The following is a 223,498-nucleotide window of genomic DNA, read 5'->3' on the forward strand; positions in this document are numbered from 1 at the left end:
GATCCTCAGAAAGAGATATTGATTAAAGCTGTCCTAAAAGAAAAGACACAGGAATTCAAAGTTCCAGGTACACCAGATGGGATTATTCTTACTCACAGAGGAGAATGGGGTGACAGGGAAATTGGTTAAGAGACTAAGCAGGAAGAGATTCCTGCTTCTAGCAGTATGGTAGACTTGATTATACAATACAGTTCCCTCCTGCCAAAATGCAATTAGAGCCTGGATAAACTACAACAAAGATCATTTTAACACATTTTGGGATTACTAAAAAGTAAGACAAATCTCCAGCTTCCTTCCCTGTACCTTCCTCTGAGGGAGAAATATAAAGGCTAGCTGAAATATGAGTACAGCACCACAAAAGTAAACTTCAATCAGTTTATTCCTGAGTTGTCTGCCTGGGATCGTGGCAGCAAAAGTGTCAGCACCTGAGTTGGGGTTGGGAGCCTCACCGTGGCCCCGTGTGAAGATGGGAGAGGTGAGCATAAGGTCTGTCGATTGATCCGGGACTGGGAAAGTACACACATGGCCCCAGCTTTGTGTAAATTCTCTCTGAAAGAAAGCATCCTGTAACTCCCAAAGAATACATTCTGTAAAAGGTATGAGTGCACAATCCAAAATGAACCAAACAAAATGGAAAGAAGCCACTTATAAGAGATGACTACAGGACTTCCCTAGCGACCCAGTGATAGACAGTCCGCCTGCCAATGAAGGGGACACAGTTTCAACCCCTAGTTCAAGAAAATTCCACATGCTGAGGGGCAACTAAGCCCATGCACCTCGACTACTGAAGCCCCCATGCCTAGAGCAGTGCTGCACACGAGACGTCCTTGCACCGCAGCTAGAGAGTAGCGCCTACTCACCAAAACTAAGGGAAGACCAAGCCCAGCAGCAAAGATCCAGCACACCCAAAGAAATAAATGAATTTAAAAAAGAGGTGGCTGAAGCAATCTCAGATTTAGACCCTAAGAATCTCAGATTTTGGAATTACCAGTTATAGAGTATGAAATAACCAAATAGACAAAATATGAAAGATTTTGAAATTTTTTTTCTGACTTTTTTGAAAAAAGTCAAGGATAAGAGACTACCAAATATTGCTGACCATGTTTGAAGAGTGAGCGAAAGAACTCTTGGAATTGAAATATAGAAGCATTGATATTTTAAACTAAGTGAATGAGTTTACCAACAAATGAGACTCAACTAAGCAAAGAATTAGAGAATGGAAAGATAAAGCTGAATCTATTACCCATAATGCAGCACAGAGGCAAGGAATTAGAAAATATAAAAGGATAATTAAGAAATATGGAGAGTCAGAAAGACTTATATATATATAATTGTAAACCAAGGTTAAAAAGTAATAGAGAGGGACCATGCAAACAGATAAAGGAGGAGAATGTTCCAGAACTGATGGAAGAGACCAATCCACAAATGTAAGAAAAATATTGTATAAGTAGGATTTGAAAAAAATGTAGTGGGGAAGAATTTTGAGGAAAAAAGAGACAATATTATAAGCACCCATAGGACTTTAGAGATTATCACATTAAGTGAAGTCAGAAAGGGAAAGACAAATAGCATAGGATATCACTTATATGTAGAATCTGAAATATGACACAAGTGAACAGAACTACAAAACAAAAATAGACTCCCAGACATAAGAACAGACTTGTGGTTGCCAAGAAGGTTGGGTGTGGGAGGGATGGATTGGGAGTTTGGGGTTAGCTGATGCAAACTATTATGTATAGAACAGATAAACAACAAGGTCCTACTATATTGCCACACAAGGAACCATATTCAATATCCTATGATAAACCAAATGGAAAAGAATATTAAAAAGGATACATATATATATATATATATATATATATATATATGTATAACAGAATCACTTTGCTCTACAACAGAAACTAACACAACATTGTAAATCAACTACAATTTAAAAAAAAGTTGTGGGGGGAGGGGTTTGGAAAGCACAGAATTAGGACAGCTAGTAACTCTTACCCTTAAAGCCCTGCACAGTGGTATAGATTCAATTATCCTGTTTCTTTGTAGCTCATTGTGTCATGTGAATTCACTTAGGTGAGGCTTAGTAGGAAAGCTGATCATGGTCAAGGTCCAGGTTGTACTCTCTACTATATATTTACTGGAAATACAGCTGACCATTTGATAGTCCCAAAATAATAATAATAATTAGGACAGCTATAAAAGGGAAAATAATATGCCCAAAGTGCTGAGAGAAAATAACTGCTAAATTAAAATTGCATACCAGACTTCCTGGTGGTACAGTGGATAAGAATCCACTTACCAGTGCAGGGGACATGGGTTCGACCCCTGGTTGGGGAAGATCCTACATGCTAAGGAGCAACTAAGCCTATGCACCACAACTGCTGAGCACATGCTCTAGAGCCCATGAGCTGCAGCTGCGGAGCCCATGCACCCCAGCTACTGAAGCTTGTGCACCGTAGAGCCCATGCTCCGCAACAAGAGAAGAAACTGCAGTGAGAAGCCTGCTCCAGTGCAGCAACCAAGACCCAGCACAGCCAAAAATAAACAAAATAATTAAAAAAAAAAACTATGTATCAAGAGAAACAACTATAAAAAAAAGAGAGAAACAACTTGGAGAATGAGAATAATCATTTTTGTTTTTGTTTCAGATAAACAACAACAAAAAAGAGACAGGATTTATCTTCAAAAGACACTGACCAGAGAATCTTTTAAAGAATGAGCTTCAGGAATAAGAAAAAATTGGCTTGGAAGAAGAGTTGAGGAAATAAGAGAGAACTGTGAACAAAGAAATTTGTAAACATGTAGGCAATGTACCTCTAGGTACAATCAGTAAGTCAGCATAAATAATAATATTGTGAGATGAACAAAGTGACAAAACTAAAATAATCTATCAAGGGTATCTCAGTTGGAAAGTGAACAATTAATGTCAAAGTAGACTAAAGTTGTTGAATTATTCAGATACTAAAAAACTTAGATGCTGTTAAGTTAACCATGCATGGTAAATTTCAATGGTAACATTTTATAAAGAGAGTTTATGACTTCCAAACTAATAGAAAAAGCAAGTGAAAAAAACAAAAATCAATGTAAAGAGAAAAATAAAATCATAGAATAAGCAGGGAAAATAGCAAGCATAAGATGGGCATAAACAAATCCAAACACAGCAATAATTTCAATCTTTGTGTGTGTGTATGTGTGTGTATATATATGTATAACGTATATATACATGTATATATGTATAACATATATATACATGTAAACTCACCAGTTAAAAGAGATTATAAGATTGTATTTTAAAAAAGAAAATTCCACTATATATTGTTTAAAAGAGAACCACTGAAACATAAAGTAACAAGATCAATGCAAAAATGCACATTCAAAATATATATGCTAAACAACGAAAGTTGGAGATGCTATACTTTTTTTTTATTCATAAAGCTCTATTTATTCATTTTATATTTACATAAACAATCCATTAAATGGTACTTTGGGGGAGCCTTTCTTGATTGCCTGCCCTTACCTTGTTTTATTTACCATAGGGCCTTATAGGAGATAGAAATTTTATTTATAGCCCTTGTTCCACTTTATGTATTTACCTGCTTTGTAAATGTTACTCTCTATACAAAATTAGAAAATATAGTTAAATGAAAACAGAAAAAATTCTGTTCCCTCTTATAGAATGCTTTATTGTGTGGCACCCTTGAGCTAAAGGGTCACTTGGGGAGATTTCTGGTCCCTAGATTAGGTCTCTCTTTAAAATGTTTCTTTTTTTTTTTTGTATTTCTTAGGTACCCAATCTAATTTTATTTTATTTTAAACTTTACAATATTGTATTAGTTTTGCCAAATATTGAAATGGATCCGCCACAGGTATACATGTGTTCCCCATTCTGAACCCTCCTCCCTCCTCCCTCCCTATACCCTCCCTCTGGGTCATCCCGATGCTATACTTTTTACCAAGCAAAATATATACTCATCAAAACCATTATTTGGGATCAAGAAGATCACTACATACTGATAATATTTAATTCATCTGGCAGAAATAATTATTCCAAACTTGCATTACCCAAAATTATCAAAATATACAAAATTCAAAAAGATTTAAGTACAGAGATATTATCAAATCTGCAATTGCATTGGAGATTTCAAAGTATCTTTGTCCATTATTTTAGGTCAAGCAGACAAAAAATGTGGTGAAAATATAGAATTGAATGATGTAATTAATAACTTTCACACAACATAACTAGCAGTTAGAAAGCACATGGTTTTCTCAGGCACACAGGAAACATTTATAAAAACTGGTCACATTCAAGGCTATAAAACACACCTCAGCAAATTTTAAAGAATAGTTATCATATAGGCTTTGGTTTCTGACCACAACAAAATTAAAATAAATGAGAAATAAATGATTCATAAATCAAAGAGGCAAACATAATAGAAATTTTTAAAATAGAAGTGAATGATAATAAACTTATTACACATAAAAAAATTGTAGGATTCAGGGAAAATACTATTTGGAGGGAAAATTATAATAGAAAAGAAGAAAGGAAATTAGAAAGTTAAGCATCCAATTTAAGAAGTTAGGAAAAAGCACCCATATAAAGCAGAATGAAAGAGATAATACAAAATAAGAGCAGGAATGTCATAAGAGGCAAACATAATAGAAATTTTTAAAATAGAAGTGAATGATAATAAACTTATTACACATAAAAAATTTGTAGGATTCAGGGAAAATACTATTTGGAGGGAAAATTATAATAGAAAAGCAGAAAGGAAATTAGAAAGTTAAGCATCCAATTTAAGAAGTTAGGAAAAAGCACCCATATAAAGCAGAATGAAAGAGATAATACAAAATAAGAGCAGGAATGTCATAAACAGAAAACAAAGATACAACACAGAAGATTGCCAAAACCAAAACTTGGTTGTTTCAAAACATAAAATCTTTCGTATTTTAGTCAAGAAAAAAAGAAGCCACAATTAAAATACAACAGGAGTGAAAAGGAATACATAAATACAGACAAGGCAGACACTAAAAGGATTAGTGAACATTATGAACAACTTGATATCTATAAATTTAAATACATAGTTACAATGAACAGATTCTCAGAAAAATTGAGCTTAATAAAAATGAAATCAGGAAGTAGAAAGTCTGAAGGGTTCTATAACCACTGAAGAAATAAAATAAGTAGTTAAAACAATTCCACAAAGAAAACATTAGGCCCAAATGTTATTACAGGTGAACTCTACCAAACTATCACAGAACAAATCATTCCAATCTATTACAAACTCTTCTGGAAAAATTGAAAAGAATTGGAAATACCCTAACTGTATAAGATCTGTAAACTGTAATGCCCAAAGCAGTTAAGGACAGAATAAACAGGAAAAACTACAGGATACTTTCACACATAAACCCAGAGGTCAAAACCCCAAAATACTGAGGAACCAATTCTGTCAAACTGAGTTTATCTTAGAAGCAAAAGAATGGTTTAATGTTGGAAATCCTATACATGTAAATTGCCAAAAGAGTATATTTAAAACCAAAAATGATACTATAATTTTAATAGATGCAGAAAAAGGATTGAATAAATTTCAGCACCAATTCATGATAAAAACTGGTAGCAAACAGAATAGAAGAGAATATGCTTAACTTGACAATCACCAAAACCTACAACAGTAGCACTCTTAGAGAAGAAAAGTAGCAATCATTTACTTTTAAATCAGGATCAAGATGAAATTTCTCTAACACTATGAAGTTCAGTTATGTACTTGGCATTCTTATCAATACAGTAAAGTAAGAAAAGAAAAAAAAAGTGACGACATGGAAGAGAGACGGGCTAAGACCATGCTCACACCTAAACAATGTCTCCTTTCAGCTTCAGAATACAACAGCACACAAAGAAACGATAAGGAACTGAAAATAACTACCTGCATGTGCAGTTGGGGCAAATTATGAATAACAAGTTACAAAAAGGCCAAAACCCAACCACCACTTCTCAGGGGCCAGGAGCAGGATACTGGGCATGATCCCTGCACGCAGCTCCACCAAGGGAAGGGGGTGGCTGCAGACCACCTAAGCTGCCCCTCCTCTGGCCCAACCCACCAGGTGTCCCCACGCTCACTCCATTTAAGGGAGCAACTTGCTCCCCTCACAGAACGAGCAAGTGAGCTGTTAACTTGTTTCCGATCCCTTGTGCCTTGTCTGAATTTCTCATCTGGCCTCTTATCAATTTCTACTAATTGAAGAGTCCAAGAACCAGGGTCTGTAACAGAAGAAAGGATTGATAAATCTGACTACATTAAAATTGATAATAACTGCTCACCAGAGAAAAATTTTAAAATTCACCATGAAGAAGGTGTAAAGATCAGCAACAAACTGGGAGGAAGATTGCCACACATATAAGAAAGAGATTAATATTTAAAATGCAGAAAAATACAAGTAAAATTTTTTTTTAATAGCCAAGGGAAAAATGATCAAACTTCATGGCCAAGTGTTTCTCCTGGCAGAGGAACCCATGGCCATCACATAAGAAACGAGGCTCTGCATCATCATTAATGAAGAAGCTTCAAATGTAACCTGTGACGATTTACACACACTAAAGAAGGCAGTGGCACCCCACTCTAGTACGCTTGCCTGGAAAATCCCATGGATGGAGGAGCCTGGTGGGCTGCAGTCCATGGGGTCGCTAAGAGTCGGACATGACTGAGCCACTTCACTTTCACTTTTCACTTTCATGTGTTGGAGAAGGAAATGGCAACCCACTCCAGTGTTGTGGCCTGGAGAATCTCAAGGATGGGGGAGCCTGGTGGGCTGCCGTCTATGGGGTCGCACAGAGTAGAACACGACTGAAGTGACATAGCAGCAGCAGATTGGCAAAAAGGAAGAAGTTCAATCACACAAAGCATTGACAAGAGGACAGGGATTTCTATATATTGCTGGTGGAAGTATACATTGGTATAACTATGGAAAATTATTTTGCCATCTTCTTATAAAATTGAAAACGCACATATACTATGACTCAGAAGCTTCATTCCTAGGGATATGCCCTAGAGAAATTCTTGCACATTGTGGTAGACAAAATAATGGTCCCTCCTCGAAGATGTCCATCTCCTAATTTCCAGCACCTGCGAATATACTGTCTTACATGGCAAACAGGACTTGGCAGATGTGATTAGGGTTAAGGATCCTGAGATGGGGAGATTATCTTGGATTATCTGGATGAGCCCAGTGTAATGACACCGGGTCCCTTGGGAGCCGAGAGCCTTTCCCAGAAACTGTGGTCAAAGAAATGGCAGTATAAGAAATACATATAGAGTGGAGAAGTAAAAGTATTTTTTAATTAGCAGTGATTTTTCTTAGAGAAATGAGAAGATATTGCTTTTTTAAAACAACAAGAAAAGGATGCTATATTTTTAAAAAGCAACCAGAGAATAAGAGCTCTTAGAAATGAAATATATGAAAGGTAAAATTTTCAGTAAAGTGGTTGTAAAGAAATGTAAGAAAATTTCCTAGAAAGAAGAACAAAAGTGATGGAAAAGAGAAGAAAAAGAAATCAATCTAAGAAGTGCAACCTTTAACAGAAATTACAAAAAAGAAAGGAAAAATAAAAAATGAACACAGAGACACAACAAAGGACGCAAGCAAAGGAATGAGGAGAAAATCTCTTAGAGTGCAAGACACACCATTCTAGACTGAAAAGACCCCTCAAATTCCCAGAAAGACGAGTGGGGGAAGACTCTCGCTGGGGCATATTATCTTTTTCAAACTCTAGAGGCAAAGCGCATATCCAAAAGATTAGAATCTCCATGGGATATCTCAACAGAAATCTTGGAATACAGAAGTCAACAGAGCAATGTCTCCAAATATAAAGAGAAAGTGACTTTCACCCTGAAAGTCTAGACTCTGCCAAAATACAAATAAAGTGTGAGATCAGAAGAGGGCTATTTTCAAAACATACCGTGACTCAAAAGTTTAATGTTTTCATAGGAATACAGAGGAGATCTGCTCTACTGAAACAAGGACACAAATGAAGGGATTCAAAGGATGCGGCACAAGGAAAGGGTGATGGGCATCCTCAGGATGATGACAAAGTAAGGATCTAGGGCATCAGCAGTGCTGAAGATCGAGGGAGCAAGCAGTCCAAACTGGTACAGGGAATTCTAGAGTCGCATGTGCCTATACTTTGTGTGTGGGTGTTTGTGTGTATGGTGGACTCCAGTATTGATATTTCTAGGAGTAAAATGTACTATGTATTATTTGACATTCTTGGGAGAGACAAACATTATTTTGAAAGTCATTTTACAAAGTAGTTGGAAGACGTAGGAAGGCTTAACTAGAGTCTAAGTGAAAAAAGGACATAAATGAATATGTGAACACACGAGACAATGGTTAACTCCAAGGAAAACCAAGTCATACAGAAAAAGAAATACAATAATAGTATACTACTTGGCTCAACACTAAATAATTCTTTTCATTATTATAATAAAGAAGACCCTAAATGGCTATCACCAAAACTCATGATAAAACTACGTTGGATGGATGAGGAGAGAGAAAAGAGGGAAGTAAGAGAGTTAATATATCAATAAATGATGCCTAGAATTAATTAATTAATGGCAGCGTGGAATATTCCTGGAGGAGGGCATAACAACCCACTCCAGTATTCTCGCCTGGAGAATCCCATGGACAGAGGAGCCTGATGGGCTACGGTCCATGAAGTCGCAAAGAGTTGGATACAACTGAAGAGACTTAGCACACACACACAACATGGGATATTATTTCAAAACAGAGATACAATGTCAGGAGAAACAGCAAGCAGAGTTAAAACTGACTGTCTGTGGAATAGGATCCAACGGGAGGAAGGGTCACGGGCTCTTTTTGCTATGTCTTCGGCACTGTTTCACTTTTTAAATCTGTGCATATATTTCTTTAATTTGAAAAATATTTTAAAAAATACATTATATAGAGGCTAAGTCACAATATAGTACAGACATACCTTGGAGATACTGTGCGTTTGGTTCTAGACTAACACAATAAAATGAATATGACGATAAAGTGAAGCTCAAGAATTTTTGGTTTCCTGGTGCATATAAAACCTGTGTTTATACTATACTGTAGTCTATTAAGTATGCAATAGCATTATGTCCAGAAAAACTAAATACCTTAAATAGGGTATTTAAAAATACCTTATTGCTTAAAAAATGCTAATCAGCATCTGAGCCTTCAGTGAGTTATGGTCTTTCTGCTGGGAGAGGGCTTGAAATACTGTGAGAATTACCAAAATGTGACATAGACACACACAGTGAACACATACTGTAGAAAAATGGCGCTGATAGATTTTCTGTAGATTGCCATAAATACACGATTGCCATAAACCTTCAATTTGTGGGGAAAAAAATGCAGTATCTGCTAAGCATGATAAAGCAAAGCCAGATAAAATGAGGTATGCCTGTAATTAAGGTTCAGGGGTATTAAGCAACTTTCTTAAGATGATGGCCAGAAAACAGGATGGCCAGAACATACTGTGTCTTCTACTGGTCCTGACTGACTCTACTAATGGCTGGAATTTTTCGTGTTATCTTATATCCATTTCTTTTGGTAAGGCCTGCTCACACTGGTTCTAGCTGTGGTCATGTAACTTGCTTTTGCCAAAGGAATAGTAACAAATGACACAAGCAGAAGTTTGAAAAAGCACCTGCACATTTCTGCTTTTTCTCTTAAACCCCTGTCACCACCAGGAGAACATGCCAAGGCCAACCAATTGGAGATGAGAGATGCATGCAGGAGAGCCAAGGTGTCCCAGGAAGGGCCATGTTAGAGCAGCCAATCCTTAGCCAGCCCTCTAGTTGACCATGGATATGTGGCATAAGACTCAGGAAAGATGCTGAGTCTTAAGTTAAACAATGAGGAGGCAAGTGCTAACCAAACGACTCCAACTACTGAAAGTGAAACTTTCAGGGGCTTCCCAGATGGTGCTAGTGGTAAAGAACTCATCTGCTAAGGCAGGAGACATAGAGATGTGTGTTCAAAACCTGGAGGAGGGCATGGCAACCCACTCCAGTATCCTTGCCTGGAGAATCCCACAGACATGGGAACCTGGTGGGCTGCAGTCCATAGGGTTGCAAAGAGTTGGACACGACTAAAGTGACTTAGAAGGCACACGCATGTGTACTCAATAAATATCTGTTTTACTTTTTTTCCTTTCTTCTCTACACTTAAAACAGCTTGTAAAAGAGCTTTTAATACTTTTACCAAACTTTCTGAGAGTCATAGAACAGTTGGAATTTTCCAATTAGTTATTAGGATCAATTTGCATGGTTTCCACTTGTTCGGTGATTTCTGTGGCCTCACGTTATCTCGGAAAGTAAGGACAACCTATCTGATGGAGGGACTGGTGCTGGTGTCCTCACTAGGTTCACAGGATCGATGGTCATGTGTCACACACAGTGTCAGGGGGAAACGGGCGGGGGAGGGTGGGGGTCTTCACCTCTAGAGTTCCTAGAGGCACACTCATGTGCTACTAGAAAATTTGCAGATAATCCATAGGTAAAGAAATGAGCCCTTGGAGTACTGACAAGTGCCTTCAGATAATTTCCACAACTAAAGGGCAGACTGAAGATAATAAAAATGTAATGCCAAACGCACCACCAGTAAATGACAGAGACGCCAATTCTGATTGGAGCTCTGTGTCAGCCACATTTTGAGGTAAAAGCAAAGATGAGATCTATCAAGAAGTCAACAAAAAATGAGAGGTGATGAGGCTCAGTAGACGAAATATCAGTTTACACCCACTGCGGTTATCAGTGCACTTGCTTTAGGTGGATATGGTGTCTTGAGTTAATAGCAGCTGATAGTATGAGACCATCACAGTGAGCTCAACATGAAGTTACCAAATGCTCAGAACAGGAAAGCAAATTTTACAATTTTTTTTCAGTGCTGTTTAGCAGCACATAATACTCAATACACTATCAATCTTCCGTAAATGTAATGATTCGTGTTAGTAAACCATGAAAGGCCACACACCAGTTGTTTTTCCTGCCTTGATGAAAGTACCCAAAGTAATATGAAAAGAAGATGGTAACAAACTAAAATATACTTACAGAAAGAAAAATGTCATTGGAAGATGCAGAGAAAATACGTTGAAAATGTGAAGAAACAAAAGCCATTAGACAAACTACATAGCTTTTGTAGTTTACTTTGTAGTAAAAAAAAAAATAGAATACTTTTACTGCAGTAAAAGTCTCAGTCACGTCTCAGCTTATGGTATTTGCTAGATTTTGTTTCAATAATGGAGAACTACTGTCTTGGGAGTCCAAAAAGGAAAGATGGATACAACTGATTTAATAAACATAATGTTATGGTTTCAGCACTTGGATGCAATTTCAAAAACAACAGAATGATCTCTGTTCATTTCCAAGGCAAACCATTCAATATCACAGTAATCCAAGTCTATGCCCCAACCAGTAACGCTGAAGAAGCTGATGTTGAATGGTTCTATGAAGACCTATAAGACCTTTTAGAACTAACACCCAAAAAAGATGTCCTTTTCATTATAGGGGACTGGAATGCAAAAGTAGGAAGTCAAGAAACACCTAGAGTAACAGGCAAATTTGGCCTTGGAGTATGGAATGAAGCAGGACAAAGGCTAATAGAGTTTGCCAAGAGAACGCAGTGGTCATAGCAAACACCCTCTTCCAACAACACAAGAGAAGACTCTACACATGGACATCACCAAACGGTCAACACCGAAATCAGATTGATTATATTCTTTGCAGCCAAAGATGGAGAAGCTCTATAGAGTCAGCAAAAACAAGACAGGAGATGACTGTGGCTCAGATCAGGAACTCCTTATTGCCAAATTCAGACTTAAATTGAAGAAAGTAGGGAAAACAACTAGACCATTCAGGTATGACCTAAATCAAATCCCTTATGATTATACAGTGGAAATGAGAAATAGATTTAAGGGACTAGACCTGATAGATAGAGTGCCTGATGAACTATGGATGGAGGTTCATGACATTGTACAGGAGACAGGGATCAAGACCATCCCCATGGAAAAGAAATGCAAAAAAGCAAAATGGCTGTCTGAGGAGGCTTTACAAATATCTGTGAAAAGAAGAGAAGTGAAAAGCAAAGGAGAAAAGGAAAGATATTCCCATTTGAATGCAGAGTTCCAAAGAATAGCAAGGAGAAATAAGAAAGCCTTCCTCAGTGATCAGTGCAAAGAAATAGAGGAAAACAACAGAATGGGAAAGACTAGAGATCTCTTCAAAAAAATTAGAGATACCAAGGGAAAATTTCATGCAAAGATGGGCTCGATAAAGGACAGAAATGGTATGGACCTAACAGAAGCAGAAGATATTAAGAAGAGGAGGCAAGAATACACAGAAGAACTGTACAAAAAAGATCTTCATGACCCAGATAATCACGATGGTGTGATCACTCACCTAGAGCCAGACATCCTGGAATGTGAAGTCAAGTGGGCCTTAGAAAGCATTACTACGAACAAAGCTAGTGGAAGTGATGGAATTCCAGTTGAGCTATTTCAAATCCTGACAGATGATGCTGTGAAAGTGCTGCACTCAATATGCCAGCAAATTTGGAAAACTCAGCAGTGGCCACAGGACTGGAAAAGGTCAGATTTCATTCTAATCCCAAAGAAGAAGAAGTCGCTCAGTCGTGTGACCCCATGGACTGTAGCCCACCAGGCTCCTCAGTCCATGGGATTTTCCAGGCCTGAATACTGGAGGGGGTTGCCATTTCCTTCTCCAGGGGATCTTCCCGACCCAGGGATCAAACCCAGGTCTCCCGCATTGTAGGCAGACGTTTCACCGTCCAAGGTACCAGGGAAGCCCACATCCCAAAGAAAGGCACTGCCAAAGAATGCTCAAACTACCGCACAATTGGACTCATCTCACACACTAGTAAAGTAATGCTCAAAATTCTCCAAGCTAGGCTTTAGCAATACATGAGCCGTGAACTTCCAGATGTTCAAGCTGGTTTTAGAAAAGGCAGAGGAACCAGAGATCAAATTGCCAACATCTGCTGGATCATCGAAAAAGCAAGAGAGTTCCAGAAAAACATCTATTTCTGCTTTATTGACTATGCCAAAGCCTTTGACTGTGTGGATCACAATAAACTGTGGACAATTCCGAAAGAGATGGGAATACCAGACCACCTGACCTGCCTCTTGAGAAACCTATATGCAGGTCAGGAAGCTACAGTTAGAACTGGATATGGAACAACAGACTGGTTCCAAATAGGAAAAGGAGTACGTCAAGGCTGTATATTGTTATTTAACTTATATGCAGAGTATACCATGAGAAACACTGGGCTGGAAGAAGCACAAGCTGGAATCAAGATTGCCAGGAGAAATATCAATAACCTCAGATATGCAGATGACACCACCCTTATGGCAGAAAGTGAAGAGGAACTAAAAAGCCTCTTGATGAAAGTGAAAGTGGAGAGTGAAAAAGTTGGCTTAAAGCTCAACATTCAGAAAACGAAGATCATGGCATCCAGTCCCATCACTTCACGGGAAATAGATGGAGAAACAGTGGAAACAGTGTCAGACTTTATTTTTGGGGGCTCCAAAATCACTGCAAATGGTGACTGTAGCCATGAAATTAAAAGACACTTACTCCTTGGCAGGAAAGTTATGACCAACTTAGATAGCATATTCAAAAGCAGAGACATTACTTTGCCAACAAAGGTCATCTAGTCAAGGCTATGGTTTTTCCGGTGGTCATGTATGGATGTGAGAGTTGGACTGTAAAGAAAGCTGAGCACTGAAGAATTGATACTTTTGAACTGTGGTGTTGGAGGAGACTCTTGAGAATCCCTTGGACTGCAAGGAGATCCAACCAGTCCATCCTAAAGGAGATCAGTCCTGGGTGTTCTTTGGAAAGACTGATGCTGAAGCTGAAACTCCAGTACTTTGGCCACCTCATGCGAAGAGTTGACTCATTGGAAAAGACCCTGATGCTGGGAGGGATTGGGGGCAGGAGGAGAAGGGGACGACAGAGGAGGAGAAGGGGATGACAGAGGAGGAGATGGCTGGATGGCATCACCGACATGAGTTTGGGTAAACTCTGGGAGTTGGTGATGGACAGGGAGGCCTGGTGTGCTGCAGTTCATGAGGTCGCAAAGAGTCGGACACAGCTGAGCGACTGAACTGAACTGAATGTTATGGTAGACTCTGTGAGTGTGACCATCACTGCCATACCTGCTTTGAGTAGAGAACGGAGTACTGACGAAAAGAATGGCCTCCACTAGGGACTTCTCTGGGGGTCCAGTGGTGAAGACTATGTGTGCTCCAAATGCTCGTGGGAGGCCGGATTTGATTCCTGGTCAGGGACCTGGAACTCATATGTTGCAACTAAAGATCGTGCCCTCAGCGACAAAGACCTGGTGCAGCCAAACAAATTAAAAAAAAAAAAAGAATGGATTCCACGGGAAGATTCCAGAAAGAGTACTGCATCTGAATGTCTTTCCCTTCACTATTTATGTATCAATAAACCTTCTCACAAGGGATCGAAGCCAGAAGTGCTACAGTATGTCACTGATGTGGTTAATTTTATAAAAATAAATCCTGTAAGTATGGACAATCTTTAAAATGTCTTGCAGTGAGATAGGTAATAGCTCTGAAAATATTTTATACACGCTGGCCATTCCATGGAAGGGCTATCGATCTTAAAGATGAGTTTTGTTTTTTTAAGTTCCAAATTTTCCAACATTTTTTGTCATGACAAGTGCCTGTTAGTCGTATGCTATCCGACAATGATCTTTGAAAAATGTACTCAATCCATTCCTTTCATGTAAAAATGACATCTCAACAATGAATAACTGCTTTTTAAAAGAAATTCAGGTTCTGGAGGGAGCATTATAAAAATGGGTATTTGGAACTATCTCCATTTCTGGGTGATTTTTATTGCCAAAAAGGATGCATGTGTCTTATCTTAAGAATTTTTTACATCTGAATGCTTTTAAAACTTAGGATCGGAATTTTAAAACCTGCTTTCAACCTTGTACAATGGATTTTCACATTTGCTAAATATTTTTAAAAATACATGAATAATTTGCTGCTGCTGCCGCTACTGCTAAGTCGCTTCAGTCGTGTCCGACTCTGTGCGACCCCATAGACGGCAGCCCACCAGGCTCCCCGTCCCTGGGATTCTCCAGGCAAGAACACTGGAGTGGGTTGCCATTTCCTTCTCCAATGCATGAAAGTGAAAAGTGAAAGTGAAAAGTGAAAGTGAAGTCGCTCAGTCACGTCCGACTGCTAGCGACCCCATGGACTGCAGCCCACCAGGCTCCTCCGTCCATGGGATTTTCCAGGCAAGAGTACTGGAGTGGGGTGCCATTGCCTTCTCCAGAATAATTTGCAAGAACACCTTATTGACATCTGGGAATATGCAGATCCACTAACCAAAAGTCCACAGACATCTTTGTACACAAGTGGTTAGGATTTAAAATATAAGTGTCATGACCCATAAGTGAACCCACAATGTAACTTTCTTTTGGGATGTCATGGAATGTAGTTTTCAGTTATATCAATCACTTAAGTAAGTATTAAAATAAATTGAATTTAGATCCAGACCCTCAAACATTGTTTCAAAAACAAAAATAATGATGGATTCAAATCATGCTGCCATTCCCTGGTGGTCTAGTGGTTAAGACTCTGCGCTCCCCATGCAGGGGAGGTTTGATCCCTGATCAGGGAATTAGATCCCACATGATACAGCTAAGAGTTTTCATGCCATGACTAAGTCCCATTGCAGCCAAATAAATACATAATTTTTTTTAAAGTAAATGTATAAACTAGGTGTGAAAGCTCAAGGGTTTTATTTGTAGAACTGCAGGATCAAAAAGTCTCCGTTTAAGAGGATGAATTTTGCAGTCAAATCGGGCTTCCCCAGGTGGCCATAGTGGTAAAGAACCCGCTTGCCAATGCAGGAGATGTAAGAGACTCGGGTTTGATCTCTGGGTCAGGAAGATCCTCTGGAGGAGTGTGTGGCAACCCACTCCAGTATTCTTGCCTGGAAAATCCAGTGGGCAGAGGAGCCTGGTAGCCTACAGTCCATGGGGCGCAAAGAGTTGGACACGACTGAAGTGACTTAGCACACATGCATGGCCTTGTCTTTGCCCTGGTGCCCTGATGCTTCCTAGATGTATAATCATGGTGAAGTTATTCAACCTCCGTTGCCTCAGTTTCCTCATTTGTAAAATAAAGATAAAAATATTACCTACTTCAAGGCGGGAGATAGGCATTGTGCTGTGCTCCGTCGCTCAGTCATGTCTGATTCTTTGCGACCCCAAGACTCTAGCCCACCAGGCTCCTCTGTCCATGGGATTTTCCAGGCAAGAATGTTAGAGTGGGTTGCCACTCCCTTCTTCAGACAGGAAATAGGTAAGTGAAAACAAAATGTCATGTTGCCTGCATAGTCTATATTTTATTTTCCTATTTGGAAGGAGACAGGGGTTCAAAACACATTTGTCTATTATAAGAAACAATAAAACAATATACACAGGACAATGAATGGGAGCTTGCAGGAAGCGGCAAGGTTTGCGGCCAACTGGAAATGTCATGCTGACTTCAAGTACTCAGCTGAGACTCAGCACTATCTGACAACTTCCCAGAATTGCCATTTGTCCCTCTATTCAAAAGCACAGTAAATGCTGGGTTTTTATGTGAGATCTCGTGATTTTAAATATTGGTGAAGATATATTTTTGTGTTTTATAAAGGTGTCGGCAAAGAAAACACACCTTCAGCCTCTCATCTGTGACTTCTCTCTTTCTCAGAAGATCAGATGAGATAGTGAATTTTAACACTAAGTCAACCTCTAATAAATTCTGTGGGGGTGGGGTAGGCCGTTGCTGTTATCTGTCAGATTTAGCTCCTAGAAGGATCATGACAAAAGAGGTTTGGTTGGTGACATGAGTATTGCCCAGAAGACAGACCTAGGTGGAGTGTTAGAAGAAAAGATGGGGAAAGGCAAAGAAATCGAAGAGAAAAATAAAAAAGGAACTTAGCCATCTGTTTCACTTAGAGTGAGTCTAACTATCTTTTGTTCCAGGCATTGAAACTACTAAAATGATTTATCCAAAGCATCTGTCCTCAAGTGGAGCTCCAAATCTGGTGAGGGGACAATTATTCAATATGATGAACTCAAGAATCAAGACACAGACAAATGATAATGGGAATCCATTTGTGCTAATGGAGGAGAGGAAATTGGGAATGGACTTCATAAAAGAGATGCTATGCCTGGATTTGAAGGATGACTCAAGTCTACCACTCAGAAAAGGCAGGAAGGATATTTCAGGCAGAAAAATGAGTGCCACGCAAAAGTGGCAAGAAGTCGACAGTAGCTGTGGGTGGGAGTGAGGGAGGGGAGGCGAGAGAGGAGACGGAAGGGGCAGCTTGTAGCCAGATTGTGAAGGGCTCTTTTAGGTGTTACTACAGAGTGTTTGCACTGCATTCTAGAGTGGATGCAGCCAGATGACCAGATTTACACTTTCCAAAGATCACCGGCTGCATTGTGGCATCTGGAAGGAAGGGAAGGAGCCTGGAGACAGGAAGCCACTTTGACAACTGCTGCAGTGGTCCAGATGAGCTCACGATGGTCTGCCCTCAAGCACGGGGAGTAGAACATAGGTGGAAGCAGATACAAAGACTTCGCAGAGGCTGTTTCCTCTTCACACGCTCTGGGCATGGAAGCAGTATAAATGACAATCGAGATCTCTTTTAAGAACTCCTCCGTTTTAAAAATATATATTATTTTTATTTATTTATGTATGTGGCTATGCTGGGTCTTAGCTACAGCATGTGGGATCTTTAGTGGCAGCATATGAACTCTTCATTATTGTATATTGGATCTAGTTCACTGATTAGGGATGGAACCATGGCCCCTACATTGGGAGCTCAGGGTATTAGCCACTGGACTGTTCTCTTCCTCCTCTTCTTCCTTATGGTTTTCTCTCTCCATATATAAATATATATGTATACATTTGATACATTATATATATATATATACACACACACACACACACACATATACACTTCATGGTTGGATGATTTCACAAACTCAAAGGACATGAGTTTGAGCAAGCTCCAGGAGACGGTGAAGGACAGGGAAGCCTGGCATGTTGCAGTCCATGGGGTCACAAAGAGTCGGACATGACTAAGCGACTGGAAAACAACAACAATACATATACATAACAGATATATCATGTACGTCATATATCACATATCATGTATCATATGTGTTATATACCATATATGAGCATTTGGATATATGAATTTTTACCAATGACAAATGTTTTTAAAAGAACAGGAGAGGTAAATGAAAAAGAATCATATCATGAAATGATCTTGGAAAACCACTACTTCTCAGTGGAAACAGAAGCTTGTATGAAAGAGTCAGAGCTCCTTTAAGTCCCTTACTCATTGTCTCATGTCCTCTTGTTTCTCTGGTTGACCTTGTTTTCTTCTCATCTATGCGAAATGCCACATATTTTTCAAAACTCAGCTTACGTTTCATGTCTAAATGAAGTTTTCCTTGACTGCCACCCACTCTGTTACATCTCTTTCAATGGCACAATTCATTCTTCTCCCAGAGGAGTTCTCACAATGTTTAATTCACACTTTCACCTTATGCAACATTCCAGTATGATGTGTAATTAGCTGCATGTCTGTTTTTCCAACTAACTGTAAGCATCACATCTTACTCAGTTTTAGGTTTCCTGGCACAGGGCTTGGTACCCCAGCAAATGCTCAATCAAAATGTGTTGAGTGGATGAATCCTGTACAAGGGGGAGAAGCAGGAAACAGGAAAATAGCAAGGTTTTTTTGTGATGATGTTACTTGGTAAGAAAGTCTGTGAAAGTACCTAGTGGGGAAAAGATATTTGCAAAATTTTGACATGACCGGCAATACATATTAGGATTCTGGGATTTGATACTAAGAAAAAAATGTCAGTGGGAGACTTGAAGAAATCTTTAAATTTTTTCCTTAAAATCTCCTTGCCTTTTCCCTCAGGGCATAAATTGAAACTTTGGGTATAGAGAACCAGGAACCCAACTGGCCATGTGTGGGGAAAAGGCCCCTCCTATGTAATTGGATGTTAAAAAGAGGAAAATTTCTTTTCGACAGGCACAGGATTTTGGCTGAAGTTCAGCCACATACCTATTCTAAGTTGAATTTGGGTATAGCCCTAATAATTACAGTTACTCTTTAGAAAAAGAGCCCAAGAGGTTTACCTGGAGATTTTTTCCAGATGTAAGCAGGTATGTGAGACGCGCAATAATGAAGATGTAAACCGGATGAGGCCATTTTGTGCCCCACAGTCTTCTCTCCAATCGCGCGAATGCTGAGAGATGTTCCCCAGCAATCACCAGGATGATGCAACGCAGCCATCTAACAAACACCAGATGCCTGACTCGCCTTACAAGCGGTAGTGTTAAAGCAAAGGTAGGGGGCAGGGGGTGTGGCGAAACACCAAGTTTGAATGCCTTTGCAGTTATCAATCTGTCATGAACTGTAATCAAACAGAAACAAACCTCTTGTTTCCGTCAGTTCTTGGGACAGGTCCATCATATGCCCTGCAGACCTGCTCTGGGTGTGGTTAGAGCACTCAGGAATCTGTCCCCCTCCTTCAGTCTCCAACTGCAGAGTCTCACTGCCTCAGCGACATCAGTGAGGAAGTCCCATCTCCACTCCCCCATCCTGGGCTCCACATCTTTCTAGACGAGGAGAGATTAACTGGATCAGTGATGCCAGAAATGAAATATTTTGATCAAATGCATCTTTAAAATCACCTGTATTCTTCCTTTTTTCCCATATGGATCCAAAGAGTGGTTTTTTTTCCTGAAGTAGTAAAAGATATGATTTGGACTATTAAGGGGGGAAAAAAAAGAAATTTTCCATCACTGAAGTGTAAAGAAAATTAAGGTGTTCAATGTTATTTAGTTCTCTCTGAGATAAGGCAGTCACACAGCAGAATATATTTTGGAAGGGCAAATTTTACAATTAATTTAAAATAAATAAAAAATGATATAACCACACTTTTACCCTTGTGTAATACCTGCCTTATTGAACTGAACACTATCCAGGTGGCCAGGGTCTACAGTGGAGGCAGTTCAGTGCAGAGTAGGGAGCACAGCCTTGGAAGCTTTTGAACAAACTTGAACTTCAATTTGAGCTTGGTTGTGTAAGTTAGGGGCTTCCCAGGTGGTGCTAGTGGTAAAGAACCCACTTGCCAATGCAGGAGACTCAAGAGACATCGGTTGGATCCCTGAGTTGAGAAGATCTCCTGGAGGAGAGCATGGCAACCCACTGCAGTATTCTTGCATGGAGAATTCCATGACCCGAGGAGCCTGGTGGTCTACAGTCCATAGGGTCACAAAGAGTGTTGGAGAACACTCTTGAGAGTCCCTTAGACTGCAAGGAGATCCAAACAGTCAATCCTAAAGGAAATCAGCCCTAAACATTCATTGGAAGGACTGATGCTGAAGCTGAAACTCCAATACTCTGGCCACCTGATGCGAAGAACCAACTCATTGGAAAAGACCCTGATGCTGGGAAAGATTGAAGGTGGGAGGAAAAGGGGACAACAGAGGATAAGATGGTTGGATGGTATCACTGACTCGATGGACATGAGTTTGAGTAAACTCAGGGAGTTGGTGATGGACAGGGAGGCCTGGTGTGCTGCAGTCCATGAAGTCACAAAGTCAGATACAACTGAGCAACTGAACTGAACTGAACTTATAGAAATTGCTTAACATCTTTAAGGTAAAAAGAAGCCCCATGGTGAGATCAAAGGCCTTGGGAATAAAGCTTCAGGCAACCTCATCTTAACTCTTAAGACTCCCTTCTACCTCTCTGTAGTGAAAACCCTGACAGTGGCTTTTCTTTTTCTAATGCAAGTGCTGACAGAAGCTTCAATCACTAAGGCATCCAGTGTACTTGAAGGAAGGCTATCTCGAACAAACACACGCAGCCACACGAGGAGTCAGGACACAGGCACCTCCCTAATCCCCATCAGGAAGCACCTTTGTTTTAGACATCTTGGTGGATTTAGATAACTGGCCACTTGGGTCACTTTTTCTTTTTCTCTTTTCCCATGTTTTAAATTCCAGCTGTTATGTTTTAAACTTACCAATAAAGAGAGAGCCCATCAAACACTAAGTTTCCATCCTCAACCCCAAGAAAAACAGAATCCCAGGCCATGCTCTCTATCTCTCTCTCTCCCTTCAACACCAATGTGCATAAGTGTCCTCCATGCCTCAAGACCAAGGAAAGCTAAGGAGGGTGGTTGGATAACAAGGCTATGGTCACTGCCCCAAAAGAAGCTCTGGACTAAAGGCATGAGGAAAGGATTTCAGTAAGTAAGGAGGGCAGAAGACCTCTTCCTGCAACTGCTGAGTCAGTGAGTTGTTCCCAGATTGTCCTAACCTACAAGACTGAAACAGTCTTGGAACTGGAAACCAACGGCACCACCAGAGGGAAAATACCTCAGAGGCCTATGGTCTCTGTGCCCCTGCTTTACTTGCTGCTGTAATTTTTTGTCCCCATGACCCAATGGGATATCATGGTCCCTGATACCATATTGCTAAAAAATTAAATGGACAAATACAAGTGTTGTGAACATCTAGTGCCAGCACCTCCTAAGAACCCTGAGGCTCCAGGGTTGGAGAACACCAGCTCCTTGAAAAATGCAAAAAACCCATGGAAGCCTCGTGAGTGTTGCTCAGTGCTGGGGCACACCAACATGCCAAGACTCTGGTATTACACTCCAGAGGCCGAGAAGACTCTGTATGTTGTACTAGTGGGTATAGATTCAATCCTCGAGCCATGCATTGGGACATCCTGGTGAAGAGCGGCCACCTGCAAAGAGGTGGATTCCTGTGAAAGTGAAAGTCTCTCAGTTGTGTCCAACTCTTTGCAACCCCATGGACTATACAATTCATGGAATTCTCCAGGTCAGAATACTGGAGTGGGTAGCCGTTCCCTTTTCCAGGGGGTCTTCCCAACCCAGGTTTCGAACCCAGGTATCCCGCATTGCAGGCGGATTCTTTACCAGCCAAGCCACCAGGTTTCCTGTACCAACACATAAGATTAAGGTGATGGGAGAAAACCAGGAAGTGGAAGCTGGAATCAGAAATTCTACCTCAACTGAAATGCAAAATTTTCTTCAGACAGCAGGAAGGAGAGAGGGGTACTAATTGGCTACTGTGGGTTTTCTTATTTGTTTGCAATGGGCTCTGAATTGTTTGTTACTCATGGCTGCTGACAAAGGTCCGCATAGTCAAAGCTATGGTTTTTCCAGTAATCGTGTACAGATGTGAGAGTTGGACCATAAAGAAGGCTGAGCGCTGAAGAATTGATGCTTTGGAACTATGGTGCTAGAGAAGACTCTTGAGAGTCCCTTGGACAGCAAGGAGATCAATCCTAAAGGAAATCTCCTGAATGTTCATTGGAAGGACTGATGCTGAAGCTAAAGCTCCAATCCTTTGGCCACCTGATGTGAAGAGCCAACTCATTAGAAAAGACCCTGATGCTGGGAAAGATTGAAGGCAGGAGGAGAAGGGGCTGACAGAGGATGAAATGTTGGATGGCATCACCGACTCAATGGACATGAGTTTGAGAAAACTCTGGGAGATGGTGAAAGACAAGGAAGCCTGGCGTGCTGCAGTCCAGGAGGTTGCAAAGAGTCGGACATGACTGAGCGACTGAACAATGAACAACAACAAGGCCTTGGTGCCCCCACTACCCACCTGCTTCTAGACAGGCACATGCACACTGCCACCCCCACACCCTCACTCACAACAACTGCCTGCCAAGCATCCTGCTCCTGGTTGTGACCACCATCAAATGTCACCCTGAAAAGCAGGCTGGGTGTTCATCTTCATCTTCCAACATGGGCCAGTTCCCACAAGCATGAGCAGACACTCTTCAGTGCCACACTTTTAAGGACTGAGAAGAGGAAAATCTTGATCAGAAAGGCACCCTGCGGCTTCCCTGGCGTCCAGTGGTTAAGTCTTCACCTTCCAATGCAGGGGGTAAGGGTTCCATTCCCGGTTGGGGAGCTAAGATCCCACATGCCTGGTGGCCAAAAAACCAAAACATAAAACAGAAGCAATATTGCAACAAATTCAATAAAAGACTTTAAAAAGATCCACACATATTAAAAAAAAAATCTTAAAAAAAAGGGGGAGAGGGCACCCAAAGTGCAGAAAGCGACTCTTCAGCTCTGAGCTGGAGCAGCCGAGGCCTCAGGGGCTCTGCCCTGTGCTCTGGAACATCCTGGAAAGTTGCTGGGGAGGCAAGGAGGCCACATCTGGCTCATCAGAGGGCGTGGTCACCACACTTCACACGCAGCCTCACCAAGAAACCAAGGATGCACGCTGCTGCCTCATCGCCTGTGACTTTTCTAAGGAGCCCCACTGGTGGCACCTGCTCACTGCACGTTTTCAGATAAAAATACCTGAACAAGCTGTCCAGCTGGTTCCAGAGCTCCCAGTCAAGCTAACACTCACAAAGGAGCTTGCAAAGGTCTCTGCAAGCTTCCCCCCATTCTTCCTTAGTTGTCCACTCCTCCCCTGGGCGCCTCATGAGATGCGGGGAGGAGCTTGAACTAGAAGCCAGGGCTCACGAGGTGTCCCTGTGCCTGTGGAGAAGCTGACAGGACTATCGAAGCCTCTAGTGAGAAGGAAGAGGGAAATGACAAGGCCAAGGCCCTAGAGCCATGATATCTGTGTCAGGGTCTTTCCTCTCCTCATTGGCATATTTACAGCCTGGGGCTGGGCCATCCTTGCATCAGTGATCATTGTTAAAGCTCACAGTTAATGGAAAACATTAAGACTTAGTGCAAAGTTGGCATGAGCCATTGGGTTCGCTGGGCTTCCTTGTGGCTCAGTGGTAAAAAATCGGTGTAATGCAGGAGACACTGGTTTCATCTCTGGGTAGGGAAGCTCTCCTGGAGGAAGGCACTGGCAACCCACTCCAGTATTCTTGCCTGGAGAATCCCATGGACAGAGAAGCCTGGCAGGCTATAGTCTATGGGGTTGCAAAGAGCTGGACAAGACTGAAGCGACGGCACCCACTCACCATGGGTTCATCATTTTCTTGGCCATACTGACCCAAATGATCCCCTTCTTCATTTCTGGTCTTGCAGGGGGGGTCCCCCTTGACCTTGAGTCCAGAGAATTACTATTACAAAGGACTCTCTAATTACAGGGCAGCAGTTGCTACATTTTATTGAGACTGCCATCACCATCCAAAAGGCAGTAAAACTCCTAGGAGAAAATTTATGATCTTTGTCTCCTGAAGACATATAGCTTACTGTGTCTTTGAAATGTAAACACCTCAGGAGGCAATTGCGACTCTGCACACAATCACCTGAGACTTAAGCAAAGTGGACTAGGTTTGGTGCGAGGAGAAATCGGCCTTTTAAAATACAAAATGCTGTAAAAGCTCTCTGTCCCAAACCTAGCCCACAGCCTCAAGATGACTTGTCAAGGACAAATATAAATCTTAAAAATCTTTTCCACAAATATTAGTAAAAACTTCAGCCATTGAAGCAGGTAACCTTAAATTGTTCTGCCAATTTGGATTCAACTATTATTTATGACCTAGTGAGTTTTATGTTGTTGTACATGATTCATGGCTAAAATCTTGGAACAGAAGTTACAGGGTCTCTGTATCTGTCTGCATGTTTATGTATGTCTACAGATGTATGTTATGTTTATATGATTTTTTCTCTTTCTATCTGCAGATGACATTGCCAACATTAATTTATAAAAGCGTGTATATGTGTGTGTGTGTGTGTGTGTGCTCAGTCATGTCCAGCTCTTTGAGACTCTTTGGACTCAGCCCACCAGGCTCCTCTGTCCACGGGATTCTGCGAGCAGGAATACTCGAGTGGGTTGCCATTTCCTCCTCCAGGGGATCTACCCCACCAAGGGATCAAACCCACACGTCTCCTGTGTCTCCTGCACTGACAGGCAGAGTCCTTACCACTGTGCCACCTGGGAAGCCCATAATTTGTAAAAGAGCTCTACTTAATTGGCTTAAAAATAGGCACTTATGAATTGAGTATTCCTAAAACTCAGTAATGGAGAAACTAACCAAAATGTTCTTCAAATTCACATGATCTGGAGTAATCTTTGATAAATAATTCTAGTTTAAATTTGCTCTAATTAAAATAGGTATATCTTTAGAGTTATCAGCATTAAATTTAATTCGGATAAACAACTTTTGTCCTACCAGGGTTTACCATTCAAACAAATTTATGTCAATGCTTACAAAATTTGTCAGCAAGAAATGTAGCTGGGTATAATGGCCATCTGTCTAATGAAAGTTCCTTAATAGTCTAAACATCATTGTTGGGAGAAAATAATTTAGATGTATGTAATTGAAATAAAAACGTACGTCAACTTTTTAGCAATAATCATGTCTTATAGAATTTCTACTTAAAAATAACTTCCCAAATCTCTTTGGTAACTTGAAACTTCAGAGTTTTGCTAAGTTAAATGAAATGATGGGAATTCATTGAATGTCTTGATCACTTCCAAATAAGAAAAAATACTGAAACAATGTTAATTACTAACCAAGTCTAAGGTTTACCTACTTTTGACCTCTTACTACAGTAGAACCAAAGACATTTGAGTCTCTTAGTAAACCTGGCTTTCATCACATTGAAAAATTGTTCTATGAGATAATGTATGCTTTTAAAGGGGCTTCCCTGTTGACTCATGGTAAAGAATCTGTCTGCAATGCAGGAGATCTGGGTTCGATCCCTAGGTTGAGAAGATCCTCCAGAGAAGGGAATGGCTACCCACTCCAGTATTCCTACCTGGAAGATTCTATGGACAGAGGAGCCTGACCTATTCTCAGGACTCAGAGACCTGGTTCAATGAGATATGGAGCAACCTACCAACTCAGGGCTTCTCTCATAGCTCAGTTGGTAAAGAATCCACCTGCAATGCAGGAGACCCCAGTTCAATTCCTGGGCCGGGAAGATCTGCTGGAGAAGGGCTATGCTACCCACTCCAGTATTCTGGCCTGGAGAATTCCAGGGACTATAGTCCAGGGGATTGCAAAGAGTCAGATGTGTCTGAGCGACTTTCACTTTCACCAACTCAGGACAGGCTCAAACTCTTTTACACCAGATGGCCCAAGATGTTAAAATATTCCACAATCTTACCAAATCTTTGAACAGATTTCCAGGGCTCCTGAGATCCCTGATCTATTTTCAGGACTGGACCTTTCAAGTTTAGGGCAACAGGTACCTACAGGATTTCACACTACTGCCTATATAATTATTCTAGTTTTTGCTACTATAATCCAATTTACATGTGCAATTTCTATTTACAACATGCCCTACACCTGACTCTTAGCATATCAGCTACCTAGGCCTTTAATGTCCTCACCGTTGACTAGAATGCCTGGAATCACAGGGTAGGTTGTAATATAAGCGCTGACAGTTGGCTTTTCTTTTGCAACGTAAATGTCTGATTTAAGCTTCCATTGCCAAGGCATCCACTTCAAAGAGGGCTGGGTTGAATAAACATTTTGGCAGTCACATGACTGAAGAGCCAGGACAGGGGAACTCTTCCTCCCCACCCCTTCCGTCATCCCCCTCCCCTTGCCCTGACCCAGGCTCCTTTGCTCTAGAGATCCTGATTGATTTAGATAACTGGCCACTTGGGCCACTTGTTTTTTCTTTTTTTTCCCATCTTTAAATTCTAGCTCTTACATTTTAAATTCACCAGTAAAGAGTGAGCCCATGAAGCCCTAGGGTTCCACCCTCAATCCAATATAAAAGCAGAACCCCAGGTTGTGCTCACTCATTCTTTCTCTACTGTCCCGGGGCATGCCTGGTATTCTCCAGGGCTCATAAATAATACACTTTTTGCTTCAAACTTTCCAGGCAGTTATTGCTGAGGGCGTCTTGTAACCATAATAAGAACCACAAGGGTCTGGCCAGGTTTGGAAAAGGGAGATGTCTGTGGGAAACTTACTAGGGCCCAGGTGAGTGACTCTAGGCATTTCCAGCTGATAGGATTATCACTGATAGCCCTGCCTTCGCAACATTCTCTTACTTTGCTTTCTAGTTATTTTGATACCTTTCTACTCCCTTACCTTTTCAGAATAGTGCTGAGGTAAGTACTTAAAAATTACTGACTTGTCCTGCTGTTCATTCCTGAAAATCTGTCTGGTTCCTGACCAGCCTGGATTGTAAGGGTGAGTGTGTGTTTGCTGGGAATGGTGGTGGAGGTGACCCTGCAGGGAGGGGAATTGCAAACCTTGAAATAAAAATGAGGTTCTCTAGCATCCAGAATTTGACAATGGTGTGATTCCGTAAACCAATCTAAAAATTAGGGTAAGTCTCAGGTAGGCCTGAGGATCTGATTTGGTTCCTAAATCTCTAGTCTCCTTATCCTATCATAGTTCCATAAATGCCCCTTACTTGCATGATGAATTTGTAGAGTAGCTTGGTTTAGAACCTATAATCACCTTTGGCCAATCCCTTTCCAGGTTGGTCCAGGACAAGGCTAGCCTCTGGGAGGTATTGGATAGGAAGAGTTCTTTCCAGACGATTCTTTTATGTGGCATTTCTTCAGGTCTCACATTAAAATGGTTAAATTTCTATCACTTATGTAATACACAATAAACACTGGTAAGAAGTCATTACAGGATGCTTGTAAGCCTGTCCCAAGACTTTTTTTTTTAACCAGCATCTTCTAGAAATCATTTCATTGTTAAGATCTGGATAACAGTGGCAGTTTTCTGATAAAAAGGAGTCACAATTTGGGTATATGGCCCTTTAGTAAAAATCTCCTCTAATGGATTAAAAAAGTGATGATGAAAGAAATGGGAATGGTCATGATGTAAATTTATGCAGTGACATCTGTCCTCTAGTTCTTGGAATTGCTGAGATGAACCCTGCCATGTTCTAAAGAGGCAGCAGTGAGCACCACTGGGCAGTCTAAGGTTAACTCAGATATGTGAACAAGAGCTAAGGTGGTGCTGATTGATGAGAACCAGTTAGTCTTCCAGAACAAGACAAATGAGCAGTGAAGAACAGGAATAGCAGAAAGACATGAAGTTTTGGGAAAAGTGACCCACTTCTACAGGGAGATAACCAGTGATGACAAAATAAGCCATTTTGGAGGGTCAGATAGAAATGCCTTTAGAATTAATGCTAAATGATGTTTTTTCATGGGAAGTTCCAAGGCAGTGGTTCTTAAACTTGAACAAACTCCAGAATAACAAGGACAGCTGCTAACGCATAGATTGATAAGGCCCTACCAGAATTTCTGATGCAGTGAGCACGGGAGAAAGCCTGAAAACTCAGATTTATAGCAAGTTCCCAGGTGATGCTGATGCTGTCATCTGGGGACCACACTTCTCAGGACCACACCTGAGAAGTGTTGTTCTCAGGTACACTACATGAAATTGCTGGCCTGTGAATTTTAGGATCCCAGGAGTATGACTCTTAAAGAACTGGCTGAAAAACAAAAGTCCTCATCACCTCAATTCTCCTCTCAAAATGAACAAATCAACACAACGAACCAAAAAATTAAACTAAAAACTTTTAATAACAAATAATACTATATTAAAACTCTTCTGTTAGAGATATTTAAAAGTGAATCATCTGTGAGCAGTGGGGAAATACCCCTAATATATCTCCCTGGAAACCAGTCCTTGATGACAGGGTAAGTCTCCTGTCAATTTCTTTAACAGAAGCCCAGGCATCGACATGGTGTCATTCCTGCATTTTCAGCTATAGAGTTATCGTGATGCAACTTTCCAGAGTCCATGTCTTAAGCACAAAAATACATACAAGCCGCTGAAGATTCTGCAGAGGTGAGGTAAAGGCAGAATAATTCTGTAAATGTTTCCCTTCTCTCCAACCTTTTGGATCCCAAGAGGCCTCTCTTGGGGCCTGAGGTATGGAGAGCAGACTAGACCCTACTCTCAGAGCCCGCTTATGAAGGTCACACCAGATAAAGGCCCTCTCTACAAAGAGACACATCAGCTGGGTAAGGAGGTAAACAGAGCAGCCTGTGGCAAGCTCCAATGGGTGGTCTATGCATCTATGATAAAAATAAGAGAAGTCTTTAGGAATCAGAGTCGGACACGACTGAGCGAATTCACTTTCACTTCACTTTCACTTAGGAATCAGAGAGGAAAACATTTTTATAAAGAAATTTTATTGAATAATTTCCGTATACAATAAACATAGGAAAATGGTTTTTAATGAAAATTTCATGTCATTTTTCAAAAGTTTTGAATTGCTTAGAGAAATATTATTACAAAGCTGTCTAAGGCAAAAGTAGTATTTGACTCTCAGAAAAAATGCTAATCCCTTTCATCATATTCTGTATTTTAAAGCAAGGCATATTCAATTCAATGAACATGGAGACTTTCAAATTGCTATGTCATTTGCATTTAGTTTAAATTTATCTATAAAGTGAAAAGTTTGAACACATAGAAATGTCCCCTAGTACAATATGAATTTTTGCCTTCTTCAGATCCATTCTACCTAAGTGTATGGACATAACTTTTTTGCACATCAGCAAAGAAACCTGCATCTCCTAATGGTATAGGGAGGGTCTGAGTGCAGAGAGGGAAAGTCCCATGCATTTCCTATGTTAAATGGTATAACTCCTGCAGATCACATACACCTCACCATATTGACTCAGTTCATTGCACTCCATATCCTGCAAAAATAAATCTAGTGCTCGACAGCTGACATTATTGCTCACTTACATTTTAGTAATATATTTCTTTAACATAAGACAGAAATATACTGAAATTCGATACCACTTAAACTCAAAAGCAACCTGAAATTAAACCAGAGGCATACACCCCACTTTCTTTTTGCAATGGAGGTTGCATTTTTCTTAAAGTTGATGCTGGAAAATGTGGTAGAAGAAAACTGGCTTTTCTTGAAACAAAGACCAAGCATTAGAAGATGAGCTTTTTGAGGGGAATGTTAAGCCCTACAATAAAACTGGAGGAACAATGAAAATCCAGAGTCTCTGTGGAGAGGGAGAAGCCCCTCGTTTATCTTCCTTGTCTACCCCAACACTGTGGCTTGTGTCCAGCAGACCCCAGGGCAGGCCACCACGTAAGGCAGGGAGCCAGTCAAGAAGTGCTGTGTGAGCCTCCAAAGGATGGACCACATGAGGGACAGACATCTCCTGGGAGACCTGTTTCTTTAGGGGTCCTTGGGTTGCTGGGAAATGCTGGGACTCTTCCTGTGAGGTCAGAAAAGACTTCTAGAATAGTCTAGACGCTGAGGCTTCAAGGGTTTTAAATTCAGTGTCTCAGGGGAGTGAAACCTGTGAACTCCAGAGTGACCCCAGGACCTGAGGTGCCACATCTGGGAGCCGAGGGAGGAAGAGCACGATGGGCCTGGAATGGCAAAGGTGTGGCCCGAGTGATAGTGAAGATCACAGGAGGTCAGGGCCTCACCAGGTGGCATGTGGAGACACAGAAGGATGTGGGCATGACCGCACTGACACTTGGATTGATCACAACTTTTCATTTTAGTTTCTCTTCATTTCTTTAAGATTGTCACGTGTTTCTGTTTCTTATTTTTGGTCTTGGTGCTGATAAGGAAAGATGTCAGTTTTCATAAGCTTTCAAAAATTTACAAAATATTATTTTTTAAAAGCTATACTTTGGGCTTAGCACTAAGGCTACAAACACAATATATATCAGTCATATACTGTACCTTCACACCTGGCGGCAATACCAGTGCATATCACCATTGCTCAGAGCCATAAAAACCTTACTGTGCTCAATGACATCCATCCCACCAGACTCAATGTTATACAGCAACCGAGCCGAGCCAAGCTTCTTAGAGTAAAACCAGCCATCTTGCTACAAAGAAAAATTTCTGGCTCTTGGCCCAACTGTTTCCATACCAATCAGCTAAGTCAACCCCCTCTCTGCTTCTTTCCATTTCAAATGCCTGGGCTTCGGCCTTTGAGGCAATTAGAACCAGATCAGTTTAATTTTACAACACTGATCTTAATTGTACAGCAATACAGTAATTTTCCCCTGAGAGTGTCAATTATTTTACAAATATTCTAAGTCCGCATTTATACATAAAGAATAGACATGGAGAGGCTGAACAAATAGCTTGTCCCTTGTCACACAGCAGATTAGTGTCAAGGGTGGGACGTGAGCTCCCGGCTGTTTCTGTTTTAAGCCCCAACATCCTCTAGGAGGTCACCTGGCCCTGTGCACAAGGTCCCCACCCCCGCCCCTGCCAGGCTCTGCTGGTGACCTGTGGTCAGCTCTTCTGCAGGGCTCTGGACATCTAGCCCCCAGGCTTCCTCCTCAGCCTTCTCTGCTTTCGCTCTTATTCTGTTGCCTTAATGAAGTGTGTTGTTCCCAATATTTTATTTTACATGGGGAATTCACCAAAATGCCCTTCCAGCTGCAGCTGGTATTAGGTGTGGAGGAACAGACTTACAAAAGGCAATGGCAGGCATTCTTCTTTTGTGAACTTTGGACAAAATGGGGCTCAACATTTTACAGTTATCTTACATTCTGATGTTTTCAAGGAAAAAATAAAAATAAAGGCCTAACCATGAGGTAATGTTTACTTCTCTGCCACAACACTCAGGGCGCCCCCTCAGATCTGGCAACAATTTAACATAAGGAAAGACTTTAGACCTTCACACCCTTTTAGTGAGAATAAACGACCTTAGCTCAAACTTTCCACAAAGCTGAAAAGTCTCCTAAGACATCACTCCATCCTTATCTTAGGTGGATCTGCACAAATGCCTCCAGGCCATGTGTCTCGCAGGTCTCAACATCCCCATCACCCCTCAGCCCTGGTCTCAGCTTTGCAGAGCAGACCTTGATTTTCTTGTCTGAAGACTGAGTACCTTCTGCCTCTTAAGCAAGGGGGAGGCGGAAATAAAAGAAAGCAAAGGAAGCTATGTGGGCGAAGAAAATAATGCCAAATGCTACCCAAGTGGCTTGTAAAGAAGGTTCACGAAGCTATCTCTGAGTTCACTCAAGATCTGCAGTTCCCCATCTAGTCAACAGCAAAATGCATGGATGGCCAGGGCCTCTGTTTAAGCAAGAAGAAAAATACCAATAGCATAAAACTGCCCTTCTAGTTTTGAAAAAATAGATCTGAGAGAAACGCTATGGGATTCGCTTTAATAAGCTGTGCATTAAGTACACTTGTTTCTTCTGTCGCCGCCTCCGGCTGCGTCTCTACAGCTCCGTCTTGTCACCGGGGGCCGGGCTGCCCCCCGCGCTGTCCCCCTGGGCGCCACTGCTCTCTGCAGGGCTGAAAGACAAGGATGCCGAGTTTATGCAGTATCTTTTGCCGGTTGGACGAGGTCCGTCGTCGAAAATGTGCCCAAGGTGAGCACCGCACTGCAACAGAAGAGCAAACTGTAGGTCAGCAGTGTGTACAACGCAGGCTTTGAGGGAACTCGCAGTCAGCGGTTTAAATGGATGACCGGCCTGTAGAGAAATGATGGAAACCATCGTGGATGATTTCTAATCTGCCTGTCAATAGCTACAAAGATGGTTTCTGGCAGGCTTTGCACCACATGCTGAGAATAAAAAACACTAGAATTGTGCATATCAGAAATCATTTAGGAGCCACTGTATTTTTTGATCTGTGAAGCCGCTCAGCCAGCTGAAAAATGACTGCAGTAATTTTATGAATTGAGTTGACCCTTGATCTTCCCTTGTAAGAAACATGGCAGAATAAAATCTCCACCCCCTCCCACCCACCCACTCCACCTGCCCCCCGCCCCCGGCACTGCTTTTGGCTTTGGATGGGTGGGTTTCAGGTATGCAGAAGTCCACTGTAAAAGATACTGTGTAACTGGCCATGACGGAGGTGTTGTTTGCTTTCATGGGCAGTAAAACTTAACATCAGAAAAGCATTGGATGTTCTTGGAACCCAGTAAAGCAATGGCAGGGCGCAACAGATTTATGTTATGGTCGCCAGGACTGCAGAGTGGCGAATGGAAATGTCACTAGTCCTCGCAATCCTTTTTTCTGGCCTCGGATAGGTGGGTACCAGGCGGGTTGCTTTCCTGCACGAACTGGATCATGTGGAGAAGAAACAAGCTGTCGAGCTCAATCCATGCTACTGACTATCCCCAGAGGGGAAGGAGAAGAGGCGGAGAGTCCAGACAGAGGCAAAAGGAGGGATGGTTGGTTATGATGGCGCTTAGGAGAAATCCAGCCCAGAGAAAGTGTCTCCAAATAGGCTGGCTCACCAGTCTGCTGCTGAGTGCAGCTCCAGGAGACAAGTGCACAGGCCACACTAACTACCTCCCATCCTTCTCAGCAGGGACAGGGTAAAGGGTATGGAGATATTGGTGTTGCTGCTGCTAAGCTGCTTCAGTCGTGTCCGACTCTGTGTGACCCCATAGACGGCAGCCCACCAGGACGTTAGCACGCCACATTTAAAGAGGCTACAAAAACATATCGTTTGTCATGTAACAAAGAAATCAAAGCCTGGGGCAAGTGATCCCCATTTATTCATTCCACAAATATTTATGGAGCACCCACTTTATGTCAGGTACTGTCCCAGACTCCAGAGGTACAGGCAGTGGCCTCATGGAACTTACATTCCACTGGTAGAGACAGAAAACACAAAGGTAATAAGGAGCTGTAAGCATAGTAGGTGGAAATAAACACTAAGGAGCAAACAAACAGCAAACCAACCAACCCACAGAAACTAAGACAGAGAGAAAGTAATTCAGACTGTCAGACTGGGAGCTGGCGCTCCAGGTGAGGTGGTCAACGGCAGTTCTCCCAGGGCAACTCTGGGATAAGAACCTGGAGGAAGTGAAGAAGCAGATCTAGGGGAGAACATTTCCAGCAGATGGAGGAGTCAAGATTTAGGGAAGAATATGCGAGAAGAGGCATAGAGACGATTTATTAATTCTTTTCACTGTGCTCATTTGGTGTATAAAACACTTATAAACTGCAGGGAAAGAAAGAAGGGCTTGACAAGGGAATGGGGTTTTCTGTCCCTCCAAACCAAATGGAGACGATGAGAGAGAAGTGAAGGACGGTGCTTATTACAACGGAAAGGACTAGAATCTCAGTTTCCCCACTGAAAGCACTAAGCTCCATTCTCGAGGGCTCGCTATTATTAATAAATAGTACAAATAGCAACTTCGACTCTATGGCACTTCCATGTTAAAAGTGCATTCTTATTTTACTGCCAACATACTGTGTCAGCTTATTAAAGAACTAAAAATGAACCCTGAACTGATTTGATCTATTGCCTGGAAAATATGAAACAGGCCTAAAAAACAAATCTTGCATTATTTTTCCACATTTTATGCAGGTTTAGGTAATATCAAGGCTGACAGCTCAGATTGCTTTTCCTTTCTATAAACAATTGAGGCCAAATTTTCAGGCATCAGCAGCTAAGATGCACCAGTGAAAATACATATGCTTACCCAATGGACACAGGAAAGCACCTATTTCTGCCTGCCAGAACAGTCAGTGTGCAGGCCAACAGGAACCGGTGCTCTCGGCGACCAGTATGTGTGCACAATTAGTGATCTCACGTGCAGCTCCAGCACTTTGATCACTTGGCATCTGAGAGGTGGAGTTTTCACATAAAAGCCTCAGACAGATTTTTTTTTTTTTTAATGAGAGAATACAGTTATCTGGGCAAAAATAAATGATAGCACCTTTATTAATCATCTCAAGCATATTTAGCGAATGGTTCTATTTATCTTACTTCAAAAATAAAGCATAGCAACGGTATACTTAAAGCCATTTTGTAGTATTTAGTGCCCAGGTCATTCATTCCCCAAATTAGAGTAATTTAATCTATTGGATTTGAGTTCGTTATCAGCCTGCAGTTTCAGTTGCTAAATCTGACACTAGTCTTTTGGTTAAACAGTAAGAAAAATACAGATTCTAGATGTCCCTAATCCAGGCAAGAGAAAACGGGAGGGAGATGAGGAGGAGAAATTATAATTGGGAAAAGGCAACAAAAATCATTCGCAAACAACTGTATGGGTTGGCGATGGGATGGGGTAGGGAAATCCTCAGAAAAGATGTGGGTCCCCTAAAAACAAGAGTGATTGCTTCATCATGCTTGCACAAGATGTTCTGGAAGATTCACTCCAGGCTCACATAAGTGAGGGAGGAGCAGTACAGTGTGGTGTTAGTCGCTCAGTCATGTCCAACTATTGGGAACCCATGGACTGTAGCCCACCAGGCTCCTCTAGCCATGGGATTCTCTAGGCAAGAATACTGGAGTGGGTCACCATTTCCTTCTCCAGAGGATCTTTCCAGCCCAGGGGTTGAACCCAGGTCTCCTGTACTCCAGGCAGATTTTTTACGGTTTGAGCCAGCTGGAGGGAAGAGCAAGGTGTTCATTTATATCTGTGCGACCACATACATGAGCCTTCCTGGTGGCTGAGTTTGTAAAGACTCTGCCTGCAATGCAGGAAACCTGGGTTAGATCCCTGGGTAGGGAAGATCCCTTGGAGAAGGAAATGGCAACCCACTCCAGTGTTCTTGCCTGGGAAAATCCCACAGACAGAGGAGCTTGGCGGGCTACAGTCCATGGGGTCATAAGAGTTGGACATGACTTAGAAACTGAACTACCACTGACCACACACGTGCCCATCTGGCTGCCTGTAAAGTTGTAAGACCACTTGTCTGGAAGAAGCCTAACCACACGGTACCATTTCTGCTTCCTCCCAGGAACACCCAGTCTCCCATAAATGTTCAGCTCAATTCAGTTGCTCAGTCGTGTCTGACTCTTTGTGACCCCATGGACTGCAGCATGCCAGGCCTCCCTGTCCATCACCTACTCCCGGAGCTTATTCAAACTCATGTCCATTGAGTCAGTGATGCCATCCAAACATCTTCATCCTCTGTCATCCCCTTTTCATTCTGCCTTCAATCTTTCCCAGCATCAGGGTTTTTTCCAATGAGTTGGATCTTCTCATCAGGTGGCCAAAGTATTGGAGCTTCAGCATCAGTCCTTCCAATGAATATTCAGGACTGATTTCCTTTAGGATTGATTGGTTTGATCTCCTTGCAGTCCAAAAGACTAGTACTCAATTTCTTTTAAAAGTGCACAAACCCTGAAGGCTCCTCCCTGAGGGGAACGCACATGGAGCCCATTCTTTCCACCTTCTACCCCTGGCGGAAGGCTGGGATGATGAATGAAAGTTGTCAGTGACGCACTGTTTCTTTAGCTGCCTGCGAGCTCTGCCTCCCCTGCCCCAGCCAACTGGCAATGTGTTGGGCTCTCTCAGCACACCTGGTTGTAACTGAAACAAACTGGTTGCCCGATGAAGAAATCTCTGAAACCTGCTGTTAATGATTTATTTCAGGGTAGAATCTTCAGCGTGCATTTTGAAAGTTGTTTTAAGGTAGTTATGTATTTCTTTCATTTATAGGTAAAATACAAACTATGACAGAATATTCTAGCTCTCATTCTGAGGAAGCATGAGATAAGCATTGTTCAAAAGAAAAATTTTAAATTCCCACAGGAATCCTTTATCACCTAAGCCTCTCACTCAGAAAAACTGGCAACTAAAGAACCTGCAGAGAACAAAAGGAAAGGACGCCCACCCCACCCCCCACATCCAAAAAAAGTGATTGGGCATCAAATTTAACATAATTCCTTAAAATCTGACTGCAATTCTCAATTGTGTGCATAAGAAACACAAATAGTACATTGAACCCAGTTACATATTTCTGCACTGATGTATTTCCAACTGTCTTAGAGGGTTTTCTCCCAGCTATTCCTAGGATGTTTTAGGCTTTATTGTTGTCATTTTCTCTTAAGTGTTTGATCTACAAGATGAAGTGGTTTCAAAGCCGGGCTTTTACACTTGGGTGCATGGGGCAGGATGGGAAGGAGAAAAGAGTTTTAAGAAGAAAAGCAATTGACTTTGCCAGTAGTATCCTGTTTTCTCCCACCGTTATTGAAGACACTTGTGCGTAAGTAGGGCTCTTTTCTTCTGTGCTTGTGATATTAATCTTTTGCCAAGGAAAGGATTGTGAAGTCACCAGTTTAGCATTATGATTTTACTGAAAGATCAAGAAAAAGAGAGGGGGCTGTGAGTCTGAAACCCTATTGTAACACATGGGTATCTTTAATCATCAGCAATATATGAGTTGTCATCTGCAAAAGATTAATAAGGTTTGGAGTTTTACCCAAAACTGCTCAACTCTTGAAAAATACTTTGTGTTGGTGGATATTTACCTTTCTGTTGATTTGGCTGACTTAGAACAAATTAATAATGATCTAAAACAAACTAAGGGACTCTACTATAGATTCAAACAGTAATAGCTACAGTCATAAACAGAGTCCAGCTTGGGTAAACTCAGGGTTCTGGTGGTTTCCTCAAAGATTATTACAAAATGTTCAGTGATTTATTGGTCTCCCATTTGCTGCAGATGTAGAAATTCGATCTAAAGAAGGAAGAATTCCCCAAGTATTTCCAGGAGGGACTTATCTTGCTGAACTACAGTTTATATCATGCAAATCTTACCTCTTTCCACTGAATTTAAATTCCTGACAATGTTGCTAAACAGGCTGGGGTTGGAGGTTTAGGGAGAAGCTGTCAAGCAATTATTGATAGTCATCAGTGAAACTGGATTAGAAGCAACATATTTTTATCACTAGCTAAAAATGTAAGTTATATAAAATTGAGGAAAATTCTTTATAACTGAGAATTGTTAGGAAATTGTTACAGCCAGGGGGGAGATACCTACCTATGCCCACCCCAAAGTGGGCAGATATAAGATAAAGTTCCACTTTGGAAGAGATAAGTAGAGTATAATTCCTTAACTTAGAAGATAGAACGGTGAAACAGAACAGGTATAGTTGCAATGAACATCAGAATATAAAGGATAACCAGTTTCCTTCAGAAGCAGGAATCCTGATGAAGGAAATAAAGAAGCTCTACTACCCTTGCTTATTTTCTGTGTTGTTAACTTAAAGATCAGGTCCTTCTAAAAAATCACTGAGAAGCACAGAGATTCTTTTAGAAGGACCTGACTGTATTATTTCTCTGGAAAGTGGTTACTGTACTGAATAAATCTTAATTTTCTCAATAAAAATTTTACTAAAATATCACAACCTAAGATGTCACTGGACACATGGAAAAGCCACAATGTAGTATAAAGAGGCGGGAGGCATGGCTCCCAATGTGTTTGTCATTTCTACCCAAATAGGGGGCTTTAGGGGAGCCTGGTGGGCTGCCGTCTATGGGGTGGCACAGAGTCGGACACGACTGAAACGACTTAGCAGCAGCACCAGCAGCTGCTGGCTCAGACGGTAAAGAATCTACCTGTAATTCAGAAGACCCAGGTTCAATCCCTGGGTCAGGAAGACTCCCCTGGAGAAGGGCACAGCAACCCACTCTAGTTTTCTTGGTTGGAGAATCCCAAGGACAGAGGGACCTGGCGGGCTACAGTCTATAGGGTCGCCAAGAGTCAGACACTACTGAAGCAACTTAACATGCATGCATGCACCCAAATATGAGGCTTAACTGCATGGTGTGATTCATATAACAATGAAGAAGGGAGAGGGGAGGAAGAGTAAGGAGGATGGGGGAGGGGAGAAAAAGGAGAAGAGGAAGAAGAATTCTAAGTACTAAAGCAAGAATTAGAGACCCATAGACCAAAAACATCACCATATTGCCTTGCAGGCAAGTTGAATCTACTGGTTTTATCCACAGAAGCTCAGTTTATTGGTGTTAAGTTGGCAGTAAAAGGGTCTTCTTGTTTAGATGCTCCATCTTTACCATAAAGAAAGAAGCATTCCACATAACATGTCCAACTGAAAATGTCTCTAAGCTACTGAAAACAACTAACAGATTTGTCATAACACAAACTCCTTTGATGCAATTCAGTCCAGAGAAATGACAAGCCATGTAAACTCAAAACACAAGAGTTTTATTAAGAGGAGAAGCAAATTAGATAAGTTACCATGTCAACATCCAAAAGTTAAAAAAAAAAAAATGGGATAAGTTGCAAGTAGAAGACTACATAAACTGAAAGAATAAAAGATAAAAGAAGATAAACCGATAGTGAAAAACAGTATTAAGGATGAGAAACCAGGAAGTAAGATACAAGCAGTTTCTCTAGTATGCTGCTGCTGCTAAGTCGCTTCAGTCGTGTCCGACTTTGTGCGACCCCATAGATGGCAGCCTACCAGGCTCCGCCGTCCCTGGGATTCTCCAGGCAAGAACACTGGAGTAGGTTGCCATTTCCTTCTCCAATGCATGAAAGTGAAAAGTGAAAGTGAAGTCGCTCAGTCGTGTCCGACCCTTAGCGATCCCATGGACTGCAGCCTACCAGGCACCTCCGTCCATGGGAGTTTCCAGGCAAGAGCACTGGAGTGGGTTGCCATTGCCTTCTCCATTCTCTAGTATGGAAACCATTAAATCAGTCCCCCCCCACCTCCCCACCATGTCAAGATAAAAAGGATGAATGAGAAAAGAGAAAAGAGAAAACTAAAGAAAAATGTAAAACAAAAGAAAAATAAATTTATGTGTCAAGCACAAATTAAAAGACAAAGAAACTGAAAGGAAAGATACACACTTTTGGCTTAGTGAGCTATTAGCCCAAAGTGGGGCAGACAGGCCCACTCTGTCCACATGGGGAAGATTCCAGCAAACATATTCTTTGGGGCTGGAACCTGATTATTTTCTATGTGGCACTTACTTCCCAAAGCATGCACTTTTGCACATGCATTAATGGAACAAATTTCCCTCCCTTTCTCCCCACATTTAAGAAAGAAATGGAACAAATATCCCTTGCTCTTTTCTGTAAATTTAAGACTTTTATTTAAGAAAGGGTCAAGCACTTTCTGGGCTTTCCAGGTGGCTCAGTGGTAAAGAATCCCCTTGCCAGTGCAGGAAGCAAAAGAAACATGAGTTGATCCCTGGGTCTGGAAGATCCCCAGGAGGAGGAAATAGTAACCCACTCTAGTATTCTTGCCTGGGACAATCCCATGGACAGAGGAGCCTGGCTACCATCTATGGGGTCATAAAGAGTTGGACACGACTGACCACACACACATCACGCATCGTCAGCAAGATGCACTTTCTTACGTGAGAAATAAAGGTGGTGGAAAAAGAGGCTGAAAAGGAGTATCAGTGCTTTACCCAACTGCACCCAAAGAACAGTAACAGTCACTAGGCCTTTAACCAAGGGCTGAGAGCTATGCCTGGGTTAGTGTGGTGTCTGTTATGAGTGTTGCCTAATTTGGGCACAGTTTGTGGTTTCATTCCTCTTTGGTCCCTGCAAGACACCTTCCTAAGGGTCTTATCTTGACTCCTACTGATGTCACCTCAGTGGCTGGCACAGAGAAATGAGGAAGTGTATTCCAACTGTGAATTTTAAGAATTAGTCACAAAGACTTCAGAGAGTAGGCCCTGAAGGAAAGTTACTATCTTATGCCCCACTTTTTCTGTCCCTTTTCATATAATTTTCATAGAACTCAATGTTTGAAAATAGGTTCTGAGTGAAAAGAAAAGGAGCAGTCATACAACAGCCTTTAAGGCAGCTTAAAAATCTAAAGGGAAAAAAAAAAACCACCCACAACCATTAGCCTTAAGGGAGGTTTACTAAATACTATGTACCTAAGTTATAAATGACTATGTGCCATCCCATCTCACTTTTTTGTCAAATGTTTTAGATTCCTGGGTAGATATTTGCAATTTGCTTTTGTGGAAGTTATGAAAATAAACATTCAATTGAATCCAGAACTGAATTGAACTAACTGCTGGGGGATCATCGGATTTGTTTTTTTCTTATTTCAACATGACTTTTTATGGTGCTTGTATCTATCTACTTATCTATCCATTTGAGCGCCATAAAAAGCTCTGGAGCTAAATGCCCACACTCAAATCTCAGTTCAATCTATGAATATTTATACAAGTGTAACTGCACTTCTTGTACCTCAGTTTCCTCCACTGTAAGAGAGACAGAAACATTATCTACTCAGAAGGTTACTGTGAGCATTTACCTGGGGAGCTTTTAAGAAGGTTGATGTTCAGACCTCACCCAGACCAATTAAATTAGAAATCTCTGAGGGTGAGACCCAGAATCAAAAAGTACCACTTTCTCACTTACACTCAGATCTGAGAAATGAGGGTGAATTGAAAATGTGACTTAGATAAGATATAAAGCCTACTTTTTCAAGGGAGAGAGTGGTCCTCATACTTAGAATACAGTTCACTTGCCAGCTTTACTTAAAAAATAAAATAGAAATTCATCAGATGGTTAGGTTCAAACCAATCTTCCTCCCTACTTGGTAGTAAATATGCCACCTCCTCCCTAAAACTCCTGTGGCTGAAGAACAGGGTTAAAGGGCAGGTGGAAGAATGCTGAGGGAGGCTCACGTGGCAATCCCTCTGCCCTCACAGCTGCCTGACGGTGCCCCTCCACCTCTAATTTGTACAAGAGACAGCCCCCAGCAACGCACTCTAGCATCAGTGCGCTTCGGTACCACAGCACTCAGACTTTCCATTTCACTTATGTAAAGCAAAGTAGAGCAGGATGACCTACTCTGGACTAGAATGTGCAGTTGCTCTAGTTCTATGTACAAGAAGGTTCTGGCCATGTCTTTGGGTTTAAGTTCAAGTTTCTTGATGACAGATTAACTATATTTTTCCCTCCTCCTCAACACATGTTCATTTCCCCCTTAGATCCGGCACTGATTCAGTCAGAGGAGAGTGAAAGGAACATCCTTAGAAATGAGGATAGGAGACTTATAGAAGGAATTATTTTCTCGCACGTTCTCTCTCTGCCCTCACACAGCCTGCCACTAAACTTCCTCTTCCTACTGCTGTTCTCCAACTTCCCTCCTCACATCCATCCAAGGAGAGACGTTTTTGGGGTCTTTGTTGACCATGTTCGGATCGTTACCATTAGAGGTATGATGACTGAACAATGAGCACACATAGAGAGAAAATGTCAGGTCACGAGAAGTCACGTAATGAAATCTTCATTCAATTCCCCACTGTATTGAGTCAATGAGAAGAATTTTTCCTACCAATAATTTTGTTTACTAGCGTTGAAGCCAATGACTGACATTTAATAGTTGCTAAACTCCTCAAGACTGAGATATCATTAGGACTTGATAGAGACCTCATTGTGCTTGTCTGTCGCTTTTGTGATGGGTCAATTGGCCTTAGTTACTACATTTAGCACAACCAGGAGTCTTGGCAGTGTTTGCAAAGCAGAATGAGCAACATTTGGGGTTTTTAGGTGGGGTACACTGACCTGAGAGCAGCTGGTCTCCACCCTGTGCATCCCATAGGAAAAGTCGTCTGTGAATGTGATCGCATCAGAATTGATCACGTCGTGGAATGAAGGCCAACCTGGGGCAGAGCACACACAAGAACCGAAACAGAGAGAGATACAACCATGGGTTAGAATGCCATTCTAAAAGGAATACTAAGCACAGAAAGGAAATCTTTAGTATATGAATCATGCTTAATTTTTTCAACCTGAGAAAAGAAAGGCCGAAGACTGAAGGTTAAAGTATTTTGCAAAAATGCAACTATTTTTTAAGAATAACCTTTTCCTCACATCCAGATTACAGTTGCATTGAGATTTATGTTTCGTGAGACTCTCTTAGAACACCCAGTAGTTTTGAGCACATCCCCAAACTTACAAAGCTCTCTTTCACCACTTCCACTTCTTGTTCTTTTCTTCAGAGTCACTGGGCATAGCTCGGAAGCACTATGAGTTTTACAGTGTGATTTTTTAAATTTTTTTTCCAAAACACAATCCAACTGGTCTGGCTGTTAACTTTAACTATTCCATATTTCTTTAGGAACCGTACTTTTTTAGTACTTAGTTTGGATAGTTAAGGGCTTCCGTGGTGACTCAGATGGTAAAGAATCTGCCTGCAATACAGGAGACCTAGATTTGATCCCTAGGTCAGGAAGATCCCCTGGAGAAGTGAATGACTTAACCACTCCAGTATTCTTGCCTGGAGAATTTCATGAACAGGAGTCTGGTGGGCTACAATCCATGGGGTCACAAAGAGTTGGACACAACTGAGCAACTAACACTTGGATAGTTAAAATATATGTTTTTTAAATTCTGTTGTTTCCATCTTAATATAATTTCTCAGGAGAAGACTCTTGAGAGTCCCTTGGACAGCAAGATGAAACCAGTCAATCCAAAAGGAAATCAACCCTGAATAATCACTGGAAGGACTGATGTTGAAGCTGAAGCTTTGAAGCCAATCCTTTGGCTACCTGATTCGAAGAGCTAACTCATTGGAAAAGACCCTAATCCTGGGAAATACTGAGGGCAGTAGGAGAAGGGGGCGACAGAGGATGAGATGGTTGGATGGCATCACCAACTCAACGGACATGAGTTTCAGAAGATTCCAGGATAGTGAAGGACAGGGAAGCCTGGCATCCTGCAGTCCATGGGTTCAAAAAGAGTCAGGCATGACTTAGCGACTGAACAACAGGAAGTAGTCTGGAAAGCACAGGTGCTATCTATTGATGGGCAAGAGGCGTGCTCACTTCATAGGACAGTTACAGAGCAGTATTCCTCAGGAATCTCCAGGTAGCACCTTCTCTCAAACAGCATCTTGTTCCAATTTTCATTTATTCTAGTGATTTTTAAAATATGCACACAGCTTTAAAAAACTCAGTGGTAAGTAGACCTTAAGATTGTACACATGTTTATGGGTGTACCCAGGTTTTACGTTCAGTACTTATGGGCTTGTTTTTACATGTTTCCAGAAAATATGTCTGGAGTTACTGAGCTGAAGTCTGTATTCCTAAAATGATGAAAGAGGTGCAATGTTGCTGAATTGCTTGTGCAATTCTTTTCCAGAAGCGAAATTTTTCCTGTAGAAAGGAGGAAGCCCTTTGAAAGCAGAGTACTTTGTGTTAATACACCTATTTAAAGAAAACAGAATGCAAGTTTCAACAATATGATTTCCAGTCTCAAACAAAACAAATTAGCTCAGACAAGGTTTTTATACTAAATTCCCCCAAGCTCCCCACCCCGCACTCCCCTCATGCAACAGTACAGCTTTCATAGTGCTAGATTTAACACCTGGAGTTTAAACACTTTCCAATTCCTTGATTTTAATTCAAGATTGCTACAAATCACAAAGAAAACCTTAACTTAGTAGATATAAGCTAATAATCCATAAAACCTAATTATGCTAAGAAACATCAGTATCCTTAAGAAAACTCATTTCTCCCCATTTTCTAAATTCCAGAGGGACTCTCAACATATTCTGGGCTACACTATTTGGTTTTTAATGATTACTTGACGCATTTCAGTGCTCTTCTTTGTTTAACGACAGAAGCACCAATCAGTTCAGTTCAGTCGCTCAGTCATGACCGACTCTTTTCGACCCCATGTCTGCAGCACGCCAGGCTACCAATACTAAAGAGAAACTTAGTGGTAATGTTTTAAAGTGAAAGTGAAGTCGTGCCCAACTCTTTGCAACTCTATGGACTGTAGCCTGCCAGGCTCCTCCATCCATGGGATTTTCCAGGCAAGAATACTGGAGTGGGTTGCCATTTCCTTCTCCAGGGGATCTTCCCAACCCAGGGATTGAACTCGGGTCTCCTGCATTGCAGGCAGACTCAACCATCTTAACCACCAGGGAATCCCAAAGTTTTAAGACATTGAAAAATAATTTATCTATGAAAAGAAAGAGAACATTCTGGTTTTTGTTGAAAACCTTCCATGTCTTAACTTGTTTGATTCCAGTTTATAGCAAATAATATTATGAGGAGACATATTTGATTCAGCAGTAAACAGGTAAAGATTCAGGAGGTTTTGTTTTTTTAAAGAATTTACCATAAAGCTACCACCCTCCCCCACTGCACACATTTTCCTATTTCTAGAATTTAAAATAGATCCAGGGAAATATATATGTATTTCCCATGCTTACCCCTGCGTTTTGTGTATCCTTATCTTGTTCTACTCATCACACTAGATTTGTGATTTGTTTTCATGCTTTCTCCCTGCTTAGGTGGTGAGCATCTTGAAGGTAATTAACTTCAGTATATTCAGAGCTTCCCATGATATACAGTACAGAGGTACAGGTGAGATGTATATTAAACTGATTTTCAATTTGGCTTATAGAAGAAAGCGGAATGAATATTAATAGACCATCATAGAGTCCACAAGAGGAGAGAACATAATCATACTCCTTTACAAAAGCAGATTAAGGAATATCAGTTCTAATTTCTCACTGGACTATCCAATTTGGCTCAATTTCTATAATTAAGCCTCTCCATCCAGGTGAAATATCCTTATTATTTATTTAAGGTGGTAAAAACACATAACGATCATCTAGGTTACTTACTTTACTGGGTTGTGCAGGGAGAGGGTTGGGGAGCAGAAGGAATAGTTATTTGCCAACCTTACTCAGGCAGGAAGTGGCAAAGCCAAAACTAGAATCTGTCTTAATCTACAGCTGATTTAGTCTAGGCGCTCTACTTAAGCTCCACTTTCTTCCTCAGTGAAGGGCTGAGAGGTCAATCATTTAAACACTCTAGCAGGAAGGAAGTTGTAAGTTTTAAGAATTATGTTTACTACCAGTCTGGATTAGTTGATAGATACACTGTTGCACTTAAGAGCTGCTAGGTGGAAGGGAATAGTGAATGGGTACCCTGCTGCTGCTGCTGCTAAGTCACTTCAGTGGTGTCCGACTCTGTGTGACCCCATAGACGGCAGCCCACAAGGCTCCCCCATCCCTGGGATTCTCCAGGCAAGAACACTGGAGTGGGTTGCCATTTCCTTCTCCAATGCATGAAAGGGAAAAGTGAAAGTGAAGTCGCTCAGTCCTGTCCAACTCTTATCGACCCCATGGACTGTGGCCCACCAGGCTCCTCCGTCCATGGGATTTTCCAGGCAAGAGTGCTGGAGTGGGGTGCCATTGCCTTCTCCGGGGTACCGTGCTAGACAATACCAATTCCCGCACCTTCTAAAGACCAAACTGTTTAAAGGGAAAGTCCAAGAGTAATGATGTAAATGATCTCATCTAGTTTGGGATATAGGTAAGATTTTTATTCATTTATCTAAAACAGCCAGGAAGACTTAAAAACTCACCTTTAGGCAATAATATGGAGAAAACGATATGCTTTATTTGGGGTTTATTCATTCCAATTTTTCTCTAATAATTGTGAATCACTGCCTACTAAAGATTTTGGGGAGGGGAGAGAACTGCTTTCAAATGAGCTATGAAACCATACAGCTATACATTTTGCTTTCATGAATTAAATATTTATAGAATTTTCCAAAAGACTATTTAAGAGTTGAGCAGGGTGATCTGGAGTGACATGGAGCACAGGTTCTCAAAAGACTTCAATGTTTCTGGGAACACTGTTGACACTTGAATAGTCTTTGTTATTTACCATGGTGCTATCTAAACATTGGAAGAGACACTAGACATCCTCAAACTCACAGTGTCCCTTTGCACTGTAGAAGAAATATAGCTTTCAAGCAGGAATATTGGACATGTCACCCACATCTTTATTGGTGGAGACTGACAGAGGCACGTTGAAGTCTGTAACTGTATATGATGGAACATATTTCAAAAGAGAATCACCGGTCAACTTCATCAGTAAGGTGAACAAAAGAGCACGTTGAGCCCTTTTGCTGCGTCTCTCAGAACAAGCAAGCTCTATAGAAAGAGAATCCATTAGAAAGGTAAGTCCTATTGACAATCAAACTAAGAAGGACCTTCACCCAAGAATAAATCGTCTTATGGCAGAGAAGCCACAGTGATGACAGCACTTTGAAAGCAGAATTCCCTCATCATGTGAAAGTATTTAAAGGAGGAACTCTTCACTGCTGTAAAAATCCTCAAAGGAAACCCTGCCCCCACTCCTAATAATAAGGAGAGTGCTTCAAAGGGTGATAGGCAAAGACTGAAGCAATCTGGGTCTTGTTGAGAAAATTATCTTGAGCAAAAGAGGGGGGGATGTGTTTTTGTCAGTTTTGACATTAAAGACAGATCATCCATCCTCCTTTCTCTAGGATTTCCCTTTTGGTCTTCTCATCTAACAAAACAGTATTTGTTTTGGATGCATTCCATATACTTTTTAAAAGAAAAGTCATGTGAAAACCTGTATAAACAGAGTTGACTCACCCTATCCCCAGTACATCCTTTTGTTTCTATTCAAAGCATTTGGATATGGGCTGATTATCATTTTATTTCCAAGACCATAAACTGTACCTTTTAGATATTAGCCTGTTAATATCAAGAACAACTTATATTCAATAAATAATGCTCCTTTCTAAGAATTCTCCTTTCTTAATAGCAAGTAACTACAAGTACTACACTTTATACTGACAAATTGGAATATGACAGTTCTGCTTCAATTTTATCCAAACATCAGGCCAAATTAATCTGCAGACATAACTTGGTGTCTATGGTATATGCTGGTATAATGTGATGCAAATCCAGGATATGTTCATTTACATCTCGAATGTAAGAGTAAGTGATCTAGTTTATTAACAGTAGGTCATTGGTGCTTGCTACCACCTACACTAGAGTGGATTTATTTTAGATTGCAGTAGGAAGAATGATTCCTGCTGACTCGTAATGTAACTTAACAAAGCTGCTTTAAGTCTACTTGAACCTGGAATTTTATAGTGATACAGCTCTCCAAAAGTAGTGTACTGTTCACAGATTTAAAATGTTTCATTCCAACTGCCCCCTGAGAAAAACTTCCTTAGCTCTCTCTTCCAACCTTTTCCTCCTTCCTCTCAAATATCTTCAAAACAAGTTGTTAAAACTAGCAACAGATTATAAACAAGCTGAAGCCAATTCCATCTGTACCATGTCTAGAAAAAGTGGCCCTCATTCCTTTACTCTTAATTTAACAAGGATAGCTATACAGCTTCCTCTTCCCCTACCCCCTCCCTCAACCCCCAGATAAGATTAGAAACCTCAGTAAATTAGCTACATGACCCATCAGTAGAACACAGCAGAAACTATCCATGACCAAGGATACATTGAATTGAAATGTAATGACAAGTATTTTGTTATCTTCAAATGCAAAAATAAGGCCACTTGGGCTTGAGTGATAGTTTAATAATGATGATATATATTTGAGCATGGTTTTGGTGAGACAAGTTGGAGATCTGGATATATAATTTTCTGTGGATAGCAATTCTCACAGCTCTATAATTGTAGGACCGTATTTCAAAACTTGTAGCTTTTAGTTTCTCTGAAACCAGAAACTATTAACCTCACTGACCAATATTTACCTTACTAGCTATCTCAAGCCAAATAATAAAACTCTCTATGGAGACCTCCTAATAACAAAAATTGTTTGAAGCTTAGAGCTCTGATTCTTGCCCAGTTATTCGCTTCAGTTGATACTTCAGGTATAACCTGAATAACATTTTTAAAAGGATGATTCTCTATTCCCCCTCAAAGACCCGAAAGTTTAATCAACCAAATGCATGCATGTAGCAGAAGATCAAAAGTGCAAGATGACTCAGTGAAATGTTCCCTTTAAATTCTCCCCACCTTGTAGACAATCATGTTTAACAGGCTTTCTATTTATTTCTACAAAATACGCATATGCTATCTGATCCCTTCATTTTAAATCTGTGCTGTCCAATACAGTAGTAGCCAGGAACATGTCACAAGTCAAATTACAATTAATTAAAATTAAATAAAATTTAAATTTCAGTTTCTTTGTCACACTAACCACAGTTCAAGTTCTCAACAGTTACATGTAGTTAATGGTGATGACACTGGACAACACAGATACAGATATAGAATAGTTCCACCATTATTTTCCACAAATAGAAAACATTTCACCATTGAACAGTGCTGTTTATGAACTATAAATGGATTTTCTTGTGAATTATGATTTAGTATTCATATTTACACTATCTCCCCTTCCTTCCCCCTTCTAATTTTTACAGTTACATTCCTTTTATTGATAATTCTTTTAAAACCTTGTTTGGTAACGTCTGCTTCTTGAACTAGAATGTAAATTGAATAAAGGCAGGGAGTTTGTTCACCTCTGTATTGCTAATTTGGAGAAGGCAGTGGCACCCCACTCCAGTACTCTTGCCTGGAAAATCCCATGGATGGAGGAGCCTGGTAGGCTGTAGTCCATGGGGTTGCTAAGAGTTGGACACAACTGAGTGACTTCACTTTCACTTTTCCCTTTCATGCATTGGAGAAGGAAATGGCAACCCACTCCAGTGTTCTTGCCTGGAGAATCCCAGGGACGGGGGAGCCTGGTGGGCCGCCGTCTATGGGGTCGCACAGAGTCGGACACGACTGAAGCGACTTAGCAGCAGCAGCAGTATTGCTAATTGGGCTTCCCAGCTGGCGCTAGTGGTAAAGAACCTGCCTGCCAGTGCAGGAGACACGGGTTTGATCCCTGTGTCGAGAAGATCCCCTGGAGAAGGGCACAGCAGCCTGCTTCTAGTATTCTTGCCTGGACAATCCCATGGATAGAGAAGCCTGGTGGGCTACAGTCCATAGGGTCCCAAAGAGTCGGACACGACTGAAGTGACTTAGCTGCCGCTGCTGCTGCTAAGTCACTTCAGTCGTGTCTGACTCTGTGCGACCCCATAGATAGCAGCCTACCAGGCTCCCCTGTCCCTGGGATTCTCCAGGCAAGAACACTGGAGTGGGTTGCCATTTCCTTCTCCAATGCATGAAAGTGAAAAGTGAAAGTGAAGTCGCTCTGTCGTGTCCGACCCTCAGGGACCCCATGGACTGCAGCCTTCCAGGCTCCTCCATCCATGGTATTTTCCAGGCAAGAGTACTGGAGTGGGGTACCATTGCCTTCTCCAAAGAGACTTAGCACGTATTGCCAATTACTTAAAATAGTGCCTTCAACATAAGAATGTTAAATAAAAGCTATGTAACGATTGAATGAATGCACGACTAGCCTATAACTTAATACTGTTTGGTTCTCCTTAGTGCTCTGATCCTCCCTCCACCTACTCTTTCCTGCCTTTCCAGTGCCTAATCTTAATTAAGTCTTCCATGTTTTTATAGATTAATCCTAAGAGTTGAAAATAAGCAAGCAGTCTGTATATTGTTAAGACTATACATGTATTGCTTACTGCAGAGCTGAAGTGTTGTGGAATTATCTTTCCTTCTGGATGGTCCAATTGTCATAATCTCAGAATACTTAAAATCAAACATTTTCCTGTTTTTACATTGCATTTAACGTTTTACATGTTAAAAGGCATGTCACGTTTTCTTCTTTCTTTTAGACTGTGATTTTCATTATACAATTGTACAAAATTTTTCTGTAATTCAGCATTTCAATTTTTGAATTTTTAATTACAAATATTTAAAACACATGCAAAAGTTTACAGAATATAATAGGCATCCACGATTTAACAGATATTATCCAGATTTGATAGATAATAATAATAAAAAAATTTGCTTCAACTTTTCTCTTTTTCTAACAGAATGAAATGTTACAATTACAGCCAGATCTGCCTCCAACCTTCTTCCCTACTCCTATACATCTTGGTACCTGGAAAATACATGCCTGGAAAATTCCATGGACAGAGGGGCCTGGCAGGTACAGTCCAGGGGTTGCAAAGAGTCAGACACTACTGAGCCACTGAGCAGCCCCCCAACACATGATCTGATTCATTTTCTGCAATGTAATATCCATAAACAATATACAACGTTCTAAATGTTTAATGATTTATATGCTGCTAAGTCGCTTCAGTCGTGTCCGACTCTGTGAGACCCCATAGACGGCAGCCCACCAGGCTCCGCCGTCCCTGGGATTCTCCAGGCAAGAACACTGGAGTGGGTTGCCATTTCCTTCTCCAATGCATGAAAGGGAAAAGTGAAAGTGAAGTCGCTCAGTTGTGTCCAACTCTTAGCGACCCCATGGACTGCAGCCTACCAGGCTCCTCCGCCCATGGGATTTTCCAGGCAAGAGTACTGGAGTGGGGTGCCATTGCTTTCTCCGAATGATTTATATAAATGACATCAAATCATAGGTACCTTCTGGCAGATTATTTTTTCACATTTTCCTGGCCTCCAGTTATTTTGTTTGTTTTTACATTTTGTGTGTGTGTTTTTTTTTTTAACAGCATCATCTTATTTTTATATATGAAGTATTTCAAATATCCCTGATAATATAAATTAGTGGGTTGTTTTATTTTAGCTTTTCTATTATTTTCTAAAATGTCTCTGCTTTCTCTAGGGTAATTGTTCTCTCTATCTTGGCTTTTGTCTTTCATGCTCTTGGTTTTCTTGGTATATTGATGGTGATCTTTGGCCGTTTCTCTGTGAGAATGGAGGTCTGGGTCAGTTATCTTCTGCAGGTATACTCTGCAAGGTCCTCTGCTTTTAGGTACACTACAGGTTTGTTTCCTTACTAGTCTTAACTCTGAATAGAAAAGCTGAGTGGGAGCTCTGTGAACATGGCTATCATTTGCTGATACCCAAGAATGTGTTAGTCCTAGGGTTCCCTTGAATAGCTGACTGAAGAATGATTCATTTTGGAGCACAACACCTCAACAACAGCACCAGTTCTCCCAGACAGGCTGTTTAATATCTGAAGAGAGGACTTTTCCAGGTTTTCTCTTTTTCCATGTGACTAACTGATAATCTGTCAGTCTAAATATGAAAGCGGGGAAGATGTGAAGCTGGTCTAGCTGTTCTTTAGACTTTCAGTTCAACATCTTGTTGTCAGTCCCGTTTGCCTCTTGATAATTCTGCCGGGCATCTCAAAACAACTCTAGCACATATTCTGGGTTGTATCTTTCTTTAATCAACCATACCCATTAATGCATTTCCTCCCATTTTTTTCCCCTTGGGAAAACTGGTTATAATTTCTTGTCTGCTCAAGATCCCGTTACTCCCCCACCCCCAATCTAACTCTCTTTGCAACAGGTTTCTTTTCCTATTTAACTTCTCCTCCCTCCTCTCCTCCTCCTCTTTCTTCTGTTTTTTAAAATTGTCACTTTAAAGAGGTTTCTTGGGAGACAGGAAAACAAACTTGTATGTTCAGTCTATCATCATGAACAAGAGGCTGAGATTCTTTTTAATAAACAAAATCACTGCAGATGGTGACTGGAGCCGTGTAATTAAAAGATGCTTGCTCCTTGGAAGAAAAGCTATGACCAACCTAGACAGCATATTAAAAAGCAGAAACATCATTTTGCCAACAAAGGTCCATATAGTCAGAGCAATGGTTTTTCCAGTAGTCATGTACGGATGTGAGAGTTGGACCATAAAGAAGGCTGAGTGCCAAAGAACTGATGCTTTCAAACTGTGGTGCTGGAGAAGACTCTTGAGAGTCCCTTGGACAGCAAGGAGATCAAACCATTCAATCCTAAAGGAAATCAACCTTGAATATTCACTGGAAGGATTGAAGCTGAAGCTCCAATCCTTTGGCTACCTGATGTGAAGAGCTGACCCATTGGAAAAGGCCCTGATGCTGAGAAAGATTGAGGGAGAAGTGGGTGACAGAGGATGAGATGGTTGGATGGCATTACTGACTCAATGGACATGAGTTTCAGCAAACTCTGAGAGATAGTGAAGGACAGGGAAACCTGGCATGCTACAGTTCAAGGGGTAGGAAAGAGTCAGACCTGACTTAGCGACTGAATAACAAATGCTCAGTCTATCATCAAGAAGCTGAGATTCTTTTTAATAGACTGCAGATTTTAGTGTCTTGATCTAATAGTTTATGGAAAGAAGCAACAGATTCCAGGCATTATAATTTTTTCCACTAATCACAATTATATTATTTTTTACCTTACTGATAAAAAAATACCAAAATTAATGTAAGGTTTAGCAGCTTTAACTGGTTCAGATTTGACTCTGGCTAAAATGTGATTATGGGCTAACTAGATGAGATTAGCACTTCCTTCATGACCTCTGCAGTGCCCTCTGGGTTTAGAATCAAGGCAGGCAGGATAGTCTCCTCCCTGACCAGTTCAGTGGAAAGAAATTTCTTAGACTACTTTTCAACTTTATATTTGCTTAATGTGGTTTGAGAATTTCTTGTGTTTTGGCCCTCCTGCCATAGCAAATTTAAGGACAAGCATCCCCCATATGCTGATGACATGATTTCATTATTGTAAACAAGCAATAGTCTCAAGAGGCAAACTCTCAAGTGGCAAACTCTCAAGTAAATGGTTTTAATAGTAAGTATGACAAAAATAAAACCATCGGTTTTGGCAAACATTTTCCCTATGCTTCATTCAGCTTTAATGAGTGGTACCTCAAGCAAAAATGATACTTAAAGCAAGGAGTTTAGAATATATATAAAATTAGAATCAATCTATAGATTCTAAAAATCAATGAAGATAATGATAAATGAAAGTGAAAATGTTAGTTGCTTAGTCGTGTCTGACTCATTGTGACCCCAGGGACTGTAGCCTGCCAGGCTCCTCTGTCCATGGGGTTCTCCAGGCAAGGACACTAGAGTGGGTAACCATTTCCTTCTCCAGGGGATCTTCCTAACCTAGGGATCAAACCCAGGTCTCTGGCATTGTTGGCAGATTCTTTACCGTGTGAGCCACCAGGGAAGCCCATGAATATAAATAATGCTAATAAAATGTAAACACAATGTACTATAGCTCAGCTGGTAAAGAACCAACCTGCTAATGCAGGAGACACAAGAGACATGAGTTTGATCCCTGGGTCAGGAAGATCCCCTGGAGAAGGAAATGGCAACCTACACCAGTATTCTTGCCTAGAAAATTCCATGGACAGAGGAGGCTGGCAGGCTATAGTCCATGGGGTCACAAAGAGTCAGACATGACTGAGTGTGCATGCACATATGCACACAAAGTACAGTTCAAACATGAATTTTATTTTGGTTACTAGTTACCTTGCTTTTCTGTCTTGTTGTCAAGTAACACAATAGCTCTAAATGGCAGTGGCACTCTTGCTGGGACACTGAATGGCACGATGATGGGGAATCACATAAAGACTACATGATCAGATTTGTGTTTTAGGAAGATGGCTCTGAAAGCAGGCTGGATAAAAAGGAAGATGAAAGCAGGTCTCCCAGAAGAAGACTATGTACAGGAATAGAAGTTCTAAATGAAGACGATTGCAATGGGACTGGGGATCAGGAGAGCGATCATAGAGAGACTGAGATTGGGGATTAGGAGAGCGATCATAGAGAGACTGAGAGAGCACAGTTCTGATTGTGGTGACTGGGGTACCTGTGGGGGAGTGAAGGAGAAGGGCAGGGTCAGATTATGATTAGATTTCCAGCTTGTATGACCAGTTGGACCATGCCCATCATGCATGTTTTCAGGGAAAATAACAAAATCAGTCTAGTGTGAAACTACCTAGGAGGCAGAGAAATATGTGGGCTCAGAAGTGAGACCCTGGCTAAAGATACAGATGTGAAAGTCTGCAGAGCACAGAAGACAGTGAGACTAGAATGAGGTTTGGAAGAAGGAGAATAGGGTGGCCGTGGAGAACCACACAGGTATTTAAACGGTGAGCTGAAGAATGAGTCGGCAAAGGAAAATAGAAGAGGGTGTTCCAGAAAACAGGAGGAGGACAAGGGCACCAAGACAAAGTTAGATAATAAAGCGAAAACTGTTCAAGGCTGGAGGGCAGACAGTAGTGACAGAATCTACAGAAAGGACCAGTCAAGTAAAATCTGAGAGGAGATTGCTGAACTCAATACTTAGGAGGTCTGAGGAACTTGAGGAAGAGACATTTCAATGTGATGATGACAGAAGCTGAACTCCGTTGGGCTGAACAGCATATGTGAAGTGGAGAAAGTGAACAGACTGCTCTTTACAAAGCCTGGCAGGGAAGGAAGGTAAGCCAGGTTGATGGCTAGTGGAGAGCATAATGACATTTGTGCTAAAATATTTGGGTTCTTGGGGTCCCTCCTACTGATTCCACCTTTTTGTTTTTCTAAGGTGTTTAATATCTTACACTATTACTTTTTTATGGAGTTTTTGCAATAAAATAAGTGATATGAAAAATATTTAGACATGCTAAAAAATCTTAAGCATTACTCAACTGCTCCTTAGCTTTCTGAACAGAAGTTGTATTTGAAGAAAGGCTAAAAGACTAAAATAGAATTCCATCCCCAGAATTGTTTTATCTTTATTTTTCAAGTTGTCTGTTGTTGTTTCGCTCCTAATATCTTTTGGTCTACCAAACTGAAAGTTATGAGTTTGAGTTTTAAATGACCATGGCAATCTGTCCTGCTTTTCTGGTACAGTAGTAGGTGCTCACTAAATATGGATGAATAAATGAATCCAGAGCTTTAATTCTAGGTCAAGTTTCACTGTCAAAGATGTTCACAGCACCCAGTACTTCTTCTTCAAAGCATGTATCATGGTTTGTGACTATTTATTTTTGTGTGGGTAATTTTTGATTACTGTTTACTTCTTCTACTAAGCTCCATGTGAATATGACCGCTTTCTTTACTATTATATCCTCAACACATAGCTCATAGAAATATCTGTTGAATGAATTAATAAAGAAAATATCAGCACAAATTCATTATTTAACAACAAAATTGGACTGAATTAAAGGATTATTACTTAGTGTGGACCTGCCTATCACTATGCTGATCAGAAAAAAAAAAAAGATGAAGAGTTTCTACTATTTTGTTTTAGGCAATTTTTTTACAAATATCAAACTTAATATGATAATTTTCCTGCCTATCAATAGTGCATTTCCTCAAACTGATTACTAATAATCTCATATGTAGAAGCCACATAGCCTTGTCACCTGTAAGGATTTCCGGCATTGGCATCTGTGAAAGGACAACATGACTAAAAATTGTCAAGAACACTGAAGTGTCCTTTGGGCAGCATGAACATCTGGTATCTATTCTCTTTGGAGATTAATAATGTAGCTGTACTGCAGCAGCCTTCACTAATTCCTTTGAGCCCCACACAGCATTTTTAAATGGTTCCAAACACACAAGATCTCTAATTGGTGTGGATTTCATCCACAGTTTCCTTACAGTCACAAAACATCTCAGAAACTCCTAAGCAGGAATTGACAGAGGAAGGCTTCCCTGTGCCCCTTTGTGAAGGCAGCTATTAATAATTTTTTTCAGGTTCAATAAAATTACTAAGCTCAAACCGTTTCAACCAAAAAACCGGGGAGAGGGACTTTTATTCTCCCTGGCCTGAACACTGTCTCTTGCTACTTTAAATCACAGTTAATGTTTTAAAAAATATATCTTACACATAAGTCAGTCGTAGACCTTTAGCATCAAAGGCTCTGAGCAACATGGCATGTAGCGGCCTGACCTTTAGCCATAATTTCTAAGTGCCATTAAAAAATGTCTCTCAAACTAGTTTTAAATTTAGTGTTGACCTAGTAACCTTGATCCCCAAACATTCAACTTTAGATGATTATTTTATTTTGTTCCAAAAGCTCTTCAGTCCAGTGAAGGCATCCATTAGGAAGCTTCACAAAGAGTTTCGAGTTTGCTTAGAATTTATTAGCTACATCGAACAGGAAGATGGTGATTTGGGTTGCTTGCTGAGTGAAGATTATTTACTGTGCTTAACTGACCTTAAGAATTCCAGGAGGGATACAGAATGGGGAAATTCAAAGAAATACAGATTCTATTCTCAGCGACAGGCAATCCAGACTAACAGTGAAATAATGTTCCATTCAACTGCGGTAGTGAATTGGGCCTATTCACTATATAGCATCTCTGGGGGCTGTCAGACTATCACTTACATTCTTCAGTTGGGTACCTATCCAAAATTTTAGACTATTTCCTCTAAATATATGTGCCTGATAAAAATGTAAGATTACTTCTAAGAGGAAGTTAGGTCTTGAACTTATTTTTCTTTTCTAACTTTTCTCCTGATGCTTTTCTCTAACTAAACTCTCTCTAAGCTTCTTTAGATCTTTATTCTATTATTACTTTTAGTAACAACAATATGAAATAAAATATTTCCTTGTTTTCATAAATCTATGATCCTTTGCTCCTCTATATCACCTTTTTATGACATGTCAAAACTCAGTTCACCTACTACAATTTAAATTTCTGACAACCCATCTTGAAAGAATATTTTGAAACAGAACAGATTGCTCAGAAAAGCTATTAAAGACAAATAATCCAGAACAAAATGATTACTTAGAGTTGTTTACATGACAAAAGATGTTTTTTCCTTTGTAGCAGACACATAGCAAAATTGAAACAATTTATCAAACACTGTATATTTCCTAACATATTAAAATTTTAAAATAAATAACATCAAAAAGACAGGAAGCAAAATACATCAAATCAAGACATACTCTGATAATTATTCATTCTTTTAAAAATTCTTTAAGGAAATCTTTTGCCAATACCAAATCCCCATTATCTAGCTTTTCCTTTTCTTATATTTAATCATGTTCCAAAAAACTATATAACTTACTCTTTATAATAAGTTTTGTTATGTTTTGTTTTTTTCTTGTCTGTATTCAGCCAGCTAGAATGTAAGCTCCCTATGTGTAAAGATAACTGTTTTGTTCCCAATGCATTCAAAGCTCCTAGAAGGATGCCTGAGATTTAATAAATTTTGGTTTAATGAACTTTCTATATATATTCTTGTTACTCTGAAAATCTTAGATTTAAAAATAATTCTTGCTTTGGTTTTAAAATACACAGCACCTGAAGTCTTTGTTATAGAATTAGTTATAGGGCTTCCCCAATAGCTCAGCAGGTGAAGAATCTGCCTGCAATGCAGGAGATACAGGTTCAATCCCTAGGTTGGGAAAATCCTCTAGAAGAGGAAATGGCTACCCACTCTTGCCTGAAAAATCCCACGGACAGGGGAACCTGGTGGGCTACAGTGCAAAGAGTCACAAAGAGTCAAACACTACTGAGTCCACACACAATACAAATATGTAGAATCTCTAGGTCACTTGATATGAGGCACAGTCAGCTCCTGGTCTTGGTTTGCTGACTGTATAGAGCGTCTCCATCTTCGGCTGCAAAGAATATAATCAATCTGATTTCGGTGTTGACCATCTGGTGATGTCCATGTGTAGAGTTGTCTCTTGTGTTGTTGGAAAAGGGTATTTGCTATGACCAGTGCGTTCTCTTGGCAAAACTCTTTTTAGCCTTTGCCCTGCTTCATTCTGTACTCCACGGCCAAACTTGCCTGTTACTCCAGGTATCTCTTGACTTCCTACTTTTGCATTCCAGTCCCCTATAATGAAAAGGACATTTGTTTTTGGTGTTAGTTCTAGAAGGTCTTGTAAGTCATCATAAAACCATTCAACTCCAGCTTCTTCAGCATTAGTGGTTGGGGCGTAGACTTGGATTATTGTGATACTGAATGGTTTGCCTTGGAAATGAACAGAGATCACTCTGTCATTTCTGAGATTGCACCCAAGTACCTCATTTTGGACTCTTTTGTTGACTATGAGGGCTACTCCATTTTCTTCTAAGGGATTCTTGCCCACAGTAGTAGATACCACGGTCATCTGAATTAAATTTGCCCATTCCAGTCCATTTTAGTTCGCTGATTCCTAAAATGTCGACGTTCATTCTTGCCATCTCCTGTTTGACCACTTTCAATTTACCTTGATTCAGGGACCTAACATTCCAGGTTCCTATGCAATACTATTCTTTACAGCATCGGACTTTACTTTCATCACCAGTCACATCCACAACTGGGCATTGTTTCACTTTGGCTCCTTCTCTTCATTCTTTCTGGAGTTACATCTCCACTCTTCTCCAGTAGCATATTGGGCACCTACTGACCTGAGGAGTTCATCTTTCAGTGTCATATCATTTTGCCTTTTCATACTGTTCATAGGGTTCTCAAGGTAAGAGTACTGAAGTAGTTTGCCATTCCCTTCTCCAGTGGACCACATTTTTTTCCAGAACTCTCCACCATGACCATCAATCTTGGGTGGCCCTATATGCCATGGCTCATAATTTCATTGAGTTCATTCATTCTCCTTATTGCAAAATTCAGACTTACATTGAAGATAGTATGGAAAACCACCAGACCATTCAGGTATGACCTAAATCAATTCCTTTATGATTATACAGTGGAAGTGACTAATAGATTCAAGGCATTAGATCTGATAGACAGAGTGCCTGAATAACTATCAACAGAGGTTCCTGACATTGTACAGGAAACAGAGATCAAGACCATCCCCAAGAAAAACAAAGGCAAAAAGGCAAAATGGTTGTCTGAGGAGGCCTTACAAATAGCTGTGAAAAGAAGAGAAGTGAAAGGCAAAGGAGAAAAGGAAAGATTTACCCATCTGAATGCAGAGTTCTGAAGAATAGCAAGGAGAGATAAGAAAGCCTTCCTCAGCAAAATAGAGGAAAATAAAAAATGGGAAAGACTAGAGATCTCTTCCAGAAAATTAGAGATACCAAGGGAAAAGTTCATGCAAAGAAGGGCACAATAAAGGACAGAAACAGTATTGACCTAACAGAAGTAGAAGATATTAAGAAGAGCCAAGAATACACAGAAGAACTATGCAAAAAATACCTTAATGACCCAGATCACACAATGGTGTGGTCACTCACCTAGAGCCAGACATCCTGGAATGTGAAGTCAAGTGGGCCTTAGGAAGCATCACTATGAACAAAGCTAGTGGAGGTGATGGAATTCCAGCTGAGCTATTCCAAATCCGAAAAGATGATGCTGTGAAAGTGCTGCATTCAATATGCCAGCAAATTTTGGAAAACTCGGCAGTGGCCACAGGACTGGAAAAGGTCCGTTTTCATTCCAGTCCCAAAGAAAGGCAGTGTTAAAGAATGCTCAAACTACTACACAGTTACACTCATCTCATATGCTAGTAATGTAATGCTCAAAATTCTCCAAGCCAGGCTTCAGCAATACATGAACCGTGAACTTCCAGATATTCAATCTGGATTTAGAAAAGGCAGAGGAACCAGAGATCAAATTGCCAACATGCATTGGATCATAGAAAAATCAAGAGTTCCAGAAAAGGCTTTGGACTATGCCAAAGCCTTTGACTGCATGGATCACAGCAAACTGTGGAAAATTCTTGAAGAGATGGGAATATAGACTACTTTACCTGCCTCCTGAGAAATCTGTATGCAGGTCACAAAGCAACAGTTAGAATAAGACATTGAACAATGGACTGGTTCCAAATTAGGAAAGGAGTATGTCAAGGCTGTATATTTTCACCCTGCTTATTTAACTTATATGCAGAGTATATCATGCAAAATGCTGGGCTGGAAGAAGCACAAGCTGGAATCAAGAATGCTAGGAAAAATACAATAGCATCATATATGCAGATGATGCCACCCTTATGGCAGAAAGTGAAGAGGAACTGAAGAGCCGCTTGAATACAGTGAAAGAGGAGAGTGAAAAAGTTGGCTTAAAGCTCAACATTCAAAAAGTGAAGATCATGGCATCAAGTCCCGTCACTTCATACTGAATAGATGGGGAAACAATGGAAACAGTGAGAGACTTCATTTTCTTGGGCTCCAAAATCACTGCAGATGGTGACTACAGCCATGAAATTAAAAGATGCTTGCTTCTTGGAAGGAAGACTATGACCAATATAGACACCCTATTAAAAAGCAGAGACATTACTTTGCTGACAAGGGTCTGTCTAGTCAAAGCTATGGTTTTTCCAGTAGTCATGTATGGATGTGACAGTTGGACTATAAAGAAAGCTGAGGGCCAAAGAATTGATGCTTTTGAACTGTGATGTTGGAGCATACTCTTGAGAGTCCCTTGGACTTCAAGGAGATCCAACCAGTCCATCCTAAAGGAAATCAGTCCTGAATATTCATTGGAAGGACTGATGCTGAAGCTGAAGCTCCAAAACTTTGGCCACCTGATGTGAAGAACCAACTCACTGGAAAAGACCCTGATACTGGGAAAGATTGAAGGCAGGAAGTGAAGGGGACGACAGAGGATGAGATGGTTGAATGGCATCACTGACTTGATGGACATGAATTTGAGCAAGCTCCTGGAGTTGGTGATGGAAGGGAAGCCTGGCATGCTGCAGTCCATAGGGTCACAGGGTTGGACATGACTGAGTGACTAAACTGAACCGCACTAGGTCACTTACCAATGTTTAGTGAAGATTTTGATAACTGGCTGACAGTTTTCTCTCCACTCCCAACTGCTACCTATATTCTAGGGACCTCTATGAAGGCAACCCACCTAATAGTCCTCATGTTAACAGCACGTTAGTATCTCAGAAAGCCGAAACTCATCTAGTCCATGGAGCCAAGATCCTATATTCAGCAAGAGCCATGGGTACAAATGGAAAACCTTCAGTGGCTTTGATTCTGACCATTGACAGGTTAATGCATTAAAAAATTAGAAGTCATCACATGAAGAATATTGAACTTCAGATACATGAATTTGGCTAGAAAGGATTGTGGTACTGCACACATATTTTAATTTGGCACTGGATCATCCTGACAAAAAAATAAATGGGGAAAATTCCATAAAGATACAAGCACATCCATAGTATATTCCAAGGGCTATAGGTTGATACAGCATTCTGTCAGCTGTGTGTGCAGTAACATTTAAGCCCTTCCTCACTAAACCAGTTGTAAATGATGCAAAGTGCAGTTGCAAAAGTTGGCTACTTAGTGTTGAACAAACATTACATAAATATTTGTTGAATAAGTGAACCAAATTGAAGATGAAGAAAGTATTAACAAAATTGTGAAAATGATATTACACTAAATCAATGTCTATATTTATGACATTTTGATAAAGGTCATCTCTCACTTGTTTATTGTTGCTTATGTCCCTAAACCAGAATATAGCATTCCTTGGATTACTATCTCGTGAGGGTATGTCATGGCAACCTATGTAATTTTCTTTCGATTTTTTTCTGTTGCTGCTGCTGCTAAGTCACTTCAGTTGTGTCTGACTCTGTATGACCCCATAGACGGCAGCCACCAGGCTCCCCCGTCCCTGGGATTCTCCAGGCAAGAACACTGGAGTGGGTTGCCATTTCCTTCTCCAGTGAATGAAAGTGAAAAGTGAAAGTAAAGTCGCCTCAGTCGTGTCCGACTCTTTGCGATCCCATGGACTGCAGCCCACCAGGCTCTGCCATCCATGGGATTTTCCAGGCAAAGTACTGGAGTGGGGTGCCATTGCCTTCTCCGCTTGGGTAGCATAATATTTTAGAAGGTGTGGTCGGCATCCAAAGACATAAAGCACTCAACCATGTACTACTAAAGTCTCAACCATGTATTATTAAATAATTACCAAAATTATGGTCTTAAAGGCTATATAAAAATAAATTTTAATTGGATTTCCTGTATTAGAAAACTCCCTTGGGAAATTTCGCCAAGGTCTGGTGCTATATAAAAGGTCTTTTAAAATCACCTCCTTTGATTTGAGGTTCAATCAAGAACCAGTATAATAGCTCCTTGACAATGAATAGTTTTTATTTTTGTGCTTTTTTATTTGTAATAGCTCTTCTACACAAATAATTTTTACCTCTCAATTTCAACTCTTTGCCTAATTCCAGGTATCGCCCTGGGTCTCTAGCCTCCAAGATATCTTAATGTTATTACTTTTTAATGCTTTGTTGCCTGGCTCCTATTACTTTTCTATTTTAATTTTTTTGAAGTATAGTTGATTGACATGTTGTGTTAGTTTCAGGTGCACAGCAAAGTGAATCAGTTACACACACACAGATCCACTCTTTTTTAGATTCTTTTACCACATAGGCCAGTACAGAGTTTTGAGCGGTGTCCCCTGTGCTATACAGTAGGTCCTTACTGCATATCTACTTTATACCTAGTAGCATGTCCTATTGGAGAAGGCAATGGCACCCCACTCCAGTGTTCTTGCCTGGAGAATCCCAGGGACGGGGAGCCTGGTGGGCTGCCGTCTATGGGGTCGCGCAGAGTCGGACACGACTGAAGTGACTCAGCAGCAGGAGCAGCGGCAGCAGTGTGTCCTACTGGGGCTTCTCGGGCGGTGCAGTTGTAAAGAATCACCTGCCAATGCAGGAGACGTAGGAGACACGGGTTTGATCCCTGGCTCGGGAAGATTCCCTGGAGTAGGAGAGTTCCATAGACAGAGGTGCCTAGAGGGCTACCATCTACAGGGTCGCAGAGTCAGACACGACTGAGGGACTGAGCGTGCAGGTAGTGTGTCCTATTACTTTTTAACCATGTCATGCATACATTTATTAACCATATACAAATGCATAAATGTGAATATATCCTACATACTTTTAAGTGCAACCTTTTTCCCTCTATTTTCTTGGTCCCTTTCCTCATCCTGCAGGAAATCTATGTTAACAACCTAATAAGGATTGTGGCACAGTTTTGTCCATGTTCTTACAGCTTCACAAAATCATATCTACACACATAAACAGAAATGATCTAGTAGCTGCATCATATTCCACTTTGCAACCAGCCTGCAAATGACAAGAATGACTTTGCTTCCCACAAAGTCTACACCGAATTGTCTCTGAGGCAGCCTAGAGAGTTGTCGAGTTGAGACAGTCTGTGACAGAAGATAACTAGTGATGAAAAGAAATAAAATAGTAAGAAGCTACAAACATTTCCTGAAAGCCAAATAGTCCACGTTCTACCAGATGATTAATGATTTTTGTAAATGTTTTTTTCAATAAGAAATATTATATGTGTAAAACCCAGAGCTGCATGTCACATGTGCAATGCACTTAAAAAAAAATAAAAACTTTGGAAATGATGAAATGATAATGTAACACCCAAAGCAGGGATTCTTATGCTTTTTTTTTTTTTGGTCCCATGGGCTTTTTGGAAGTCTGGTGAAGCTATGGACCATTCAGGATAATGTTTTTAAATGCATGAGAAGGAATACATGGGATTACAGAAAAGAAACAACTTTTAAACAGAATTATCAAAATACCAGGAAAAAAAACCAAATTTCCGATTTAGTAATAAATGTATCTTTTCATTAATGAGTAGAATTTTTTTCTTTCACTTGAAGTATAGTTGATTTATAATATTGTATTAGTTTCAGGTTGTACAGCAAAATGATAGAATCATTTTGACTAAGTAGGATGTATTAAGTAGAAAAAGCATGGAATTTGGTGTTTAATTTACACACACAAAATTGGGTTCAATCCTAGCTCTGCAATTAACTATCTGTGGAATCTCTGATAAGTAAATACAACCTCACTGAGCCTCATTTTCTTCTTCTGTAATTTGAAATAGGAATCTACTTCCTGAGATTTATTGGGGATTATTGAATAATGAATGAAATATCTGGATCCCCTCTAGAAAACGATTAATCTAAATGTACATACCAAAACTTCAGGATTTCACAGACCTTGAGTTACTAACCATGCTTTATCTTTTACTGCCACCTTGATAAATTGCTTTCTTATCAGAGACCTTTACCCTTTAGAGAAGGAATCTTGCCTGAAAGCCCATCAACACTTTCCTACAAACTTTCACACATGTTACCAAAATCTTTCAAAGCACGTTGCAGGAAGCATAATGACCTGAACCTGGCTCATCATGTACTGTAACACTACACTTCTATGAATGGACTGGTGTAGACATTCGAAGAAACTTGACGTACTATTCCTTATTCAAAATCGATATTGTTCAGGCTGTAACTATAATGAAGTAGTATGACCAAATCTGAATTTACCATCCAGAGAAAGATGTGGATAAATGAAAAAGATTCAGAAGATAGTCACAAATATAAAAAAGAGTTTTTAAAAATGGCCTGTACAAATGGTTAAAGAAGCAAGTACCTGGATTATGTTGTCTGGCAAAGAGAAAGCTAAAGAGTAAACACAAAATAGTCATGAAATATGTAAAAACATTTTAAAATATAGATTTGGTCTTGACAGAAGGATAAAGAAAAAAGCAACAAAAATTTTAAACAGGAAAGTGCAAAGAGTCAGAAAGAGTTCCTTACCTTATTTTATAAAATGAAAGTAACTGTATTGAAACAACAAATCAGAGGCTTGACTTACACATACTTTCCTGCCTCTGATGATGGCATCACCATTGTTGTGCTCCCACATCTGCTAAGTCGCTTCAGTCGTGTCCGACTCTGTGCGACCCCATAGATGGCAGCCCACCAGGCTCCCCGGTCCCTGGGATTCTCCAGGCAAGAACACTGGAGTGGGTTGCCATTTCCTTCTCCAATGCATTAAAGTGAAAAGTGAAAGTGAAGTCGCTCAGGCGTATCCGACTCTTAGTGACCCCATGGACTGCAGCCCACCAGGCTCCTCCGTCCATGAGATTTTCCAGGCAAGAGTACTGGAGTGCGGTGCCATTGCCTTCTCCGGCTCCCACATCTACTTAGTCATTAATGACCATGATTATTACGATTTTTAATTTCCATTCCTTCTTCTCCACCCCTTATTCACCATCAAAATATCTATTTTCTATCTAGATAACATTTAATTGGACTACCAGACAGAAGACTCTCCCTGCCCAAATCACTTCCCAATTCAATTTGTTGTTACTCTATTTACTATCTCATTTATGGAAAAGATGAGGAGTATTTTCATGGTTGCATCAATACACCCAAGCTCATTACCACTTTTTTCTTTCATTCATACGCTTTCACTTAACTGGAATTTTGCTATCTCTAAATCCCAACCATTTGCTAAAACCTTGTTGAAGTCCTGTATGTTCCCTGAAGGGTTCTATAATTATTCCCCACTATTTCTGAATGTCTACAGTATTAGACAACCTGAAACCTACTCAATGACACTTTAAATTACTGTCTGTTGTTTTATTATGTTTAGGCTTATCTTCCCAACCAGATATTAAGCTACTTGCAGGGTAGGCTTCCCTGGTGGCTCAGATGGTAAAGAATCTGCCTGCAATGTGGGAGACCCGGCCTTGATCCCCAGGTTGGGAAGATCCTCTGGAGAAGGGAATGGCAACCCACTCTAGGATTCTTGCCTGGAGAATTTCATGGACAGAGGAGCAGAGTTGGACACGACTGAGAAGCTAACACACACACACACACAGGAGACTACATTTTAAGTTTTCTGAATATTGGACAGAGGTTGTTCTAAAGAATATACTAGAATAGAGTCCAGAGGGCAGATCTAAGCCAAATCTGAGAGAAGATACCCAGAGTCAGGATAGAAAGATCACAGTAGGAATGCCAATTCCAAAGAAGCAGGATGGAAGTCAGAGGATAGAGCCAAGAGCTTGAAGTCAGATGTTGACATGGATGTATAGGTCCAGCTCCCAGGTGTACTAGACGATAAGGATCCATTTGTCCAATTTTCGAAAAAGAAGAGTGGACCCCACACACTGTAAATATGTAGCCTTTAAACCAAAGAAGGTTCCACATGACTGGGCTGCAAGGTTAATTTGACCATACGTAGAAAAGTTAACACCTTAAAGAGCAATGATTCTCCACTACTGAAGATTTTCAGAAGAATATGTCAGACTTTGAAAGGAATGTAGGGAAATGATCAAGTTTCTCCCTGCAGATAAAGTAACCCAGAAAGCCTGAGATGCGGCATCTAGCTAGGCACCAGGGCAACACAAGTCGAGTGGATCTGCTGTTGGGCTGCAGTGTATGGATCCACGAGAATATCTTATGGAGAAACAAAAGCAAAGGCCACAAAGTAGACTCTGGTCAAGGAAGCAGCGTAGAGGCAGAAGAAGATTTCCTTCTGTAGAAATCCCGTGAAATAAGTTTATGAAAGAGCAAAGAGTATTTTTTCAGTCAGGAAAACTATCAGCATCATAGAACAACCTTTGAGAAGCATTATCAGTAAAGCAGCAGTGTGATAACATTCAGACATGCCTTCCAAAACACCCCAGAGACAGTGCCCAGGTCTACAGGCTGTGTGTGAGGGGTGGGAGTGTGCGGCCAGGATCTTGTTCAGCATACAATGGGTAAAGACAGGACCGACACCAGAACTACTGAAGTTCGACCTTAAAGACTTCTGCTGAGGGCAACTGCAACTCGGAGAACCATTCTATTACCAGGCCAGTAATCCAGCACGCTGAGGGAACAGGTGTTACAGGCTGTCCTCACTGGGGACATTTGACTCTGTATACCTTTCCCTGTGTTTGGCAAATGCCAAGGAATATCTTTTCCACATGTAATTTAATCTTTGGCCTGGCCTCCTTTCCAAGTATATGATGGAACAACGTCTGGCGTCCATCTGGTTACTATCTACCACCTGGCCCTGCAAGGACAAATCCAAATCCTGACCTATCTTGTGTGATGATAACTGCCTTTAGACTTCTCCACTCAATTGCTTCTCAATATAAATAGTTTTTCCACAGTGGTGACAGGATTTCCAAAATGGAAAGCTCCCCAACTGTCCCCAGCACTAGCCTGGCCTCTAAGCTCCAGACTCTCCAATGTCTGAAGTATTGGGTTCTGACAGGATCACCCTAACTTACAACTATACCACTTTCTCATGAGGGAGAATGACAAATCTTCCCTTAACAGCGTCCATAGTCACATCCCAATCTTCCTTATCTGGCAGTAATTCTCAGTGTTTAAAAAATTCTTACACATTGCTTTGGTGATCTTAATTAGACTTGAGTAGAGTATAGGAGTACGGATGTCTTTTCTTCTTGCCACTGTACCTTAAAGTCTAACTTTCTCCTCTTTAATCTCTAGTTATGATGGTTTGAAGAAAATTCTTGTACAGGACTTTGTAAAATAACTACTATTAAATAAAAGTTATGGCAAATTACATTAGATAATATGTACTAATACACTGTGATATTGTGATTTATAACAGTATAAATAATCCCATGTCTCCTGTGTCTCCTTCATTGCCACTGAGCCATCATGGAAGCTTGAAGTGTTAGTTGCTCTGTTGTGTCTGACTCTTTGCAACCCTATGGACTGAAGCCCTTCAGGCTACTTTGTCCAAGGAATTCTCCAGGCAAGAATACTGGAGTGGGTAGACATTCCCTTTTGCAGGAGATCTTCCCAACCCAGAGATCAAATGCAGGTGTCCTGCATTGTAGGCAGATTCTTTACCATCTGAGCCACCAGGGAGGCCCTATTAATATTTATAATAATATAAATATATGAACCTATGTGGCCTTTCCCTGCAACACATTCACATATGCTGTAGTGGTAGATTAGATAATTATTAACTGCACAATGGGACTCTAGCAATGTGTCACTACCTTTTGACTTTTATAATTGTTTTGCTGTAAGGGGTCAGTACATGAAGTGGGGGCTAGACTGTGATATTGTGAATTATACTTGGTCTTTGTTCCCTTCCTGGCAAACCTAAAACCCTTGGAATTTCCTAAGTGATCAGAGCAACAAAGGTGTCTTTTGTCATTCCTAACAAGCCCCTTTTGACCAACCACCCCTGAGTTTATGTTAATACCGTGACTTTTTAAGTCTGTGGGTTGGTTGCCAAGGGAAATCAACCACGTGATGAGAGGATTAGCCTCCTTCCCCAACCTCCTGGGGCTTCCCTGGTGGCTCAGATGGTAAAAGAATCTTCCTGCAAGGCAGGAGACACTGGTTCGAAACCTGGGTTGGGCAGATCCCCTGGAGTGGGCATGGCAACCTACTCCAGTATTCTTGCCTGGAGAATCCCATGGACAGAGGAGCCTGGCAGGCTACAGTCCAGAGGGTCGCAGAGTCAGACACAACTAAAGAACTTAGCATGCACCCCAACCTCCTGGGTGAAAAGAGGGGCTGAAGATTGAGCTCCATAAAAAACCCAAAAGGATGGGATCAGAGAACTTACAAGTGATTAACAGGTAGAACTGCTAGGAGAGCGGTGCTTAAGGAGAAGGCATGGAAACCCTGTACCAACTTCCCACATAACTGCCATGTGCATCTCCTCCATCTAGCTGGACCTGAGTTATATCCTTTCACAGCAAACTGATAATCTACTCAGCAAATGGCTTTTCTGAACTGTGTGAGCTGCCCTAGCATATTAATCAAACCTGAACGAGAAGTCTTGGGAACCTTCGATTTATAGTCATAGGTCAGTCATCAGTACAAATAACAACCCAGCCTTGCAACTGAAGTAGAAGGTGGATGCTTGTCTTGTGGGGCTGAGCCCTCAATAGGCCTGTGGGCTCTGACACTGTGTGTGTGTGTGTGTGTGTGTGTGTGTGTGTGTGTGTGTGTTAAGACATTTCAGTCGTGTCTGACTCTTTGCAACCCCATGAACTGTAGCCCACCAGGCTCCTCTGTCCATGGCATTCTTTAGGCAAGACTATTGGAGTGGGTTGCCATGTTCCCCTCCAGGGTATCTTCCCAACCCAGGGATCGAAACCATGCTTCTTATGTTTCCTGCATTGGCAGGCAGTTCTTTACCACTAGCGCCACCTGGAAAGCCCAAGCTCTGACACTACCTCCTGGTAAACACTGTTAGAATTGAGTTAAACTGTAGGACACCCAGCTGGTGTTTCAGAATTGCTTGATGTGTGGAAAACCCACACGCCTGGTATCAGAATTGAAGTAGTGCTATAATAGAATATTAAGAGTAGAGGACACACACACAGGAGTGTGTTTTTCCTCTACATTTATTTTGTTGTTCAGTCACTCAGTCATGTCTGACTCTTTGCAACCCCATGTGTTGCAGCATGCCAGACTTCCCTGTCCTTCACTATCTCCTGGAGTTTGCTCAAATTCATGTCCATTGAGTCAGTGATGCCATCCAACTGTCTCATCCTCTGCCACCCCCTTCTCCTCCTGCCCTCAGTCTTTCCCAACATCAAGGTCTTTTCCAGTGAGTCAGCTCTGTGCATCAGGGGGCCAAAGGATTGGAGTTTCAGCTTCAGCATCAGTCCTTCCAATGAATATTCAGGGTTGATCTCCTTTAGGACTGACTGGTTGGATCTCCTTGCTATCCAAGGGACTCTCAGTCTTCTCCAGCACCACAGTTCCAAAGCATCAGTTCTTTGGTGCTCAGCCTTCTTCATGATCCAGCTCTCACATCCATACATGACTACTGGAAAAACCATAGCTTTGACTATACAGACCTTTGTCGGCAATATGATGTCTCTGCTTTTTAATGTGCTGTCTAGATTTGTCATAGTTTTCCTTCCAAGGAGCAAGGGTCTTTTAATTTCATAGCTGCAGTGACCATGTGCAGAGATTTTGGAACCCAAGAAAATAATATTTTATATACATTTATATACACACAATTACTGAGATAAAATATACATAATATAAAATTTACCACTTTAATCATTTTTAGATGTACAGTTCAGTGCCACTCAGTATATCCACATTGTTGAGCAATCATCACCACTGTCTGTCCCCCAGAACCTTTCCACTTCTCAGACTGAGACTCTGTACCATTTAAACAACTCCCCTCTCTCCCTGCTTGCCCGTCTGTTAATCACCATTCTTTCTCTCTCTGTGACTCTAGGTCTTTGTGAATTTGACTATCTAGGTACCTCGTATATGTGTAACCATATGTTTGTTCTTTTGTGTCCCCATTCTAAAAGAGATCAGTCCTGGGTGTTCATTGGAAGGACTGATGCTGAGGCTGAAACTCCATACTTTGGCCACCTCATGCAAAGAGTTGACTCATTGGAAAAGACTCTGATGCTGGGAGGGATTGGGGGCAGGAGGAGAAGGGGACGACAGAGGATGAGATGGCTGGATGGCATCACCGACTCAATGGACATGATTTTGGGTGAACTCCGGGAGTTGGTGATGGACAGGGAGGCCTGGCGTGCTGCAGTTTATGGGGTCGCAAAGAGTCAGACATGACTGAGCGACTGAACTGAACTGATAATGTATTTAAGATTTATCCATATTGTCGCATGTATCAGATTTCATTCCTCCTTAAGACTAAGATTCCAATTTGGGTATATACCACGTATATCCATTCTCCCTTCAGTGGACTTTTGAGTTGTTTCCTCCTTTTGGCTATTGTGAATAGTGCTGCTATGAACGTGGATGTACAAACATCTGTTCAATTCTCTGTTTTCAGTGCTTTTGAGTATATGCCCAGAAGTGGAATTGCTATGTTTAATCTTTGAGGAACTTCCATACAGTTTTCTACACTGGGTGCACCATTTTACATTCTCATCAACAATGTTCAGGCGTTCTAACTTCTCCACATCTTCTCCAACACTTGCTATTTTCTATTTTTTTTTTTTTTAATAATGGCCATCTTAATGCGCTCCAAATAGATTTTTTACTGAGTCATTCTCATATTCACCAATCTCCTTATCTCAAATTTATTTAAGAAAGGGTGAGGTGAGCAATAAATGTTTGGACAAAGCCCTTTTTCACGGTATGAAAACACCCACACTGGCCATCAAACATGTAGTCCTAGCATCGTTAGCAAAATACAACTGTTAAGCCAGCAAGCTCCAACCGAGGCATCACTGAGTGGCACAGATCTGCCTCTAACTGTTAGAGGAAACAGCTATTAAAGAGGCACAGATCTGCCTCTAACTGTTAGAGGTAACAGCTATTAAAGAAAGGCCACACAAGCGGGTGGGCAAGGGCTACAGTGCCAGACGTCTTTGTTCCTGTCCTTACCTGCTAAGAAAGGTGTGAGTCAGTTCAGTTACCTAAATCAGGGTCAGAAGAGCCAGAGGAAAATACAGATGAAGAAAGGAATTAACTGTTTTAAATGTCAGTTTGTGTTAACATACATCTCTAAAACCCCCATTTCAGTTCTCTTATTTTACTGTGGAAACATCAAGCTTTTAACCATTTTTTTTTTTTTTGGAATCCATTCATCTTTCCTTACCACAAAACTGTCCTGTGCCAGAATCTGGTTCTTTTCTCATGGGTCTAACATTTCAGCTTGTTATAAACAGCATATGGATATAGATTATGCAATGATAATGTGTGCTACATTCCAAGGACTTATATTTTCACATATAGTGAACAGAAAGTAATTACTGCATTGACTTTTTTCTCTGCTCTAAAAATAAGTAGTATACTAATCAACCAAGTAAAACATTTATCTGATTTGTATATTCTTTTATCTTCTTTTATTGATTTAAAAATTTTTAAAGCCCTTTGCTGAAAAATGAGAAAGTAGCCATAAAGCAAATATTATATAAGATCCTAACTTTTTGGATAAAATTCTAAATTTGTTTTAACGACACCAAACATACTGATATCTAATAAAAGACTTCCTAGTAATCAACTACTGAATAATTTATTTGTTAGAGTCAATGTTCTACAAGCCTTCCACTTTGTTTGTCCTAGGCTAGATGAATCTTGCCAAATGGTATATCCAGATGGACTTCAGTCTCCTCGGTGCTTGTTCAGCTGCCATTTATTATCAGAACGCAGTTAGGCATTATCTTTTAAAACACACAAAGACACGCACATGCAGATGAAGCTCTTCACATAAGCAAAGTGTGTATTAGCAATAATCAGTAAGGCTTTCTAAAACTCACATGTCAAAAAGGATCATCTTCACTTCCCTGGACCTTTTAAATGGGAACACACAAGGATTCTGGCTTTCCACTATAACCTCACTTTCACCTTCTTCAAAAAGAGCTTAAAAAAAAAAAAAAAAGAGGAAAAGGGATATCCAAAGGCATTTCTCATCAATTGCTAAATGGTCCTATATATTTGTAACCCTATCTCCTTTTCCTTTACACCAAGTGAGTGATGAAAACCTGATGGGACAGGCCAGCAACGCACTAATATCCAGTCGCTGGAGGAAATTCACGGAAAGAAACAAAAACAGGCCTGCGTGGGCACAAAAGGCTGGGAACCGACTGCATAAGCAGCAAGTGAAAGTATCTCCATCGTGAAAGGAAGAGGTTAAAAAATGTAAGGAAATTTCTGAATAAAATCACCAGAACTAAGGCAGTGAAAGGGATTCATTTTTCAATTTTCTTGAAAAACAGGACTCAATCTGTGACCCGGCGTCCCAGGTATTACATACAGACCTCAAGAACACAGTCATTTAGAAAGTAACTGCTTCAAGGAGTCCCGCTACAACTACAAAGACGTGAAATTCCAGGCAGACACAGGAAATTCTTTGGGGAATAAAAGAATTTTATGACTCATAAGATTAAAATCTCCTGAATACTCACTGAAGTAATCTAATGATGTACTGTCACCAGGAAAGGAGTTTGATAAATTTATGTGTTGCGCATGGAAATCTTAAGCAAGACAGAAAAGTGAACAAATTTGAACCTATATTCATTTATAATTTTTCCTTTCAGGGTAAAACTACTAATAAGTTCAAGGATACCAGAATTTCTTATAGGGTCTAACATTTTATAGAATGCCACATTTTTAAGTACTGGGATTTTTAAGCAAAATTTTATATCCTTTAAAAAAAAAAAAAATCTCTATCTTACTCAAGTCAGCCCAGAAATAGGCCCAGGATTCAAATGTGGGTCATTTGGAAGGTGCTTTGTCTTCAAATTTAATACAATTTGAAAGAAGTTGTAAGAGTTGAAGGTAAAGGCATGAGCCAGATGCCAGTGGGGAAGAAAGAAGGAGGTTGGGTTTTCCTGGGGAGATCAACAACTACAAAAACCAGACATGGCATTATTTCCCTGACTCTAGACAATCCTCAGGCACAGAAGAAAATCAGCCTCCAGGAGCCTATCCTTACCTTAAAACATTTTCCATTTTTTCCTAACTTTATTCTAACTCAAAATTTTGCCTGTTCTGTAGGAAATCCCTTTCTGGTAACAGGTTGTAAAAATAAAGCAAGCAATGAAAGCCCTCTGTTTAATCTTTCCCAGGGACAAACACAGTATAATGTACAATATGTAACTATGAGTTAGATTGCAAATTACTTTTATTTAATTTGGTCTCGTGTTTAGCTTCACCTCTGAAATATCAGTCTGCATCCTTCTATTTTGGTTTGATTCTATAGTCCACTTTAAGCAGTAAATGTTTACATTAAAAGGACAAGAGAATGTGTGATGTATTTTAACTGTCAAGAGTGTTGTGAACAGCGGCAGCTGGAAGAATGTGTAGTCCGCTTCACTACTATCCTGAAGCCTTTTAGAGACTTCAGATCAGCAGTTACTTCCTTCATTGCTCATTAATATGAGCAATTGTTTTAATAAAACAAAAACAATTCCATTGCCATCTCTGAAAAGTGTAGTAAGATTTCTAGAGTTCATGCGTGATCTCTGCACTGGCTTCTACACTAACTTTCTGCTAGGGTGGAGAGTGAACTGGTTACGGAGTTTTTCTTTCCTTTTCCATGTTGCTGGTTCAGATGAAGACAAAAGCCAGGAACAAATGCAAGGATCCCCATCCTTGGTATTACTTAGAAATCTCTGACCCGTGCTTGGTCCTGTTCCTCTGTAATCACTGTTAACATCATCCTGAATTCATTGTGATATGACTCCCATCAAAGGCCAGCTCAGAAGACGAAACATTGGAGCCAAGTTGATTCCTGTAATGTTTCCAGATCTGGTGAAATTCCATAAATAAAACCAAGGAGAGATATGTTTAACATGCTTATAGCAGTGATTTGGGGCCTGGTGGGAACAGTACTGGGGAGAAGTGCATCCTAAGGCTATGTCGGAAGATGAAGAAGACCAATACAGTTGTTGTCCAGTCACTAAGTCGTGTCCAACTCTTTGCAACCCCATGGACTGCAGCACTCCAGGCTTCCCTCTCCTCCACTCTCTCCTGGAGTTTGCTCAAATTCAAGTCCATCAAGTCTGTTGATGCTATCTAACCATCTCATCCTCTGCCGCCCCCCTCTCCAATACAGTGCCTGTGCATAATTAGACCAGACCTGACACATTCAATTAGAGATATTTCAAGGTAGACAAAAGTGTACATTATCCAACTCCCACCCACCTCTCTCTTTTTTTTGGCTGCACCGCACAGCTTATAGGAAGGCATTGAAAGCCCAGATTCCTCACCACTATGCCACCGGGGAACTCCAAACACATCTTGAACCACTCTCCACATTGTGCTCCAACCACATTGGTCTTCTTTCAGTTTCCCTAACATATCAAATTCATTGCTTATTATATTTGCTTTCTCCTCTGCTTAGAACATTCCCTTAAACTCTTTGTTTGGACTCTCATACTTCAGACCTTAGCTCAAATATCTCCTCCTTAGTGAGGCTTTCCTAGAAATCCTATATAAATTAGTGCCTCCTTCCCTACATCACCATTCCCTACCATGTGATCCTTCCCATTTCCTCTGCTCTTCTTATCAGATGTCATCATGTTTATTGGTTTACTGGTTTAGTGCCAGACACATATACACACTAGAATGTAAATGCCTGAAGATCAGGAGCCCTGCCTGTCTGTTTACCACTCTTCCTCTTGTTGCTAAAGCAGTAAATATTTAGTGAATGGATGTGTTTACCACTCTACCAGAGGCTGAGGGTAAAATACCATGAAAAGACGTAGATTCATCCTCAAAAACCTTATAAAGAGACTGGAGACTGGCAAGTAATCATAATAAAGTAAGATAATGCTTTTATAGAAGAACAAAAGTCTAGTAGAAATAGCCTTCCTTCATATGCCTATCTTACTGGGAAATAAAAAGTCTATTCCAAGGGAGTGCACTGGGTGTGCAAAGGCCCAGAAACAGCCACGTGCATGCGTGCGTGCTAAGTCCCTTCAGTTATGTCTAACTCTTTACAACCCCTGTGGACTGAAGCCTGCCACGCTACTCTGTCCATATAGGATTCTCCAGACATGAATACTGCCTTCTTCCAGGGGATCTTCCTGACCCAGGGATCGAAACTGCGTCTCTTATACCTCCTGCAGTGGCAGGAGGGTTCCTTACCACTAGTGTCGCCTGGGAAGCCCAGAAACAGCCAAAACAGCACATAATTCCATTCTGTGAGAATCAGTTCAGGTTTTATAAGATATAAATTGTTAGGGGTGAGAGTGGGGAGAGGAGAATGTCACCTTGGACAGAGAGGGATCCAGGCCATGTAAGACCTTCCTTGTATGCACGGGAGAGAGATTTCATTCTACAGCCAGTGGAAAGCCATTGAATACTCTGCGCAGAGGGGTGACATGGCAGATTTACATTTTAGAAAAAAAATCTGATAACAGATTTAGGTGATTTAGAAAATCAAATTATGGACAGATAGGAAAGGGATAGCCAACAGAGTTCCACAATAAATAGGCATCAGAAATAGGAAGAGGGATTCAACGGCAGGAAAAGCTGAGACAAATCTTGCCGAATACTTAGCTTGTCTCTGAGTGGCTTTATAGGCTGTGACATTCATCCGCAGAGCAGCCCTCAATGCAGGTTCCGGATAATAGTGCCTATCTTAAGAAGGGTTATAGGGACTGAGCTGGACACTGGATAGGAAGCTCTTCTTTCATTTTCAGGTATTTAATGGTCCCAGACTTTCTGTCTCCTGAATACCAGCAGGATTTAGAGGCAGAATGCTGCTAACGAACAAGGAATTCTGTTTCACGGCTGTGTGGACATTCCTCATCTTTTAGACCCCAATTCTCTAGCTCCAGTGCCAGTGTATTCAGGTAGACTGCACAGCATCATGTATGCAGGGTCTAAATGTAGAGTCAAGAGGACTGAAGTATTACAAGGCCAAGCACAGGAAGACGAGCGAAACACAGGGTATGGCAGTGGCTTCAGGTACTTGAGTTTGCAAAACCATAGGGGGTTAAACGGAGAAGGCACTGGCACCCCACTCCAATACTCTTGCCTGGAAAATCCCATGGACGGAGGAGCCTGGTAGGCTGCAGTCCATGGGGTCGGTAAGAGTCGGACACGACTGAGCAACTTCACTTTGACTTTTCACTTTCATGCATTGGAGAAGGCAATGGCAACCCACTCCAGTACTCTTGCCTGGAAAATCCCATGGACGGAGGAGCCTGGTAGGCTGAAGTCCATGGGGTCGCTAGGAGTCGGACACGACTGAGTGACTTCACTTTCACTTTTCACTTTCATGCATTGGAGAAGGAAATGGCAACCCACTCCAGTGTTCTTGCCTGGAGAATCCCAGGGACGGGGGAGCCTGGTGGGCTGCCATCTATGGGGTCGCACAGAGTCGGACACAACTAAAGCAACTTAGCAGCAGCAACAGCAGGACCTTCACTGAGTCTCATTCTATTTCTTGGGAATATTCTCATTCAAGCCTTCCCCTCCCTTGCCTACATCTCTCCTACTTGTCCTCCAGGTTTCAGTTTAAAGCCAGAGACCTTCCTTGACCTGTTACTCTGAGCTTGCCTTAAATATGGACAGAAGGAGGGCCAGATCATGAAAGCCTTTCCATTTTATGCCAAGATGGAAAGAGATGTCACCTTGTAGCCAAAGGGAAGCCATTGAAAACCTCTGGGTAAAAGGATGATATAATCAGATTTGCTAGTTCCAAAAATCTCATATCTCCTCTTTGGAATCATATTTAAAGAACCCATCCAGTTAGGGCAGGGCCTGAGTCAACGTTCCACCATACATATTAAGTGCCCAATCCGTTAGAACATTTGATGTTTAAAAGAAAGAATTAATGTGTAAATAAAGCATGGTCTGATATTTGAACAAATGTGCCTAGTCTGGAAGGTAGGGAAAAGGGCATTTTAGAAATTTAAAGAGACATTTGTTATTGCTTCATCACTAAGTCATGTCCGACTCTTTGCAACCCCATGGACTGTAGCTTACCGGGTCCTCTGTTCATGAGATCTTCCAAAGCAAGACTATTGGACTGGGTTGTCATTTTCTTCTCCAAAAGAGACATCAATAGATGAGAAACTGTCAGGTGCTACTTAGCAGATACAGAGCACTAAATTCCTCAAAAGGAGTGGGTACCAGTATCAGTGTAATTAAACAGAGCTAGCTGTACTCTTAATAATGTCGCTTAATGAAAAGGCACAGTCATTGAAACATCATTTTCAATCCCATTAAGCCTATCCAGTTAATTAGGATGCTCTTGGGCTACCTGGGGGCTTCCCTTGTGGCTCAGCTGGTCAAGAATCCGTCTGCAATCCAGGAGACCCCAGTTTGATTCCTGGGTTGGGTAGATCTGCTGGAGAAGGGAAAGGCTACCCACTCCAGTATTCTTGCTTGGAGAATTCTATGAACTGTATAGTCCATGGGGTCACAAAAGTCAGACAGGACTGAGTGACTTTCACTTTCACTTTGGGCTACTTAGAAACCTTTGAACACGGCATACAATCTCAAAGCCCACAGTAAGCAGAACGAAGAACACAGGTAAAGGCAAAATCAAGTAACCACTTATTCTTCTACTGAGGCTGCAAGATGAAAAAACACATAACATATTTTAGGTACGAGGGAGGCTATTGAACATTTTCAGTGAGAGGAAACTCGCTAATTTTTTTTTTTCTCATTAGCTTCAGTGATGTCTCATCGGCCTGCTCCTAAATTGATGACACTTGTTTAAAGGAAATCTGCCAAATTACTGGAGAGGAATAAATGGAAAGGGCTGAGCCTCTCTTTCTCTCTCTCTCTCTCTCTCACACACACACACACACTAACAATAGTGACTATGACATTCAAATTAAAAGGCTTTGGAATTGAATGAAAATATGACTACAGTAATGGTATCATGAACACAGCCCCGAATTCTAAACTAGGTTCTTCCACATGAGATCTTGGGGAATCCACGTGCTGCCTCTTTAAGTGTGTAACGTTTTTAAATGAGTGTTGGATTACACCATCTTTAATGTTCCTTTTTCAGATGCTAACACTCTGTTCTTATAAAATCAAATCATGACAAATCACATCCTCTGTTTTATGTATATGTATATGCCCTGGTGGCTCAGATGATAAAGAATCCCACCTGCAATGTTGGAGACTTGGGTTCGATCCCTGGGTTGGGAAGATCCCCTGGAGAAGGGAAAGGCTACCCATTCCAGTATTCTTGCCTGGAGAATCCCCATGGACAGCGAAGCCTGACAGGCTACAGTCCATGGGGTCCCAAAGAGTCAGACACAATTGAGTGACTTTCACTCACTCATATGCATACATGTACTATATATTACATATGTTATATATTTAGTGTATATTAAATATAAATGTGGGGCTTCCCAGGTGGCGCTAGTGGTAAAGAATCCACCTGTCAATGCAGGAGACACAAGAGACTCAGGTTCAATCCCTGGGTCAGGAAGTTCCCCTGGAGAAGGAAATGGCAACCCACTCCAGTATCCTTGCCTGGGAAATTCCATGGACACAGGAGCCTGGTAGGCTACAGACCAAGGGGCTGCAAAGAATCAGACACAACTGAGCAAGTGAACACACACAAATATAAATATACATGTAGACACAAAATATATATTATAAATAATCTAGTTTACAATGACATAAGCAATAGATTATGGTGTAGCAATAATTCTTTCTTCCCTTTCATTAATAATCATATACATATATTCTGTCTTTCTAAAAGGCATGTATGTTTGAATATTTGAAAACCAGAAATAGTTAAATATCTTTTAAGGGGAATTTTGTGAGAAGTTAAGCATTTGCTAATCTAATGATCAAAACGATATAGTGATCCTCACAAATTTTTCAAAGGTAAAAAAGTACAAAATTTGCACTCATTTGTGCATGTGGGATTTTAAGAAGGAGATCTGAGAATCACGGGTAGCATGTGTACAAAGGTTACACTGGTAACCATAGAGAGGACATATTTTATTTAACCACAGAATAGACAGTTACATAAAACTTATATTAAAAGAAACAATACAAGTAAGATTTCCCTGTGGAAAGCTCATGTTCCCATTCCTCCAAGCATTTGGGAGAGATTTTTTAAAACATCACTAATAAAAAAGAATTAAAGCCTCCATGGCATATCCAGAGCTAGGAACACCCATTTGTTCACTAGATATATCTTTTACTTGTATAAATGCTATTATTAGGTAAGTAGGAAAAACAGACTTAAACACAGTATACACTGTATCTGAAAATAGTACTCTGTGTGGCTGAACTGTATTTATTTGAAAAGCCCAGTTAATTGAAAACCTACACAATGAGTAACCAAAAAATTCCCAAGTTGCTGAAACAAAATGAGAATGAGGTCTGAATATCAAATATGCTACAAAAGGGAGGGGAGGTCCCAATGGCAGCAGTTCTAACAAACAGGACCCAAATGCCACAGTGTAAAAAGGTCTCCAGCAAGTTCACCTGTGGGAAAGGTTAAAACCAGACAGGGCAGCAAATACAACTCCTACATTCATTCATTCCAAATTAATCTCTTTATCTCTACTTAGCTCATTTGTTTAAAAGGACACAAATAGTAACAGCTAGAAATGATCAGTGTTTAGTAAATTATGACAAGTATTAGCTAAGCTCTTTGGGTCATTTCCTGGCTTTCCTAGTGGCTCAGATGGTAAAGTGTCTGCCTGCAATGTGGGAGACCCAGGTTCAATCCCTGGATTGGGAAGATCCCCTGGAGAAGGAAACGGCAATCCACTCCAGTATTTTTGCCTGGGAAATCCCATAGATGGAGGAGCCTGGTAGGCTACAGTCATGGGGTCACAAAGAGTCAGACTGAGAGACTTCACTTCATGCTTTAGTTTGAGCCACCAGGGAAGCCCCACCATAGTTTGGCCCCAGGTAAATAACAGGGAAAAGCAAAGGAGAAAAGGAAAGATATAAACATCTGAATGCAGAGTCCCAAAGAATAGCAAGAAGAGATAAGAAAGCCTTCTTCAGCGATCAATGCAAAGAAATAGAGGAAAACAACAGAATGGGAAAGATTAGAGATCTCTTCAAGAAAATCAGAGATACCAAAGGAACATTTCATGCAAAGATGGGCTTGATAAAGGACAGAAATGATATGGACCTAACAGAAACAGAAGATATTAAGAAGAGATGGCAAGAATACACAGAATAACTGTACAAAAAAGATCTTCACGACCAAGATAATCATGATGGTGTGATCACTGACCTAGAGCCAGACATCCTGGAATGTGAAGTCAAGTGGGCCTTAGAAAGCATCACTATGAACAAAGCTAGTGGAGGTGATGGAATTCCAGTTGAGCTATTCCAAATCCTGAAAGATGATGCTGTGAAAGTGCTGCACTCAATATGCCAGCATATTTGGAAAACTCAGCAGTGGCCACAGGACTGGAAAAGGTCAGTTTTCATTCCAATCCCAAAGAAAGGCAATGCCAAAGAATGCTCAAACTACCACACAATTGCACTCATCTCACACACTAGTAAAGTAATGCTCAAAATTCTCCAAGCCAGGCTTCAGCAATACGTGAACCGTGAACTTCCAGATGTTCAAGCTGGTTTTAGAAAAGGCAGAGGAACCAGAGATCAAATTGCCAACATTGGCTGGATCATGGAAAAAGCAAGAGAGTTCCAGAAAAACATCTATTTCTGCTTTATTGACTATGCCAAAGCCTTTGACTGTGTGGATCACAATAAACTGTGGAAAATTCTGAAAGAGATGGGAATACCAGACCACCTGATCTGCCTCTTGAGAAATTTGTATGCAGATCAGGAAGCAGCAGTTAGAACTGGACATGGAACAACTTCCAAATTGGGAAAGGAGTATGTCAAGGCTGTATATTGTCACCCTGCTTATTTAACTTATATGTAGAGTACATCATGAGACACGCTGGACTGGAAGAAACACAAGCTGGAATCAAGATTGCTGGGAGAAATATCAGTCACCTCAGATATGCAGATGACACCACCCTTATGGCAGAAAGTGAAGAGGAACTCAAAAGCCTCTTGATGAAAGTGAAAGTGGAGAGTGAAAAAGTTGGCTTAAAGCTCAACATTCAGAAAACGAAGATCATGGCATCCCGTCCCATCACTTCATGGGAAATAGATGTGGAAACAGTGGAAACAGTGTCAGACTTTATTTTTCTGGGCTCCAAAATCACTGCAGATGGTGACTGCAGCCATAAAATTAAAAGACGCTTACTCCTTGGAAGGAAAGTTATGACCAACCTAGATAGCATATTGAAAAACAGAGACATTACTTTGCCAACAAAGGTTCGTCTAGTCAAGGCTATGGTTTTTCCTGTGGTCATGTATGGATGTGAGAGCTGGACTGTGAAGAAAGCTGAGTGCCAAAGAATTGATGCTTTTGAACTGTGGTGTTGGGAGAAGACTCTTGAGAGTCCCTTGGACTGCAAGGAGATCCAACCAGTCCATTCTGAAGGAGATCAGCCCTGGGATTTCTTTGGAAGGGATGATGCTAAAGCTGAAACTCCAGTACTTTGGCCACCTCATGCGAAGAGCTGATTCATTGGAAAAGACTCTGATGCTGGGAGGGATTGGGGGCAAGAGGAGAAGGGGATGACAGAGGATGAGATGGCTGGATGGCATCACTGACTCGATGGACGTGAGTCTCAGTGAACTCTGGGAGTTGGTGATGGACAGGGAGGCCTGGTGTGCTGCGATTCGTGGGGTTGCAAAGACTGAGTGACTGATCTAATCTGATCTGATCTGAAATAACAGGGAGGGAACACAGCTCCACCCATCAACAGAAAATTGGATTAAAGAGTTACTGAGCATGGCCCCATCAATCAGGACAAGACACAGTTTCCCCCTCAGTCAGTCTCTCAGGAAGCTTCCGTAAGCCTCTTATCCTTATCCCTCAGAGGGCAGACAGACTGCCCACAATCACAGAAAACTAACCAATCTGATCACATGGACCACAGCCTTGTCTAACTCAATGAAACTATAACCCATGCTGTGTAGGGTCACCCAAGATGGATGGGTCATGGTGGAGAGTTCTGAAAAAATGTGGTCCACTGGAGAAGGGAATGGCAAACCATTTCAGTATTCTATCCTGGAGAACCCCATGAACAGTATGAAAAGGCAAAAAGATAGGACACTGAAAGATGAACTCCCCAGGTTGGTAGGTGCCCAACATGCTACTGGAGATCAGGGGAGAAATAACTCCATAAAGAATGAAGAGACGGAGCCAAAGCAAAAATAACACCCAGTTGTGGATGTGACTGGTGATAGAAGCAAATTCCGATGCAGTAAAGAGCAATATTGCTCTTTAGGTCCATGAATCAAGGCAAATTGAAAGTGGCCAAACAGGAGATGGCAAGAGGGAACATCGACATTTTAGGAATCAGCGAACTAAAATGGACTGGAATGCGTGAATTTAACTCAGATGACCATGATATCTACTACTGTGGGCAAGAATCCCTTAGAAGAAATGGAGTAGCCATCATAGTCGACAAGAGTCCAAAATGCAGTACTTGGGTGCAATCTTAAAAATGACATAATGATCTTTGTTTGTTTCCAAGGCAACCCATTCAATATCAGAGCAATCCAAGTCTATGCGCAGACCAGTAATGCTGAAGAAGCTGAAGTTGAACAGTCTATGAAGACCTACAAGACCTTCTAGAACTAACACACAAAAAAGATGTCCTTTTCATTATAGGGGACTGGAATGCAAAAGTAGGAAGTCAGGAAACACCTGGAGTAACAGGCAAATTTGGCCTTGGAGTACAGAAAGAAGCAGGGCAAAGGCTAATAAAGTTTTACACTGGTCATAGAAAAAACCCTCTTCCAACAACACAAGAGAAGACTCTACACATGGACATCACAGATGGTCAATACCAAAATCAGACTGATTATATTCTTTGCAGCCAAAGATGGAGAAGCTCTATACAGTTAGCAAAAATAAGACTGGGAGCTGGCTATGGCTCAGATTATGAACTCCTTATTGTCAAATTCAGACTTAAATTGAAGAAAGTAGAGAAAACCACTAGACCATTCAGGTATGACCTAAATCAAATCCCTTACGATTATACAGTGGAACTGAGAAATAGATTCAAGCGATTAGATCTGATAAAGTGCCTGATGAACTGTGGACAGAAGTTTGTGGCATTGTATAAGAGGTAGGGATCAAGACCATGCCCAAGAAAAAGAAATGCAAAAAAGCAAAATGGTTGTCTCAGGAGGCCTTACAAATAGCTGTGAAAAGAAGAGAAGTGAAAGGCAAAGGAAAAAAAGGAAAAATACACCCACTTGAACGCAGAGTTCCAAAAAATAGCAAGGAGAGATAAGAAAGCCTTCCTCAGTGATCAATGCAAATAACTAGAGGAAAACAATAGAAAGGGAAAGACTAGAGATCTCTTCCAGAAAATTAGAGATACCAAGGGAACATTTCATAAACAGATGGGCACAATAAAGGACAGAAATGGTAGGGACCTAACAGAAGCAGAAGATATTAAGAAGCAGCATATTGGCAAGAATACACAGAAGAACTATACAAAAACGATCTTCACGACCCAGATAATCACGATGGTATGATCACTAACCTAGAGCCAGACATCCTGGAATGTGAAGTCAAGTGGGCCTTAGGAAGTATCACTATGAACAAAGCTAGTGGAGGTGATGGAATTCCAGCTGAGCTATTTCAAATCCTAAAAGATGATGCTGTGAAAGTGCTGCACTCAATGTGTCAGCAAATTTGGAAAACTCAGCAGTGGCCATGGTACTGGAAAAGGTGCGTTTTCATTCCAATCCCAAAGAAAGGCAATGCCAAAGGATGTTCAAACTACCACACAATTGCCCTTGTCTCACATGCTAGTAACGTAACACTCAAAATTCTCTAAGCCAGGCTTCAACAGTATGTGAACCATGAACTTCCAGATGTTCAAGCTGGTTTTAGAAAAGGTAGAGGAACCAGAGATCAAATTGCCAACATCGGCTGGATCATCAAAAAAGCAAGAGTTCCAGAAAAACGTCTATTTCTGCTTTACTGACTATACCAAAGGCTTTGACTGTGTGGATCACAATAAACTGTGGAAAATTCTGAAAGAGATGGGAATACCAGACCACCTGATCTGCCTCTTGAGAAATTTGTATGCAGGTCAGGAAGCAGCAGTTAGAACTGGACATGGAACAACAGACTGGTTCCAAATCGGGAAAGGAGTATGTCAAGGCTGAATATTGTCATCCTGATTATTTAACTTATATGCAGAGTACATCATGAGAAATGCTGGGCTGGATGAAGCACAAGCTGCAATCAAGATTGCCGGGAGAAATATCAATACCTTCAGATATGCCGATGACACCACCCTTATGGCAGAAATTGAAGAAGAACTAAAGAGCCTCTTGATGAAAGTGAAAGAGGGGAGTGAAAAAGTTGGCTTAAAACTCAACATTCAGAAAACTAAGATCATGGTATCTGGTCTCATCACTTCATGGCAAATAGATGGGGAAACAGTGACAGACTTTATTTGGGGGGGGGGCCTCCAAAATCACTGCAGATGGTGATTGCAACCATGAAATTAAAAGGTGCTTGCTCCTTGGAAGAAAAGTTATGACCAACCAAGACAGCATATTAAAAAGCAGAGACATTATTTTGCCAACAAAGTTCCATCTGGTCAAAGCATGTATGGATGTGAGAGTTGGACTGTGAAGAAAGCTGAGTGCCAAAGAATTTATGCTTTTGAACTGTGGTGTTGGAGCATACTCTTGAGAGTTCCTTGGACTGCAAGGAGGTCCAACCAGTCCATCCTAAAGGTGATCAGTCCTGAGTGTTCATTCGAAGGACTGATGTTGAAGCTGAAACTCCAATACTTGGCCACCTGACGCGAAAAACTGACTCATTTGAAAAGACTCTGATACTGGGAAAGATTGAAGGCAGGAGGAGAAGGGGACGACAGAGGATGAGACGGCTAGATGGCATCACCGACTCAATGGACATGAGTTTGAATAAACTCCGGGAGCTGGTGATGGACAGCGAGGCCTGGCGTGCTACAGTCCATGGGATCACAAAGAGTCAGACACAATGAGTGACTGAATTGAACTGAACTGTGCGTTCTAAGTCACTGAATAAGATGGCAAACCTCAAAAGAGTTCTTAACATGAGAAAGAAAAACTGAAGCTTTGAAGAAGGTAATGAGGATTGTTACCTTCTGACATTGTTACAACTGACATTGCCTTGAGGGGTGGAGGAAAAACTGCAGTTGCAAGAAGAACCTTGGGACAGAGCCAAATCTCAAAGCAAGAAAATGAAGGAGACATTTTCTGAAGAGACTTGAAGATAAATTAGAATGTATTCATAATGGAATGAGAGTTCCAAAGAACAAAGTAAAAATGGTTACAAGGTTAGCAAGAAAGAATCATGAATAATAGGCTACAGAAGAATACAGAAGTAAGAGAGGAGCACCGTGGATGATTAAGCATAGTGAGAGGGTGAGACTTCTGCAAAGCACATTTTGCTGGAGACGCAACATCATACCTATCAATTTTCCCATAACAAGAAAAACATTCAAAAAGACATGGCCTCAGATGGGTCATTAACAACACTATTTACTGGGAGGAAGGAATCAACCCTTAAGAACACACTGAATTAATAATCAGGGTAGAAGAATAGAGGGCTGTATGCTTTGTGCTACTGCTCTCTTATTTTTTGCCCACAATATTCAAATAAAAAGGTTTTTCTTGTTTTTATAAAAGGTTACTCCATCCACTTAAATTATGCAAGTGGTTTTAGATAAATCAGTCATTAATTCCTCAAAATTAATCTGATTTCATTAATCTGAGCCATTTTATGATAACATGGAAATGGGCCATCAGATAACGTGGTAAAATCCAGGCAGTGCAAAAGGAATCTGGTGGAAGAGTCATGTGGAAACTCCAGCTCATGCTTCCCTCTCTCCCAAGCCTGTGTACTCACACTGACCCGGAAAAGTCACTCAGCTACAGTGAAGTAGAGGGTAGAGAAAGGGGCTTTATGTAATTCATTGACCTAAGGACAGCACCATTTTCTAATGGATGCAAAGGTATTGTATAAAGTAAATACACAAATAATCCAAAAGATAAAAACTAATAATAATCTGTTAAATATTGAATTAATGTTTTCTGAATTTTTTCAACCAGAGTAAAAGTTAACATTTTCCCAAAGAAATGAAAAATCATATTATCAGTCTACCTTCTTAGTCTGAGTCACTAAAATTAATTATTCAATTTATAGCTCAGTCACATTCAAAAATACTTCCATTATATTTTTATAGGATAGGGTGTGAAGAACAATTTTCTTAACATAATCCCAAAGTAAACATTATAAAAGAAAAGACTGACATGCTACTAATAAAATTTTTAAAATTTCTGTAGAGAAAAAAAATCTTAAACATCAAGCAATCAATTGGGAGAAATATTAAATGCATTACCCTTTTAATAATCAGCAATAGCATCACTAATGTGTACCTAACACTTGATGAGGGATTTAACTATATATTATTTTATTTAGTCTTCATAACATTGACATAGGTATTATAAGTATTCTTGTTTTACAAATGAAGAAACTAGGCTGAGAGAGATTATATTACTTGCCCCAAAATACACAAAGCTTAAAAGGCAAAGCCGGGATGTAAATGATGGTCTGTCTGACTCAAGCCCTGCTCTTACTTCCAGCCATACACACAGACACACAGATACACACACACACACACACAGTTAATAAACAATTCAGAAGAGAATTATAAATGATAAATAATACATAAGAAGAAGAATGTTCACTCTCTCTAGACATTAGAAATGTAAATTAAAACAATGAGATCCTACTTTTCACCTATCGGATTAGTAAAGAAAATAGGAAGATGGTAATACTCAAGAGTTGGCCAATGTAACCAGAAAAAGATAATACTTTATACAACTGGTGAGACTATAAACTGGTACAGTTTTTCTGGAAGGCTAGTTTCCAGGAAAACTAAGTCTTTAAAATGTGCAGACTATTCAGTCTTTATTTTCATGTATTTTATTTTTATTTATTCACACGGCCACATTTTTCCTCTACCTCCCTTTGTTCTTTGCCCTTCATTTTCAAACTATATTCTTTGTTGTGTCAAACTAACTCCCTGAATGCTTTTAAAATTAGATACCAATGTTGTACTATAATCCTGTCATCCATTAGCTCTACAATAGTCTTACACAAATAAACCCAAAAGTAGGAACAATGAAATAAGGCTGAAAAATACCAGAAAATACAGTCTACATTAAATCACATGTATCTGCAAAATGGATAGTTCCTTCACTTCCAACAAAACTGACGTGAAAGTTCTTTGCCACGTTAATCTTTGTGAAGTAAAAAAAGCAAAGTGAAACCCTCTCGTCTCTTGAATTACTGTAACATGTTGTTAACTTAGCTAAGTTAACTTAGCTAAGTTGTTAACTTAGCTAACTCAAAAATAGATAATGGTATTTTAAAAGTCGTACAACTTGTGTTCCAATCTGATTAAAGATGATAATAACAGATCTTTAAATTTTACTTTACATATATTTAATTTTAAAATATTCTTAAAACTCCAGAGTTATAAAGGCAAATTTAAACTATAACATGAACAAATGCATATTTTAATACATTTTACCAAGTATTGTATGTAGTATGTTCCACATGGAACATCCTGGGTATTTGTTGGAAACATACTGGGTATCAATACTGCATATTTATTGCATAGAAAAGATGCTTATTAACTATTTATTGAAGTACATATTTTTAACTGTATGATATGTAACAAGTCCTTTTTTCCTCCAAGAGAAAAATTCTTAGCAAATAAGTTATAATTAATTTTAAATCACACCTTTAAAAACATTCAGCATATAAAAGAAAAATAAAAAGTCTACTCTTAATGGAAGCACACACAAAGATCTTAGAACCACGTACGTTCTCCTCATCAACTTCCTAACTTGAAAAACTGCACAATGCAGTCTCTGCCTTGAATCCTTTCTGATATCAGGAGATGTGTGAATAAATAATCAACATATAAAGTACCTCACATAATTTGCTATCTAGAACCATTTCTGAAAGAATACCTAAAGGAGTTCTATAGCAAAATGAAAACAGATCTAAGAAAGATCAGGACCCAAGAAACAGTAATGAGTAAAATAAACAGGTAAAATTAAATAGTTAATTCTAAATAGCAGTTCACAACATGGCTGTAACACTTAATAAAATTCTCCAGAAATGGTTTTTAAGAAAGTAAAGACATAATGAAAAATATTACAAAAATTCCAGATTGAAGGCAGCTTAAGGACACAGGTGTGTGTGTTTGCGTGTTAGTTGCTTAGTCATGTCCAGTTCTTTGTGATCCCGTAAGTCGGTAGCCATTCCCTTCTCCAGGGGATCTTCCTGAACCAGGGATGAACCTGGGTTTCCCACATTGTAGGCAGATTCTTTACCATCTGAGCCACCAGGAAAGCTCCTAAGGGCACGGAGGTCAGAGACAAATCAAAAGTACTAAAGTTCCTACATTGGGAGGACCAGATGGAGGTTTTAGAATTTAACACACTCCCTATATTAACAAAGAACACAAAGTCAAATAGGCTTCTTAAAGTTAACTGGTAGACAGATAAATATAAACTTACGTCTAACTTTTAACGAGAAGTTTTTTAAAAGGAGTAAAAATGTAGTTAATCCAACCAAAGAGGCAAAGGAGAGAAAAGGACAAGGACAATGGTGTAATAAAAAGAAGACAAGATGTCAGCAACAATACCAAATATATTGGTTTGCATAATAAATGTGGTCAGCCAAATATAAGCCATTAAAGACTAATCATTTGGCATTAGTTTAGTAGACATTTATTCAGTCATCACTTGTGACCTATTTGTGCTTTGTGCCGGGGATAAATATAACAGAAGAATTAAACAGGGGCTCTAACCCCAAAGACTCTATAGGATAGGAAGTTAAAGTTATTATATTCCATTTTGTGGAATTTCAAATTAGAAATAATTAAAATAAATTACCATATTTTTTCCTATATGGGATTATAAATTCATATACATGGTTTTAAAAAAATTGTACTATGATATCGGATTAAAAATTAGCTTCAGATTTGATCAGAAATCAATGTATGTTTTTATAAAAATGGTATACCAGTGGTGACAGAAATTAAGAAACACAGAAACAGTGTAGGGATGGGGGTGACATGATTGCCTTAAGTAGACACAATCAGAAAAATTTATCCAGTTTTTAAGAGGACTTAATACTGGTTCATATAGCTTGCAACATATTTTTGCTTTGGTCTTATCCATCCTCCTCCTTTTCCCACCAAACACAACTTCTATCACTATGCTTTCAAAAGACAGACTGATGTGTTTGTTTAAGATGTATGGTATCTTTAGACCAAACAGACGTTTTTCCATTTGCCATTTTATGTAGTATTTACACATAACCTCAGTGAAGGAGCAAAATGAGGGATTAAAAAGACTTCCTCTAGGTAAATATGACAGAGGCTGAATACACATCATTATCTCTGGATAAAAAAGACAGAACAACTACAATCAATGGGCAAAACTCCAAAATTAATAGTTATATTTGCCACCTATTTATACACATAGAAAACATTTATAGTTAAACCCTCTAAAATAACTTATTTGCAAATGATGAAGGTCTGCCTAGTTGTAAAAGTAAACGCAAAAATTACATATTGACTGAAATGCTACCCTGCCTAACTGAAAACAATAATCCTAGTTCTTTTATGCTGAACTTAACCTAATAAATATTAACACTTCAAAGGATGTATTCAAGAGTAGCACAAAAGCTATATTTTAGTTGAAATTTCTTTTTAATTTATGCTGTTTTGGCTAAAAAGCAAGTACAATTTGATAAGGTAAAACACAACTTCCAGTGGATTATATTATGAATGATATATTTTTCCTGTAATATTTTACTGGTTATAAATTTTAGAGTAGAAGCTTAAGATAGTGGTCATTAAAAACAGAATGTGAAAATATTTTAATCATATTCAGTCATTAATCATGTCATTTTTACCAGATTTCCCTGCTAAGTTATTTGAAACAGATTAAAACATTTGCTAAACCATAGCTTTCCTGTTTCTGAACATCCCATATACAACCATTCTATTAACTCAGTGAGAAATGCAGGTAACAGATAAATGTAGATGCTTTCATTTTTTGGTTACGTAGACCCATGACTTGTTTGGTGACACAACATATATATCAAAATTCATATGAATTGGGAAAATATCTTCTTGAAAAATCATGCCAAAAAAGAAAGATTATTAAATCTCGCAGTAAGAAGAATAAATCATAAGAGAAAGTTACCATCAATCATTTGATAAAAGTAAGACATGGTATCTTTCAGATTTCTAATAGATAAATCTGAAGTATTTTGAAAGAACAGAAAAAAGTTATTTTTTAATAAACTGGTTATAAGATAAAGATGAGAATTAGTTTAACTGCTTTTCAAACTGGGGAATTTCTAAAAGGTAATTAAAAAAAATAATAGCTAAGACAGGATTTCTACAAAACAAATTAGTCTTTTGAAAAACCATAAAAATATTTCCTTTAAAATTGGTTATAAAATAGAGAGTAAAATTAACCATGTGAAAATACGCATGGTTGTCTTTAAATGTTGTCTTTAAATGTTTTCCTCAAATCTAGTGTCATGCCTATTAAGTAATAAAATATTAAGCTGCATATCTTTAAATTTAAAATAATCCTACTAACAAAGCATCTTTGTTCATTTCTATAATTTCCTACTTCAGGAAAACACATACATTTATCATTACTTTGTTGTCACCCTTACCACTGAGAAGTTTACAAATACTAAAACATTGTGATCAGTAACTAGCTGTTGAATTAATAGTTAAATCAGTCGCATAATTAAACTGACACTGGGATCTGTGATTTTTTTTTCCTTAGGTATGTGCAGGCGCACAAACAAAATAATCAAAAGCCTCTCCCCCTTGGCCTTGTTAACTATAAAACAAACAGGTAGCAGAGAGAGGTGACTGTTGCCTGTTTATCATAGTCATGTAAGAATATCCTAACAGTAGTTTATAGTTAATTTCTACACTGAAAGTTGTTTCTGTTAGACACTAAATTATCTTGAAATAATTTACAAATAGCTTGGTTAAGGCAGCATGAAAGCTTTATCTGAGTATAATCAACAATTTTGGAATTGAGTGTGGTTACATTAAACTTCCAAGGGAGGCTTCCCAGGTGGCGCTAGTGGTTAAGAATCCGCCTGCCAATGCAGGAGATACAAGACAGGCGTTAGATCCCTGGGTCAGACAACCCCTGGAGGAGGGCATGGCAACCCACTCCAGAGAATCCCCGTGGACAGAGGAGTCTGGCAGGCTACAGTTCAGAGGGTCACAAAGAGTCAGACACGACTGAAGCAACTTAGCACGCATATACATTAAACTTCCAAACTGACAAAATGGTATTCACTTGACACTAACATTTTCCCTTTCATTCATTCATTCATTTACAAAAAAATATGAATCATTTTAACAAAACATTTATGAAATTTCTGTATTTTGACATGACTGTATTCTCATAAAATTTTATAAAATCCTCAGGTTACATAAAATGCATGCTAATTACCCAGGAAATTTGGGAAGGGGCAATTGTATTTCATCATGGATGAATTTCACATAATTTTAAAACTAGATTTGTGGGGAAATTTTAAATTCTTATATATATAAACGCACATACTTGAAACTAAAGGCAATTTTAAGTTGTAGTATGCAGTATTCTTCTACAATCTTAAAAAACATAAAATCATACAGCTAGAAAAATAAATATATTAGTACAATACTTAGAATTTAAAAACCAACAAATGTCTAAATGAATAAATCAGCAAAAGACACGTATCTAGACAATATTTTAAGAAGTACTGCTAACTAAGAAACAAGGCATGATAAAAAAAATAAATTGAGTACATTTTCATATAGTATAATTTAAAAGGCAAAAATATAGATAAAAATTAATATAAAGCAAGCCACAAAATGTGACAAATTTGAAGAAATTCCTACGAAGTCAACTCTAATGTATCACATTTGAATGAGTTTCAATGCCCCTTTCATTTGTATAGTAAAAGTATCTTTTACTTTAGTATACAGCAACACAGGGGGAAATTGACTTCATTTTGATAAAATATTGTAGCATAGAAATGAATTTAAATCCAATATGTTATCAGGATAATATCTCAAACTCTATTTTTCATTGACTGGGGAGCCTGGGGCTTACTAATTTGATAAACTCTAAAACTTAAGTCTTTGCATTGCTGTTTTGTGTTGCTATGTTCTGTTGTAAAATATATTAGTTGCTAGCAAATTTTCTTGTTATTTACATCTCTCACCTTCTATATAATGGCCTTCCATCAATATCATGAATGATTTGGATGCAAGGTAGTTTATAGGTACATTTTTTGAAGAAAAATATGATTTTTATAAGTGGTAAATATTCTGCATTATCTTGTAAGTGACAAAAATACTTCCCTTTGCAAAACTCAACATTATTCCATTTATCATTCATTCATTCATCACTTATTCAACAAATCTTACCCCGTACTACTGTGTAAAAACATACTGTTGAATAAGTATATCTTTAGTGTATATCAATTAAATATCTTTAATTTCAACAAAGGGCCTCTCTGGTGGTTCAGATGGTAAAGATTTAGCCTGCAATGCGGGAGACCTGGGTTTGATCTCTGGGTTGGGAAGATCCCCTGGAGGAGGGCATGGCAGCCTACTCCAGTATTGTTGCCTGGAGAATCCCCATGGACAGAGGAGCCTGGCAGGTTACAGTCCATGGGGTCGCAAAAAGTCGGACACGACTAAGCAACTAAGCACAGCACAGCACAATTTCAGCAAAAACAAAAAAGCAGTACAACTAAACTGGTAGGTTACTAATTTGCAGTATTTGAATACCAAATAGGCCATCTGACCACTTAAGTGATACATGTATTTGAATCTCCAAAATATATATATTGAAAATGCACTAAAATCCACTAAAAGTGGTCATCAAGCAAAAATTTACTTTTAATTTGTTCTTCTTTGATTCCTATCCAGGAAAATTAATTCAAAAATCAAAATAACCTCTTGGAAAATGTTATTTCCTATAGCATAGTTCTATAATACAAAAGACAAGACCAAACATTTTTTGAGACATAAAAAGAACTAAAAAGTTGTCATTTTAAATTATTTTAATATCAATTTTGATATAATAAGCAAGTGATTTCTAGCTTGCTTATTACTACATTTGTACTTATTCCTTAAAATATTTCATACTGTAAAATATCCAATCTTTTGAACCTTAGTCTACTCATTTATAAAATGGAAATAATTATTAGAATTCTTATAGATTAAATAAGTTAGTAAATATAGAGCACTAAGTACAATGTGTCACACAGCAATATAAAAGCAGAGTTAGCAATTGTTACTATTATTATTATCCACATAATTCGGTCCAAATTCTTTAATCTAATAGACTCTCAAGTATACCATTAGACCTCAACAAAAGTCCTCCAGTTCTGGCAAGTTGGTTTACTTACTGTTCCTCAAATATATTTTGTACCTTCACTTCTGTGTCTGCCTTCAACTGACTTATTATTTAAAATGATCTCCCTCTTTATTTCATGGCAAATAGATGGGGAAACAGTGGAAACAGTGGCTGACTTTATTTTGGGGGCTCCAAAATCACTGCAGATGGTGATTGTAGCCATGAAATTAAAAGACATTTACTCCTTGGAAGGAAAGTTATGACCAACCTAGATAGCATATTCAAAAGCAGAGACATTACTTTGCCAACAAAGGTCCATCTAGTCAAGGCTATGGTTTTTCCAGTGGTCATGTATGGATATGAGAGTTGGACTGTGAAGAAAGCTGAGCACCGAAGAGTTGATGCTTTTGAACTGTGGTGTTGGAGAATACTCTTGAGAGTCCCTTGGACTGCAAGAAGATCCAACCAGTCCATTCTGAAGGAGATCAGTCCTGGGTGTTCTTCGGAAGGACTGATGCTGAAGCTGAAACTCCAATACTTTGGCCACCTGATGCGAAGAGCTGACTCACTGGAAAAGACCCTGATGCTGGGAGGAATTGAGGGCAGGAGAAGAAGGGGACGACAGAGGATGAGATGGCTGGATGGTGATTCGATGGACATGAGTTTGGGTAAGCTCTGGGAGCTGGTGATGGACAAGGAAGCCTGGAATACTGCACCCATGGGGTTACAATGTGTTAGACACAACTGAGCAGCTGAATTGAGAGCTTTGAGGGAGAACCATTCCCTCTGCGCAAGGCCTGAAAACAGAAATGGCAGGTCTGTGATCCGAGACCAAGAGGGCACCATGGGCCTGGCTGCCCAGACATGCGCGGGGCATGCAGCAGTCCAGCAACACTGATGATGAACGAGGCCCACTGCCCCACTATCTGCCCCTGCAGGTCACTTCCCATCCCACCTCTTGAATTGCCCATCTGAAAAATGTGGATACTCTTTCTTCGCAAGGGCTCTTAGGAGCCACCATCTATGTAAACATTACTATGAAAACATCTATGTAAACATTACATGTGGAGAGCTGACTCATTTGAGAAGACCCTGATGTTGGGAAAGATTGAGGGCAGGAAGAGAAGGGGATGACAGAGGATGAGATGGTTGGATGGCATCACAGACTCAATGGACATGGGTTTGGGTAGACTCCGGCAGTTAGTGATGGACAGGGAAGCCTGATGTGCTGCGGTTCTTGGGGTCAAAAAGAGTCAGACACTACTGAGCGACTGAACTGACTGACTGGCTTTATTTCTATCTAAATTCTAGCCTTAAAGACCCAAGTCTTGCCTTCAACATGGAACCTCCCTGATCAATCACCATAGCCTAAAGTAATCCGCCTTCTTCTAAATTCTACTATGACTCTATTACTGGAACCACTCATATTGTCCTACACCTACAGATACCTTAGTGTGTGTGTATATGTATCTTATCTCTCCAGTTAGATTATAAGCTCCATGAGGGCAGGAACTGTCATACTCATATATCCGCCACCATGTCTTAGGTATAGTAAGTGCTCTACATGCACATATGATTTGACTGATCATGCAGAATCAATGCAAAAGCGTCTACATACTGGCTCAATGCATTAACAACAGTAATCTGGACCTGAGAATGTTTAGAAACAAGAGACTACACACAGCCAACACAACTGCATGAATGGTAGCCAGAACTGGGCCAAAATAAGCTTCCCAACTTATACTACTCGGTAATAGCTCCTGGTACTTGGAAATAACATGTAGGCATACATGCTCAGTAACTTAGACATGTCCGACTCTTTGCAACCCCACGGACTGCCAGGCTTCTCTGTCCATGGGATTTTCCCAGCAAGAATACTGGAGTGGGTTGCCATTTCCTTCTCCAGGGGATCTTCCCAACCCAGGGATCGAACCCATGTCTCCTGCGTCTCCTGCATTAGCAGGTGGATTCTTTACCACTGAGCCATATGGGAAGCCCATAGAAATAACATGGGTAAATCTCAAAAACATAGTATAGAGAAAAGATATCAATGGGCTTCCAAAGTGGTGCTAGTGGTAAAGAGCCCACCTGCTAAGCAGAAACATAAGAGATGAGGGTTCAGTTGCAAACAGTTGGACGTGACTGAAGCGACTTAGCACACATGCATGCATCACATGCAAGACTACGCACTGTATGATTCCATTTTATATGAAGCTAGAGAATAGACATCTAATCAATGATAACTGAAGTCAGAATAGTGGTTCCCTCTGAGGGAACATTCTAGGGTAAAGGAAATGGCCTCTATCTTGGCCTATATATTGACGTTGGTCTATATCTTTATTTTAGTATGCTGAAGTGGTGAGTTAAACCATTAAAATTTTAATATACGTTTCAATAGCTAAAAAACATTTAAATTGTAAATTTTAAGTTCTAAAGCTACTACCCATGGTCTCCTGCTCCAAGAACTTGGAAACAAAGTCTTAAGTAGCAGATTTGTAGTATGTTTGCCAAGTCTAATGGCAAAACTATCTTCTGTATGGATGCATGAGCAGATGGATGGATGAAGTTGAAGCCAATGAGAGCCAAATAAAGTCTCAATGGCCAGGACCATTCCTATTTTGAGGCAGATAATTCATGGTACCTTTAACTCATAAAGCTAAACATTCAATTTGTCTGTTTTCAAACTTTGTTCTTGTCAACCACAAATTGGCACTTGCCATGAGTGCTTGCCACCTGCCTCCACAGGGATTAAATCATGTGCTGCTGCAGCTGCTGACGTTCAACACCCTTTGAAGGAGTTCAGGGTAAGAGCAGAAATGAGGCACTCTGTGCTCAGAGAAAAACTGGTAGGACAGGTCTTCAGAAAGTTAGATATTCTCAGGAGCTGATTTTATGAGCCCAATTCTTCATATCTAGAAAAGCACTAAGATCCTTCATGGTGACGACTATTTCTTGTGACTAGCAAAAGCTTCACAGGACCAGCAGAAACTTTCTACAAAACAAACAAACAAACAAAAAGTGCTTGATTGCATGTATTTCCCCTTTACCAAAATCATAATATATATGTCCTTTCCGCCTAGGTCCTGGGAACAGTCTCTCAGAGCTATCTGAGCTATCTGTCTCCTGGGCTGCAGTCCTCATATTGCCCCAAATAAAGCTTAACTCGCAACTCTTAGGTTGTGCATTGTTTTTAAGTTGACATTCTTCTGTGTGCAACAGGGTAACTTTCTGGACATGATCTGACTCCCTATGTAGGTCTGCCTTTAGGGTGATAATATATAATAGTAAGGAAATTTCAGGCCCAACATGAATGATTTATTTTGACAAATTGATAAAGTGAGTTCATATGGTAATTTTGCGAGTTATAGAGCTTGACTAGAGAAAAAAGACAATGATCGTGCAGATGTAAGTATTCTGAGCAATGTGAAAATTAGACTTCTCATTGTAAACAAATATATCTGAATTTTAGTTTCATTCATCCATCTTTGGGGTTTGTCCACATGAGTCCATCCCTGGGAGCTATTGAAATATCTACATTTCTGAGTCTAAAATTTTAAGACTAGATACTGGAAAACAGAAAATTCACCAAGGCAATTGATACTAATATTTCAGGCCTCTTGGGAAACTGCCAGGAACATTTTCAGTGGCCTACTAATGGCCACATTGTAATCATTTATAAATCTGTACTATACTTGGTATTTTTAAAGTGTGTTTATAAACATATTATGTTTAATTTGAAAAAAGATTAAATTTGATAATATATAATAGTATACATAGTAATTATATAAAACAAAAAGCTAATAATAGAAAACTTTAAAACAAAAGTTGCTCATTAAAATAACTATCTTATGATCTAACAAAAAGGACACAGTCCTTGCAACTGGAAGACCTGAAGTTCAGTCCTAGATTAGCCAATTACCACTTATGTGGACTTAAGCAACTCAATAAACCTTACTGTATCTCAGAAAGGTAAAAATATCCCTTTGTATCTTACAAAGATTTTTGTGAGTCTCAAACGATAAGATTAATTAGATGCTTTTCAAATGGTAAAGCATTATGTAATATAAATATTTCTATCATCATATATCCATTAACATCACATCTGAAGTTAGGTTACCAAATGATGCAACTACATAGAAGGAATTGGATTCACTTAAAAATATAATCACGCTAACTCTATAAAATATTTTTACTAAATAACTGATATGCAGATGACACCACCCTTATGGCAGAAAGTGAAGAGGAACTCAAAAGTCTCTTGATGAAAGTGAAAGAGGAGAGTGAAAAAGTTGGCTTAAAGCTCAACATTCAGAAAACGAAGATCATGGCATCTGGTCCCATCACTTCATGGGAAATAGATGGGGAAACAGAGGAAATAGTGTCAGACTTTATTTTGGGGGGCTCCAAAATCACTGCAGATGGTGACTGCAGCCATGAAATTAAAAGACACTTACTCCTTGGAAGGAAAGTTATGACCAACCTAGATAGCATATTCAAAAGCAGAGACATTACTTTGCCAACAAAGGTCCATCTAGTCAAGGCTATGGTTTTTCCTGTGGTCATGTATGGGTGTGAGAGTTGGACTGTGAAGAAGGCTGAGTGCCGAAGAATTGATGCTTTTGAACTGTGGTGTTGGGAGAAGACTCTTGAGAGTCCCTTGGACTGCAAGGAGATCCAACCAGTCCATTCTGAAGGAGATCAGCCCTGGGATTTCTTTGGAAGGAATGATGCTAAAGCTGAAACTCCAGTACTTTGGCCACTTCATGCGAAGAGTTGACTCATTGGAAAAGACTCTGATGCTGGGAGGGATTGGGGGCAGGAGGATAAGGGGACGACAGAGGATGAGATGGCTGGATGGCATCACTGACTCGATGGACATGAGTCTGAGTGAACTCCAGGAGTTGGTGATGGACAGGGAGGCCTGGCGTGCTGTGATTCATGGGGTGGCAAAGAGTCGGACACGACTGAGCGACTGAACTGAACTGAACTGAAGGACATAAAGTTCTCCTGTGATAGATTCAATTTGGGGCCTCTATTATTCTTCCCTTTCTATCTCTACAGCCTTCACCATGTGATTGGACAGTTCTGCCCACTAGAGGGATGACAGAATACTTAACACCACATGACAAGTGAGAAGAACATGCTCTTTCCATTTCTTTCCTTTTGGCTTGAACATCCTCGTGCTTGGTCAATGGGATACTACCAGATCTGCTGCAGAGACTTGAAATGTGCTTGCACAGTGGGGCTTGCCTTCTCTTTTACCATTAATGATAAGACTTGTGAAGCAGACCTGAACCTAACCTGTGACTAGTTTATGTCAACCAACTCCCACCCAAGCCGTAGATGTGTGAGCACAAATAAACTACTGTTGCTTTAAGTCACTGCTTCTTATGGTGTCCTTTCACACTTTGTTACTGTGACAATCACTAACTGACGGGCCCAGTGATCACACAGAACATAGTATACTATATTTGTAAGATCATTAGTTTAAAGGATCATCTTTAGGTTACTGGTGGCTCAGAGGTTAAAGCGTCTGCCTCCAATGTGGGAGACCTGGGTTCAATCCCTGGGTCGGGAGGATCCCCTGGAGAAGAAAATGGTAACCCACTCCAGTATTCTTGCCTGGAGAATCCCATGGACAGACAAGCCTGGTAGGCTACAGTCCACGGGGTTGCAAAGAGTCAGACACAACTGAGCGACTTCACTTTCTTTCTTTCTTTAGGTTATTAATAGATAATGTCATCCATAGCCATTAATTTTATCATTTAATCAGAAGTAATCAGTGACTACTAACTATTTACCAGGGAATATTCTAGGCACTGGGCTATTCAGGGTATGGAACATTAGCTTCCCTAATAAACAATGGCAAAATCTTAGTGGCCTATTACAGTAAAAGTTTATTTCCCTCTACATAAAGGCCAATGAAGATGTTCCTGGATGAAGAGCTCTCCTGAGTGGATCTCTTCCAAGTATGACTCAGGAACCAAGACTCTTTCCATACTGTGATGCCATCATGTTCAACATATACCCCTGATGTCACCTCAGAAGGGGAAGTGAGATGTGGGAAAGCTTACTGGATACTTAATCCACTTAGCCCAGAAATGACATATACTCCACTGGGAGAATTAGTCATATGTCCCCACACAGATGCAAAGGGGCTGGAAACTGTAATCTCTGGCTGAGGAGCCACTTCCCAGCAACAACTCTACACCATGAAAGGGGAGGATAAATCTTCGGTCGTTAGTTAAGCATTTCGATCACAGCTGGAAAACAGAACAAAGACTCCCAATCTCATTGCATTTTTGTTTATTAACTAATTATCTCACACCAGATACCAAATTTATAAAGGTGAATAAGACATGATTCTTGCCTTCAAAAAAAGTCATAGACTTGGAGAGAAAGAGGGATCCACACAAATAATTATAGCAGATAATAAATGCTATAGTAAATGTAAATACAAGATCCAGTGTTTGTACAGTGGAAGGGATGATGAATTTCTGGGGAGGTGTTAAGGAAGACTATATTTAATTGAGGGAGTGATGCCTGAGCTGAGCCTTAAAAGGCAAATAGAATCTTGCCAGACAGATGGAGAAGTAGGGGAGGATGCTAAGTGGAGAAAACAAAGGTTTGCATCATATAATGGGGCAGAGCCTTTTTCCTGATAAAGTTATGGTATCAAGGGCAAGAGGGAAGAGGAAAACACTTGTATTTACAATGGTAAAACAGCTTCTTGCTTCACATATAAATTTGGAATAACATAAGTTTCTTAATTGGGCTTCCTTGGTGGCTCAGCAGTAAAGAATCTGCCTGCCATTACAGGAGATATAAGAGATGCAGGTTCAATCCCTAGATTGTGAAGATCCTCTGGAGATGGAAATAGCAGCCCACTCCAGTATTCTTGCCTGGAGAATCCCATTGACAGAGGGACCTAGTGGGCTACGGTCCATGGAGTTGCAAAGAGTCAGACACGACTTAGCAGCTGAACAACAACAAGAAGTTTACTAATTAGAGCAGCTTTCATTTCAATGAGCACTGCTCTGGAATAATGTTCTCTACAGAAGGACAAGTGCAATCTGTGACCTGAGCAAGATGGCAAGTGCCAGAATATATAGAGTACCTAGAGCAGACAACACAGAGATGGTGATACTTAAGGAGGCAGAATTCAGGAGAAAAAACACTGAATGACAAATTATCTCTCCTCTCAAAGTCTTTGTCAGGTAGAATAAAACAAACAAATAATGGTAAAAATGATGAATTGGGTTGATCTAATAACTATGTATCACACTCCTTATGTTGCAGAGAATCTAGTTTTCAAATAGAGTTATAAAAATTAAACACCAACTAGGCCCCAAGATAAAAATCTAGTAAGTACAGAACGATAAACTTAGTAAAAAAGTAATAAGGTCACATTCTTTGACCACCAAAGCAATGAAACTGAAAATTACCAAACAAAAGTAGCAAGTAGAAAGTTTGGAAGTTCAAAAAAACACTTTCCTAAATAATCAGTGTGTCCAAAAGAAAATCAAAACGGCAGCTACTTAAAATATGATTTAAAAAAATCTCGGAGTCAGTTAAAGCTTTGATGAAGGAAATTTATGGTTTTAAATGCTTTAATTGCAAATTAGAAGGAATGAAAGCACAAAATTTAAGTCTATGACATAATGATTATACATGAAATCCAAGAAAACCAATTGAAAATTATTAGAAGTAAAGAGAGATAAATCTTCACTCAGATTTATCTGCTCCAGCACCTCAGTACTTTGCCACCAGGCCCCACTGCTTCCTGGTCTCTAGTCTGTAAAAGGTAAATGAAGGGCTATGTCCCCTCTAAGTGATTCCACACAATCCCATGAGATTGTTGCAGAGGAGGTTGCCTGATTTTCCAGGGCAACCTTGAATATGATCCAGTAAAAGAACGAATTAAAAAATAAATAAAAGTGAAGAGAATGGTATTCACAAACATTTGTCATTGTTCTCTTCTAAGTTAATCTCTCTTAATGATAATCAAATGTGAAATTTCACTCCTTATTAAAAGCTATAGAAAAACTAAACACTAGCCATTAGCATTATTAGGTTGTTCTCTTAAAAGTGTTTTCTTTAAGGTAGAAAGCAGTGAGATGCTTTGAACAAAGTAAAGAAAGGTGAATTTAACAAAATTTAAAATATATTAGCTTATATCTAAATATCAAGAGTTCTTTAGCACACCATCTGGATCTAAATTTAACCTCGGTAGCCCTTCTCAGCTAAATATGCAAAGAAATTCATGTGAATTTGTATAACAGACCAACCAGCTAAGAGTCTATGAGAGAAGGAATTGTATCCCCTCTGCTCAGAGGTAGAGTATCAGCATCTGGCATGTAGTATGCCTAATAAATATATGTTGAATGATGCCCAAAGACAGACTTCAATATTCTTACAGAGATTTATATTTTATTTCCTGGCTCTTCACTGTTAAGAGAACCTCAAAAATAAGAAATCTAAAATAACAAATAGATTTGTAGGAGTAAAATGATATTGTCAACATATTCTCATATTTATAAGATCTGAAAATGCTTTCCTTATTAATATTTCTTGAGAAAGGCTTACTATGTTAGGCAGATTGTCTCATTTGCTAATAAACTTTCAAAATTCTAGTTCTATATTCAAATTCCCTATTTTCCTTAATTTAGTGACCACTGTTAACAGCCCACTCTATTTTTCACCACCCATATGTTTTTGCCTCAAGCTTTAACTGATTATATTCTTTGATTTCCTTTCCCTGGTGTAGACTCCTTTTCAACTACAGATCTTAAAAGCGACACTAGCTGCTTTTTGTTCCTTGGAGCTTTTGAGGGTTTTTTTTTTTTTCCTTTCTCTCTCTTTCAGGATAATTATATTCTGTTGTGCCTTTTATTATCGTGTCTTTTAGGATCTCCTAACCTTGTACACTCTTGGACTTTATTTAATAGTGAGCTCTCTCCTCCACTCTCCGCACTAAACCATGCTCATTAGGTTTCTTAATCCTTCATAATTTGCTTTCATGAAATCTTATACCTTTGAGTTGCTGTGTTCTATGAGCCCATTTCCTTAGTACTGCTATTCCAAGCAGTCCAGAATCAACAACCACTAAACATAAGCTTATTCACTTTCTCAGCCAACATGACTCTACAGGAAAAAAAAAAATCTTTGTTTTGAATGTTTATGGACCATGAAACTATACCATTTAACTTGGTATTTCATTTTCTCACCCAAACACTGCCTGAGAAGGTGAGGACCACAAAATGTAAGACTCTGGGAAGTCCTTACCATACAGTTTTTAACTTATAGGTTTCATGTTCTTCTTGGTCAAAAAACTATTTTAATAGAACAGAAATAACAATATCCTGATGTTATGTAGTAGCTAGTAAATTCTAACTATATCTTTTCCTCATACCCAGAATTCAGGAGATGAGAAAAAACATCTTTTTCCAGTTATTCTGCAAGAGCTCTGCTTTTCCAAACGGGTTGTTTTTTAAAAGACACGCTCACGTCACTGAAATTTGACTACACAGCCAACTTTGATCTTTTCAGCAATGCATTCTTTGCTTTGTCTTCGGTTCTGCTCATCACTGGCACCTTTGCTGATAGGTATGTACGGAAAGGCCAAGAGAGCATACAGTCTGGGTTTTGTTTTAACTTCCTAAGGACTTGGGTTAAATTTTTAAAAAACAACAACAACACACAAGACAAAACCCAACCAAACTTGGTAGTGAATTGAAAGAGTTAATGAAGTTTCCAAAGGTGCCTAGCTTATTCAAGCAAAGTTTACACTTCAGCCCTGTGCATGTTAACTTGTGATTCTCCCCATCCAGATGATAGAAAGCAAAGCCAGTAAGGTCTTTATTTAATTGGTTTGCATCCACACACTGACCTCCAGGGCTCTGTTGACATAGCCTATCACGCAATATGCTCCACAGTTCTCTGCCTCTTTCAAAAGCATGTTTCTCCTGAGGTTTGATATATGGCTTTCATGTTTAATCACTACACGAAACTCAGTGTTCTGCTTCCTCCAGCATCAACTAACTTCCCTTCTTGGGAGGTGGGGAGAAGAGCACTGCCTCTTGCTACTTCTGAACATAAAAGGAAGTCTGTTTTACTCTATTAGTAAAATCACCAACTACTCAGGATCATAGACAAGCAACATTAGTACATTAACTAGGAAACAGTATTAAAATGGAACCCTTAAAACTCCTTTAGAAACAAGGTAGGCTGATTGTTCTCAATTGGCAAAGCTCACCTTTAGGTCACTGGGTTATAAATAGAAATGGGGGTTAAACAGGATACAACTCGGTACATAGAGGACACAGCTAGACGGTAGCTAAAGTTTGCATCAAATTAGTCTTGAGAACAGAACAATTCTGGGGTTCTCAGATTAGAATTAATTCAGCACCTTCTGATTTTTTCTTAACCTTCACCACATGAATAGAACTTCCAAAATCTCCAACTGAATGTGGACACGGTAATGTCAAGATCCTTTCCATAAGAATTCGTATGTGACTCAAATTTCTGAGATAAATGAAAACCTCAGAAAAATAACTGACTTATTTCAGTAAGTCAACACAATTTATAATTTTCAGGTTTTAAAAATCACATGAAATGTATTTCACTTTAAGATAATTCAACCAAAAACAGAAAACTGAAACAAAAGGCAAAGTATTGATAACAGTAAAAGCTAGATGATGAATGCGTATGTGCTTACTATACTATACCCTCTACTTTTATATACAGTTGAAACTTTTTCATTTAAAAATTTTTTAAACTTTAAATGTGCAAAATTGTTTGTGAATCTGCTTTCGTAGAAAAAATCTATACAACTTTGATAAGAAAAAATTAAAACACTTCCTAGGCTGATCATTTAAAAAGTGACATTTTATATATATATTTAAAAAGTGACATTTTTCACCATGTTCTGACAATGAAAACTTTCCTTCCTTCCTTCTGAATCTCACTCTACAGCCTGAAACTCATTTATACAAACTGCAAATATGCAGTAAGCTGCATAAGTTGGGTGCTTTACTTGAAGGACCCAAATAAACTGTACACACACACGCACACACACATATATATATATATATATTTTTTTTTTTTACTTTGAAATTCTTTCCTTTATGGCTAGTCATTGACCACACTATTTATTTTTTTAAGAGCTTTTCTTTTTCTTAGTAAGATCAGCATCTTCCTTCATTTAAAAATCTTACTTTGTCAGGAACACTGTTACAGTTGTATACAACATTAAACAGAGCTAGTTTACTTTCTGTATTTGATGAACAATAGAGAACCTGAACCTATTAAAGTCATATATTTAATTGTTCCAACATGCTACCTTATTCTAACCAAGGTTCGCATGCTATAGAATGCCAAAGAATACATTTCTAGCTTTCTTTGTCATGATCCCTTCTTTTGATATTAAGCTAAAAGAATTTATGAGAAAAAAAAGAATTACCTGATTCTTAACTTGAAACCATCTGAATTCTTTCCATGACATATTTAGATTCAAAATTAAAAGAAAAAATAAACATTTAATCATATTCCCTGTAAGATTTTTCAGAGCACAAAACTTTGGAGCTTTCAGAGACAGGCAGATGTTGTGCATGAAACATGTTTAAAAAAAATTAAGACTTAGAAAAAATAAGAATCATGAACAAAATCTTTGGTCACAAGAGTGAAAGATGTGTGCCTGTACAGATGTTATAACTATTTTCATGATAAATACTAACCTTCACTACAGGAATTTAGCAGCACACTTTAATTTGGATTTGAAAATTTAACATAAATTTTCTAACTTTGACAATAGCTGCCTAATATTTCAGTTTTATACACTATTTCCAGGTTTTGCCTTCAAAATGAACTTAGTGGACTTTTTCATTTTTAAAAGTTATATTCCAGATCCTGTAGGCTAAACCCAGTTTTTGACTTGATTTTTAAGGGATTTGACCATAATCAATGGGATTTTTAGTAAGTATTTGATGGCTGATTGGCAATGATAAAAAGGCAGTTTTATGTAAAAATTAATCCTCACTTTTTTCTATTTCTCTTTTATTGTATTTGAATATTTAAACTATTTAAAAATGACAAAGACTTTTTACCCTATTTTGAATATTTTACCCTATTTTACTCCTATGAATCAATTAAAAAAAAAAGTCAAAAGAATGGATACCATGCCATCATGCCTTTAGTCTCCACATCATCAACACTGTAAACCAGAAATGTTTACCTTCTATTATCACTGTCACATGTGACTCAGAAGCTCAAGAGCACACAGAATGGAAAGATTTCTGATATCACAGTTCTTAAATTGGGTGAAGTTGTTAACGCACACGTACAGATGTCATATTTAAAGGGTCTCATGCCAAGTTGAACAAATTCATTAAGCCATACAATAAAAGATACAGTTTTTGAAGAAGAAAAACATATCAGCTCCTTAACATCACCATCAAAAAGTACAGTCCTTGGTTCCTTTGTGAACATAACAAACAAAAGCTTTTTTTAAAGTTAAAACATACTGGACTCAAACCAGAGTAAGAATGTTACTTGTAAATTCAATGAGTTATATATTTTTCTGCAAATTATTTTCTTCTGGAATTGAAAATTAATGTTTATCTATTAATACTTCGATAAAAGGCATAATTCCTTTGTACTGAACATGAGGTAATTTTGGTCCTTTAATCGTAAACACCGTCAGAAACTCTGGAGCGCGGAAATCTCAGCTAGTGACATGAGGACACAGTCAAGTGTAAGGATTATATAGCTATATTCATGCTTAATGAGAAGAAAACACCCAGTGAGGCTGACATGCCACTGTTTGTGAGAATGTAAACTTTGTCTTGACAGAGCCGAAACGATGACTTAAGGTGACCTTCGTTTCCCATCACCCACATCCCTGGCAAAACAAATTTTAACAAATGAATAAGTCATAGACAAATCTCTATTTCTACTGGCTAAAACCCTTCACAGTTTGCTGGATTAAATGTATCTATTACCCATATGTGATGGCAAGTCACTTGCAGAGAACCTTCAAATTATTCAGGATTTTTGTCCACTGAGAGAATAACATTCTGTTTTTAGCAATGAGTATCTATGACCTTCACCTTTGCTTTTAAAATGAAACTCTGCAGATATAGAGCCTTTAGTACTTATTTCAGAACCATCGAGAATCCCAAAGTGAACATCTTAATAACTTATGATTCCAAACAGTCAATAGTCCTGCTTTGAGGTGGGGTTCATGTTTTGAAAAGAGACTGCCTAGTCTGTTTAAAATCAAAATGGTTCTTGATCTGATGAATTACTCCTCAGAGAATAATGTAAATAAAATATACTCAGAATAACATTATTAATATAAACATACCTGAACCGGAGTCAAATTTGGTTTCTGACCTGCAAAGGGAAAGAAATTTTTTACAATATAAAACTTGCTTATTAAACAGTAACTTAAGAAGGGGGAAAGATGTAATAGTTACAGATTTCAGTACATTGGTCAACAAGTAAGATAGCTTTTTAAAATGTAAATACATATTTATTTTAACCATTTTAAGTGCATGTATAACCTTAGGTCCTCTAAACATGTATATATCCATAGAGATGGCACAGTATGGAAAAGATATTAACTTTTCAGCATTTTTTTGAGAGAGAAAGAGAATAAATTTTGTAAAACAAAAAAAAAAGGCAGCTAACCTTTACAGATTAACTTTTCAGTAATATATAAAGCAACTTAAAAAACTCTCAAATTTTAAATTATCCTTTTTACTTATTATTAAAGATTTTCAATTATTCAAAATCAAGTAATTTTTCACTAAGTTCTTCACAGAGTAAATGAACCTAGTAACCCCATACATTTAATAAGAAGGAGAAAAAAAAATCTGAGCCCTTGTGGGAACATGATGTTTCAGATATAGGTTAATACTGGTTGTAAATTCAGAAGCCTTTGAAGCTCTCAGTCTGGCTGTGGGAAAACTTCTGTTGGGTAATTACTCTCAAGATGCTGCTGATGTGCTGTCAAGCAGAATTAACCCTGTGACTAGGCCTATCTACACAAGCTACTATAAGACAGCATTGTCTATATCTAGCTCTCAAACCAATTAGTGGGCATGCTCCAGTTGGATTTATATCACACATTAACAATCAATAGTATATATGTTCACAGCTGCCACAGCAAGATACAAGAACCGACCAGCAGGAGTCCTGTTAAAGGATGTTACATTGACAGAGAAGTTTTTTTTTTTTTTTTCCTGAGGAAATGTAGTTAACTAAGTGGGAAAGGAGATTTCTTTGAAATTACGCCAGGGTACCAAAGCACTTTTGGAAGTGGTGGCTTTCTTTACCTAAATTAGCTTCAAGAAAAGTCATCAAAGGAGGAAAGGGGAAAGGATAAGCAAGAAGCAGGTTCCTTTGACATAAAAATTCGTTTTCTCAAGTATTCCCAAATAAAGTTTCAGCTGAGCCTTCAACAAAGTCAATAATCATAAACACAAAAAAAGGATTATTACAACCATGGTTATCAACAGCCACCGCTGTAATCCAGGCTCGTATCTGTCTCAAACCCTGGCCCCACTGTCGTCCTCAGCTCGATCCTTTTCTCAGGTGCCCCTGATTCCTGTTTCAGGTGCAAACCTTCTTTTACCTTTTGTCCTCTCCTCTTCTGGAAAGTCTGGCGTCATGCCCACTTTGTTTCCCACATCTCTGGGCATAACTCTAAACGGCAACACTCACCACACGTTGTCCTGCTGGTCTCCTTGCCTGTCTTCTCCACTAGACTATGCCTTACTAGAGTGCTCGGCCACAGCATCGGCCTACTGCCTGGTGCATATGCCTATAACGGGAAATGTCTGTATGTCAACAAATGTCTATAAAGGGAAATCCCTGCCTCCCCATGCATCCTGTGTAAGAGGTGCTCCTCCTGCTAACATTACCTACACTCATGTCCGAAAGGGCACTCTGTCATCTCCCCTGAAACCAGGCTACAGCAATTGCTCCTTCTTCCTGTTAAATCTTCAATATCTGAGTCTCCCCAGGTTCCTCCTCCCTTATGTATAGAAGAGCTCCAGAATTAACTTAAAACCCTCCTTCAAACCTGTGTCATACTCTTGTTATCCCTTTTTCTTCCTGGCTTTACAAGTGAGTATACTGAGAGGATAGACTCTAACCTTTACTGCACATCTTCCTTTCCTCACCTCCCAACATAGTTACTCTGTGAACCACGAGGATCTGTCCTTGCTAAGTTTTCTCAATGGCTTCCTAATACCCAACAGCCCTGTTACAGTCCCCACTTTACTAAGCCTCTCTCCCACTAAAATCCTGCCTGAACATTGTGCTGTGACCTCAAATGCCACACATACTAAACTGAATTCATTTTCTTTTCCCACAAATACAATTCTCCTGCTCTATTTCCTATCCTTTTGAGCCAGAAATGATGATGCTATTCTAGTTTTCTTCTGTACCCCCAATATCTAACTAGTCACCCAAACCTGTTGATTGTACTACCTTCCCCCTCCTCTCTATCCTCATTCTTACCACCTTTAGGCCTATCTAGGGCTTCCCTGGTGGCTCAGAAGGTAAAGAATCTACCTGCCATGTGGGAGACCAGAGTTTGATCCCTGGGTCAGGAAGATCCCCTGGAGAAGAGAAAAGCAACCCACTCCAGTATTCTTGCCTGAAGAATTCCATGGACAGAGGAGTTTTGCCAGCTATAGTCCATCGGGTTGCAAACAGTCGGGCACGACTGAGCAACTAACACTTTAGCTCAACCATCTCATAACCAGTATCCCGCCTCTCTTCCAACCCATCATCTAATCAGCTGCCAGGTGTTTTCCAAACATTAATCTGATCACATTATCACCACCACCCAACAACTGTGCAGAGTTTTTCCAAACTTAAATCACAAATTGACCCATGAGTGGATTATACAATTAATTTAGTGGATTATGATTAGTATTTTTTTTAATGAAGTAGAACAGAGATAGATGCATCCCATATTGAGAGCATGTGCAGTTTTGTATAACTTTTAGGTAGAAGTGCATGCATTTGTGTGTGTGTGTGTGTGTGTTTTCACGCATATGCATACTAGCCAGTTACTAGCCTTACAAACAGAGAAGGCAATGGCACCCCACTCCAGTACTCTTGCCTGGAAAACCTCATGGACGGAGGAGCCTGGTAGGCTGCAGTCCATGGGGCCACTAAGTCGGACACGACTGAGCGACTTCACTTTCACTTTTCACTTTCATGCATTGGAGAAGGAAATGGCAACCCGCTCCAGTGTTCTTGCCTGGAGAATCCCAGGGACGGTGGAGCCTGATGGCCTGCCGTCATGGGGTCGCGCAGAGTCGGACACGACTGAAGCGACTTGGCAGTAGCAGTAGCAGCCTTACAAATGAGCAAAGAACATCTGCTCTGGCCTTCCTCTGGCTGCACTCTCCTCTCCACCAGGCAAGGAGTCTCTTATTCCCCTGGAAGCTCCAAGTACCAAAGTCCTCAGCATTTTCGGCCCAAATCGCCCTGAGCTGACTTCTTCAGCCTATGTGGATCTTTTACAGTCAACTTGTGCTACTACTGTGTGTGTGTCTCCAGCTCAAGCAGAGGCCAAAGGCTGCTCCTTGAAGGATGGAGTTTGAACCTGAGGGCAGAAGGAAGGGGAAACAAAGAGGGCAGAGCAAAATGCTTTTCCTATTCTTCCACATTCCTGCTCAGAGAATTCTTCATTCAAACCCTCCTGTGAGAGTGGACAGCTGGGAGGATCAAGAAGCCAGGGGTTGCCCCTTAGGCCAGACTGTCACGGTCTTGATGGCCTTGGAACTGGGGGCCTGGCTGGTGGGAATGGAGAGTGGGGAGGAGTATAGACCCTGTGGCAGAAAAAAAAGAGTCTCTCCCTCAATGAAGAAGAAAAGAAAGGTTTTTCTCTTACGGATTGCATAACCATTGGAAGAGAAGGTTGAGGGAAGCTTCTCCTCCCCTCCCACTCGGCCTGGTTACCATTACCTCTGCATTTTCCCAGGCTGAATAACAGTCTTTTGGTGGAAGACAAGTTTATTTAAAATCTCCTCTATCCTAGGGCTTCCCTGCCAGTCCAGTGGTTAAAAACCCGCACTTCCATTGCTGAGGCACAGGTTCAATCCCTGGTCAGGGAACTAAGATCCTGCATGCCCCATAGCTATAAAATAAATAAATAAAAATAAACTTAGTAAAATAAAATTTTCACTTTGATTACTTGATATCAGTGATTCTACACACCGTTTTCACTGTTTTTGTTACAAGGTTTATCTGTCAAGGTAGGTTAGCAAACTTTTCTAACAGTTTATTTCCTTGACTTATAACTTTTAAATAATTAGCTGTATTTTATCCCCACTTGTTCTCCTGCCCAGGCCCTGCATATGTTGGGGCCAGGCCTAGTAATGAGCCATCATGTAGAAAAGTATGTCTTACAATGGGTCACAGACAAAAACATTGAAAAACGACTGACCTAAGGACACCAAGTTCGCCCTCCTCTGCATGGGGTATAAGGGGCCCACCATGACCTGGTTCTCCTGTCCCACCTGTAATCTTGCCTCAAATCCACCTCTAAACTGTAGCCTTCACTCTCACCGAATCCAACAATTGCCGTATTATTTCACAGCCTTCATCCAGTATCCTCAGTTTAGAACACCTTTCCTCCAGCTCATCACTGACAAATGTTTACTCCACAGACTCGCCTCAGTCCCGGCAGCAGCCTGCCTGCCTCTGTCTCCTCCCAGAGGTTCTTGCTTACCTTAGTAACTCCATGGTTTGGGTCCTGGCATAGCAAACTGTGTGCCCCAACCCCCGCCCCCCCTGCTATGTGGCACTGACACCAAGCCCAGAAGGGTCTCTTCATGTTCCCAGCACTGAGCACAGCATCTGGTATTTAACAGTCATTAAATAGGTGTAGCAGGGGACTTCTCTGGTGGTCCAGTGGTTAGGACTCCATACTTCCACTGCAGGGACGCTGGTTTGATCCCTGGTCAGGGAACTAAGGTCTGCTATGCCAAAAAAAAAAATTCTTGAACTGAATAAAAATGAAAATACAACATATCAACTTTAAAATTATATGGGAAAAGTGACAATTTTTTAAATGTGTAGCAGGAATTAACACTTGAACAAATGAATCTGTAAATTAACAGAGGGCCAAAAACAAGATATAGTAACCAAAAACTCTATAAAATGCCTCATTTGCAATATGAAAAATCATGTCAGAAACTGTTATCTCCAGACCATTTTATCTCCTTCAGAGAAAGCTGGTCAACATGCAAAAAATACACATAATGTACAGAAACATTTTCACAAACTAATTAATGACTTTAAGTATCAGCTTAAAAAAATACTTTCAGAATTCTCAGGCACAGTACTGCACCTTCAAAAAGCCACAACTGGGACTTCCCTGGTGGTTCAATGGCTAAGACTTGAACTTCCAATGCAGTGGGCCTGGGTTCAATCCCTGGTCAGGGAACTAGATCCCACATTCCAAAACTTGAGATTCCGAGTTCTATAACTAAGATCTGACATAGCCAAATAAATAAATAAAAATAAATATTTTTAAAAATCCACAACTATTCTAATAATAATTAAAATATGATAATAAAAGTGACCACTATCAGTTTTGGGGTTAGAGAAAACTGGTTAATTTAATTTCTATTGAATTTTACATATACACATACATACACAGAGAAACAAAGCACTCCTCTATCATACTATGGACTCTGATCACCTCTACTCATAAATCCTCTTTAAGAAAGTAAATAAAATATAAACTGTGACATTGTACAGGAGACAGGGATCAAGACCATCCCCAAGAAAAAGAAATGCAAAAAAGCAAAATGGCTGTCTGAGGAGGCCTTACAAAGAGCTACGAAAAGAAGAGAAGCAAAAGGCAAAGGAAAAAAGGAAAGATACACCCATTTGAATGCAGAGTTCCAAAGAATAGCAAGGAAAGATAAGCCTTCCTCAGTGCTCAGTGCAAAGAAACAGAGGAAAACAAAAGAATGGGAAAGACTAGAGATCTCTTCATGAAAATTAGAGATATCAAGGGAACATTTCATGCAAAGATGGGCTTGATAAAGGACAGAAATGGTATGGACCTAACAGAAGCAGAAGATATTAAGAAGAGGTGGCAAGAATACACAGAACTATACAAAACAGATCTTTACGACCCAGATAATCACGATGGTGTGATCACTTACCTAGAGCCAGACATCCTGGAATGTGAAGTCAAGTGGGCCTCAGGAAATATCACTACGAACAAAGCTAGTCGAGGTGATGGAATTCCAGTTGAGCTATTTAAGATGATGCTGTGAAAGTGCTGCACTCAATATGTCAACAAATATGGAAAACTCAGCAGTGGCCACAGGACTGGAAAAGGTCCATTTTCATTTCAATCCCAAAGAAAGGCAATGCCAAAGAATGCTCAAGTTACCACAGAATTGCACTCATCTCACACGCTAGTAAAGTAATGCTCAAAATCCCCCAAGCCAGGCTTCAACAGTACATGAACCGTGAACTTTCAGATGTTCAAGCTGGTTTTAGAAAAGGTAGAGGAACCAGAGATCAAATTGCCAACATCCGCTGGATCATCAAAAAAGCAAGAGAGTTCCAGAAAAACATCTATTTCTGCTTTATTGACTATGCTAAAGCCTTTGACTGTGTGGATCACAACAAACTGTGGACAATTCTTCAAGAGATGGGAATACCAGACCACCTGACCTGCCTCTTGAGAAATTTGTATGCAGGTCAGGAAGCAACAGTTAGGACTGGACATGGAACAACAGACTGGTTCCAAATAGGAAAAGGAGTATGTCAAGGCTATATATTACCACCCTGCTTATTTAACTGATATGCAGAGTACTTCATGAGAAACACTGGACTGGATGAAGCACAAGCTGGAATCAAAACTGCTGGGAGAAATATCAATAACCTCAGATAGATGACACCACCGTTATGGCAGAAAGCAAAGAACTAAAGAGCTTCTTGATAAAAGTGAAAGAAGAGAGTGAAAATGTTGGCTTAAAACACAACATTCAGAAAACTAAGATCATGGCATCTGGTCTCATCATTTCACGGCAAATAGATGGGGCAACAGTAGAAACAGTGACAGACTTTATTTTCTTGGGCTCCAAAATCACTGAAGATGGTGACTGCAGCCATGAAATTAAAAAAGATGCTTATTCCTTGGAAGGAAAGTTATGACCAACCTAGACAGCATATTCAAAAGCAGAGACATTATTTTGCCAACAAAGGTCTGTCTAGTCAAAGCTATGTTTTTTCCAGTAGTCATGTACAGATGTAAGAGTTGGACTATAAAGAAAGCTGAGTGCCGAAGAATTGATGCTTTTGAACTGTGGTGTTGGAGAAGACTCTTGAGAGTCCCTTGGACTGCAAGGAGAGCCAACCAGTCCATCCTAAAGGAGACCAGTCCTGAATATTTATTGGAAGGACAGATGCTGAAGCTGAAACTCCAATACTTTGGTCACCTGATGCAAACAACTGACTCATTTAAAAAGACCCTGATGCTGGGAAAGATTGAAGGTGGGAGGAGAAGGGTACAACAGCAAATGAGATGGTTGGATGGCATCACCGACTCAATGACATGAATTTGAGTAAACTCCAAGAGTTGGTGATGGACAGGGAGGCCTGGAGTGCTGTGATTCATGGGGTCGCAAAGAGTCAGACACGACTGTCTGAACTGACTGACTGACTGAAAATATAGATAGGAACAAAGAAGTGGCAAGTGTGAAAAAAGAACTCACATAAATACATATAATACAGGAAAGACAAAGAGGGGTGTTCATTCATTCATTCCAAACACATTCCTTATGTGCTTATTTTCATTCATATACTATCCTGCATGGTAGGAATACAAAGATGTGTAAAGTAAGGTTGTATGAGGTATAAGATACATGAATATAATCGTGTTTCCACAGAGACACATTTCACTCCTTGATACTCCTAAGTATCCTTAGATACTTATATCTAAGCTTAAAGCTATTCAACCAGTTCTTTTGGCAACTGCAGAAAGACGGTGAATATAGCCCCAACGCTGCTATCATCCAGTATCCATTCTCCACTTTATTATTTTGGAAATAGAATCTCTGAGTTTTAGATGGGCACATGGCTACTGAGGTAAGACAATTTTTCTACACTATTTCCCACTTCTCTTATAGCTAGTTTTGACCATGGAACTAAGTTCGTGTCAAAAGATGCAAGGAGAAGAATTATGAGTTATGCCATTGAAGCGAAATTCTGCACCTCTTCCCACTGGCAGAAGCATTGATTGTTTCCTGGAGCTAAAGCAGCCATTCCTAGATCATGAGAGAAGCGGATAGTGGCGCACCAGCCTTTGGCTGATGGTACACACACTGGCAGCACCATATCAATCCCAAACGATTACCGTGTTTAAGCCATTATTATTTTGGAGTCTTGTCAGAGCAGTTGTAATTGTATCACACTAAAAAAACAAAAAAAAAGCCTTAAACTAAAACTTTTGAATTTTTAAACCTAAAATGTTTTTATGAATTTTAAAACCATAAAAGGCAGATGCTAGGAAAATTTAAGTATCATTATTGTTTTTTAAATAATTAAATAACATATGCATTCTTTTGATAATAAAGTTGTAGATTTTCAAAAGAAAGCAGTTTTAGTCATAGATTAGAGCTCTATAGTCCTGAACAAGTTTATAAAACGACTGTTCTCTATTTACAGGAAATAACCCAGTATCTGGGCTTCCCTGGTGGCTCATTGTTAAAAAATTTGCCTGTAATGCAGGAGATGCAGGAGATGCCAGTTTGATCCCTGGGTCAGGAAGATCCCCTGGAGGAAGGCATGGTAACCCACTTCAAGACAATATACTCTTGCCTGGAGAATCCCAAGGACAGAGGAGCCTGGCAGGCCAAGGTCCATAGGGTTGCAAAGAGTTGGGCATGACTGAGTGACTGAGCACACACAACCCAGTATCTATGAAAGCTCTATGTGTATTGAAGTCAAGTTATTTTATTATTTAAAAATTTTTACTGTCTCTTATGAGGAATCCATGAAAGTCTCCACTGCTCTTTGCTTACTTTCAATTGTATTGAAAAAATTTAAATGGGACTCATGTAAGTATGAACTACAAGTTAATGAAGTCAATGTTTCAAAAGGTTTCAGACATGTAGAATGAGGATGCTGTTCATATTATTTTTAATGGGTGTCAACTAAAGATTGTAGCTGCAAAAAGTTATTAGAGGGAAGGAATAGGAGGGGCACACTGATTTTTGCCTGGGTATTTTACACGGCAACTCCATACCAAGGATTTTCCAGGACAATCGAAGTCTAATAACCCATCCTGTTGTCCCTCATAAAATATAGACATCAGAAATTCCAATATTTCAGGATCCTACTTATAAGTCTAAGAATTTCTTCTTACCCCTACAAGTAATTCAAAGGCTTTCCTCAGACCAGAGGCTAGTAATAGTGGCAGTGAATATTTATGCTCCTCTTTCAGTTACATAAACACAGTATGCTTCCTCTCCTTGGAAAGCTCTCTCTTCCTCCCCCTCATCCACTCCAGTATCTCTTAACCCCTCCGCCTACTTAACTCCTAAAACTTTCTCCATTATTAGCTTAATTATCAGTTCTTTGAAGACAAGTGGCCAGACTAGATTAAATCCCTAGAGTTTCTATTTTTACAGCACCAGTCACTCCTTTGCACTCATCAGAGTTGTAATTCATTCTACCTTTGTTCATGGAGTTATTTGATCACACTAAAAGAGTTCGATAATTATGGCGGACACAACCAGTTATGTATGTAATTGCCAGTCGCCTTCTTCTCTGATAACAGAGTTGAAGTTTTTGAAGGGTGCTAAAAATGTGACCACCTCAGGACCGAATCATTATTAGGTTTAGCCAACTGTGGCAATTCTAAACTCCTTCTGTCAGGGACTGGTTCAAGGACAGGCGTGGAGGCCAGCTGTGAGCAGTGACAGGTGCAGCGAAGCCTGCGCAGGATACTTCTTGGTTAGGTTTTCCCTCATGAGAAGGACTGGGGTGGTTTAGGGAGAGAGCCCCTTTCCTACACTCTCCCTGCTTCCTGCCTTTGAAGTTATTATGTGAGGATATGACACTTAGAATTGCTGTAGCAACCCTGTAACCAGGAGGAAAAGACCAAGAAAATTGTAGAAATGCCAAGCCAGAACTCTGATGTCACTCCAATTTCAAAACAGTCTTTCTCTAGAGTTCCTGCTGAGTTAGAAAGCCAAGTTGGGCATTGCAAGGCCATTTTTGTGTGGGTATTTCTGTTACTTTTAACCCAACATATTCTAACTGATATTGCTACCATAGCAGTACTAGGTCATGAACTATCTACTTACTGTGTTTAAAACTTAGGCCTCTATGTTATATTTTGATATATTTCTTTATATTTTGATAACAATGATGCTATAAAACACAAAAGACAGATAATATGCAGAAAGAAAACAAAATGAACTTAAATGTTTAAAGACATGTTAGCTACCACAACTAAAAACAAAGAGATAAAAATAAAAGGTACCCACTAACTACATGCCTAATTTTTTCAACTAAAAAAAATATAAATTAAGAAACCAGAAATTTAGAAATTAAACTGGTAATCATGAGCAGAAGGGTAAGATAGTTCCTCCTACCTTGTTGTTAGAAGATCTCTGACATGAGCCTGTTACTGAGAATGCTCAGGCTGAGTGCAGCTACAATTCTTCTTCATTTATCACTCTCACTGAGCACTGTAATTACTGCAGACAACACAGCTGTATAAATTCCTACTCCCCATGACACAGTTCTGCTTCCACTGGTACTGTTTTTGTCTCTCATCTTAACCAGATCTTAGCATTTTCACTGGGATCACTGCCTCCTTGGTAACCTGGAGACTTTACACAGCAGTAATATAGTCTATGAAGTGCTTAATACTGAGGTAACAATAATGGGAAAGGTAGCCAATGGAGACAGACAGATCAGAGCCCAGTTCCAGGTCTTCCACTTTCTATCGTATGTGATTTTCAAGAAGTTCATCACACTCTACATCTTGCTTTCACTAACTACAGAATGGCAGCAATGTATCTACACTTTAAAAAGTTTTGTATAGGTTAGATGGGGCTACCCTGGTGGCTCAGACAGTAAATAATCTGCCTGCAGATTCTGGAGGCAGGATACCTGGGTTTGATCCCTGGGTCTGGAAGATCCCTGGAGAAGGGAATGGCTACCCACTCCAGTATTCTTGCCTGCAGAATTCCATGGACAGAGGAGCCTGGTGGGCTACAGTCCATGGGGTCACAAAGAGTTGGACATGACTGAGCAACTAACACATACATAGGTTAAATGATAGGATACTATAAAATGCCTAGGTCAGGTCCTAGCATGTATGAAAATCTGAAAAAAGGTAGCAGTAAGGGGCCTTTCCTGATGGTACAGTGGATAAGAATCTGCCTGCCAGTGTAGGCAGATTGAACACAAGTTCGATCCCTGGACCAGGAAGATCCCACGTGCTTTGGAGCAACTAAGCCCGTGAGCCACAACTACTGAGCCTGCACTCGAGCCTGTGTGCTGCAACTACTGAAGTCTGTGCACTTAGAGCCCATGCTCGCAACAAGAGAAGCCACCACAGTGAGACCAGGCACCACAACAAAGAGCAGCCCCACCACAGAGAAAGCCCATGCCCAGCAACAAAGACCCAGCGGAGCAAAAATAGAGTAAATAAAATTTTTAAAAAAGAAGTCTAAATTTAAAACTTAAAAAATGGTAGCAATAGTATTAAAGCTTGTGGCTACAAGTACAAATAGTATTTTAACAAGTAAAAACAAAATACTATACTATAAAAAGAAAGAATGCATTATGCTGATAGATGGGCTTCCCTGGTGGCTCAGCAGTAAAGAATCTGCCTGCAATGCAATAGCCACAGGAGACAAGCGTTCAATCCCTGGGTTGGGAAGATCCCTTGGAGAAGGGATAGGCTCCCCATTCCAATATTCATGGGTTTCCCTAGTGGCTCAGACAGTAAAGAATCTGCCTGCAATGCAGGAGACCAGTGTTTGATCCCTGGGTTGGGAAGACCCCCTGGAGGAGGGCATGGCAACCCACTCCAGTATTCTTGCCTGCAGAATCCCATGAACAGAAGAGCCTAGTGGGCTAAAGTCCATAGGGTTGCAAAGAGTCGGACACAACTAAAGCAACATAGTAGCACACACGTACTCTGATAGATATCTTACTTGGGATTTTAATATGAGTGCCAACACCATGTAGAAAAAAATGAGAAAACAGCAATAAAAATAACTGAAGAAACTGGAAATATTTAAGAGGAAAGACTAATAGAAAATAATATAAATTACTTAATTACACAATATAGAAATTGTGTGTGTGTGTGTGTGTGTGTGTGTGTGTTCGCTCAGTCACTCAATCATGTTAACTCTTTGCAGTCCCATGGAGACTACAGCCTGCCAGGCTCCTCTGTCCATGGAATTTTCCATTAGCTGGAAATAAAGATGGGTTGCCATTTCCTACTCCAAGTGATCTTCCAGACCCAGGGATCAAACCTGCGTCTCTTGTATCTCCTTCACTGGCAGATGGGTTCTTTACCACTAGCACCACCTAGGAAGCCCTACAGAAATCTCGCGTGCATGCATGCTAAGTCGCTTCAGTCGTGTCCGACTCTTGGCGATCTTATGGACCATAGCCTGCCAGGCTCCTCTGTCCATGGGATCTTCCAGGCAAGAATACTGGAATGGGTTGCCATGCCCTTCTCCAGGAGATCTTCCCGACCCAGCAATTGAACCTAAAATAGAACCTAAAATTGAATCTTCTGCGTTTCCTGCACTAGCAGGTGGGTTCTTTACCACTAGCACCACCTGGGAAACCCTGTAGAAATCTTATTTGTCCTTAAAACACAAATACACCATTCTCTAACTAAAAGAGCTGCACAGTGCACTTGAGAGCATACTGGAATACAAATCAGTATTGGATGCTAGTTGGATGCTAGTTCAGCAACCAAGAGGTCATTTAACTTATGAGCTGTATTTTTTTTTATTAGTAAAACAAGACATTTGAAATGAATCAATGCTGCTCCACACAAACTACCCCATGGAGAGGTAAGCTATCTAAATTTTCCTGCAATTTCCAAGAATGAAAAAGAAAAGAAAAGGAGAGAAGAGAGGGTGGAGGAAAAGTGAGTATGAGGTGATAAAAATTTACCTCTTAGAACTTGAACCTGCAGATGAATAAGACTGAAAAAAACAATTGTTAAGGTCATTTTGGCTCCCCAGGTTCTATAATTTTCTCTAGGCCATATTGATAACTGCCTTATTTGAATTTCAATATCATTTCCTGTCTGTATGATTTCTAGTACTTAATCATTTAAAATAATCTGTTTCTTGTGTATATTTATATCTGTAGAGAGAACATTGGAGAAGGAAATGGCAACCCACTCCAGTGTTCTTGCCTGGAGAATCCCAGGGATGGGGGTGCCTGGTGGGCTGCCGTCTATGGGGCCGCACAGAGTTGGACACGGCTGATGCGACTTAGCAACAGCAGCAGAGAGAACAAAGCTTTTAAAGTAAAGATCCTTTAGCTATTGAGAATACATTCAAAACACTTAAAGTAATAATCAGGGTTAAGGAGAACAGAATATACTTTCACATTAGAAGCAGAATTGTGTCCTCCCAAATTTCATCTGTTGAAGTTTTAAATCCTAGTAATTCAGAGTGTGAGTAAATTTGGAAATAGGGCTTTTAAAGAAGTAATTGAGTTAAAATGAAGTCATTCAAGTGGGCCCTAATCCAGTATGACTGGTGCTCTTATGAGAAAAGGAAATTAGGGCACAGGCGCACACACAGGGAAGACCACGTGAAGACAGCCACCCACAAGTCAAAGAGAGGAACTGCAAGGGCACCAGGCCTTCTGACACCTGGATCGCAGACTTCTGGCCTCCAGGACCGTGAAACAATACATTTCTGTTGTTCAAACCTCCATCTGCGGTACTTTGTTATGGCAACACTAGCCAACTTCTACATCTCATTTCTTCTTCTGTCAGCCATTTAGCAACCCGAGACTTCCAATAAAAGCCCCAAACCTAGAAATCAGCTGGAAATAAAAGTGTCTACGGATTTTATACACTTTAACCCATTTCAGGTACAAAATATATTTGATTTACATATTCTTCCTTAGTATTTTAAACCATATTCTGCCAAAGTGTTTTACTGCATTGTGACCATTGGGCAGCTGCTCCTTCACATGAGCAGAGACCACCAGTAAGAACAGCAGAAGATGATAATCAATGGGCTCTTTGTCTTTTTATGTCACTGTGGAAGGATGATTCCAATGGTTCTGCTTGGTCCTTTGACACTGATGCTGTATACATACTTGTTATATGCTCTCTGGAGCATGAGGGAGACTTGGGGGCTGGGTAGTAAAGTTTATTGCTCTACCTCAGTTTTACATATAATATTTGTTTTCTTAGTTTCCCTGGAAATTTTCTTTTCTATCCTAGGTTGTAATGAGAAAAAGAATGATAGAATTTTGTGGCTAGCAGATTAGTGACAGACACAATAACTGACAGATCCTAAAACTTTAGAGAGACAACAAAAGACACTCAAATAAGAGCAATCCACGGTTGACTTGTATAGAGGCAAAGACTCTAGACATATCAATGGCCTCTGAGAAGATCAACTGTAGATGGATGAAAAGACAAAAGGGGATCAACCTCTACACTTTACAGAATTCTATAGGAGTTCTTTATAGGCCAAGCTACATAGTTCATTAGAACCTAACTGCATTGTTGTTTTATAACAGCTTTAGTTATTAAAAATATTTTAAAATTTGAGTAATATTAAGTGATAGCTATAAGTCATAAAATAATCATTTAAATTTCTGTTTAGTAAGACATGTGAGTATGTTATTTCATAGAATTATATCTTAAAAATCACTAGTTAATAATCTCAGGTTTAAAATAGATGTTTTAGTTGTCTAAGCAATAAGTTAATCCAAAGCCCTTCATTTCTTAGATATCACTGTACACAAACAGAAGAAGCAACACAAAATTGGAAGAGAAAAACCTAAATTAAGAATAAAGAGATCATGGAGAAAAAGATCTGATTTCCAATCTTAAGTTTACTCCCTGTTTCTACAAAATTCTGAAATAAGTCATTAGAATTTAAAAAGTCAGTTATGTTTTCCATTTGTAAAGACAGTATCTGCTACTCAATTATTGGGTGTGAGATCAGCTACAAGGATGTATTGTACAACACAAAGAATATAACCAATATGTTGTATTAACTGTAAATGAAATGTAACCTTTAAAAATTGCATAATTTTATAAAGTAATAATACCTGCTACTCCATACAGTTCTTTGGAACCAAATTAATAATGTATGAAGCATAGGAAAATATTATAGGAATGAATTTTCCTTGAGGATTTTAGGATTACACAATTCAGTAACTAAACTGAGCATAGAAACTAATTTTCATTAAGAATCTTAAATTCATCCATCATTTCACTTTAAAAAAATTAGCATTTCTAGTTGGAGAAATTAAAACTCAAGGAAAACTTTCAAGGGAAAAATGGATGATAAAACCATTGATTCTTTTTTCCATTCATTCACTAAACGTATTTATTGAGCACTGACCATGTACAGGTATTGGTCTAGGCTCTGGGATACAGCAGAGACTAAGAGAGACAAAGTTCTTGCTCTCATGGAGCTCATATTCTGGTAAACAGAGTCAGATAGCAAACAACTACACAAGTTAGATAATTTTTCATACAGGCTGAAATAAAGTGTCTTCTGTAGTAAAATCTAGCGGGTGTGGGGTAGAGTTTAGGGGTGAGGTTGGGGGAACTATTTTAAATAAAGTGGTCAGACCTAGAGATTGTCATACTGAAGGAAATAAGTCAGACAGAGAAGAAATTTCAAATGACATTCCTTATATGTGGAATCTAAAAAGAAATGATACAGGTGAACTTACTTACAAAGCAGAAAGAGACTCATGGACTTAGAGAACAAACGTGGTTGCCAGGGATGGGGAAAGACAAGGGGAAGGGATAGATAGGGAGTTTGGGATGGACATGAACACACTGCTGTATTTAAAATGGATAACCAGCAAGGTCCTACTCTATAATACAAGGAACTCTGCTTAGTATTATGCGGCAGCCTGGATGGGAGAGGAGTTTAGGGGAGAATGGATACATGTATATGTATGGCTGAATTCCTTTGCTGTTCACCTAAAACTATCACAACATTGTTAATAGGCTATACCCCAATACAAAATCAAAAGCTTTTTAAAAACGAAAATGAAGTAATAAATAAAGTGGTCATAGATACGCTTTAGAAGGATAGGACATTTCTGCTGACACCTAAAGAACGACAAAGAGCCCACACACAATGGAGATGCAAAATGGAATCTTTAGTAGAGATTCCAAAGGAAAGGGCCAATGCAAAAACCAAGCTTGGCATGAAGAAGGAGAAGGAGAAGGAGGGGGAGAGAAAGAGGAATGGGAGGAGACTGTATCTAGAAAGAAGTGAATAAAAGAGAGAACAGCAAGAGAGGAAAGCAGAGTAGATGAGAGCCAGGTCACGACTTTAAAAGCCATTATAAGAAACTGATTTTTGAAGATACAATGATAAATCTTCTGCATTTTAAAAGAACAAATTAAAATCTGATTTAAATTATTTAAATCCTCACCCTGCTATGTGAGGACTTCCCTGGTAGCTCAGCTGGTAAAGAATCCGCCTGCAATGCAGGAGACCCCAGTTCAATTCCTGGGTCAGGAAAATACCCTGGAGAAGGGATAGGCTACCCACTCCAGTATTCTTGGGCTTCTCTGGTGGCTCAGATGGTGAAGAATCCTCCTTTACCTCCTTTACGAACCCGGGAGACCTGGGTTCAATCCTGGCTTGGGAAGATCCCCTGGAGGAGGGCATGGCAACCCATTCCAGTATTCTTGCCTGGAGAATCCCATGGACAGAGGAGCCTGGCAGGCTACAGTCCATGGGGTGGCAAAGAGTTGGACACCACTGAGTGACTAAGCACACCTACATGAAGAATTAACGACAATGGAAAAACAACCAAAGCAGAGAATCCACCTAGCACCGAGATCTTGGTTTTTAATACCATTCTCTAATAAAAGGAACTAGGACCCCTTGGAGAAATGGCTGATTCTAGGACTGGGGCAGAAAATGTATAAGATAAGCCAGGAACATCAAGTAGTGCCAGAGAGGAAGGAAGGGCTCGAAAATAAACAAGCAAAGAAACAAAAAGCCCTACATTAATGGAGATATGTAAAAGGGATATAGAAGCCATCTCAAAGGCTCCCAATAGCCAAAATTGGAACAAAAATGAGCAACAAAATAACCCAAAGTATAAAATAAATATCCATGAGTCTATATTGATATAAACAAATGATTAAATAAAAAATTAGGGGAAAAGGTGCAAATCTCACTTGCAGGAGAATTCCAAATAATTTACCCATCAAGATGGGAAGCATAACTCTTTACTCTTTAACTGTGAGCTGTGCATAATGTCTTCCTTCCAAAGGGGACAATATGAGAAGGGGGAAACAAAAAGTAACTTCACATGGGGTGAAACCCCATAAATACTCCTCAGCCAAGAGACCAAGTTCAGTATAAAAAAAACAGTGTCATGTTGATAGTATGCACCCTTGAAATGAGGTAATGAAACTCTCTCTTCACTTCTGTGGTCCTTCCCTAAACCCATAACCTCCATATAATCATTAGAAATGGAGATAGGAATGGCAACCTACTCCAGTATTCTTGCCTGGAGAACTCCATGGACAGAGGAGTCTGGTGGGCTACAGTTCATGGGATCGCAAAGAGTTGGACATGACTGAGTAACTAACACAACAACACAATCATTAGGAAAACATAAGAAAAACAAATCCCAACAGACAGGCAGCCTACAAAAGACCTGACCAACAGTCCTTAAAATTATAAAAGTCACCATATGACCCAGCAATCCCACTACTGGGCATAAACCCTGAGAAAACCACAATTCTAAAAGACACATGTACTCCAATGTTCATTGCAGCACTATTTACAACAGCTAGGACATGGAAGCAACCTAGATGTTCATTAAAAGATGAATGGATAAAGAAGATGTGGCATAACTATACAATAGAATATTATTCAGCCATAAAAAGGTATAAATTTGAGTTAGTTGTAGTGAGGTGGATGAACCTAGAGCCTGAATATACAGAGTGAAGTCAGAAAAAGAAAAACAAATATCAGGTATTAATGCATATATATATGGAATCTAGAAAAATAGTACTGATGAATCTATTTGCAGGGAAGGAATGGAGGTACCCCGTGGAGGAAGGAGAGAGTAGAACAAATTGAGAAAATAGCATTGACATACGTACACTATCGTATAAAATAGGTAGCTAGTGGGAAGCTGCTATACAACAGACAGCCCAGCTTGGCACTCTGTGATGATCTAGACGGCTGGGAAGAAGTCGGAGAGGGAGGCTCAAGAGGAAGGAGATATATATAATTACAACTGACTCACATTGTTGTATGGCAGAAACCAACATAACAATGTAAAACAATTATCTTCAATGTAAAAAAGTACAAATCCTGCAAAAAATGAATAAATAACAATAAAATTTTGAAGGTCATCAAAAATAAGGAAAGTCTGAGAAACTATCAGAGTAAAAGGAAGCCTAAGGAGACCTGACAACTAAGTGTTATGTAGTACCTTAATAGGATCCTGAAACAGACAAAGAACATAAGGGGTAAAATAAAGAAATCTGAATAAAATTAGCTAATAAAAATATATCAATATTAGTTCATGTATTATAACAAGCATACTAAACAAATGTAAGATATCCATAGGGGAAACTGAATAAGGGAGTACATGGGAACTCCATACAATCGCCTCAATTTTTCTGCAAATCTAAAACTGTTCAAATTTGGCAAAACTAATACAATTATGTAAAGTTTAAAAATTAAATAAAATTTAAAAAAAAAGTCTATTTAGGAAAAAAAAAGCAAAGAGACCATCACATTAATTTAGGTCAAAGATTATAAAGATGATGATGAAGCAGTGGATATGGTGAGGGGTCAGATTCAGAACACATTTTGAAAGTGCACAGCACAAAATATGTCGATAGATTAGATATGGGGGTGAGGAAAAGAGGAATCAGGAATGACTCTTGGGTTTTTTGCTCAAGTATGTATGGATGTGAGAGTTGGACTATAAAGAAAGCTGAGCGCCAGAAAATTGATGCTTTTGAATGGTGGTGTTGGAGAAGACTCTTGAGAGTCCCTTGGACTGCAAGGAGATCCAACCAGTCCATCCTTAAGAAAATCAGTCCTGAGTGTTCATTAGAAGGACTGATGTTGAAGCTGAAACTCCAATACTTTGGCCACCTGATGCGAAGAACTGACTCATTTGAAAAGACTCTGATGCTGGGAAAGATTGAGGGCAGGAGGAGACAGGGACGACAGAGGATGAGATGGTTGGATGGCATCACCAACTCAATGGACATGAGTTTGGGTTAACTCCGGGAGTTGGTTAGGGACAGGGAGGCCTGGCATGCTGCAGTTCAGGGGGTCTCAAAGAATCAGACACGACTGAGCGACTGAACTGAACTGATCTGGATAATGAATAGTACCTTTACTTAGCATATGGGGGGAAATGAAAGAAAAATAGATTGTGCTGCTTCTGAGTCATTTTGCTACCTCAATTTTTTGCTAATTAATTCCCGATTTATTCTTGTGAGGTGGTTGAATCAATAAGAAAATTTCAAGCTGTATGGTCCTACATGGGATCCCAGATTAGTATAATTTTTTAATATTTTTTAATCTCAAAGATACTACAAGAATGCTTTATAATAGAAAAGTATATAACTGCCTTAAAAAGAGATGATGCAAAATATTTCTTGACCTTATTTGGAGACAAAAATTCATATTAAATCACCAGTTCCCAAAGTCCACAGCGATGAATCTGGAAAATGTATGATTATATCAAGCTTTTAAATAGCACAGGTTAATCTGGAAATCTATACTCACAAATTCTCCAGATGATTGTGACAACCACTGACCTGGATGGCATAAAATAAAGAAAAAGTTTTCCTATTTAAAATAACAAAGCATCCCAAGTTCCTAATTATGTAGAATTGTGTCTATTAGTAATTTCCAAAAAAAGTTTTTGCCCAATAAGGAAGTAAAAAAAATCCCCATCACATTGTGTAAACTCCCACCTTCCACCTTCCAGATTGTTGTGCATCACTTTATAAAGTTATCTGTGAAGCACTGAAGTAAGTGCCAAACAAGTAAAAGATCTGTCAGAAAAGATCTAATCCCACAGCAAAAAATGACACATTAACCACTTTCTTGGCGAACTTCTTAAAAACATTTGATGTCAAAGCTATTGTTTCTGGCCAGATGAATCAAATGATAAAACTTTAGGTTGTATGGTTTACTCAGACTAGCCTAGCAAATCATCTAGAAAGATTAAACACTAAAAAGATGTGTCTTGTGTGGTCAGTAAGTTTACATTCCATTAAACCCCCCAAGCAAAAATAATACGAAAGACAAAGATTCAATATCAAGAAGCTTTCCTTTGAGTCCGGAAACCATGAACTGAAGTTTACTAGAAGATCTGAATTTTCATTCAGTCATAGTCAAGAGTATTTATGGAGTGCTCACTATGTGCAAAGCACTCTATTTGAAGGAAGAGGTCTCGTTTAAAGTAGCCATAATTCAGCCCATAAAGCCCTTTATAGCTAAAGATCAACAGTTGGAACCTCAAGCAGGAGCAAGTGCATAGCTGGTTCATACTGAAGGATGCAAATGTAATTTGGTCAGTGCTGCTCAGTTTAAGTTGAATGGGCCTTTGCAGTTTGTGTAAATTCCACTTTCTGGGTGGTCTTCCAGAGCAATCTCAAAGAGGGCACACCACAGAGGTACTGGAGTTAATTTATGCTTATGTAGACTATGAGTCATGCAACAGCCATTAACACTATATACTTAAGTGAGTACATAGAAGTAAAACGTGCAAATCTCCAGCAACATAAGGCCGACTTTCCTTAGGGCAAAAAAATAATTGCAACTGGAATGACCACTAAAAAACAAATCTAGACACAAACGAACAAAAGTATAGTTTGTTCCAAGTACAATACGAGATAATAAAGACAGAAATAGCAGAAGGAATCTTAGGTTACAGCCAGCTAATCCATGATCATGAAATAAAGGAATAATAAGTCAACGTCTGTTTTGATGTTGACTCTCCCTTCCTTTGTCCACTCACTGGTGGTGGCGCAATGCAGTAAGTGTTCAAAGAGTGGAAACAACAGCAACAGTAATAAGAACTGCCATGAGTGGAGCTCTGACTCCACGGCAAGCATGGTTAACACTTACACACAAGCAAAGAACCCAGCTACTCCCCAAAATTGAACACTAAAAACTTATCTCATAGATGGATATTAATCTAAAAATTTTTATTTTACTTCTTGCCCAGAAATAGAAGGGGAAAAGTTAATCTTTTCTAAAGTTTATTCTACCTGTTCTTTAAATCTTTTTCCCTTGTTTCTAATACCTTAAATAGATCCCACTTTACAACTTTATGCAATTTATAAAAAAAAAAAAAATTTCCCTTCAGTTTGTTTTCCACCCAGTCACAAGAGATTGGCCTCAAATTCCTATTTTAACTATAATGACACAGCTATGATGACTGTGTTTTGGGGGATTATTCCAACTTCAAAAATTTTGCTGTATCTCCACGTCAGCTTGTGGTTTGAAAACACCAGATTGCATCCTAAAATCTTCACAATCTTCTTTTCATTACCAGGTCTACCAAACTTGTTTTCTAATACCACCAAACCCCAAGGGAACTCTCCTCAATACTCTGTAATGGCCTACATGGAACAAGAATCTTTAAAAAGCAGAGTGGACATTGGTGTGTGTGTGTATATATGTACATACATACATATATATACATATATGATTCACTTTGCTCTACACCTGAAACTAACACACCAAGAATTTTTTTTAAAAAATTGCCAAACCCAATGACTAATTCGTATTCTTCTGAGTCTCAGCACTACTTCACAGTCTAGTTCATGTCTCCTATAATATCTATATATCCAACTTTGGCCTGCATACTAAACTTAAACATCTTCTTATCTACTTTGGCATTTCCCTGTGTGTGTTATCAGTAATGTTGGCCTCACTGTAAGTTTCTCAATTAAGAAAAGATTTCGTGGTCAGAAGTTTTCAAAAAATACTACATACAACATTCTACTCCTAAAGCTCTACAATGAACACGAGTGAATTGAGCACTCCTTGATTTTTATAGTAAAGCAACCATTTGACTCATTTTCACTCAGTGTTTTCCAATAAGCAATCTTGTTTCACTCATCAAAAGAACTCTTTAAAAAATTTTTTTCATTGAACACATTAACATATCGTGGAGCTCCTATAATGTAGGAATAGTATTCTGATTAAACAGATACTCTGTAGAACATACTTTGGGGAATACTGATGCACCTGAAATTATAGATTAAAACCTGAAATCCATCAGGCTTCCAAAACTGCATTCATCATCTTTCTTCCCAAGCCAGGTGTTAAACATCAAATTAATCTTTCAGTTCAGTTCAGTTCAGTTGCTCAGTCCTGTCCGACTCTGCGACCCCATGAATCGCGGCACGCCAGGCCTCCCTGTCCATCACCAACTCCCGGAGTTCACTCAGACTCACGTCCATCGAGTCAGTGATGCCATCCAGCCATCTCATCTTCTGTCGTCCCCTTCTCCTCCTGCCCCCAATCCCTCCCAGCATCAGAGTCTTTTCCAATGAGTCAACTCTTCGCATGAGGTGGCCAAAGTACTGGAGTTTCAGCTTTAGCATCATTCCTTCCAAGGAAATCCCAGGGCTGATCTCCTTCAGAATGGACTGGTTGGATCTCCTTGCAGTCCAAGGGTCTCTCAAGAGTCTTCTCCAACCCCACAGTTCAAAAGCATCAATTCTTCGGCACTCAGCTTTCTTCACAGTCCAACTCTCACATCCATACATGACCACTGGAAAAACCATAGCCTTGACTAGATGACCTTTGTTGGCAAAGTAATGTCTCTGCTTTTCAATATGCTATCTAGGTTGGTCATAACTTTCCTTTCAAGGAGTAAGCGTCTTTTAATTTCATGGCTGCAATCACCATCTGCAGTGATTTTGGAGCCCCCAAAAATAAAGTCTGACACTGTTTCGACTGTTTCCCCATCTATTTCCCATGAAGTGATGGGACTAGATGCCATGCTCTTCGTTTTCTGAATGTTGAGCTTTAAGCCCACTTTTTTCACTCTCCACTTTCACTTTCATCAAGAGGCTTTTGAGTTCCTCTTCACTTTCTGCCATAAGGGTGGTGTCATCTGCATATCTGAGGTGATTGATATTTCTCCTGGCAATCTTGATTCCAGCTTGTGTTTCTTCCAGTGCAGCATTTCTCATGATGTACTCTGCATATAAGTTAAATAAGCAGGGTGACAATATACAGCCTTGACGTCCTCCTTTTCCTATTTGGAACCAGTTTGTTGTTCCATGTCCAGTTCTAACTGTTGCTTCCTGACCTGCATACAGGTTTCTCAAGAGGCAGATCAGGTGGTCTGGTATTCCCATCTCTTTCAGAATTGTCCACAGTTTATTGTGATCCACACTGTCAAAGGCTTTGGCATAGTCAATAAAGTAGAAATAGATGTTTTTCTGGAACTCTCTTGCTTTTTTGATGATCCAGTGGATGTTAGCAATTTGATCTCTGGTTCCTCTGCCTTTTCTAAAACCAGCTTGAACATCTGGAAGTTCACGGTTCACATATTGCTGAAGCCTGGCTTGGAGAATTTTGAGCATTACTTTACTAGTGTGTGAGATGAGTGCAATTGTGCGGTAGTTTAACAGCTAAAGACTTTCGCCAATCTCACAATTCAGACAGTTGATAAATCTTTTCAGCTCTTACTGTCTGTTGTCTGTAGTGTTTTTTCCCTCCCTTACATCATCCTATTGATGTCACCCTAAGGCAAATCTTTTACCAAGCGTAAGAATAAGAGGAGAGCTTTAAAAAAAATAATCCAGGCTCCATCGCAAACTTGTTAAATCAGAATTTTGAGGAGAGAGGCTTGGAATCTGTGCTTTTAATGGACAGCCAGATTTGCAAATTGCTAAATTAGACCATGGGTTTCCCTGTTAGCTCAGCTGGTAAAGAATTTGCCTGCAATGCAGGAGACCTGGGTTCCATTTCCATCCCTGGGTTGGGAAGATCTCCAGGAGAAGGGAATGGCAACCCACTCCAGTATTCTTGCCTGGAAAATTCCATGGACAGAGGAACGTGGAGGGCTATCGACAGAGGAACCTGGTGGGCTATCGTCCATGGGGTTGCAAAGAGTCAGACATGACTGAGCAACTTAACAAACACACACACAAAGTAGACCATGGGCTTCCCAGATAGCACTAGTGGTAAAGAATCTGCCTGCCAATGCAGGAGACATAAGAGACATGGGTTCGATCCCTAGGTTGGGAATATCCCCTGGAGGAGGGCAAGGCAACCCACTCCAGTACTCTTGCCTGGAGGACCCCATGGACAGAGGAGCCTGGTGGGCTACAGTCCATAGGGTCACAAAGAGTAAGACATGACTAAAGTGACTTAGCATGCACATGCATGCAAAGTAGACCAATAACTTTCCATGACTCTTACCCTCTGCCTAAACTAAGCATTTTTCAGTTCTCTCCCCTCATCTCTTCAAGTGACATGATTTGAGTCTTGTAACCATCAATAATCTCAGATATGCAGATGACACCACCCTTATAGCAGAAAGTAAAGAGAAACTAAAGACTCTCTTGTTGAAAGTGAAAGAGGAGAGTGAAAAAGTTGGCTTAAAACTCAACATTCTGAAAACTAAGATCATGGCATCTGGTCCCATCACTTCATGGGAAATAGATGGGGAAACAATGGAAACAGTGACAAGGCTTTATTTCTGGGGGCTCCAAAATCACTGAAGATGCTAACTGCAAGCCATGAAATTAAAAGACGCTTACTCCTTGGAAGAAAAGTTATGACCAACCTAGACAGCATATTAAAAAGCAGAGATATTACTTTGCCAACAAAGGTCCATCTAATCAAAGCTATGGTTTTTCTAGTGGTCATGTATGGATGTGAGAGTTGGACTACAACAAAAGGTGAATGCCGAAGAATTGATGCTTTTGTGGTGTTGAAGAAGACTCTTGAGAGTCCCTTTTACTGCAAGGAGATCCAACCAGTCCATCCTAAAGGAAATCAGTCCTGAATATCCACTGGAAGGACTGGTGCTGAAGCTGAAACTCCAATACTTTGGCCACCTAATGTGAAGAACTGACTCATTGAAAAAGAGCCTGATGCCAGAAAAGATTGAAGGCAGGAGGAGAAGGGGATGACAGAGGATGAGATGGTTGGATGGCATCACCGACTCAATGGACATGGGTTTGGGTAAACCCTGGGAGTTGGTGATGGACAGGGAAGCCTGGCGTGCTGCAGTCCCTGGGGTCGCAAAGAGTTGGACATGACTGAGTGACTAAACTGAACTGAACCACCAGTTGCTCTTCTCTGAATGTGGTCCATTTTGTCTATAAACCTTTTAAAGCAAGAGTTTTATACTGAACCACAGAATATAGTCTGGCCAACTTGTGAGATAATGGGACTCAGTTCAGTTCAGTTGTTCAGTCGTGTTTGACTCTTTGCAACCCCATGAATCACAGCACGCCAGGCCTCCCTGTCCATCACCAACTCCCAGAGTTCACTCAGACTCACGTCCATCGAGTCAGTGATGCCATCCAGCCATCTCATCCTCTGTCATCCCCTTCTCCTCCCACCCCCAATCCCTCCCAGCATCAGAGTCTTTTCCAATGAGTCAACTCTTCGCATGAGGTGGCCAAAGTACTGGAGTTTCAGCTTTAGCATCATTCTTTCCAAGGAAATCCCAGGGCTGATCTCCTTCAGAATGGACTGGTTGGATCTCCTGCAGTCCAAGGGACTTTCAAGAGTCTTCTCCAACACCACAGTTCAAAAGCATCAATTCTTCGGCGCTCAGCTTTCTTCACAGTCCAACTCTCCCATCCATACATGACTACTGGAAAAACCATAGCCTTGACTAGACGGACCTTTGTTGGCAAAGTAACGTCTCTGCTTTTCAATATGCTGTCTAGGTTGGTCATATCTTTTCTTCCAAGGAGTAAGCGTCTTTTAATTTCATGGCTGCAGTCACCATCTGCAGTGATTTTGGAGCCCCCAAAAATAAAGTCTGACACTGTTTCCCCATCTATTTCCCATGAAGTGATGGGACTAGACGCCATGATCTTTGTTTTCTGAATGTTGAGCTTTAAGCCAACTTTTTCACTCTCCACTTTAATGGGACTATCAATTATCTATTGTCTCCTGCATTTCTCTAGATCTGCCTTTATGCTGGACAAGTACAATCATCTCCATGCTCTGCAGCAAATTGCTACTTGTTAGAATCAACTCTGATCTGTAATAACTACCAGAATATGAATCACCCAGCAAACAGATATAACTTTGGAGAATTTTAAAGCATGACTTACCTAAAAGACCTTCTGATCTCTGTTCTAAATTAAGTGGCATGCCTCCCTTTCTCTACTGAACTTTAGGTCTGAAAGCCACAATTTATGTCAATCCTTATAATATTTTCAAATCAGTGCTCCACATTTACAGACTGTTTTTTCCACTTATAAAACATTTCAACATTATTTACTTAATCCCCTCAAAAGTTCTTGTGACATGGGTCTTATCCTCATCTTACAAATGAGGAAATTAAGGCTCAAAGAGGTTAAGTAGCTTATTCAAAATCACACACAGTAAGTGAGGAAAGTTGTGACTTTAACCTCGTGTCTTGCACTTTAATCATACCTTTCTCCACTTTAAAATCCAAGTATAGTCACTTGGTCATCACCAGAAAATTAGCACCAATTAACACCAGAGTGTGATAGCTACCAGATGGTGAATTACTAAGCAAAAAGAGCCATCACCTAGAATCTGGGGAGGCATTATAACATAATACAGGAGCTAAGGAGTGGTCTCTTTGGGGTAAGGCAGCCCTGAACTGGGGTCCTAGCTCCATCTCTGACTGTCAGTGTTACCTTGAGTAAATTACATGTCCTTTGTGAGCTTTAATTTTCTGTTTCAGTTACAAAGAATAAAGGGGATAATTTTCTTTAAAGGGCTTACTGTAATGTTGGCAGGTGGTAAGTCTTCATTCTTTTTTTTTTAATTTTTAAAACCCTAAATCAAACACAATAAACAGTTTACTGAAATAAATCTGTTCAGGAATAAATACAAACCTTCTGACTTTGGTGTTCCATCCTTCATCAGTTACCTCCAGATGTCTAGAAATAGGGCTATGTGAAGACGATGGGAAGATGGAAGACAGTCACAAGGAGGGAGAGAGTTTGAAATGATGCTTGAAGTGGAAGCCCAGAGAAGGTATGCAAATAAAGGGTAGAGCTAAGTGTAAGCTCTCAGTGACTGCCTCCCCTTGGTTATCATCACCACCAATCACTCAGGGATAGAAGAGAGAGAAAAGAGAAGCAACAACTTACAAAAGAAGGCCATAAGTCAATATCTACTTGAGATGGGAATAAATTATTAAATGGACATACTTTATATTAAACTTATAATTTAATCACATTCATACAGAATGTGAAATGACATTCCACTTCATTCTTTCAAATTATCACTGGAAAAAGGTAAACTTGGAAATAAAAAGATAACTAGTAAGGACCTACTGTATACCACAGGGAACTCTACTCAATACTCAGTAATGGCCTAGGTGGGAAAAGACTCTAAAAAAAAAAGTGGGTATATGTATATGTATAACTGATGCACTTCGCTGTACAGCAAAAACTAACACAATATTGGCAATCAACTATACTCCAATAAAAGCTTTCTAAAGGATAAAGGTTAAAAAAAGAAAAATCATCAAACCTATGTTCAACAGACATAAATAAATAAATAAATTGGTGTTTGTAACATTGAGTAAAGGTAATATTAAAATAATATTTTTCTTATTGCTCCCCCCAAAATATGTATCTTTTTAAAAGAATTAAAAGAGTAGATAAGCACACAAAAAAGTCACCTACAATCCAACCACACAGATAACTACTGTTAACATTTAGTATATAGCCTTCTAAACTATTTTCATATATATGGAAATATATGTATTTTACAAACATGGGGTCATATATAATTATTGATTGTAAACTTCTAAGTTTGTTTAAACTTCTTTCCAGATCACCAAATATTGTTTTGCAATACTAGTTGAAATGCCATACACATTTTCCCAGATACTTCATTTAGTTAGCCCCCTATTTTAGATATTTTAAGTATTTCTTTTTTTACTACCACAAAAAGAGTGATTAAAAGCATTCTTGTAGCTATATCATTGTGCATAAACATGACTGTCCAGCATTAATTCCTAGAAGTGTATTTGCTAGATTAATGGCATGCAGACTACAAAGACTTTTGACATAACTTATTAAACTGTCCAGAAAGTTACTAGCAGTGCTAATTTCCCAGACCTTGACCATCACTGGATTTGATGATACTTGAAATGTTCACTAATTTGATATATAAAAAACTATTCCTCCTTTTATTCCTTTTTAAAAATTACTAACAAGTGAATAATTTTTGCCTATACTTATTACCTATATTTCTTATTTTGAAAAATATCTGTTTATATCTTCTGCCCATCTTTTCAATGTTTGTCTTTCTTAATTGATTTGAATATTAATTTTCTATTTGTCACATGGATTGTCTATATAATTTTTTCCTGTTTGTTTACCAGTTTTTAAAGTATTATTTTGATTTATAGAAATGTAAAATATTTAGGTAATCTAACTTAATATTATATACTTTTTCTTTTTGATTTCTGCTTTGGGAATCTTGTTTAGAAAAGCTTACTTCACCCAAATGTTATACCAATTTCCTACTTACAGTTTCCCCTAGAACTTGTATGGTCTTACTATTAATACTTAAAGTTTTTATTCATCATAGACTTCATTGGATAAGATATATTTATAAGATACTGGGTTGTAAGATATTGAGGGTGGGAGTCTAAATTTAGTTTTTAAATACTTTGTTGGTTGCCCCAACACTATTTATATATGTATTTCATTGATTCTATTTGGCACTTTTTATTCCATACATGTTAACATCTCTGAAACCTGAATGTGTCTGTAATAAACATTTCACAACCTACTTGGCAAGTTTTTTCTTTTCTTAGTGCTACTTGAAATAATAATAAATCCTTTAATTAAGGGCTTCTTAGATTTGACAATCATAGTATTTCCTTCTAATATTTCACTAAGTGTTTCTTCTTTAATTAAAGAATGCACTTGGAATTTTATAAAAATCTCTCCTGGGAATATACTAAAAATTTCCATAAGCTATTCTGGTACTGAACTATTCATACATTCCTAAGCTAAGCCCTACTTTACCATGGCATATTACTCACTCAACACAGTGTTGGTCCTTTTATTTACTTTCATAAATAAGATCAGTCTATAGTTTTCCTTTGTAATGTCTCTGTCACATCTTGGTTTTAGAGGTATGTTCAGTTCAGTTCAGTTGCTCAGTCGTGTCCGACTCTTTTGAGACCCCATGAATCGCAGCACGCCAGGCCTCCCTGTCCATCACCAACTCCCGGAGTTCACCCAAACTCATGTGCATCGAGTCGGTGATGCCATCCAGCCATCTCATCCTCCACCATCCCCTTCTCCTCCTGCCCCCAATCCCAGAGGTATGTTACCTTTGTCAAAGAAGTTGATAAGCTTTCTTCTATTTTCTGTGATTGACACAGTTTATACTAGCATAGGGATAATTTTTTTTTCTGTAAAAGTCTAAGCTGGTTTGTGATAACTCTTGATTGGTTATAGAGTTACTGGTCAATTCATTTATAATTCTTCTTTAGTCAAATTTTTTATTTTTAGAAAACTATGCTGAGATTTTAAATTCATGAGAATAGGGTTTTACATAGTATTCTCTTACATTTTCTGTATCTGATTTTATCCCATTTTCATTCCTAGTGTTTTGACATTCCTATGTTCCTTTCTTGTTTCTTTTCTATTTGGCTTGATAGAAATAGTTCTCTTCATTGGTCTTTTCGAAGATCAACTTTTTGGATTTACTTAATTCTAATATTTTATTTTTCAAGTTAATTTATCTAAGTGCCTTTAATATCTTCTGTTTGCCTCTGATTTTCCACCTGATTGCCTATGATGTGCCTAGATGTGGCTTTCTTTAAATTCATCCTGCTTCAGTTTTGTAGCATTGTTTGAATCTGTGACCTGAGTTTTTTCCTCAGTTTGAGAAAATTCTTGACTATCATGTCCTTCAAATGTTGCTTCTTTCCCATTATCTTTTTCTTCCCTTTCTGTGGTTCTAATATATTTGGAAAAGACTCTGATGCTGGGAGGGATTGGGGGCAGGAGGAGAAGGGGACGACAGAGGATGAGATGGCTGGATGGCATCACTGACTCCATGGACAAGAGTTTGGGTGAACTCCGGGAGTTGGTGACGGACAGGGAGGCCTGGCGTGCTGAATTCATGGGGTCGCAAAGAGTCGGAAATGACTGAGCAACTGAACTGAACTGAACTGAATATATTAAACCTGAAACTGTGTATCTTATATTACCTTACCAATACCTTTTCATATTTCTAGCTCTCTTGGCTTGTCTGAATCTATCTACTTACCTGTTTTCTGTTCATTAGCCCTGCATTCTTCTATGTCTCATACGATATTAAATTCATCTCATGTGTTTCTATTTCAGTTATTGCATTTTCAGACCTAGAACTATTTTATTCTTAACAACAGATTTCTGTTCTCTGGTGAAATTCTCCATCTTGCAATCTATTTTCATAAATATATTAATCACAGTTATTTTAAATCTGTGCCTGATGACTTGACTATCTGGATGTCTGAGCCATTTACAGACCTGTTTCTTCTGTCAGTTTATTTCCCTTGGTCCTTTACTTTGGTATGCCTGGTAATTTTTGATGAATGCCAGACATTGTGTATGAAAAATTGGACTCTGAATGATGATGATGTAATCTTCTACAGAGGGTTTATCCTATTCTCTGATAGGCAGCTGGAATGGGGTGGGGAAGGGGGAAAGATTAACTTAATCTAATCAGGGACTGAACTCAGTTGGGGTTGGGTTGCAGTTTTTGATAAATTTGGTCTACCTTTGATTTGTCCCCATTATACTGGTGTGCTAAAGCTCAAAAAAGACTATTGTTATAATTTTTAAAACTTTGGGATATAGTTGCTGAACATAAACAATATTAAAAACCAATTATATAAATTTAGAATTAAATTATAAACAAAGATAATACACATTCAAAATTCACCTCTTCTAAATTTTCAACTAAATTTAACTATTGTTCTATGCTATTTACATCTGTGTATTTGTATTATAAAAATACTGTATAATGATGTTACTACACATCTCTTGTCAACTCCACATTCAGTAATATGAGAGTTGTAACTTGAAATAGCCTAAGGTGGAAGTATCTGCACCACAAGAATCAGCAAGCCCTACCAATCAGGGTTTATCATTTTGTAGATTGTTTGGACCAGCTGTTCTCAACTGTTGGTAATTGTGGCTGCCCACCCCCACCCCAGGGTATTTGACAATTCTTGGGATTATATTTGTCATGATGGTGGGGAGGGGGTGGGAGAAAAAGAGGGACAAGAGCTACAGCTATCTGGTGGGTAGAGAATAAGGATGGCCTAAACATCCAAAAATGTATAGGGCAGCCCCCTATGACCAGGTATTATCCAGCCCAAACGTCAATAGTACTAAGGCTAAGAAATCCTAGTCTCCTGGCATTTCTGCTTCTAAACATCTGGAATCTTTACCTTTCTCCCATTGCCTAGAACTGGCAAACGCCTTTGAGGAAAGAAGTGAGCATTTTATCCCAGTTTATTTTGTTGTTCCTACTGTAATTTTTCTAGTGTTTTGAGTCACTATTTAGTTCAGTTGTTTTTAATCCTTCTTATATTTAATAAACATGTTTGACTGCATTTGATATCACTTTCGGTAGCTGACCTTGTCTATTTTCGCTTTCTGCTCTTTTGGTGTCCTTGTAAAAGGTCCCAGCCATGTCCATCTCTGCCTTAGTTGGAATAGGTGCATCTTTGCAGTTGCAAGCAGTGCTACTGTTGCAAGAAGCATCCACTAAAATTAAGTTCCCTGAGAGGTCTCTAGATGTTAGCTTGAAAAGGGTGGCAGGGGGTAACAACTTAGAGACTCCAAGTTTTTATTTATACTTCTACCATTCCAGTATCAACTTGAATCATTTAACTCTGCTGTTACTCTTGATTTACTGGAACTAAAGCCATTTATTTAATAAATAATTTAAGTAGCCAGGCTATGTAGCGTCTTAGCTCAGTTGGTAAAGAATCCACCTGCAGTGCAGGAGACCTGGAGTCAATCCCTGGGTTGAGAAGATCTCTGGAGAAGGGAAAGGCTACCCATTCCAGTATTCTGGCCTGGAGAATTTAATGGACTGTACAGTCCATGGGGTTGAAAAGAGTCAGACACTACTGAGCGACTTTCACTTTCATACCCCTGCACAGGGTGCAGATGTTAGCTGCAAAAGTCCTACATCATGACCTCTTCTCTCTAGAGGTTTCTAGATTTGTTAGGGACAGACTTGTAAGTAACTAATGTATTAAAACTCTCAGTTACTTCATCTAAGTTCCATTATTTGGGGAATTTAGAATCCACATTAAATTATTGGATAGAAACTGACTTAATTTTAGATTTGTATGCTACTTATATTTTACCATGTAAAATTTTAAAGCTGCAGTCTTCACAAACCTTATTTATATTTATATCTTTATATCTTTTTAAAGTATCTAAAAATTGAAAAAAAAATCTTTTGACCTCACTGCACAGCATGTGGGATCTTAGTTCCCCAAGCAGGAATTGAATCTGCACACCCTGCATTGGCAGCATGGGGAGTCCTAACCACTGGACCACCAGCAAAGTCCCTTAACTATTTTCTAAATTGAAGTATAGTTATTTTACAATGTTGTGTTAGTTTCAGATATATGGCAAAGTGTATCAGTTATACATATATGTACATATGTTTGTTCTTCAGAATCTTTTTCATTATAGGTTATTAGGACTATAGTTCCTCATGGGTCCTTACGGTTTATCTAGTTTATATATAATAGTATGTATATGTTAATCCCAAACTCCTAATTTACCTCTCCCCATCACTATCCCCTTTGGTAAACATGAATTTCTTTGCTTTCTGGGTCTGTGAGTCTATTTCTGCTTTGTAAATAAGTTCATTTGTATCTTTTTCTTAGATTCTACATGTAAGTGATATCATGATATTCATCTTTCTCTGACTTATTTCACTTAATAATCTCTAGGTCCTCCATGTTGCTGCATATGGCATGTCATTCTTTTTATGGCTAACTAATATTCCATTGTATATATGTGCCACATCTTTATCTGTTCATCTGTCTATGGACATTTAGGTTGTTTCTATGTCTTGGCTATTGTAAACAGTGCTGTTATGAACACTGGGGTTCATGCATCTTTTCTAATTATAGTTTTGTCTGGATATATGCCCAGGAGCAGGATTGCAGGATCATATGGTAACTATTTTTAGTTTTTTGGGGAATCTCCATACTGTTTCCCACAGTGCCTGCACCAACAGTGTAGGAGGGTGCCCTTTTCTCCACACCCTCTCCAGCATTTATTATTTGTAGACTTTGATGATGGCCAGTCTGACAGGTATGAGGTGATACCTCATTGCAGTTTTGATTTGCATTTCTCTACTGACTGCTGATATTGAGCATCTTTTCAAGTGCCTGTTGGTCATCTGTATATCTTATTTGGAAAAATGTCTATTCTTTTATCAGGTTGTTTGCCTTTTTGCAAGCCGGATGAGTTGTTCTTTATATCTTTTATAGCATGTTTATGTGTTTATTTCATTTGGTACAGAAGTACTATCAGTTAGAAAGGGCTAATGTTATTCTTACCATTTTACAGATGAGAAAAATGAGGTGGAATGTTTAAGTAACTTGCTCACGGTTATGCAGTTAAGTCCATGCTGGAACTTCATAAAACTTTATTTCCGCTTGGTACTCTGGATAGCTTCTGCACTTTTCTTTGATAATATTATGTGGTGGGTCACTTATCCATGTATAAGACACACTGAAGACATGTATCTGAGTGAAAATTTATGCAATTCTCATTGAACTGATGACCATGTTTTGAAAAAAGTATTATTCATTTATAAGAAGAGCAGCTTTGTGGACTGCCTCAGAAGTACTGGCTAAAACTTGTACATTATAAACTGTCTTCAAATAATTTCAAAGTCTGTGAATGGGAATAACAGATGTTCATTAATTTTCTGATGTATTTTCATATAATTAGGATAAATTTACATGAATTATAGTTTTAAAAGTTTTGCCTATTATGTTTCCCAATTTATTATGCATTCTAATTCACTAAGAAAAAACTAATCTATTTCTGTCTACATTGGAAAAATTAAACAACTAGGATTTAGTTAAGGGAATAGAAGGCAAGATTACCTTTCCCCATTTTTCCCCATTCCAAGATACACAGACAGTGCTGTACCCAATGTCAACTATCCAAAGATTTTATGTGTAATTATCACTTCAATTTTTCTATATGTGTCTATGTAGTTTTTAATTAGAGAAATGCAGTTACAATCATCTTTGCATATTGTCAGACTTTGAATCATGCCTTACTCTAGTTTTCAAGTTTCTCAAACTGGAGTTGTTCTTTATGTTATGCTATGCTTTTATGATTTTACTATTTATGCTTTTCTTTTGATGGTTTAATGAATCAGGTTTAATTAGTCAGAAAAACTAACAATATTTTTCTCTCCCTATCTTTGCCAGTAATTCCATGAAGTACTTTTCTTTCATTCTAGCTGTGGTCTTGCCCTGAGCTTTCAGGTGATTTGAAGACAGAACAGTAATTCTCTACATTACAGATGCTTTCCCTGTATATCATTGTATGTATGGACAAGACAGAAAGGATCAATGGGATGAGAGAAGTCAATTTGGTATTCTCTTCAAAATAATATATGAGTTATTTAGATATAACAAAAGTTTAAGTCACTACTCAGAAATCTAGTTCATTTCATAATGGTTTCACCATACTGGAGAGCTTACTTTGTTAAAGGATTTAGAATGAGGTGAAGGGCAATTCAGGTCTTTTAAATTCAAGTTAAATGTACTTTGTTAAAGGTTAAGAAACATTTGCTAGAATTATGAACAATTTCCAGCTAGAGTTCCATAAAAAGAAAGCTTGAAGTTAAATTCATGCTACTCTTCCTGGTAGAATTCCATAGTGACTGGAATGGTTTATGAGTAGATATCATATGGATAGGAAAAGAATTGGAAGAATGGAATTTGAATAGAAAGTAAGGATGAAAAACTCCTTCATTCTTCCCCTATCTCCTCCCCCTCTGTGCTTCCAACACACACACACACACACACACACACACACACCACTCTATCAGAAGAGGGAAAACTTATGTTGAAAGTCTCCTTTAGTAATAATAAATGGAATAGAATAGTTGAATAAATTGTGTGTGGTACTGAACTGGAATTTCTTCAGTGAAATGGCTTATGTTCTTAGAGAGCTGAAAAAAGGCTTAAATCTTCTAGTAGCCTGGAATAAGATTGCACAGGAGGCGCATGTGAAATGCAGCATGTGTGAACAGTTCTGCCGCAGAGTCCCATCTGAAACAGCAACATAGCTGGAGCAGTGACTCACCACACTAACATCTACTGTTAACAGACAGACGCTCTCTAGTAAAGCCTGCACTTTCTCATGTTAGAAGGAGCTTCTTAGACTGTTGTGATGGTATGATACGTTCCTCAAACTTGGTCAGGCCACTTGAATTTAACATTGTTGAATACTTGCCATATACTTGGCATTTTTCTTACACCTGTTTGGTTTTATTTTCCCCACTTTATAGGTGATGAATTTGAGGTCACACATCTGGCTTGGTATTCAATTCAACCCATCAATTGATTTCAGCCCGTGCTTGTTCTGATTGTCTGATAAAAATGAAGATATAAAGAAATTTCAAGATAGAAGGAAAGACATTTAAAAGAGCTCATGTCAGGTGGCCTCAATTTTCTCAGAAATATAGGGACAGAATTTAAAACAGAAAAGTGATAAAAAAAAATTTGGAACACAGTTCCTTGAGAAACTGTAACGGGGGGTTAGTAGTGAAAATAAAATGACTTTCCAGTTTTAATAACTAGAATCCAGCCCAGAAATCCAACTGCTGCCCTACTTCTCAGATGGTAAATGGCCTGATGGCTTCCTAAACACTGGCTACATCTTCCTGCTCAGACTCCAAGGGACTTCCCTGAGGATAGCCGCCAGCCTGAAGCTGAGTTCTTCTTAATGACCTGCCATGATGCATCTGCTTATTTTGATTCAGCCCTCCCTGATGCCGGGAAAGATTGAGGGCAGGAGGAGAACAGGACGACAGAGGGTGAGTTGGCATCATAGATTGAATGGATGTGAGCTTGGGCAAACTCCAGGAGATGGTGAAGGACAGGAAAGCCTGGCGTGCTGCAGTCCACGTAGCAGCAAAGAGTTGGACACGACTGAGCGACTGAACAAGACAACAGCCCTCCCCAGATTGGAAGAGTCTTCAATTTTCAACTTAAATACTATGACAAAGGCAGATTTTTCAAGGAATTGAGGTGTGTGTGTATGTATGTGTGTTGCATTTGTTCAAGTATGCCGAGTAAACTAATCAGATATGAGTGATCAAAATAAAATTTTAAAATTCATTTCCCTATAATTAACTTTGTTCTTTCCTAAAAGTTTGAGTATTACTGTTTTGAATCCATGTACACCATCTGTATGTTCTTCACAAGATACTTATCCTCTCAGTTTCTTCATCTATAAAATGTTTTGCTGTGAAGACTGAGTTAAATACAAAGCACTTAGAACCATAATAAGCAAGAAGTAAGTGCTATGTACTCTTGATTATTATTTACTATTATTATTATCCTCATCATTAGTGAACCTGTGTAAAATGAGCTATTAATTTAGTGCAAGGCCTTATTAGTAAACATGTAGAAAATAAAAACTGTCTTATGTGGCTCCTGAAAACCTTAAAATTATTAGGAGCTGATTAATATGGTTAACATTGAGGTTTATCAGCTGACAAGGAAAAACATTCCCACTGAAGCTACTAAACCCCTGTTTTCTTTTCTTTTCAGCTCCAGAAATCTATCTTGTGAACTGTTCTGGCTTAATTCCCATTTTCATCATGCGTTTGTCTTATTCAAAGTCTTTCCACAGTCTATCTCACAAACTTCTGACATGCCTCTGATCAACAAACAAATATTTGGTGGCTATTTTATGCCAGAGGCTAGAGATATAAATAGATATAAATAGCGCTTCCCTTGTAGTTCAGTTGGTAAAGATCTGTCTGCAACACGGGAGACCCAGGTTTAATCCCTGGGTTGGAAAGATCCTCTGGGAAAGGAAATGGCAACCTCCTCCAGTATTCTTGCCTAGAGAATCCCATGGACAGAGGAGCCTGGCGGGCTATAGTCCACAGGGTCGCAAGAGTCAGACACAACTTAGCGACTAAACCACCAGAGATATAAATACGACTAAGGCATGGCCTTGCAACTGTGGAGTTTACTTACTAGTGAGCAGACAGGCACATAAACAGATAATTACAAAACAAAGTGGGACTTCCCAGGTGGCGCTAGTGGTAGAGAACCCGCCTGCCAATGCAAGAGACCTGAGACACAGATTCAATTTCTGGGTCAGGAAGATCCCCCGGAGGAGGGCATGGCAACCCACACCAGGATTCTTGCCTTGGAGAATCCCACGGACAGTGGAGCCTGGAGGACTTCAGTCCACGGGGTTGCAAAGAGTCAGACACGACTGAACAACTTAGCATGCACTCACGCACAGAACAAAGCAGAAAGTGCAATGAAGGAAATGCATGCATACAAGGTGCTATGGGAGCAGAGATGAAGAACACCAGAGTTCACCCTGGAAGGCTCAGATTTGGCTTCTGGAGGAAAGGATGCCAAGGCTTAAAGAATTTCAAGCAGAAACTTAAAAGGCTTCGCTGGGATCCCAAGGCTTCCATATTTGCTCCTTTTAACCCTCTAGACATTTCACCATTACTCCCAACATAACTCACCTCCCAACTCCTTCTGCACCAGTCTCAGAACTGTTTCCTTGAAAAACCCAGTTTTGATCCTATCTCTAATTCCTTACCTCGTATGGCATTCTCTATCAGATGTTCTCTGCCTGGTGGTGTGTTCTCATCTCCTCCATGAAAACAGACCCTACTGGAATACAGTCACATACTCTCCTATTACTCACGAAAGCACTTCAAACAGGTATGTGCAGATTAATGTTGTTTCTCCACAGTTTGTCATTATTTATTATTTATCATATCACACCAACAAAACTATAAATACATTAAGGAAAAAAAGTGTTCACAAATTTATTTTGTTTCACAATACCTGGCAAAGTGTGAGCAAAATCCAAGATGTCAAAAATACTTTCTGAATTAAATTATTTCACCAATGCCTTTTATGGTTTATCTGATGTGCAATAAATTCATTTTATGAAAATTTAGAAGTTCAAATAGCCAGAGAAGAGAACATTCTTACTTCTGTCAGTTAATTTACTAACTGAAAGTCAGTAGTACTATATGAGAAATAAACTTAGCTTGGTAGAATTTGTGAATGTGAAGAAAACGTGAACCATGGAATAAATTACGCAGTTGGTTTATAAAGCAGCCTGTGAATAACGTTCTTGTACTTGGTAAGCAGTAAAAAAGCAGTATATTGTTGAGAGGGAATGTACTTAGGGGAGAGTACAAGTTTTGAATGGCCTTTTATGTAAGGAAGTATTTTATATATACATATATATATCAGTCAAGTAAATGAAGAGAATTATACATATATGTGAATGTGGGCACATACACACACAAAATGAGTGTGAGTAAGGTAACAGAAATGGCAGTTGGAAAAACAACCTTTTCATACTGCTAATGATTTTAAACTCAGCACTTCCTTCTTATTACTTTTTATTTATCTGTTTTCCTCCCACTGTTATTTGTCCTATTGTTCCTCTATTTAGTCTTTTCTGCCGAATTTTCTCTCCTCACTCCCTCCTAACAAACAAAACCTCCACACACTTTCTCATTCACACTCATACTAACCCAAGTTAATTGTTCCCACACTTTGTGTTCAAAGTATGAAACCAGCTATATCAAGAGGGGGTCTGACAGTGAAGCCATTAATTCACTAGACTACTGAGTGGCTTTCAAACTTTTGCTCACGAATCCCTAAAAGAATTTTGAATAAAACAGAGACTCTGTGCCAGTTATCAATACATTGCCTCTCACCTCTAAATGTATCTTCCTCACCTGCTTTGCTAAAATGGAGCTGGGACCTTTAAATATTTTTTTTTATTTGTCAGCCAACACGATATTAAACTTTGTCAGTAGAGGACACAGGAGAAGGATACAGGAGAAGGAGGTTTTTCCTTCTTGGTTTCAGTATGCTTTCCAAACAGGCTCCTGCAGAGCCCGCTGCCTCCCTGGCATGTGGCTCACGTGGTGCATGGAGTGTCCCGTATTTGCAGGCCCTAGCAATGGGGACAGCTTCCCCAGCACCCAACTCCCTGGTATACACAGCCTCTCTGGTTGCCGACACTTTGAGCCACGCTGCTTCTCTGGCGATGGCTCCTGTGACTCCAGTATCTCCTCTGCAGCAAGGTGCTGGTTTCAGGGCACGGGGATGAGCAGCGCCTGGTGGCCAGCAGCCTGCCCTGGCACCTCCCTCAGGTAGTTTTGGAGTGGAGGGCCCCCAGTGAGACACTTCCCTGCAAAGAGCTTTCCCCAGCACCCCAGAAGGGAGGTATCCAGTAAATTTCAGGAGGCAGATTCCCAGAAAGTTGCACCATCGTAGCCCCACAGTGACTCCTGGGCCATCAGCCCCTGGAAACAGGGGCAGTTTGCAGGGGAAGCTTTCCCTTGAGGTCTGTCTCAGCCCTAGGGGTCATGGTCACTTCCTGTATTTGCTGTCTCTATATTCTTCAGAATTTCTATTTGCTTCTTACCTACCAATCCCTCATCACCACCATTCTCTGTCACATGTAGTCATTCTCTGTATTAGACTTTCCTGTTCAAATTATTGTGTGGCTTCTGTATCCAGATTGGGTGCTGACTGATACACACTTCCTCATACATTTTAATGTGATAGCTAAAATTTCTTACCAAGAAGTTAAATAATTGAAAAAAGATAAATTATCTGGTGTTCTGAATATAGATATTCTTAAAATATATTTTTGTCAAAACCGTAGAGTGATGTATCTAGATCAGTTAACGAATGGAGAAGACTACTGTATAAACTGATTGCAAACTGTCTCAAGTAAATTGGATTTATTTCCTGTACACACATATATACACAAAGACTTTCATCTAAAAATTTTGAACAAATATGTCTGTACATGTTTTCATGACACACATCTCACTTATGACTGGTGGAACATGGATAGACAGACAGATAGATGGAGCGATAGATAACAGACAGCTGGCAGGCAGACTGAGTATCTCCAAGATGACATACTGTTTCAATACTTTTTTTTTTTTTTAACCAGTTCAATACTTCTCAATGTTTTATTTTTGGGGTTTTTGCTTTTGTTTTTGTTTTTTTTGGCCTTGCTTTCAAGGGTCTTTCCAGAAGTAATGCATTCCTGAACTGTCATTTTGCTCAATGCCTTAGAGATTTTTACCCTGTGATGATAAATCATAGTAAGCATTGGGATGGGTGGAAGCTATGCCATCCTTTGTGAAGTGGGAGAAGGGGAACCATGACAGAGGAGATTGGAAGGACGAGGTGGCAGACTACAGACTCCCTCAGTAACAGACAGCAGTTTCAAGAAAATGCTTGCATAGGGCTGAGGATCAGAAAATTGCTTCCCTCAAAGCTGTTCATGCCCTGTGGACACCCAGGGTACAAGTTTTCCAGTATGAAGAAAGCAGCGCCAGACCAAAGAACTACTGCATTCTATACTGAAGGCCAAAGAGAGATACTGTTCCCCCTAAAACTGACAAGAAACCAAGTGGGACAAGTTCAGCATTTTTTTTTCATGTAATGTAGACTAAAAATATTAAATTATATTCCATAAAAATTTAGAAACTAAAAGCTTTCCTTACAAGAATGCTAAAGTTTCCTTTAGAGTCAGTATCACATCAAATATGAAACTCCTGAACCCCACCAGTACCTATGGTTGAATAAAGGTCTTGCTTTTACTATTTGTGACTCAAGATGTCACATGGCTTAAATCCTTCATTTACAGTGGCTCTGTTTCTTATTTAAAACAGTGAGTTTTCCTTAGATCCACTACTTCACTGCATCATATAATAAGGAAAGAAATGAAGAATCTTAAACAAAAGCAAAGGAGATGTGGCCAATTTTTACCATTTGGGATATTAACAAGTTTAACATGTCTCGGCAACTATCTTAAGTGTTATATCAACCATTATGACACAAACTAAAGGTGTTGAAATATAAAGACGTGTGTTTTCTGAGAGGAAATGGGTGACAATTTGAAGGGCTGGTTTTTTTTAACAGAATGAATAAATACATAAGAATTCAGAACAGATTCTCAACCAATACTAATGTGCAATAAGGTTTATGCAAGTTAAGAAAGATTTTAAACTCAAAAAAAATTTTTTTAAGGAAACTACTGTTTCCTGTTATTTCTGGAAAATCTGTAAATGCTAGTGTTTTCAAAAGGAAACATTTGCGAGGAGATATTAAGTATGTTTTACAAGCTACACATATCAGATTCTTGTTTGTGCATTTCCCCTAAGAAATTTGTAATTCTGTTTTAAATAAATGACACTTACTCGCAATTAAAGTTTCTTTTTATTCCCCTAAATCAGCATCTCCATGGGGAGTATGGGGCTCCTAGGATTTTTTTCTTCCTAAATAAATACATTTTTAATAAAGAGTTTTCTTTCTTGGATAACATCCATAATCTCTAGAATACAATGTCTGACTTAACTATTCCATTAAAAAAAAAAATCTATGTACTGCCTGTTTTATAGTAATCTATTGGGATCTTTAAAATAAAAGATTTTCGATCAATGCAAAACTTTAAACTCAGAGTATGTAATTTACTTACATATGTATAAATATTTGTTATAATTCCCACTTGACTGTCAATAAAGGTATTGCCCTTTACTGCAGAAGTGTGAATAATCCAGTTGGTGGATAATATTCAATCTGAAGGATGCATGTAAAGAACTTCCAATATGGTCCAATAAATAAATTTAGGGCCATCACTTGGTGATAGAAAAATAAATAAATATAGACATTTTTATGTTCACCAAAATCTCTTTCATAGCTCTGCTAAGCACCTTGGTTACTGAGATGAACAAGTTAATGCTAGGTATTTTAAAAGATTCGAGTAACAAGAAATCAGCCAAACTGATTTCTACCGAACTGGTAATTTATTATGAAAGCCAATAATTACTTTTGTTTTGTGGTGGGGGGGCAGGGAGTAGAAAAATGAGAAATAAGAAAATTTAGGAATGGGAAGATCGAATGTGAACAGGCAAAATCAAGCTCGTTACCATCTGTGATTTGCTCACATCCTTAGGTTTTTAATATACTTACTTAAACAACGGAGTTCCACAAACAACACATTTGTATATTCCAGGATCTTTGTGATGTGTATATTCTCCTTCGAAGGCACTGATACACAATAAACAGAGAATAAAAAAAATTAAACAAAGTTAGCATTATTTCTTATAGAACGTATTTGCTTAAAATATATTTCTCTAATAAATCTTTCAAGGGCTTTTTGTTTTAAAATGAGAACAGACCAAACATATGGAAATCTGAACATTACTAATATATTTCAAATCTGTATAATAAAATGTGCATATAACTACTGCAAACTAATACAGGTTAAATTTAAAAAAAAATCAAGCCGTCTAGTCATGTAATGCTTAGAAACTTTTTTTCCTATTAAAAAAAAAGCTTGTAGTTCAGATTCACAGAGAAAAACATTATTACATGAGATTTCTGCTCCTCTACAGTGTCCAAGAATGTATACCAGAAAATACAGAAGGGTTCAACACTTCAAGTGGAAGGAGTCTTGTTTTCTGGTTTGAAAAGGAATATTGCAGCTTTAAGGGAATATTTTTCTAAGTTAACAATCTTAAAGGCTAGGAGGTCATTCAGCTAATACAAATCAGCTGTGCTAGCCCAACAAAAAGTCTATGTGCTCTGCAGCTTGTTTTTATTATCCTTTCACCCTCTTTATGAGGTCCAATTTTTTATAAACAGAATTTTTAAGAATGACCTAATCTCTAGTTGTTTGTGTGCATTAAATCATTTTGCTAGTCATGTACACAACAGGACGAGTGGACGTCTCGGGCGAGACCCGAGTCCATCTCTAGCTCCTTGCGGGGTGAGGGTGGACTTTGTCAGAGATTCAACATTTGGTCAAGTCAGTAAACAGTATATACTGTGACAGGAAGAGAGTGTTGCCTATTAACAAAGACCCCATGTGTGGTAAAGAGCTCTTTCAGTTCATGAATGAAAACAAGAAGTTACATCATTAATAAATTTGGATCAGAGGTAAGTTACGGCCTTATGCCAAGCTCCATGGTATAAATTAGACAACAGAATGGTCAGACTCTGGCAAGTTACCTTTGAGCTGGAATCAGCTGAGAGAGACTTTATTCACCAAAAACAGTCTTGGAAGTGAACAAACTCTTTTTTCAGGACTTAGGGCGAACTTCCAAGGACCAAAGCCATGTGAGGGCAGTTATTGAAAATTTTTGACATTCCAACCACAAATGAGCCAATAAATACTTTCTCCACATGTGCTTCAAAAAGAAATTGGAGTGGGGTAGAAAGGAACTAAATTATGCTACCTTCTTTTTGCAGCCAAAACATCTATACTTACAATGGCCACCTTCAAATTTTCAGCATCCTGGCAAAGTGCCATTCCCTCATGGTTTTGCTTACTGTGATGTCTTCCCAAAAAATGTACCTAAATCGCTATTACTTCCACACATTTTGTAGTAAACTAAAAACAGGCCCTTAACAAAAGCCTTGTGACTTTACAAAAGATAGAGTGTTCATTAAATGGGGGAAAGAATAAATAAAACTTAGTCTTAATCTAAACAATACCATTTTCAACCTTTTCAAGGATACTAATTTGTAGACTTTAGCAAATAAGTGCAGAATCCTTTGACTTAAATGGCAAGGGAGAGGATTCAAAGGTTGGAGCAGGGGTACAGACGATGAAGAAAACTAGCTCTTGCCTAATGACATGCTCGTAAGCTTGCCTTACCTTTCGGTCCCTTTCTCCTGAGTGACATGGTATTGCAGGGGTGTTAGCCGCTTCCTCAGTTCCTGCTGGGAAAAGACCACCTTACAGTTCTTTTTATCCCTACATGACCCTGGAAAAAGAGAGGATATGGGAGAAGGAGGACTTTTAGCTTCAATCCTAAATAATTGCTTTGGCTGACCGCCACAACACAGCTTCTGCTGTCACTTGTCAATGACCAGAGCAGTCCCTAACACACTCGACAAACTTACCTGAACTGCAGTTACTTCTCTCAATTTAGAAAGAAAGGTACTCAAGATTCAAGAGATTCCACTGGTGCACTAATGATGTGCTACAGCCAAAGCTGCTAGCACGAGACAGTAAAAACCCATTGAACATTCACAAAATGGGAATACATCCTTTATGTCTTCCAATACCTTGAATTTTTTTTACAAACAAATTCAAAAAGCATAACTATTTATAAGCATTTCTGCTGTATGTATAAGATGATGGGCATATTATGTTAAACAGTAACTCTCCATTCAATTAGTAGAAGAGCTTGAAACCGTCCTCCTTCAATTTCCATCCTGGGTGATTTAAATACTATCCTAGTTATTTACGGAACCTGAGAGATGCATTTTTCCACAACTAGGAATTGCTATTCTTTGTGATTCTGTTGGGGCTTCCCCAGTGGCTCAGCTGGTAAAGAATCTGCTGGAATGCAGGAGACAGAGGAGACGGGAGTTCGATCCCTGAGTTGGGAATATCCCCTGGAGAAGGGAAGGGCTACCCACTCCAGTATTCTTCCTGAAAAATTCCATGAACAGAGAAGCCTGGAGGGCTACAGTCCATAGGGTTGCAGAGTCGGAAAAACTGAAGCAAATGAGCACAGCACAGTCATTCTGTCTGTGGCCTCACCGGGTTCTGAAGAGTCCTTTAAAATAAATATCTCTTGCAAGACTGTATCTCACCGTGTTTAAATGGGCAAGAAACTTGTAACAGACTCCAGAAGAAGGCATGTATACTAATATAGTTTCAAGAAGTTCCAAAAAAAGAGTGAGAAAAATAAGGAAGGTGGGAAAGACAAAGAAAAGAAAATTGGATTTTATTTACGGACCTATATTTTCCTTTTGTAAAGTATACCTAGGAAGACTTCACTGATTAAATGCATTTCAATGGTAAAATAATTTTAATGTGATTCTAATAACAATGTTAGCTTTTATTTCAACTTATATAGTCTGCAGTAAAATGTCCAGACAACACCTGCTTATATGTGTTATTCTGTCTTACCTGAACAAATGACTGAAGAGAAATACAGTCAGTTCTCTGTATCCGTGGGTTTCACAACTGCAAACTCAACCAAACACGATGGAAAATATTCACCAGCCCCCTAAAATTCCAGAAAGTTCCAAAATGCAAACCTTGAGTTTGCCATGCTAAAGCAACTATTAATACAGCATTTACATTGTATTAGGTATTATTACAAGCAATCTAAAGATGATTTAAAGTATAAAGGAAGATGTGCATAGGTTATATGTAAATACTATGCCAATTTATATAAGGAACCTGAGAATCCTCAGATTTTGGTAACTGCAATCCCCCATGAATACTGAGGGATACCTTTAACTACAGACATGGCAACCCTTACTCAACGCAGTAAAGTTGCTTTTCTTTGCTTTTGCATCACAGGGTGAAAGAGGCATGCATATGGCCCTACGTGCAAAAAATTTCTTACCATGTTTTGAAGTTACTAAGAGAAAGCTTGCTTAAGTTTCCAGAATAGTAAAAACTTCTTTGGAAACCTAAAAAAAAATATGATTGAGGAGTAAAAATGCTTCCTACTCCTTTTACTTTAAGGCACCTAGTGTCATAGTATATGAGATCACTGGAATTATAACAAGAGACAATTAACTAACCACTGACCCTGACTCCTCAGAAGAAGGATATCAGCTTCCAGAATCAGGGCCACCAGGACAGAGTGACTGATTCTCTATGAGAAAATATGGAGGCAGGAAAAGAGCAAACCAGAGGCAAACGGAAAAGCACACCTCGGAGCAGGCCTGTGGGTTGTCAAACAGCACCTCTTCCAACCTTCCACAGAGCATGGTTGGTGCTGCTCTGGCCTGAAATGAGCCATAGGAATGAATAGCCGCCATGTCACTCACCTCAGTGGACCCCCTATTACACCAGGCTTTATCCAAATACCTACTACTTACACTTTTTATATCTTCTAAGAGACAGACAGAAATGTTTCCTGAGAAATGTCTGTCTGATCAGAACAAGCCTCTCCACAGCTTGAAAGCAGAACTGGCTGTGAGAGGTGAGTCTCCACTCAATTCGCTACAGACATCTTAAAAGGTGTTTTTTGTTTCTGTTTCTTTATATGTTGGAAGGGTTGTATCTTTGTTGATTTCGTCCAGAAAAATTCATTAATTGCAAACCTAATATGACAAAAATATCTTGGTTAAAATTATTCTTTGCAGTGGCACAGATAATTAAACTCTGTACAGTTAAACAATTCTGAAACAATTCTGTCCAAAATATTTTTGTTAATATATGTTCATTCATACAAAAAGACCAATTGTGTTCCCAAAGTTGAGAGAACTAAGCTACCCATCTGTATGTCATTTAGTACAAGAGAAGCAACTGCAGGTTTAAATTACATGGTATTGGATTGCAATTTCCTAACATTGGATGCTTTTCTGCTTTTTTACCTTGAGTCATTTACTAAGGAGTGTTCATAAAAAGTAGCTTAAAGCACAGATGCTTGCAAATCGTTTAGGCAAAGATGTTTCTCTCTTTTTCATTCTCCTTCTCTCCAAAAATCTCTCTTTTCTGAAGAAAAAGAATAAAACTGTTGGTCAGTATTGACGAACCATGTCAAGTATTTGTACAAGGAGAGAAGGTAAAATTGAAAACATCTGATTGAAGTAAATAATACAAACATAAAAGCTTTGCTGGTGAATGAAGGGTATTGAAAAGACTTTATTTCATAGATTAGAAATTACTTTTGATCTAAACATTCTTAAAAGCAGATTGTTTTCCACTATAAACCATCTCATTAGTCGTGCTACAGAGACCTCATTTTAATGGCAAGCTTTGAAAGCATGCTGCTGTACTCTTTTGTTAGGCTCCGTCTTATTTTGAGGGGTGGGGGGCGGGGGTAAAGATTTCATTCCAGCTTTCTTTGTTTGTCTTTCAAGAACCACTAAAGCAGTATTCACACAAATTTTGTAGGAATGTGCCCTATGTCATAGCCTACAAATTATTTGGTTTTGGTGCACTTAAAGGTCATCTTCCAAATTAACAAAATTTTCCTACATCCTGGCTTTTCAACCTTAAATATAAATATTGTTTCCTAACTGTAAGTGAGGTTTGTTCTTTAAGAAATGCTAGTGTTTATTTAAAGTTGTCAAACTTTGTACATTTTTATTCTTTGGTCATACTATGTTCTCAAAATAATTAGGCTTTTAAAGTGTGCCTAATAGCAAAAGGAAGTGTGTGTGGACTAGAAACAACTATTGTGATTTAATACGAAACAATGAGAAGTTAGTCAAATTTTAATAAATTTCTTGCCACATAGTTTAATAATAATATGCTTTCCTGGACAGTTGAAAGCTATACTCTTACATTAGCCCTCCTCGCATCATAACCAAAACCTGGCATATATAAACACAGAAAGGCTTCACTTTTGTCTCTAATTTTCCTTCTCCCTATCAGACTCACTTTTCTAAAGTCATGTGGTGCCACTGTTAATTTCGGAGAAATCATTTCATTTTGAAATTCTAGAATAATTCATTGGATGGTTTCCCTTTACTATCTGCACTTAGGTACTGTAATTTTCTTATTACACAGGGTAATTTAACATTAGCATTATATGACATCTGTTCAATGACCCCTAAATTGACTTAGAAGTATGTTAGGAAAAGATTTTTCTCTTTATTTAAATGCTTAATAGAGTACTTTGAAGCCACTAGTGTGTGTATCTATATACAAGCAACACAAAGCATACCTGCCAGGGCGATATTGCTACCTTGGTATTTGATCAAAACGTCATTCCTTACGGAGGAAGTTTGGTATATATCAGATCCACCTTGAACCCAATCCAAGGGCATTTATTTGCTAAAATATGCCCAAAGTCTCTTTTTATATCAAAGCTTGTTCCATATGGTTGCCTTGAATCCAGTATTGACTTGAATCAGAGTTCACTTCCTGCCTCTGCTTCCTCGTCATGGGACCTTAGACAAATGGGTCTCTCTCTACGTACTACTACCCTCAGAAGTCTGCTATGAGAATCACAACAATTAGCAGTTAACAAACACTGTCTAAACAAATACAGTATTAAATTATCATTTTGATTACAGTGAATTCTGAAGTTAAAACTGTACTTTAGAAGATAACCAGATCAGGCATTTCAGTGTGCTAAAATATTTTATTGATAATTATTTTTCTAAAATGATTCTCTTGAGATAGTATTTTCCTCACAAGTTCTCTTTAAAAATGATTCGAACAAGAATTGGAAGAAGAAAAGAAAATTAAAATTTGAGTAACTACTCTGTGCCAGTCATATTTCCAGGCACTTTCTCATAACTACATTTAATCCTCTCAATAATGCTAGGAGGTAGATGTCAAGTCCATTTTACAGATACAGAAACTGAGGCTCAGAGAGGTTATAACATAACTTACTAAGGACAAACAGCAAAAAGATATACTGACTCAAATCTCAGGCTGTCAGAGTACAAAACCCATGGAAAAATTAAGCTACAAATTTCTTCTTTCTTCCTAAATTATATGATAACTTTCAACTTGAAAACTATCACTAACAACTAAAAATAACGAGAGGAAAGTAATGATCCCTGTAATACATCCAGAAAGTAAAAACATTTACCTATTAGCCAATGTCTGTTTTACCTGGGTTCACTCCTTCAGCAGAGGGTCAGTGACAAGGTTCAAATGGGATTCTCACAATGTCTATAAAATGTTGAAAGGCTTTTAAAATTCTTGTTAAGAAGTAAATCAAATCTGTAACCTAAATCTTAGGGCACTTTTAAGATATAAATCTTATATTTCAGTGTGAAAAATCAAAACAAAACAAAATCTAAAGATTCTATAATTTTAATTTTGGTCCTAGGATCAGAAAAAAATAAAACTATTATTTTCCCAATATAGTAAGTGAATTAGAGATGATAAGACTATCTTATTTTCCTTTGAGAAAAGCTCATGTTGAAATATCTTGCCACTGTATTTAAAAATGGTATATTTCAATTTTCACTATAAATTATAATTTTTAGTCGGTTATTAGTCTGTCATTTTGGAAAGTTCAAGAAACTTTTATTCCAGATGTAGTAGTGTTAGGAATTTCTAAATAAGTGTGCATTTATAAAAGCCAAGTCTAGCCCATTTTTACAATAGAATATAAAATTATACACCATGAACCATTTTTCCTTGTGTTTTGTTTTGCATTCTAGTAATTTAATAAAGGTTTTTTTAAAAATGCATAACACAAGAAAGAAAAGCTCCATCCTTGTAAAAGAATGCTCAATTCTTTTGATTTTTTTTCTTTCAGCATGGACCTATAAAGGAAAAACGTTCCTGAGATGAACATACCATCTAAAACATCATGACACTGGCTTCAGATCTGGGGTTTCCATGAAACCAGGGCTGCAGGGCTTACTTTGAGGACCACCGATACGACGTTTTTCTTACTGGTTTTTTAAGTCATCAAAATTGTTAAGCGTTTACAGAGTACTCGGCTAAGTAAAATACTCATTCATTCAACAATTATTTACTGAGCACCTACTCATGTGCACTCAGTCATATCTGACTCTGCCACTCTGTGGACTGTAGCTCACCAGATACCTCTGTCCATGGGATTCTCTAGGCAACAATATTGGAGTGGGTTGCCATTTCCTTCTCCAGGGGATCTTCCTGACTTAGGGATCGACACTTGGCAGGTAGATTCTTTACCACTGCCCTACCTGGGAAGCCCTGCTGCTGCTGCTGCTGCTAAGTCGCTTCAGTAGTGTCTGACTTTGTGCAACCCCATAGACGGCAGCCCACCAGGCTCCCCCGTCCCTGGGATTCTCCAGTCAAGAACACTGGAGTGGGTTGCCATTTCCTTCTCCAGGGAAGCCCTGAGCACCTACTATATTCTGGCATTATTCTAGGCACTTAAGATATATCTGTGAGCAAAATCAAGATCCTTTCATGGAGCTGCCATCCCAGCAGGGGTAGAAAACAGATAAAATACAATGAAAATAAATAAGAAAATTATATAGCCTCTCAGAAGGTGATAAGTATACAGGATGGGGAACAAAAGGTAAAACTGAGCAGAGCAAAGAAGACTGGGAGTGCTAGAAGTAAGGGCTATAACCTTAAATAGAATGGTCAAGGTAAGCCTCACAGAGGTAATATTTGAGCCCAGCCCTGAAGGAGGAGAAGTTATCTGTGTTACTATCTGAAGGAAGAGCTTCCTGAACACCTGGGGAAAACAGCCAATGTGAGAGACTGTTGTTGTTGTTCACTCAGTCATGTCCAGCTCTTTGTGACTCCATGGACTGGAGCATGCCAGGCCTCCCTGTCCCTCACTATCTGTAAGATATGTAAGAGATGAATACACTAAAAAGTTCTAGTCCAGTGGTAGAGATGGAGACAAGTAACTACAAAGCAAATACTAAAACTTGAATATGAATAGTGTAGATAGTTCAGTCGCTCAGTCGTGTCCAACTCTTTGTGACCCCATGTACTGCAGCATGCCAGGCTTCCCTGTCTATCACTAACTCCCAGAGTTTACTCAAACTCATGTCCATTGAGTCGGTGATGTCATCCAACCACCTCACCCTCTGTCATCCCCTTCTCCTCCCGCCTTCAATCTTTCCCAGCATCAGGGTCTTTTCAAATGAGATATTTCTTCGCATCAGGTGGCCAAAATGTAGATAAGCAACAACAACAAAAAGAATATACTTTTTATCTGGAAATTTACAATTGCAATATTTTAGAACAGATGTTGTCTGACATGACCTTTCTTTCTTCCTTTTAGCGAAGTGAAATCCTTTTAGCCAAATGCTATACTCAAAATAGCTCTCAGAGAGTATTTGGTTGAACGCTGAGCACAGAATCAAGAGTGCAGCCTCTGCTAGTTTGCTCTGTGTATTTAATGTCATCCCTTTCAGACTATCGATCATCACTCCCAACCTGGAGTCATGTGCAAGATACCAGTAGATGTTCTTTGGTGATGAATTTTTGACAGGCCTAGAGAACAAAATCCTTTGGCCAAACATTTACCCCTAGGAAACATTTCAATAAATCTCCCCTTCAAAGTAATCTTATAGGTGGTAGCAGGAAACATCCATAACTAAAGAAAGTATAAAATTAGTACCTTGACTTAGTTTTCATTTTTTTAAAACATCCTTAATTTTTACACTCAGGTTCAGTTTAATTTTGTCAGTCTGCCACATCCTAAATATAACACAAAGAAAACCAAAAAACCCTCTAGGTCACAGGAATCACAAGGTAAAGAGCTTTTTCTTTTCTATATGTGAGAAAAGGCATATCTTTATTTCTCATAGTAATAATCGTATTTCATGCCTTCTTGCTGTTTTTCTATTATACTTCACATAAGACAGTTCTACAGATCAGTTTCAGCTCTGTTCTACTGACGCATGCACAGAGTTCTAATTAACATCAATGGACATTATAAGCATGCCAAGGCAACACAGCATTTTAAACTTCTTGAATTAAACAAGACCATATGTTTTAGTGGTGCATAGTTGAATGATAAAATTGGTCTTCTGGTTTCTATACTGAAGGTTTGAATAGATAAACTAAGAAAATATTTTCAAGGAAGTTTTCCTTCCAAGTCTACATATCCCTATAAATTCATCCCTACTCTGATCTTTCATCTGAATATCCTCAGTACTAGTGTATTTACTCTGCAGGGTACTATTTACATGAGCTAATATAATATTTTGCAATTATTCTCAAATATCTTCAGTTGTTTCTGCTTTATTTTCCCAGATTATAAATTCTTTGAACACATAAACTGTTGAGCCTAATATTAATTCATACTTTCTGAAACTATTTATTAAACATCTACAGTTAAGTAAGAACTGTGATGAGCACTGGAAAATTAAAAATGAGTAAGTCAAGGTTACTGCCCCTAGGGGAACACATATTGTAGCAGTAAAGATAAGAAAAACAATCAATACAATGTGCAGTCTTATAGGAAAAATACATGTAAAGTTTTGTGTCAAGAGAGTTAACAAAGAAGACATTAATACTGTTAAACTTTGCCCACCAACATTGACTATGTCCGATTATAACTGGGATATAGAAAATTCACATTATTTGTAGAAACAGCATCTACAGGGTCAGCAGACCAAAGGAGATTCAAATAGGGAAGAGAATGCTATGTAAACAAGCTGATAGATGTAGTGTGATCAAATACACACAATGTCAAGATGGTAATCAGAGTCTTTCATGTCAGTGGGATTAGCTAATTTAACAAAGTAAAATAGCCAGAATAAAATGTGTATTCTGATTTGGAAGAGGAAAAATTGGGCAGCGGAGAAATAAGGCAGTTTTAAAATTAAAAGGGAAATATGTCAATGTTTTCTCACTGCAAGTCAATAGGAGTAAATGTACCTCCCACAACATTGAAAGTCTATTAACATGATTTCAAATTCTAGCCTTTAATAGTAAATAATCTGTAAGACTGCATGATTTTCCTGAGAGGAGACAATGGAGAGCTTTACCACTACATTTATCCGATGATAAATTAACCTGAATGAACTCTGTAAAATACAAACCACATTTTACATTTCTATCCTTTATTTTCAGGTTACAAAGTTTTAATTGTTGAATTCATGTGTAGTAATCATTTTATCACTGTTCTCTAAGTGTATTAAAACGAACTAAAGAGTACTTATCAATTCTTCCAAATGTAATGCCAATACCAAGAGCAATGACTTTTGTATTAATGTGGACCGTGAAGACTAGAGTTCAGGGAAATATTTCAAACATGTGTTGATCCAGAAAGCACTTTCTTACTTGCAAAGTATCTGAGTAAAAAGAGAATTTTGAAAGGCACGGCCATCATCAAGTGACAATAGTGGAAGAGAAAGTTACTTAACTTCAAGTCTAACTGATTGCAAGTGAAACGTCTGACAAAGTTAGCGTTCCCTGGTTTTAATATTTGTTTCCAGTATGGGTCTTCAGTAGAACATCATAGCCGGTATAGAAAAAAAAAATTAAAAACAGACAGGCTCATTTCCATTCTACATTTCACATGCAATCAAAAAGACTTGCAAAAAGTAGTTTTCTCTCCCATCCTCCCTCATCATCTTGGGAGCACAGATTGAGAGGGGAAGATGAGAGTAACCAGCCACAAAAAGGATGGAGAGGAGCCCTCTCTTAGACTACCATGCAGAATTTTATTTCCATATAACATCAAGTATACTTTTTTACAAAGAAACTAAAATCTACATTGTCTAAGAGCTCAGCTTTGTAAACGTCTAAAATTACATTATCGCCCAAATCAAATTTAAAATCTAGATTAATTAAGTTCAATGGACAGATAAGTCTGCAATTGTCACTCGATGAACAGCTAAATCTGAGTCTAGCTCTACATGTATACAGTCCAGAAAAATCTAAGAGATTCTGGAGAAAAAAAAGAGTCAAAAAATTTACAGTTTTCTTTATCAGCCAGATAACTAAAGTAAAGGCATAAGACTTCTTCTGAATTATTCAATATCTCCTTAAGGAACAGGGGGATAATTTCAATAATCTTTGCATCCCCAGAACCTTACACTGTGCCCAGAGAAGAGTAAGTACTAAATAAGTACATGTTGTATTTAAATATTTATTCAACTTTCCATTTTAATTATTGCTATTTAAATTTCCTTCCTAAAGATGTTTTCTAAATGACAGCTCTGGCTGTTTCTTAGAACTTAGTTTAAAATCTGAAATAATATTTGCTCAATAAACCAATGAAATTTTTTAAAAAATAAATAATGGACTAAATTTTTTCTTAATTACTACTCTGAATCTCTTATTACCTCTGTAGAGTTCCACTCTCAAGTCTTTTATTATGACTAATATTCCATTAATTCTCTGGATTTAAGACTCTGAGATTACTTAATCCAGCATTCCGCAAAACATACCATGTGAAACACTGGCTCTGGAAAAAAAAAAAATGCTTACAGGTAGTTCCTGTTGTGGGGTGAGAGAAGTTTCCACAGTCAAACCAGATTAGGAAAATCTAGGTTACACGGGCTTTAAAGAAGAGTTCGTCCAGACTTTCTTATGCCAACGTCCATTATTGAATATGTGGTATTTTGACACACCACTATTTTACGCTCCACTAGAAAGGTAGAAAAGAGTTGTCAATCAAACCAGAGCAATACTTCCTTATCGAAATGATCTGCATGCTGCATCCTCATTACCAAGATGGTGAAATGTGAAAACAGGTCATCTTAGATGTGGCAGCATGCAGTTTCTCCATATGATGATGGAATCAGTTATATAGGCTATTAGTAGAACAAGTGTTCATAATTCAGGAATTTATAAACTTCTAGTCCAAAGCCCTCATGAGGAAGAAAACTAAGGCCCAAAGATGTTGCATGACCTGGTCACACACCTGGCTAATGAGAGCAAGCTCCTGTCTGCAGCTTTCCTCCTCTAATTTATTCATTCATTATATTCCTCTCTTGAACCAGAGCTCTGTTGTACACATGCCCATCTCTCACTAACCGATGTGCCCACAGTCTGTTCCCACTCTCCATGCCGCCACCCTCTCCTCGTACAATCTCCTGCTAATTATAACTCCATCTGCTGCATTCCTTCAATATCCCCCAAAAGAACTGCCACTGCTTCAAATCCTAATCTAAGAAGTTCGTCAGCCATTCTGGGCAGAAAGATGCACAATGCTTTTCTTATTTCTTCTGCTCCTTCCTTCAGTAGTAAAGCAAAGGAGGAAATGTTTATATATAATCATAAAAACATGAAATATATAACTCCCTTTATTCTATAGATAACAAAATTTGGGCCCAAAGTAGCCATCTTTCCAAGAATGTATATTCCTTAAAAACAGAGCTCACATTACTTACTATATGGCATTATTTTGATACATAAGATGATGTTACTTATTCATCACCATTCATTCATTCAACAAATATTTACTGAGTACCTATTCAATTAGTGACAGATGACTGAAGTCTAGTTGCTAAGATGGCATAGTGAACTAAACACACAAAAAAATGTCTACCTTGCCAGAGCTTACTATGCAGGAACTATGGGTTTTCCTGTAATAGAAATAGACTTTGATGATCAAACCTATCAACTTTCCCAGACTTATTTGATGTCCCACCCCTGCCTTTTTATATTTTTCCAGTTTATTCTCCCTTATGGCCAGGGATTAAAGTTGCACAGAATGAATTTCTGGGAAATGTCAAGTAATGTTAACACTTGAAGGTAATATCTAATTGTGAACAATTTGACAAGAATGTATTTCGTTCTAAGTTTACAGATGAGGAATAGGAATAAAAGGTACAAAACAGATTCTGGGGCCAGAAGGCAAGTTGGTGGTAAAAACAAACTAGTAAATGCAGATAGGGCTTCCCTGGTGGCTCAGCTGGTAAATGCAGATTATGCCTCCAAACTCATTCTTCATCAATACCAAAAACAGGATAGCAAACTCAGAAACTTGCTGTGATGTTATCTAAAATTTGCATAAGAAATATTGATCAAAATGGAATATACTATGAACAGCTGTGCCATTCTGTGAGCCACTATGCATTTCTGTAACAAAACTAAATCTTAAAAACTATAGCTATAAAATTTGGGGTTTTATTTGCTTGCTTAAAATTTAAGTAATCTAGCAAGTTAGATTAGCAGTACATTCTTAATTTGCAATTATGTGGTTGACTACAATAAACATATCTACTGTTGAAGGAAATGCTTACCATAGTAGTAACCAAGTAAATTTAAATTCTATAAATGCATATCTCTTAAAAGTCACCTAAATAACTGATATCTTTGTCATTTCATGGTAATTTTTATAACATGCATTCTAAAGTGACTAATACAATTGCAAATATACTAAATGTAAAAGAGAGAGAAAAACCAAGAGAATTAAAATAAACGGGGATTTTAAATTTTCAAAGGGTTGATTTCAAATGCAAAGGCACAAAAATTGAGATAATTTGCCACTGCATCTCAATAAAATCTATTCAAAGCATTTTAAGTTAAAATATATCTAGCAGAAGCAGCCATTAGAGATTCAATCTCTAAATAAAATGTTTAGGATGAAGCTATAAACTAGAAAAGACTGACGATGAAAATTCATCAAGTATCTAGCCATGTATTAGTAACTCCTTGTGAACTGTCATTCACATCCCATTCTTCATTAAACACGTATTTGCTGAAAGCAAAAGATGGCTTGTTTTAATAAATCTTTCTATGACCTGTTAGGTAAATTTTTGTGAACATGTTTAGATAAACATCTAATAATTCTACCTATATGATTCCCAAAAGTCTGTGTTGTCTCAATAAACTAGTAAAATTATCATTTGTTTTCAGAACTTAAAATATTTCATATTCAGTGGTCATTGTTAAACAATTTCTCAAAATTAAAACTCTTTTTTACTCTTTTTTATGGATTTTGTTACATATTTTATAATTATTAATTAGGTGAATAATTTATTCTATATTTTTAAAAAATTAACAAATTCCACATTTAACAAACCATATGCCCAACACCTTATTCATACATATGCATTTATTGTTCTATAGCAATTTAGCCTCATGCACAAATGATTTTTAAAACTCATCTAGTAATTAGATGCTGTACAGCAATTTTTCAACATTAACTAATACTTTATTATATCACGGAGTTATTAAAACACTTTGTTTTAGTAAAGAATATAGCTGTATTCGAGTACTCATCAACATTTTAAATATAATTTTTCTTAGCTTCCAAAAATATTTTCATTCATGCAAGAAAGGACTCATGCTTAACAGTCAACATGTTAAATTAATAACATTTTCAAGATTCTATAAAAATTCAAAACATAGCAAAACAAAATGTGAAATTTTCTTTAATTCTTGGGTGGTCTGCTGAAGAAAATTTAGCTATATATAAAACCATAAATTACTGTTAAATCAGCTATTTGGATACAAGATAAGTTAATTTATGAAAACGTGTTTTAGTTTATAGAAAGTCTACACATGAAAGACAATTTCGATGAGATGTCCAAGCACAAGGGAGTTGGAAGCCTGTTGAAAATGGAAAAAGGTTTTGCACTCTACAAATATTGTTTGAACATAATATAAGCAGAAAAAATTTGTGGTTTGTAAATCCATGTGTTCTTAACTGAATATTTTTGACATACTTTTGTTTAAGTTTTCACAATGCACCTATGTGCTAATGATATCAATAGCCTTTCAAGCTGTGAAAGAATGTAAGCCTAGTGCCATCTACTGGGAAGAGTGGATGCCATTCAATCAATTAATTGCAAATTTTGTGAATTAGGGGAGCTGAAATCTGAATGTCTTTTTTTTTTTAAAGAACTCTTTGTTCCTTTAAAAAAAAAAAAAATAGCCCTCCACAAGGCACTTTCAATTTAATCGAATTAAATTAGGTAAGATGAACATGTAAGAATGTGAAGCCAGAGAATAGAGAGCATTAAACTGAACTCGTGGGAGAAAATTTCATTGGTGACATCAATACAGAAATTAGAAATAATGCGTTCTGATTAGAGTTTTTGTATTGGTTTCAAGTGTATCCTTTAGAAGACAGGTTCTGAATCTGTGGTCAAAGAGCCCTCAATTACAAGTATCAGAGTATCTAATAAAAAAAAATCTTGAAACTATATGAAAACTTGCATAGGTGCACATATGTTTCTTCTAGGTGAACATATGTTTCTTTTCTTCTGGAGAAGAAAAGTCATAACTTTAATTTAAAAAAAAATTTTTTTTAGATTAAAGATGGTTCACGTTTTCAAGATCCAAAATGGTTAAAAAATAAAAATAATACAGAAAGCCAATCTATTCGGTAGGTGAGTAGCACACCACTGAGTTCAATTATTTCTTTACAGTAAATACAAAGATAACATCAGATGCTATAATGAAATATTGCCAGCTCAGACTTGAATAATAGTACTTTTTACTTATGGACATTGCTTTGGTGCATATATGTACTACTTTCTCTTTACAAATGCAGAACTTAAAGCCCAACAGACAATATTAATTTGTTCCAGAGAAAAGCGACCAAAAGAACCAGAGTTCTTACTTCTCATGGTAAGTATTTGCTGTTGTTTATTTGCAAACTCGTGTCCGACACTTTTGCAACCCCATGGACTGTAGGTTATAATATGTACTTATTATATTATGGGTTATAATATGTACTTATTCATAATATGTACAATTTGTACTTATCATATGTACTTATTCCCTTCCTCAAACAGTTTATCACCAAAACTCAAATTGCTGGAGAGAAAAAGTAAAAGAAATTTTGGATAATATACTTTGAATCTGTGTTACCATTTTTTATTGTTATTTGTTTGGCTACAATGTGATTTATACCTAAGAAATCTACCTATTGTATTAACGCATACAGTGAGAAAAGAGAAATTGGTTTTTTTATAATATTTTCAAAAGGCACTCAAACTATGAACTTTAATTTAACCTTCCCATTAGATTTATTTGAGGCCGAAATAGTCTCAGATAAATTTGTCCTCTCTGTTATAGCTATCACTTCACCTACATGTAAACTTTCCAAATGTTTATTCATTCATTTAACAAATATTTATTAAGTGCCAGGCACTGTGCTAAGCTCTGGAGCCACAGGCCCCTGATTCTTGGAGAGCCCTACTTAACCAAATGATAGTCCAACTTACAAACACCATTTGCAAAGTATCTGTCTTTAAGACTTCTAATTTCTACATTAGAATATTATGACATAACACCTTTACAAACTGCCATGTGGCTGTTCAATTCATGGACTGTTAAACACACCAGTAAAGTCTGTAAGAGTAACAACCACATATTACGTGTATGATGTTGGAGAAAAGCATAATTTATCACTGCAATTAGTACTACTTAGACAAATACTCTCATTTGGCTGAAAACTACCATGATATCTAGTCTAAGTTACAATTTGACTTAATTTTTATCAAGCACTGAAACTATATGTAAAATTGTGCTTCCTAACCCTTGCTAAGATAACCCCTTCCGTCCTGATTTAGAGGCAAGGAATTCTTATGTTCAAACATGGAAAATATTTCTGTCTTCCCACCACAACCAAGCAGATTTTTCTGTAAATTCCCAGCCATTAATTAGTACCGACTCTTAAGATCTGATTAACCCAAAGCCAAGTAAAAACAATGACAGTTCATAAAATCACAGAATTTCAAAACTGAAAAGATTTTCTAATTTAAATTTCTCATTTTAAAAATAAAGACTAAGATCTGAAGAGGTTTACTGGTATGTTCAAGGTCACACAAGTTAATGATAGAGCTGTGGTTAGTTCTCTGACTCCTATTCCAGTGCTCTTTTTCAATACATAAAAGAAACTGTTATAGGAAATTAAGAAGAGCTCTGAGAGAAAAAAAAATTACCTTTAATTACAAACATGAGCAAACCATAACTCAGATGCACTTAATAAGCTCTAAATTGAAATTATGCCTATTTAAAAATAAGAAGAAAAGGAAGTCAAAGCTGAAAAATGATAGATCAGCCTTCTGGGATATGGCCTTCATACAGGTCAATCCAGTTATAATCAACTTTAAGAGCCTGCTCCAATTATTTTTCAGTTCTGGAATTATTTCGTATTGAATAATACCTAAAATTAGTAGGGTACTGGCTAGGGAGCAGAAGTCTTTTTGATTTACAGAGATTTTTGTTGTAATGGGTTTTGACCAGGGAACAGTAAATTAAAGCAAGACGTCAAACTTTTACCTTAATTTCCTATATCTCCAAATTTGGCCTCTTCCCTCTCTACTTGAATAAAGTAATGAAGGCTAGAATTCCCATTTCAATTTCATTTTCCTTTTTCAAAATTTAAATTGTTTGTTTCACATTATTGTTGAACTTAGCAGTGTCTTCAACATATCTACTTTTCTAAGAGTAAAATTCTGTGAATTTGAGCAGACTCTGGGAGATAGTGAAGGACAGGGAAGGCTGGCATGCTGCCATCCATGGGGTCGCAAAGAGTGGGACATGACTGAACAACAACAAGAGTAAAATTCTGTTAGAGAAATGGACGGTAACAAAGATTTTGCTGACACTGAAGTTATAAAATACGTGCGCACTGGAAATTTCATAACACTTTAAAAAGTACAAGGTCCTTGAATGGCTGAGCAATTATGGAATACCACTCTACCAAATCATTTATCAAAGTAAAATAGGTTTACAAGCCCTAAGAAAAAAAGACCGAGTCCCTCTGAGCATCCTTTAGTACTAGACGGCACCCCACTCCAGTACTCTTGCCTGGAAAATCCCATGGACAGAGGAGCCTGGTAGGCTGCAGTCCATGGGGTCTCGAAGAGTCGAACACAACTGGCGACTTCACTTTCACTTTTCACTTTCATGCATTGGAGAAGGAAATGGCAACCCACTCCAGTATTCTTGCCTGGAGAATCTCAGGGATGGGGGACCCTGGTGGGCTGCCGTCTATGGGGTCGCACAGAGTCGGACACGGCTGAAGCGACGTAGCAGCAGCAGCAAGAATAAAAGAAATGTGTTGTATGTTTACAGTACTTGAATTCTGGTTCAGTGGGATGTATGAGTAAAATAAAGAGGTCAAAACAACAAACATCTGAATAAACATGGTTATTTCTCAAATATAAAGTGCATTTTTGGCTCCGATCAAAGTAAAAAGAGTTAAGTGCAATATGGGATGTATTGAAATATTTTTTAAAGTCTATTTTACTAGAAAAACAGAAAAAATATATATCTATATTGATACAGATGTCTACAGTGACCTAGTGAACATTATACACAATGCTTACTATATGTCAGCCACTGTTGAAAGCATTTTTCACATCCTAAGCTATTTTGTTCTCACAGCAACCCTTTCAGGTGAGTACTATTATTATCCCCATTTTACAAACAAGGAAGTCAAGGCACGCAGCCAGTTAAGTGGCAAAGCTAGAATTTAGATGTGTGGAATTCCAGAATTTGTGTGCTTAAGCATTGTGCTATAATGGTTACTTCTTAAAAATTATCATCTTTGTTGAATTTATCTTTGAATCATGTGGATATCAAATTTTAAAGACACATATTTTGATTAAACAGTTTCATTATGAAACCTCTTAACTCTATAACTGTCATATCTCAAGTGATACCATGTTAATTAATAAGTTTCCATAAATACTTAGCCTCCTTGGTGTATGACAAACTAATGTTACAAGAACTGTGCTAGTGCTTTCCTACCTGGGGTTTTTTCCCAGTGGAAAACATGGTTACATATTAAATAACTTGCATACTCCAATTATTATGTGCATGTGTACTCAGCTGCTCAGTTGAGTCTGACTCTTGTGACCCCCATGGACTGTAGCCCACCAGAGGTCTGTCCATGGGATTCCCCAGGCAAGAATGCTGGAGCAGGTGGCCGTTTCCTCCTCCAGGGGATCTTCCCGACCCAGGAATTATTCTATGTAGTTCATAGTCATGGAAAAGTTTCACATAGCACAGAAACTACACTGGTTGATGCTCTCCCTCCAGCTTACATACAATAAAAGAAATAAAACTTGTCAGTTCTATAACTTGAATTTTTCTCTTATCCATCCCCCTTCTTCGCACACGTACTGTAACAATCATTGTTAAGGTTCTCCATGCTCCATGAGTCCCTCCAGCCTCAAGCTCTTCCAACATGCTGAGTGGCAGCAGTACAGGAACATGGCAGGTTGGGAAGCAAAGGTGTCAGGAAGAGTGGTTATGGACTCCAAGCATTAAACTTTATTGACCTCTCAACACTCACAGACATAAAAGCTATTTTTTGAAACAGACAGTGTTTACTATTCAACTATAGCTTCAAGACAAAAGCCTTATCCTCATTTCTAATTAAGCTGCCATCTCAATCTTCTCTTAGAAATATCTGGAACCAGCACTGACCGTCCATCATACTAAATCAATAAATCTTATATGCAAATCAAGTCATTTTACTCTCCCTTCATCCCTTCCCTAAGATTTAAAATTTTAAAAACATCATATAGGGCACTTTACGATTTGTCTACCTTTCTTTCTTATCTCTTCTAACTTGCCCTCACCCACCCAAGCAAGCCACATTAAATAACTTGTATTTCTTTGAACATACTTTGCCTTTTCAGGTCTTCATGTATTTCCCACACTACTTCATATGTCAGAAACGTCCTTCCCCCTACTTGGACATCTGGCTAACTCTTGCTCACAGTCTGAGATTCAACTTAAGCATATCCTACATGAAGCCTTCCTTAAACTTCAGAGACTTCCCTCCCTTCCAAAAATCTCTTCCCCTAAGCAAAGAGCTAGGACCATCGTCTGCATTCCCCTAACATCCAAGGCATAAATACTTTAGTCTTATCACCATATGGTTCAATGGTCTTTACACAGTTTCAGCTCCATCTTGTGCTTGTTAAAGAAATTGGCTTGATCTTATTTATCATTGTATCCTCACTGCTTCACACAATGCCTGGCACTCATAGCTAATATTCAATGAATATTTAATGAGTTAGAATGAAATTCTCTATATAATACAGTAATAGAGAAAACTAAAAGAAAAGTAATATTGATAATAACGTTCACAGAAAATATCTGGCCATTGTGATTTTCATAACAAAATTATAATGTTAAACACAGGCAAATAGTAAAATTTTGGACTTTTATGTCTCTCTTGTTTAAATGCTTAAAATCACATTTTTAAAAAGACTGGTTGGTGGTTCTAATTTAAGAACCAGTTAATACATGCTATAGTAATTCTCTCTATTTGGTCCTTGTTAAATAGAACATCTTTTCTTTGCAAGTACAATAACTAACTTTATTACACTAAAGTTGTTCATGTTAATTTTCTTTCTTTCCTAAAGGAATGACCACATGTGGAATGAAAAGCATTTTTATTATCCTTTAACAAGATGAATGTCCTATTTTGTGTGATTTGGGTGGTTTCTTATCAAGACTGCCAGCCTCTTATGAACATCATGATTTTCAGATGTGTAGTGTGCATTAAAGAATAAGAAGATATCATGAAATATTAGTGACAATTATATACTAAGCAAGGAAACTGGACAATGTTTCCAAGGGTTGTAAGGATTGTGGAAATGAATGTTACTCTAAGTAGAGTGGTGATTTATAACCAATTTCCGTCTTCAAATTAGGGCCCAAGTAAAAGAAAACGAAATTTAGCAAAGCATTGTGGTGTATCATTTCCTGCAGCAGAAACACCCCCACCCCGGCCCAGTGCCCTCACTTAGAACAGCACAAGGAGCAGCAACCTGAGGGAAGCCCACAGGCTCGCAGGGCAACTGGCTGGCTCTTTGTCACCAAATGCAGCAGGTTGAATGCAGACATCACTGTGATATCTTCACCAACAAAACGAGAGGCAAAGAACAGGGGCAAGAGCTGAGTAGGAGAAAAAAAGAAAACAAAAACAAATTAAAACATCACAAATGTTAAACACGTCCACTGCACAATTGATGTTACGGTTTTATCCGGAACTGAACACACACAGTGCTAATACATTGCAAATGCCTATTTTTCAGATGGTGAGCTTACTTTCAACCCAGGCTTATTTATATCTTATGAATAAAATACACACTATATAATAGTGTAATGTGTGAACACATTTTGCAAGAGGTTGGAAAAAGAGACAAAGTTTAAAACAGTTGAAAGGAATTAACATTTACTGACTTCATACCAAGTGACAGGAACTGTCTGGGGCCAAATACACATATATTGTGTCATTTAATTCTTAGAATAAACCTAGGAGGTAGGTTTTATCACCCAATGTATATGTGAGGAAGCCAAGGCTCAAAGGTCCACGGGCACAAAGCAAACAGCCAGTGGGGGGGAAATAAAATTAAAAAGCCTTGTTCTATCCAGCTACAAAGTCCCCCTCTCTCCTCACACCACTTTGCCTTCTTCCAGCAATTATTTGCAAATCTGGAGAAGACTGCAAAATCCTGTAAGATTAACAGATTTCTTTTGTTAGAGTTTCATACTTTTAAAAAATAGAGAGCCAAATAACCTAAGGACAACTAGGAGGCTTCACTGTAGAAACAGCGTTACGTTTGAAGACGACATATCAACTACGAATTTTCATTTGATTCTATGATCTATGATTTCTAGATCAATTCTGTAACCAATGTTCACAACCTAGCCTTAAAGGGGGTAAAAATAATTTTTAAAGTTTTCGGAAATGAATCATGTGGAACTGTGTGAATGTTAAACTTTAAAGAAAAGTTGTTAGGATTTTCTTTAAAGTTTTAGACAATCTTTCAGTTGGTAAAGATTAACTTCAAATGAAGGTGGAAATACTGGATGAATAGAAACTTCCCATATTTTATTTAAAATTAACATTACAAGTGCCCTTAACCACTAAATGTCCAAAAATGGATATAAAATTAATGTCTCGTTCATTTCCTGACCCTCTCACCCCCCACTTCTTCTCCCCCCAAATAAAAGTCTGTTCCTGGTCTCTCCTGACCTCCTCAAAGAACAAACACATAATAAACAGTAATATATTTGACCAAATCACTCTGGAGTATATCTGACAGAAATCTGCTTGTATTAACATGCCTGAACTCTGACTTCTCCAAACTAAACTCACTACAAAACCAAAACATTTTTGTGTTACTAACTGGAGACAAAAAGGAGGAAGAGGGAAGGTAAGTATCACAATGCACAGCCTGAAAGAACCATTAAACATAAATAAACATGTCATTTGCACGAGTGACTGCAGAGCAGGGGAAAGAGAGCATTCCTTTGGAGCAGACTACTGACTAATAAAAGATCAAAGGTCTATACCTCACAACACTATAAATAAAAATGTATTTTTTCCCTGTGACCTCCGCTGTGAGGAGTAAAGTGTGCACGGTGAATGTAATTACTTAGCAAAGCTGCAGCCTCATTGTGCTCCTGCAGTTGACCATAAAACGTCTTCCTATTCTGTTTCATCAACTGCTGTACCAGGCGGCCTGCGCGCCTACCGATGGCCACAGCCATCTGGCTTGTGTCAAAGCCAGCGCACAGGAAGAAAGGGAGTGATGTCACTCTGCAGGTCAGGCAAAGAACAAAGATGCTTTCTATAATTAAAAGCTGAGGGCCTCAAATACCGGGGGCCCTTCAGCATGATATGACGGCGTGATTTAATGTTCTGACGCTTGCCTTTATTTCTACCCAAAAAGCCAGGGCTCCATCTAGTGGCAAATTAGTTTTGCCCAGTTTTCTTTAAAAGGGAACCCATCTGAGTTAGCATCCAACAAAACAGAGCAACAAAGTGACTACTTTCCGAGCAATCTAGCCTTTTTAACAAAAAGTACAGTTTGTCACAGTGCCCTCTGTCCTCAAGTCCTACAAAGCATGCCCTTTCACAGCTTAGGATTGTGAGGATAACAGCCAAAGCAGCTAATTTTGCAAAAATGCACCATGTACTACAGTCTACCCTGAAAAAAATGTAGCTGAGATGGAAAGTGAGAAACGCTTCTAGAGAACGGATACATGCCTCTGGATGCCTTGGTGAAATCAAACTCATAATGTTGTACTCCAGGAAACAAAAGTATCCTAGTTAATATGGCTCTAAATGTGACACCAGGAGCAACTCATCTATAGAACAGAAAATGGAATATTTTTATGGTGAAACAATGTAACAAATTTAGTTTAAACTAATGTTTTCCACTTAGTTTCTCTTAGTTTATGCTTGCAATACATGAAGTAAAATACGTTGACAAACCAGTCTAAACTGCAGAATACACTGAATGAAAGACGTGATATCATAATGGATGGGTAGGATCTATGAGATCAGACTGCCTGGGTTTGAAGCCTGGTCCTGCCCCTAAGGAGTGGTGTCACCTTGGCAAAGTGGCTTACCCTCTCAATGCCTCCGTTTCCTCAACTCTAAAATAACAATTAAATCAGTTAATTGGTTAGAACCACTTGGAACAACTCCTGGCACATAGTTTATGCTCACAAACATTAGCTCTTACTAGTGTTTATCTATTTATTTATTTTTTAATATTTATTTATTTGGCTGCATTGGGTCTTAGTTGTAGCACACAGGATCTTCAGTCTTCACAGCAGCATGTGAGACCTTTTTAGTTGCAGCACGTGGGATCTAGTTCCCTGACCAGGAATCGAACCCCAGGACCCCTGCATTGGGAGCTCAAAGTGTTAGCCACTGGACCACAGGGAAGTCCCATCTTACTACTAGCATTTAAATGTACAAATATTTGTTTTTATTTTAAAATTATATGAATTAGAAATTTCTAACAGTCCATTTATATCCAATCCTATTGAGCCTTAGTAGGCCATTCTCCAAACATTGATTCTGATTTAGGCCAGAAAACTTAACTACTCTTGGATTGATTTCCATGGTAGGATAAAGATATTCTAAGCTTGGCAGCTGAGGAAACCCTTGCCATATGACAGGCAGTATTCTAAGCACTTCACATTTATTAGCTCTTTTAATCCTCAGGACATTAAAAGGTACCTATTATCATTTTCCCACTTTTAGATATAGAGATTGAGGCATAAGGAGGTTAAGGAATTTACCTAAGATCTCCTGGCTGGTAAGAAGCAGAGCCCTTAAGTCACTGGACTGAATGATTTAACAGATTTGAATCCAAGCCATCTAGTTCAAAGCCAGTGCTCTTGACCACTATAATTGGCAATGGAAAGTTTAAGGTTGTTACCAATTCACTCTACATACTCTGACTCTATGTTCTCCTAATAGACAATGTGGCTGATAATAAATACTTAATAAAGATTCATTTAATTCAAAAAGAGGAACTAAATGATTTAGTTCCAGCGAAGAGGAACTAAAGAGCCTCTTGATGAAAGTAAAAGAGAGAGAAAAAGCTGGCTTAAAACTCAACATTCAAAAAAGTAAGATCACAGCATCCAGTCCTATCACTTCACGGCAAATAGATGGGGAAACAGAGGAAACAGTGACAGACTTTATTTTCTTGGGCTCCAAAATCACTGCAGATGGTGACTGCAGCCATGATATTAAAAGACACTTGCTCCTTGGAAGAAAAGCTATGACAAACCTAGACAGCATATTAAAAGCAGAGACATTACTTTGCCAACAAAGGCCCGTCTAGTCAAAGCTATGGTTTTCCAAGTAGTCATGTATGGATGTGAGAGTTGGACCATAAAGAAAGCTGATCTTGAAAGAATTGATGCTTTTGAACTGTGGTGTTGGAGAAGACTTTTGAGAGTCCCTTGGATTTCAAGGAGATCCAACCCGTCCATCCTAAGGGAGACCAGTCCTGGGTATTCGTTGGAAGGACTGATGTTGAAGCTGAAACTCCAATACTTTGGCCACCTGATGTGAAGAGCTGACTGATTTAAAAAGACCCTGATGCTGGGAAAGATTGAAGGCAAAAGGAGAAGGGGACAACAGAGGACAACATGGTTTGATGGTATCACCGACTTGATGGACGTGAGTTTGAGCAAGCTCCAGGAGTTGGTGATAGATAGGCTTCTCTGTCTTAGCAACTGAACTGAATTCAAGAAGATTATTTGAAGACTCTATTGACTTTGAGTGAAAAAAGTACAGAGTTAAGGAAGTAAAAAGCCTGAGACATACTCAGACATCTAGATTTAATTTTTCTGTCCCACCACATGTAACTTCTCTTTCCCCTTCATCTTCAAATTTTTTCTCTACACTCTTTTGATATACCTTTAGGATATATAGCGTAGAGAAGCTCAGGATTGAGTCCACTTGCATCTACTAAACCTTCAATATGTTGATGATACGGTACTTCTGACAAACCAACACTTACTCTCCACACTGCTGCTGCTGCTGCTAAGTCGCTTCAGTCGTGTCTGACTCTGTGCGACCCCATAGACGGCAGCCCACCAGGCTTCCCCGTCCCTGGGATTCTCCAGGCAAGAACACTGGAGTGGGTTGCCATTTCCTTCTCCAATGCGTGAAAGTGAAAAGTGAAAGTGAAGTCCCTCAGTCGTATCCAACCCTCAGCGACCCCATGGACTGCAGCCTTCCAGGCTCTTCCATCCGTGGGATTTTTCTAGGCAAGAGTACTGGAGTGGGGTGCCATTGCCTTCTCCACTCTCCACACTATCTCCCTCCCAAATATTCACGTTTCAATTAGCCTGCCTTTTCCCATTGTGCCCCTTAAGCTGCCTGGACGAAGACCCTAGCCAGAAACAATCCTAGTCCAAAAAGAGGCAAAAGAAACACATTCTTTGAGTGATGACAATATTTGGGAAAAGAATTAGCATTAAACACCCCTTACACTGCCCGGTGGTCCAGTGGGTACAATTCCATGCTCCCAATATGAGGGGCCCAGGTTAGATCCCTGACTGGAGAACTAGGTCCCACATGCTGCAACTAAGAGTTTGTGTGCTGCACCTAAAAAGATTCCTCATGCTGCAACTAAGACTCAGCACAGCTAAATAAATAAATAACATTCCCTGGAAATCAATACTGAGCAAAGACTGATCTCAACTGGCCTTGGCCTACAGTAGCTTGGAGCAGGGCTGGAGTTCCCAGCCAGAGGGTCTGGGTCACAGTGGTGAAAGCACCAGATCCTAGCCACTAGGCCAGTGGTCAATGACAAGGGCCCTGGCCTTTGGCTTTGCAGAAAAGAATTTCCACAAAGATAGAAAGTAGTGAAGCAAGTAAATTATTTATTAAGAGGTAAAAAAAAAAGAATATAGTACATGTGGATAGACACAGGGACGGACTGAGAGAGAGAGAGAGAGAGCCGCTGAGTTGCCCCCTTGAGGCAGTTTGAATTACTTTTATGGGGCACGTCTGTGTCTCTTTTGACCAATCATGTTGATGTGCCTGGGTCACAGTCAATACCTGGTATATCTCAGGATCCTCACACGTGTACTCCTAACCAAGACGGATTCTACCGAAGAGGCCTGTGGGTAGCCTGGCATTAGTTAGCATCATTCCCCTTTGACCTCCAAGGACATTTTCTGTGCATGTGTAGTCAGGGAGGTCTCCTGATTTCAAGAATGAGAAACATGTGGTCTGCACAGGGCCCAGGCTCCTCCCTTAATTATCCTCCTATTCTCATCTTGGAGTTTCAGTCCATAGGGAATGAATCTCCAATCGCTTTACTCTGGGGGGTGGTACCGTGGGCGGGGCAGCAGTGGCATCTATCTCCTGCCTCAAGACCACCCAGAAAATCTACAGCTCCTCAAGTTTATCCTCAACTTCCTCACTTTTATATTGCTTTTTGTTTGTCTTTTACGTATTTTGAATTGGAGGATAATTGCTTCACAATGTCTTATTGGTTTCTGCAGTACAGCCATGTAAATCAGCCATATTGTATTGTTTTTGTCTCAAATAATTTCACAGGTGAATAACATTTATAGATAACCAACATGTTCTTTTTAAATGCTAGACACAATGTACACATCTTTCTAATCTCTCATAATATCTAGTACATCACTTTGGAGTTATTTAGTGTGTAAAAATAGGGGTTGAACGATACCTAATGAGTAGTGTGACCCTGTGTGTTGAGAACAGAATTAGATTGCACAATTGTCTGTAATTTTCTGCTTGAAACTTTTTAATGATTCCTTTCTGCATGTTGCAGGGTTTCCCAAACCCTGTTCTGAGAACAAGCGTTACCCCTTCAGACAAAATTAGTAGTGGAAATGCTACCTAATAGGAAGGGCCTGAGAGGTTTCACAATAAATACACCTGTCTCAGCTGATGCCTTTCAAATGGTTTTGACCTTACAAAACCCCTTTCTTTCCTATCACCAGCCCACAGAACACATTCTGGTAAATCCTTTGGATCATGTCCAAATTACTGAACAAAGCATCCAAAGTTCTACATCTAGCTGCTGCCTAACCTTCAGCCTTTTCTCTTGCCATACTCCACATCCCACCCCACCCCACGTTCCTGCCATACCAATATACTCATTTGTTGTTCAGTCGCTAAATTGTTTCCGACTCTTTGCAACCCCACGGACTGCAGCACGCCAGGCTTCCCTGTCGTCCACTATCTCCTGGACTTTGCTCAAACTCATGTCTATTGAGTCGGTGATGCTATCTTACCAGCACATCCTCTGCCTCCCTCTCCTCCTTTTGCCTTCATTCTTTTCCAGCATCAGGGTCTTTTCCAATGAGTCAGCTCTTTGCATCAGGTGGCCAACAATAACTTTCCGCAAACAGGTTTGCTCTTTCCTACTTCCACTTCCAAATCTTTCTTCATTCCATATTCTTCTCTCCTTTCCCCACTCTCAACTCCCACCCCTTCTAACTTCTCCTGTTTGAGTCCCCAGCGAAGCACTAAGCATTCTGTCACATCCCTTACTAACAATTTTTAGGGCACTGATTTGCTCACACCCCGCTCTTCTAGATTATAAACCTCTTAAGCGTAGAGACAGTTTCTTTTTCATCTTTGTATCCCTAGTACCTGGCACCTAACAGCCATTCATGTGTTGAGTGGAAGAATGATTATATAAATAACTGACTATGGAAATGGTTGTTCAGGATCATCACTTCCCACCCTGCTATCTCTGCCATCTCAACTGTTTAATGGTGCTTAAAGGTAAGAATCTGAACTAAGATCAGTTGATTCCTCCATGGCAATTAGAAGTATCTGTGAAGAGGTAGGAAGTTGGAAGTGCCATCTGACTTGAGATCTGAAGATAATTCAAATGCCCTATTTTGGTCAAAAATGTTTACTTCTCCATCTTTTATTATCCCTAGAACTCCAACATCCAAAAATTTGACAAACATTAGTTTGTTAGTTTTTTGGTTTGGGTTTATTTTTATTTCCTTTTACTTTTTTTCTTGCAATTGAACAATCATCTGCCAAAGAGAGATGATATAAACGGGAAAGCAGGGAACTCACACAGTTGATAATTAACTCCAAAATAAATGAGCTGATTGTGCTAGTGGATTTAAAAAGTCAAACCTAAAGGTCAAATCTCTTCCAATAAATGCCAAAAGAATGTCTACAGCAGTGGTTTTCCATGAGTTAGTAAAATGTTCCCCCCAAAACTTCAAGAGCCAACAGAAAGTTGACAAATTTTAATTTTGTCAAGAAAGAACAAAAAGCCCCGAACTCTAATCTCACCATAATTTCAGAAAAGAGAGATTATATGGACACCAAGAACTCAGAAAGCAACCTCAAGATAAAGAATGTTCTTTTGAATAATATAGTTAAGTTTTGAGGAAAAACATTTCATTGTTGCTATTATTCTCATTTCTTAGGAAAAGAAGAAACTTCATCATGGGCCAGCATGTGGAAACCACTAATCTAAATGTCTACAATAAAGTTCTATACTTGGCACCATGGCATCACCCACTCAATGGACATGGTTTGGGTGGACCCCGGGTGTTGGTGATAGACAGGGAGGCCTGGCGTGCTGCCTGTTCATGGGGTTGCAAAGAGTTGGACACGACTGAGCGACTGAACTGAACTGAGTATTTGCTGAATGAATTGATCAACCAATCGTTTACTTCTCAAAAGTAACATGCCTAATTAGCTAGACTCTAGAATCAGGCATTTCTTTTGTTAAGCAGAGATCTTTTTGTATTTGTTATAAGAAACAATAGAAGCCCAGCTATCAGAATCCTCAACCTTCCAAACCATTTAGAGATAACACTTTTAAGATACCAAGTTTTAGTCAGCTCACCTGTATAAACTCCTACCACATGGAAAACAATGTATTAACAGTTGATGAATACACAAAGATATATGCTGTCAAAAAACATATTAGCCTAGATGGAACCAAAAGATATGTACTCAATGCCTTTACTGAGGCAGAAATAAAGTACATGGAGTTTCAGAGGAAGGACAATTTCTTCCAGCTTAGGGGGCTTACCCTGGTGGATCAGAGGGTAAAGTATCTGCCTGAAATGCGGGAGACCCGGGTTCAATCCCTGAATTGGAAAGATCCCTGGAGAAGGAAACAGCAACCCACCCTAGTACTCTTGCCTGGAAAATCCCACAGACGGAGAAGCCTGGTAGGCTACAGTCCATGCGGTTGTAAAGAGTCAGACATGGCTGAGCGACTTCACTTTTACTTTCACTTTAGGGGGAGGGAGTGGCAGGGTTATGAGGGGTTGGGAACCAAAGAAAAGTGACATAAAGAAGAATATTTTATTTAATATCTCCAGGATTAGCCATTTTTAAATTTTTTGATCTTAGCGTCCCTTTACACTCCTATGTAAAAAGGACCGCAAATGCCTTTTGTTTCTGTAGTTACATCCATCAATATTTACTACATTAGAATTAAAACAGCCACTTAAAAGTATTTGTTTATTCCATTTAGAAAAACAAAAATAAAAATAACAACACTACACATTACCAACTGACATTTTCAGTGAAAAATAACTAGATTAGCCAAAACAAACAAATAAATATTTAAAGGGAAAAGCTTTACATTTTTCTCAAGTCAATCTGTCTAATGTCTGGCTTAACAGAAAATAGCTGGATTCTCATCTCTGCTTCTGCATTTAATCTATTGTGATATGTTGTTTTGGTTGAAGTATAAGTAAGTGTTAGTCATGCCCGACTCTTTGGGACCCCATTGATTGCAACCCACCAGGCTCCTCTTTTCCAGGAAAGGATTCTGGAGTGGGTTGCCATTTCCTTCTCCAGGGGATTTTCCCAACCCAGGGATCGAACGCAGGTTTCCTGCACTGCAGGCAGATTCTTTACTGACTGAGCTACAAGGTTGAAGTATATGCATGAATAAAATCTCACCTCACTCAGATAAGCAGTTGGAAAACAGAGGAATATTTCAGATAACTACAGATATGCTTCTTTGGTATTAACACCAAAATTCAACAATGACAGTCTGAAACTCGTATTATCAGTGAACTTTTCATACTATTACATTAAAATTCATTGGTCTATTTTGCATTTTGACTGGATCTTTTAACTGTGTATGATTTTGTAACATCGCACACTGTTAATTTAGAAAACAATGGTTCATTTGGGTTATGCATATCTTTCACATGTTGACACATTTTGCTTTTAGTATCAAAAATCATAATCGTTAATAGTCACCACTGATTTTGTCAGGTACATCTTTAAATGTTGAGAAGCTGTCAAGCTCACAGTGGCAGATACATGTTTTCCAGAATTCTATTTTTTAACTTGAAAGCTCAGCTTTTATCATTGCCAACAAATACAGTTAGTTGTTTTCCTTAAAGTGACAGAATCACTTTGTTCATTTTTGAGAAAATATCTGCCAAATATCCAGTTTATCTAGTTTTTTTTTATTTATTTGGCTGCACTGAGTCTTAGTTGAGGCAGGCAGAATCTTTAGCTGTGACATGAGAACTCTTAGTTCTGGCACGGGGGATCTAGTTTCCCGACCATGGAAACCAGGTCCCCTACATTGGGAGCGCAGAGAATTAGTCACTGGACCACCAGGGAAATCCCCAAATATCCAACTTTAAATAACCATAGGCTTCAGTAGTTTAGAGGGTCAAGAATCCACCTGCCAATGCAGGAGACATAAGAAACGCAGGTTTGATCCCTGAGTCGGGAAGATCCCCTGGAGAAAGGAATAGCAACCCACTCCAGTATTATTGCCTAGAGTATCCTATGGACAGAGGAGCCTGGTGGGCTACAGTCCATGGGGTCACAAAATTGGACATGACTGAGCAACTAACTCACACACACAATTCATCTTTTGGTCATTCTGTCAAGTGAAATGGTGTTTCAAACAATCACACCCCAGTACTCTTCCTGGAGACAACTTTGCATTGTGGAAGCACTTTATAAAAATGTATTTTTTGTTTTTTCACACAAAATATTAAAAAGATATGCACTCAAGATCTAGATTTAATAAAAGTTATATAAATTTTACTAGTTCATCAAAAACATTCTTAAGTGAAAAAGGCCTTTTCTCCTATGTGCATGTTAGTGAAGAATGGAATGACTACTAATAATATTTGTTTCCACTGCCTCACTTTATGCTAAAACACCAGCAGTTTCTACTGCTCTTGCAACATCAACCCAAATGTCAACACAGTGAAAAAAGAAAATAACGTCAGCATTAGTATGAAAATAGTTTTGACTTCATGAATCCTTTGAAAGGCTCTCAGATTCCAGGGATCCTTAGTCCACACCTTGAGAGGTGCTGGTCTAACCCTCTGGTTGACACATAGAAAGCCCAGAAAATGTTTCATGAGCGTTTGGGTTATTTTATGTTTTATTTTTATTATTTATTTGGCTGTGGTGGGCCTTAGTTGCAGCATGTGGGATCTAGTTCCCTGATCAGGGATTGAACCCAGGTCCCCTGCACTGGGAGCATAGAGTCTTAGCCACTGGATCACTAGGGACGTCCCCATAAGCAGTTGTTGAATAAGTGAACAGGGAACAGAGAACTACATTTATAATGTAACCCATGTTGTTTAGAAAAAACAAGTGGTTAGAAAATAATGCCAGTAGTATTTAGACCTCTTGCTACTTCTAAGGTAATTAGTTCATTTCCCACTTCATCTAGTCTATGGACAAAATGCAAATATAAAATTTTGAGTTATTTTATCAAATTGAGGAGGACAGTTATGACAGATTTCTGAAAGTAACAATCAGAACACTACAGCCCAATTTCCTCAGCACCACTCCTTGCAATATAAAAGTATACGTCCTGCTAAGGGATAAGAAAACAAACTGTGAATTACTGCTATGTCCAGAAAAAGGAAAATTAATTTGTTGATAAGCTCCAGTCAATACTTTAGCCACCTGATACGAAGAGCCAACTCACTGGAAAAGACCCTGATGCTGGGAAAGACTGAAGGCAGGAGAAGAAGGAGGCAACAGAAGATGAGATGGTTGGATGGCATCACTGACTCAATGGACATGAGTTTGAGCAGACTCCAGGAGATAGTCGAGGACAGGGAAGGCTGGCGTGGTGCAGTCCATGGGGTCCCAAAGAGCCGGACATGACTGAGCAACTGAGCAACAGCAACAGTATTTATTGAACCCGTATCATGTACATGGCACTATTAATTCATGTACTGCTAGTAGAATAATCAAGGAATTAGAACTTTCAGAAATACTTGAGAATAACAGAATTGTTATCATTAAGTAAGTTTAGAACTAGAAAAATTCTTGATGAACACCTAATGCAGAGATTTTTGAACATGAAATGACCACTCAACACAGGTAAAATAATTAGTTGAAAGGCGTATCACAACAAATTTGTTTAAAATTGTCTTTAGATGCTGAAGTGTGGGAATAAGGGTTTTTTGTTGTGTTGATGTTGTTGTTTTAAGGATAAGGTTTTTAAGAAAACAACTAGGATATATTTAGAGTTATCTCTTTAATAATGTCACTTTCCTTCACTTGTTTTCTTCAGAAACTAGAACTAGCACCAGGAATGTGCAGCTTGGACCATCTGCTCCTCAGTCCATAAGTATCATCTGTATATGACTACATGAGGATGTTGCTCATGAAATATCATCCATCATGGGGATCTCAGTGGAAGAAAAGTGGGAAAAACAATGAGTTGATCCAAAGCTCTTATTTTGTCAACAGCAAAACAGAGATAAACAGACCTAGCACAGGTCAGAAAGTCATTTGGGAAAACATTAAGCTAAAACTCCTTTTATGCACACGTTGTGACATCTACAGTTTCCTTTTTAATCAGTTCACACAAAAAGTAAGAAAAGGACATAAAGAATTGTACCTAATACTGACAACACAAGGGTTACTCTGTGTCCATTAAGAAGGTATACCAATGGTATAATTAAAATAGAATTATGTATATAAGTCCATCTTCTGATGTTACTTTTTAACTCTACTAAATGCTATCTTTTTACAAGGATTCCTGTTTTGTAGTCCATGGAATTCTCCAGGGCAGAATACTGGAGTGGGTTGCCATATTCTCCTCCAGGGATCTTTCCAACCCCATGATCGAACCCAGATCTCCTGCACTGCAGGCAGATTCTTTACCGTCTGAGCCACCAGCGAAGCCCAAGAATACTGGAGTGGGTAACCTATCCCTTCTTCAGTGGATCTTCCCAACCCAGGAATTGAACCAGGGTCTCCTGCATCGCACGTGAATTCTTTACCAGATGAGCTACCAGGGAAGCCCAGATATAAGTCCATCTTCTGATGTTACTTTTAACTCTACTAAATGCTATCTTTTTCCCCAGGATTCCTGTTTTGTAGTCATCTAGTCAAATGTAGGCATTTATTCATTCTCACATTAATCTATTCTTAATATTTATTTAATTTGGCTGCACTAGGGACCTTCGTTGCATCACGTGGGATCTTTCGCTGTGGCGCACCAATTCTCTAGTTGAGGCACACGGATCAGTCGTTGCACCACAGAGGCTCAGTTGCATCATGCACACTTAGTTGCCCTGCTGCATGTGGGGTCTTAGTTCCCCAACCAGGGATCAAACTCAGGTCCCCTGCATTGCAAGGCAGATTCTTAACCACTGGGTCATCAGGGAAGTCCCTCACATTAATCTTTTAAAACTTCTATCACCAATACCTTTTTCTTCTAAATTATACATTGATTTCACAGTCCACAGCATCTACATTACATGTGTTTCACCTAAAAAGCTTTTCTTCATATTTAAAAAGTGCCAACAGAAAAGCAAAACCCACATAAACAAATCACTTTTGATTACTGTTAAAAAATACCTTCAGAATTTTTCAGTCTTTTTGACTGTTTCATTTTGTTGTGTTTATGTAATAGTTTTGCTTTTCTAGTACTTGAGTTCAAATTTAAACCTTCTCACCAACTAGCTAGGTTTCATTTGACAAGGTTTACTCTGAGCTATGAAAGTCTCATTTGTAAGTCTGGAATTTATAATAGTTTCCTCGCAAAACTGCTACTAGAGAAGCGCCTGGCACACACAAGTTCATGTCCATGTCTGTATCTAATATCATTTAATCTTCACATCAACCCTGAGGTAGGCATTCCTATATGTGGTAGTCATTAGTGCTATTTCCACAACACTCTGAATCTCCATTTTCCAGGTACCTTCTGGGCCCCTGTGGTTGCATGAGATTGTGTCACTAGTCCTGGGGAGGAAGTTGTGAACAGAAATGATACCATGTGCCACTTCTAAGACAGATCACTTAATTGCTGGCATGAAGCTCTCCAGAACTCTCTTTCTCTCCAACAGTGATCAGCAATGTTCTATAATTAGATGATGGCTGCTCCATTAACCACAATCCTGGAGTAGGAGACGTGGAGCAGAGTTCCCATCTGACAGACAATGAACAGGCAATACAAGCAAGAAATAAAACTTCAGTGGCTGAAGCCACTGGGATCTGGGGATTATGTGTTCCAGCAGAAACTAAGGTTCAGAAAATAACCTGCTTGAGGTCATATGGTCAGTACTGAAGACAGAATTTGAGCTGAAGTCTATTTTAATCTTTTGTAGTACATTAAACATTCCTCAAGGGCAGGGACTCTTATTTCCCAGATAGCTGTCCTTGTTTAGAAAAACAACAGGGTCTGAAGGCTGGGAAGTCCAATGCCAAAGACAATGAGACCACTCTGAAAAGACCAAGGTCTTCCTCTCATCAGTCACCCCTTCTATTTCTAAATACCCCAAAGAGAGTCAGAAGATATGGCTCTCTTCTCATATTCAGACATAAAGAATAGGAGAAAGCTACTTCACTTTGGATCTTCTGGAGCTAACAAATAAGTCCCAACCCTTCAAGAACTAGGAGGTTTTCCTCACAATTTTTGCCATATCCTCATAACCCCTCTGCCTTATTATTTTACTTAATATTTTATGTAAGTTGAGTTTAGCTTTTTCCTATGTGGTAATATATGTGGAATCCCAAGTCTGATGTGTAAGCTGTATTTTAACTAATATCTATTAAAATAAATATACTGCTATTGGAAAAAAAGAATTAAAAATTTCACTCATGTGTAAACTGACTGAGTAGCTCCTGATCACAGCAAAATGACTGCTTATGAAGATTTTATTTTCTGGAGTGACTGAAAGTTCCCTGGCCACTAACCAGGTCTGCTGAAGCTTCTTACTCATTTAACAAGTCAGTGCCCAGACACAGACCTTAGAAATATAGTGTCCTGATCACAAGAGAAGACTCTACACATGGACATCACCAGATGGTCAACACTGAAATCAGACTGATTATATTCTTTGCAGCCAAAGATGAAGAAGCTCTATACAGTCAGCAAAAACAAGACCAGGAGCTGACTGTGGCTCAGATCATGAACTCCTTATTGCCAAATTCAGACTTAAATTGAAGAAAGTAGGGAAAACCACTAGACCATTTAGGTATGATCTAAATCAAATCCCTTACAATTACACAGTGGAAGTGAGAAATAGATTTAAGGGAATACATCTGACAGACAGAGTGCCTGATGAACTATGGACAGAGGTTTGTGACATTGTACAGGAGACAGGGATCAAGACCATCCCCATGGAAAAGAAATGCAAAAAAGCAAAATGGCTGTCTGGGGAGGCCTTACAAATGGCTGTGAAAAGAAGAGAAGCGAAAGCAAAGGAGAAAAGGAAAGATATTTCCATTTGAATGCAGAGTTCCAAAGAATAGCAAGGAGAAATAAGAAAGCCTTCCTCAGTGATCAATGCAAAGAAATAGAGGAAAACAACTAGAGATCTCTTCGAGAAAATTAGAGATACCAAGGGAACATTTCATGCAAAGATGGGCTTGAAAAAGGACAGAAAAGGTATGGACCTAACAGAAGCAGAAGATATTAAGAAGAGGTGGCAAGATTACACAGAAGAACTGTACAAAAAAATCTTCACGACCCAGATAATCACAATGGTGTGATCACTCACCTAGAGCTAGACATCCTGGAATGTGAAGTGGGCCTTAGAAAGCATCACTACGAACAAAGCTAGTGGAGGTGATGGAATTCCAGTTGAGCTATTTCAAATCCTGAAAGATGATGCTGTGAAAATGCTGCACTCAATATGCCAGCAAATTTGGAAAACTCAGCAGTGGCCACAGGACTGGAAAAGGTCCATTTTCATTCCAATCCCAAAGAAAGGCAATGCCAAAGAATGTTCAAACTACCGCACAATTGCACTCATCTCACACGCCAGTAAAGTAATGCTAAAAAATTCTCCAAGCCAGGCTTCAGCAATACGTGAATGGTGAACTTCCAGATGTTCAAGCTGGATTTAGAAAAGGCAGAGGAACCAGAGATCAAATTGCCAACATCTGCTGGATCATCAAAAAAGCAAGAGAGTTCCAGAAAAACATCTACTCCTGCTTTATTGACTATGCCACAGCCTTTGACTGTGTGGATCACAATAAACTGTGGACAATTCTGAAAGAGATGGGAATACCAGACCATTTGACCTGCCTCCTGAGAAAGCTGTATGCAGGTCAGGAAGCAACAGTTAGAACTGGACATGGAACAACAGACTGGTTCCAAATCAGGAAAGGAGTATGTCAAGGCTGTATATTGTCACCCTGCTTATTTAACGTATATGCAGAGTACATCATGAGAAACGCTGGGCTGGAAGAAGCACAAGCTGGAATCAAGATTGCCGGGAGAAATATCAATAACCTCAGATATGCAGATGACACCACCCTTTTGGCAGAAAGTGAAGAGGAACTAAAAAGCCTCTTGATGAAAGTGAAAGTGGAAAGTGAAAAAGTTGGCTTAAAGCTCAACATTCAGAAAACGAAGATCATGGCATCTGGTCCCATCACTTCACGGGAAATAGATGGGGAAACAGTGTCAGACTTTATTTTTGCGGCTCCAAAATCACAGCAGATGGTGACTGCAGCCATGAAATTAAAAGACGCTTACTCCTTGAAAGGAAAGTTATGACCAACCTAGATAGAATATTAAAAAGCAGAGACATTACTTTGCCAACAAAGGTCCGTGTAGTCAAGGCTATGGTTTTTCCAATGGTCATCTATGGATGTGAGAGTTGGACTGTGAAGAAGGCTGAGCACCGCAGAATTGATGCTTTTGAACTGTGGTGTTGGAGAAGACTCTTAAGAGTCCCTTGGACTGCAAGGAGATCCAACCAGTCCATTCTGAAGGAGATCAGCCCTGGGACTTCTTTGGAAGGAATGATGCTAAAGCTGAAACTCCAGTACTTTGGCCACCTCATGCGAAGAGTTGACTCATTGGAAAAGACTCTGATGCTGGGAGGGATTGGGGGCAGGAGGAGAAGGGGACGACAGAGGCTGAGATGGCTGGATGGCATCACTGACTCGATGGACGTGAGTTTGAGTGAACTCCGGGAGCTGGTGTTGGACAGGGAGGCCTGGCGTGCTGCGATTCATGGGGTCGCAAAGAGTCGGACACGACTGAGCGACTGAACTGAACTCAACTGAACTAGGACTCTCATCTTATGAAGCAGAAAATTCAGAGATACTAACTAGACTGCAAAATACTAACTGGTCCCTTAGAATCCATCCTCCCTTCTTCCCATGAGTAACAAAAACTTCTGAAATTTTATATTTCTCTGCCTTCTCTGTAGCTAATTGTGAATATGATACTAAGCTCTAGCCAATGCAATTATGTGTGATCTTTCAAGTCACCTCCTTTAAAGACAAAGTCACTTGCTTTAGACTTCTTCCTCCTCTTGTTGTTGTTCAGTCGTTACGTTGTGCCCGACTCTTTTGGACCCCATGGACTTCTTCCTCCCCTGGGAAAAGGCAAAAACTGCGGCAGCACACTTGAACCCTGGGATGGAAGCTACTTAATGAGAAAGGCAGACTTAACAGGCCATGAAGCAAAGCTACCTACTCACCAACTCAGCCTTGGGCTACTAGCTACCTTAGGCTATCATTGGGGAGAAAGAGAAACTTCTACTTATGTCTGTCACTCTGCCTGGAATCGCTTTGTCACAACAGCTTGTCATGTGGCTACATCAAAAGTTGATGAGCAAACATATTATTTAATGTTACAAAAGTGAACAGTAGTGGTTCCCTTGTGGCTCAGTTGGTAAAGAATTTGCCTGCAATGCAGGAGACCTGGGTTTGATTTCTGGGTCGGGAAGTTCCCCTGGAGAAGGAAATGGCAACCCACTCCAGTATTCTTGCCTGGAGAATTCCATGGACAGAGGAGCCTGGCGGGCTATAGTTCATGGGATCGTAAGAGTCAGACATGACTTAGCGACTAAACCACCACCACCACCAAATGAACAATAAGGGAATTTTAAAAATCAACAAAACAATAAACAATGGTAGACATAAGGGAGAAGAAAGAGCATATAAATACTTGTTTTTTATAACTGTATATTATCTGAAATTGATGAATCAGAAATAGTGCTCTAACTTTACTGACCAAAACTAGGAGATTGACAGAAGAATGATTTTAGAACATTGCTTCAAAAGAGTGAAGCAAAGATGAGAAGAGATAGAATTGGAGGCTGTTGCTTTTCACCTGAAGTTCCCTCTCATCAAGAACCATGTGCAAAGACAAAAATAAAACAAACTTAGGCATGTAAAAAAATGCAGTGCCTCAGTGGACCATTTCATCTAAAGAAAAACTTGCTATTACAGGCTGACCAAATCCTGCCCTACCCTTGTGACTCCAAACTACAGTTATTATCTATTGCTGTCATGTCCGACTCTGTGATGTCATGGACTGCAGCACACCAGGCTCCTCTGTGCTCCACTATCCCCTGAAGTTTGCTCAGTTTCATGTCCATTGAGTTGGTGATGCTATCCAACCAATTCATCCTCTGCTGCCCCTTTCTCCTTTGCCTTCAATCTTTCCCAGCATCAGTGTCTTTTCCAATGACTCAACTCTTTACATCAAGCTGCCAGAGTATTGGAGGTTCAGCTTCACCATCGGTCCTTCCAAGGAATATTCAGGGTTGGTTTCCTTTAGGATTGACTGGTTTGCTCTCCTTGCAGTCTAAGGGACTCGCAAGAGTCTTCTCCAACACCACAGTTCAAGAGCATCAATTCTTCAGCAATCAGCCTTCTTTATGGTCCAACTCTCACATGACTACTTGAAAAACTATAGCTTTGACTATACAGTTATCTGTATCTATCACTAAAAGACTGTTTTTAATGAGTTTAATATAAGTCCTAAAAATATGTAAATCATGCTTCAAATATTTAAATTAGAACTTTGCCACCATTCCTGGAATAGAAAGTTTTAGCACTGGAAACTGCCAATGTTTGCTCTTGTATCAGAATTTTAGCATCCCTCCCCTCTAAGTTTACTTTCTGTTGCAGAAAGTAAGAATTTGCTCATGATAGTATGCCTTGTGCCTTGTATCTGATAAAGCAGATAAAGGACAAGTTTTATGAAAATGTAGTCCTATTCCACTGAAAGATAAATCTTAATGCCTTCATCAACTATCTTTTAACACTATGCTGAACTTGGGAGAAAGGTGAAGCCCTAAATGAGACCATAAAGTGAAAGATATTAAATATTTTGCATTATGTTGTTTCTACTTTGTCCTCAATGGTTTTTCTTCATTAATTTTAGATGATTAAATCATATTTTAAAAAGAATTTAGGTATTTCATGTGCACCTTAAACTATTTATCATCTCTAAAACTCAATTTGTTTCCTTCTTCACTAATTTATTATTTTTTCTGTATTCCTGATTCTGTTAAAAAGTACTCCCATTCCATACAACCACTAAACCCCAAACTTGACAGTCATCCTCAGTCATTTTCTACTTTAATTTTTTTATACTTAATCAACACCAAGTACCACCAACTTTATTTCCAAGATATTGCTCAAATATATTCTTTCCATCTTTCATCTAGAATATGGTCTTCCTGCCTCTACCCTGACTCCTGGTCACAGCCATCCTCCATTCTGCTGCAGGCATAATGTAAACTCACTCTGACCACGTCAGAACTCCGCTTCATGTGCTTCCACAGTTATCAACAACCATGAGGAAAACACAACCAACCTATTCTGGCATTCAAGACCTATCAGATTCATTTCTCTTCCTATCTTAACTTCAGACCCCAGCACTCACTGGACATTATACAATCCATTAACTCTTTTATCCCTTACTTTATCTCTAGTCCTCACCAGTGTCTAACCTTTAATAAGCACTCAAAAAGCATTTGTTGAGTGAATGAATGAATAAAGATTCTCTTTTGATAATAGTCAACCATTTATTGTTTCCTACAAACTCTTCCATCCTTATACCACTTATATTTTCCATACCATATAAAGAATGAACTTTTCTTTTTTAACTTACATTTTCCATACCATATAAAGAATGAACTTTTCTTTTTTAACCTTCAAGACCAGTTTAGATATCATCTGCCCTAGGAAACATTTTTTCACAGCTATTCCTCTCACCTTTCTCCCCAACCATGCCATTAGAAAGTGAATCAATTCTGCTTCTAATACTTCCTACCTCAGTACCTCTATTATTGCAAGTTAGAATTTTAGACATGTACACACTCCACTTAAAAATTCCTTAAGAGTAGTCAGCAGGATTCACATCTGTAAAATAAAGACTCAATAAACATTTTCACAGAACTGAACTCAAATATCACTTCCTCTGGTTCCCCCCATCTCTGTTCATAACCCTAACTCTAACCCTAACCCATTCCCTAATAGGGAATGTCCCAATTCCCCCAGGATAGAGTCCTATACTATACCCAGGCAGTGCAGTATACAGGAAAGGGTCAGAACTGGAGTTAACTTCTGACTCTCTCTTAACCAGCTGATAAATCTTGAGCAAATTAGTTACCTGTCTCTGATTCCTAACCTGTGTAACATAGATCATATCACTTATTTCACTAAATTTCAGAAGGATTAAGTGAGATAATATTTTTGAAAATAACTAGAAGACTGCTCAGTGAATTTTACTTCCCTTACTGAGAAGGAAAAGCAAGAAGAAGTCTGAGATACCATGTAGAGACACAGAATGAGAGAGAGTGCGTGTGTGAATGAGTATGACTGTGTTCATGTGTATGCCTGCGTCTGTGTGTCTGTGTTGGAGGGTTTAATTAGTTCAATTTTGGACAGGGGAAGAGTAAGGTGATTGTTTAATATACAACTTAGATAAGATTAATTTAAGATTAATTTTTCTACTTCAGTAATTATAGTTTAATGATTGTCAAAAAATCATTATCTCTGACCAAAAGGAAAAACCTCGTTTTGCAATCAACTGTTTCAGTCGATTACATAGAGTGATATAACTTTATCCATGCATGAGGCAAATGTAATAATAAAACAGGAATTTGACAAAGTAAACTTTATTATTGTTCAGTCGCTCAATTGTGTCTGACTCTTTGTGACCCCATGGACTGCAGCACGCCAGGCTTTGGTCAACTCTAATTTGAACATAGCAGTTATAAAATATTGCTGGAATTCAATTAAAACTGCCATTCTTACTCAGAGATAAAACTATTCTAGGACTTATAACTAATTTTGCATCATGACCCTGAAAAGTATCTACAACATCAGAGGTATTGAATTCCCAGTAGTAATCTTGTGACTGATATTGGTTTGTCATCTGGGAGGTGAGAATTCTACCACTGAAGCACCAAAGCCTTTGACTTGTTACCTGAATGCCAATAAATTCCATTGTTCCCAGGTTTTTCTTCCATAGGGAATGCTAGCAGTATTTTATGTTCCATAATCGCAGTACTAATTGCATTCAGATTATTCTATGAGCAACTTCCAGCCTTCTAATTATGCTTTTTTTGGTTTCAATTAAATGCTGTTTTGCAAGGGAAGGTTAACACATTATATACAACAGTCTGTATTTCCCTCAGGTAATAAGAGAGCTCAGGAAACATGCATGCATATATTTTTCCCTACCGAAAAAAGAAAAAAAAAGACATCAACTCATGGATAGACTCTAGCCAAATGGCACATGAATCAAAATATCCTTAAGAATGACGAGTTAAGGGATAAATGGTCATAATCACTGAAGGCAGTAGATGTTATTATATAATTAAATGAAAAAGATTAAAAAAAAATCCTTAAGAGATCATATAATATAAAAATAATAGCAACAATCGTGTAGATCTATAGGTACCACTTTAGTTAACAAAAGCAGAGAAGGAAAAAAATAAAAGATTCCAAAATTCTTCCTGTATAAAAGAGCCAAATGTTACCGAATCTTACTTTTTTTAATTTAATGATTAGATTAGTTCAGGTTCAATAATGTTTTTAAACACTTGTTCAAGGTTGTGGAACCTAAAATATGATGTCACTCTTTCAAATCCCTATGAAAGATAAAAGCAAATAAAACACAGAAACCATATGCCAAAGACTGAAAATCAAGGGGAAAAGTTCATAAAAAAGGTATAAAACAGTAAGACAAGGAATGTCATCAGATACATCCACGATAACAAAATATAAATGATTTAAATGCACCTGCTAAAAAGTGACTCAAGTAGAGTTACAAAGCAAATAAACGATATAATGCAAACAAAAAAGAAAAGAAGCAGAGAGAAAAAAGAGAGATTGCACACATGCACACATACATGTGCAAAAGTGAGTCCACATGTACACAAAGGCAAAGGTGGCAACATAAAAAATATCTTTCAAAAAAGAACTCACTCATCTTCTTCCTCAATCAGATTCCAACCACTTCCCACTGAAATGGTAAGCAGAATACAAAAATAGAGCAAAATCTATACCAGCCCTGGAAACTAAAATACGATAAATTTGTATAAGATAAAGTACAGAGGATGTTTTTTTAAAAAAGGCCAACTCCTAACTCATCTATGTGCAAACATTGTTCCTGCAAGTTAGTGAAGGAGAATCCAGGAGTCTAAGAAGGAGGAGCCAAGGCCAGAGAACAGGTAGGTGGGAGGCAATGAGAGCTTGATATTGGGCACAGGGTCTGCCCAGACCCAATAGGTCACCTCGGCAAGCACTTTTGACACTGAAAGCCACTCACAGGGGCTCTGTGGCGATGCTCAAGTCTAGCATTCCAAGGATTTGGGAAGCACTGTCAAGGCTGACTTTTGAAAGAGACAGTGAAGCCTGAGAAATATTCAGAGCACTGCCTGAAAATTCTGATGTCACTTTAATCCTAGAAAAGAAACTAACCCTAAGGCAACACTTCTCGCTACGGCCACCTCCGGTTCTGATGCTGCTTCCTTACTCGCTAGCTGACATCCCTGGAGTCTGAAAGTTAAACTGCTGTACACTAAACTTTTGTCTTCTTCCCTTTTATCACCTTGAAAGATTTAAGAAAAACACACCAAACTCGGACAGAAGCCTCTCTCACTCACTAGCAAGCCCACACCGTATTCATGTTACTCTATTTAACAAACAGATGCTGGGAACAAAGTGAGGAATGAGAGACCATGGTCCCTGCCACCAAGAAGCTTACATATTTGTGAGAAAGATACTATTAGCAAGTGCAATAAAGACCATGGAGAGGCAAAAGGGGAATAAAGATCCTATATAACAGAAGGAAGAAGTCTAGTTTGAGAGGCATAAGAAAGCCAACCTGCAGGTAGTGATATTTAAACTAAGAATAAAGGATAAGGCTGGGTTGCCCAAATTAAGAATGAGGAAAGAAGTGTACCAGACAAAGAAAAAGATGAGCAGGAACCCTGAGGTTAAAGTGAGTGTAGCCCACTGAAGGTTATGAAAGAAAAGCAGTGTGGCTAGAAGGTGTAAGTGACGAACAGATGGATGAGATGATGAGGCTGATGAGGTAAGCAGAAGAAATCTTGAAGCTATTATAACAATTTGGAACTTTATCCTAAAAAGAAAAAGAAGTAACTGAAGGAGAGTAACATGATCAGATCTTCAAATTTAAAAGAATGCCATGGCTAAAAGGTGGGAAATGGATGGGCGTGGCATCAGAACAGAGGTAGTGAGCCTAATTGCGAAGCTATTGTAGAAAAATCCACACAAACCATTGACAGGGTATGAGACAAGAAATAAATTTAATAAGACTCCAGTTCTGGCTTAAGCAACTGGGCACATGGTAATACCATCTACTAAGGTAAGGGACAAGGTGGGAGATGTAACCTTGGGAGACGTACCTGTAATAATAAATGTTTAACCTATTAAAGGTACACACAACCAACCAAAAGGAGATGAGATAGAAACAAGTGGATATACAGGACTGTAGCTTAGATGCAGCGGAGAAGGCAATGGCACCCCACTCCAGTACTCTTGCCTGGAAAATCCCAGGGACCGGGGAGCCTGGTGGGCTGCAGTCCATGGGGTCGCTAAGAGTCGGACACGACTGAGCGACTTCACTTCCACTTTTCACTTTCATGCATTGGAGAAGGAAATGGCAACCCACTCCAGTGTTCTTGCCTGGAGAATCCCAGGGACGGGGGAGCCTGGTGGGCTGCTGTCTATGGGGTCGCACAGAGTCGGACACGACTGAAGCGACTTAGCAGCAGCAGCATAGATGCAGAGCTAGGTTGTCGGTAAACTTAGGGGGAACTGACTCATCAGATGGAACTGAAGCCATGGAGTAAATAAGATTGCCTAAGAAAATGTGTAAAATGAGAAAACAAAATATCAGAGCCCTGAGGAACTTCAACATCCAGAGGTGAGCTGGAAGAGAAAGAACTAGCAAAGAAGACCAAGAAAGAGCAGTGGCCAAAGAAGGCAGAGGTCAAGGAGAGTATTGTTCCAGAACGACAGCGGTGATGATGAGATTAGGATGGTGATGAGGTTGCTAGCTAACATTTACTGTGAACTAAGTCTGTGGAAGACTCTGCACTAAGTAACTCATATATGCTATCTCATCTAATAATTTCAATAGTCCATGTGGTAGGAATACTTCTATCCTCAATCTACAAGAGAAGAAACTGAGGCACAGATCATTTAATTAATTTGCCTAAGATCATATGGGCTTCCTTGGTCACTCAGACAGTAAAGAATCTGCCTGCAATGCAGGAGGCCTGGGTTCAATTCCTAGGTCAGGAAGATCCCCTGGAGAAGGGAATGGCTACCCACACCAGTATTCTTGCCTAGAGAATTCCATGGACAGAGGAGCTTGGTGAGCTACTGTCAATGGGGTCGCAAAGAGTCAAATACAACTAAGCATCTAACACTCTCTTTTTTTTCAAATCATACATCTAACAATAACAGTGTTAGAAGCTAAGAGAAAAGACTATTTCTAGGAGTGTTGTTGTGCAGTCGCTCAGTTCTGTCTGACTCTTTGCAACCCCATGGACTGCAGCACACCAGGCCTCCCTGTCCTTCACCATCTCCCAGAGCTTGCTCAAACTCGTCCATTGAGTCAGTGATACCTTACAACCATCTCTTCCTCTTTTGTTCCCTTATCCTCCTACCTTCAGTCTTTCCCAGCATCAAGGTCTTTTCCAATGAGTCAGCTCTTCCCATCAGATGGCCACAGTATTGGAGCTTCCACTTTAGCATTAGTCCTTCCAATGAATATTCAGGACTGATTTCCTTTAGGATGAACTAGTTTGACCTCCTTGCAGTCCAAGGAACTCTCAAGAGTCTTCTCCAACACCACAGTTCAAAAGCATCAATTCTTCGGCACTCAGCTTTCTTTATAGTCCAACTCTCACATCCATATGTGACTACTAGAAAAACCAAAGCTTTGACTAGATGGACCTTTGTTGGCAAAGTAATGTCTCTGCTTTTTCATATGCTATCTAGGTTTGTCATAGCGTTTCTAGGAATGAGTGGTCAGTATACCAAATTCACTGAAGGAAGATAGGGAGACCACTGGATTTAGTGGTATGGACACCATTAGTGGCTTCAATCAAAGCAGTTTCAATGGAATAGCTTGGATGTTTCTTCATTTTCTTAGACTCTGTAGCCAATCCATCAGCAACCTATCACTTCCACCACCAGCACCCTGGTCCAAACCGTTATCAACTCCTCTCTGAACCACTGAACTAGCCCTAATGGTTGACCTGCTTCCACACTTGGTCCCTGCAAATCATTCTCCACATAGCAGCCAGAATGACTACTTTAAAGTACATATTAGATATGGTCACTGCCTGCCCAAAAGCCCTTAATGGCTTCAATCACAAAGAACAGTGTCTCAACTCCTCACAATGGTGTAAAAGCCCCATGTGATCTGGCCCTCCCCCTTTGCCCTTAAAAAAAATATGTCCTTTTCATTACAGGGGACTGGAATGCAAAAGCAGGAAGTCAAGAAATACATGAAGTAACAGGCAAATTTGGCCTTGGAGTACAGAATGAAGCAGGGCAAAGGATAATAGAGTTTTCCCAAGAGAATACACTGGTCATAGCAAACACCCTCTTCCAACAACACAAGAGAAGACTCCACACATGGATATCACCAGATGATCAATACCAAAATCAGACTGATTATATTCTTTGCAGCCAAAGATGGAGAAACTCTATACAGTCAGCAAAAACACGACTGGGAGCTGACTGTGGCTCAGATCATGAACTCCTTATTGTCAAATTCAGACTTAAATTGAAGAAAGTAGGGAAAGCCTCTAGACCATTCAGATATGACCTAAATCAAATCCCTTATGATTATAAAGTAGAAGTGAGAAATAAATTCAAGGAATTAGATCTGATTGACAGAGTGCCTGAAGAACTATTGTTGGAGGTTCATGGCATTGTACAGGAGACAGTGATCAAGACCATCCCCAAGAAAAAGAAATGGCAAAAACGCAAAATGGTTGTCTGAGGAGGCCTTACAAATAGCTGTGAAAAGAAGAAAAGCAAAAGGCAAAGGAGAAAAGGAAAGATATACCCATTTGAATGCAGAGTTTCAAAGAATAGCAATGAGAGATAAGAAAGCCTTCCTCAGTGATCAATGCAAAGAAATAGAGGAAAACAAAAGAATGGGACAGACCAGAGATCTCTTCAAGAAAATGAGAGATACCAAGGGAACATTTCATGCAAAGATGGGCTTGAAAAAGGACAGAAATGGTATGGGCCTAACAGAAGCAGAAGATATTAAGAAGAGGTGGCAAGAATACACAGGAGCACTGTACAAAAAAGATCTTCATGACCCAGATAATCACGATGGTGTGATCACTCACCTAGAGCCAGACATCCTAGTATGTGAAGTCAACTGGGCCTTAGGAAGCATCACTACAAACAAAGCTAGTGAAGGTGATGGAATTCCAGTTGAGCTATTTCAAATCCTAAAAGATGATGCTGTGCAAGTGCTGTGCTCAATATGCCAGCAAATTTGGAAAACTCAGCAGTGGCCACAGGACTGGAAAAGGTCCGTTTTCATTTCAATCCCAAAGAAAGGCAATGCCAAAGAATGCTCAAACTACCGCACAATTGCACTCATCTCACACGCTAGTAAAGTAATGCTCAAAAATCTCCAAGCCAAGCTTCAAAAGTACGTGGACCAAGAACTGCCAGATGTTCAAGCTGGATTTAGAAAAGGCAGAGGAACCAGAGATCAAATTGCCAACATCTGTTGGATCATCGAAAAAACAAGAGAGTTCCAGAAAAACATCTATTTCTGCTTTATTGACTATGCCACAGCCTTTGACTGTGTGGATCACAACAAACTGTGGAAAATTCTTTAAGAGATGGGAATGTCAGATCACATGACCTGCCTTCTGAGAAATTTGTATGCAGGTCAAGAAGCAACAGTTAGAACTGGACAACAGACTGGTTCCAAATCGGGAAAGGAGTATGTCAAGGCTGTATATTGTCACCCTGCTTATTTAACTGATATGCAGAGTACATCATGAGAAACGCTGGACTGGATGAAGCACAAGCTGGAATAAAGATTGCCAGGAGGAATATCAATAACCTCAGATACGCCGATGACACCACACTTATGGTAGAAAGCAAAGAAGAACTAAAGAGCCTCTTGATGAAAGTGAAAGAGGAGAGTGAAAAAGTTGGCTTAAAACTTCACATTCAGAAAACTAAGTCATGGCATCTGGTCCCATCACTTCATGGCAAATAGATGGGGAAACAGTGGAAACAGTGACAGACTTTATTTTGGGGGCTCCAAAATCACAGCAGATGGTGACTGCAGCCATGAAATTAAAAGACACTTGCTTCTTGGAAGAAAAGTTATGACCAACCTAGTCATCATATTAAAAAGCAGAGACATTACATTGCCAACAAAGGTCTGTCTAGTCAAAGCTTTGGTTTTTCCAGTAGTCACATGTGGATATGAGAATTGGACTATAAAGAAAGCTGAGCGCCGAAGAATTGATGCTTTTGTACTATGGTGTTGGAGAAGACTCTTGAGAGTTCCTTGGACTGCAAGGAGATCCAACCAGTCCATCCTAAAGGAATCAGTCCTGAATATTCATTGGAAGGACTGATGCTGAAGTTGAAACTCCAATACTTTGGCCACCTGATGCAAAGAACTGACTCATTTGAAAAGACCCTGATGCTGGGAAAGATTGAAGGCGGTAAAAGGGGACAACAGAGGATGAGATGGTTAGATGGCATACCAGCTCATTGGAGATGAGTTTGAGTAAACTCCAGGAGTTGGTGATGGACAGGGAGGCCTGGTGTGCTGCAGTCCATGGGGTTGCAAAGAGTCGGATTCGACTGAGTGATTGAACCGAACTGAACTTTGCCTGTAACTCTAACCATTCTCCCTCTTGCATCTACCATAAAATGGTCTTCTTTCTGTTATAGGCCATCCTGGTTCCAAACTAAAAATGAAAGTCCCTAGTCTCTCTGGTTCATCCTACATCCTCAGATACTAGGTTAGTTAGTGCCTGACATGTAACATGTATCCAGTCATATTTTTGGATAGATGGCAGAGAAATAGTGACAGCAAGCATATAAATACCTTGTAAAACTACTTGGTCTCAGAGGATGACAAGTTGAGTACGCTTTTTTTTTTTTTTTTTTAAGATGAGAGAAATTTGAGCATGTGAGAGATGCAGTTCGATCCCTGGGTTAGGAAGATCCTCTAGAGGCGGGCACAGCAACCCACTCCAGTATTCTTGCCTGGACAATCCCATGGACAGAAGACCCTTGCAGGCTACAGTCCATAGGGTCACATAGAGTCGGACACAACTGAAGCGACTTAGCACACACACAAATAAGAGATATTAGATTATCCAAGAGCTTCCAGGTGGTGCGAGGGGTAAACAATCTGCCTACAATGCAGGAGATGGAAGAGATGTGGGTTCAACACCTGGGTGGGGAAGATCTCCTGGAGGACGAAATGGCAACTCACTCCAGTATTATTACCTGGAAAATTCCATGGACAGAGGAACTGGCAGCACTACAGTCCATGGGATTGCAAAGAATGGGACACAACTGAGCAAGCACACCATCCAAAGGAGTCATAAAATCACAGAATATAAGAGAAAATTAATTAATTTAGGAAAAAATTACAACTATACCTAAAAAGTAATCATTCAAAGGGATTTTATCTCTCTATGCCAAAGTTTTTTGGTCTATAATTTAAGGGGTTGGGAACAATCAGCAATTTCCAATCACTATCTAGAACTTCCCTTCAATTATTTTCCCTCATGATCCCTCTTGGTTATTTCACACTTGGTTATACCACAGACACAGGAAGTTCTGATTAGCAATTATATATGTCTGATTACTAAAATAATCATACTTAACATAACAGCTTAGTTGGGAAATCGAAAGCTCAGGAAATTTGAGTGATTCATATAAGGTCACTCATATTTTTTAAAAGCAGATGCCATTGTCTTAATATGAAGAAACTGGCCCAAATTAGCACAGGGAATCAATGGTATCAATTCCAAACCACATACAGAAAGTGCAGAACTGAAAGATTTTTGACGAATATGAAGAAGGCATAGTTTTTTCCTTCTAGTTAGAAAAAAAGAGCAATAATAAATCCCAGGAAATTGGAGGGAAAAAAGCACACCTGTGTAACAAAGTCACAGTATAGGGACTTCCCTGGTGGTCCAGTGGCTAAGACTCTGCACTCCCTGAATGCAGGGGGCCTGAGCTCAGTTCCACACGCCGCAGCTAAGACACGGCGCAGCCAAATAAATAAATACAAGTCACGGTCTAACCATGAAGCAGATTAAATTGGCATGACTTTAAGCAACTGGACTGTACAGGAGAACCAATCTGACGTCTCACTATGGCGATTCTTTTCTGAATGTCACAGAAATGCTGTAATACCCTAAAAAGTTAAATGAGAAAAAATGTAAGTAAAAGAAAAGCCTACAGGAGGAGTGAGTCAGAACAGTATACAATGAAGAGGATGGACTCTGGAGCCAGACTGCCTGAATTCAAAGGATTTAATGTCTCTGTGCTTCAGACCCTAATCTTAACATATGAACTATCGTAATATTTTATCTCCTTGATAAAGTTACCATGAGCATTAAATGAGTTAATATATGTAAATAGCACATAGTGAAACTAGTGCCTGGCACACAGTAACATTTGTATGTATTTGCTATTATTATTATCATTACTATTATTTAATATATGGAGGATGAAATATAAAAGCAATGGGACAAAATACAAAGATTTGATTCACAGGAAAACACAAGAGCCCTAATGGATAAAAGTTCAAGGAGTGGAAATAAATGAAACAAAGAAAAACATATAGATAATGAAAGAAAAGGTAATCTCTAAAAATGAGTTATATACACCAATATGGATAACACAAATATAATGTCACAGGGGGGAAAAGCAAGTTATGGAGGTTATACATCAGCTAATACCATTTACGTAGGGTTCCAATATGTGCAAAACTGAACAATAAAATATGTAGGGAAATATCTACAGTAAAGCTATAAAGAGATCAAGAGTTTATTAGTTATTTGTGTTAAGTGATAACCACAAAATACATGACTGTGAGCAATTCTAGGCTAAAGGAAGACGGGCCTGGTGAAGGTCACACAGGCAACTTCAACACTCCATTCCTGAAGCTGAGTAGGGTACCCAAACTTTTAAAAATTATTCTTTATGTCTTGTATAGATGTTATTTGTGTGTGTGTGAAATATTTTACAATAAAAAGAGCAAACATTTAGTAACACATTTTAAACGCAGGAGAAGATACTTTTTTTTAACCTCTCAAATTAGTTGTTTCTTTTTCTTTAAAAAGCTCAATGGAAGAGATTTTCTTCTTTAATGATAAGATCAAACTAACTAAATTAAACAGTTAAATATATTTCTAGGATGGTCAAAGGTAAATTCCACCAGCAGTGTACCCTGATAAAAGAGGACTCTTCCTAACTGAGATACATCTCCAAGCCTAAATAAACAATTCTTAGCTGTACATTTAGAAAAACCAATGTAATTTCTCATGTTTAATGCCATTACTTTAGATGGGACAGTTATTAATAATATGATGTTTCTAATACATTGCAACCTATCCTCTAAATAAATACTAAATCTTTAAAAAGGTTATGTAATTTTGCTATGGATCAAATCACTGGGCACAGTAGTTTACAAGGTTCAAATAGGATCTTAGTCTCAGAATAACCTTTATATTTAGTTCCACAAAATAGCTTGAACCAAGTATAACAAGACAATACATAATTTTGTGTAATTTATTAATCATGTCACTTCTGTTAAAAAGTATGAAAGCTACTTGAAGACTTTTAGACAAGCCATAGATTACAGAATCTTAATGCAAAAGCAATATCAGGTATTATCCATCCAAAATTTGTTCATTTTACAGGTATGAAAACTGAGGCATAGGAAGCTAAAATGCCTTAGATAAGAACAGGACCAGGAAACCCAGCCTTTCTAGTTGCTATCCAGTGACTATGCTGACTCCCTCGGGACATGAGCATACACACAAGAATGCAGATATGTCAATGAGTCTGCAATGTTTCAACTGATCCTGCACAAAGGTCAACACCCTCTGCCTTCAACCCATCTTTCCAGCCCTTCTGACTAGAAGGCATGTTCACACACCAAGAAACCAGGAACAGGGCCGACAGTGCATGAACTCCTTCACGCTCAGTCATGTGAGCCCAGAGCCCCAGAACCTTCCCTGTGGTCCCTTACCCACATCAGTTCTTTTGGACTGTGCACCTTTCCTTATTTCACTCCACTAATCTAAGACAAAAGAAACACCTACCTACAATAGTCACTAGGGATCTCTCCCAACCCCAACCAAGCTTGGATGCTCTGTGAACCAAACACAAGGGAAGCAAAAGAAACGAAATAATAATGGTAAATTCAGGGTTCTTGGATTTATATAAGGGCTGTCCTGATATTTGTTAAGGGCTCTAACATGTAGCATGGGTTTATTTTCAATGTTACCTTAACATATGTACTGAAGGATTGATTTTGTTTTGTTTGGATCTTCATTTTTGCTTTAAATAAAATAACTAACCCAATAACTATAAAATTTCACAGTGTAATTTATAGTAATAGAAGACAGTCATGCCATGGCCATGACAGACTGCAGAAAAGTACTTCATACAAATCATATACTAATTTTTATCTCTACAGTAACAGATCATAGCCCTAAAAATGATGCTCATATACCGGAAAATTTAATTTTTAAAAAAGTGTTCATGTACTAATCCCTGAGACTATTTAATAGCCCGGCTTTAGCATAAGGTACATTGCCTAGCATAAAGCAGGCAACTACAGTTGAAAGAAGATGTTGAGAAGGAGTTTTCCTTTCATTGAAAAGTTTGGCTATGGCTCACATTTTCAAGCAGAAGTCTCCCCCACATTCTGAAGTGAGACGACAATGAGTTGCTGAAAGTTGAGACCAGAGCCTCCTTGAGAGTATCCATAAAGCAGGAAATAGTGTTGTCTATAGACTTGTGAGTCATAATTTCCACATATGTGTACTTTCCAAACATATGATACTGCATCTATATTTTAAAATATTCAAAATTTTACAGTGGCTGTTTGTTAGTATATATTTTCTCAGTCAATACTACTAAAACTACACTGCTAGCATTTCTGAAATGAGTTAGAAATTACTCTTAGTACTTGGACATAAACATGTCACTTTAGACAAGCATTATGACCAATGTACTATTTTTAGAAACAGAACCAGGACAGACAGTTGGTCAGGAACTAGGCCTTGAGAACACACTTCCTGAACCAGCACTGTTTCTCTACTTCTCCTGCAGTCATCTCCATACTCTACAAACCTCTCTACCTACAGTCAGTGCACATAAGTCTTCTCAATGAAGTAAATTCCCTCCACTTTCCTTAAAGAAGTCGAGTATCAAGAAACTGTCTCACAGTTTACAAACCAGCACACATCTGGGCAATCTGAGTACACAAATGCCAGGTCACACCTCTGCTCCAGGCTCCCCCAGCCAAGCATCAGAGTCAGGGTATAGTGGCCAGGGAAGTCAACTCAAGTGTTCAAGAACCTTGTAGGTGACACTTGAAAAGAGAAGCAAAGTATTCTGTAAGAAAGCAGGAGGGATGTGATTTATTATAAATTATTTTCCTAGAGATTGGGAAAAGAGTACATCAAAGCTGTATATTGTCACCCTGCTTATGTAACATATATGTAGAGTACATCATTCGAAATGCTGGGCTGGATGACTCACAAGCTAGAATCAAGACTGCCAGCAGAAATATCAACAACTTCAGATATGCAGATGATACCACTTTAATGACAGATAGTGAAGAGGAACTAAAGAGCCTCTTGATGAAAGTGAAAGAGGAGAGTGAAAAAGCTGGCTTAAAATTCAACATTCAAAAAACAAAAGTGATGGCATCTGGTCACATCACTACATGGCAAATAGATGGGGAAAAAGTGGAAACAGTGTCAGATTTCATTTTCTTGGGCTCCAAAATCACTGTGGATGGTGACTGCAGCCACAAAATTAAAAGATGCTTGTTCCTTGAAAGAAAAGCTATGGCAAACCTAAACAGTGTATTAAAAAGCAGAGATATCACTTTGCTGACAAAGGTCCATATAGTCAAAGCTATGGTTTCTCCAGTAGTCACGTACGGATGTGAGAGTTGGACCATAAAGAAGGCTGAGCACTGAAGAACTGATGCTTTTGAATTGTGGTGCTGGAGAAGACTCTTGAGAGTCCCTTGGACAACAAGGAGCTCCAATTAGTCAATCCTAAAGGAAATCAATACTGAATATTCATTGGAAGGACTGATGCTGAAGCTGCAACACTTGGGCCACCTGATGAGAAGCGCAGATTCACTGGAAAAGACCCTGATGGTGGGAATGATAGAGGGCAAGAGGAGAAGGGAGTAACAGAGGATGAGATGGTTGGATGGCATCATACACTGAATGGACAAGACTTTGAGCAAACTCAGGGAGACAGTGAGGACAGGGAAGCCTGTCGTGCTGCAGTTCACGCGGTGCGGCAAAGAGTCGGACACCATTTAGTGACTGAACAACAACAAGGAAATTGTCAATAATTATTGTATAAATAAAAATCTAAGCATGGCAATAAAAAATGCCCATACAGAGACTTACCTGGTGGTCCAGTGGTTAAGAAACCACCTTGCCAATGCAAGGGACAGTGGTTTGATCCATGGTCTGGGAAGACCCCATATGCTGCTGGGCAACTAAGTCCATGTACCACAACTAATGAAGCAATTATTGAAGCCCACACACCCTAGAGCCCATGCTCCACAGTAAGAAAAGCCATCGCAGTGAGAAGCCTGCAACTGCAATGAAGACTAGCCCCCACTCTCTGCAACTAGGGAAAGCTCGTGCACAGCAACGAGGACCCAGCACAGCCATAAACAAACAGGAAAAATCATTTTTTAATTGCCCATAAAGAACAACAACAACAAACCAAGAGTCCTCCATCTGGTGGGAATCACATCTGCTTCATATTCTTGGGGAAGGTGAAGGGAGGAACTGGGAGGAGACTTAGCAGAACCTGTGTTCAAGGCCAACTGAACAACTTGGAAGAAGCTCAAAGTCCAGAGGAACAAGGCTTGGTGATGATGAAGACTTTTAAGGAGTTAGTTCCCTAGCTTAAAAAAAGATAAGAAGCCACTGAAGGAAATTAAGCAAAGATGTAGCAGCAACAATTTTGCAGTTTAGGAAGGTCATCCTAGGTGCGGTATCCTTTCCTCAATGTTTCCCAGGCACTGTTTGTGGAGGGAGAAGATGTCACGTACCCTAAACAAGGAATGCTCATGAACAGGGTGCCATATGCTGATGAGGCATTTTCAGTCGGATCAAACTGTATCTTCTCTACAGTGCTTTTCCTGTGCCCTTGTTCTTGCTCCAGTCAACAAACGTTTCTTCTCCCCTTTATTTTTAACCTTCCTTACTCACACATGTTTTATCTACAGTTCTGGTCTCTTCAAGCTTCAGTCTCACATTTCTAATTCTACCACACACTTCCACATGAATAGTCCACCAGCGCCTCAAATGCAATAGATCTAAAACACAACTTATTTTTTTACCCCCACCTACCAACCTGCCCCAAGTTCACTCCTCCTAATCGCCCAGGCTTCACATTTTACCATCGTCTTTTATTCATCCCTCTCTTTTCCCCTCTGTTTATTCCCACATCCAACTAATTGTTTCTTTCTGTCTAATTCACTTCAGCCACGCTTCTCCAATCCTATTGGCACTCCTGGCTTATGTCTTCATTCTCTAACAAAAACTCTTGTAACCTTCCCTTATTAGTCCAGTGGTTTCCTTCCCAATTCAATTCATCCTCTGGATAATTAGATGATAATATATCCTATAATTCAACTCTGATTACGACATTTCCAGGACCAAAAATAACTTAAACCTCATAGCCTACTAACTAAGTTCAAATGTCCTAGACTAGCATTAAAGCCTTCCGTGTTCTAGGCCAAACCTAATTTTCCATCTTTGTGCTTTATTTTCTCTCTATGCCCCCTCATATATGCTCCAGTTGTGTCCTACTCCTGGTCAATCTGATCTGGGAAATATTGGGTACTCAACAAAAGCTGATTTCCTTCCATAAAAGTCTCCTTCCCCATGCCGTCTCAATTTATAGGAAAACATTCCATCATTCTGAATAATTGATTCTCACACAGAAAATTAACATATTCATGGAAAATCCTGTAAAACCTAGAAAACAGACAGGAACCTTGCCAAAGACAAGCAGTATGACTGAGCTGCAATGTCAAAAGAAAAAGGTAGTGACAAGCAGGATGCCATAGAAGTTTCAGAACATTTGAAAAGTTAGAAGCATTACATGTGGGACAATGGATGCTAACAGTCTACCAGAGTCCTTCAAGATGATTCATTGGTCTCATAGAACTTATAATCCCCCGAAGAAGATTCATACATGTGGACTTCATAATGCCAGGTAGTAAAATCTTGCTCCAGCCAAGGTACAAAATGTCTTAGAAGCATTTAAAAAAAGGAGAAATTCTAAGAGATTAAGAAAGCTTCATAAACTACCACGCAACAGAGGCTGTAAGGACTTCAACAAATCTTGAGAAAAAGGTATTCCAGGCAGCAGAAATGGTCTAAAGGAAAGGTAGAGGTGGAAAATGCTACAAGTGTGAGAAATAGGAAACCAACTGATGAACCCTGGGCCCCTAAACTATTACTATTTTGAATGTCTCTAATGACCACTTACACAGTTTTAATGAATTAGGAGTGTATGAGCTATTTGAGCTCAGGGTTTTACTTCAATGAATTCCTGAAAACAGGCAGATGATTATCTGCAAGATGGATTAGTCGTTATTAAACAGGATTTTCACAGCTCTGGTGGACCCTAAGCTGCGTCATAATCCCTGAGTGTGGTGTTGCACTCAGTTTACTCCCAGAGGCTGGCTCTTCGGCATTCCTGCAGTAGTATGAATGAAAAGCTCGAACATCTTGGAATCCCATTGAAGGTGACACGCTTCTACACACACATTGCAATCAAGGAAAAATTATACATACATTTTAAGGACTAGTAACCTTGTAATATAAAGTTTAAAAATGCAAAGTCAAACCATGTAAATGCTTGCATAGTACAAAGAAGTCTACAATTAGAAGAGACTGTAGAGAAAATCTAGATTAACCATGTGACCCAAACTACGTCTATATAGTTATTCCAGGAATTTGGAATCAGGGCTCATTGATTCAGTGTCTCCCTGTGCTTGGCACTGAGGGACACCTACATATCCAGAAACCACTGAACACCCACATATGACTGTGAACACAGCGGGGGAAAGATCTCGCACAGAGAGATCAATGAAGCTAAGAAAGGCAAAGACTAGAGACAGAGGAAGTTTCAGGTTTTCCATTCCTAGTCCCTAATAAGGTCTGTGTGCATTTGACTTCCATCACATTCCAGTCTTTCTTGTTCCTAAAACTAGTTCAAGTTCACCACTGTTACTTGGAACAGAAGCTTAAATGAGGCAATAACCAAAATCCTTCATAAGGTCAATTGGCTGATTTATTACTGAGCTACCTCTTCTATACTTTCTTCTCATTTGTATTTCCTTTAAAAGCCATAACTACGACTTTGGTATATTATAGAGACAAATATGTGAACAAGGATCCAGGACTGTGTTGAGTATTTTTAAAAAGAAAATCCATCATCTCTAGGAAAGAGAAAATGTAGGAATCTTCAAGGTAAAGCCTTGAGGTATCTGCATAGCAATCAGGGATGCTAACAACTGGTAAATTTTTTAAAAACTTTTTATCTTGTATTGGGGTATAGCCCATTAACAATGTGATCATTTCAGTTGAACAGTGAAGGGATTCAGTCATACATATACATGTATCCATTCTCCCCCAAACTCCCCTCTCATCCAAGCTACCACATAACACTGAGCAGAGTTCCCTGTGCTACACAGTAGGTCCTTGTTGATTATCAATTTAAAATATAGCAGTGTGTACATGTCCATCCCGAACTCCCTAACTAGTCCCTTCCCTCAATCTTTCCCCCGGAAACCATAAATTCATTCTCTAAATCTGTGAGTAACAACTGATAATGTAAAGAATTATCTGATTACTCTCCTACCCAAAGCCAATATAATTCTGAATAAACCAGATGAGTAGATCCCATTCAGTCTCCTCTGAGGCATGAGAAAAAGGTCATAACTGAGCACAGGGCATTTCATCTGGAATGCCCCGAGTGACTAGCCACAGTTCTCCCAACCATGCAAAGAGGTCTGGGTGCTCTCCAGTGATATCCCTGACCCAGACCAAATTTCAACACTGAGTACCAAAACATCTTAGGGCCTGCTTTAACTACTGACCCTATGACATAACCAGCACTTTCTACTATTAGATAAGGGGAAGAAAGTAACAGAAGGTTAATAACATGGCACTCTTTTCAGGTGTATACGTCTGTGTAATGGGGCAAGTATCAAGATTTTCCTGAGACAGATCCCGTCTCCCCAAAGCTGGATCCCCACCCAACAGATTTTACTACAAGGAGACCAGTTAAACATGTAGAGCAAGTCAGAGTTGACAATCAGAAGCCTGGACCAATCTAGTGGGTGGCTCTGCAGGTTTATATAAACAAAAACAATCCTGGAGGATCCTGGAGTTGGAAGGGACATAGAGACTTATGCACAAATTCATCATTTTACAGAGAAGGAAGCTAAACATTGAAACCAAATTCATCAAACAAATCCCTAAATACAGTAATACAGGTGAGATGAAAATCCAAGGGACTGTGACCAGATTGTGACAGAACCAAAAAAGATTATTTCCTAAAGTTTCTCTAATGGTTGAAAATTTATTTTTAATTATAAAAGAAATACTGTATTAGAAAAATCTATGAAAACTACTGTTGGGATATTTTTTTGGATATTCTTATTACTTAAGTTTAGCAAAACGGTTTCTGACCAAATGGGTTAACATTTCAGTTAAGGTAATAGACCAAGCACCTTTAAAAGTCAAAAAACTGTGTGTTGATTCAAAAACCTATCTGATGTTGTATATTTGCAGCCTTGGCAGACAGGCAGTTTAGGCACTGTGACAAAACTCTAAATGGCAGAGAGTTGCTTATTTTAATACATATTAAAAAAAAAATCCAGACATTCACGTAGGGCCCTAATAAAAGTCACCAGAAATTAGACTTATATGTCAGCTGGGACCAAAATTAAAAGAATAAATGTTTAAATGGTCCAAATATAAACTTGGTTTTCAAAATTACTGGCAAGGGGCCATAGTACTCTGGATTTCAGTCTTCAAGGGCTGCTTGACCACAAGTATTAAGTCAACACATAACTGAGGGGAAAAAAAACAACATATACTGTCTGGAAGAACAATCTACCCTTTATCTGCAGCACAGTATATTTTAGAAGACCGCCGATAAAATGTGAAGATAGAACCTGTTGTGTCCCCCAAGAAGTGCTAGTAAAGTTACTTTTAAAGTGTAAATTTGTTAAAAATAGGTCTTTTTTAAAAAAACAATATTAATCAGAAGCAAACATGAAATTGATATTATTTAAATTAACACCAATAATCTGCACACACTAAATATTTTTAAAATCGCCTATCCATTTTATAAATTACATGAATCCTAAAGATTATTTTATAGACAAAAGTAACTTAAAAATCTACTTTGCCACCACCACTGCAAATGGAAATAGGAAGCAAAAGACCAGAGGGTGTTGAATATAATCTATACTTAGTAGAGTCAGTTTTCAACTAATTTATAAGTCTTAGGTGTTAGCCATATCTTATTTTGACAGTTTAGATTATTGGTGGCAAAAACAAAAGCAAACTAAAATTTCCGAAGAAATCTCAACTCTGAGAAGTTATATTTTCTGTTCTTCCATTCCAGATAACATTAGGCATCGAGAAGTTTTGATGACTATATACTCATCACAAATATAAAGGTTCCTGCAATTTGACATTTACCTTAAACTCTACATTTGTACTTTCAAGTAATTACTTTTTATAATAATCTTATTCCACATTATTTAGAGAAAACTATCTTTAAAAATCGTCCTGTTAAGACTGCAAAATTACCTCGCTTGATAGCTTGTAGTCCTAAACCAAGTAAGGCAGGAATGGCACCTTTCGATTTTTTATAGCTGTAAACAGCCCAGGGTGAAACTTACAAACCAGACTCCGATGCCCTTTTTTTCCGCTCAAAAACAAAACAAAACTGGTACCTGGAAAACTCGGGATTTTGTTCAGTTTTGGCCTATTAGACACCAGCCGGGCCCGCGGGAGCCTGACCCCGCGGCGAGGGCGGCGGTGCGCTTCTGGGTGCGCCGCTTGTCGCCACGCGCCCGCCGCTCCTGGCGCTGTCCCCCTACTCCCCAGGCTCCCCGGCGCCCCTCCCGGACGCGCGGAGGGAGGCACGGGCCTGGATGGCCGTTCCCACGCGCCCGGGCCCGTTATCTCAGCGGCTGCTGCGCAGGAGTACCCCCCGGCCCCCGACACACACACACCTCCGCGCGGGGCAGGGGACTCCGAGGTGGTCCCCGCCGCGGACCCGCGCCCTCCGGAGCCTGAGGCGGCGTCCCTTCCCCAGCCGCCCTGCCAAGCCCCTCCCTCGGGGGCCCACGTCGGTCCAGAGCCTCCCTCCGGCTCAGGTTCGCTCCCGGGACGGGATAAGGTGTCAGCGACGCTGCCAGACGCCTCCCGTCGGCGGGGGCGAAGCCAGCCCTGACCTCCTTCTATCCGCCTCTCACCACCCGCGCCCCTCTTGGGCTCAGGAGAGGGGGGCTCCCGGCAGGAGGCTGAAGGGGGCGCTGCCGGCGCTCGCAGGGGAGCGGAGGTCGGGGTCACATCTGAACTCGGCAGGGTCCGGGCGTGAGGGCAGACAAGGGGTGGGGGAGCGAGCCCCAACTCACCGGACTGCACTGCTCCCCGGGCCGCAGCCGCGGCCAGGCAGAGGCTGAGGCAGAGGCAGAGCAAAAAGGGGCGCGGGAGGGTCCGCCGCGGGCTCATGGAAGTGCCAGGGAGCCGCCGCCGCCGCCGCCGGCGCCGCTGTCCGAGCCTCCCTCCCTTCCTCCCCGGCTCCGGGCGACGGACGGGGCGGCGGGAGGCATGACGGGAAATTCCTGGGCACGGGCAGCCGAGTCCAAATATGAGCAAAGGAGACGAGCGAGGGAGGACCGCGGAGCTCGCCCGCCGCCGACGGTGCCCGCTGCCCGGGCCTCGGCAGCGGCCAGCTCCCTCCCTTCTCTGAATCCTCCTCCTCCACGGCTGCCGCCCCAAGGCCGCCGGCCGCCGGCCGCCGGCCTCCGAGCGCGACCGGAGGTGCCCTCTGCCAGAAGTCATCCCTTTCCAGTGTTGGGGCCCAAGAGCAGAGCGGAGCACGGGTCCCGCCTAAGACCCCTGAATTAAAAGAGAGAAGAACCATCAAGAGGAGACCCGACAGCTAGCCAGGGACCCGCGGGAAGGCGTCTAAGGAGTTTAAGGAGACTCCTGCGATGCGCCCCAATCAATTGCGAGCTCTGGGAGTAAAGGGATAAAAATATTTGGCAAGTGCTTGAGTGTGGCGGGAGGCTAGAGCATAGCTGTCAGTTATGCACACACTCAGGCGCGCCATCCTACACAGAACGAACAAGCATTATTGATCTAACACACAAAACCAGCCCTCTGCATCCCAGATGAGTGGGACCTTTACACCAGGGTGTGTGTATGGGTGTGTGTGTGTGCCTCGCGCTTCAGTTCAGTTCAGTTCAGTCGCTCAGTCGTGTCAGACTCTGCGACCCCATGAATCGCAGCACGCCAGGCCTCCCTGTCCATCACCAACTCCCGGAATTCACTCAGACTCACGTCCATCGAGTCAGTGATGCCGTCCAGCCATCTCATCCTCTGTCGTCCCCTTCTCTTGCCCACAGTCCCTCCCAGCATCAGAGTCTTTTCTAATGAGTCAACTCTTCGCATGAGGTGGCCAAAGTACTGGAGTCTCAGCTTTAGCATCATTCCTTCCAAAGAAATCCCAGGGCTGATCTTCTTCAGAATGGACTGGTTGGATCTCCTTGCAGTCCAAGGGACTCTCAAGAGTCTTAGCAAGAGTTAAAAACGGGCTCTTCCCAAACTTATATTTGAATACCATATATGGTCTTCAACCTCTTTACACTAGTTTTGTATTTCTTTCAACTTATCTGAAGGGTAGTGTTGAAATTTATTCAAAAGGTACTACCTTTATTCAAAAGTGTCAAGCCCAATGTTTAATAATAGGCCTAAGCCAATAGTGGCTTGACTTTTCTTTGGCACTGATAACTGCCAGCAATCAAGGCCAAATGACCTTAGCTTTACAAGAGGACATAATGATGTCTAATTACTTCTTTTTTTTTTTTTTTACACTGGCACTAATGGGACAGGCCCTGAAGATGTAGGATTATGTAATTATTTATAACCATTGTGATATGCTACAGAAATGATTAACTGATGGAAAATACTTAAGGGGTAAAAGTCAAACAGATTTAGAGGGTGGATTACTCTAACATGACCTAAAGTACAGTAATTTGTACATCACACTATTTGTTTGAAAATGCTATATTTGAAAATTAGAAACTTTATTTCAAAACAAATTCAGTTCTGGCATAGTATTAAGGCCCTGTATGCCAAAAACCAATCCATTGGCAAGTGGTTCCCCTTAAATCATCTGGTACTGAGAAACACCACATCCCATGAATTATTCCTGGAAAATGGGCAGATTTCATCCTTAATGTACTAGCAGTGATAATGATATGAAGGTCAGATAACCTAAGTAAACTAACAGCAAATAAACTGTAAAACAGTATATTAGGGATTTAAAGGACACATGGTATTATTCAATTTAAGTATCTAGAAGTGGGGTATCCGAAGGGGAATATTCAGGAAACTCTTTAAGTTTCCCTCCCTTTCCTCTTTTTTATATATTTTGTATTATATAAGCACTTCTCGTTTCATATTCGCTTTTTTTTTCCCCCACAGCCTGTTAGTGCAGGAGATACAAGAGACATGGGTTTGATCCCTGGATTGGGAATATCACCTGGAGAAGGGAATAGCAACCCTCTCCAGTATTCTTACCGAGAAAATCCCATGTGCAGATGAGCCTGGCAGCTACAATCCATAGGGTCACAAAGTCAGATACAACTGAAGTGACTTAGCACACACCCCCCACAACATGTAGTATAATTCTTTGCCCATAGTTTAAATGTTTGTTTAAAAACAAAAGTAAAATGAGCACATTTTGTAGACTGATGTACAGGAGCTCCCTAAGTGTAGAGAAAAGCTTGTTTCAAGGGATTGTAATAATTTTGTCTATATTTAAAATATTTTAGTTGACCTTAAGCACAAAATTACATAAAATTACAAACAATGCAGTATAACACTGCCTGTTACTGTAAGTGGAGGGTTGATTAATTCTGTCAACTGCTGACTTGACAGAGATATTAGCAGCTGTTCTAAAAGCTTGAATAAATACATTAAAGAGGAAAGGAAAGAACAGAAGTTCCTGAGTGCATAGTAAGTGCCTGTCACTGTGCTAGTTGTTTTACACACAGCATTTTATTTAAATCTTCCAAATATCTTTGAGTTTTTTATTTTTTGTCCCTATTTTACAGATAAGAAGAGGCACAGATAAGTAAATTATGCTATCAGGAAGGGATAAAGTAGTATTGGAATTCAAATCTCATTCCAAAGGCTGCATATACTCTTTCTACTCTTCTAATCTGCCCCATTTTCTCTACATTAGGGGGGAAAAAAAATGAGGTTTTCAAAAACTGTATTCATTGAGTTCTTGTGGTTTTAAGTAACTAGTGTGCACTCAGGTTACCTCAAGTAACAAGGGTAAAGAAAACATGTGGAAATAAGGCCAGAGACTTAACCGGCTTGTCAGGTCATCCTTTGTGAGCCTGGGGTGGGGGCCTGTGCCTTTGATGGGTACCAGAAACAGGAAAGTTACCACCCTCTGGCCACACTCCTATGAGTTTTGTAGTTTAAATCATCTATTTCCCAACAGTTTCTCTGTTACTATAATCTTAATGACAATCACGTTAATATATGATTTTAAACTATGTTTGCTTTTGATATGTGCAGGGCCCTGTGGGGGCTCCTGGGCACAGGCCTTTGTGTCCAGTGTTTCTTTGATTATAGGAAACAGCCTTCATTCACCCTCTGTGACCTTCCCTGAGTTCCAATGGGCACACCCAAGCAGTTTTTAACTAGGGAAGGGAGAGGATAGTTGACCAAGGAGAAACAAACTGTCAAGAGCAGCCTTGGAGCAAGGTCCTGGGTCCCCATCAATACACACAACAATATCTCTGAGCTGTTTTGCAGATACGGAAACCCCCTCCAGGTGGGAAAAGTTGAGGATTAACAATGGTATATTGCCCACAAGCATGTAGACCCCAGACCAGTTGGACCTGAAGGTTGACAATGTGGACTCTACTTAACTCACCACCAACCCATCAGAAGAAGGTCTACGAGCTGATCACACCCTCTTTGCACAATTACTATAAAAACTTACCACAGTCTTCCTCAAATTGGGACACTTGGTTTGAGGGCATAGGCCTGCTGTGTCCCCCTTCACCTGGCAAAGAAATCTGCTTAGTCACTCAGTTGTGTCCGACTCTTTTGTGAGCCCATGGACCGTAGCCCACCAGGCTCCTCTGTCCATTGGATTTTCCAGACAAGAGTACTGGGGTGGGTTGCCCTTTCCTTCTCCAGATTTTCCCGACCCAGGGCTCAAACGTGCATCTCCTGCATGTGTCTCCTACACCGCAGGCAGATTCTTTACCACTGTGCACTCTAGATACTCTTTGTAACCCTCTCCCCAAACTCTGTTTTCGAGATTTGATTCCACACTATGTACAGAGAAGCTGAGCTTTCGGCATCACTTTTAAGACAAAACTCTCAGAGGAGGTAACTGCTTCCTCTATTTATTATGTATATATTACAGGGGTGCCTCACGCACCCCAGTGGTGTGCTAGTAAATATTTAACAACCAGATCTGGAGGAAGGAAGCCTGAATTGTGCAAAAGCCAATTTATGTGGATGTCAATACTCCCAGCAATCTGAGTCTCTGGAGTCAAAGCTGAGAAGAGATGTGCTCAACCAGCTCTTCGCCCGCATGAGCCAGCCCATCTCGCCACTCCCCAACTCCTTGTTAATGTCTTCCAAACACAGCAAAATTCAAGTTATACAATCACAGATCCTTCTGCTCCTGCTCCCACTGTTAGTTGCTCAGTCGTGTCCAACTCTCTGCCATCCCATGGATTGTAGCTGGCCAGGCTCCTCTGTCCATGGCATTCTCCAGGCAAGAATATTGGAGTGGGTTGCCATTCCCTTCTCCAGGGGATCTTCCCAACCCAGCGACTGAACCCAGGTCTCCCACGTTGCTGGCAGATTCTTTACCATCTGAGTCACCAGGGAAGCCCACTACCAGCTGCCAGTTCTCTAGAGCTCATAATCAAATGCCCTGGAGGGGAGAGTTTGATTCTATCACTACTGTCTCTCTTGGGGAAAGCTCTTGTATGAGGTTATCTCATAAGCCACTAAGTACCTCTGAGCCAGGTGCCCCTCCTACTTCTTCAGCTGTCGCTAAGATGGAAGGCTCAGAGGGGACATGGCATGGTCACCTGTTTCTGAAGAAACAGACTGGCGACTTCCCTGGTGATCCATGGTTAAGAATCCACCTTCCAATACAGGGAATGCAGGTTTAGTCCTGGGTCAGGGAACTAAGATCCCACATGCTGAGGGGCAACTAAGCCTGTGGGCTCTTGAGCCCACATGACATAACTAGAGAAAAGCCCAAGCACCACAGCTGAGACCCAACATGGCCAAAAGGAAGAAGGAAGCAGACTGTGTTGCTGCCTTTTTAGGGGGTTGAATCTGGGGCAGCCTCTTGAAAAGGAGTCTGTAAGCACGGCAGGCATTCAAGCTACAATCTCTCTGACGTACTGTTCTCACCTCTTTAATGAAATGCCCTCAGCCATTCTGCAAAGCTTTGAGACAGCCCCCAAATCATATACCCAAAAGAACATCTTGGGTAGACGCAAACAGAAAATGGACACTTCAACCTAATATTATTCAAAAGTCCCAGGCAGGGTGAGAAACCTAGTTAGCTCAATTCAGTGAGCATTTATCAAATATATTATTTATCAAGTATATTATCCATATAGTCAAAGTTATGGTTTTTCCAGTAGTCACGTACAGATGTGAGAGTTGGACCATAAAGAAAGGCTGAATGCTGAAGAATTGAAGCTTTCAAACTGTGGTGCTGGAGAAGACTCTTGAGAGTCCCTTGGACACCGAGGAGAGGAAACCAGCCCATCCTAAAGGAAATCAACCCTGAATATTTATTGAAAGGACTGATGCTGAAGCTGAAGCTCCAGCACTTTGGCCACCTGATGGGAAGAACTGACTCATTAGAAAAGACCTTGATGCTGGGAAAAATTGAGGGCAGGAGGAGAAGGGGCTGACAGAGGATGAGATGGTTGGATGACATCACTGACTCAATGGACATGAATTTGAGCAAACTCCGGAAGATAGTGATAGACAGGGAAGCATGGCCTACTGCAGTCCATGGGGTCGCAGAGTTGGATACAACTTAGACTGAACAGCAACAGTTGTTCTAAACCACTAACGATCAATTGGAAAGTAAGGAAATTACTTCATAGGAGGGTGTAACAGACTCCCCAGAAGAAACTTCACTCAATCCAAACTCGCAAAATTCTGCTTTCTTATCTTGCAAAGTAGAATGCTGTCACTCTCAGCCTTGCTGAGAAGTTTTACACTCTTAGCCCTGCTGAGAAGTTTTACATGGAAGTATGCCCCCATGCCTCAAGATGTTGCAGTGGGAAAAGAGTTGAGAACTCTTCTCAGCAATGTGAAGGACACAGACTCAATGCTGACTGGCTAAGGGAGACACCAAACATTTTCTTAGATTCTGAGGAAGGATTCCCACTTCCACGACACCCTCCCAGCCCCCAGTCATCAAAGGCACTAAAACGACAAGAACTCTTAGAAGACTGAGTTAAAGTGGGTATTTTCCTTCTTCTCTTGGTAAAATGGTTTGCCTGCATCTGAAACGGTATTTGTAAATTGTTCCCGTTGAGGCCATCCCTTTCGCTGATTAATTCTGAAGAGATCTGAAGAATGCATTCCCATGATTAATGTGCTGCCTGAATCTATCAGCTTTGGCTGTGGATACGCTACAACAAGTAATAAATATTTAACAACAAGACTTTCAATATTGTAGAGAATTAAGCAATCCTCTCTAGACGAGCAAAGCGTCTTGGCTTTTGGCAAGATTGTATCACATAAAGCAGCATATGCAAAGTCAACTACACACACAGAATAAGGAGGCCGGAAGAGAGGGACAAACTTTTTAGTTGGTACAGGAAGATTCTGACAGGAGACTTGCTCCTGCTTTTTCACTCAGCCTGTTCCTGAGTGCTTCTGATATCCAAGGCACCTCACCCCATGGGTGTGTGTCCAGTGTTCAAAGGTGTGGTGTTTTCCACACAACTTACCCCTAACCAGCACTTTGATGTATTGTTCATCCAAAGTGGCTCCAACAGAAGGTAGAGGAAACCCTGGCTATGTTGGGCTTCCTGGGAAATGGTATTTTGCCCTCCAAAACGGTGCTACATTCCAGGGTTTTCTGCAGTAGTTTTACCTTTGCCATTAAAGCTTCTGGGACAGTGGGTAAGTTACTTAATTACTCTAAGCCTTGATATTCTTTTTTCTCTGTGTAATGGAAAAATAAAGATACCTACCACATGATGTTTAGCCCTTAGCCTCATGCTAGCAAATGGTAAACCCTTAATAAATATCAATGTAGTACTAATGTTATTAACTTCTGTAGTTGCTCACTAACTTTCAGTTACCACAAAGCCACTCTGCCTTTAAGCCTTATCTAATATGATTTCCTCTGAAATGACTCATAGTTTCTCTTCCCAGCTGAGAGTCCTACATTTGTATCCATAATCACCTCTTAAGGAAGTCTGTTCAGATTTAGTAATCCTGTCAACACATATTTTCTTCAAATTTACATTTTATATTCATACCCAAGGTTACTAATAATAACTATGTTTTCAAATATATTTTTAACTTTCTCAATAAGATTAGAAGGCTACACAGGATTCCTCAAACTGTTTTGTGAAAACCAGTTTTAGAATTGCCATCAAAAAATATAATGCATTTTTAAAAATAGCTTCAACACAGGAAAATCATCTTTGCATTCATTCATTCATTCAACAAACGTTTATTGAATGCTTTTTATATGCTGGATAGATAATAAACAAGATAAACCAGTAAAATATTTAGTATGCTAGTGATAAACTGCCAATAAGAGAAATAAGGCAGGAAAGGTTGCTGAAAGTGTTGGCATTGTAACATTAAAGACATGGAAGAAAAAGGAAGCCGTGTGTGTGGTGTCTGGGAGAGGGGAAATGGCATGTGCGAAGGCCATGTCCACAGCAGAGTCAGGCCTGCCTCATAGGAGGACCATCCAGGAGAAAAGGCTGCCAAGGAGTGTAGGGGGAAAGTTAGAAAACGTGGCCTGAGAGGGAACTATGTAGGATCTTTTGAGTCCTTGCAAGGACTTTGGCTTTTATTGTGAGTGAGAAGGGAAGCTACTGTAGGGTTTTGAGTTTTGAAATGATCTGACGTCCTTTGGCTGTCCTGTTCAGGAGTGCAGAGACAGAAAGGGGAGCAGTTAGGAGGGTCCTGATAATAATCCAGGCAAGAGGTGATGGTGATTTGGGAGTAGGGAGGAAGCAGTGGAAGTGGTGAAGAGTGATCTGGTCTTGGAGAAATCTGGATAGAGGGGGCCACAAGATTTGCTGACAGACCGAGTGTAGATTGTGAAAGAAAGAGCAGTTGAGAATGCCTCTATACTTTTTTCCATTTTTGGCTGAGCGTTGTGGAATTACCATTTCCTAAACTATGGATGACCTAGAAGGAGGTGGGGGGTGGTATATTAGCTCGGTTTTGGGCATGTTAAGTTGGAAATGCCTGTTAGACACCGAAGACTATGTTCATCTAGAGCAGTAAATATGAAAATTGCATTTATAGGAGAATGTCTGGGCTGCAGGTAGCATAGAGAACAACCATGAGAGATCATGAGAAGTCCCCAGACTGATTTTTTTTTTAAGCCAGCAGAACCACTAAGAAGGTGAGGCTCGGGACATCCCTGGAAGTCCAGTGGTTAAGACTCCAACCTCCCTATTTAGGGGGGCATGGGTTCGATTCCTGGTCAGGGAACTATGATCCCACAAGCTGCACTCCTGGCCAAAAGAGAGAAAAGAAAAAAGTAAGTGAGGCTGCTAAAGAGGTAGCAGAAAAATAAATACCATAAAGAGACCTAGGAGGCAACAGAAGCTTTTCTTTTTTTTTTCTCTTTCTTCAATTTATATGCTTAGAATATATTATTTGTGGAAAAGGACAAAAATTTAGAACCAAAATAGATGAATCACCATATAAAGTTATATCCTTTTTATGCTTGAGTAAACTGAAGCGACTTAGCAGCAGCAGCAGCAGCAAACATAAAATCTTAAAGATGATTTTATTTTGTGACTTATAAACCGACTCTGAAACCTACCCTAAAAAATAGTCTCTAGATTTCTGAGGAATCGCAGCTCTGGAATACAAGTACTGCTGTGACCACACTGAAAAGTTAGTGCTATAGGCCAAATGGCCAACCCCCCCATCTTTGTGACGTGTGAAGGACAGCTAAATGATAAGCCTACCACACAGCTCGGGGAATAACGACATCTCTTTAGAGAAGGAGAGGAAGTTTTGTGAGGCTCAACAATATACAAAGTGGCTTTAAAACTGTTGTTTAAAATATTGTACAAATGTTTTTATAGTTTTTAAAGCTGTACTACTCTACTTAGTCACTCAGTCATGTACGATTCTGCGACTCTTTGGACTGTAGCCCATCAGAGTCCTCTGTCCATGGGCTTTTCCAGCCAAGAATGCTGGAGTGGGTTGCCATTTTCCTCCTCCAGGGGATCTTCCTGTCCCAGGGCTTCGAACCCTGTGCCTCCTGCATTGCAGGTGGATTCTTTACCCATTGAACCATCTGGGAAGCCATTTTTAAAGCTGGTGATCTAAAAGTGGAAAGAGAAACAAACTTGCAGTTGGCAGATTTCTCCTCAAACCCTGGCTGTGCCACATGACAGTTGTGCAGGACTTTACAGTTCACATCTCTGGGATTTGGTTACTTTATCTTTAAAATGAAGTAATCCCTGCTCTGCCTATTCTGCAAAACGCTGGTGGAAGTTGAATGATTTAACAAGGGAGATTTTAACACGCTGATGTCTAAAGCAAAAGTCATGACTGAGGCAAGGTGCATTTTTCTAAATTTATCCACTTTTGCTTCTTTGTATAAGCCACAGTTCTCTACCTAGCTTGAAGATACCACATTCAGATCCCAATTGAAAAAATAAAAGATCCTCTAAGGAAAATGCATATACCCACAAACCCACATAGTTTGGTATGCGATTAATTGTACACTGACTGAAAATCAGGGTTTTTTTAAAAATCTTTTTAGTTTTTATTGGAGTTTAGCCAATTAACAATTGTTGTGATACTTTCAGGTGAACAGCAAAGGGATTCAGCCATACATATACATGTTTCCATTCTCCCCCAACCCCAACTCCCCTTCATCCAGGCTGCCACATACCACTGGGCAGAGCTCCACGTGCTCTACAGTAGGTCCTTGTTGGCTATCCATTTTAAATATAGCAGTGGATACAAGGCCATCCAAAACTCCCTAACTATCCCTTCTCCTCATCCTTCTCCCTGGCAAACATAAGTTCATTCTCTGTGAGTCTATTTCTTTTTATTATCATTTCTTTTAGAAAATCACTTTGGAAAGAAACAGGAGTCATTGTGATTTCTTATGTGGAAGAGAAACCTAATGAAAGTAGCATCTAAAAAACTTTTAGTGTGTAGCAGGCTATGGGATAGATCAGTAGAGGAGAGCAGTGTTGGGAAGGCAACCCAGGCAGATGCAGAAACCCAAGCTTGAGGTAATGAGAGCCCCTAGTCTAAGACGGTAGCTGTGAGACGAGAGATGAACAAGGAGATATGATAAGAAAAGAACTGCCAGATAAAAAAACACAGGATGTCCAGATTTTTGAATTCTAGATAAACACCAAATAATTGTTTAGTATATCCTAAATATTGCATGGCACATACTTACACTAAAACATTATTCATGGTTTATCTGAAATTCCATTTTAACTATGCATCCTTTATTTTTATTTGCTATGTCTGGCAATCTTAGAGAGAAATTGGTGAACTTATTGCTACCCTAATCCCCATGTTTCTGAGACATATTCTGAAACAACAACAAAAACTTGGGCAGCGTGACCACTATGAAATGAAGAGAGTCATATAGAGCTAGTTCCAGCTGCTCTACAGATCCTAAAGAGATCAAGAAATATATGAAACGGTTCGTTACAGACCTATTTGTTTTCCAGACAGGAAAGTTACTAATATTGTGGCTATACTCTATTCTCAATATATGAGTTTTGTACTATGCAGTACAATCTATGTGAATGTGTATGCACATGTGTGTGTGTTTAAGGTATGGGCTAATCAGCGAAACAGCCACAGGCTTACAGTTGCCCTGGAGAGAACATTGAATAAGAAACGTGAATTGGAGAACCGACAGTCCATCCATCATTTCCTGAACCCACAGTCCATCCATCATCTCCTACACACACACACACAAACATACACACACACACACACCCATGTGCACATGAGAAACACACACACACACCCATGTGCACGTGAGACTGGGCCAGGGAGTTTTTCCCTATGCAGCCCAAACCCCTGGTCTGTCTTGACTGGACAGTGTGTGGTATGAGTGGGAAGGAAGAAGTTTAGACAACAAGGTCCCTTTCAAGTAAAAGTAGGAACAGTTCAAAGATTCAAAGCAGGAAATCTATTTGAAGTGGTGTTACAAACCCAAAGCCAGGAGCATTCAAGGTGACTTTCTCCATCTAAAAGCTTAAGACCTCTAAGGTTTTCTCTCCTGGGTAATGCAGGTGAAAATCCAAAACAGAGCTGCCGAAGTTTAACCCTTCTCTCTCCTACTTTGTAATTTTGTCCTGAAATTATCTTTACTAGGTCCTAGTGTCTCACTCTGTGAAAGCTGAAAAGTCATGATAGCAAGGAGAAAGAGGTCTGGTTTCAATCCACTTTTGCAGATATGGGGCAGACTAGGATTCACAACTGATGATCAACAGTACCCAAGAACGGCTCCCCGTGAAACTGGAGACCACAAAAAGCCCACAGCCCATACCTCTGGAGAGCGTTTTGGAGAAGACAGGTGGAGGCGAATAAGGCCAAACCTCATGACTGGTCCATGACTGCCCCTGAGCAAAAGTGAGTCTTGCAAATTTGGGAGTAAGAGAGGCAGGATTTGGATATCGACTGAACTCTTATCAGTGATAGAGAACTTAGAAAAGGAGCCTAGATTCTTCTTTTGTGATCCCCCATGGTGTGATGAATGCTCAGTAAATGTTGTTGACTGATTCTTTTTAAACTGGGCCTGGGAGGAGGAGTTTGAGGTTTGAAGGGGAAGATTGGAGACAGTTAAGGAAGAATTCATGTACATTCAACTCCTATAGAAAAAACAAAAAGCAGCCTTTCCAGGTTGCTCAGTGGTAAAAGAATCTGCCTGCCAATGCAGGAGATGTGGGTTCAATCCCTGGGTCGGGACAATCCCCTGGAGTAGGAAATGGCAACCCAATCCAGTATTCTTGCCTGGATATCCCATGGACAGAGGAGCCTGGTGGGTCCATAGGGTTGCAAAGAGTGGGACACAACTGAACACAGCACAGCAGCAGTGGGGGGTGGGGGGCTGGGGGAGCAAACGCAAGGTTTAGAAGGGGAAGTTGGGGGATGATTAAGGAAGAATTATGTGTGTTCAACTCTCACAAAGAAAACAAACTGACCAAATGAAAACTATTAGCCACTTAACTTTACACAGTTGTGTAAAAAGAAAAATAAAAAAATTTAGTTCCTTCTAAGGCAATGGCAACCCACTCTAGTACTCTTGCCTGGAAAATCCCATGGACGGAGGAGCCTGGTGGGCTGCAGTCTGTGGGGTCACTAGGAGTCGGACACGACTGAGTGACTTCACTTTCACTTTTCACTTTCATGCATTGGAGAAGGAAATGGCAACCCACTCCAGTGTTCTTGTCTGGAGAATCCCAGGGACAGGGGAGCCTGGTGGGCTGCCATCTATGGGGTCGCACAGAGTTGGACATGACTGAAGCAACTTAGCATGCATGCATGCATGCACTGGAGAAGGAAATGGCAACCCACTCCAGTATTCTTGCCCGGAGAA

At 39.5% G+C, this 223,498-nt stretch overlaps 1 protein-coding gene across 5 annotated transcripts; it reads right to left on the minus strand.

The window, feature by feature from the left end:
• Positions 1–32,164: 32,164 nt before the first annotated feature.
• On the minus strand, positions 32,165–211,482 carry MSRB3 (methionine sulfoxide reductase B3). Of its 5 annotated transcripts, none has more exons than XM_061416582.1 (7): positions 211,038–211,121; positions 170,859–170,985; positions 151,417–151,525; positions 149,727–149,804; positions 107,353–107,381; positions 42,276–42,373; positions 32,165–32,405 (listed from the first exon to the last, which is right to left on the minus strand). In XM_061416582.1, the coding sequence occupies exons 2-7, from the start codon at positions 170,932–170,934 to the stop codon at positions 32,241–32,243; spliced, it is 555 nt and encodes a 184-aa protein (XP_061272566.1). In that variant the 5' UTR covers positions 170,935–170,985; positions 211,038–211,121; the 3' UTR covers positions 32,165–32,240. The 5 variants fall into 5 exon arrangements, 4 of the variants coding, with proteins under 4 accessions (XP_061272566.1, XP_061272568.1, XP_061272565.1 ...); XM_061416584.1 differs by lacking the exon at positions 211,038–211,121 and adding an exon at positions 210,633–210,717; XM_061416581.1 differs by lacking the exon at positions 211,038–211,121 and adding an exon at positions 210,351–210,466.
• Between the last annotated feature and the right edge of the window lie 12,016 nt (positions 211,483–223,498).

Source organism: Bos javanicus, chromosome 5 (assembly GCF_032452875.1).
Source record: "Bos javanicus breed banteng chromosome 5, ARS-OSU_banteng_1.0, whole genome shotgun sequence".
NCBI classification, from domain to species: Eukaryota; Metazoa; Chordata; class Mammalia; order Artiodactyla; family Bovidae; genus Bos; species Bos javanicus.

Coding starts and splice junctions, on each gene's coding strand:
- MSRB3 (XM_061416580.1), bottom strand. CDS start 211,467: ATGACTTCTGGCAGAGGGCACCTCCGGTCGCGCTCGGAGGCCGGCGGC. Junction 151,526..211,037: donor CCGGGGAGCAGTGCAGTCCG/GTGAGTTGGGGC, acceptor CTCTTTTTCCAG/GGTCATGTAGGGATAAAAAG. Junction 149,805..151,416: donor CAGGAGAAAGGGACCGAAAG/GTAAGGCAAGCT, acceptor ATTGTGTATCAG/TGCCTTCGAAGGAGAATATA.